We start from the raw sequence: 229253 nt of genomic DNA, 5'->3' as shown, positions 1-229253 counted from the left end.
AGACAGATTGAATTTGAATTCAATTGCATTGCTGCCAGATGACCAAATATTACATTTTGCATCAGTGCTGTCTGGCAGTGAGAAGACCATGAGACTCTGTTTTTATTTCTATCTCTGTGAATTCACTGGGAGGCACATTACTATCACTTTGCTTGTTGTGGTCACAACAACACGTTTAATCTGTCTGTTTTTCACCTGCTGCTCCTGCTCTGCACTCTTAGGTAATTTATGGGGATGGAAACAATCTTTTTCATTTTACCTGGAATAACTCCTGGTTATGTTTGCCTCGTGTCAACCACGGCTCTTACACTGAGGTGGTAAATCCAGTTAAGGGAGTGTGACCTGTAATGTGATGCCGTGTGTGACTTGCAGCACCGTTTCGCCCTTGAGTGTTAAATGGCGTATGTTGTTATTTATGACAGAGCTATCTACTGAATTGGATGTCGTGGATGGTTTGTTATTTTTGGATGGAGCTGATTTTGCATTGTCTCTCTTGCACTTGACATGGTTTCAAAAATACCTCCAAGTTAATTATTTTGATGATAGTTTGGGGGAATTTAAGAAAGAAAGAAAGAAAGAAAGAAAGAAAGAAAGAAAGAAAGAAAGAAAGAAAGAAAGAAAGAAAGAAAGAAAGAAAGAAAGAAATAGGCCAATCATGTGAGTGTAACCTCGTCACAAGTGTACCTTTCACACAGGGGTCAAAGGATAGAATTCCAGGTCATCTCTTTGGTTTCACAAGACTCGCCATGGCACAACCACAAGTGTAACCTGACCCGGAGGTAAACAACTGCTCCACACAGCAGCGGCTGGGACGTGTGAGAGGAGGGCAGCGCGATGACAAATCACCAGGTTGTTTGGGTCCCAGCCAAAGGGGAGGAGGGCCCGCTGTCCCGACCCCGCATTTGACACTCAAGGGTGACAGATTTGCAGGACTGGCCAAAGTCCGCAGCCTGGATCAGTTTGCTCCGAAGTGCGGCAACATGGACGAGAAAGAAGGAGGAAAGTTAATAACATCACACGTCTGCTAGAGACTCTGTCCCCAGGCTGTAGGCCACACACTTCACTGCTACATCCAGTGGTCAAGTGCAAAATGAAAGGTGGCAGCTGGGAAATTGAAAATGTACAGTACTTTTTATACTTTATTTCCCAACCGCAAATACTGATTTAAAAAGTAGAATAAGATGCTAATTTTTTTTTTACTGTAGTTCTATGGTAAATGCAATGTTGTGAAATCACAAAACTCTCCTATCTTCAGGTGTGAATGTAACCATTTCTCTACATTACTACATGCGCACAACAATCTCATCGCAGCTCAGTGTTTGTGGGAATCGGGGTCTTTATCTCAGGGTCCGGTCTTGATCTGTGTCCTGTGAGAACTGTGAAGGTTGATGATCCTCATCCAGGTCAAACAGTTCACAAACAGGTCAAAGTCTGCCACAGGAGATTCGGGTGGATTGAGAGATCACATTCCTGTGTCAGGACACAGCAGAGCACGTATAGTTTTTTTTTCTTTACCAATGGGATGGAAAATAACTTTAAATATTCTGGCGTTTACTCTGGCAGTATCTGGTAATTATCACCGCTGTATATCCAATTAGGAAATCAGGAAATCTGATCAAATCAACACAATTTAACCGCAGTCAAAATTCACCAAAAATTGACAAAACAAATTTTTACCTGAGGAAACTAAATAATTTGTTCTTATTACAAGAATCACTTCATGAGAATATTGCGTTAGATTCAGAAGACAGCATCTTTCACTATGTTATTGCAGCCCTTTTTATTATATGTATGGATTTATAGTGAATATATAAAGACTCTATTTGTATAGAGCTTTTCTACATTTATCGACCACTCAAACAAATTTACACTACAGGCCCCATTCCGCATTCACATACAGCGTTACTTTACTCAGCACACACAATTCTTTCAATACCGGCACAGCTGTCAGGGGGAACTTGGGGTTCAATGTCTTGCCAAAGGACACTTGGACATTGGCTAGAGCAGCCGGGGATCGAACCATCAACCTTCTGCTTAGTGGAAAACCCTCCCTACCTCCTGACATAGATCAGAATTCAGAATTCAGTGAAAATTAGCATGATTTATTAATAATCAGTACGTTAGGAACAATGTGTTTAGGGGCCATGGGGTGGTCTCTAACCCGTTCAGGCTGTGAGCTGGACCCTATTCATTATATGATGCCCTGGAGTCTTTTAATGTATTTCCCTGTTTTCCAAACACCAGTGGAATGATCCTTCAAATAACACTTACCATAAGAGCTGTCAGAGATAATGTAAACAATGTGAGGAGTGAGAGGTCACATTAAAACCACTGCTGCAATACTGGTTACGTTGATACATTCCAGTGGTTGAGGGGCTCCATTAAGCTGCTATCACATGAACAGAGGAATTGTTATTTCCCCTTTTGATCGACTTCATTACTGAGACAAGCGAGATCGTTATCTCAATTCTGCCCCAAGCTCTTAAAGGGATAAAGCAAGAGAGACAAACACAGCATGAATTGTTGAATTATAATATGAAACTGGATGAACAGTTTCTGTATGGGAAGACAGAGACATTAATATACAAGTTATATGTTGAACGCCTCGAGTTATTTGAGAAACACAGTTTTTTACTGATCCCACTGCATCCAATGATTTGAATGTGTCGGACATGACAACTTCCCTGATCTTGAATTTCACAGCTGTGCACTAACCACAGCACTTTGCTGTATATGATTTACATAGTTACATAACTGGTCTTTTAACAGCTCAGCATTGGTGAAAGAAATGTGTTGTACGAAATGCACAGTATTATGAACAAGTATGTTATCCTGTGTAAAATTATGGTTGTCACAATCTTTTTACTTTCACTGCTGTAGTTTTTATCTTTTTTCTTTTTTTTCTTTTCTTTTACATCCCAATTTAACATTCATTCATATTTATTTCACTTCATAACTTTCTTTAGTTCAATGTTAAGATAAGTCTCAAAGATAGAAAGACATGCCTGCCTTCTGGATATAACTTTTTATTGAATTAAATTGCAACAAAAAATGCATCAACCATGAAAAAAAGTTTTTACCTGTCTGTGACTATAGAGTCATCTGTTCAGTATCAACATATTAGAGACCTGCTAAACATGTAAATTAATAACATATCCTCGCCAAAGCAGAAAAATATATTTATTATTTGTATTATTACCCAAGACAGATTTTTAGGATCACAGTGACGTTGCAACAGTGTGTGAATGTGTGTGTGTGTATGTGTGGAGAGTTGTGTAACCGTATCTCAATCCATGTGTTTGTAATAAGATTTGTAAAAGTGTAAAAGAATCTGCAAATGCAGGCGGAGATTTGCAATGATGTGCAAATGTGGATTGAGATTTGAGATTAGATCAGTATATAAGTGTTGCTGAAATATCCTAACTAGGCCGAGACATGTTGGCTGCTGTCGGGGGGGAACAGGTCTTCGAACAATCCAAGACACATGAGAGAAGTGATGAAAATTGGCCACTTGCTTTCTTACTTAAGCTCAGGGTAATAAAAAGGTTGTGATAATGGTGGATACGGACAATTCCCCTCGCGCTTGTAGATGGGCCATCGTAGAAAATCACAGCAATAGCCAATAGTCTACCTGAGTGGTGACTGTTGACCTCTCTGTATTTCCAGCTCCAGTTAGACTTTTCAGTCATAAATGTAAACTTTTAAAGATTTATCTACACTTACCCAGATCTATGCAATCATTAGCAGATTTGACAACTCATGTACAAATCACATTACACCTGCAAATCTCATTATGCACACACAGATTCTGAAGACACATCTGCAGATTCCTGTTTGCGTTTGCAAGGCAGCCATTAGTGGATTGTTTCACACATTTACCATTCTGACCATGCAGACGATTGAGAGGGTTGCACAACTCTCCTCCCAAACAAACACACCCTGGCACTTCTGTACTAGTGGGGACACCCAGGGACAAAATGCCTTATCTCGCCCCTTACCCATACCTTATCCATCACAATTAAAGGCCTAACCCTGATTCTAACCTGAACACTAACTTACTCTGACACTAAGAGCAAGTCTTAACGTTATGCAACCCATTGAAAGTAGGTCAGAAAGTATAGGAAGGAGTGGTCCTCACAAAGACATCTGTACAAGTACACGCATAAACAATATACTTGTTGCTCCAAACACCAGAGCGTGGGAGTGAGTTCTCACTGACACCACCGCATCTCAACAGGCTCAGTGATTTTCATGAATCACCCGTTGTTGTCTTTCTGCTTCATATAAGTTCCATCCCCAAACAGCCCGTGTGTCATGCTGCGTGTGTGGGCTCTTAATGTGATATCTCCTCTGGCTCCGCAAAACCGGCGCGACAGACTGCCAGCACAGCAGCAACCACTTTGATTTTTCCATAGAAGGATGAATCACCCCTGAATGAACACTTAGTGACCCGTGGCGTAAAAGGCCAAGATTTGCTCCAGCAACCGATGCTCTCTGGGGTCCGTAATCGATGGTGAGGACTGAACATCCTGCTGTTTACCTGAGCTCTCTGCGCTGGGCGTCCTGTCCAAGTCCCAGCAGGATCCCTGCAGACAGACTTAACAAGGTCACAAGCCCTCTAATGCATCCGGATCCAACTAGATTTATCTCAAAGCCACAATTTTCCACTGAATATTGCACATACTTCGCATCTTTCTCAGGCAGTATCTCAATCGATTGTTTATAGTTATTTATTGTTGTTGCTTTGTTCCTGCATCTTTTCGATGGAACTATAAGGCCCCCGACTACATCAGCAAGGAGCGAAGCAGACTTGAAAGACGTCAGTAGAGGAGACCAAACAAAAACGTGATCTTTGTTTGCAAATGATTTAATAATGTTTCATTCTTCATCTTTGATCTCTGACTCTAAACCAGCCATGTGAGATTGGGAAAAGTGTTGGAATAAGTAAACAAGTTTTAAAAAATATATTCTTTAAAGGGATAGTTAACAGAAAAATCTAAATTCACTCGTCTATCAACTCACCACTGTGCCGATGGAGGGGGTGGGTGAAGTTTCAGGGCTAAACAGTGTAGCAGCCGAATCCAATACAATTGAAGTAACCCTAACCCTAACCCTAACCCTAACCCTAACCCTAACCCTAAACCTAACCCTAACCCTAACCCTAACCCTAACATAAAATGCCTCCATTCTGCTTGTGTGGTGTCACTCAAGTGTCCATAAGCACCAACAATGTGTTTTTAAAAATTAGGCTTCAAACCATCCCTAAATGTCCTCTGATATCTTTCTCTGGAGCCGCGTTCACATTCGCACGCACACACCAGAAACACGCACACACTGCACAAAAGATCGCCAGCATCGCCACCCACATCCGCTAGCCGACTTTTAGGCTTAAAACACTGAGTAAATGACGTGTTGTGGACTCAAACGCCTCTCCCGCCCCTCCATCAGCATAGTGGTGAGTAGATAGTGAGGGAATTTCCATTTTTCAGTGAACTATCCCTTTAACAGTCATAAAGTTTTGTAAGAATGATATCAGCCTATGTCCCTTACCCATGGCCTGATGTACATGTATATTTAAATTCAGTCTAAAGCCAGTATTGTAGAAAGCTATACAGAATCTGATCTAATGGCCCTGAGTCCCTCTTTCTGTATCTGTCATTATCCTGCCAAAACGAACATCTTGCCTTGATTTCTGTTTCTTTTTTAAACAATATTTATATAATACAAGCTTTTTGTAATGAACTGGATAAAAACAGGAAAGAGCAGATGCAGGATGTGCGTTACCGAATTTCTTGTAGTAAAATTGTTCTTGCAACATTTAGAAAATTGTTTATTGTTTTTTTTCATTTTTTTTATGTTACTAAAGCAGTACCAGATGGAGCCCTGTCACCCTCTCCAGTTACTTTAACTTTAGTGCTGCGCTCAAATGTTGTGGTTTTTTGTTTGTTTGTGTGTGTGTGTGTGTGTGTGTGAGTGTGTGTGTCTGTCCTTTTGTCATGTGATGTGAGTAAATTTGCATACTCGGAAAGTTCAATGAATACATTAACAGTTAAGTGAAACTGGCATTGCTCTTCTCTTCTATGTAACTTCCAGAATTACATGTTTTCCCCCAAATGTAAAAGTAAAATAAAAAAGTGTTCACACAAGTGCTGTGCAAAACCCAGTCCTTCAATCTTCAAAAATCTCTACTGTCATTTAACGTTTTCAGATTATTATTCTATGAAGATGAATGTTTTTCATTATTTTATCTTCAAGGAAATGTTTTTTTGACTCAAAACAACACTTTAAAATCTAAAACTACATTTAGAATGCCATACCAATATAATGCCACTCTGTTTGGTATTTACAGTTCCACAGTTGCTCTACATATTACTGTATGTGTAAAATGAAATACTCTGAATGACACGTGTGTTTTTCACGGAGTTATCATAACTGATGCCAGGTAACTAAATTACTTTAAGAATGTATTTCACAGAATAAAAACACATATCTGAGTCTAACTGCAGCTCACGTTAATGTTTTTTACTAGTTTCAGTCTAATTTGAAATGGTCAATTCCCTGAACTGATGTCCCAGTAACTCCTTCTGTTGGCCGGTGTGACCAGTCATGCTTCCCTGCCAGACACTATTCACCAAAAGCTCTTTATTTACTTAAAGTCTCCCCTGTTTAGTCATCAGTCAGTTTCTTGTGCTCCGATGAGTTTCTTCCCCCCCCCCCCCCATCCAAACATCAGTCTGCTGAAAACTGCTGCTGGTTGCTAATGGAAACATGGTTGTCTGGAGCCGCCAGGAGGGAAACATGAGGCTAAAACAAAATAACGAGCTACAAATAAGAGAGAAAGTTCCACAGAGGGAAGAGTTTAGTGATGCTTGTCTGTTGCAGTCGTCTCTTTACAGCGGTGAACTGCAACGACTTGGATTTAATCAAGCACAGGACAATTTTATATCGGTTTTCTGAGTTATTTCACTTTATTTCACTTTATACTGGCCGTCAATGACATTTCAACTGGGAATATTGTAATGTTTACTCCACTACATACTGACAACAGTCATTACGCTCTATGATTTTACATTCAACTAGAATGTCACTCAGTACAGCTCATACCGGCCTAATAGTCCCCTTATGACACCACATTCAAATTCACCAGATGTAGAATTATCAGTCTCCAAATCCTGCCTGATTTCTGTCATCGAAACCTGATGAATTATAATGAATTATTCTCTGAGAAATAGAGGAAATGTTAGGGGAAAAACGACCAATCTTACAATGTTTTAGAAATTCCTGGATCCGCCCCCTGATCTGGAGCCAAACCACAATTGAATGTGTTTTTCCTCAGGTTAAATCTCCCCCTCCATAAAATTACATGGGATCGGTTGCACAATTCTTTTGCATAATCCTTCTAACTCAGGAGAGTGAAGACCACCCAAGACAATCCACTTAAAATCAAGCTGCACCCAATTACCCACACTCATAGATGTCAGCTCCCTAAATATGCCTGATTCTTTTCATCATTGTCCATGATTTATTCTCTGAGAAATCCAGGAAAATGTTGAATAACCAACAAACAAATGAACAACGGTGAAACTATAACCTTCTTGGTGGAGGTAAATACAGGCTCAGCTTATATAATATGATGCCATGTTATTTGAGGGATGATTGATAAGTTTGGATAGATTAGTCATTCATTTCTCGGAAGATGGACGTGCAACATGAGCAAAGTGCAGAGGGTTAATAACTCAGTCATCCACTTGCTCGGCCTCAAGGGCTCTCCATCCACGCTGCACAGGGACATGGTGACTTCCTCTGCTTACAGCACGGTGGAGAAGTGGTCACTGGCAGAGGGGGTGAGGATGGCGACCCCAGTCCTGGAGGGCCGCTCTCACCAGCAGTACACAGGGCACTATCTAAAAAGGAGTGATCTGTATTCTCTACATACAACAAAGTGTAGCAGGGGATTCTTTTGAGTAATCAATGTGCAAGGTCACTAACCTTAAACCAATCAGTCAATCCTCACAGAGTAAAATCCTTGCACAGTTGGAGTTGTGCATCTCTGTGCTGGGATTTGACCTAGATACTTCGATACACTTGACAATGTGTAATTAACAGTTCGGATCACGGCGCCCATTCTTTACACGCAACTGAAATTCAACATATGTGCCATGAAAAAACAGTGAATATCCAAAACACTTAATATTGAGAAGCAGTGTTTTGAATCCATGACCGTGGCCAGCTGTGTCTCCAGGAGAAGACAAAGCCAGCGTGTGTTTGGGACACAGATTTGTTTCTGGCGTCTAATGTCTCGTGATCAGAACCATGTGTCCGCCACGTGGAGAGTCTGCTGCATTTGTTTAAGACTCAAAGAGAAATATTTCGGTGGACTTTTGGGGACAACATCAACCTCACACAGATCAAAAGTCTTTGTGACAGTGTTTGAGAAATGTCAGACGCTATAAGGCTGCGGAGACGTCTGTGTCTGTGTGGATGGATACAGGTACAGTAGATGATCCAGACTGTGATTTAACACTGAATCAGATCCATTAAAAGCAGGCACTGTTTATTTAACATTAGTCAAACGTTGAATACTTTCATCCTGGTATGTATTTTACATATGTTTATTGTTTGACATTTTAAAAAGAGCAAAGAAAAAAGCCCCAATGTTCATTGCAAACTTTGATGTAGTTTAATGTTTAAAATCTGCAGGGGCAACTTAGGACATTCTTCTTCATCCAAACACAGCTTCCAAACCAAAGTAGTGAAAAGCAAAAGGATCACACTTGAGAACCACAAAATCAAGATTTATTTGTGTCTTTCCATATCACATGATTAGAACCATGTGTTCACCACGTGGAGAGTGCGCTGTGTCTGTTTAAGGCTCCAAGAGAAACATGTCAGTGGGGAAAATCCTCCTCGTACAGAGCAACCCTCAGTATGTAAGACGTGTGATGTTGCAGAAGCGAATCTCAGACAGTTACAATAAGATACAGGTAAATAACAACAACCGTTTTATTCATGCACACATGACCTCCCATACGTAAAATGTACATAAAAAACAAAACCCACAAAAAGGTTTTTTTTCAATTCATAAAGGCTCAAGGCCACGAACTGTCTCAATTACTTTACTGAAAATGTATGAAAACCATTTCAGAAGGAATTCAAAAGAATTTGCAAAAAAGGTTGTTGTTGCATTAAGAGGCCCTGGAGATTGAGATAACCCAGAAAAACCCTGAACATTTCCTGTATCAAGTATTAGAGAAATAATAAGATTGTAGACAGAAAAAGCAAAAACATTGAAGGACAAATTGTTCAGAATACTTTGTGGCTAAAGTCAAATTCTGTTGCTGTCTTTTCTTTCCAGGAGTATAACAGTAATTCTTTAGCCAATGTAAACTGTATATCACCGCCAAAGATTAGTGCAGAGCTCCTCATTGGTGTCGGGTTAGGGTGTGGCGTTACACTGGGAAGCAGAGGTGAGCTGTTGGGAATCCTATTGGCTCCCACTCTCCTGCAGATGGGAGGAGGCAGCGCCGCGACCCCTGGCAGCGTCTCTGTGGGTGGGTTTAAAATCACTCCCATCCACTTCTTGGCCCCGCACGTCGTTTTGGATATTTTGGAGAATTCTGCCCGGGATCCACGATCTGCATCTGCCACAGTGAGAGAGACTTTTCGTCTTCCTCTCGAAGGAAGACGAAACGTGCAAAGCTTGTAATTCAGCAATGAAATGTCAAGTGAGGGCTGACTGCTCGTTCTGTTTCTGAACCGAAAATTATAGAACAAGTGTCAATGTTGGACTGTGAAAGAAGGCCTTGGTGCTGAAGGAAGTCTTGTTTCATCCTTTCAGCTTAAAAGCAGATGCAGAGAGAAATGCACCGCTGCTTAAACTGGGACATTGAATATTCTTATATTCCTGTTCAAGATATACAACTGCCTGTCGAAGCTAATTAGTCCAAGAAAAGTATTTTTTGGAGGCCAATCATATCAGATAGTGATAGTGTACTTGCATCATACTGCTTTAACTATATAACTGTTCTATCACTTAAATTGGTCATGCTTTACATCACATGGACTTTACATAACATGGTCATGTGTAAGAGACAAATGCAATGTCTCTGGACAGAGTTTATTCACATGGCGAACGTGCATGACACAAGCGTGTGTCCCTCCTCCTCGCTGTTGTTCACCGGGGATGGAAACATTGAAGGTAGTGCTGGTGTTTACTCCTGGCAAATACAGAGGTATAGAGACACTGGTTTCCATGGAGACACCAATCGGTGTCTGCACAGAGAGCAATCTAGGTGTTGAATGAGGTCAGCCGAGTCTGAGTAAGTGCTCATGAACCATGAGGTGCATCGCTATGAGAGCTGATTAAGTCAATATGACACACACACACACACACACACACACACACACACACACACACACACATATATACGTAGGAAATATTTATACCTCCTGGCAAGCTGGATGAAAAACCTTCACGTCTCACTGAGTTTCAACGATGATCAGACCTGAAAATGTGTGTGTTTCTGTTTGCATGTGTTTACTACTGCGTCATTGCATCCAGCCCGGGGACCCGGGGGGTGAACGCCCCTGGATAACATCGGAAAGACAAAAGCTCAAAAGTATCATCATCATGGCAGAGATAAGCCCAAGGTTCCAAAGCACTGCATGGGCTAAGCAGCTAAAACTAATATCACAATCACATTATCCCTGATGGACTAATTACAGCTATAGTCAGTGTTATAAACTGTATTGTTACATTATATCAGATGAAAACATTTGAAACTTAACATTACATTTTTTTAAATCAAAACAAGATAGATTGATCTCCTGGAGGCTATTGGTCCCAAACAGTCAACAGGGACTGGTGACCTCTGGTGGCCATAGCAACTATGGAGGAGGTCATGTGACGTAGTTTAAAGAGTTAGCAGGAGGTTGAGGTGGATTATGTGGTGGAAGGATGGTCATTCAAATTCATATTTTTTACTATTATGATGCAGCTATGCAGCAGCGTATTAGTGTTGGGGGGGACTTTAACACGGCTACTTTACAAGATTTTTTTTAACATAATCTATAAAAAATGTAATACTAGAGATCTTGTGTTTAAAGTAAAATAACAAAGCAAAATTGCAGTTGTTTTTTTCAAGGGAGCAGCTCCAGCTAGAGCTTAGAATTGGTTGTGTGGGTTTATTTTAGGTGAAACTGAAGCCGAGGGCAAAGGTTTGCTGGTGACGGAGGGGTGGGTGAGGTGGGGAATGGCAGACAGAGATTGGAGAAAACAAACAAACAAACCCATTTCCTAACGTGTGGTGCTCCTCTTGCACATAATATCGTAAAAGTCTGACTGGAATCTCAGTTAATATTCAAATTCTTTATGTAGATTAATGATTTCATTTCACTTTTTATAACTGCCATAATGTCAGGAATTCAGATTTTTCTTTCTCACAAATTCTTCTTTATTATTGTTCTCTTAAAAAGCCCATAGCTCAGTTTTAGCTTTGGAGTTATCTTGAAAACTTTTCAGATCAACTGAATATGAGGAGGAGGAGGAGGAGGAGGAGGAGGAGGAGGAGGAGGAGGACCATAACTTTAGTGCAATGTCTGATGCAATCTTCTCACAGGTGTTCGGAGCAGATGTGGGAGAATCGTGCAGCAGATTAATGTCTCATTCCTTCTGGTTGAGCTGCGCCAGTGAGGAGTCGTAAAGCAGAGGAACATGAGCTACACAGAGATTCTAGAACAAAAGCAGGATTCTTCATGCAAGATGCTCTACCACTCGTTTAAAACAGCCATAGAAGTTAATCTTTAATAAATGTATAACCCTAATTTCTCCTTTATTAAAGATTTGGGCCTTTTAAGACCAATTACCGGTGAGGGCACATGTTTACAGAAAGCATGATCTAAAGAGTTTTCTTATTATTTCGTCAATGGGTGCGGCTGAATGTGGCCCCAGGTTGTTTTGATTTGGGAGGGTTCAGCTTCCAGGGGAGGATCTCTGCTCAGGCTGCTTGTAGCATTACGCTCACACAGGCCTGTGACTTTAAAACCAGGTGAGAGGGCACCTCTGCTTTCAGGCAACAACAAACCGTGGCAGATGATTACACATCTTTACAGCTACTCACTCACCTTGATGTTGAGAGTTGAAAAAAATACTCCTACCAATTCCTGGATTCTAAAAACCCAGATGTAAATCACACAAACGTTTTAATTTAAATTAGTTTTCATTTAAATACATTACAGTAATATGTTGTCGGTAATGATTTTCCTGTGCCGGGTGGCAGCTGCTGCACTTTGCTGATTATAGCGTCTGGATCCTGTCCAGCTCCATTACTGGACTGAAGAGTGGAGAAGCCCTCAAGTTAAGTGCTGCTCTGTCAACGCACTTCATCCGTCTAAACATCCAGACGTTTTACAAACTCCATAAACGTGTCCTCCTGAATTGAATTTACTGCTGCAGATATCCCCATATTTTATATTTTAGGTGTTATTTGGCAGCATTTTATATAATACAGAAAAGTATAGGTGCAGAGGGTTTGCATGGAGCAGTCGCGCGCACGCGGCACCAGAACCTTTGGCAAAATAGGATTATCTTATATTCATGTAAGACTCTTCTTAGGGTTGTGGGACGATAAGCAGGGCCGGAGGTCAAAGGTTAAATCTGCCTATATGTCGCAGGTCACTGGTATTTAAAGTTTGCACACTTTGACCTATTTGTCTATCCTTCAAGAAGCCTAAACATTTACACTTAAGATGCTGGGACTCTGCTCTCAGTGCTGATGAGAGTCATGAGCTACCGTCCAGTGTGGAAGGAAAGAATGCAAAATATTCGATTTGTTCCTTTTGGTCTGTTTTAGTGTGGTTTTAGTGGCTCTTTCTTTAATCTAAGTTTAAGTTTCACATTTAATACACTATCCAGTTAGTGATAACACTCTTTATTATTAGTTTTGAATATAGTATTATTGTAATTTAATGATGGTAAGGCTTATTTATGCCTTCTTATAGTGTTGGTACAGGCAACAAATCCCAGTAAAGCGTGAAACTATCAAGTATCGTCTCTCATAACTTCTCTATGAAACTCTCAGCCCCAACTCCACTGTTTCCTGCTGAAGAAACATATTCAAACATATGTCAAATATTTAGAGTACCATTCTTTAAAAAGTGTGAAGTGTTTTCCTCAAACTGCTGGGCTCTGCAATATCTGGTAAATCAAAGTCACACCAGTCACTATTTTCGGTGGCAAATCAAAACACATGTGTATTGGGTCCCTCCAGCGATTGAGTAAACATTTTCATGAAGTCAGAAAACTTACAGGAGAGAAAAGAAATAGAAAACAGGTCAATGTTTTGCAGAGTAAGAGACAGAGATGCTCTGACTTTAAGTCGAGCTCTAAAAATACAAGACCCTGCAATTCGAGGAGAGATGGTTTATATTTCCATACTGGACAAAACTATTAAATCTTAGAGTCAGTGTGGTGTCTCTTTAACAGCAACACAACACTAACTTAAAATCAAAGTAAACACTATATGTCATCTCCTGTTATTAGCTTTTAACAGCTGTAAATTATGGTTATAAAAATAATTCTGATAAAGTTTTTAAAAGTTGTGTCACTGTGAAAAGTGATTTAACATGGCCTCTGAGGCCCCCTAGTGGCAATATGACCTTTGACACTTGCTTGCAGTACAGAATATTTTCCCCATATGCTTATTGAGGACTTATTTATACAGGATATTTTATTCTCTCATCTTATATATTATATAAATATATGTTGTAAAAACTGAATGAAATAATTAAAGTAAGTTTATGAAAGAGCAGGTAACCTTCCTCAATTTCTCTCACCTATAAACATTGTTTAAAACTCACAAATCACATATTTTGCCATTTTGACTTCTGCGACCTTTTCCAATATCTGTTTCACACATTCGATCCACATAATATACATGGCTGTAATTCTCAAGATGTTTTCTAACCAAATCAGAAGAACAAATGGAGATGTTATACTCAGAGGAGACATGGCTCTGATTATAGTGTTCTTTGTGCCAAAAAAGAATTAATTTTAAATGGGACAGGTCACTTTATAAATTGGGACACTTGTATTAGGCTTTTAAAAGAAGCCTAAATCACCTAGCTTCATGTGGGTCGAGCTCGGTATTAGGAATTTTGAAGCATTGTGAAAAAAAAAGGAAAAAAAATTATATTATTCGTAGAAATATTATGAATTCATAGTGACTTCTAAAAGTCCCATTTTTCTCTTAAAGAACCCTATCTTTAATAAATAAATTATTAAAATCGTAAAGAACATTCTATTAAAGGTGTATCAAAATTTTAAATACAATTAAAATTCAATCAGCAGCAAATAACAATAACAGCTTATATTTTGTTAGAAGAGGAATTAAACAGACCTGGGGCCCGTTTCACAAAGCAGGTTTAGTGAAAACTCTGAGTTAGTTAACCCTGAGATGAGGGAAACTCTGGTTTTTCAGTTTCACAAAGCCAGTTCAGCTTTACTCTGAGTCAGTTACCCTGGCAACATACTCCGTGAACCTAACCTGCTCGCTGGCAGGTTTTCTTCAACTAACCCCGAGTTTCTCCTGCTCTTAAGTTGAAGCCTGCAGACTGAAGGCAGTGGCAGACATGGCGTGTCCTTTTATTGAAGAGCCAGTTGATGTCGAGGCGCAGATACTCCGCAGACATCTCCACCGGGAGAGGATTATTAGACCCCGATTGGATGTTTTATCATTCCCTGATGAGTATCTGTTTGAGCGTTTCCGTTTCTCTGCATCATCTATAATTTATATAAACGATATTCTCAGCCCTCACATCGCTCACATGACGCATCGTGGACATGCTCTCAGTTCCGAGCAAATTCTTTGTATTGCACTTCGTTTTTTTGCCAACGGCAGTTTTTTGTATAACGTCGGTGATGCAGAGCATGTGTCCAAGGCAACTGTCTGTCGGGCTGTCCGAAATGTGACACTTGCACTGAAACGGCTACTATGCACGTTTGTAGTGTTCCCAAGTCACAGACCCACCAGACTTCTCAAAGAAGAGTTCCACAGAATTGCAGGTATCAGTCTAAGCAGTAATTCATTTATGTCATAAAGCTTTGAGACTTGAAGCACTAATCAGTCAATTTGATATATTTTAGGGTTTCCAGGTGTGATTGGCTGCATAGATGGCACTCACATTCCTATCATCGCTCCTTCAATAAATGAAGGAGATTATGTGAATAGGAAATCTGTCCACAGCATTAATGTGCAGGTAGGCCTAAATAGTAGCCTTTAACATTCCAAATTAAATACACTACACCATACAGCTAATTACTGTTCTCCACTGTGAAGATCATATGTGATGGAGCCCACATGATTAACAATGTGGAAGCGAAGTGGCCTGGGTCTGTGCATGACTCACGAATGTTTCGTGAGTCGACACTGAGTGCCAGATTTGCCGGTGGTGAGTTTATATATATAATTTATATACAGTATATAGTTATATCCTATGATCAAATATTTTGTTTCCTCCTATTGCAACTGAAACAAACTGTATCTTGTATTATCATAGTAGAGTTCGATGGTTACCTACTCGGAGACAGAGGGTACCCCTGCCAGCGCTATCTGCTGACCCCTTACCCTGACCCTGAGCCTGGCCCACAGCGACACTACAACTTGGCTCACTGCAGGACACGAGCCAGAGTGGAGATGACCATCGGGATACTCAAGGCCCGGTTCCAGTGCCTTCGTAGGCTCAGGGTCACCCCAGAGAGAGCTTGTGACATTATAGTGGCATGTGTGGTTCTCCACAACATTGCCACTATTAGAGGAGAACAATGTCCTACTCTTTCCCCCTGTGATCCAGGTATTAATCATACCCCCCCTGCTGATACACGAGATGGAAGAGCTGTTAGAGACATGATATGTGTCAATCATTTCTAACTGACCCATCACCTCCCCAATGTTCAAGAACGACAATATGCATCTCATTTTATGAGGTCTTCTTTATTTCCTAGAAGGACAAATTTTGTACAGTTGTTAATCCTTTGTTGTTGAAACAATTAAAAAGCATCCACCTGTGGGCACGTCACCCACCTTTAACTGATGGTCCAGCAGTTGTATTTCCTTTTCTGTTTTGGTGATCTGCAGCCTTATGTGCTCCATTTCTAGGTGTGATTTGTTTATTTGAGATTCTAAATATACCTTGTAAAGTTGTTTCACAGGGAGCTATAGGAACATAAATGACATTGAATTTCAGTGCCATGTCTATTTAGTGTCATTGTAAGTTGTGGGTCAATGCTGAACAACATCTTACTGAGGTAAGCTGTGCTGTGGAGGTTGATGGACCTTCTTCCCCATTGTAATTTCCAGCATGGCTCTGTTAGAGAGAAAGAAGTTGCAAGTTGTATTGTGGAACAACACTATTAACTGAGCCAAAGTTATTTAAAAAAAAAAAGGTGTATACTTCAGCAGGCCTCTCTGTGGCAGCTGATAAGGTTTCTTCATCATCCTCCTGTAATGAAACAGAAAGTGTGTGTTATATTCTACCAATTATGAAAAATCTGTGGAATATTAAGAGTACTTACAACAGCATGGAGGTCTGTTATGGCAGAAGGCTCAACGAGACAGATTACACCATCAGTAACTGGTAGAAAATGAAGATTAGACAGTTGATGATTACCCAGAAAAGTGCCCCACCTAATTTAAACACAATTTTTCAAACTCTGAGTCACCTTAAAATAGATTGATATCTGAAAGCAAAAGCAGCCAATTGCAAAGAACTGTAGCTTACTGCTACAAGAAAAATCAGTGTGCCAACTAAGTTGTGTCTAAGATGAATGGGTGGCCATTACTGAGCGAACACTAGAAAAAGGATTAACGTACATGCCATTCATTTGAATAACTTACCTCTTATGTAGGCCCCTGTGACCTGGGGCGTGGGTGGGTCCGATGAACTCCCCCCAGAGATGCCCTCAGCAATGGGTCGTCCACTGTTCTGACTGAGGGCCATCTTTTCAGCCTCTGTGAGAGGTGGTGGTGGTGGACCGCCACCTGTTTTGCGGGCCTCAGCCTTTTTTCTGTTGGCTATAATGGAGGTCAAATTTAAATACATACAGAAAACACAACTTTGGAGACTTGTATGTATAAAAGGCATTTAGGTGTTGCTTTCATAGAGACAATATTAAATACTGGCAGTGTTGGGATTTCTCTTTTTTTTGCAGATTTCCCTAATTACTTAAATATATCCATCACATGTTGAATGTAGCCACTAAATGCTGTTTAATGAGGGCAGGCTAAACAACATCACAATTGCTTGTACTTTATTATACCTTACCTGTTTGAACTACATTTTTATATTTCATCTTTAGCTGCTGCCAAGTCCGTTTGGTGCCTGTTGGGTTGCACCTGTGCTCACAGACACACATATGGAATATAATTGTTGAATAAGTGGAACATTCAAGACAAAACATTTCTTTTTTTTCTCAAATTAATACTGACGCATTGACTCGGTCAGCAATTTCCTGCCACGCAAGATCCCGTGCTTTTGCTGCTGCCACAGTATTGCTTCTTTTTAAAAATATATGCTCACTTTCTGCATACGCAGTCATTAATATTTCCAACTCCACTGGGGAGAAGTAGGAGGATCGAGGCTGTTTACCACTTGTTGCCATGGTGAATCATGTTATCTGTGTTCCATTGATGAAGGCTTTTTATATCCTCATGCACAAGCTTCACTCAGGGTTACCTTGACTCTGAGTTGATTGAACTAAGTGTTATCACCTGTTCTGAAACCGAAAACTTAGAGTTTGACAGCTCAGAGTTGCTCAACCCAGAGTTAAGGTTTTAACTCAGAGTTTGTTGAACCTGCTTTGTGAAACGGGCCCCTGATCTTAGGTGTTCCTCATTACCTGAATTCCCCCCACCTGTATGCCCTTAACTGTAGTTTGGGTTTACTGCAAATTGACAAGGTAGCATTATTGACAGTTGGATATGAAACCAGATTAGTTCCTGAAAGTACTTCCCCACATCTTGAAGAGGCTCCCGATTCATTCATTCATTCTGAACTTTGAAAATTTTAACAGAAGTCTTTATTCAGGCCCCAAAACTTCCAGCTTTAAGTCTAAACATTTTCAAACCTTATGATATATGAATCACATATCATTGTTAATGTCATGGTGATACTTAAGGTAAAAACTCTTGAGTTGAAGAAATGCTTCCGGTTTTGCCTTTGAATCATCCTGTTAAGACCCTGGTGGTTTAAGACATTTTCCCTTGTGCATCCTGCCTGTGTTTTGTTATGTCATGTCTTTCCCCCTGTTTATTTGTGTTGTCATGTGCTTGTTGTGGTTAGGATGTCAGGCCATGTGTGTTTTGTTATTGTCCTGAGACTCCGCCCTCTACTGCTTCCCACTCTTTTTCTCCCTCACCTGTTCCCCATCGTCAACCTGAGTGTTTGCCTAATTAGTTCACCTGTGTCTTGTCTTTGTTTCCCCTTCTATTTAAGCCCAGTCTTTCTGTTGTCCCCTGTCGGATTGTCTCATCATTTTTTGACTGTGAAGAAACAATGCCTGGATACTGCTATTTGTGAACTCTGTTATCTGGTATGATTTTGGACTCTGATTTAGGACTCCCTGATTTTTTTAGCCTCTTTGGAACTCTGTTTTGCCAAGTTATTGAATTGGATTTTTTGTTTTTGGCTCTTGTCATTTTTGACCTTTTTTGATTCCTTGGTTTTCCTATTTTTGTTAAATAAAGAAGTATTTTTTGGCATCTAAGTCTGCGATTGGGTCCTTGCTTTGTGGAAGCCTAACACATCCACCTGCTCCCTCAGTTTGCTCACAAGCTTGTTTGCTCTTGTCCAAACAGTGAATTGATGTGTTATGTCCAATCCAGAGTTGAACGAATCAGAAGTAACCTCAAATTAAATCAGGAAAAGGGTACCAATGGAAATTGGTATTTTTTAATACAATTTACTTGTTGATGCACTTAACCTGGAAAGGTGGCAGATTAGTAGATTCTCTTTTGTATAGTACACAGTTAGGAATATTATCTTTGTGTGTATGGTGTATTTTTCCCCTTTAACAGAATAAAAGGTTTGATCGATCATCCAAAATTATTAATACAGCTGATTGTCTCTCCAGTTAAATCTTCAGTGTTGCTTGTGCAGCACACTCATGGTTTGCCACAGGGTGGAGCTCTCTGCCCGGGAACCACTGTACATACAGTGTGAGAGGACAGCTGTGTATTTTCAGTGAAGGTGGAACTTCAGATAGAATCAGTTTGTGCGTGTACATGCGCTGGTGGGATGGCAGGTTTTAAATGTTCTGTAATTCTTTTGTATGATGATAACACACAGAGCTGTGTATAAATGCTCTGAGGAGTTTTCATGAAGTAGCAGACTTGACTTGTGTGAGCAGACGTGTTGGCACAGGAGCTGGTGGTCTGAGGTATTCCTGTGAGGTGACACTCCCCTGCTTCACATCGCCCTGTTGCTAGTTTTTATTCCCTGAGGCCACACATTTCTGCAGAAGACAACATGTTGGAAACTAAAAACTAACTTTTTAAAATTGTATTTCAACACATACCTGCTTTTCAAAATCAGGTAACTCTGTGAAGGATTGTTTTCTCTGTTTCATGTTTTTACATCATTGGAGCTTTAAACCCTCTGTCACATCAGCGCTAAAAGAACAACAAAGATGTATTTCATTCACAGATCTCCTCCTTCCTCATGATGACGGTTATACTGTGGCATTCGCACAAGGGGGGAAACATGGTGGAGGTGGGATGGGAGGTGTTTTTTTCCTCCCTCAGCCACCCACCCACACAAACAAACACACACACACACACACTTGTCCACACTTGCGTTTACATAGGCTGACCATTACAGAAGTCAGGTCTCACACTAGCCACCTCCTGCCTGTGTTCATGAACATATCAATGTGTAAACACAGTGAAGTATAAACAGGAATCCTGTGGCTCATGGGTATCTGTCAGGTTGGTTGCTGATTATGTTGTTGATTGCTAACACTCATGGATACACACGTGAATTGAAGCATTGTTCTTGATTGTTGTTTTGTTAGGAGCTTCTCTCTATTTTTGTTGCTGTTATTGTGGTTGTGCTGTGTGTGTAAATGGACCTAATGGACTGTAGTTATATGTTCAATCACACACCATTCACACACTGTCGGCACAGCTTCAGGGGCAAGCTGGGGTTCAGTTTGCTGTTGTGCAGGCCGGAGCAGCCAGGGATCGTACAATCAACCATCTGGTGGACGACCCTCCCTGTTTCCTGAGCCACAGCCACTGTGTGTGTGTGTGTGTGTGTGTGTGTGTGTGTGTGCTGTTTATTTTGTAATGTTAATTTGTATCTAAGTCAAATGTAAAGCTGTTTGACCCCACAAAGAATGGCTGCTGCAGTGCTATAGCTACGAGAAACCTAATGAATTAAACCTTTATGTTTAATGCTATTTATTTTTAAATGTACCTATATATTTCATCACTATGTACAAGTGTGTGTGACTGATAATAAAATAAACATTGTCATCATATTAGAGTAACAAAGATTTTTATTTTACATGTGATCAAATAATAAAGAAGCATCCAAACAAAGCAAAGCAACACAAATCTAACTAAAGTAGTTATCAGCTGCAAAGACTGTACAGACCCCTGAGATGTCTCTTGTGGGCAAAGTTATACTTGTTGTGATATTTAAACTCAAAAAAAATATTATAATGCAAAAAACACTTAAAACAAATGTTAACAAATAGAGTTCTTACTTAATGATTATGGTTTACTATACAATTTCAAGTGACATTTAAGATATATCATTTATTGTTGCTGTCATTTCTACTATCGATTCATTGTTCACATGTGAAAGTGTCAGAACATTTATTTTATAACAAAAAGAGATGATATTCTCATAAAAAGAAATGATATTCTCATATGGACGAAACCGAAACCTTGAACAAACAGCCCTTACAACAGCTGCGAACAGACATGCTGTTTATCACTCCTCCATGAGCGGAGGCTGAAGGGAGGGATGGCCCCTCTACACGTAATCCCTGCCCGTCGCTCCGCCAGAGTTGGACGCTGGGTAGCGTGGAGATTTCCCTGAGTCTTTGGCGGGGCAGCCGCAGCAGAGGAAGGACCCCCCGATGATGACGAGACTTGCAGCGCCCCATCCCACATACAGAGCACTTCCAAATTCATACCTGTGAATGACACACACATTATTTAATTTTCTTAGGTGAACATGGAAAAGATTTAACATTGTTCACATCACTATTCTAGAATGAACAACATAAACATAAACATATGTCTGTGTACAGAAAAACTGACAATAAACAAAATGACGTTATATGAAATATTCGTATTTGCTTTCTCTACGTTTGTACACTAAATATAAAGCTATGTGGTCATTAGGTATTAACTCAGCTTAGCATAAGGACTGAAAAGAGATAGAAATAGCTTGCCTGGCTCTGCCCACAACCAACGTGTACAAATCAAGTCATGACATGTTTTCACCTGAGTCTGACTGATTGTTGGTTGGTTTGTATGCTTTTAAGAAGGATAACAAAAAAAACGTAATCTTAAAGAATGGGGAATGGGTTCAATATGATCCTTAAAATGTTGGTGCAAATCCAGATCTGGGGGCGGATCAGGATTCAGTTTTTCTTTCTTTGACATTTGGAGATTTATACTCTCACATCCAGGGAACAATGTGTGAAATGTGGTTCAGATCGATTGAATTCAAGGGAACTTTTGCTGTTTCACTATTTCCCCAAATCTCAAACCATTGCATGATAAACCACATGAAAACTTGGCCGGCAGGAGAACAACAGCAGGATAAAAGATGTGAGTCCGTGTCAGTCCCCTGCGTCATTCCACAAACCCTCAGTCATACCTGATTATTTACCCACAGTTACTCACCTTGAATTAGTGGGAGTAAATGGGTTGTAAAAGTCCTGTGCTATTCTGTGCCCATACCAGGATGTTCCAACCAGAGCAAGCAGACCTGGAAAACCAACGAGCAGAGAAACGTCATGCTGTTGCATTTTTAAAGGTTAAAACATCTGGAAAAAAAAAACATATTCATGACAAGTATGATCCTGTTTGAGATTTGCTGCAAAAGGACAAGAGATAAGCCGACATCCCAGGTAGTGTGTGTATTTTCCAGAGTGTGTGTGCATGTGTGTGTGTGTGTGTGAGAGTGTGTGTGTCAAAAGAACAGATTCTGACCAGAAATGATGAAGACGATCCCGCCAGTCAGCGCCACCTTGTCCTTCTGCTCCGGCTGTTCCCCCATGCAGGTGGTGCACTTCATGCCCACCACCGACACCATGGTTGCAATAAAGCAAAGCAAGATAGAGGACAGCATCAGGCCTCGAGCGCCCTGAACAATCCCTGGAGACAAGGACACAACACAGGATCAGGTCTCAAGCAGATTCATCCGCTTTCAGGGGCGTTTTCTCTTATAGAAATTCGGTGCAGATCCAAATAATAATCAGTTTTTTTTACTTTAAATGTGGTTGTGGAGTGACATTCTAGATTTTAAGTCAAATCTATGAAAACCACACTTGTTTTTACGACATCCAATATCATCAGTTAGACATGAATCTCAGAGAACATCCTCTTGAGACAAACGGGCGGGAACGCCAACAACACGAGTCTCTACCATTTGAGGTGTTCTCATTCCTTCAACACCAGTTTCTTCTGGTGAAGCTGATATCACTGGTCTTTTATTGAATAGGACTCAAACATCCATCTACACAGATATTGTTTAGATTTGAAATGGAACAGTTTCTATTCCTTTTGAACGGATTTCAGTGGGAATAGAATCTTTGGAATCAGGCTCTATAGCTGCTGGTATTTGACAGACGTGTCTGTGCACGCACCAGGTCTGACATGGAGAGAAAGGGGTTCTGTAGAGAGGTTTGAATGACCACAGAGATTTTGTTTGTTTTACACGTCATGGGATTAGGTGATTCTTACACTAGTCAAAACATTTAATACATTTATCATTTTAATTCCATGAAGTCGCCATTAAAAACCAATCCAACATTGTTAGAGTAACAGATCAATCATGGTTCATTATGGCTCATTTCCTTCCCACAACCATATCCTTGTAAAAGAGGGAAATTATAATTTGTAGATGTCATTATGTCAAATATTTGCTCAGTTGTTGATAAGGGAATTTATTAACAGTGTAATGAAGACATGACGTAAAAAACAATGTTACCTGGTAGCTGCAGAAGAGAGTCATAGACTTTGCACTGAATCTGACCCGTGCTCTGTGATACACAGGTCTTCCACAGTCCCTCGTACATGGCCTGAGCCGTGATGATGTTGTCTCCTGCATAGGACGAAGCTTTCCACTCCACCATGACTGTGGATGCTATGGAGCCGATGAAGCCCAAGAAGGCCAGTGTGAAGCCGAGGAGCTGAATACCTGGGTTGGCCATCTCTTCACTTCAGAGATGGTAAAGTATTCAAATCAGAACAGAAATGAAAAAGACAAACCTCCTCGGGTTCTGTTGAGACTAAAAAAACGACTGAACTCCCTGCAAGTAGTTCCAGGAGGTTCCTGGTGGTGGATGTGATCCTGGACAATGGAGTCTACCTGTGCATCCTCAGGAAATAAACTGGAGGTGAGCAAGAATCCAGGAATGCTGGCAACCTCTGATTGAGGTTAGGAGGGGCAGGGCGACCCCTAGTGGATGTGATGTGCCCCAGTAGGGAGTAAAGCGACCCCTCCAAACCTCCTACCAGCTTTAAAAGGCAAGAGGCAAACATTGTGTGGCTGTTTCCTTTTGTCCTGCACCTCGAAGGCAAAATAGATGCTCTCTTTTACTTATTTCTATATATGGATCACATCACAACATTTCAATCATAATGAAAATTTGATGTTTTTGCCTGCGTTACTTTGTTTGTCTGGATTACATAAAAAGTACTGGTTGGATTAACACAAAACTTAGTGAAGGGATGCGGTCAGGGAAGATGGGGTGTTTTTAAACATTCTTATTGATTTTTTCAGATAATAATTCATGGATCTCGATGAAAAAAGGGGGACTGATATCTTTGAGTGTGTGAAATTTGGTGCAGATTCAAATAAAAATGTGGAAGTAAATGTGGTTTCATTTTTTTATGTGACTCTGAGTTAATTATTCTACACTACTGTTGTTTGTAGCTCAACAAAAAAATGAATTTAATAAAATATAGAGGTTGAATGAATAAAATACGTTGAGCTCATCACTAGAAAGATTGATCTACTTTTCCCATTTGACTCTTGGATCTATTTGTTTTGTTTCTGGCAAACAGTGGCTCAACCCTGACGGACTTGATTAAATAAAAACAGACCGAAAATCCACAGCTTCCTCCCACATGTTGTATTTTACAGGAGCAAAAAAACCACCTCTGTAATGTTCTTCTCTGTGAAACAGATTTCCTGATTTGCACTTTCGTCTACGTTGTGTTTGCAGATGAGAATGTGGCCAAGTCTGGAAACTGACCAAAGGTTTTGTCTTGCCTCACTCTGGCTTGTTGACTATTGCACTATGTATCAGTGGGCCCCCGGGGATCCACGAGGAGATCTGATTCAGGGCTGCGTGCTCCTGGAAACACACAGGTATGTCATGCTACTTAATCTATAGAAATGAGCATAACTCATTAATGTCAGCTTTGTACAGCACGCAGACGATGCACAGAAACAACATATTTGCTTCCCTGTAAATTCACACAAGCTGTCTTTGTGTTTCCAGTGGACAATGGACAAACACTTGTGTGTGACCCTGCTCCTGATGCTGCTTCTCTGTCCCAGAAGTAACACGGAGTCACAAACCTCATGTCCATACAGGTGCCAGTGTTTCACTCCGCTCCAGGTTCTGTGCGCAGACGAACGGATGACATCTTTGCCCAAGGACATGTCCAAGCAGGTCAAGGAATTTATTGTAATGACATCAGCTGTGGCCTACCTGCTCCCTCACACTTTAAAGGAGAGCCCCCAACTCACCGAGCTGGTCTTCTTGAACAACGCACTGCGGAGCATTCACGCTCAGGCTTTCGAGGATCTGACTCAGCTGCAGGAGCTGGAGATCAGTGGAAACCCCTGGCTGGAGAATTTATACATGGGGACTTTTTCCCGGCAGAAAAACTTGATGAAACTGCTGCTCAACTTCAACAGATTTAAGACTGTGCTCCCCGGCTTGTTTGATTCCCTGAAACAGATAGCAACTCTGCAGATGAAGGGAAACCTCATATCCCATCTGCCTATGTTTCTTTTCCTGAACCTCAACAACCTCCTCGTCCTGGACTTGTCACAGAATAAACTTGAAGAAATGAAAAGAGAAACATTTTTTGGTCTCACGCGCCTGCAGATCCTTAAAGTTAACAACAACCTAATTAGCAATCTTACATGTGACACATTCAAGAATATTTCCCAGCTGACAGAGCTTCACTTGGAAGGGAATAAGATATCAGAGCTCACTGACGGCATCTTCTCCGGTTTGACCCGGCTAAATGTACTGAACCTCCGTGGAAACCTTCTTACAACCTTCAGTCAAAAGGTCTTTGGATTCAACGTCTCAAATTTGAGGGAGCTGAACCTCAAAGGAAACCGACTGACTGAGCTGTCCTCTCTCAGCCGTCTGACGTCTCTCACCAACCTCGTCTTGTCGTCCAACCAGCTCTCCAGCCTTCCCGAGGACATTTTTAGAAATGTCACACTGCTTGAGAATCTGGATCTCTCTGAAAACCAGCTCTCGCTGCTGCCTGAACTAATCTTCTATAATCTCTCCGCTATCACATCAATCCACCTCCACAAGAACAATCTGAGGAGGTTAGAACCCAAACTGTTCAACGACCAGTGGCTCATGCAGCAACTCTACTTGTCTGACAACCAGCTGGAAACCCTCCCGCCCGGCCTCTTCGACCTCTTCATCGTGGAGCACACGGTGAGGCTTCACGGAAACCCCTGGAGATGTGACTGCCACATGTGGTACCTGCACGACTGGGTGCTGAGGAACAACAATATCATACAGAGGGAGGACAGCGTGCGCTGCAACAGCCCCGACCTTTTGAGACAGCGTGTGGTCGCCTCCGTGGACAGAGACCAGCTGGTGTGTCGGCTGTCTGCAGATGAGATGCCTGATATCAGGAGCTGTAGCATCAAAGCATTCAATGACGCCATGATCGTCAAATGTCAAGTGGATAAATGTTCGCCCATGATGGTGAAGGTGCAGTTTCAGGAGGACGATGGCAACATAAAGGAGCATGTATTGAGAAGTGAACGTTCTGAATGCAGCAATGGCACAAGGAGCGAAGGTTCACTAATGATCCCTGAATATTAAATTTTCGGTGTGAAAATTCTGTCCTAATGCATTTGTTGTTTCTTTACGTGAAGACTCTCATTATATGATCTGACTGTTAGAGTCAACACTGTAAACAAACCAGCTGATAACCAGTGAGATGTATGCTCCCGGGTGATAAGAGAGGTGGATGAACCCTTTCCTGGTAAAGTTCAAAGTTCAACTCACTGCTTTCGGAACATCCTGTCACTTCTAAAAGAATTTAAAGAAACGTGTCAATCATCTGCCAACGTGGGTTTTCGACTGTAGCGTGGGTCTGATCTGCAAACCCGCTCTTTATGTTAAACACTGTCAGCGTCAGTGTCACCGGTTTTTCTAGAAGAAAACTTAAGAACAAATGTTTTGCAGTTAAAAAGGTCGAAACATCTGTTCACGTTACAGGTCAATAAAGGATAATACTTTCCTCATGTAGACATTTAATTAAAAAAACATTAAATTCATGATCTGCAAATTGACCTCAGTCTATGATCAAAACACAAAAAGATAGGATTACTGGTGTGGTGAGTAATGTCCCTACGGTGCTCTTCAGTTTGGGGATTCCAAAAATCTGACGCACTCGAGAAAACAGTCAGTTAAATGTGTGATATTTCTCATGACTGTTTTATCATGTCAACAGTAAAGGTTTAAAAGGGAAACTGGATTTTTCTCCTTTTCTGTATTTGTTTTTTCTTGGTGTCTGATCTTTTAGAAAATTATTTTCTACTGCTTTTTATTAATATGCATTGGGTATCTTGATATTCAGATGAGTATAGTACAATATTTCCCGATAGAATATAGTGAAGTAGACGTGTAAAGTCGATTTTGAGTAATTATATTTAGTTGGTATTCAACACTGCCTAGACACACATATATTCTAGACATAGCTTGTCTAATTGAATCGTCCACTCTGTCGTCTACCGCTTTAAAAACGGATGGAGACCAACCGGTCGTCCTCCGATCACCACAGGGATGATAAAGAGCGAGGGTGCGGACGGGAGGAGGGAAGCCTCTGTGTGCAGCAACAAGGCACACAGATGGCTACACCTTGAATACAGCACTCTAACCCTGGCTTAATAAGGGTCAAAGGCCAGGGGGTCGATTGGGTCCTCAGTCTGAGTTGAATGACATCACAATTCACACGACAAAAAGTGCTGGCTGTCTTGTTTCCAGCGTTTGGAAGGATGGTCTTTAGGTTAGGGGCTAATCCTCACTTGACTAAAACTATGGGGTAAAACAGGCATTTAACATTAAGGGTTGTTAGGAAAGGCGCAGCAAGACATATGGAAGCCGTAAAGTGTATGTTCTTTATTTAGTGGGAAGCTTGGGTTTAAATCATCACATGAGTTATTTAGAACAGCAAAAAAAAGGAAGTAAATAAGATTTGCCAACTTAAAAAACACATTTTACTGACAAAACATGGATTCAATTATTTAATATAGTGTACGAGCTTGGCTGTCTCCGAGGTTTTTCTGATTGCGTTGGGGTTAGCACTTATAACACCTCCTAAATATGTACTCAGAGCTGCTCTGGTCAATAATTTATATTAACAGTAGTTATAAAGTCTACATATTATGTGATAGGTGTCTCTCATGGTGAAGAACCCACAGAGGATTTCCCCCCCACACTGCAGTTCCCCTCCACTCTAGCATTTAAGCTTCTTTTAGCAAGTTATTTTGGTGTATAATGCTGCTGTAGAGCAAAATGACTGTTGTGATTGTCTCTCATGAAATAAAATATCTGCTTTATATACAGTAATCTGCTCAGCCCCAAACAGCAGATAGAGCAGGTGAACAGTAACATCCTGTAAAGAGCAGGATACTGTATTTCTCATGAGTTGGTAGGGAACGAAATAGAGCTAAAAGGATCCTGACAACAATTGAAATGCTATTATGGCTCTTTGTGTGATGGATATGTGATTAAGCAAATACTCACTTTCATGTAAGCCATACCATGGATGTGTTAACAGCCTGTTGCACTGACCCCAATTAGCCAACAATTAGCTTACTCAGGTTTAAACCCTTTAAAAGATCAAATAAAATAGAAAAGTTTTTAAATCCATTTAAATTTTGAACTTAGGTTATTTTATATTTTTGCAATTCATCGTACTTAAACAAACCCCAGGTGCCTTTTCAAAGGGCTACCAGTTTAACCACAGTTCTACGTGATACATTATTTGTCTTTCTGGAAAATTATACATTTGAGCAATACCAGCGCTTGTCCAGTTTTGTTTCATAGGTTGAATGGAGTAATCTTTCAACCTGTCACCCTCCATCACTGCCAATTACTCTCATGGCCTGGCAATCTTAAGCAGCAGGGTCTGAGTGCCTTCCTGTGGGGCACAGAGAAAAGCAGCTCTTAACCCCCACACTAGGATCCCATCTCTGGCCCCTGCATAGTCGGCAGTTAGTGCCGGACACCACGCTCCACACAGCAGCTCCTCAGATGGGAGAGGAGAGAAACAGAGGGGTGGAGACATTATCTAGTGAGACACACAATGTCCAAAACAACACAAAGCACTGGGGGGTTTCCCACAGAGTTTAGACTGGTCAGTGAGGAGGGGGGCGTCGAGGGCAGGGCAGGGTGCCCCGGACAAAGAGTAGAGGTCATCTGAGACACAGTGCCCAGGGCAAGAATTCAAGAGGAGGGTATTTGATCTAAAAATGTAAACTAACTTTACATCAAGTTTCTTTATGTTGGTTTTGGCACCAATATTATTATTAAAAATATCTTACTGCATCAATAAGTCAGGATACGTGTGTCAGCCCTGAGAACAAACATCATCAGCCTCAGTGGAAAAAACATATTTTTACTCAACTCTAATTCTCATTGTTTTTCCCCCCTGCTTCTCTTCAATGAGTTCAGTGAGTCGTGACAAACGACGGCTCTAAAGTGAACAGGTGTCTGTTAGATCCTCTCTGACAGGCTGTGAGAGGGCGACAAACATCCTCCATGATACGATGACCTGAACATCTCAGGAACACAAACGGGCCATTTTGCAGACTCTAAACGAGAGGCTTGCTTACAAACAAGGGTCAATATTTACCCCTCAGTGCACCCAGACCCCCGGCTGGAGGCCAAATTGGTGGTGCTGACCAAATTAAGCACAGATGACCCGATCTGGGTGTTAAGTGGACGGGGAGGTGTCACCATAATGGTAATCTTTTTGCATACCGGTATACTGCCCCTTTGTCTTGTCCGTTCCTATTGGAGGATAACAAGAAGCAATAAGCTCCTTATCATCACTTTACAATTATGGAGGTTGAATCAGGATCTGTGGCCCCATGGACCTCGCTCTTCTGGGGCGTTCCTCCTTTTGTTTCCAGCTCCACAGATGGAGAGGTTTTTATTATGCATGCATGCAGCCCCTCATTGTATATTACAATATAGAGAAGAGTCATAGCAAAACGTAGCTGCAAAACCACTGACGTATACCTCCCACGCTCCAAGTTCTAGAGGCAGAAGTAATTTCTGAAGAGGCTTTTGTTTCCCGATGTAGAGACGTGATAAAAGAACGCTTGAGTACTTCAAGGAGAGAGGTGAAACGTCCTTTAAGAAACTCAAGTTTCTGCATATGAGCAGCTGAGAACGAGTCCTGGAGATGTTTGAGTATGCTTTAGAAGGCTGGTTTAGAAAGATATTGCTACCCATAATCTTCAATATAACATGAGTCCAGCACTTAGCAAGTCAGTCATAGCTTCCTGTTTTCAGAGGAAAAACTTTGACTTGCTTTAACTTCTAAACGTAAGCATCAAAATTGAGAGTGCCTCGTCTCCCAGCAGCACTGATAAAACAGCTGCCTGTTGTTGTCAGTGGTGGGGAAAGTACTCAAACATTTTACTCAAGTGAAAGTACAAACAAATAGACCAAAATGCAACCGCAAAGTGATCGCTCTAACTTTCCATCTTGAGAACATAAAAGTAGCTACTTGCTTTTAAATATAAATATTAAAAAGTAAAAAAATATATAGGAAAAAAGTATTTGAAAAAACACTGTGAACTATAATACTAATTACTACAATGCATTGTAAAAAGTTTAGTTGAGTAGAAAGTACAGATATTTGCAGATTATATGTAGTGAAAAGTACTCGGAAACAAATCTGATTAAGTATAGTACAGATACTTGAAAAGGTAAATGTACACCTCACCTCTGGCTGATGTAAATGTCAATAAAGTGTTAATGGGTTTTTGGCCACACCCACGGTAGCTCCGAAAGGGGGGATTTTTGCAACCTGGCAGCTCATAGGGTTAGAAGTTAATTTCTGATTAATCATCTATAGGTAACAACTCAGTTATTACTCATCTATATATTTTGAAATTTATAAATGATTTATTAAACATCTATAAAGCATTAGTTACATTTTGAATCGTGTAAAAGTAGTGTTACCAGATATAGTTTTTCTTGAAAGTTAGAGAATCATCAACCTTGCATTCATTCAGTCATGCTTCCCAGTCATTGGCTTCCTCATCACCTAGTCTAGAAACATATTCATACTGCTCATGTGTACAGTGCAGCCATTATAAAAGTGACTGTTACATATAATCAAGCCCAACCTACAACACCTAACCTCCTCCTTATGTGCTACATGTATATTAAGGGGTATTAAAGGAAATTTAAATACAGAACAAATATATAGAAAAAAATATAAATGTAATTAAACCGGTTTATACAGTGTAAAGAAAAAGATTATGTGTCAGAATATGTACAGTGACTGGATTGCACATAACCATTTATATTTTCAAATGAATATAGTACAGTGTATATTGCACAGTTCAGAATTGTTAAAGTGTCCATAGTGGTGGTGCATTTAGTTTTACTGGGAGCAGAGCTGACTGTACAGTCTTGCTGCTGCAGGAAGGAACGCCCTGCGATACCCCTCCTTCAGACACTCAGTTCTGTGATCTCACCAGAGTAACTGCTCTGCATTACTGCTGCATTAAGTTCAACAGGCCAAGATACATGCAGACATTTCTTTCCTCTGGTTTTCCTCCAGCACTTGTGTGTTTTGGTCTATTTTCAAATAAATTTGGCTCACAAAACTATAACAATTATAATACACACAATAAATGCAGGTATGGCATGTCAAACTTGAAAAGAAAAATGAAATTACCTGTAAGAGAAATGGACAAAACTACAGAAACAACCGTTACAAAAATAACGTAATTCCTCAGTGAACCAGATTTATCCTTTCAGCTTCACTTTGACCGTTTCATTCTCTTTCAGGTTAATTCAATCGATCCCTTACACATGTTTTTTCAGTCTTATCAGCTAAAGCCAGACCAAAAGTTAAGGCTGTAATTGGAGCATGTGTATTATGGGATGTCTCACTTTGAAGGAACACCTGCAGTGTAAGTGTATCTTTATGGTCCTCTTCATAAGCCTTCACGGGCGCATGGCCAAGAACTACAGCGTAAACAAGACCCCCACCTCCCACCTCCTCTCCGACACTCAACACATTTCTTTTGAAGATGCACTGACTTGTGATGTACTACCTCAGCTACTCAGTATTAATGGCCACAGCATCATCTCTCTGGGTGGGTCCGAGGTTATAAATTTCCCACTTCAGTGTAACCGAGCCCTGGCGATACTAAATCCACCCCCGGATGCTGCACTTCCTACAGTTTCTGTGAGTTTTCCAAAAAACAACCTGCTAAATCAAAAAGGGATGAATCGGAGTGAAGGGACAAAGAGTATTGTCCATTCACCATTGATATCGAGTGCATAATCTATTCATTTGCCTTGATGTGAACCACCGCTGACTACTTCCACCCCCATCATGCACCATAACAACCCTATGAACAATACCGCGCCGGTTCCCCCTACGAGGCGGAGGCGGTGGAGGCTTCCGGTGTGTGTCAGAGGGAGACAGTGTCGTTAGGCAGGGAACCTGTCACTCTTTGTCACTGTGTTTGTGAGAGGAGGCCATCGATCACAGACCTCAGGCCCTGCCCAGCTACGTGTTTACTGTTCTCTGCTTTTACTGGTTTTGGGAAAATACTACTTAAAAGTGGGGTGTTGACTGGGGAGGAGCAGGGAGAGGGGATAAGACAAAACATAGTAAGAGGGGAGTGACACTGGTAAACAGAGCACATTTCATTGATATTTATGTTATATTTTACTGAAGCTGCTTCACACAGAACCACTCCAGCTACTCCATCACTTAAAGGTGTGGTTGTGGCAGCGACCTGGCACTTCACAACTCCTCTTATCTGAAGAGTGCAGCCCCGGCCTGAAGAGTTCTCAAACAGCCTTTAGGACCAGGACCTTTGGGAGCAGCCGACAATAAGACCTTCTTTAGCATGGTGAAAGTGACAGCATGGTCCTACCCCCTCCTGGCCATTAAACCTCTGACTGGATAAACAAGGGGAAGGCCCTTTATAGAGATGGAGAGGGTCACAAAGAGAGGAGCCATTGAGCCACTGAGGGGCCCGTCTTTGTTTTTGTGTTTCGGACGGCTTTCTCAAAGGATGCTCTGATAAGAGGGGGAGCTCTATTTTTGTCTTTAAGTCCTCCTTACTGCCACTCTTCTCTCAGCCGGGCCAAAACAGAGATGTGAACTTAATTGACTTTTGCACAAATTTGCACATTTTCAATAACTTTAATTGGCATACTAAATTCAAATTTAGGATTTGGCTCCAACAACAGACAGTATTTGCGAAATATTGGGCACCCGTTCTTCAAGGAAACCGAGGCAACTCAGAGACTAGTGGTTACGTCTGCTGCTGTTGCGACATAATCGCTTAAATTCCATGAATAGTAAATCAGGAACAACCAAATGGCCGTGGACTATGTGAGAGTTTCCTCTGGAGGTGCGATTGTTTGATGCCGTCAAAGGGAGACCTTGTCTTCTGGTGATGGGCTGCCAGGTCGGTTGATGGGTTGCCAGATTTAGGGCAACATGCTGTCTACGCAGCCCTTGTCTGTGCAGTGTGAATGAGGGGCACCTGTGACCTCCGGTCACGCTCTGCTTGTGGCTTGCTGTGTGAGCACCACGCTCAAGACACACGCTGGGACTGTCAGGCCTTCAACTGTCCGCTAAACGGACAAAGATTTGACTGACTCTGCAGGGGCGCTTGCTGCTGTCGCTGATGATGATCTTGAGGCTTTGTTCAAAAACACATATCAAATCATTTCATATCACAGCGACAGTCTGCACATTAGATGAATATCAGATATCTTCTGGTAGCAGAAAGGTGCAGAGAATAATCCTCAAAAGTAACAACATACACTTAATCCTTAAGTAATGTCAGTGTCTTGTTCAGCCCAGTCATCATTTAACCCTAGTAGGTTCGCCACCATGCCCTATCTATTTCACACTTCCCCTTTGGCAGGAGGGCAGACAGGCCTGCGCGTGTCAGCAGACCCGGTCCCGCCCTCCTAACTGCCTGGCAGCACGTCTTTTGGGCTCAACACGACATCTCAGGTTCCCAGCCACGTTAGGGAGGTATTTATTTCAAGCCAGAAAACAGATTCCCATGTCGCTGCGAAGGGGATTATCAGGTGGGGACATGGCTTGCAGACGGGGGGCTCTGTTTAAACGGCTGCTGTGCATGTGCAAGGGGTGTTCATTTATAAAGACCTCCCCCAGGTCTGAGGTAAGGTATGACCCGAAGGCTGCACATGCAGGCTCATCTGCGTCTGTATGAATGGACATTAGCAACATTACATGATTGAGGTTTTTTGGTAGAAGAGAAATGACCGAGACACCACGGCTGCAGAAATTGTTGTAAACATCAAAAAAACATTTTATTCATCTTAAAAATACAGTGCTTTTCAAGAGCTATACAAGAGCTTTTCTTGACCTCCTGAGCCAAATGAATTGTGCCATATCAAAAACAGAAATCACAGGCCAAGAAAATAAGGCCAAGAATATCTATCCTCCTTATAAAAACACAAATATGTGTAAACATCCCTCTCAGGTAGGTATTTAAAAAATAATTTACAAAATGTACAAAAATATGTTTTATTCTGTGATAGTCCTTTTTCTCCCCACAATCTGTTGTGGGGTGATTTTCTACCATGGTCTCCACACAGAGTCTGAGGTGGCCGGGGGTGCGACGGGTGACACCGGGTGACTGTTTTGTGCACCCAGAGGTATGAGAGCCGCACTGGGCACGAGAAAAGTGAAATGTCCATCTGGCGCAGGCACAACCTGGAAGCCACCGTAGAGCTTCATCGCTTCCGGGGAAACATGCATCGTCGAGCCAATTTTGCAAGGCACCTGCGGGGCTGAGGCAGCTGGAATGTGTGTGTTGGTTTGTCCGAGCGCGCCCGGGTGAGCGCCATAGAAGTTGACAGCACTGATCTGGGTCACGCAGGCCGCCAGGTGGCAGAGGAGACGGGTCCTCACCTCTGTGTTCACCCCCTCACACGTGGACAGGAAGCGGGTGACCTCGCCAACACACTCGCTGAACCCGGCTCTGTATTTACCCAGGACAGATGGATCTGTGTTCACAGCAGCTGCCAAAGAAAAAAGAAAGACTCATAAATATATAGATAAACAGATAAATAAGATTGATTGATTTTTATTATTTTATATTATATTACTTGACAAATTGTCTAAATTTTAATAATAAAAAGTTTGATTCTATTCATGTTGCAGCCCGATGGCAAACACATACAGCTGTGCATGCAGGGGCAGTAAATCTTGCAGTGGTTGTAGCATGTGTAGCATCTAAAGTTAAACATCCCAGAACGACTACCGGCACATCTGCATGGTCAATCCACAAATGGTTATAGTTACAATACCTGTCATCTGAAGTCGCTGCATGTTCCTGAGGTGCTTGACGGTCATCTCCAGTATGTCGGCCTTCTCCAGTTTGGAGTGTCTGGAACTCTGAACACACAAAAATGTCAAGTTAGTTCACAATTTAGGTTAAAGATCATTAATAGATGTATATAATCTATGCATGTTAAAATGACTATGTAGTTATCTGAGAATGTTAATGTGAAAATGTATTGATCTGTGCATTTAAAAATGAAAATGTAGTGAACTGAGAATGTTAACGTGAAAGTTTTGTAATCTCAGCATGTTAAAATGTGTAATGTGTGCATATTTAAATGGAAATGTAGTGATCTAAGCATGTTCAAATTAGACATCTGTGCATGTGCTTACATCTTTCTTCAGTGCGTCCAGGATGAGGGTCTTCAGCTGCCCCAGACTCTCGTTGATGCGTGCACGTCTTCTCTTTTCCATGATGGGTTTGGAGGACTAGAGAGACACAAGGTTGAAAATGCTTTTATTATGATAGTTTTCATTATAACATTTAAGCAAACAAATGAATCCAGGTTTCAAATGAAAACACTGCGAGGACCGACCTTTCTGCTCTCCGTCGGGGCTCGGGGTCTCTCCGGTGTGGAGTGTCCACTTGCCGGAGTTGCAGCCACAGCGGATGGAGACGTTCTCTCCAAAGTTCCTGCCGGCATCTTCCCGTGAGTTGAAACAGTGTGTAACCGTAAAAAGTAAAATAACGGAATCAGTGGCAGAGACGAGTCCAGTCCCGGTGCGGTCCTCCGTGTCCCGACTGAACCTCAGCGCACTGATCTGATGCTAAATGTCAGACTGACTCTGTCTCGGGTTTCCGCGCCTGGATGCTTATTTATAGAGCCGCAGACTGCACGCGAGCGGCTCGTGCGCGGGTTCCCTGCTTCCGTCGGTGCGGCCAATGAGCGCGCAGGGAGGCGGCGGGGCTCGTGCGACCGGACGCTGCCATTGGTTACCAGCTGTCAGGATGCTGCGGGAGTGAGGTGTGATGGAAAGTGCTGCTGTCCACGTTCAAAGCTGCTGCACGGAACAAGCGTGCAAATGTGGATTTAACAATTTATCTTAGACTAATGACGTTGTAAAAGTCGGAATAATGGCATTTCAGCAGCTGCTACACCAAATAAATTCCATTGATCTTAAAGCAATTGGTAGTTTTTGACACAGAATTGCCACCTGTTGCTGGGTTACATTCATTTTAGATCCTGTACTGTGGCATCCTTCTAGACATCTATCATTATTTTGTCGAGTTAGTTATTATTTACCTATTCATCCTAAAATGTTGAAAGGATTAATAATCGTCTATAAATCTAGAATGTAAAAAACATAAAGAGGCTACATGGATATAATATGTTCTATAAATGTGTTTTTCTGAACCACTACTCATCACATTCTTTTCACACTTTTATCATCTTTTTTTGATTGCCAGTATTGTGGGTCTGTATCCCATAATAACCCTGATGAAGTGGAGAATAGAAATCACTTTTAACAGCCTCATGGCTCAATTGGGTTCATCCTCTGCAACAGAATAATCTGATTCTTCTCTCATTATGTTAAAGTTGAATGTTTAACAAGGTGTCTATAGAGAAACAGAGCGTTCACCTCTGTCGGGTGCACACACACACTCTGGTTTCAGGGGTCAGCGAGTGCTTCAGAGAGGCAGTGAAGGCCTCATCCTCTGACACACTCCAGGCCTGATGTCCAGTGAAGAAGAAAATCTCCTGCACACTCAGTCTGTCCTCTCACTGCCATGAACTCTGACACCTCTGGTCTGTTATCAGCGACTGGGCCGAGGCTGAGGAGTTATTTAAAACCTGTCTGACCAAGAATTTCAATTCAAAGGTTTTAGAAAATATATCAAAGGATTCATTTGTTTATCTCCACAATCTGTGCGGCAGCTTCTTCTTGGTGAGTTGCAGTTGGTAAGTAGAATAGTTTTAAATTGTATTCATCAATTACTTTATTTTCATTTTCTGTTCCTAATCTTTTAGTTTGTCAACTTTAGGCGTCACGTGTTTGATAGAAACTGGTATGTTTTGGGAAACCTAAATGATTATTTGATACATCTAATAAAATACTCAAACTTTACACTGTTATTGTTTTTTCTTTTTATTTATCAAACAAGATTAATTTTTTTCTCCTCCCACATATTCAATATTAAGCACAGTATGAATGTTGAATAATATTAGTTTTTATTTTTCTCCCTATAAAACATGGTTTTCTGTTATGGAAAGTATTGCATTGCTGGATAAATATAAAACAGAAATTGTGATTATCATTATTATTAATCGTAGTACTGTGACAATTGACACGTTATGTCTTATCTTACTCATTTGGTCTGAACCACTGGTTTTACACAGTATTTATTTACTAACAACAAGTAAAGAGCCACTTGAATCCCACTGTCAGGGCACATGTTACTTGTACCATGTAGTTTCAGTGTTTTATTTAATGACAGACATCTCTGTCTGGTCCATGTTTACTGTGAGACTCCTCTATCTCTATGATGGACTTCAAACACTCTCTGTAAAGCTCCTAAATCCTCAGAGGTGAAATGACCCCAAAAGCAGGTCAGTGTTTGCATTCGCAGCTTCTTGTGTGCACGAGCAGGCCGACGACAAGCACCACTGGCTTCCTGACCTGAGTCAATATTAAATTAAATCAAACCTCCAGCGGAATGAGCTCGACCATACATATATAACTAATTAACACACTAGTCGAAAAATGCATATAACGATTTATTGTTCTTTATTGAAAAGAGAGCATTAAAGTCAGTGTTGTACTTGTTGTTATCGAGCTTTAGCAGATAAACACAAGAGGTAATTTTTCCTTTACATATGTAAATTTAATGTGGTATAAAAACCTTTCTGTTTCCCACTTCTGCAACCCCCCCCCCCCCCCCCCCCCCCCCCCCCCAAGTGCTCAGTTAATCTTGTCACTGGATATTTTAACATGTTGCTGCTTTAAAGGAGGCAGAGCTCTGTATACACAGGATGAGAAGGTTTTTGGAGAAGAGGCCACGAAGCAATAAATTATGTCCTATCAGTTGTGTTTTCACTGAGCCTGCTGCTCTGTCACAAACAAGCCTTTATTGTGCAGATGGAGATGAAGACATGAGGTTTATAGCACGCTCCTGATCTGTATCAGTGTGGGAACCCTGCAGCGGGGGGGGGGGGGGGGGGGGGGGGGGGGGGGGGTCCAGACGGCGATGGAAGCTATCAAGGTCCAGCTTGTGACTGATAACCACATGTGGAAGGAAAGTGTGGCAGGAAGACATGCACTGGGCTACTGATGATTTGGGTTTGGTTAGTTGATATAAAATGACACATCCGACTTATTTCTCTCATTGTCCCGGGTGGGTACACCAATAATGCTCAAGATCAAGATGAAGAGATTAGACAGTTAAGTTAGAAATTTGAGATATATATATATATTTTGAAATAGGTTCAAGATGAAGTTTAATTATTATTATTAAGAATCTCCACCTAGAGGAAGCATTACTAGTGGCCAATTTGCAGGAGGATTTGACTTCACCTTGATTTAATGATGCAAAAAAAACCTGAACTAATAAGATAGTATTTAATTGAAAATGATCAATTATAAAGCTGTAACTTGCCATCACTCACTGACTCCAAACCAAAAGCTCACTCTAACTACTTGGTTTTGTTGCTGTTTCAAGGCTTCTATGAGGGACCAGTACCATGAACTATAATTAAAAAAAAACTCTGGATTGAGCAGACAAATAGTTTTCAACCCTCTTTGTCCAATATGTCTGTCTCTCTATACCAGATGTAGTTCAGACATTTGCATCCAGGGCTTCTAAAGCCAGGTCATAGGAACTGTATGAGGAATGAAACCCAGATGCATATGTGAGGATTTTGAAGCTGATGATGTTCTTCTGATCTTAATGTCTTACCCAAGTGGAAAAGAAGTGAGATAGCAAGATCCTTTCCTATTAAACCCGTCTAAAACTTGTCTATCCTCTTTAATGAAGGCTGACTGATTTTACATGTCAGAGCAAAGAATTTGAGAAAGTTGATTCCATGTCATTCTATAGAATATACAGTATTTTCATTATGTATATAATGAACCTTCATCTCTGGAAATTATAAGTCTGGGTGGTCAAAGCGTGTGACTACCACCGCTCATGTGGTGGAGGCAGATGTGACACACTGCAAAGTCAAATTGATTCAATATCAAGTGATATCTTAATACATATTTCAGCTATGGATAGTTGAATGGTAACTTGACAGTTGCCACACTGCTCTCCATCCCAGTCCAAACACAGTGGTCCTCGGTCTCTCCTCCACCCAGCCACCTCTGCTGACTGGGCAGTCAAATGACCATCCACATCATCAAATACCGCAAAGGTTCCCTTTCAACTGCTGGCATGAAAACATCTCAGGCCAGGATGGGGAGGGCACAGACAGAGGGATCACTTAAACATCTCATCCAGTGCTCTGCTCGCTCTGCGTCCCTCCTTCTGCCTTTGAATTCCCCCTTATAGAGGGAAGGGGGGCCCTTCCATAGCAACTCCCAGCCCCTGGCTCTGCCCGCCTTTTGTCCCCCTCCCCAACAGCAGTTTCTGCTCCAGGAGCCTTAGACAAGGCTTCCATTAATTGCGGGCCTGTGTGGAATACACGTGGGACAATGGAGCCAACAGAGTATCCGGCCCCCAGACAAGGCTGGAAACAAGTGGTACAGGAATCCGGCAGAATAGACTCGTCCTGGCTGATGTCACTGAATACATTTACCTACCTCAGAGCACATTCACTCCGCGCTTTGTTTTATTCGGACAAAAAAAGCAGGGGTAGGGGGAGGTAGCAGTATCAATGGAGAAGAGGAGCTTGAGGGGGTGGGCTCAAGGATGGGAAATAACTGGTCGTCATGGCGATGCGCCGAATCCAAAATATGGTCGAATTTAGCCGAGGCAGAGATGTAGAAAGGGTAGAGGGCATTAGATTAAACCCGGTGTGAGATAAGAGAGGGCTGAAAACAGAGGTTTAGTTTTTTTAGCGTATTCAGGCCTGTTTATACGGCAATAAAGAGCGGATAAAGGAGCGGGAGATTAGGAGACTCATCTAGGCTCATGTTTGTCAACAACAACCTGAGCGGTTTCAAGTCAGCTTATTCCAAGTCAGTACACCGGCCTCGGAGGGGATGCTTAGCTGCTGCAAGTGAAGCTGCGGAGGAAAAAGGGGCACCATAGCAACTGGTATTTCAGCATAACAACCTGCCATCTGTCACCTAACGTGGTGGGTTCTTTCTTGAAAAAAAAAAAAAAGCATTTAGATCTTCAACTTGGAGGCAAAGGCAATGAGACTGAAGTCTTATTGAACTCTGGGTCTCCTCCTTTGAAAAGGGAACCCAGTCATCGCCTTATCCCTCATCAAATTGAAAAACGCTTTTAAGAGTTTCTGAGAGAGGCCTCACATTTAATTTTTAAAACCCAGACTTGAAAGTGCTCCTGCACCACATTCAGCAGTGGAAACTCTTTAAAGGACTAGTTAGCATGTAGATTATATGCATTTCAGTGCATTGTCAAAGTGTCTAAGTGTATTTACATGTTAATATGTTCAGGGACACTATCGTCTTGAAAAGGTGTTGGGGGGAGGCTGGTTAACTGTGTTTTTTTCTCTCCGTGCTCCATGAGAATGTGATTTCTTTGTGCCATCAAGGTTCAAACACATTCCTGTAAGGCCATGGATATTACGAGGATTGATTCCGAGCAGCAAAACAACCGGTGAACCTGTTGCTCCTCAGTCGAAAAAAAATAAGACTTTTTACAAGTCTAGTAAGTCGGTAAAGATAACCTAGCAGGTGCTTAGGTTAGATTTATTTTTCCTTCTGATGGATAAAGACGGTGAATCTTTTATCTATTATTCAAACGTCACACGCTGAAAACCCTGAGCCCTGCTGATGCCCGGCCGTGTGGTGCTTATCCTCATCCAAGATTAGTCCATATCCATGAGTGTGTTTGCTCTGGGATTTATGAATGTGAAGATGGCCCATTCTTGCCGCTCAAGATGACTCACAAGACCGGCGTTTTGGCCACTTACGTGGTGAAAGCGGCCCGGGGGATGCCCTTTCAGCACTCGAGGACCTCTGGCTGAGTCTCCTTCACACGGCAGATCAGCCTCACTTGGAAAAAAAAAAAAGTCCTCGCTCTTCACAGGGGGAGCTGTCCTGAGGGATGGCGCGCTCCTTGTCCCAGGGCCTCCCTCCTTCACCTGCCGGCTTAGCGCTCATCACTTATGCACATAATCCCTGGTTAGTGCATGTGATCCACTAGCCCAGGCCCAGGCCCCTGGCCCCGGAGCCTCCCCTGCTCGCATGCTTGCTGGGTGGCTCCTGGGTGACCATGGCAACCCTCATCTTCTCATGACAGTTAGGCTTCAGTCATGGCTCTAAGTCCCTCTTCAGCCTCTGTGCGTCTTTTTCTGCCCGCTGCTCTCTGTCTCCCAAAGCCGTCCTCTGTTTGTGTGTTGCTCTATCTATGGCTCTCTGTCTCCTTTCTCCCCGTTTGGATGTTCCCATGCTTTGGCCCTGCAGAGTCTTCAAAACTCCTAAGCGGTGCGGCACCTTCAGGGGCCACAAATGTGTATCTCTTCCATTCTCATCTACGTTTAAAGTCTGGATTCGCCATCTTTGCAGATTGTGGCCCAAATGACGGTCTGACCTCATTTAATTGTAAGTCCGATCGGTAAACGGAGATTGTGAGATACATTTGTGCACTGCGTTTCTTTGTGGTCACCGCAGGCCTCTGAGTGCAGATCGTCTTACCCTGAAGCAACCACGCAGCCTCAACCATTAGTTTGTTTAAAGGGCTGAATATCGCGCACGACCCTTGGGGGGAGAGGGAGAGAGGCAACCCCAGCGATGTTGTGTGGCCCCACACTAACAAGTGTCACAGTGATCCGAGCCGGTCCTCCCCCTGTGTGAACGCCATGTGAGAGGCGGCTCCATCCATGCCCCTGCCACCTCCGCACAAGGCCCTCCATTGACTTCTAACCTGTTGAGGGACCACGGGAGACAAAGAGCCGCGGGGCGGGGCCGTCCCTCCGACAAGCCTGTGAACAAACGTTAACACGGCTGCAACTGTCCACCCCCTGAATCACTGAATTTATTGACCAACCACAGAGCCCATTCAGGCCTGCGAGGACTGATAAAGGAAGGGGGACAAGGAACGCCATGAAGGCCCAGGGAAGAAGCCCATACTTAGGGGACAGGAGGGAGGAGAGGGGCTTTGTGTCCGTCTGGTGGGTCACAGACCTTTTACCAGACGTGGGTGCCTTTGTGTCATCTGTAAAATGAGGCCTACCGTAAGTGAGCATCAGGTTGGCCTTGTGTCCTGACTATTAATCACGACCAGGGCCTTATGAGTGTCCAGCCACAATTAGAGAAGACGCAGCCGACTGGTGTCTGCATGTGGACTTTGTAAAGAATAAGTGAATGCATGTGTGCGCATGGTGAGAACAGACACATCGGGAAAGTGCCTGGATTCTTTACGACAAACTTTCAGCGCAGAGAAAACTGTGCTACAGTGGCAGTTACTTTTCAAAATATTCCGAGCGGGTCTGATCGCTCTGTGGGATCCGTTGTAAGCAAAGAAACAGCAGACAAAGACTGTGTGCACAGGCCCAAATCTTGAAAGTACACGACTCAGACAAAGAAACGTATGGGTAAAAGAGAAAGGAGATGAAGTCCAAAATGTTTGAACCAGCACACGTCTGAGTGCAAGCTTGAGAAAATCTTTTCCAGCGAGTATCTAGCTGTGAGGAAGAAAGGCTGTGTGTTTTAGCGTCTTTATGTCTTTCCACCACTCTCCATCTGCTGCTCTACTGATACAAAGAGAATACAGCAGAGAGTACACAAAAACCCATATTGCTTTGTGGAGAGGCAACACTATCCACAGAGCTGCACAGCAAACACCGGGCGAAAGCAAGACATCGCGGCTCTGCACACATCGGTGTTGACAGAAAAGATGATCCGTGCAAGTCAGGGAGACACACATGAATTCATGATGCCTCCTCATCCTCATCATGAATATTCCCAAAAAGGCTCTTCCCTGATCTGTGGGACATTCTTTTCTTTTTGGTACAAGTGAGGACCCCCGTCCCTTATTCAGTCCCCCCCTAAATCCACCCATTCACTGCTTATAGGCCCTGATCTCCACATGAAATGATACCCCTCTTTCTCCTCCACTCTCGCGCCTTCAAGCGCCCATATGCCAGGCAGCGAGGAGGCTGGGAAAGCCCATAATTGATCAGTAAGTCTTGGCTGAAAAAGTGTGACCAGGGTCAGCCCCCCACGACGCACGCAAGAGTGGCTTCATATTCAGATATATTGGGAAAAGTAATGAGAGTTCTGCAGAGCAAACCCTCGTGATATTTGTTGACGCACTGAAATATGTTTGTGACATTGAAACAAATGTGAAAATAAGTTTATTACGATTTTTCCAAAACACAGAATATATAATTGCTCTTTATTACAGTAATAGTCTTGACATTTTGGTGATTAATATTTAGATTTTCACATTTATTTCATTTTTTTACACTTAAAAACTAGAAAGAAATATGTGTTCAACAGCTGTAAACAGTAAAAATATTACATGAAATTGACGTGTTAAAATCAACTGTTAGAAAATGATCACAGCAGCAAGTGTCTTGAAGATTAATTGGGATTAATTCATTAATCAATTCAATCATTATCACCTCTGTTCAGGTCCTCAATCATGTTAAATGTTGTAATTAACATCATATTCATTTATTGAGTAAAAGAACATTTCATGATGTATCTGAGGGATACTGAAATGGTATGTTTTGATGCTAATATTTACTGGCACACTGTTGTCTTTCTCACTCTTTCTCACTCAATCACACTCACACACACACACACACACACACACACACACACACACACACACACACACACACACACACACACACACACACACACACACACACACACACACACACACACACACACACACACACACACACACACACACAGGCAGTAAAGTACTCAATAGGGACACAATCATCTTCTTACTCTCTTCCACAGGAAGAATTTCAACTGAAGCGACTCTAAGAAAGAAAACGCAGCAGTGGAATGTTTTCTGTCAGAGAAATAATTCACTACAAGTCTTATTCATGAAACTGGAAACAGATATAAGTCCTCGTGTTTCTTTGAATCCATGTGACCTCATATTGCTTCACAGCTTTTATATTTTAGCAGCAGCTGTTAGTGGAAGACATTTTCTTTTGTATCTCATGATGAATTAATCTGATGTTAAACTAAAAATATCTGATGAAAATGTGCCTTGGTCCACTTGGTTCAGATACAGGATCAGCTAATGAAAACTGTGTAAAACAATGGAAAGGCTCATATGACACTCACTGTCCAGTGTAGTATTTGCGTGTTGTATGTCATTGGAAGTAGAGGACAATAAGAAATTGAAGGAATGGTACATATCATTCTGTAGAAATACCTCATGTATAGTAAAAAGATCAAAAACTGTCATACCTGAACACTAAAAATGAATTCACATAGGATCAGAAGAATCTGAAACACACGACCACGTTGTTCCAGCCTCGCAGCAAGAAAGCTGATAAATGCACAGTGTGAAAACACTGATCTATTCCTCTGACAGGCCTCTGGCTTCAGTTTCAGCAGCGAGACATGACAGTACGGCTAAAATCCTAGTGCAGCGAGTTTGTCCATTTAGAATTTTTGTTGACGAGGCACAATTAAAGAAAATATTTTATAAGAGCAGCTCACAGTGTCAGTTAGTTGGTACAGTAGGAGGCCTCTTCTTTATGAAGGCTTCTTCGTTGGCATCCGACAGGGTCCACATCCAAAATAAAATCATCTGACCATCCGTCACACCTCTGAGCTCCATCAACTGGTTCGGGACTTGCCGCAGTTTGCCTGTTGGTCCCGTTGGCGTCAGAGGGCGGCTGAGTTGCTGGACTGAGCATCACTAGCGTACGTGACAGTGGAGGGACCGGGGGGCCAGTCGGGGTTGTCCTGCAGCTCCAGGGCCACGTTCATGTAGCGCACCCTGGGAGGTTTGTTTCTCCGACAGAACAGCCAAGAGAGGAAGGACGAGCCCCAGCGGCTGTTGGCCTCCTGAGAATATGTGCAGTGAGGAAATTAGAGGGAAAACAAGTTTGTGAGCGGGTATTTGTATGTTGATTCCACTGGATGGATGAGTGATGTGTAATAACATACATGCTTATAGATAATCTACAGAGTCCCTTTTGTGATGGCATGTATTTTTGACAGATTCGGATGTGAAACCGATCACCTGCAGCGAATATGCAAGAAAAGCAGCAGGATCAGAGCTAAGAGAGATGAGAATACATCACCATCCACCCAGTGAAACCAGGCAAAACAGAAGAACGTGTAGTGAAAAGCTTCCCGACCTGAGGTTTGGCAGTAGCGGGGGACGCTGAGGGGCGAGTTACCCCCTGATTGCCTCTGAAAACTAGCCTCCACAGGACGATGTCAAGGATCAAAATCTATGGGAGATTTCAGGGGGAACTTAAGACTCAGCCCAACAAACATGAGAGGGAGGATTGAAGAGTTTGGTTACAGCCACAGAGATGCACAAAGACCGAAACAACTCGAAAAAGATTCATTGATTTCATTCATACGGCAGAAATGTACTAATTCACTCAGGGGAAGAAAGAAATCAATGCATGCAAATCACAGTTTTTCTAATTCAAAACAGGAGATCAGTCACAGAGAGGTTGTGGGGTGTGGTGTCGCAGAACGTGTACCTCCAGCATGAAAGACACGGCCGCATTCACGACAACAATAACCACCAGTGTAACGCGCCAGTCGTGGGGAACACACACGATCTGAGGGGAGGCAGAGCAGCACGATGAGAACACAACGTATTCAACTTCATGCAGCACTCAGAAGAAAAAAAGGGAAAAACACAGGTTTTACCTCCAGGAAGCTGTCGATAGCAGGGACAGGATACAGCATGATGAAGAGGAGGAAAGTGTACAGACCTATGCAGGAAAGCATGAACGGCCCTGGTGGAATAAACATGCAGAGGTTTAGGCAAACAACATTGTGTTTACGGTAATTTCAGCTTTCAGGACCATCAAACATATGTACGCAAGACTGGACTAGAGCCAGAAATGTTTGTTAGACTCATATTTAAGTATAAAACACTGGATTTAGACAGAGAATTGAGGGATTTAGGAAAGTTAATTGACAAAGTCTACAGGAATCACATTTACTTTTCTATCTTTAAATATGTGTTATAATTCCTCTCCAAAAAGAAAAGAATGTCCCAGAGATCAGGGAAGAGCCTTTTTGGGAATATTCATGAAGAGGATGAGGAAGCATCATGAATTCATGTGTGTCTCCCTGACTTGCACGGATCATGTTTATATTTGTTGCAAAAACTATGGAGCTCATTTCACTTGGTGGAAAGACGGAACATGTCTCAAAAAAGAAAACATTAAAGTTCCGCGCAGATTCAGACCATACGGTAGATCCATGAAAAAAAATCATGACACAGTGGGAATCAAGTCATAAAATTGTGACAATAATGAAAACACTTATAATCTTTTCAATAAAAAATCCAATTTGGGTTGGAAATAAGCAGCAAGGAGAACCTGTGCTCGCTGGAGTTTGACTACTTATGAATCCAAAAATTTGAACCAATCTCATTGTGAAACTATGAAACCTGGTTACAATCAACCACAATCAAACATTCAAACATTTCCTCTTTCACAAACTTCTTTAAAGTCCATGTGATTCTTTCTTTCGAATAGTTTCTTACACATTCTTTTCAAAGTTCTGAATTTGATATTAATGTGAGGCTGAAATGAAAAGATCAGCTATATAGTATTTTTGAAACACAGGCTACAGGCTGATGTTCTCCTGAGCTGAGCTGAATGAGTCTTACAGTTCTTGTAGCTGGGCTGTCTGAATGGTTTTCCCTTGGAGAAGATGATGGCCACACACAAGTACTGGAAGGAGGAGATGTAGAAGAGGGTGGTGTTCTCGTAGTTCTTGATGTTTTTGTGGTCGTGAGGACTTGATACGTTCGAGCTCTGAGTGAGACTGTAGCTGGAAACATTACAGGCGCTGCAGGGCGAGACAGAGGGGAAATGTAATGTACAGTTCAGACCAACCATAAACCTTAAACTCTACAATGTCAATGTATTCAGGTTTTAAAAAAATCAGTTTTGTTGTTTCTTTTGTTCTGATAATCAGCTGATATTGTTGAAAAATGTAATATTTAGTTAAAGTTGGATTCACTGATTCAATTCTATATTTATATTCAATCTTTATCTAAAATCAGATACTGTAAGAATAATACAAGGCAGGAGGAAATTCAGAGTTGTAAAAAAATGATTTTTACAAGTGATTCTGTGTTTTTACCCTGTATTTTGATTGCTTTCACTTCCTGGTGACAATTACAATTTGTTTTAAATCAGCAGATGTTCTCAGCAGACCAAAGGTTAGGGACCAGGATGAAATATACGGTATAAGGTTAGTGTGCAATTAATATGTCTGCAGTGATTGACTCATTTGTCATCGGGCAGTTGTTCATTTCAGACGTGTCACTCACTCTGACTGAGGGGTCCATGTCTCGTACCACCTCTGCTGCCGCACTAAGAGAAATACCAGGACTTGGAAGAACAGGCAGGTGAGGATCTGGGTCAGAACGGAGCAGAGTAGTGGGCCGGAAATCAAACTGGACGGAGGGCGACGCCACACCAGCTCCTTCCACGCAGGGTTCAGACTCACTGAAGACAGAAAACAAGAAGTGGATGTAACCATATCTGGAGGCTTTTGTCTGATCCCCAAAGTATAAACATGGATCAAAAGTGTTTCTCTGGGCCTTTCCTCACGTCACTCACTTGTAAAGGCGATGATGAGAATGATGGCGATGTCAATGAAGAGGAACTGAAAGTCTCCTAAGTTGCTGAGGATCTATAATATCAGAAAATGTCGAAGATAAGTTAATGATCACACAGAAACAAAATCACATAAAACTCTGGGGCCTCTGGCTTAGTTTGACCATTGATACAAGCCCCTCCCTTCCCCTCCCCATGCTCACTCACACACACGCACACACACGCACAGGCACACACACACACACACACACACACACACACACACACACACACACACACACACACACACACACACACACACACACACACACACACACACAGACACTTTGCAGAACTTGCTTCTACTTGCTCCTCACATCTCATGTGGGAGATATATCAGGGTTTGTAACACAATTGTCGCAAAGGCCAATACAACTAGTAGCGTCAATATCATATTTTGGTTTGTTTTTACACTGTTTCCTTGAATGTGACTGAAATGTGGAGCAAAGTGTTTCTATCACAAAGAGCATGGTATTTACAGAGTAGAGCAGGGTGACACTGAGGTACTGGATGATGCTGTAGAGAGCCATGAACTTGAAAACACAGAATGACGTAATGAGGGCAGCTCTACCCTCCCTGTGGATGGGAAGAATAGAAGAGACATTCAGCATTAGATACAAATATATAACAATATTCCATGTTTTGCTGCTCAGAAAAGTTTTAAAGGGTCAGTTCACAAAGTGGGCAGCAAAAAACAAAAGCAAAAGTGAAGTCGTGAAATTTATTCCACTAGAATAACAAGATTTCCTGTTAGTTTTTGTCAAATTAATTGATTGTAAACGAGTGTAGCTGTGAACCTTGGTTTGTATTTGTTTTGTTTTTTAAATTCTTTGAACACTAAATTTAAGTGAAGAATGAAATTCAGGAATCTGATCAGTGAGTGAATACCTGATGAGGTTGGGGACACAGGAGATGTTCGGGGTGGTGGAGGTGAACGGTGAAGCCACAGACGCCTCCAGCTCAGACAGAGAAATCCCACTGTGAGCTCTCTTCAGAGCCTGAGAGAGAGAAAGAGAGGGAACACATTAGAGAAAATCTACTAGTCCAGGTTCAGATATTTTTCTACTGTTATTATTTCCTTTTCACTCTATTTTTTACTGGTTTGCAGTGATAAAAGATAAACACTGAGGGTCTCGGCCTTAACATGCTATGATTTGGCTATTAAATTAAACAGAATATCCTTTATTACAATCGATTCTTCGTTTTGCTATGGACCTTTGCGTGAAGCACGCAATTTCTATACAAATATAGTTATTATTATTGTTATTATTATTATTATTAATATATATTGTTTAAACATATTATATCTATATGTTTATATCTTTGTTCATTTCTTATTCTTTAACTGTTTTCAGGTTTTTGACAATGCACCTACAGTACTGCTATTTCATGATGTTGTACTCTGTGCAGCGACAATAAAATAAATTATTTTCTATTCTGTTTGTGAACGAGTCTTTTATTTAACGGCATAAAGAAGAAAAAGCTGTGGTACATTTAAAACACGTTGTTCAGCATTACACTGTTGTATATTGTTGATAATAAAGTACATTACTACTTCTCTGCTCTAACTAAAGACTGCAACTTTGATATTATTTGGTCTTGACAGATTGAATCACAGGTATTTAAGTGTAACAGCTACTTTCACGGGATCCAATCAGATACTGGTTCACAGTTGATGGAAGTGAATACACCAATGAAAGCATCAGTAAAAGAACTCAGACTAATGATGTAGAAAGTTTATGCATATTCGTAAAAACTAATCCGTACTTACTCCACAGTCATTAGCACCATCACCACACATCCCAACAGTGTAGCTGGAAGGTAAACAGAGTGTCGGGGGGGGGGGTTAACTATTGCCACATATGATGAAGATGCCATAACATCACATGAGGAAGCTCATTAACAGATGAAAATTGAAGCCACGAAATTAATGGAGGACTCACTCGATGCTCTGCAGGATTTCCACAAGCTGCGTCTTCTGGTCCGGAGCCATTCGGGCAAACACTGTGGCTCTTAGGGCGAGCTGCAGCGCCCCCATGTGGGGAGACAAGGAATTACAGCAATGTCAAAAAGGAAACGCCACGTGGCTTTAAAAATGATGTGCACCTAATAGTAATGTGAACGTGCAGATATTTATTTGTCCATTGCCATGCTTGTACCTTTTGGACGAGTTGGGGGAAGTGCTCGGTGATAACAGCGAAGGCTTTGCCGCTCACAGCGAAGTGATAGCTTTGTTCCTGCGGAGGCTGTCGCTTGTCATACGCCCTTTCCTCCAGATTTATCTCCACAGACTAGAGAGGAGAGGGTGAGTCAGGAGACCAGAGCAGAAAACTGCTGAGCTGTACTATCTGCATGACAAATAACACTGTAGGGCCTCTGACAAACATCTTCACAGCCCCCCTCTCATGCTTGTTTCTGACTAACTCATGCAAACAAGGCTATTGACTAAAATATAAGTATATACATGTACCAACAGCACAAAGAGACGTTCACACCAAGCATTTTCGAGTGGTTTCCTCAAAAGCTGAACTGTGTGTTTCTTTGCTTTAGTTTGTTCAAACATTTGAGCACATGAGTGCAAACAGACGACTGAACATGCAGGTCTGACACGTTTAAAAAAAAAACTAGAGCAGAGATCATTATTTTGACCAGACTCAGGGACACCAGAGAAGGAGTCAGTGAAGACTATCACTCCCAGTATTTAGTACGACTGTCCCAGAATATCAATACCACCGTCTGCCCTCATCCCCATAAGTTCTTGAATCTCATTTTCTTTCCAAGTTATGTCTTCATTTGTGTGGTCTACATGTTGGTTTATCATCCTTAGATATTTGTATTCTTCCAGTTTCATATCTGTTTCTAAAAGGCATCAGACATTTTCCTGTTTAATTCTCACATGGGCTCACTCAGATATTTTACAGGATGGCAGGAAAAGTTCAGGGAAATTTGCAGAGTTCAGCGCATTTCTGGAAGCAGCTTCAAGTCGTACCTGATTGTCCTTGGTGGGCTGAGCGGGGTTTTCAGTGTAGTGCCACATGATAGTGGCAGGATTGAAATCTTTAGGGGGCACAGCATCTGCTATAACGACCTGCTCATGTGCACGGACCATCCCACAGTCTCGAGCCACCGATATGGCCGTCAGCATGTTGTCACCTTACAGGTTAGACCGGAGAGAGAAGGGATGTGACATGGATGCGCACGATTTCAGCCCCAGATAAGTCAACACGTTCACTGAGCTGGGTTACCTGTGACCATCAAGGTGCGGATGTGGGCTTGTCGTAATTCACGTAAAACCCCGGCGGTCTCCTGCTTTATTTTGTTCTGCATGATGATCAAACCAAGGAACTCCATGTTGGTCTCTATCAGGACCCTGAGAAATAACAAACCATCATTTAAACACCATTCATTTATCATCGGCGCTGCACAAGTCATGATTTAAGTCACTTTATTGATCCATATTTAAGGGATCAGTGACGGTGACAGACAATAGAGGATTCAATTTGTTATGGGAGATAATAAATCTGTGTTGCTCACTTCACACTAGCTGAGGAGTTGTTATTATCTGATTTTAACTTGCTGCCTTCCAGCTAACCTTCCTTATCCATGTTAATGATTTTCTATATTTATCAGACTGACAGCAAACATCCAGAAATATGCTGCCTGGAAACAAGCCGCGATGTTAGCTTGTAGGAGAGGCAAGGAAACCTCATGGTCCTGTTGCAACACATATTGTAGCTGCACTGTATTATGTGTTTTCAATGTCTTTTCTATGGACACATGTTGTTGTGAGTCAGAGATTCTTGACACCAAATTCTGATATTTCCTCATGTTTTACCAAACTATATATATATATATATAATATTATGTAATTTCACCTGATGTTTGTTCAGTTATCAGTGAAAATGTATCAAATTAAACATCAGGACCATCTTCCAACCAAAAAAGATTTTATTTTAGCAGCGTTTTAGGGTGTCATGTTGGAGGAACTTCCCTGTCAATAGCTGCATGTACTGTGGACGGTGTTATCTGTGAATGGAGACGTACCTGCTGAGGCTCTGGACTTTGTGCCAGGAGAGTTTGGACTCCAGCTGTCGGTGTGCCAGGGCAATAACCCTGAAGCCCTGCCTGGTGTAGCTCTCCAGAGTCTCTGTGAAACTCTGTGGGACTGAGGGGAAAGACAGAGCCATGTCAGTCTGTTTCTTTCTGTTAAACATGGAGCAGGGAGACTTTAGCTACTGTCAACTGCTTTGTGAATCTTAATCGAGGAGACGTATCCACCCCCAAGCTAGAGGGTGCAGGTTAAGTGTCAGACCTGTGTGCTGTTTGCAGAGGCTCGCCACAATCTCCGGCGCTCCTTTCAAGTAGGCATCCATGTGCTTCTCCCCTAACCTCCGGACCACGACGCTCATCCTCTGCAGAGCCGACGAGAAGGGGAACTGACGCACGATACCGATCTCAAAGGACTGAAGTGCAAAAAAATCACAATATCAGACTCAAAATGCTAAATATTCCATTGATGCACCCACAACAACACAAAGAGATAAATCCATTATCGAAATGACATTAAAAACGTTCCTTTTTCCACAAACAGTATACTCAACAAATCATAACACAATGCAATGACAATATAAGGCACAGCAGCCTCAGAGACTCGGCCTGATATTAATAATTCATCTGGTTTTCCAGCCTCATTTACAGGCTCACACGATGACTTGTTTCTAGACAGGACATTCCTGGATGTTTGCTGTCATTCTGATAAATATAGAAAACTGAAGTAGACGTGGGAAATGGAAGGTTTGCAGGAAAACAGCAAGTTAAAGTAAAAAGAAGTCTTCTTACAAATAATTTCTGCAAGAAAATTTAATTAAATGTAATAGTTTTGAGCACTCTCACATCTGTGCACAAATAACGAATGTAAATAAATATATTTTCTACAATATAAAACTCTTTGCTATAATAATTTAAAGAAAGAATAACTTACTGATATTTGAGAAAGCTCCTGGGAAAAGAAACATAAGTAAATGAATGAATATAAAAATTAGACAGGAACCTAAATAAACCTAAATATAAATATAAAGAAGTTCTCTACAGCCATAAACAAATAAACTGATCACAAAGTAAACACATGGCGAGCCTCTGTACCATGTTTTGAGCCAGTGGATTGTTCTGATTGGCTTCAGGGACGACGTGCTTCGGAGGTCGCACCACTGTGGGCATTAGGGGGTTGTGGAGCGCCGTCTCCTCCTCTATGGGCTCCTCCAGGATCTTAACAAAAATAACATAACACCACCATAACTTAATGTCTTGAGATTATCACTCTCACTCCCACGTTGCTCTTGAAATGAAAGAGGAATTTTCAGAGTATCCATGGGGCCAGACTTTAGTGGGTTAGTGCCATGGATGACGGCACCGTTTTAGTGAACTTGCTCTGCCAAGGCAGTGAGCGTGGCGCTGCATAATTCATGTACACACTGGTATCCATGCTGGTTGCGGTGCCTGTGACTAAGCATGCTGGGAGTCAGGGCTGATAAATGTTATTTACCCAGCCTGTGGCGCTGAACATCTTGAGGTCCAGAGGGTCTCCGGAGAGTTCGCCCTCTATCTTGGTCAGTGAGTGGCAGGAGGCCATGCCCGCCACGAACGCTGAGCTCACCAGACTCTGCTCAGCTGCTTCGGACTCTGGAGGAGAGAAGCTGCAACAGAGAGGGAGGATCGGACTCAGCAGTTTGGTTGTTTGTGACGACGACAGGAGACGACTCCCCACAAATACAACCCTGTTATAACCTTGTTCATGTAATAATACTAATGACGTCTTATGAAAACAGGAGAAAATATTCTTTGGTGTAGGACAATATCAACACATTGACTCTAATTTGCAGTATTCATATTATTTATCATATTTATGTCTACATCAGTCACTTTACTGCTATTGTATGCTCTTTGCAACTGCTTCTCTTCGTCTTGTTATATTTATTAAATAACTTTATTCTATACTTCTTTGCATGTATATATCTCTTTTACATTTGACATTACTCTATAAACCTTAATTTATAAAAACTTTGCACATTTGCCTAAAACTAAGGGATTTTTATACTTTATAAATATAAGGCTGAAATCTCTGACATTTGGGAAAGATATCTCAAAATAAACATTTTCAAATTAAAATAGTCAACCATAGGTTCTGAGGAATGAAAAAGAAAAGCAAAAGCATCTACTTTGGCATTAGCCAGAATACAAAAATACATTTCCTCAGTTCTACAACATCTGCTCCAGCTGCTGTGATCATATCTCTCCAGATGGTTGATTCTTCTCAGTTTGACAGTTATTCTGATGTTGAAGTGTTTGCATTGGACCACGAACACCACAGTGAGCAGCTCTTCCTGTACCTGCCAGCTTCAGCTCTCTGGATACCCCACAGGTCCAAACCATCCTCCGTCAAAGTACCAGTCTGAAGGAGAAACAAACAGGGATCTAAAACAATGCTGAGGAAGCAACGAACCCATGTGTTACGGTGATAACACCTCAGAACACGACAACAGGCCAAACAGGTCACTTTTCTGAGAGTGACAGGCATTTGGTCTGACTTTTGATTAACAACTCAATGTAGACACACGCAAGCACGCACGCACTTAAAAGGTAAAACAATTTAAATGGCTTTTTTTTATGTGACAAAATATAAATGTCCAGTTTATTACCATAGAAGAAACCAGCAGAGACTTTAACCATATTTAGTTTTTTTGTATTTTGCTCAAAATATCATTGAAATAATTAAATTGTTTTATAAATTGTTTCTACTTTTCCATAATAGATATATATTTGTATCTACTAAATGTAATCAATACTATGGCTTTGACATATTTTAAATGTGTGGTGCTTGACGTTGTGGCCTCATAGAACTGCAGCACAGCCTCCAGACAACATTTCACAGCCTGGTTTTAACACAAAACCATTAAGTCATTATCAAACAGGAACTTGTGCTTGAACTGGAAGTGGGTCTGAACGCTTCATAACTCAATTTTCTGCATTCTGAGCGAAGACTCCATTCAGTCCGAGTCAAGTCAAGCTCCCAGACTCCTGGGACACATGACGAGTGCAGGAAACAAAAAAGACAACTATGTCGTAAACTACCTTGTCGAAGCAAACCAGGTTGAGTTGACCGCACATGTTGATCCTCTGGGGGCTGATGCAGAAGATGCCGACGCGTTTCAGACGCCGCTGTGCGTACACGATACCGGCCGTCATCGCTGCTGGCAGGGCCGGGGGCACCGTGATGGTGATGATGTCCAGAGATTCAATGATGATGGTTTTAGCAGGAACCTGGATCCAGAAACAACCGTCACCAACTGACCTGCAGTGACATTTACAGACTCCCATGTCGTCTGTAGGAGCAGTTTTACCTGGTTCATTACACTGAGGACAATGGTGTAGATGAAGCCGATCCCTGCCACCCCCACCAGACACAGCAGGAACAGGTAGGCGTCTCGGTACAGCTTGAAGTCTGTGGGTTTGGGGTAGAGGATGGAGCGCACCAGTTGGCCTTTCTCTGTGCTGAAGCCTGCGGGAACACATTTTCATCTTTGTTTGTTTGTTATTTTGCCCAATTATGCAAAAACGGATTTCCATTAAATTTTGTGGAAGGGCGGGAAATGACCTAAGAACATTTATAACCCCATTACATTCTGGTGCGGATCTGGATCAGGGGGCGGAGCCAGGATTTGTTTCTTTAACATTGAGAGATGGTGCTTTTTCATCAGTTTCGTTGATTTCTCAAAGTATAATTTGTGGATCGTTATTTTTTTTAATCCGGCTTGTTTATGGGACTGATATTTATGAGTGTGGCCATTTTGGTGCAGATTCTAATAACAATCTGGACCTAATGGTGGAGCAGGCATGTTTTTCAGCTGCTGTATTGTGACAAATAGAGTTAGAAACCTGTATCTGAGAAACATAATGGGTTTTTAATTCAAGGGGAACTGTCGGGCCTTGGTGGAGGTATGTGCTCTACTGAGCCATTCTAGTTCCTGTTGTGTTTCCCACCATCTCACCTGTTCGGACCACCACAGCCTTCACCAGTTCACCAGTGTAGAAGCGGGTCTGGATGACGTGGGTGCCACAGAACAGGGTGTGTCTCTTGTGCTCCTCCATGTTGTAGCTCACGGCTGCATCCTCACCTGAACTGGGCAGACTGGTCTTCGTAACTGGGACGCTCTCCCCTATAGACAACACACAACCGAGGAAACCTTCTTCTCAAACAGAAACATTTCTGCTAACCCTAACCCTTCGCTAAGGAGATAATGTTTTTGCTGCTGTCCTATCGTTTGTTTACTTGCAGGATTATGCAAAAACTAATAAACGGATCTCCCTGAAACCATACCTGCGGCAGATCGCGTTTTTCCCGTTGTGGGACAAATAAAGAATTATCTTATCCTATCTTAAGAGTATTTATGAATAATGAGGGCGTAGCAGCCGAATAGAAATACAACCTGTGAGCATGCTCTCATTTACAATGCAGGTTCCGTGGATGAGCACGGCGTCGCAGGGCATGATCATCCCGTTGGCCGGAATAATGACGACATCACCGGGAACGAGCTCTGTCGACATGGCTTCTGCAATTTCTGGGTAAAACAATGAGAAGGAGAGCAGTGGGAATGGTGCAATGCACTCTGCACACTGTGTCAGGAATTAAGAGGATAATAACTAATGTGACTCATGCATTACGAATGATTCAAAAGACTAATAATGGGGACTTCTTAGTAACACGATTAACACATCATCTCATTTTAGAATGTCAATCATTAACAGTGACATGGCCTCACATACAGCTCTGTGTGACATTCAGTGAGGAGCGTTCACCTTTATTTCCTTTACACACTGAAGCACGCACCACACTGTGAGCCGCCACCATGTCATGCAGCATCACATATTGCTGAAATGAGAGACACACTGATTCAACAAATGAGAAATACACAGACACACACACAACTGGTGCAGAATACAGGCCGTCCCTGAAAAAATATTGGTCTTAAGAGAATTTGACTGGAACTGCCATTTCTCTCAGATTTGTGAGCTCCTGTCACAGTTTCCTACAATCAGGCACAACTCACCTTTTTAATGGTATACAGCGAGGTAGCTATTGAGATGACGGACATGAAAACGATGGCCGTGGCGTAATAGTAGTAGTCCTCTGCGCTCCACAGAATCACACTGAAGAGCTGGAAGATGTAGAACGGATTCAGGACCTGATGTAGGAAGAGAAACACAAACTGTACGTTTAAAAAAAAAGAGAACTATCATATTATTTATAGTTGGACACACAGAATAAGTGTTGGGCTTGATAAGGTCAGAAAAAAATTGACTATTTAATTATTATTTTTTCCTTGTGTTATTAATGTCTTATTATTAGTTTATTACTTTTGGTACAATGTTTTTGATTCAAAATGATACTCATTAATATTATCATTATAAGTAGTAGTAGTTGGAGTTGTTGTTGTCAGGTATTTGTGTTTGATTAAATGTTTTGTTGATAATGAGGAGCTCTGTTGGCTTTGACGCGTTTCAGGACTCACAGATAAAAACTTGATATGCAGTTGTTTGTTTTCCTGGCGTGTAGAAATTCAATAAATGAAACCTGAAATCAGAACTCACCTCCTTAATGAGGAGCTTGAACAGAGAGGGCACTCTCACTGCGATCTCATTCTCCCCGAAAAACAACCTCCTGTTGAGAAGGACATTTTCCCCACAGTTAATTGAGGGCAATAAGTATATAAATGTACCATAAATAACTAAATAAGGAAAACATGGTGAGTGGGAAAGTGTGTGTGTGTTTGTGTTGAACCTGTGCTCCTGCAGGGTTGTACAGAGTCCAGAGCTGTGTTCAGAGTGGATTCCTGCACAGCTCACATTCACATCTTCCAAGCCTCTAGAAAAGTCACACACACATTCATGTCGACTGGGGTTGTGTTTCACTATGGAGATTTGTTTTTGGTCACATTAAAGGAAATAAAGGTTATAATAAATGATGGTGTCAAGAGCAGAGGAAGCAGAAAACGACAGGACTCTTACTTATAGGTCTCAAAGTTCTGCGTCTCATCATCCCAGTAGTATTTAGTGCTGTGGTGGGTGAAGTGGTGGATCTAAAGGGGAGGAGGAGGAGGTCAGATATCGACGGTGTAACAACTTTACATTTCAAATCAGCCAATCACAGATCTAGACTAATAAATTAACCTCATCTCTATTGATTAGATGCATGTAGCGTGAAGGAGAGGCAAACAGTTTCCTCTGAAGTACCTGAGCAGGCTGCCCTTGAGCCAATTTCCCATAATGCTCCTCGCTGTGGTCTCCGTTCGGCAGCTGAGCCGTCGCGGACAAATCCAAGCTGTCGAAGGGTTTCTTCCACGGAGCCAGCATCACATGCGCTTTGGCTCGAAACCACTGTCTGAACTCATCCTGTGGTAACAACACAAAGAATGACTCTCTTCCTCGGCTGTGAGGCGGAACACTACTGTTCATCATGTGTGCTGTTTACAGTGTGTGTGTGCCAACCAAGTGTCAGTAAATCTGATTCCAATGTTTCGACAGCAGCTGCCTGCGTGTGTCCATGCATGTTGCTCGTGTGGAAACAACGTATGTAGGTAAGAGTGAGAAAGAAACAATAAAGAAAGCAAGTACCGTGGTCCTGAGCAGCAGCGTGTGTGCGTCCCTCAGCGAGGTGTGTGTGCAGGTGCCCTTGACGCCCCACTCAGGCAGCCAATAGAGGAGCAGCAGGAGGAGACCGCCGGAGCAGACAACACCCACGCCCACCAGGATGGTCTTCCACAGACAGGGCCGGTAGCCCCACACCTCCTGCACAGGGAAGCACCGATGTAAAGAGACTGAGGGGGAGGAGGCCGAGACATTTGGTAATACACAGTAAATGTTTCTGCCTCAATAGATTTAAGTGAACATGAGTAAATGGTGCATTTGTTAGTGACTCTTTTAATTTGAATTTTTACAGCAGCAGGGCAGCATATACAATAAAATGAAGTGCCCTCATTTTTTAAGCTCAATGATCCATCCACCCATAAATCTATTTCTGTGCCAATCCCAATAGGGCAAGAGGCGGGGCACACCATGGACAGGTTGCCAGCGTATCACAGGGCCGACATACAGACCCAAACAAGCATTCACACTCACATTCACACTTATGGTCAATCTAGAGTTTCCAATCTAATCTGCACGCCCAGAGAAAATCCACACAGACACAGAGAGAACAAGCAAACTCCACACTGAAAGAAGAACCAATCGCTCTGTGATGGGCTTTTAATTGTTGGACGACAATGGAGCTCTGTGGTAGATGTGGGTAGACAGACAATAACCGTCTGTTGAATCAACTGGCAGGCGGTTGATTGTGGTGCTGGCAGACGGATTGTATTCCCTTCCAACATTGCCAGAATTGCTGGTTTATTTTTATTGTCTTTCAATGAAGGAACTGTCTGTAACTTCATTTTCAGCGGGCAGATTAAACTCAGCATCATAATAAATATTCATATTTCCTAAAATGTCAAACTATATCCCCCGGGAACATAAAACCATCTGAGGTCCATGTTATCACCCGTGAAATTTCTAAATTCTCCAAATGACTTGTGGGTAATTTCAGTATGTGTAGTAAAAAGATTTGGAATAAACTTGAATGCTATATTCTTTAATTCCACACTGTACACAGGACTTAAGTCTTTAAAAATTACGATACATCACCAAACACGTGATCACAAACATAAAAACTAAAACCATAAATCCCACTGTTAATTTGAAGATTATTTTAGGAGGGGGAAAAAAACCCCAGAGGAGATAAATTGTTCAACACAATATATAAATTGGATTCGTGAAACTACAGCTTTAAGATGGGAAGTGATATATTTACCATCTCATCCTCAAGACCTTTGTTTATAATCTTCACCTCTCTCGTCTTCATTCTGTCACAAGAGCAACAACTGCAAAAGAAAGACAAGGACAAAACCTTTTAGTCACTATGTATTCAAATGATGTTTGAAGGCTTCTCATCACAGACGTGTATGACTCTGGTCAGCAAGGACAACACAAATTGCAGTTAAGAAAGTATTAAAAGATTCAGTTTTAAAGATTTTAAAGCAAATTAACACCCAGGCAAAGAAAAGAAGTCAATTATTTGCTGACATTTATATTTTTGAAGTTTATTTTCATCAGAAAAGAAGAAGTGGAATGTGTTTGAGTTGAATATGAAACCACAGACATACAAACCAGTCAAACATTATTTATATAGCACATTTGACACAACCACAGTTGACCGAAGTGCTGAACAGGCTTAAAATGCGAAAAATACATGTAATCAATACTGAGAGTGAACAGAAATTACAAAAAGCAATAAAACATTAAACACTGTAAATAGTTGAGAAATAAAATCTTGCACAATATTAGATTAAATCAAGGACTCAAACTCAACTCGAATGGACAGCCAGTGAGAGGAAGTGGGTGTTTAGCAATGATTTCAATGTTTTTAGGTTCTGTTATGAAAAGATAAACTGATCCAGAGATTAGGAGATGCCAATGCAAAGGCCCGGTCACCTCGACTGATGAGCTTATAGATCTTAGGACAGTTTGGTCGACCTCAGTCAGGGAGTATGAGGGGGCAACACTTGATGGTGTCACTGCCAGACGGTTTAAAATCTTAAAATCAATCCCGAATTTGACAGGAAGCCAAAGAGAGACCAGCACTGGTGTTTCTTTTTCCAGTGAGAAGAGGAGCTGAGGAAACGGTTCTACACCTGCATAATGGGAGTAACAACAATGTAACTGAGAGGTAGTAAAAGCATGAATGACTCGCTGTAACAACCTCGCCCCATTTCTCCTTCATAGCTCGTGATATTATTGACTCACCATTAGCCGAGGGGAAAATTAAAGCCCTGGTATAATTTGAGTTCTCCAAGTGTTGATCCCGTCGGGCTCAGCTTTACTCAGGACAGAGAAAAGCCTCCCAGGTCCAGGGCTGCAGAGTTGGACTCCTTCTTGAAACAGTCACTGGCACTTTCCTGTGGCGTCACCGAATGGATCAAGACACAACTGACCTTCAGGATTTGAACAAGTCGAACCTCATTCCACACTAACCTGTCACTCTGCATGACCCCGATTTGATCGACTAACATTTCGTGAAACCCTTCATGATAAATGGGTATATCGGTGTGAAACGTTGTTGTGGTGTCAAGCTAAGATACATGGAAACCTTTGCACCAGGCACACACTCTCAACACAGTCACACCTACAGTAATGTTTGACTAATGGTTTACGGTCTCTCTCACCAGACCTCTCAACACAAACAACTAATTATACTTAACTTGTGCTGCCCTGCTTGATATTATTATGACAATGACATACATGATCACATGTCAAACTACATTTATTAAACTGATTTAAAGGTATAACCAGACTCTATGACCCAATTGGAGCATTAAACAACTCATGCCACCATGAAAACCATCTCTAAGGTGAACCCTGGTGGTGGCAGCATCAACCTGTGTGAATGCTCCTTGCAGGGATAATATAAAGAGAAGCCAGGTTCGATCCCCCGAACAAGACCTGGGGCAAGATTTATTTTCCAACAGACCAGACAAACAAAACACAAGCCACAGCCTTAAAGCAACAAATAACAAAAAAGTCCAATTTATATTGATAGGTTTTATATATCAAGCAGCAGAGGAGGTATAACACATAACTGATCGCCTTTAGATTTGTTTGTCTTTCTTTGCTCATAAAAGGTTTAAAACCACAACCTCCACTCACGTGCAACATTTTATCAAGACATTATGTGAATTTTATTGTGACAATTAACAATATGAACTGATATGAAGATTTTAGTTTTTATATTTTTGCCCATTTCGTTCAGCCCTGTTATGCATGTATACAACTGGAGTGTCCAGATGTGCAAGGCTGATGCGAACTTGCTCACAGAGATCTAAGAGTGGAACAGCTGGAAGCTGAAAGTACACTCTGAACCAGTGGTTTATGTTTACTGTGATACATCTAGATTAAGATACATAAGATGTATCAACAAATTCCAGTTATACAAACACAAGTCATTATAACAAAGTGTTGGACAGTGGATTCTTCCTACGGACCCTGAACAACCCACTGTTCCGTTGATCGAGTTGCAACGTGTTTTAAATGAGAAAAACCGAAAAAAAAAACAAGATCAGTTTCTAGTGTTTCACCACGAACCCATGTGCAAACACAGTGACTGTGAACCTTCAGCTCCAGTTGGTTCCTTCCACCCACATGATCTAAACTCGGATCGCAGTTTAACACGTTGCTGTTGCAGAGATGGAGCGCGTTCACTCCACCACCACACAGCCACAAACACCGAGGAAAAGAGCCCAAATCGTCGCTTTTTAATCCACCTACCGACGCTTCTCCTCTTCTCGGTCAGTCGGTGACACGGTGCATTGTCAGCCGGTTGTGTTAAAAGTTAGTTAGGATGTCTTCAGCTGACATGTGTGTGGAGAAACGCGCCTACACTGCACTCCGCGGACCCTCCACGCTGCGCTGCGCTCGGACCGTCCCAAACCGGTCCGCTGTGAAGGAAGTGGGAAAACAGGATGTGAGGTCATTAGAGGACACGCACACACAGACACCACGTCTGGGCTCAATCCGAGCACTTTGCTACAACGTGGGGACCCTGCAGCGACATGTGCACAGAGCTGCAGGATCCAACTGTGCAATGTGGAGAAATCCCAGTCTGCCTCTTACTTCTGCCTAAATTTTAAGTGTTGGATTATAACCCACTGGTGGGGGGGTGGGCTGGGGGGGAGACGGGGCATGTTTTAGTTGTGGGTGTTATTCCAGGTGAGTGTCACCAGAGCCCTGCTGTCACCCTCTTTAATCACAATATAATTTCAATAAAAAAAACACAACTGATCACTTTTTAAAATCTTTATCTTCTCATGTTTACAAGCAGATTCAAGCTTCAACATTTCACATGACAAACCTGTATTATGTTAAAACAAGTCAGGCTTCTTACTTATGTCTTCATAGTAGCTATGAATTAATAGAAAATATGACGAGTAAAATGACGTGTTCCACAGTCAGGACAAACAGTATTGTACACATGTTCACACCCTCACACACTTTGTCTGTACATCCACCCAAAGTCAGAGTCATGTACAAAGTTAGCCTTTATTTGCCACTTGCTCCACAGTGGCCTGTGGTGTCTTGGCTCTACGTCTTCTTGCTGCAAAAAAATAGAAAGGAACATGAATCAGATATGCACTGAGGCTGTACCTGAAATCACCCACTCATTCACCAGCACCTTCTTTACTCTATAGTATCTTCTATGTAGACTACATAAGGAGCTCATTCGCAAAACAAGGAAAATGTTCAGACACCACCCCGTTCATTTTCTGCCCTTAATACGTCATAGTCGACGTCTTAAAAAATTATAAAAAATAATACATTTGAAATTTGGTAATAAAAACACTGATTGACCATATTTAAATGTGGAAATAAACTTGATGGCTGCAGTTCGGGCTGTGATGCTCTGCTCATTTACATCTGCGCAACAGGTCTGGATGATCCTGCTGCCCTCTCTCCTCCCCAAGCACAATGCATGATGGTTTATATTGCTCTGTTTGTGACCATTGGTCTTACATTACTTATCACGATGCATTGTGAGAAACAATAAATCCCCTGTGTAGAGTATAAAAAATGTCTGATCATTCGGACAGCTCTGCAAAATGGCGAACCCACCACTAGTGGACTACATGGTGATTAATGAGTGATTTCAGACACAAAGTCAAAGAAGGTCCATCAAACATGAGGAGCTATCTCAACTAAACTGATAAACCAGTTACCTCCTCTGTTGCCAGCCACGCCTCCTTTGTTGCTATGCTCTCCCTTTGGTTTTGCGTAAGCCACAGTCACTTTGCTGCCGTCGATCTCACAGTCTAGCATGGCTTCTTTGACAGCTTTGCAATTTTCTTCACTCTCAAACTCCACAAAACCGAACCTGAGAAAAATGAAGCAGCCATTGTGAAGGAGACTTGAAGAACAGGCGACGTCTTTACACTTTTGCCACAGTAAATGTTCTACTTGATGCCACCCACCTCTTTGAAGCTCCGGTGTCTTTATCCAGAATGACTCTTGCAGTGAGAGCTTCTTTGACGGCACTTTTCAGAGTCTCTGCAGTCGTCGTCTCAGAAAGGTTCTTTATTACCAGTGTTTTTAAATCCACTAAACAGAGAAAAAAACACAACTGTGCTATCACCAAATCCGTAGCTTAGAACTGGTATTAACATGCGTCCTGAGTGATCCAATCACAGGTGGTCAGCCATTATTTATTATCAAATGGACCTGATCAAGCAGCTTTATCTCCTACATCAGGCACTTTGTCAGTCATGCATCCATTCATTAACTAGCAGCACAGCCGTCAGGAAGGAAAATTCTCCAAAGGACACTTCTGCATGCGGACTGGACGAGCTGGGGATAAAACCACTGACTCTACAATTAATGGTCGATCCCCTCTACCTCTCCAGTCACAGCCATTGAATGTGATTCATAATATTGTTTTGCCAGCTCATGGGCCGAGAGGAGTCTCTCTGTATAACTCTGGCATATTTTCAGAAATTTTATTAGTATAAACTCCCCTACTGTACTAAAAGGAAAAATAAAATATAAATTTATTTTATAAGAACCTACAAAGAAAAAAAATTGGATTCAGCAAAAGTAACTGGCCGGTGAGGGGTTAGCAAAAACTAATTTATTAAAGCTGCATAGATTTGTGCAGCTATAAACCTTCACCAGCATTTTATTCATCATTTACTGCCATCTCCTTGATAAACCAGTTACCTTCTGTGCTGACGATTCGATCTCTGCCCCGACGTGGAACAACGGGAGTTCCCGCCAAGACCGTTTTGGGGGTTTGCTCTCCCTTTGGTTTTGCGTAAGCCACAGTCACTTTGCTGCCGTCGATCTCACAGCCTTGCATGGCTTCTTTGGCAGCTTTGCAATTTTCTTCACTCTCAAACTCCGCAAAACCAAACCTGAGAAAAATGAAGCAGACATTGTAAAGGAGACTTGAAGAACAGGTGACATCTTCACACTTTGGCCACAGTAGATGAACAACTTGATGCCACCCACCTCTTTGAAACTCCGGTCTCTTTATTCACAGTGACTCTGGCAGTGACGGCTCCTTTGACGGCACTTTTCAGAGTCTCTGCAGTCGTCTCCACAGAGAGGTTCTTTATTATCAGCGTTTTCAAATCCACTAAACAGAGAAAAACACAACTATGTTATTACCATTTTTATAACTCATACAAACTCAACGGGACTGCTCAGACCTGGTATTAACATGCGCCCTGAGAGTTCACTTGTGATCAGCTCTCAGGACTGATATTAATAGCAGATCTAAAAGAACCAAAACTTTAGAAACACTTGATTGTTGCCATTATTAATTATCAAATTGACCCGATCAAGCAGCTTTATATATAAATCAGGCACTTTGTCAGTCATGCATCCATTCATTAACTAACAGCACCGCCATCAGGAAGGAAAATTGTCCAAAGGACTCTTCTTAGTCTGGACTTGAAGAGCTGGGGATCAAACTACTGACTCTCAGATTAATGGTCGACCCCCTCTAACTCCCCGTTCACAACCATTGAATGGGCTTCATAAACAGTTTTTGCCTGCTCATGGACCAAGAGGATATTTTTGTATAACTCTGGCATGTTTTCAGAAATTGTATGAATATAAACCCCCCTACTGTATTAAAAGAAGGAAAAAACTATATAAATAAAGTTAAAAAAATACCTACAAAGAATTTTTTTTTGGTGCAGTAAAAGTGATCAGCTTTCTCAACTAAGTCAAGTCCGACATGATATGGTAGATCTAATAGATTACCTAGTGGTGTGAGGAGTTAGCTAAAATGTGTATTTATTCAGGCTGCATTCATAGTATTTTTTGTCAGGGCAGTACGACAGACTGAGATTACAAAATAATCATATCACTTAGTTAAATTGAATGTCAATGTAACAATTTAGATTTGTGCAGCTATAAACCTTCACTGTAATTAAATTCATAATTTACTGCCATCTCCTTGATAAACCAGTTACCTCCTCTGCTCGGACCTGCAGGCTGACCACCGGCTTTGGTGCCTTGCTCTCCCTTTGCACCCTGTGGGTTTGCGTAAGCCACAGTCACTTTGCTGCCGTCAATCTCACAGTCTAGCATGGCTTCTTTGGCAGCCTTGCAATTTTCTTTACTCTCAAACTCCACAAAACCAAACCTGAGAAAAATGAAGCAGACATTGTAAAGGAGACTTGAAGAACAGGCGACATCTTTACACTTTGGCCACAGTAAATGAACAACTTGATGCCACCCACTGCTTTGAAGCTCCGGTCTCTTTATCCACAGCGACTCTTGCAGTGAGGGCTCCTTCGAAGGCACTTTTCAGAGTCTCTGCAGTCGTTTTCTCAGAAAGGTTCCCGATTATCAGTGTTTTTAAAGTCACTAAACAGAGGAAAAAAACACAACTCTGGTATCAAGATTTTCATAACTTTCACAGTGTGTGAATAAAACAAACAGTGTTAACACAAATGACATACAAGTTTATTTGTATATGGAGTAGGGAAGTGAGATCCAATCACAAGGAGTCCCAGGAGACACACTCATGACTCTTTTTAATGCCAAGTGGGCTGTTCCCTTGTGATCAGCTCTCTCCGGACTGATGTATATACAGGGTCATACACATTTTGACCAATGGATTTCAATGACTTTTCAATAACTTTAAACCGAATTTCCATGATCGAACATTTTGTGAAATCTCGGTTTATACGCGAAAGTGACAAAATGTAGTATTTAAACTAACCATGAGAATTCAAAGGCATACAGTTTACCTTACATGACACACACCCCAGTACGCCTGCTTATATATTGAGCGCAATTCTTTAAAAGCATATTCATTATTTAAAACTCAGCGTAAATGAACAACATGAAAATATGAATATAACAAATTTCCATGACTTTTGGGATTTTATTTTGTTCCTTGACTTTTCCAGGCCTGGAGAAACATATTTGAAAATTCCATGACTTTTCCAGGTTTTTCATGACTGTAGAACTCTGTATTACCAGGTCTGAAGAGAACCAAAATGTATGCAGAAACAATTGATAGTTGCCATTATTAATTATAACATTTCCCTGATTAACAGCTTATGGGACGAGTAACATACACGGATTTATCATGCATACCTTTTGCCTTAGCTGGGTCCGCTCTCATTTCAAAGAACTGCACCTTCATTGTCCTCTTGAAGACGTTGATGTTTTGGGTGGATTTTAAGGCCTTTGCAGCTTGTGCCACGGTTGCAAACTCAACAAACGCATATCTGCAGAGAATCACAGATGTTTATTGAGAATATTCAAACACTTTCTTCTTTGAGAAACAAAGGACAAAGTGGGCCGGTGTACTTACCCTTTGGATTTGCCTTGGTTTAGAGGCATTTTGATGTCAATGGCTTTCTGGAAATATTTCTTGAGGGTTTTTTCTTTCAAGTCGAAAGACATGTTGCTCACAAATAACGTGTTGTTTGGAGGAGGAGCAGCTGCGAGAAATGAGTGGAAAAACTTTTGTGAAAACTGCTTAAAAAGTCCAGATTTAATTAACTGATGTCCAGAACAAAACAAATCTAACTGAATTTAATTAGCTTTAGTATTTTGTTAACTTTTCACAGTATATTCATAAACTGTCTAGAATTTACCTTTTGTGATGCTTTTGGCGTCAGAAGCTTTGCTGACTTTAGTCCCATTTGTTTCTTTGACAGAGTCCACAATTAAAACTCGTTCTTCGATCTTGGCTCCTTTCATTTTCTTCTGTACATCCTTGGCAATGCCTGGATTTTTAAACTCCACAAAGGCAATCCTGTTGACAATTAAACAAATGTCATCTAGTAAACATTACCACAACAGAGTATTATTATTTTCATCATGCACATTTGACACAATTGTAGAGGTTCTTCAAACTCTCACCCTTTGCTTGGTCCTTCAGCTCCATCAGGAAACCTGACGTTGACGGCCGTTTGGAAGATTTTCTGAATGTCTGCTTTTGTTGCAGTGAATGGCAGGTTCTTTACGAACAAGCATCGGGCATCTCTTGCAGCTGCAGACAGAGGAGTTCCCTTACATTAAATGTCTATGTTTTGTATTCCCAGATCACATCATAAATCCCGATTGTTGCCCGTCGTTGTGGTTTGAACAGACCCATAATTATTACATCTTTATTTAGTGACAAGTAAAACATGATTTAAATTGAGCAATTTAATTCAAGGAGTTACCTTTTTTGTCCACCGGTGTTTTCACCTCGTCAGCACTTTTGACCTTTGCTTTGGCGATCTTCACTGGCTTCTCCAGGATAATCTCTCCGTTTAAGGTCAAGGCTTTGGTCAGGTCAATCTCGGAGGCCAAATCTACATGTGCATGTTTTCTACAGAAGAGGTGAGTTCATTTAGAATCTGTCACATTCATACAAAGCCGGTTTACTGCTCAAATAACCTGAGAGTAAGAATTAAGTTAAAAAACAAATACTCACTTGGACCGGTCTAATCTGATGTCTTGAAACAGAAGACTTTGTGTCATGAAGTATTTTGCTAATGAATCTTTCACCTCTTCGAATGTTTTGGAGTTGTTCAGGTTGCCAACATAAAGACAAAAACCTACAGCAACAGAGAGTGAAAATGTGACGACAGAACCTAGGAAACGTTAGGACGAATGAAATTGTCAATTGGTCTCATTTTGAGTTCATACCGTCATTGATGACCTTTGTTTTCTTTGCTGGAGAAGTCTCAACGTTAGCTTGTGCCTTGCTTTTCCGTTTCCTTGTTTTCACTGTAACACATAGACAACATGTTAGGTATTTGGTTACAAGATTGTTCTCTTAAGCCATTTTGGACATGAACTCAAGAGGATGTCTGCTAAATTGCACCCGGTCTTTGCCTCTCACAAATGACCAACGCAGCGGGATATTGTCCGCTAAGACAAAAATCTTTGATACCTGTTCCCAGAGTTTATGTCACTCAGGACAGATGTTATACCCAGGTCTGAACTACTTGAAGCAGATGTTTTATCACCGAATACGAAAATGTTAACTGTCCTTACCTGCTTTCTCTCCGACAACCATCTGTTCATTTCCATTGATTTCCTGTTCCATAGAGACGCTCTGTCCTTCAGAATTCTCTGTCCCGGTTTCAGTTACTGTGGTTGTACTTTCATTCCCTTCAGCAGCGGTGTCCATTTGAGATTCTTAAGAGGAAATTTGTAGAAGTTGGTCAAGCTACTAGAGAATTTCATACTTTTAGGTAACCAGCAACTTGAATCCAAAAACCTATTTTCACTTTGAAAAGATATGAGTCATTACTTCTCGGCTGTGGTGTCATTCAGGCAAAAAGGTTGTGTTATGAGTGCTTACAAATCATGTGAGGTAATCAGACAATGCCTTGTCCCTTTCCTTACCACTTCTCTTTTCTGAATCACCACCCTCTCCTTCATTCGTCTTCTCCCAGGACACAGCCACAGTGGGGGTGTTTCCCTTTACTTCGATAACGCAGTCCATCTGAGATTCTGAAAAGGTACGTACATTCATTCATTACTAACGTTCTTCAGAAATTCAGTCACACGCCAAATACGTGATGTATTTACAGCACCTTGGTCATCTTGGTTCTTCTCCTCCTGTTTCGTCTCTGTGCTCCCTGTGGCAGCATTCTCTTCTGTGACGACGGTTAGGCCACTTGAACAGACAGTCATAGTCTGTTCTTCTGAAAATGAATTCGAATGTAATCATTAATTTAATTATTTAATGACGTTTTGAAAGTAAAATCCAATCAGTCATGTTCTCTGTAAATGTTCAGTTATTTCAAAGGGTTGACTTACCAGTGTTGGGCCCTTCTCCAACTTCATCTGTGACAACTTTACTTTGTCTTGTTTTGCGTCTCGGAGTCTGAAAGACACAAATACATTAATTACACAATGTAGGTGTGACGGTGAGTTCTTAAGAGAAGGACTTCAGCTTAAAATCCATTCCATTAGACAATTACGTTTGTAAATTTTTCATTTAGATTATAATAAAAAAAATCGAAGAAATTAGAGATATGGTATTCCTTGACTTGTCCCAGAAACCAAGGTCATGTCTCCAAAAGGGTTGTCTCACTAATCCAGAGTGATATATAACAAAACCAGTACAAATTCCAGAGGCTTAAAGCTACTTCGCCCGAGAGGAATCCCAGAGACTCTCAGTTATCAAGATGTATCAATTCAACCAAGTTTACAGGTTTTAACCAGCCGAATTTCACAGTAAATCCTAATAACATCATTATGTGTCTTACACGCTTAAAACAAACTAGTTAACAAGGTCGCACAGTTGCAATTTATTCAGTTTGCGTTTACAGGCCGAAATCTGGTCCCAGGTACGACTCTCACCAGCTAACTGCTAGCTAGTCAGTCTGCAGCTAATAGCACTAAACACAAGTTAGCGTCGAGCTAGTTACTTAATGCACGGTGACGCCTGGTTAATATGAATAATAGTACATGCGCTGTGAACGCTTTTCTTACGTCTGTCTTTGCCATGATGTGCGTCGCGATTAGCCACAGTTAGAGAGGTAGCCGGTGTTCACACGTGTGTTCAGCTACAAACACCCGCATGTGACTGTTCCAATACGACGCACTGCGCATGCTTGGGATAGTACGGGTGCCGACAAGGCCGGAAGTTGTCGGTGACGTTGAGGCGATTCAACGAAAGGGAAAACAACAGTAACAGAAAAAAATTGCGAAAGACCGAACTGTTCTTTAATGTATGATCCTAAGCGATTAAGTTGTTTTTGTTATAGTAGAGTTTATCGTGTTAAAAGACGGTTTATTTAGTCGAAGCTACTTTCGCGCTCAGGTTTCATTAAAGTGACGGCTAGCCAATGAGCTAACTTGACGTGAACCGAGATCCGAGTACAGGTGGCCGACCCCCTGCTTCAGCTCCGCGGCTGGAGTCCCGCGTACTGAGGCTTATTTTTGAACAGACCTGGCTCTCAACAGAACTGAACTCCGCTATGTTGATGACATTACGTCTGTCCCACAGGGAACTAACTTTAGCCCCGCATTGATCCGGACACTTTGAGGAGGTGGGACTGCTACATGGACTGGGACTGTAGGTGGGAGCACTGGTCCGAAGGTCACGTTGCAGCCTCATCGCGACATTTCACCCGATGAGGATAAAGGTTTTCTTTATCGGGCTGACATGAGTCGCATGAGCTGACGATGGACGTGGTGCGGATGATTTGAGGACTACTGCCCGGGACAGGACGTTTTCACCATGGGGACTCAGAGGAACGGTTTCAAGAAGGAGCATTTCATTTTGTCAGTGGACGTCGGTACAACATCCATCAGGGGTCACGTCTATGACAAGGAGGCAAAGATCCGAGGATCATGCATCACCCAGGTCTTCTTCTTTGCATCGCTCTGGCTTCCGCACAACACACTCTGTGTTATGCAATCCTTGATTCTTATTCTGCCCCAATGTTCGCTCCAGGTTGTTCCCTTGTTCCCAGAGGTTGGTCATGTGGAGATGGACCCAGATGCTTTATGGAAAGGGTTCATCACTGTGGTCAAGGGAGCTGTGCAAGGTACAGTTGCATCTATAAACAGTTATATTATAAAACGCCAGGAACTATCAATACTACAAGCGTGAATGTAAATTGTTTCCTATCTTCATAAGTTGTACAAATACACTTATGTCTGGTTGCTTATGTACACTTATACAACTTCTGCAAATACCATGACCTGGTAGGCCAAGACACTTTTTACTGAAACTATAAACAAACCAATCAGAAGACTGATTACCATACCCTGAGGTTCGAATTCTTCAAACTTGACCATTCCACCTCTCACCAGACTTGTTTATTCTTCTCAGAAAGGTATTTATTTAACTCCATGCTTATTTTTGTGTCTGTATTCTGTGCTGATGTTTTATCGAATTACATTATACCAAAAGTGTAGGGTTGTTTTGCCCGGGATCCATTAAAACACCCTGTTATAATGGAGGCAAAGCATACAAGTTCCAGTTTCAAGTGTGTGTGTGTGTGTGTGTGTGTGTGTGTGTGTGTGTTTGTGTTTGTGTGTGTGTGTGTGTGCTGCTATAGATGCAGGAGTGCAAATGCGCCAGATAGAAGCCCTTGGCATTTCATCTCAACGCAGCACCTTCACAACATGGGACAGGTAAAATGAATACAAATAATCTCATCACTAGTTTTAACTAGTCTATATGTGATTTGTGCACAAACTTGTAAATATTAACTGTTGAACACTTTTGAACCTTCCTCTGTCGAGTTCTTTTCCATCCCGGTTTCATTTCAGCATAATTTTTACTTCATCTTCTTTAAATCTGACAGAAAAACTGGAGTTCCCTATCATAACTTCATCAGCTGGCAGGACCAGAGGGCAGCGGACCTGGTGAAATCCTGGAATAGATCCTGCACCATGAGCGTGAGTCTTTGACTTTAGTATAGTGAATAAGGAATAGAGCTAGAGAGGAGGGATGAAATAGTTCATCTTTAAAATTATTTGAAACCAGTCCCATCACATAATTATTTATTTTTTTAATTGTTTTCTCAAACAACCTCAGGCAATCCATGGTGTGATGAAGGCGCTGTATTTCCTTAGCAGGCAAAAGCGGTTGCTTGCAGCAAGTCTTATTGTCTTCTCCCCTCAACATGTGACCTTTCGCCTCGTCTGGGTCCTGACGCATTACAAGCAGGTGAGTGGGTTCACACATATATGCAGGCAAATAAAATGATCCCAGAGCAGTGTTGACGCAAACTGCTTGTCTAGTCCGTGCTACTTGTGTGTTTATCTGATCCACTGTTTTTATTAAGTTTGCACTGTAAACCAAAGTCCCCAATTATGTGTCTCATGTGTTACCAGAAGACTTCCATCCAACTAATTATTTTTCTTGTCGATTAACACAGCAAATTTTTTTGTGATTAGTGAGACCGTTGTGTGAACTATAATGCATGTCCTATAATATGTTCTGAAGCTCAAGGTGGCATCATAAAATAACTTTTTTTGCCAAAGTAACAGCTCAAATTCCAAAGATATTTGATTCATAATCATACAAACCAAGGAAGCGTCAAATCGTCACATTTGAAAAGTTGTAACCTGAGAACATGTCACGTTTTGTTTAAAAATGGATGACAGAAATAATACATTTATCATCAAAATGATGGCAAATAATTTTCGACAAAGACAATAAATATAAATTGTTTCAGCTTTCAACTGCACCGCACTGTTGTGGTCGAACAGACCGCCAGCACAATTAAAAGTTAAATGAATACTAACATATAATAGATGTTTTTAATATTTTCATGTTATTATGTTATTATACAGCATAGAACTGTAGAACCGGGTCGGGGTTCACCTCTCTTCTCGGCCTCATCATGTTCCCCTCTTCGTCCAGGTTCGTCAAGCGGTAGCTGAAGGAAACTGCTGCTTTGGAACAATAGACACTTGGCTGCTCTTCAAACTCACTAAAGGTGAGCTTGAGTCCACGTGTAGGACATCTGTCAACAAGCTTAGTTTCTTTTTAAACACACTACAGTAATATATGTAATTTGTCCGGTGGATTACATTTCCTTCAGTGTTAAACAGGATTGTAAGACCCAGGTTGAATGTTCTCTCAGTTCCAATCCTATTGCGTCAGCGATGAAATTCCTCAGAAAGGTTTCAGCCGACTCTCGTAAGTGAGGGTGAGCTGGAAAAATGTCCAAGAGCAGAAACAAATGTTTGTTTTTTAATACATTCATTCGTGTCAACCTTTCTGTTTTAGGACAAGTTCATGCCACAGATTATTCTAACGCCAGTTCAACAGGCATATTCGACTCCTATCAGGTCTGGTGTATGTCACATTCTGGCTCTCTCTGTGTTTGGTGTGAGTTCCTCTTTTTTATTTCCCTGCATTGTGACTTTTTCTACAGATGTGTTGGAGCGGTTTGCTCTGCTTTCTTTTATCTCTGCCACTCTCTATTTTCCCCAAAGTAGAAAACACAAAGTGAGTCAACAATCTCCTTCCACTTCCAGCTCACTGTACATTTCAAAGTTATTTAAACATTCAAATCATTTCAGCGTCCGCACAATAATTGAAACTGTAAAATACAGAACCATAGAGACGTATAATTATGATTGCAAACCCATGGCCTCCAGTTTGGGGGGTTGACAGAGAGTGATGCTTTGTCTCTGGTCTCTCCTTCATGATGCACCAGCCACAACTTTGGTTCCACAGACCAGTCAATCTTCGGAGTTTCCATTCCAATCATGTCAGTGGTGAGTTGTCAGAGTCTTGACATAAAACATGTTATCTGTGGGATTATGATAATAATAAAAAACAATTACTTGCGACCTTCTGCGCTTCTGCCAGCGTGTCACTACCATTATGTTGTAAAAAGGATATTAATCCCAGGAACATAGTTAATCAGCAACTGGGAACATGAGGCTTGTATTCAGGTTGTCATTCAGTTGATGATGATTTAAAAATGTTAATTAGATACAATTAATATAAATATAAGGGCTAAACATTAAATTATGTTTATAGCTCCTTCATGGTAGAAATAAAAAATATACAAGACAGTGCATATCAAATAAAACAAAGAAGGAATGAATTGATAACATGGAGAAGTAGAACGATGGACATAAGAATTGCGCTATCCCATATCATACACTGTGTGAGTTATAAACTCAGTGTTGCTGCTTTGAGACTAGACCTGCTCGGGATTCAGTGTGTTTGCAACAAACTGTCGCTCTGCTGCAGGTGGCGGACCAGCAGGCGGCCATGTTTGGGGAATGTTGCTTCGATGTAGGTGATGTGAAGATCACCATGGGAACAGGTACCTTCATGGACATCAACACTGGAAGCAAACCACACACATCTGTGGCAGGTAAATCAAAACACAGTGTGATGAGAGTATCCGTACTTATGTATCCACATATTCAGGCACATGACAAACCAGTGTTTGTTCTCTGTAGGTCTGTATCCTCTGGTGGGATGGAAGATCGGCTCAGAGGTGGTATACCTTGCAGAGGGCAATTCTGCAGACACAGGCACTGCCATCAAATGGGCACATAATCTGGGTGAGCTGTATACACAATGAGCTGGGGGGGTGTTGGACAATATGACCTGACTAAGGGGCTCTGAGTACTGTCCTATTCATACTATACGTCACCACACAAAGTCACAGTGAAGAAAGGGCCATGGCTTCAACTGTTGATCAGACACGGCAAGCTGTATGTTCAGGAAAAATTGCACATGACATATATTTTATTGTCTCCCAACTTCATATGTCACATGACTGGTTTGATCCAATCATGACTGAATGAACAGGTCTTCAGTAAAAGTTGGCATAATTAGCTCATGGTGGTTCATAACCATAAGATTGTGGAGCCACAGAGAGCATTCAAGTCACCAGTGAAGGAACACTTGGATTTTAAAAATGAACATTAAAAAAAAAAAAGTGTGAAGTAAACTATGATCCAGATCTAATCAGAGCTGTGGATTCAGAGAATCATGTCATTCAAGTTATTTTTACATCCTTTAGAACAAACCCAAACTGTATTTGAAGGAATATGGTATATGTAAAAACAAGCAGCATTTCTGATATAATTAATCTTCATCTTTTAATGTGCTCATTCACATGTATTGATGTTGTCTTTTAACAGTTCAAAACACAGTTAAACAACCCAAATATACAGGCACTGAGCAGGTCCTCAGGTATTTGTTTGAACATGGTTAATTGTCTAATCTCAGACTATGTAGCTGTATTTGCTGTGTGTCTCCGTTGCCTCCTGTCTTTTCCTGTAGTTTGTGAGGTAATTTGGCGTTTCAATGGTTATTCTTCACCTTACCTTTAATTACAAGGGAAGTATAAGTCATTCGGGGACACGAATATTCCTTTATATCTGTAATACTTGACAAAGGTCTGAACTTTATTTCATTGTGGTCTTGAAAAAGTCTTGAATTTGACAAACAAGTCTGACAACAAAGGTTCGACAACGAATCTGAGCTGTAACTTTAGTCTTCCTCTGAAGCCACTCTACTGGGCTTCCTAACTCAACCTTGGATCCTACACATACTGCAATATGTGGTGTGTTTAGATCATCTTCCTCTGACTTAACTCTTTTTACTGTCATCCTAGATTAGAGAGGACCAAAATAAGACAATTCATACTAAGTGGGGGGAACAAGAAATTGACAAAAGAAATCTTAACCATAAAGATATATCCATAAAAGCTGAAACCTGCAGATAGCTTGTAAAAGTGTGTCTGATTAACAATGGTTCAAACCATCATGGCTGTTTTCAGTTTTCAGGCTGCTCCGCACCAAATGACACACAAAGTTAGCAACTAGCTGGAGAACATAGTGAAGAATGCAGCTAAACACCCTGATATATCCCTCAGGAGTGGGTGGGAACTAAAAACAGAGTGTAAACAGAAGACGTGGTATTTGCCTGAAACATGACCTCAAGTGAAGGCTAAAGTTTCTCTGGGTCTGCAGGATGTTTAAATAGGCAACTGAATTTCCACATGTTGCGCTTGGCCACTTTAAATGTTTAGAATATGCTTGTGTTTTCAGATTGTTCTGCCACCCCTAGTGGCTGGAAATCTTATCATAGAGCTTTTATATCTATCGAGGTGTAGTAAATCGCTGAGTAAGTCAGTAAGTGACAGATTTAATGTGTGTGTTGTTACAGAGCTCTTCTCTGACATCATGGAGACCAGTGACATGGCTTACAGTGTCAGTGACTCTGATGGCGTGTGCTTCGTACCTTCCTTCAGTGGCCTGCAGGTAGACGTGTATTACATTACATATCATTTAGCTTTTATCCAAAGCGACTTACAATAAGTGCATTCAACCATGAGGGTACAAACCCAGAACAGCAAGAGTCATGTAAGTACAATTAGCTTCAAACAAGCCAAACTACAATGTACTACATGTAAGTGAAATATATAATTGCAACTAAACTTTTTTTTATTGGGGATGTTTATTAGGCCATAATCTTCTTAACCAAAGTGTATTTAGAAGAGATGTGTTTTTAGCCTGGGGCAGAAGATGTCTATACTCTCTGCTGTCCTGATGTCCATGGGGAGCTCGTTCCAACGATTGGGAACCAGGACAGCAAACAGTCGTAATTATGGCCAGGCTGGGGTCTGAGGTTTAACCATCTCCTGGATGTAGACTGGGCCCGATCCATTTGCAACATGGTACGCAAGTACTAGTGTCTTTAAGTGGATGTGGACAGCCACTGGTAACCAGTGAAGCGCGCGGATTGTGAGAGAACCTAAGTAGGTTGAGGACCAGCTGAGCTGCAGTCTGTATTAGCTGCAGAGGTCAGATGGCACTAGCAGGGGGACCAGCCAGGAGGAAGTTGCTGTAGTCAGAAGTACAACACTTAAACAGTTGATATAACAGTTTATTCACCCAAAGCAAAAACGTGTGTATCTATTGCAGCACATGTTAGTGCACATTGATTGACAATAATTATATTTAGCCATTCCAGGCATGTATGTCAAGTTTTGCCTTATTTTCCACTGTAACATTGTTGTGTGTCTCTTTTTTTTTCTATGCCCTCCTTTGTGAACTGGCCCTTGTAAGTGTGTGTCCTTATGTTAATGGTTCATTTGAAAAGATATGATTACAAATCACTCATGGTTGTTTAACCTAGAGCTACTGTTACATAAGGTAACCAAGTAGAAGAGTTTAGTTACATGTTTGTTGTCCAGAGATTGTTGAGTTCCACCTCATTGCAAAAGATATGAGTTAATTGTTTAACGGTTCTTTGCGTCACATCTGTTTTTCACTCGACATGTTTGTGTACACGCTCTGTTTATTTAAGGCTCCTCTGAATGACCCTAAAGCCTGTGCCTCACTCATGGGCCTCAAACCTACAACCACAAAAAGCCATCTGGTCCGTGCCATACTAGAGTCTGTCGCCTTCAGGTTCGTCATTTTGAAGAGATCGTTTCTTTTTTAACTTCTGAATCCTGATAATTCATGGTCTTCCTTATTTTTAATTCTTTGCAGAAACAAGCAGCTTTATGAGACGATGCTGAAAGAAACTCGGATTCCTATCACAAAGATCAGGTACACTGTGCATGTCAGTACGTATGTGATTACAGTAATGTAGGTTTGATCTGCTGGAGGGGAAGAAGCCTTTAACTCACGTCTGGCCACTGCAGCTTACTGTGCAATATCTGATTGTAGGATGCAGATTGTATCCAGTAGTCTGAATTTACCAGAGTGGACTCTCGTGTACTTTGCTTCTCCAGTATTTATTGGCAATCCATTACATGTCTACTTCATGTTTCTCTCGGACCCTTCCAGTAAAGTGAGCTGCAGTGTAACTTAGGGCCTTGTCTTTGGTTCCTTCCCTCTCAGGGTGGATGGTGGCGTTTCCGCCAACGACTTCATCATGCAGCTGACTGCAGACCTGTTCGGCAGGAAGGTGGCAAGACGGCAACACCATGAGATGTCGTGTTTGGGGGCTGCTTTTGTCGCTGGGCTGGGAGCCGGTACGCAGAGACACATCCGCACACAATATTTGCATATGCTGTATTGGACTCATCGACTTAAGTTGTGTTCAGGGTTCTGCAGACTGAGTCCAGCTGTCAGTCTTGACTTGCTGGGCTCAGTTACTGCAAGTCACCTTTACATTTTCAGAATGAAAGCTACAGCCAGCAGTGTTACCACAGGCCAAGCAAACAGCCCGTTCCAAACAGGCAGGTTTAGAACAGGAACTCAGCTAGTGCTTATTAAATCCACAGTTTATTCATTTATATTAAATAGTCACTTACTACCAGTACATGTTTAAGGGTTTTTCGGGCGGGACGGTAAGTGTCCTCAGAGTTGTAAGTCTTTTAATTTACATCAGCCAGCTGTGTGAAGTTGTGCGTCAAACAGTTGAAGCCTTCACTCTTTTCTTTCACAGCGGTTCTCCACTTTTCTATAAAAATATTCCAACCCTTGGTCATGGCACTGAGTTTCTTTTGAAAGTCGGTGATCAAAAGTCCTATTTTTATTCGTGCTGACAACAGCAGAGGAAAACAAATTAAATGCTGATGATTTGTTATGTAACCTGTTCTCTATTTAATTATTGTGTGTAGTGTTGTACATGAGTGTATATTCAAATCAAACAGACAAGAAGAATCTGTTCCTGTTGTTTTTAAACAGGACAGGAGCAGGTGGTCACGAATGCTAATGTGCTTGAGGAGCATTAGATTATATTGGATCAGTGGACAAAAGTGTTGCGTGAAATCCAAAATATCCAATACCTTCTACTGTTAGTCATTGACTTCCTGTTGATTTGGGGGAATGAACTAATTTGCATCACTCACATTGATAAATTCTAGGATTTCTTGGGTAATTTAAAAAAAGATTTTGTCTTCACGTTGTTTCCCTAAGTCTTCCTTTGTCCTCATCTGTCACTGCAGGTTACTGGAGGAGCCAGGGAGAGCTGAAGAAGCTGCATAGCACTGACAGGGTGTTCTTGCCTCAAGTAGTTCCCAAGGGAGGGGCTGACAGCAGGAATCGGGAGTACATCCCCGTCCTCCAGAGCTGGGAGAGAGGTCTCCGCCGCTCCATGAATTGGTACAGCAAACCTTGACAGTGGAGATCCAGGGATGGACCACATTCAAAATGAGTTTGAATAGAGACGGTCCAGAACTAACAACCATTAGCTGCATCCCTAAACCAGTCCCAGGGTCAATCTTTGTGAATCACAATCTGGTCCAGATGCCAAAAACTGACAACAGAGAAGCTGAAACGTCAGACCCACTGATGTCATGGTATAGCACTGCAGGAGTGTGGAAAGAGTCCACGTTACTATACTTGATTGTTTCACACTGTAGCAAAATGTTCAGATCAATCCTCTTGTTGTTCTCGATCTCAGGTCACTACAGCGTCTTCTCAGTATTTATCCGGAATGAATCATATCTGTTATAGTATTTTTCCACATGGGGGCGCCAATGACTGGCTTTACAGCTTTGTAACTGATGGACTTGCCATAGCAACCACATGCCACATGTCAATAAGACACCGCAGATTAAAATCATTCATCTCAGATTCACACACGATCCTCGGCGGAGGAAGGAAGACTGCACTTAATTATTTTGAAGGTGTGAGTCTTGTTTAGAAACCCCAATTTGCATGTTGCCTTTCAGAAATAAATATTGACATGAATTCAAGTGACATGCTCAACATTGTACTAAGTGATAGTAGTTGTCAATCCATGTTGTGTAGCCATTATTTCAGTTGATTATTTGTTGATTTGTTCCAGCCTTGTGTATTTCTGTGCAGAGGGATAACCGCGTTGATGTCATGTGATAATGTTTTGACTCAAGTCTTTTACCTGACCTGATGAACTCTGATGACAGAGCTATCCCGTCTAATCATCTCATGAGTGCCTGTAAACATTGTGAACTGTGAAGCTCAGTTTAGAAAAGTTCTAAAATATAATTAACCTTTCTTAACGCTCTAATGTGGTTCTTTGTACTTTTCCTTCTTATGCAAAGTGACACTATGGAATAACCGCATCAGATCATAATGACATTTCAGGTCATCACATGCAAGATCTTTCTAACACTTGAACATAAACTGCTGGGACGTAACCTATAATTAACATATGTATCATATTTGTTACCTAATCACAGAACATTCCTGGCATTTTGGGTTGTAAAAGGGCTAGTATTAAAAACATGAATAATCATCAGTGTCCTTGTGGTGATTTGAGCGTGTCGTGCCGACATAACGTGACACTGACACAGTGCGTGAACAGCTGCTGCCTGAAGGGTTTCACCTCCACATGGACTCAGGGGAGGTGCCGTTGTCTTGTGCCTGGGGAATTATCAGAACCGTAGGCTGTTAGATGAGTGTAGGGATTGTTTCACATTGATGGGACTGACCTCACTGCGAGGGTTGCTATGGCAGCCTGCGGATGGAGTGACTGAGAACAAATGGGGTGTGTATTCCTGCTCATGGTGCTGGTATGGTGAAGGGGGCTGCTAATTGAGAGCACAGAAAGGGGGTTCTCCTAAACAATGGGAGGATTGTGCACTTGTTAACGCGTTTGAGGAACACCGCACACATACTGTATAGCTTATTCTGCATGGAGGCGTCCAGCCCCTGCACCCACACACTTCTCTGCACCACCTGTCAATCTCAGCACTCTCACTCAAGCAGGGGCAGTTGGTTTTTTGTTGCCACTGGGCTTGGCTCACGGTGGGGATGCCGGCACAGAGAAACATTTTCTTGAGTGAGTGAGTGAGGCCGACTATAGGACTAACCCATGAATCAGTGCTGCCAGCTCTCACACTAATCAGTTATATGCGTTTGTGTTTGTGTGTGTGTGTGTGCGTGTGCGCGTGTGTGCGCTGGGTTGTGCCTGGTGCTGCATCGTATGAGTAGTGGTGGGCTCTGCCTTGCAACAAATTCATTCTGACAGCAGGAACTAGATGCAGTGTGACCACTCCAAGCCCCCTCCCCCATATGAGCTGAACCCTGCATCAGGGTCATTATATAACTCCCCCCTGTCCCTTCACTCTCTCTGTGACACATTGGGTTTGTTGGCTGCAGTGTCAGGGGGTTAGAAGTTAAGCTATTGTCTTTTTTCATTCTATCAGTATCTCATCCTCTCTCAGTTTAGTTAACCTGTGAGCGCTACAACATGCGTGTGCACACATATTGCCGAAGCAGATATTTACATGTCCATCTCATGGAAGACGATACATTTGTCCTGCAGTTGGACGCTGATGGAGAAAAGGCTGCAACCATGTCCCACTCTGCGGTGAAGTGTTCTCTCTTAACTTTGACACATCTGTTTACAATCATGCACACTATGCTCTCTGTCTTTCTCTCTCACACACACACACACACACATACACTCAGACACACACACACACACACATGCATACGCTCTCCAGTTTCAGTATTGCTCAATTGCCATAGCAACAAGGATTGGCAAATGCCCCAAATATCTATGCTCAGCCAGTCAGTCATAAATAGCATCATCTACTAGTATGTATAAGAACACGTGTGTGTCTGCGCGTGCGCGTGTGTGCGCGCGTGTGTTGTAGACGACTTTTCTCAGAAGCGCATCCGGACTCCAGCCTCTGTTGAATTGGTTACCGGTTTGGTGACTCAGTGCGCACGACTTGTACGCAGAAGAAGAGGGGGAGCGAACCCATAACAAATCACGAAGACCGTGATGTATAATACAGAAGCCATGAAGCTGCTGAACGCCACAGACACGCTTTGATGCGCCTGTTCTTGCACGTTGGAATTACCCCCCCACACACCCTGCCGACATTTTGGAGACTCCAGTTTGTTTCCCAATCACACTGTGGCCATTATAACACGAGAGACGATGAGGAGAAATAATGTGCGCTCTATTTATGGGTTCGCGTAGACGTCACTGACGATCTCTCTCTCTCTCTCTCTCTCTCTCTCTCTCTCTCTCTCTCTCTCTCTCTCTCTCTCTCTCTCTCTTTCCTCCTCCTCCCGCTCTCTCTATCACACACAATCTCTCTCTCTCTCTCTCTCTCTCTCTCTCTCTCTCTCTCTCTCTCTCTCTCTCTCTCTTTCTCTCTCCTCACCTTCCCCTTCTCGTTTTTTTTGTTCCACCAGAGCATCTCTCTCCTTCTGCTCTCCCTCTTTTCTACACCGCCCACTCCTTCCCAACCATTGATCCAACCACTCACCACCGCCTTGCCGGCCCCTTCGCCTCATCGCATCGCCCCGCTGCGCTTTTCTGCATTTTCTTTTTTTTTTAATAGGCAGAGGAAAACACATATTTTGGACCAAATATATATATATAAAAAAAAAAGAAGAAAGCGAGAGACGCAAAAGAAAAACACCACCACCATGGCGACCACCGAGGATAAACCCGCTACCAAGGAGAAGACGTCCAGCTGGAAGGACTCCATCTACAACCCGAGGACCGGCGAGCTGCTGGGACGCACGGCCAGCAGCTGGGGTAAGGATCCCCGTCACACTGCACCCAATCAGGGGATGAGCGGATTCTTCATTTGGTCCCTCTTTTAAAAATCCATATCAAATCATTATAGATGTGTTTCTCTTCAACCTATATCTATACATTTATATATCTATCTATATATGTATAGATAGATATATATATATATTTATATGTGCGTGTGTGTTGGTGTGTGCAATACAATGACTGCCATGTAATGGATTAGCGGAGGGGCCATCACAGGCCTTCATGAAGGTGTAAAGGAGAAGCCTCTACCAAGAGGCTCACCAAGACGTATGATGCTATGAAAGGTGTGCGTGTGTGTGTGTGTGCGTGTACGTGTGCGTGCGCACCAGCCTCTGTTTAATCAGAAATAACCAGGTGTTGATGATGATGAGCATCTTCTTATTCATATTTATCATCTGTATTAATAGGATAACCAGGGAAATCACATGCTCGCGGTAGACCGCAGCTGATGATGAAACCCCCATCATTACCTAATCATCTGAGAAGAGAGGGCTCCAGCCTCCCCGAGCTGAATCCATGGCTGATACAGGCCACACATTTTTATGTAATGATCCCCCAGTAAATTCCAGAGCGAGGTAGAAGCACAGCACCCTCCCTCCAGCTGCCAGCTCCTATAGGCTAGCACACGGGGCCGTCAGGCTGCCTGGGCCCCTGCGCTGCTGTGCAGTAGGATGCTCCATTGCAGTTGCATGGCCGCCCACATTAGCATGCCTGTCAAGGTCAAATGGGATTCCACTCTCTCCTCTTTCTCTCTCTTTCACACACCAGGCAGGTGCATTGTGGGATACTGTTGAAGAGGAATGGGAGAGGGGGGGAGGGTTGTACAGCAAGAAGCTGAGGGGTCCATCCCTTTTTTTTTGCCTGTCAACTTAGAGGGCATCCATGCTGTGAGAGCCTGGATGGTGGTGAACCATTTTGACTCAGATCTTTCCATAGCTATGACCCCCTTTCTTGTTTCCCCTCCTCCTCTCCAGGATGGAGGAGGCAGCAGCTGCTCTGAGCGCTGCAGCATCTTCCCTCAAACTTACAGTGTTTTTAAAATGGAGCATCTCTTGCTGTGAATGCTGGCTCCACGTTTGTTAGCACCGAGCAGCATTTCCCCCCTTGTTCCAAAATGGTTTCTCTCAACGGGATAATACACTCAAATGACAGCTTTCTCCAGGCTGCAGCCGAGGAGCGATATAAGCACATCTGAAGGCATTTGTCCAAGCCTCAGTGAGGTTAAGGCTTGTAGTTAATTATACATGTCCCCTCTCTGCCTCCTTCCATCGTTATGTCTAATTTCTCCTTATTTTCTCCTTGTCTATCTCCAATCTTCCTCCAGGCCTCATCCTGCTGTTCTACCTGGTTTTCTACGCTTTCTTGGCCGGCATGTTCGCCCTGACCATGTGGGTGATGCTGCTCACTCTGGATGACTACGTGCCGAAGTACAGAGACCGCGTTCCCAATCCAGGTTAGTGTGTCTGGACGGTCAGTGTATGGGGGGGGGGGGCTGTAAGGTACTGTAACTGGCAGCATTTCTCTTTGAGCCATTCATTATTCATACTTGCACCAATGAGATGCTGTCACAATAATCTGCTACATTACAGCTGCTTTCTGCATCGACCTGTTTTGAAATCTCATCCTGTGAGATAACATGAGTGCAGCTGGACAGAGAATTGCTTGTGCATTAGTTTCTCTTGATGGAATCATTTACAATGTTTACTTTACTTTACGTGTCTGTTGCAGGGCTGGTGATTCGACCCAACTCTCTGGATATCGCATTCAACAAATCCGAACCGCTACAGTACTCTGGGTACGTCAAGCACCTGGAGTCCTTCCTGGAAAGTAAGTGCAAGTCTCCCCCGGAGCACGGATGAATAAACCCGGATAATAGCATTAATTCCACTCCCCACGCTATGAATCTCTATCTCTCTCTCTCAGGATATAACGAGACAGAGCAGGAGAAGAATGAGGAGTGCATTCAAGGAGAACATTTCCTGCAGGACGACACTGAGGAAATGACGAAGAAAGCTTGCCGCTTCAAGAGATCCTTCCTGAGCCTTTGCTCCGGCCTCTCTGACACCAACTTTGGATATTCCGAGGGAAAGCCGTGCGTGCTGCTGAAAATGAACAGGGTAACGCGCCGTTCCACTTTGACTGATCCGCGCTCCTGGTTGTCAGAAACCTAAGAGGTGTCTCACTTTGTTTAGTTTTCTCCCCTAAAATGTTCCACTCTTCCTGTCTCCTTCATAGATCATTGGCCTGAAGCCGCGCGGGAAGCCTTACATCAGCTGCGCAATAAAAGTAAAGCCGTTTGTCCTGACTATGCACGTGCCACTTGCTTGTATGTGTTTTTTTTTTTGTGTTTTTTATTTCTCTCATACAACAATCTCAAAGTCTCAATATTTTCCTCCTGTTCATCTTTCTTTCGTTTGTCCTTCTTTTTTTGTCTGTGTTTTCTTCTGTGTGATTTCTTTCTGCATGCTGTCTCTGATGGCCTTAGGGTAAGAGACATACAGTATGTAAATGGTGGAGGATTAAGGCCAGTAGGGGTGTAGGCACATTTCATTATGTTACATCATGCAGGTGTCTCTTAACTCATCTCAGTGTCATTTTTCAAGATGTTTTCCTCTAATCTGCGTTATTTTCAGCTTAAAATGTCCATTTTGCAGATTTAAGCCGAACACGACACGTTTTCCACTTGGTCGTTTAAACATCCTCAATAAACAGCAGAGTCATTGCTTTTCCTTTTGTTCCCACGTCCTGTCTCATGTGTTCTTGCAAATATGATATTAATGCAACCTAATGCATTTCTTTGAGGCCTCACACTTAAACAATTGTTCTCCTCCACAGAAAGACGATCCCGTACAAATGCATTATTTCCCAAGGGAAGGCCTTATTGATCAGATGTACTTCCCCTACTATGGCAAGAAAGCTCACGTAAGTACTCATGCCCCAGTCGGATCACGTCCGCTTACGTCGACACGTTGACACATTATTGACAGACGGCCTCCTCTTTCCCCCAACGCAGGAGAGCTACGTTCAGCCCCTGGTGGCCGTGAAGCTGCTACTCAACAAGGAGGACTACAACAAGGAGCTGACGGTGGAGTGCAAGGTGGAGGGATCCGACCTCAACAACAACGACGAAAGGGATAAGTTCCTGGGTCGGGTCATCTTCAGGATCAAGGTGTCCGAGTAACTGGAGAAGCAGAGGACGGCCGGTAGAAGGGAAACCGGTGGCAGAGGCTGCCCCTGTTTGATAAGGATTTATGTTTAAAGATTAAAAAGAAACACACAAAAAAAAGAAAGAAAAAGGAAGGAAGTGTCAAATGTGTCACAGAGACTGCATGTTGGGATGGGGCCGAAGCGTGGAATGCAGATAGTTTTGGCTACCGGTTGATACAGATTTATCGAACGTTGCTTTGCTGACATTTGTGACTCTTCTTTCCTTCAACATTCCTTGCTGACCTCCTCAAAGATTCCCAGAACAAGACACAGGCTCAGCTCCTCCCTATCCATCCATCCATCCATCCATCCATCCATCCATCCGTCCTTTCATTCCTCCACCCGTTGCACTGCTCATCCTCCACTCAGTTTATTTTTTGTTTTAGTATTGATGTGACTAGGTAACTTATTGCTGATACGACTTTATTTTCAGTGTTCTTTAGATTTGTTTCCTCCTCCCAGGAAAGGAGTAGTATTGTTTTCATCTCTCCGACCTGTATGAGCGGCTGTATCATCGCTGAGAGGATTTGGATCTTGCTGTATAGTGTAACTGAGAAAGTGGAGCGTTTCCGAAACACATCTCCAGAGTATTCACATTTATCACATCACACAGATTTCATAGGATCGTACCTTGATAATCAAGTATAGCCACTGTATCCCTGTATATTGAATTCCAATTACAAGAGTCCATTCCGACATATAAATACTTTGTGATCCTGACCATAGTTAGGGAATTATAGATAGATCTTTGTGTTGTGGCCTCCGTTGCCACAACCCAGTCTCGTGCTGTCTGTCCGTCTGTCTGTCTGCATGTCCGTCTGTCCGTCTGCCTGTCTTCCTGTTTACTCACCTCTCCACTGCAATAGCCGACATGTGCGTGAGCCCTCCAGGACTGAATCGAGTTGTCTCGCTTCACCTCTCAAGGTGCTGCGTGTTGTCGATGATGACTGAGGCCACACACACACACACACAAACACAAACACGCACACACACAGAAGGTACAGTGTAGAAATGCTCTTTAGGCGGAGAGGTGCTTGAGGAGGTTCACTGTAACTATGTACTGTATATCTTTACGTGATCTTTATATCTCTCTGGGTCTCAAAGATTGTTTGTTAGTTTTCTCTCTTCTTCAGCCTGTTGATCTGATTGTCTGCCAATCTATTACTCTTCAATGTATATATATAATACACTATCATATTTACTTAATTCACACTGTATTTTTGTCACAAAACACAATGTCTGTGCACTGTAAAGAAATCATTTAAGCAAAGATTTACAGGAAATTATCTTATTCAAAGCTATGTTTACACAGTCTTAAAGGGAACCCGCATTTGAAAGAACAACTTGTAACATCTCTTCAGGGTGCCTTAAGACCCGATGAAATAAATTGTGGAATAAAAGTGATTTTGAAGAAAAATTTGTCTACTTTTTCATTTCGGCCTAGAGCCTTTTTTGACAATGGTGGAAGAAGTATTCAGTCTCTCAAGTAATGTTTCAAACACTAGAATATTAAAATGAAAAAGTTTTAATTTACAAGATAAACTTTTATCACATAAATGATTTATGCGTTGAAGAAAATAAAAAAACAGTAAACAATCGTCTTTTTGACTTTTCTGTTTTCTTTTACTCAAGCAATCCAAAAATACCTATATCTGAAATTAAAGAAAATATAATAGACATGTGAATTAATCATTAATCATAAAAATACAATTTATACTGTTTATGTATAAATGTCATTTTTTTGTATTTAAACCTATAATCTTAGTTTGACACACTTTAGATTTTTGAAGATTTGGAAATGATAATACACACATTCATATCTAAATAAATACATATACCCGTCCATTTTCTCTACATCTCATCTCTGTGGTGGAATATTCCACCCGCGACCCATCTATATTATGGGTCCCGGGGGAATGGAGCAAATCCCAGTTATTTGTATGCGGGTGTAAAATGAGATTATCTAACACAAACGAATTTGAATTGAAAGCATGTTGTTTGAAGTGAGGAGGAACCAGGCGGGTTGAGTGAGATGGCTGTGATTGTGTTTCACTCCATCACATTCCCACCGTCACCACATCAGCACCAACCTGCAGCCACATGAGGGCACCACAAACAAGCCAGGAGGATTAAATGTGTGAGTGGTGCTGCCCGCAGGCCTGACAACAGTTAAACTAATGTGTCTATCAGAAGAAGAGATGGGATCTTATTGGCTGAACCCCTTTCTTATGTTGTTAATGGTTTCAAAACCACTTTTTTTTATTATTGAGATGTTTTCTGAGCCATAAACTGCAGCCTAATCACTGTGTCAATAGGGTTAAAATACCTGCACTGTTGCTGGTGGAGTGATTATATCACATGGGTAGTAAAAGAAGTCCGATCACACCTGTCAGCTCAGATTTGACTGCTCCTCCATCCAGCCAGCTCCCAGCGCACCCTGAGGCCGCAGCTCTGCTCTTCACTGTGAACAGCAGTGTGTACCCAACTCCTGCTCTACGTGAGATAATCTCTTGGGGTTTAGCTGACCCTAGAATCCACCTTAGTGCCTCCTAAGCTCTTACTGTCCTTGAGTTGGAAGGCTATAAACAAGTGGTGTCTGAGACAAAGGAAAATAAATATTTTCATCTGTCTGTTTTTTATTACTTTGGTCAGAAAGTGGGCAAAAATATACTGTAAATGTTGTAAATGTATTTAGTACCTAAATTCCGAGCTGGAAAAGGACCCTTGGGTCTCAGCGTATCCTCTACAATTACGTTGCAATGATTTGCTGGCCTCGATCAGTGGGTTTGGTTTCCCCTAATTTTTTAAATGCAACATTAAAATTGTCTTTTAATTTCTTCTACACAGTAAATAATTATCCCAGCTCGGTAGCTGCAGATTTTTCCTCAGATTCTATACTTGGCAGTAACACTGCAGAACCTGAGGGCCTCTGAAGCTGATTTAAGAAAAGAGGACTCAAGGATAACACTGGTTATCGCCTTATCAGCTAAGAGTTGAACTTGCCAATTTGTGGCGGCCTGTAGCACAGCCTGGCTTTAGTCAGCGCCCTGCAAGGGATTAACGCAGCTGATATTTTTAGGTTTTACTCCAAGATTTATCAACAGCACTTTCCTCCGTATAATAAAACAACCCTGTGTAATAAGACCCCAGCAAATAAAACCTAAACATTCATGACCACAGAAAAGAAACAGGTTTTAAAAGAAATATTTTAATTTATTCAAATGATTGAAGATTCAAGGAAATCCCTGCTTTACAATCTGACATTTCTATGTTAGCAATTCCTCTGATGTTATATTTACAAGTACATGTATCATATATGTTTATGTTGTATTAATAATAACTGTAAAAACTCAACTCTTGAAATTTAAAAACGATTAATTACCCTGAGACAAGTAAACAAGAATAAAAAGGATTTTTGAACAGCCCCAAGTCTCTAAAAAGTAAATTCAGGTTCACAACCACAGCAGTGGATTCTTTTTTTGTTCCTTTTTTTTTTCAGAATCTGGCTAGTTTGAGTTATTTATACTCATCTCAAACTAAGAACAAAAGCCCTGAAATATCAGTGTTTCAGGGCCGTGAACGGGGCATCCTGCACATTCCTGGTACAGGAACTTACTGTCCAATTCCTCTAAGTCTTCCACATCTTCCACATGCAGCAGTGACCTGCTGTTTCTGCTCTCCTTTCTCTCCCAGCATCCCGGGGCTACACAGTCTCCACTTCCTCACCGAGCTGAGCACCGACAGTAGAGGGACTCGGTGAAAAGGGGGATTCAGTATTTTTCATTTCCTTTTTCAAACAAATCCTACTTTTAATACTTACACATTCTTCTTTATCCCTGTGCATAGATAAATATATTTCTTTATATACAATACAAACAGATGCAACAATTTTTTTCATAGATTTTTATAAAACTAAAACGTCAAACCAAAGGAAACAATCACCTGGATGTAAATGCAGTGATCGTCCTTAATTAGAAGGTTTAGGATCACCACATATAAAATTAAAGGTGATGACTATTTCTGCCATGTGAGGTTAAAAAGCACTTTTTGTTGTAGAAACAGTGAGACCTTGTGGTTTTATCAATAGAGGGCAGGGGAGGGAGGGAGAGCGCTAAATAATACTATAACATTTACACAGTCCACTCGCAGATATTCAAACTGAGCAGTTTCATAGATGGAGGACTTTGCTTGTTCCAATTTGTTTAAAGATTAGTCCTGAATGCATCAGCATTGCTTATCATTCTATTGCAAATACTTTTAGCTTATATAGTATTTACTATGGTATTTCTGGAACCATGGCCTTTATCTTACTCCTCTAACACTAGTATTCTTTATCAAGAGGTTCCAAACTTACGTTTTTTAGAGTCTACATCATTAGAACTGCAAGAGAAGCTGTGAACCAGAAATAAAATGCTCATCATTGCATGTTCCATGTTTTACAGGACCTTGCCCTGGAAGCAGTAGATCTATAAATCAAGAGCATCCATTCAAGTCAGGGATGTTATTCTAAACGTGCCTGGCACTCGAATGTTTCATGAAACAGGATCCATCAATATTAGTGTGCACCGGGAGGAGAGAACAAACAAAATATAGAGCATTATGACTGGCAAGTGATACATCAAACACGTTGTTGTTGCTGCTCACAGCAATATACATGTGCCGGACTTCTTGTCGTCATCTCCACCTCCTCCACCCTCTTTCCTGTTGGGATCACTGAGCTCGGCAAATAGTCCAGTGTCAATCATTTCCTGCTGCCACTGGATGGGCACAGCGCCAGTGCTAAACTCCTTGAAGAATTTGTCGTCCTTGGCGTCAAACTCGATGCCCTTGATCTCCGAGAACTCTGCAATGTCGTCGGTGTCCTTGGCGTAGACGACGTTGGGCTTGGGTACCCAAGGAGGATCCACCAGCCCGGCCTCCAGGCGGGGGAAGTTGATGGACTTGAACCAGCTGTGCTTCCTGGGATCCTCCAGGTTGTTCCTAAAGAGAAGCAAAAAGAAATGTCTTCTCTGTCAGATTTGCAAGATTGAGATGTCGGATTTTATGAAAGAAGCACAAAGTGGAATAAAACCATATTATGCGTGGAAGTGAGTTTTCTGAGAAATAAACTACAAAATAAGAATTTCAATTCACTAAGCCATTATGAACAGCCATTAACACTATGTTTCTTGTTAAAGGCTATACAGAGTACAAGGAGCTCTTACTTCACGCCCAGGCGCTCATCCATTTTCTTCTTCAGGAACTGCTGGATGACGTCCTTGGTGGTGGCGTCAAAGCACTTGTGCTCCCACTTTGGCTCTTCATGTTGGATGCGACGCTGCACCTCCTCCTTCTCCACCTTTTCCTTTTTGGCCTCTGGGCCTTTGAAAGGTGTGTAGCCGGCCACCATCTCATAGATACTGACGCCCAGGGCCCACCAGTCCACTGACGTCCTGTACGGGGTTTTATTCAGGAGCTCAGGGGCCATGTATCCTCCGGTGCCAGCCTGAGGAAGGGAGAGGAGGTCAGGAGGGAAGACTGAAAATAGGGTTCACCTATAAATGTCGTTATAGTACATTTGAAGATGCTTGAATGCATAGTGTTGTGTGTATCTTTTGAAGATTTCAGATTCTCCATGCAGGATAAGGAAATAAACAGATTTATGTATAGTTCAGCAACACGAGCAATTCAAATAGTTCCTGTAAAGACATAGAAAATAGAGAGAGGAACTTGTGGAACAACAGACCTTTAAAGAACAACATTTGAGCTAAATGTGTTGCCTGGTTTACAAGAAACCTTAATCTAGTTTTCGCCATCTTTTTTCCTCTCTGGGCAACTCTGTCCCTGCTCCTCGGCTCCCCTCCCCCTCCCTGTGCCTCCCTGCATCTCCCTGTACGACCTCATCCGCAGCCTCGGAGCAGGAGCCTAATCTTAATGTTAAGCCTCCTACCTGTCAAGAGTCATATGTGTCTACACGCTGACAGAGTAGTCCAGCCTCCTGCATAAAGACTGTCCATTTCTGGATCTGATCGCCACCAGCAGAATTACACAACAGCCAAAACATGAACAATGCACACACATGCTGCGGACAGGCATAGAGCCTGGATCTTAATCTGGCAAGGACCCTGTTTAAAAGGTCTGTTTCAGGTGTGATTGGTAAAGATGAGGCGATATATAAACAGCAGGTATCATAAGAACTGAAGGATGCATCGTCCTTTTATAGCCAATTTGCTATAGTAAGATATTTAGTCTCTGCTACTGTTGTACTGATATAAAGTATGGTGTGATACGACTTGGCCAAGGATGTGACTGGACCGGCTGCCCTGACTGATTATAGTACAACTCCATTGACCAAACTTAAGCTTAAAGGCTATTAAAAGGTTTGTAGGCAATACCTTTTACTCTAATATATATTCCAACGAAAAATCTATTATGCGTTTGTTAATATACGAGTTAATCCGATCTTGGTTCATGCGAGGGACCCATCTCTAGATACTTTTCAGCTGGGCTGAAGTGACCTTGTTTGCAAACTGCCCAGCTAAACATACTCAGTGTAGGTTTTTTACCTGGATCTGTCAATCTAGTCGGGGACAGACTTGTGTAATGCTCACTAAGAGGATTTGGGGACCAAAGCCAGCCTAGCCTATAGAAGGTTAGCCCAGTCACTTTGGCTGGCTGAGGAGCATCAGAGTACTGGATAATGAGCTTACTGGGCCTTCACTGAGCTAAGAGCTTACTCTTTGATGCCACAAGGCCTAAGGAAACCCTGCAGCAAACTTTCTATCTTTTTTCAGGTCATCCATAGGTGAGCACAGGTATGTGATGTAATGTTGGAAGATAATGTTGCATAGATTAGGCTGGCGGATTTTAAAAGGTTGTGGTCATCCATTTTCTCCTTATTGAAGCAATGTTTGACCTTAGAGTCTACCTCAACGCACTCTCACAGTGATAAGGACTTGTGCTTTGCAAATTGTCATGTATCCTGCAGTTAGATGCAAGAACACCCTTGTGCAGCCAGTGTGGTTTCACATTAAACTGAACTCACTATTTCTCTCAAGGCAAAAAGAAGAATTACAAGGTTTGTGAAGAATTGTGGGAAGAAACTTCCGTACAACATTCTCAAGGTAACACCTTCACAACACTAACAAAATCTGTGCCTCCAAGTCACTGAGAGAAACGTTCATACACTTATCGAAACGCTTTATCAAACACTGGACCTCTGAGTTCTGTAGCAGAGCCCCTACATAGGTCCGTAGCCTATAAATGGCCATCGCATAATCTGACTGTTAAAGGATCAAATGAGTTATATAATGGATTCAGGGACGCTCTTTGCACAGATCTTTAAGCTTTCCAGTAATCCCTGTCCGGATTTAAAGCAAAAACCCCAACAAGATTGACAAACTGTCCAAGAACCTGAGTTCAGGTTTTACCCTTAGCCTCATTCTGTTGATAGATGAACAAAGACAGGAACCAGTGGTCTCTGTGCTCGTGCTCTTCTGTTCTGTTGCAGTTTGTGTGTGGATGTTTCTGGTCTTAAACGTAGTCCAGGCATACAGATGATGATTTGCCTAAGGTTTTTCAGTTGCACAGAATTGGGGTCGATTTTATAATTTCCCATTGGTCTAACAAGTCTAGCAATGATCCACGTTTGTTGTCTTTCAAAAGCCATTAGATGGTCGTGTGCGCATCTACTCACCATCTGAGTGACGGTCTTCCCTGGAACAATCTCGATGGCCAGGCCCAAATCTGAAAGTCGGCACTGGCCTACGCTGTCCAGCAACACGTTCTCCGGCTTCATATCACGATAAACGATATCCATCTCGTGCAGATGCAGGATGCCGGTGGTGATCTGCGCTGTGTAGTGGATGATGCGCTTCATCTCGATGCCCTTGTCTACACCCTTGCCATCATAGCCTATGTTGTAAATGTGGTACTTGAGGTCTCCTCCATTCATCAGGGTCATGACAAGGCACAGGTGGGTCTTGCTGTCGTAAGCGTAGGACAAGTTGACCAGAAACAGACTGTTAACCTTCTCCAAGATCTTCTTCTCTAGCAGGGCCATCTTCTCGCCACCCTTCTTCTTCAGTCGCTTTTTATCCAGCTTCTTGCAGGCGTACATCTGGCCTGTGGTCTTCACCTGTACAGCGCATACCTTGAGGAAGACAAATTTGATAAAAAGGATTTTTTATTACCACTTGACAAGCTGTTCTCCTTATTGATTGATTAGAATCAATCCCACCAAGCATGGTACCACACTGACATGCTGATCGTAGCCTTTGCACAACACTGATCAGTAGTGACAACAGTGATTGGAATGAACATTTCTCTTAGGGAAACTGTACAATTAAAACAGGATCTTCAGTATAATGGCAGTAATATAAATTTGACTGATACTCTAAATCCTCAATCTACTATTACATCACATCTTTTAATATTGATATATTCAGAAAGTATCCCTATTTTAAACAATCAGATGCTGTTGTCAACTTAACTTGACCTTTGCCAGCTGTGTCCTGGCAACCTGTGTCCCTCATATCTTTCACCAAACCTTTATTTTTCTGGTATCAGTATGTCATTATGGAAAGAGATTATCAAAATAGCAATCATGTGGTTTGTATAACTTTGAACCACTGTACATGAGTGTTTCTCCTAAAGAAAACAGTATTGTACAATCACAATAGATTTAGACAACAGCAAAGCAGCAATTATCGATTTCTTACATAGCATTTATGACACAAGTAGCACAAGTTCTTCTGGGTTATATACATAGGCTTTTTTCTAAGAGCTTGATATATCTCATTCACAGGAACACTCCTTTTAGAGCTTGCAATTTACATAGTTACCTGAAGAGAAATTGGGACTTTTTCATTTGTTCCACATAAAGTTCATAATTTAAAACAGAGAACCAAATTTTTTTATTTTTTTCTCTTGATTTTCTGTTTGCTAGGTAGCTTGTGGCTGAATACCAGATCTCATCATGGTCACCTTGAGTTAAGGTAAATCCTCACGTATGCAACGTTGGACCACTTGTCCTACACTATCCTGTTGTAACACACCTGCGTTCCTACTTCAGGTTTTCCAAAGACACTGCGCAACTGTGATTTGCTCAACAAGAGCTTTATCATTACAATTTCAAAAGATACTGAATGCATATTGTCTTGCAATTTTAGCTTATGTTTAAAAAAATATAGATGTAATACACATTTTTTGAATTGGTGACACCATCCTCACCTGAGGAGACTCATCCAACCAAGGTCTATAGATTTGAAGATAGTATAGTTGCCATAACACATATTTCTACATAAATTTTTTGCATGCTTACCTCTCCAAAGCCTCCTTTTCCCAGAGTCCTGAACTCATAGAAGTATTTGTCACTGATGGGCTGTTTCTCAAACTCTTTCCACTGGAGGAATTTATCAAAGAATGGACTGACTTGGTAAGTGGAGAAGGGTTTGTCCTTCAGGTATCCTCTTACACCTTCCTGGACTTTGCCTTTCATCACCTCCTCAAAGGTGGCATCTGTCACAGAATTGCATTTGTCAGCGACTTCCCCGGTAAGAAAGGAGAGGTAGGACTTGGAATCAGCCTTGCAATACTTCTTGATGATGTTTTGGCGTGCCTTTTCCTTGACTGCACCTTCAGCCAGGTCCCAGTCATACAGCTCATCCAGGAATTCAGCAGCAAGCTTGAAATCAGGGGTACTTGAAAGGAACTCACGGAAATACTTTTTGCCAATAGGCTGCCTTTCGCAAAGCAACGTGAAGTCCTTCTCGATGGAGGTTCGTACTGTTTCACATTGCTCAGGCTTGGGGAGAGCTAAGCTGCGGCGCCGCTTTCTCATCTCCTTGTCATCACCACCCTGGGCTTTCAGGTAGGCCGTGTTAGCCACCAGGTTATCCAGTCCCCCCATGTCACACATCTTGGCGGCTGTATGTGGTCTGTCCCCCCTCAGAAACTGGAATCTTCAGTGGCTCCCCAGGGATACCCTCTTTCAATCGACGTGGCTTCTTTCAGAATCTGTGTGTCTGTGTGAGAGGGCAATTCTCTCCGAAGCCAGCGTGCAAATGAGCTCCTTCGCCCAACCTACCTGCAAACCTAAGACACACTGACACACCCAGTAATTACTCATTTAGAATTAAATACCAGGGAGGGATTTTGGCTTAAGGATCTTTGTGTGGCCTATTCAAGGATGCTGTGCACGTAAAGGGAATCATAAGCGGACTCTATCCTAAGAGGCTTTGTAGCCCTCTATATTTGTTCATGGTGTACAGTAGTCTCCCTCAGTGGTCCAATGTTTTGTTAGCTTTTCATTTCATGGTGAGATGAAGCAAGAGAAAAAGAGGCTGAAGATGCCGTGGGAAAAGCATGAGGCCTTTCAAAATAACTGTCATTGTACTTTCTGGAGAATCCTCTTCTGAAAGTTGTGAGAAACTAGTGACACAGTAATGCTTGGTCCCATAATTCCGTATAGTGATTCCTGGCTCTAGGACATGGCTGTATAAGCTCATGCATCTTCATGTCCCTCTCTGTCCTGTTCCCAGTCTCAACAGAACAGGTACTTCAGAGACCCTATAATCCCCTGTCTGCTTCGTTCTCTGACCTCATACTGTTTCATTGACCACACCTTTACAATGACAGCAACGTTGAACATTTAAGAAAATCTGCTGAACATTACAGAGTATTATTACCTCCACCGAGGAGGTCACAACAGACATTAGTCCGTCTGTCAGCAGGACTACGCAAAAACGTCACACATACTTGTAGCTTGGTGGAAGGGTTTGATGCGGGCCATGGAAGACCCCATTCAATTTTAGTTGTTGAGGATCTGATTAGGGGGTGGACACACTTTTTTAAACATTGCCAGATTGGGCAGAGGGATGTCTGCTATACTCTACTGTGACAAAGTTTACTTGTAATGTTAGGACTATCATTACAAGTATGTAAATGCTAAACAGGATGAATACATATATGATTTGTCAAACTCAAACGTTCTCCTCAGGGAATTTCAAAATGTTTTATTTATAATATAATCCAAAACACTGGCTAACACGCCGTTAAACAGCCATTTTACATTGAGTGTCCGTTTAATAGAGATGTGATAACACCTTTCTACACATTGCGTCTCCGTTTAATAGAGATGTGATAACACCTTTCTACACTTACTGCTATATGTTTTGGATTTGGAGAAGTAATGCATTCATGTCAATGGAGAAACATTAGGTACCCAGTGGGATGCTGTAAGGGATATCAGTAATGACAGAGTGCTTGGCTAGTATGAGATCACAATAGTTGCTTTCTCTACCATCAATTCACTTTTGCTCCATTTATCGACTAAGCAACAACACAAAATAAAAGATAATTTCCCCAAATTCCCCCGAAACATATATTTCATGTAACAAGCAACAATGTAGCATTGGTTATGAAAATCAAGAGTCACCACAGAGACTCAGGGGATCAGATCATAGTGGGAGCAAAGCCTCCTTCTAAGGGTTTAAGGATAAACAGCCCGAGGACGGAACTGGGACAGAACTGAAGACCTGTGATGGACCTGGTAACTAACAGCGATGCCACACACACACACACACACACACACACACACACACACACACACACACACACACACACACACACACACACACACACACACACACACACACACACACACACAAGAGGAAACCCAAACCTTTACAGACACACACAAATATGTTACATTTCCTTGTATGTGAATCCGCCGTCTCATTTTATTACAGCTGCATTCACTGTTGCAGAACATTTCTCAAACCATCCGGACCATCATCATTTTTCACTCGTGTAAAACGATGAATTGGTATTTTCTTTCCCCCATTGTCACTGTTGGCGGCCACCCTACGGCACAACTATGGTGATGTGGGCTAATTCAGAGCGATTAACCTCGGATAATATTAGCTAATCCTCTCTCAAATGGTCTCAAGCCGTCAGCGCCCTGCAGTAGGTCAGGGGCTTTGCTTGCCGTCAGAGAGCACCAGACTCAGCCCTTTGACTTACAAATGCCCACGCTGAATCCCACACATGGGGCAAAAGAGATGGACGTGGGCAAAATTTTGAAAAAAAAGAAAAAGGAACGACATCAACACAGCAATAACTGAAATTAGTTATAAATAATTCCTCAGTTAAATTTAGATTTTAGTTGGATTTGTGCCAAGAGTAAAAGTGAAGAACAGTTAATGGTTAAATTGTAGGAAAGGAGGAAGGGACATACGAGCAGTGAACAAGGACCTTTACCACAGATAAAGAGAGAGGCCTCTCGATCTACCTTGTTTAAAGAGAGCTGTTGTAAATCTACAATCCATCTTGTAAATGGATCACAGTGTCAGTAAAGTGCAGACGCCTCGTGACTGGATAAAAATAGGCCACAGGCTTCATCTTTGCCAGGTCAGGAGAGTCAGGGGTAAATGGAGAAATCACACATCAGAGTTTCACTTTTACGCTCCACTGGATCCCTGCTGAGCACTGAGACTGGCATCAAGGGTCCATCACAAATTAATACATTCATTCAAGAAAAAAGTATGGGAGGCACCAGATTTTTTTTTAAACTCATAAAAATAAGCAATTAGAGATATTTAGAAATGGAGCAGAGGTGCAGGCATACATACAAACATAAGAGCAGCAGGTGATCTTCTACGTCCCTGCTGTGATTTAGACGTATGATCTTTTCTGATTTTAGATGTTTGGTCTTTGAGCTGCCTGCTCCTTTAACCTTGGGAGGATTACGCTGGCCTGAGGAGGGAGTAAAGGTTAAGATGAACGGAGCATATCCTATTTTCCACATGGCCCACTACATGGTCTTTACGTGGTCTGACTATATCCTCTTATGGTCTCCCTTAAAGCTTTCAACAAAAAGAGGCAGTAGATGGAACACATTCACAGCACAGCAGTAGGCCACGATTACAAATCACTGGTGCACAGAGTAAAAGGCTCCATTTTAGAATCTGAACAACTGCAATGTGTGTGAAGGTCTGTGGTCTCTCTCAATCATAATGGTGTCGTGTCAAATGAGGTAAACAAGCTAATTAATCGACCATACATATTAATTCAAAACAACCACAAGTAAAAGGTTGGATGCAAGCAGCGGGAGGACTCTCAAAGTAGCACTTTACTTTACCAGGGTTTCTGCAGGTTTCAGCATGTTACATTTAGGATTTTTTAAGAATTTTTTAGGCCCTAATCAATCAAATTAAATATGAAGGAATATCAGAGTCATAGAACTTCTCACATTTCCCAATAACTGAAGATAGCATGAACCAGCCGAGTGGAGAATTACCCTGGAAACGCCACATTATCTTTAAAAGACAAAAGGAATCCATTGTCTGTCCCACAGCCGAGCTGAGGGCAGTCGTCAATTCCACATTGATCACAGACATTTTGCTTCAAAAAACGAATTTTAAAGTACAACGGGTCAATGAAGACCTGCCTAAAAGTACATGATATTTAAAGACTTTTCCAGACTTTTTAAGACCCTTTGATGGGCCGATACCAGGTGTGTAGTTGCTTGGTAGATGAAAAGGTGTCTTGTTGTGACTGCTTCTCATAAAGAGGACTTGCTCTCATAAAACAAGAGAATGAAGCAGACCAGGTGCTGAGGTGAAACCAGAGGAGTGTGAGCGGAGATAACGGCTTCAAAGTCCTTGTGGGTCAAAAAGGTCAGGGACCGACTGTTTTACTTGGTCTGAGGTGAAAATGCCACGGACCCTGCTGTGAAGAGAGGAAACAAACTCCAAACAGAGCTGGAGCACGACGACTCAAATGTGTAGCGAGTGTTTGGCAGGAAATAACCCCACTGCTGTCTCAAGCATCTAAGTTTCAGTAACAAGTGCACGGATATTTATCTGCAATGTTTATGTCAGAATCCAGTTTGATTTGTCTTAAATAAAAAAGACATATCTGCCAGCATACAGAGCATTTACCAGCGTAGAGCAAAGCAATGCAAGAGTCAGGCTAGTGATGATGTCAGTCTGAGCTCAGCGCAGGATGGACCATTAGCACTGGCAGCTTGTGCCCCCTAGGGGACTGTTTATTTTGCCATGTGCACTACACTCATAATCCCATCAAAATTCACTCACATTATCTGTGGCCTCCAGGAATCCAGATCCTGATGTAAGGGTAATGGATGGATGACAAATGCCAGAAATGCCTCCTAAACTGTGCTGGTATATTTTAAATACATCTTTTATGGCTCTTTAAAGCACTTTGTGACTCTTGCATGTGAAAACAGCAATAACAATAAACTTTATTTACTTCTATTTCATCAATGATTGTGTCTTAATGTTATTACAGCTGCATTAACAGTCCTAAAATATTTGATTCACCAATGTTTGGGCGTTTTTATAACTTTATAACTACAATAATAAGCAGAACATCAGGTTTGTAAAAATGTTATTATATACAGCCTGTATATCAAAATATATGTGAGAAGCTGTTAGAACAGATTCACTTTCACTGGCTTTTTAAATGAATCTATGTGATTTCGTTATTGTACTTATTTGCATTGTATTTATTGATTGTCTGTGTTGTCATCCACTGGTTGCAGTTATTAATGAACTGCTCCCCTGCCACATGGAATACAATTTTTAACTTTCATCGTGACTAGAGTAAACACTGTACGTGTTACTTACATGTAGCCCCACAGTAAAGCATCATATCGATCATTAAAAAAATTATACATTATCAAGTAATTATATGTTTGCCATTAGTTACCATGATTGTGTTTCCTCGAGACTCTGCTCAGAAATAGTTCAAGAATGACAGTAGCCACAGACAGTATAGCTGTATAACAACTTTTTTTCTTGAGAACTGAGAACTTACAATGTTCTTTACTGTAACTGGTATATTACAATGAGCAATAAATATAGTATACAATTTCCTGTTATATCTTCTGTTGGTCTTATTAATGTCTATTAAGTCAGAAAAAGTCATGGCACAGTAGAAATATAAATTGAACAAATCCCCCAAACAACCAATAACTTATACCTAACAATCATGTAAAAAATTAATTTGATACAGAAAAGTTGGATGGGAGAGGAATGTGTATGACATACAAATATAACACTAGCCCTGAAACAAACAGTTTTCTCGGTACAAAGAAACAGTACAAAGTCGAAATTGGACAGAAGGCTCAGACGTCCAGTATGCAGGATCGAGGGGGATCTCTTAAGAGACAAGGCGTCTGTCATGTCGCACCACCATGGTACGACAGGATAGAGGACCTCTTGTATTAATATGTCACCTGAAGGCCACCGTAGATTTTTAAACACAGTATGATAGGCTGACAAAGGGAGGGGGAAGGAGAGGTCAGGGCTGCAATGTGCAACTTCACCTTTAGACGCCACTGAATCCAACTCAACCTTCAGGTAGGTGTCATGTGTTAGTCTCCGTACTGTTGTCTCCTTTACCAATTACTCAGTGCACAACTCTGCAACAGTGTCGTTCCCCCCCCCCCCCCCCCACAGTACCTAATTTCCTCACTGACTGGTATCGGGGGCAGCCTCAGGTTCAGGGCTGAGGTCAGGATCCACACCACAGCAAGAGTTTTGGTCAAAGCCAATGAGGCCATGATGACATTCTTCCTCCGAACTAGACGTCCGGTTTGTTTCTGGGCTTTCCGAGGAGACCTGTCTGCCCCGTTGCTCCTCCAGCCTCAGCCTCCTGCGGCTGATCTTCTTCTGCAGCTGCAGCTTGCTGGTGAAGAAGATCTCGCGCCAGCCCTCCTCGAGAGCCAGAGACTCCACGTCAACTGGAACCGTGTTGCAGCGCCGCCGCACCGCCTGCTCCCAAAACTCCTCTGACCCACATAGCTGGTGAGCAAAATAAGAACAAGAACAAAAGACATGATTTTGATGGAATAAAGAATACACACTTCTTTAGATAAAAAATGTGCAGGAATGAAACCTCAAATAATAGACTTTCTTATCTCAGGACACAATTTACTTCTGCTAGCATTTGTTTTGTGTCTCAATAAACTCACCTTCTTGAACCTATGTGAAGTTCGTGCAAGCTGACCCACATCCTCTAGTTCAAGATAATTTATTATCCGCAGAAGCAGGGAGTCGGGCAGCTTGTCCAGATAATCAAAATGGCCTTGGCACAAAGCTTTGGCGTACTGAAGGATTGGACGGCCGAAAACCAAACTGACCTCACCTGGGAAGAAACTCGTTATTTTAGCTGTCATTCTTACACAAGGATTTGATCTGTTCTGACATAAATAAAACACAAGGCTACAAATATAATCGGAATATAGACCACTATAAACCTCAAACACTGAATAATAAAAAGCATTGATTTCTGTACATTTCTATTGCAAACAGAACTTGCTTAAATGATTTAGAATATCCATGTCATAGGAAAAGCTAATAACATTACCAGTCTGTTCATTATTAATCTACAGCCATGGACAGATGCAGGGATGTAAGTGAAAACACGTCTCCGACTGTTCCCTGAGGTCCTTACTATGCAGCCAGGTGTTGTCCAGGAACTGCTGGTGAGACTCCCTCAGCTCCCCAGGCTTGGCGTACCTGTCCACAGCTCGCAGGGATATCGTCCACCATCTCCATTTCACCTGGAAATGACAAGTCCACGTTTATAGTCAGAAATAATTGAACAAGCTATGGAAAACCCACAGCAGCCCAACAGTGCTGTGAAAATAAATCCACACGAAAGACCAGTTAGCATACTCAATGGGATTAGTTATCATTATAGGAGGTTGTCCTTATTGTAATGACTGGAAAAGGACATGTTGCACCATGTCAACATATTGCCCTGAAGATACCCACTGTAGCTGGAACCACAACAGTGTGTGGGTGTGGGTGTGTGTGTGTGTACTTGTACTTCTTTCTTTGTGACGACCATTTTGAGTTCTTTCAACGCGAGAACATTTTGGCCAGTCCTCACTTTGTCAAAGGCCTGTTGGAGGGCTTGCTTTTAAGGGTTAGGCTAAATATTCCATCGTGATGGTTAAGATTACGACAAGGGGCCAGTCCAGTTTAATATATAACTAATTAGTCATAAAGGTCAGGGATGAGATTTTGGTTTGACTGTCCACAATGAATGAGAGTCAGTGCACAGTGACCTAACAGGAATAGTGGTGTGTGTGGTGTGTGGGTGTGTGGGTGATGTTTGGTCTGTGGTGTGTGGTGTGTGTGTGTGGTGGGTGTTTGTGTGTGTGTTTGTGTGGTGGGTGTTTGTGTGTGTGTGTGTGTGTGTGTGTGTGTGTGTGTGTGTGTGTACGAGTTCTATCCTCCCACATAAAGTCAAGCTAACCAAGTTCACGCTAACGTTAACCCTGCTATGATCGTAGCAAGTCGAGCTAACGTCAGGTGAGTTACAGTGTAAACGTCATCCAGTGGCGCCACGTCCGCTGCACCAGATATAACAAATCAGGTGTTTCCCTCCATCAGTACTCACATCGGACTTGTTCACAGTGAGATAGTAGAAGTTCTTGTTGGGAGCAGGTCCTCGGCCACAGACTTCCAGCAGAGGATCCGTGAGAAGGGACGCCATGTTGAAGTCCGGGCGTTGTCATGGCAACACGGCGTTTCTCAGCCAAGAAGTCGGAAAGAAAGTTGGCCTCTTCTTTATCAGGTCAAATTTAAATCACACAAATAAGAGTGTGTTAAAAACACAACTGAGAAGCTTTTGAATTAATGTCCATGTTTTCGTGAAATAACTTCTATATATAAATTGAAGATAGGGGAATACAATTGTTTATTAACTACACTATAAACGTAATGCAGAGGATTACAGTGCTTTTTCAAAATATGATAATCTTGAAGGATTAGTTTGAGTTATATACTCAGTTTCTGGCATAGTGTTAAACTTTATATTCTTAATTCTACCTTCTTTAATAGAAATTGCATTAAGAAGATATAGATAACAGCTATATTAAGGTAACTTTCATTGAAAACATTCTAAAAAAATAACTTTCATAAAGGGAATCGATTAGTTTTTTTATCATTCTGAATGATTAAGAAGGTCACTTTAATAACAAGATATACAAAGTCATCAGTGTAGTTAAAAATCTTTTAATTTATTTATACATATATTTATATATGTACACATTTACTTAACTATTCTTGTAAAGACAAGAAACACAAATGTATTGTTAGTCATTGGTGGCACAGTTAAGACCTGATTCCTCCAGAGACAGAGGAGGAACCAGTTAAGTAGTAATCCATAAATGAACCTGTTCTTTTCCTTTGCCTCATTTAAAGCAAACTGAGAGGAGACCAATGTTTCTCCTCATCCTGTTCCTCTTTCCAAAAGCTTTTCAATCAGAAGGCAAAGAAGAAGACTGATCATCACAGGATTGTGGTGAATACAACATAACGTACATCCCATAAGTGTCTTATCTTCAAATGTTGCACTTGTTTTTGTCTCAACAAAAAGGGAAGAAACACCCACAACCCTGACGCTTCCCCCCCCCCCCCCCCCCCCCAAAAAAAATCTGCTCCTCTGACATCTTCAAACAGCAGCAGAGAGAACACTGAATAATCGTATCAATGTTTTAGAGGAATAAGTAGCAGGGCAAAGAAATACTCATCTCAGCTTCTGGGCTTCATTCCCTGTGTTTGTGCTTCATTCCCTGTGTTTGTGCCTGTCCACATTCCCTGGTGGGCAGAGCATGTGATGCCTCTGCTACCTTCAAATTAAAATAGCCGTCCCATTTTTTCACAATTTCATTCATATCTAAAAGGATGTCTAATATAATAGTCCAGGATTGCTTTGAGTCATATGAAGCTCTCTGAATCGGTAAGTTAATAAAAAAAGGACAGTTTTGCACTTTAATGCCAATATAGTAGCAATTATGCTAAAATAACAGATATAAATCCCTTTTTGATGATAAAATGCTCAGATCCTCATTGCTGCTTCAAACAACAAATCATGGATTTGGATGGAACCCTGTTAATTATCTTTAAAGTGTATACCCTTACATAGCTTGTAGTGGTTTTTGTCTTCCACAAGGTGTGTGTATACTCACCTTTTTTAACTCTGTTATACGTTACAACTACTTAATTGCGATTACAAATGATATGCACAGAGCTTACAGTCATAAACAAAAATAAAAAAAAGCATATAATGTATATAGTCCAAACAATAAACCCAGCAGAACAGTCCATTAGGCTTCAATATAGTCCTTTGTACTCCTTCATAGTGTTGTAAACGTTTTTATGAGTCTTTTTTAAAGAAATGTACTGCCACTATTGGTGTGGAACGGTGAGTTGAGTATGTGCTGCATGCTGCCCTCTGGTGGCGAGATCCTTGGGGTGTGCTACAGGAAAGGATTGGTGGACGAACCTCCTAAAGGAAATGCCCCTGGAGCTCCCGCCTGAAATAAGATTTAAAAAAACATAAATGTTATAAGAAAATGATGACTTACAATCAGTTGCTATGAATAAAGAAACTTTTCATTGAAATGTGTCAGTTCAATCGTTTTCTTATGTTGATAAAGTTGCTTTACACAGTCTCGTTCTTTCATTTTCTCCTTTAACATTCTTGAAAAAGTTGTGAAAACAAAAGATCATGCATGCTCACCATGAAGGGGTTATTGGACATGCCAGGGCCAGCCATGGGCTGCCCAAAGGGCGTCATGGAGGGCTTGTTCTGACTGTAGCCTGGGAATGCAGGGCCTAGGGGGGACGGAGGAAGACGGATTTGTAACAGGTTGGTTGTGTGCTCTCCAGCAGTTCAGTAAAGTGTAATGAGAATCTGTATTTTTCTTGTATTTCATTGCAACTTTATCTATCAACATAGATAAACAGTCATTTTACAGCAATTTATATTGAGTAATACTTATTATTTTCTATTTGAATGTAAAGAGAAATAAAATCGAGGGAATCAAGGGGTCAGCTTGCATTCAGGTGTGAACAGAGCCTTCTGAGGTCAGTTTTTTTCCATTTTTTTATTTGTGCTTTGTACAGAGCAGGGCCCCAAGGCTGTCTACCGTAAATTTAAACTTGTAACACTGTGCAGTAGCTGCCACTGAAAGGTCACACTTTAAATTTACTGCAGCCAGACTGAAAAGCATTTCTCAGTGCAGAGGATCATTGTCTAGATAAAAAAAAAATGTCATGCGGGGGAGAAGCAGATGATTTCAAATCACTGACAGCTAATGCACAGGTTGAACATGGTATGAGAACAGAGGGCTGTGGGAGGCCACTAACCATTTGACTGAGGGTGGTAGGCCCCCGGTTGAGGGTAAGGGATGGGGGCCTGGCCGGGGAATTGCTGCTGGAAGTTTCCACTGAAACTGGTCGGGAGGCAGTAGGAAGACGCATTCCCAAAGCCGGCGGGCATGCTCATAGAGCCAGGACCAAACGAAGCTACGAGACACACAGAGAATGTGTGTACAGTGAATGCATGCGCACACACACACAAGATACACACAAATACACACAAGGAGTACATTCTAAATACCATGGCAAATCACAAGGCAACATGTCAATGTAACTAAGTTACATTAAAGCAACAGAAATCTCTGAGAAATAAAGCTTGTCTTATTGAAAAAAACTAATTTATGCACACCCACACACACACACCCCCCCACACACCTGCAGCTGGAGCTCTGCCATTGGCCTGGAAAGGGTTGGTGGCCATCTCCGGGGCAACAGCTGCAGCAACAAAGGGATTTGTGGCTGGATGAAATAAAGGAGGAAGTAACAAAATGAGCCTTGGAACTAAATGAGTAAATGTTTTCATTGCATTCACATTACACGTTCGGAGTATTAATTATAACCACCTCCAAAGCCAGGCTGCAGTGTGGGTAACACAGGTGCATTCTGGGCTGGCGATGAACCAAGCACCGGTCCAAAAATGTTCCTGTGAAGACAAAACCCAGATTAAATGTTTTTACATCCTTGATAAACATGCAGTACTTTAATAAATGATTCACTGACACTTTTCAGTGGAATTTGTTGAGTGGATTGGAGAGTTTTAGTTGTAATTTAGGTTCATGCACAAGTTATATATTCAAACACCATCTCGCCCTGTGAATAATATTCTGAAACACTGTGCATTCAGTTACTCCAATCAATCTAGTGTCTGCACATTAGATGCAGAGGACCCACATGAGGGAAATAAACTGTCTCTGATGAACTGTCTCTCACCCACTGCCTGAGGACACAGAGGAGCTGAGCTTGTTGTCTAACTCAGCCAGAGCAGCATAGCGGTCCTCTGAGCCACTCCCTGTGTGGCACTGAATAGGGATGGCCCTAGACACTGATGGGATTGGCACACCTCCGCCTATCGACAGTTAGAAAAAAAAAAGAAACTCTATCAGAGCCGTAAACACAAACACACTCAAATAATAGAAAGAGCAAATAACTGATGACTTAGAGAAAATGTATTTTGTAACATACTGTATTTATCTGAGGTCTAGATCCAAGGTTCCGAACTAAATGTCCACTGACTGTCTCCCATCACAGTATTTCAGAATAATTTTTTTTTCAAAGTGATTCAAGCTGAAAAGATGAAAGCAAAAACCTCTAGATTTCTTAATTGCTCTTAAAACCTTTAAAATATCCATGGGAATGTGATCCAATCAACTTTTCAACAGTTATTTAGCTAAAGAAGTATTGATGACCAGTACATGCTTGGAGTATCAGTACAGGGTTTCTCGATACAGAGGGGTGGTTCCCCAGTGGACACTGTGGAAACAAAATGGATACAAAAAATACCAGGCTGAGGGTGAGTGTGTGTGGAGAAGGTGGAGTGAAGACGATGGGAGGGGGGGGTACCTGATGAAAAGGACTTTGAGGGGGGTGACGTGCTCAGATGGGATGGAATTTCAGTGTTTCCAAATGCATCAAAGTTGGCAAAGTTGGTGTCTGAATTACCCTGAGGTGCTGCAGCCACACACAAGGAAAAATTACCACAGGCAATGGATGTGGAAATAAAAACAATGAGAGGACAACGCATGGGATGATGAGAAACCAAAGAGCACATACTGCTAAATAATACTACTGATCTATATTAGTCTGAGTGAAATTTTGAGCGTTTTGGGACCTTTGAGAGAAATATTTTCTTACCTGACTGGCTTGGAAAATGTGCAAAGTTGGCAAAGTTTGTAGAGCTGGCATTTTGAGTGGGTGGAGCAGCGAAGATGTCTCCTCCCAGATCTGAGAGCAGATCAAACTTCTTCTCCTGAGCGGCACTATGAGCTTGCGAACGACTTAGCCCTGGAGACTGGGCAGCAATAGAAGTATAAATAAAGGTTTCTGAACTTCTGTCCAACCAATTTCCCCCCAAAATATTAAAGGTGATATTAAATGGGCAGTTAAAAAAGGCTCATTGGACACTCATCTTACCTGGCGCAGAGGTGTCTTGTTGAGCTGCAGGGCTTTGAGGGGTTTCACTTCCGGGGTGCTGCCAGTGCTGCTGGCCGAGGAGCCGGACACAGAGCCCTGGACGCTTGCTACTGCTCTTGCCTGGTCTGGAGGAACATACCTGGATGTTCAGGAAAGAGCATCAGCACAAATGTACAAACATACTTAATCAATAAAAGATCAGGCTTTTGTGACATGATCTCACTAGAGCGCCTTTCAGACTCTGCATTTTCTCGGTGGTATTACGAGCCGAAGCAGTGTGAATGTGTTGTAAACAAAATCACATGATCTCCGCAGCAGAATTACTACGTTACTTCCTGGCCCTGCACCCAGCGGCACCACCCCTCGCCTGAAGAATGTAAAGGATTTGTTACTGTGAACACGCCTGTGCAAAGAACCTCCTGCTGCATGAGTGAAACGCAAACCGCAGAAAAGTCTGGAGCATTGGGACGGACGGGTCCTGTCTGAAATCGCCTACGGTGAATTGCTTTTAAGATACACACTTTTTGTGTATTTATATTGATTTAGCTTATGCTAAAAGTTTCAATTGATCAAATTGTACCTTCCTTTAAAAATACAGTGTTTAAAAGTTGTGCTTTTTTCCCTCCAACACTGCTCTAACAGGAAAGTGACACGCGAGCATAAAGAGTCCCTATGAAGAGCACGCTATCAAACTGAAAACATATGGTTAACCAAGTCCATAACTGCTAAATGGTTTTTGGCAGATGTGACACTTTGCTCTCAGAACTCCTTCCCGCTGCATCACAGCTAAATCGTAACAGACCAACTCAACTGAATGAAAAGATTTGAGCATCTTTTTAGTACCGGTTAGGAATGTGTTACCTTTCCAACTGAATTACTTAAAGTAATGTGCACCCAAGTAAAAATAGGACTTCAATAAACCATATAGCCGATAATACAATGTGTCTCCATAGTATGAAGAACTGGAATAAGTGCAGTCATGAATGCTGATCGTGATTGACTTAAGTTACATTGGGTTTTACTTTTGACAAAACTTATCTATAAAACAAACAAAAATATGTTACCATCTTTTCTTCTCGTATTTTTCCTGAAGGAACTCTTTTACTTTCTGTGGTTCTCGGAAATCTGGAACAACTGATGTCCTGTCGTCATAGAGGCCTAACCAGATGTGTTTACAGACCTACAGGGGGGCAAAGGAATGAGGAGAGTGGGTGGTAAGGAAGAGATTGGGGTGGGGGTGGTAGAGAGAGGTGAGAGAAAGTGAAGGGGAAGGGGGGAGGGGATGACAAGAAATTTGAGAGAGAAAAAGGGGAGAGAGGTATGCCAATAAAGTTGACTAAGCAGGACTGAAAAATGCCAAGATGCAAATTCTGAATAAAATACAGACAGCTGTGAAAATAATGTTTCTCAAAGAGTAATTTCTCGGTAAAGTGTTCGTGATACCTCATTGCTGTGTTTTTGTAGGAACTCAATTTCCTGCTGTGTAAATGTGGTCATAGAGATGGACTTCACTCTGTGTGGAGGGTTCAGTCCTCGCCTGTAGGTAGAGGAGGCAAATGTTAGCTAGAAAACAAGAGAAGCAGGACGAGACACAGTGATCCTCATATGCCATAAAACAGGTGAACAAAAATCCGTTTACATGTTCTTTTCAGAGAGAATACATGTATGACAAATTCATGTTTGGGGCACAGCCATTGTCTGCTAATACGAGCATTTCACAGACATATCTGAAATAAACATCAACCAACAGAAACATTGACAGTCACAAGTTTTTAGGAGGAATCTACATGGGACATATGTGAATTAATTTACCTCCAACAAAAATAAAACACTAAAATGATTTAAAGTGTCTCAACAAAAACTCACATTATAGGTCATGGAGGTTGGATTTACTAAGGGGCTGTTGTGTTACACCGAATTACTTAGATTAACCTAATAAACGGATCGGGGGAAATTAAAACCAAATCTCTACAGATTATTCTTGTCTTTTTTAATTACAGTTGTTAAACACTATTGGAAATGTAGTGTTCTATACCATGAGCTACATACTTGCATGTTTAGCAAACAACCAACAAGTGTTATTTCACTATATGGCAGATTGATTAGGTCAGAACTGCGGTTGAGAAAGAAAACCCCTTCCTATCAGGGTTAGTGCCAAAACAGGATGTGGGCAACTAAGAAACAGATTGAAATAAAGTGCCCTGGTCTGATGAGATCAACACACACCTGCCTCTGGAGTAGAGGATAAAATGAATTTAGATGAGTAACGAGAAATCCAGCAGGAGAACCTTCTGTAATCTGTAACAGGAAAAAGGCTGAAAATGTGCTGGAGCGACCAGTGGAGATAATGTGGTAGGGTTTAAAAAGTGCTGTAAGATGTGTAAAGCTGATAAAGACCATTTAGAACTTAGGCTGGAACTGTTACCAAATGTGTTTCTATTAATACAAACTTTAAGAAGGTGAATACTCTTATTATAAATTTGGTTTAAATTATACTCAATTGTGTGATGTTTAAGGTGCACATTTGTGGATCAGTGTCAAAAGGCCAATTTAATGCACTGTGATCTAATGTGGCAAAACAATACAATAAGGAGAAAGCTCCAGTGGGATATTAACACTTTCTTATAAGCACTGTTAGGGAATTCATAAGCTAAAACTTGTGCAATAACTTTAGTTTCTTAAAACATGTGTAACATACTCATGGCAAGATCAGCAGAATCGTTACCCTCCATGTGATCAACTGAGCGGACGTGAGTCATGAGGATATTGCATCAATCAGATTCCTTGCCTAAATCCTGGTTATGATTTCACAACAATCTGCGTTTCTTAGGAAGAAGTGGTTTCATCAGAGGCCAGCTACAGCGTGAGCCTCTGCTCCCGCCTCTCAACTACCACACCACACTGAAGATAAAAAGTGTTACAGAAAAAAACTAAATACACTGTTAATTAGAAACATCAGTCGAAATCCAAAATAACCGACAAAACCTGAACCGGAAGTTTTTATTTAGAATCGTATGTGCTTGTATGTATTGTGACTTTCAATTCTAAGATCCTTGCTCTGCTTGACATTCCTGCGATGACTGTGTGCTGGCAGAAGCATTTCAAAGGGCCATTGTGGTTTTAACTAGCTAAATAGTTGCAAATGCCCGCCACCATCCCAGCCACATCACAATTAGACACTTGTTTTCAATCAATGCTCTAAAATGATAAAGATTTGGTTGAAAGCGAGAAGCATGGGGCCTTGTTAGGGGCTTCCTGCTTATGGTGTCATTGCAGTCCCCTGTACATAGCGGATCAAAGACATCGAGAGGGATCTCACAAGATCGCCATTGCTGCGGACAAATGTAATCAGCCGTTCTCTCTCTCTCAGCACTGGGTCCCACACAATTTGCAACACCACTGCACACTGGAAAATGAAACCTGTGGCCCTGTGGGGTCAGACCAAATTAGACATCTTGTAGTTGCTGTCTGTGACCAGCCCAGTGCACACAACTGTGCAATAGTCATGCTGTGTAAATACGCATGAAGATATGCCACACCTCTCAGGTGGATCTGGTCAAACGAAGAAGGGCTCACTTGGACGAACAGAGAAATCAACCGCCGAGTGCTTTAAAAAGTCTTACATCTTTTCCCCCTCAAATCAAAAAGGAGCAAAAACATTAGTGTTTCATTTACGATTTAGTTCAATACACTTCCAGAGAGTAGCCCCACCCTGCCACTGCTTATCTGGAGGTGTGTGTGCGTGGGTGTTTGCAAAGCGCCTTTCCAGTTAAAGTTCAAACAGGAGGTCCCCCAGTGACGTGTTGTTTTGAAACAAGGTGAACAAATACTTAACAGGACGGTATATGAGGCTGACCTCGACCACACAGGCAACAACACGACTGAGACGCACACTGACAGAAGCTGTGTAAATATCTTGAAACCCTGATAATAGGTGAGGAGAAAGGGGATCGTGTCGGTTGATGGAGGGTTCGATGAGAGTAGAAGTGATGTGGCCTCCACACTCATCTGTAGTCCCAGTGACCTCCAGCCCCATCACCAGGACACCATGAGGGGACACAGACTGGAGGCTTCTGCGGGGGCTCCACACCTCACTAACACACTTCATGTTGGTTTTTCCCTTCAATGTTTCACCCGTCTGTGGGAGATCTTATCGCACCGAGGTCAAAACTGTAAACAAAGCGAACTGCTGACCTCGCGGAGCCCAGCCCAGCGGCCTGGGGCTGAACCGGCTGCTGGGTCTACCTGTCCCGACTCGAACGATAGCTAACGAGCTAACGGTACCGCAGGGTCAGAAATGGACCGGGATTATTCCGTGAAGCGACAGCGGCGCCTTGTCGCTCCCCGGCGGACACGGCGAGAGACACATGCGACTCTTTACCCCAGGTTGTAACTCACAGGATGCCGGAGCAGGTGGTGCAGACGAAGGAGCCCACCGTCATGTTGACATAGGTCGGGCCGCGCTGGTCGCAGTCGAAGCATTTCCTATTCGCGGGCAGGCTGGTCATTTCCCGGAGCATCTTCAGATGAGTCTCCTCCTGCTTTCGCTTCGCGCTCGTCGCCATGGCCGAACACAGCGGGCCGAGAACACCAGGGGGGTAGGGAAAGTCTTGGTCGAGGTACCCGGGGAAGGGAGGGTGTCTTCTGGGCAGACTTGCTGCGGTGGTGACCAGACACCTTCTATCACAGAGAACTGACTGCTTCTTCTACTGGGAGAAAGCGAGGGGCAGTGCAGCTCCAGACTCTTGCGCCACCTGTTGGTCTGGAGTGATAGCTCGAATTTTGAGTGTAAATTATTGTCGTAATTTTTTTTTTTCTTTAATTGAAGACATTTGACTGACTATTTGGGGTCCTAATCCAATTTTACTTTTAATAAAACACCTCACACAACTAGAAACACGTCAATGTTATTTTAATTAAAAGAACAAACAGCATATACAGACATTTTGTTAAAAAACAAAATAAAATATGATCTGTGTATACCAAGTCTTTTCAAAATAAAGCAAAATGATCTTCTTGTGGATTTAAACATCTCACCATCTCTTTTTTCACACGTGATACCACATTAGTGCATGTTTTAAAATTCTGGTCCCTTCCTTGGCATCCTTTGCAGAACAGGTGCTCATTGAATATCTAGTGATGAGACATCCCCCTGTCTCCAGTTTTGGCTTCGGGGAAGTCCTCCGTGACAGTGACCACACTGTTCTCTTTCATTGCTGTCTGCCGCCTGCTCTGGCTTTTCAGGAAACTTCTGGATCCACTGAGGCTCTGCTCAGTGAACTACATTGTCGCAAACACTGCTGTTCACACAAGATCAGATTATTGTAATGTCCGCGGAGGTAATTCTCCCATGGAGTGTCATGAGTCTTGAAGTCAGTGTCTTGCAAGATGCTGGTTCTGGCTTCTTCTAACTGAGTGGAAACTAAAAGGGCACTTGGAAAAGCACATAATCCGACATAAGCGTAAACTGAAACATTTGTACTTTAAATTAAAACTGGCGCTGGATTTCCCTTAGCCCAGGAATGTAGCATGATAGTATTTTAGTATAGTATAAAACCGATTTGCGAACAGTCTGTAAACTTGGAAAATAATTGTTGGAGAGATCTGGACATGGAGATGAATGAAAAATGTCCTTCCTTTGTCTGTGGGGACAAGCGGCAGCATTCTTATGATTTCTTTGGTCTTTTTCTGTTGCTTTTTGAAGATTCTGCCGCTTCCACAGGCTGGAGGAAGAGAGACAGAGAAACTATTCAGACAGGGCCACACAGCGGATATAAAACCACTGAAAAGTTTGTCTGGAATATGAATCATGATTAATCCAAACATTGTAATAGTCATTTTAACTTATAACATGTACTCATCGGTTTTCAAGTCTCGAATTAAAATAACATTTTTATAGATGATCATTATGGTCACCTTCTCCCTCTTTCGGGTAACTCTAAAGAAGTCCTCCATTTGGGTTTGCCTGCTACGTCCTGCTGCTGTTTCCTTTTTCCGGTCCTCTCGCTTGCTTTCCCGTGTCTGACGGAACTTTTCCATTCGACGACGCACCCTCTCCACCCTAAAAATATGAATACTTACTATTCATTCTAGTCTGGGACGGACAGAGAAGCATGAAAAAGTGGAAGCTGGGTTTGCGGGAAAAAATGTGATGTGCACGTACTTTACATGTTTGACGTGACAGAGAAACCCAACCAAGGCTTCCTCGTCTGGCTCCATCCAGACCAGTTCAGGGGCTTCAGTCTCTGGTGCATCCAAAAATATCTTGCGTGCTTCTTTGTACTTCCAGAAATGTGGAACAGGATGAGTCTGAAGGGAAGCAGGTATTAGTATCTCTTTAGATCTTAATTTTATTGGCAAAGCAATGCACAGAAAGAACAACAAAGACAACTGAAAGTCCATTGAGTACCTCTCTGTTGATATGCAAGACCACATTCTCGATGGTACGGTGCTTCTGGATCAGTGTCAGAGCTCTTCTGGGACCCAAACCGGTTATCTTGTCACAGTAGTCACAGCCCAACAAAATGCAGAGGTCAACAAACTGCGGGAAAATAAGAAAAAGAAGGAAAGTCAAAGTACCCATTTGTGTAGAGTGCTTCCACGAGGTATGATGTTATATTCATCTCAAAAAAGGTTTCGGTCTCACCTCTTCATGACTGATTTTGAGTTTTTCTAACAGCTTGGATAAAGAATATTCAGTTACGTCACTGTAAAGAATTAGAAATGCAAAAATAGTGTTAAAATCAATTAGGAAACAACCCAGTACATCCTTCAATTCAGTGAAGAGATTCGATTTTTCTATCAAGATCTAAAAGGCATGAAGGTAAAAGTATTAACCAACCTAAATGTCTACCACGTGCAAAGATAAATTGCCAACATCAACGTGCAATGGACAGTAGCTACCTGTCCTTCTTGGCGTTCAGCTGGCGAATTACAGTATTGGCTCCAAACGGCAGCGTGTCCATGTCCTCTGATGCCACCGCGTCCACAGTCCCGTCTCTCACCAGCCAGGCGCACAGTGCCTCAGCGTCCCCTGGAGCCTGGAGCCCATCAGAGAACAAGAGAGGGGGTAAAAATGAAAGTGCCAGACAGAAAGACAGAGAAGAAAAGATAAACATGAATGAATATATACTGTATAGTCTATGTTTAACAGATAATACCTGGATGGACGGTACTCCAAGAAGCTTCAGGAGATGGAGGCAATCCTTGGTCTGGGCAGATGCTTCATTTAGCAAAAAAGTTTCAAAGTTTAGTTAAAATAATATTTGCAGTTCACATGACATAACTCAGAACTGTAGGGAGAACTGCGACCAAGATTAAAGCACTTTTATACCTGTTCCTGAGCAGTTGGAGAATTTTCGACCAGAGGCTTCAGCTCGCTTCTCAAGCTGCAGGAAAGACAGGCGCTTGAATCAGTTGGGTCACTCTAATCCATCTGCATCACTCTACAGGTGCATCTGTGATACTGAACTGTATAATCACTTCCTTCTTTTTTAAACTTTCTTCTGACAACACTTTAAAGACGACCAGTTCAATTGGTCGTGTGCGCACAGAGAAGAACTCAGATAAATCTCTCTCAGACCAGTAACCCTCTTACACACATAAGGTGGATATGTTCAGTATAAGGTTGGGTTTAAAAAATACAGTGTCGCTTACAACAGGTGTTTTTTCCTCAGGAGGCTTTCCGTCAAACACAAAGACGGGTTTAATGTCGTGCTCCAGGAAGGTGAGTGTGCGGAAGAATAGACCTGTCAGTGGGCTAGAGAGAAATAGTGTTTTTTTTACACAGAATGAGCAGATAAGTATTACATTATTTTATAGAATGTTTCTAATATTGACAACAGCTCCACAGAAGCTTAAGAAGAGTGGACCATCCAGGAGCTCACCTTAGTGTTGGTGTCGCTGCACGAAACTGGTTCACAACAATCGAGGTATCCAGAGCGATTACTTTTCCTGTGGAGTGGAGCATATCATCAGCATCATAAGCACACACTTTTCATTAGGGATAAGTGGATTGTTAATTAAATCTATTCATGCTCATCGTGTCCGCCTGAATGTTGACACTCAGGAACGCTCCTCAAATAGATCTATACTCTGAAATACTCTTTCATACCACTGGACCCCACTGTATTTCAGGGGGAAATATTAATATGTAGGGATCCGTCTAGTACATAAATACAAAACTATGGTCACAATGCTTCATTTACAAGGCAGCAGTTCAAATGACTTGAGCTCTTGTATCTTCTTACAATGATTGTAGCCGCAGTATAAAGTTCTTAATTGCATTATTTTAAAACCAGTATCAAGAGTATTCATGCGTAGTGGGTCTTTTCAAAGAGTTTCGATGTTTTAGATTCTGTTTCATTACTGTTATTATTATGAACGAAGCATATCGAGGCGATGTTGACGTGAACTTATTTCAGTAGGTTCTCATCTAAAGCTGATTATGATTTGTACGTAAAATCTATCAAAAGTCAAGCGTATGAAGTTATTATCTGAAATAGAAGCAGGAAGTAGGAAGAAGCAGACGCTAAATACAGCAACACTATACTATTGTGCAGTCCTTAAACAAACAAGCTTTCAATAAAGTAGTGGCAACATTTTACTGTTAAAACGATACTAATTAGGTTTGGTTTCAAACAGCATAATTACCCTGAATATCTCTGTTAGCCCACGAAGCTATCAAGTGGCTGTATGCTAACGTTAGCAATTAGCCACAAGCACCGTGGAGCATCACGTAATATATATAATGACCCGTAGTAAGTAAAAGCCAACCATTGGCAAGTACTACAGCAATCAGAATGAGAAAATATGTTTCAAGTGATTTGTGGTGATTTCTTTCCTGAAACAATTCCATGCAAACGTTTATGCCACCAGTCTGTGGGGTGTAATTTGTAGACGGTCCCTAAAACAGACAGCAGCCAGGACGATGATTTACGAGCTTTTCTCGCACAGATATCGATAGGAGCAACATGTCACTGTGATTTTTGTTGATACGGTGTCCTATGCTGTCCTCAACAAACTACAGCCGTAATGAAATGCAATTGGGTTGATGAAGCTGATTGCGGGGTAAATGAAAACCGAATATCCAGCGAATATCGAACCTGCGGCTGACTTTTACCCGCTACAAACCGTGCTGATGAAACAACAGACGGGAACGTGTTACCTGTGTAGTCACTGATATCTTTGTGAGAAATGGCAGAAGGAGCATCGAGGCGAATTAAATCTGCCAGTTTCGTGATGCCCATCGTGTCGCACCACTGTTTTCCCCTGTTAGCAACACTTCCGGTGGACGAAGATGTAAACAACGGTCAGATATGAGGTTTCATCAGTTTCATTCTCTGGATGATGTTTGTTTTATAAACGACTTCCTGTCGGAGCTTCAGCCGCAACTATCTGCGTTTAAAGGGGGCTGGAGCAGCTTCCGTTGTTGCACATGAGCCAACACAACAGCAGGGGGCAGTGTTGTACAGAGACATGGGTCAACATCCATCATTTATTACAGCAAAAATATTTACAATGAATGTGCTCTTATATTACAAAGAAAGTAAACAATAATAACTTAAAACTCCAGCTTCTTGTGATAAGTACAGAAAATGAAAAAAAATAACACAACGCTCTTCAAAAATAATGACATCAATATCTCATATACATATTCGTCTGTTACACATGACCTTACATTAGCTCTAAGATTTACATCACACTGTATGATGATAAAACCACAAAGTCCATGCTCTTGTTTTTTTTAGTCTTGTAGGTAACTTAGTGGAAAACAAGGAGAGGTCAAATTCTAAGGAAAAACAAAGTCGAAACTTTATAAACAGAATGGAAATACATAATTAATACACTGATAACTACCACCTCCAGTACCATGCCCTGAAGTTCTGCTGCCACTTCATAAAGCTCAGATGACAATCTCTGGGCATGGCATGGCCACAGAGATGAATAATAAATAATGATTTCCAAGACTACAACGTTGCAACATTAGGCTATTCAAGTACTGTACACAAATGTTTTGGATAACAAGAAGGTCATGGGGCATTCAGGGTCAACGTTATGGCACCTCTAGATCTAGACATTTTATTTTGACACTTTGAGAATCATAACTTTTTTGTCCAAATTGATGAACTTCAGGTCACGTGTGAGGTTTGGTCATGTGAACTCGGGGCTTGGTTCCCAAAATACTTGTTCCAATCTAATCCTTCTTATCCTAAAAAGACTCATGTCTGTTTGTTTGTTAACTGATTGGTTGGATTGTCTGTTTTTTAACAAGATTATAGAAAAACTACTGAATGGATTTGCGTGAAAGTTGATGGGGGGGGGATGGGATAATGTCAGAAAAACTTTTTACATGTGACGCAGATCCAGGGATATTTTTCCCACTTTTTTTTTACAAGTGTGAGATAGAGATTTTTAATATATATTTTCACTGGTTTCAGAATAATTCATGAAGCTTGATGAACATTTTTTGGGAGCATATTTAGGAAACTAATATCTATGAGTGTGTGCAATTTGTTGCATCTTGAATTCAAGGGGATTGTTGGGCCTTGGCAGAGGTATGTTCTCTACTGAGTGCATACTACTCTCACAAAGATCATAAGCATCACTGTAACACCTGTGGTTGCAGTATAAAGGGTTTATCAAGTTGAGATGTTGCCCATCACTTTCCACAAAATCTCAAATAAATCGGTAAAGGTTTTTAATTTCTGACATTTAGTTTCTCTTAAACACGCGTGAACATCATAGATGTTCAGATCATCATCTTCATATTCAGGGGTTGACATTCTCTTCAGCAAACAACAGTGTTGTAACAAAGTATCTCTTACTACATCAGAGCAGATGCGAACATTTTGGAGACTGTCAGTTGTTGTGTCATTGTCCTGGGTTTTACTTGTCGTTTACCAGTTTATACGGGAGTGAAATACAGAGACTTTACACTTTAAAGTAAAGTTTGTTCCCTGTGCTGTGGCAACAGTTGGTAGATACAGTCCAGCATTGTAACATTTTGTAACATTGAGTAGATATAGTAAACATTGTTACATGTGCTGGCTCAGGTTTTATCTTGTCAGTGCTCAGCTGGAATTTCAACATGGATTTTGCTATACAAACATACAGGGTTGTGGTTTGGGACATTACCAATGTTTATAAAGTTTCCTGTGGTTACCTTTAAATTCTAGGAGCCCCCCTTGTTTTAATGGCTTCCAGTGTTTTGGGAGGCTCACCCTTGTTCTACCTCAGCGACGGAACCAGATCCAGGTGTTTATGAGCCAGAACGCCACAGTAGCAGAGTAGAGGATCACCTCTCGCTTGGAGCGCTCTTTGTTTTCTTCCTCAAGAAGCTGCAGACGCCGGTTCAGCTTCACAATCTGATGATCATACAAACATAAAGAAGTTTTCTCAGTGTACAAGTGATGTTGCTGTGTCCATGCTGGAGCTGGGTGAGATATGATTAAGTTTCTATCTATGATTGACGTTATTTAGGATTTCATTTAAATTCCAAGTATAACACGATACAAATTTTTCATGGGACTATCTGTTCTCAGATCAATTTATAATAAACCGCACAAATACAAGAGAAAATGCCAACTGTCACTGATCTGCCAGTGTTCCGCCAAAGCAGCCCGTCATGGGGTTCATCAGCGTACCAACACTGTTTGCACCCTCACAGTTGTAAACATTAGACCTAACACAACATGAGAACATTTTCACAATGGAAAAATTACCGACACCAAAGGCGTAGGGAAGGACAGGAAGGACATGTCACCTAAAGCAGACATTTCAGCCCATGAGACGAATTACCTGTCGTCGTAGTGAGGAGGCATCCACTAAGCCAGACTCATCAGAGTTTATATCCAGGGCCAAGTCCAGGTGTGTCCTTTAGAGATAAACATATTTCAGTTAAAGTTATCTCAACTTCATGAATTTTCACCACAGTAAGCAGCTCTTTTTTTCTGAGAAACTTTGTGATCACAGCGAGTTCAGAGAATTTCACAAAGAACAGACACCTGCGGTGGCTGTCATCCAGGACCTCAAGGACCTGCTGGTACGCCCGGCGTGTTGTTGACTGGATGTAAGACAGGACCCCAGCAGCTGTGAACAGGTTGATGCTTGCATCCTCGGGGGAACAGAGGGGGGGACATAAGCGGACTGGGGGAACAGAGGGGGACGGGCTGATGCTGGCAGAGAAGTGAGTGGGGGCAGAAAGATACAGAAATTAGATATTTTCTTAAACTAACCAAGAGTGAAGGGAAAAATAACAGACAATAACTTCTGAATGGAACTTAACAGCTCAGATGTAGAGGTTTTCTTACCTTATATCACTTCTGCTGGCCTGAACGCTATGGCGGCCAGATATGTGCTCACTCGCACTACGTTCCCTTCGAGAACGAGCATGAATGCGGCCCTGTGACTGATACAAACATTTAAAATGTCAGAATCAGGTTAAATGTTAAGTAACTCCATGTCATAGCAGGATTAGTGACACACATTGTGCTGCACAATCATCTAGAACAAGTTAAGCAGATTTTCTGGATTCTTAAATGCTGAATACCTTTCCACCTAAAGGTGCTTTTTATATGATACTATAAAGCAAAGAGGTCAAGAATTAACCTAATTTGAGGACACATCAATTTAGTACATATAACAAGGCCTATTTGGATTATATACATTTTTGTTCATCTTCAAAACAACTTTCTGCTCTGTAGGGTTTACACACACCTCCACATAAACTGATGAATTTCTAAATGTTATTATGTCTACAATATTTTAATGGTAAAACTTACAGATGTGATTAATTAGTGAAATTACAGAACAATACTATATAATATACATTTTGTAGTAGTGCACCACAATTTGCTCAAGTACAGTCAATTAAAGCAATTATATGGCAATGAGAAGTATAAAGAACATTGTTAAGAAACCTTGACGTGAGCCTTACCGTCTGGCTGGGAGTGCTCTGTGAGGAGGCAGTTTGCTCGGTCTCCATAGAGTCCAGTGACTGCTCTGTGAGGGTGAGGACACGCGGAGGGGTCTTCATGCTCAGGAGGTCCACAGGAGGGATGGACTGAATCAGGTCTAAATCTCTTGGACGAGAATATCGAGGGTCATCATTGTCACCTGTGAATGAAGTGACAAGGACAGGCGATCACAGTTCCAGCTTTCAATGGGTGATAGTGGCTCAGTTGAGTGCTTGTTCTGGGTTCAGTATTTCTCCCAGCACCAGGTCAAAATGCATTTTAGTTAGTATGCTGATATGGAGCTAAAATGTCCAGAACATTTATGTGCTTTATCCAGCACATTATATGGTGATGCATACATGGCACAAACTGTGTTCCTACTATGGAACCTGTTACTGATGTCCTGTCTTTGGTCCTCACCTGCAACAATAATCCTCTCAGGAACCTGCATCATGGTTGTTTGAGTGAGCATGGGTGGCTCAAGCGGAAAGGACCCTCTCTGGTGCTCTGAGGCCACCTTCAGCGTGTCAGGGATCCGCATGCGCTGGCTGATGCCTTCTGTGTACTCCAGTTCATAGTGGATGCGGTTTATCTCAGCCGCCTCTGCAGAGGGGGGGCCGAAGGTTGGCACACTCATCCAGCCTGTGAATGGGAGGATGTGGAAAAACACTTGAAATAGAGTAGAGATGGTGCTGTCACAGTGGCAGGGGTAAACAAATCATCACAATAAGCTCATAAGTGTGAGATCTGCAGGTTTGCAGTGTCTCTGGTTTTAAGATTTCACTAATCCAAACAAAGTAGTGTAACTGTGTTTAATTTAAATGTAATAATATGGCGAATGTATTATTTTCCAAACGGCTCAGTGGCAGGTGGTGCTTTCCACATGACGATCTCTGGCTCGTGTTGTAGGGCACGTCCCCTAAATAACCGAGTAAGCCTGAGGACAGGAGGTTTGTGGAGCAGCAGCCGAAGCAAGTCATTCACACAAGAAAGAACAATACGTTGTATTGCATTAAATTACATAACTCGACATGAGGAGAGGCAGGTGTTGTCGCGTGGCTATAATGTCCCTGAATGAAATCCCACAGACAGAGGACGCCACGTCTAAGCATGTACGTTAGCTAATATCAAGCTAATGTTACTAGGCTGGTGTCTGAGAAGCGTTAGCTGCTACGATTAGCAGATGTTGACTTTACCATAACACGTTAGCTAGGCTGTCTGTAGCAGCAGGCGGGCGCTAACCCCAGCTATTTATGGCTTCGCTCGGCTTTAGCTTCTGCGGCTACTTACCGGTAGGGTTTTAACAGCAGGGTTTAAAATGGCATGTGTCAAAAGGTCGTTTATTCTGTAAAATTAGCGGCATTAACCGGGAAGTAGGACGAGCGACACGGAAACACGCACCGCTCAGGGCCAGTGAGGAGCTTCTGCCAACACACACCCCGTCTGTCTGGAGGGGCGGAGGTTATGAGCTACGTAGTCAGTAAAAGCGAGGGACACCCCACAGGGACCGCTCGGGTTAAGAAACGAGCGCACATAAATGAAACGCTGAAACGAGTTTAAATAAACCTTTATTGATCACACTTGCACGTGTCGAACAATCTGACAATAAAACAAACTTTGCGGTTAACGTACTTTGCGGTTACTGTTTCATGGCCTTTTTGTTGTTACAGGATTTAACCCTTTTAAATACTCTTTAAGATCATCATGGAAAACAGATCTGACAGATTTTTGACTAGAACATTTGCATTTGTAACCTATATAGATTTTTGCAAAGATAATTAATGCATTTATGATTTAAAAAAAGCTTCTTCCTCAATGTTTCAGTCATAGCTCAAGAACCCAAATATACCATGTTCATAAAATAAATTTAAATCTTTGTAGAAAGTTCAATACTACGTTTTTAGAATAAGGACAATGCTGTGTTGTTCCACAGCAGTTAATGTAATTGAAATAATTATTACAAAACCAAACAAAGATATTACATTAAATGTTTTGGTTTATGTTTTTACATTTATTATATATATTATCCATTATTTTTATTTAAATATGTGCTTGTTGTGAAGCACGTTGTAAATGTGATTTGAAAAGTGCAATATAAATAAAGTTTATTGATTTTATTATTAAATTGGTAACAATTCGGTGGGAAATATCAGTAGCTGCAAACACATGAAGAAGAAATCTTGAGTTGGAGGCGCCTCATCGGAGGTGTCACTTTGGAAATACAACTCCCACAATCCTAACTTGTGCGACAGCACCGCGCATGCGTCGTGCGTCTGGGCCATTATTTTGTCCTCCTCAAGCTTCAAATGAACAACAGGCGAAGCGTTCCTTGAAATGAATTAAATATTAATACGCGGAAGGAGCTTTCTTTCCTCCTCGGTCACCACCGCGGACATTCATGGAGTCTCTCGGTCAGTAGCTCGCCGTGTCGCCGGGCTGTTCGCTCCTCGGTCGGACTCGAGGCCGAAAACAGTGCTCGGAGTGACAGCCCCGTTAAAGGCAGCAGATTGGGTGTTTATCTGGTTGACTAGCCACCTAGCTAGCTCCGGAGACCGCTAGGAAGGGGAGGAAGAGCCCGAGAGGAGCAGCAGGACACTTGAGGAGACAGGAGAGCTGTGGCTGACCCTGTCCCAACCTGCCGAGGGGATGGCTCACCTTCGAGACATGCAGAACCAGGTACACTAACCCTCTTTATACTGTCACCTCCCTTCCTCTGCTCCCAGACAGGGCGAGCCCCCATCACCGTCAGCTTTGCTATGAGGTGGGGGTCTGAGGCATCATGTGAACATCCTTCTCATTACCAACATGAATTCATTGAACTGTTCTATCTTCCTGCCATTGTCAGCATCAACATTTGAAAAACACTTAATGACAAACTGTATGTTTCATAGCATCATACATTTAAAGAGCCTCCATTGCTTTTGAGTTACAGTTGTCACATGCAGCTGATGCTATATGTCACAAGCAGCTATATATATATATATATATATATATTTATATATTGTGTGTGTGCTTCATACTCAGTGTAATCACGACTGATTTCCTGCTGGTATAGAGAGAGAAAAGCACTTAACTTTCAAGTGTAATGCCTCTTGCATTACATCTCAGCACATTGGATGGAGAGTCCACATAATTATATGAGTAATTATATGGACTCTTGACTGAATCATGAGCATTGACACAGATAGGAAAGGTTAATCATCCAACATCTTTATATATCAGCAGTGGACTACAATTAAATGTAGGACAACCGCTATATCTAATTCCCAATTCAAAGTAAACTTTATATCAAGCAATCATATGTGAACCAAGTTGTTTCTGTGCTGTTTACATTTTCAGCAACACTCACATACAAATCATACTACAAGGGATGTCATCATGATATGCCTTCTTTGCTGTCCCTGATCCAGAATACCCGGTTGGACCCTGAGGAGTACTTCACCAAGCAAGAGCGGATTGGGAAGGGCTCCTTTGGAGAGGTCTACAAAGGCATCAACAACCGCACAAAGGAAGTGGTGGCGATTAAAATCATAGACCTGGAGGAGGCTGAGGACGAGATCGAGGACATCCAGCAGGAGATCACAGTGCTGAGCCAGTGTGACAGTCCTTTTGTTACCAAGTATTATGGATCATACCTGAAGGTGAGTTGATAACACAAGTTCTGGAGCAACACATGCGCAGGTTATCACAGTTACAACATGAAGAGACACACACACAGTGCTGTACAAGTCTTTAATCATATATATTTTTTTCGTCTCAGGGGACCAAGTTGTGGATTATCATGGAATATTTAGGCGGAGGATCTGCTTTGGATCTGGTACGAGGCTTCTTCCTTTATTTGCTGCTTACAATGTTTTGCACAACGTTTACAGTGGTAGAAGCTAAATCTGACTTGCTCTTGTAATTCTCTCCTGGTATATTGTGTGCCTTTATCCCTCTAGCTCCGTCCAGGGCCTCTTGAAGAAACGTACATTGCAACAATACTGAGGGAAATACTAAAGGGTCTTGAGTATCTGCACTCTGAGAGGAAGATTCACAGAGATATTAAAGGTAATAAGCACTCTCTTCATGCATTGAGAACTGTACAGAAGTTACAAAACATACACAAAGCAAACATTCAGATGGAAATAGTCACCAGCTGTCTCCTCTTTATCATCAGTTAATATATCGTTTTACAGTCTCGTCCTTGTACAAAGCCTTAATTCAGAGCTAATTTGAAGTTTGCAGTATTAAGAATAGAGAGACTTGTACTTTAAAATGCTGTGATTCTGCATCCTGTATCAGCAAGTACAGTTCATGCTGCACTAAAGGCTGACTGAGCAGTCGCATGAAGGAATGATCAAAGCTGCTGAGAAACAGTATGCACATCCAGTTTTCACCAGATGCTGGACACACAGAATACGTCCACACATAGAGATATGCTAAGAAGATGTAAAACAATACATTAACACCATCTGTGAGTTGAAACATAGTGAAGTTGGGCTCAAATTTGACAAAAAAGATAATTTGATGTTGTTAAATATTAGAGAATCACAAAAGTAATGCTGTCAAGTTGGCAGATCTACAAATATTAAAACAGTGTGTGGTGTATTATCCATAGAGAGTGAATGTGGTGTTTGCTACAATGAAAGTAGAGAGAGGACTTTGTCATGTGTGTGTATGTATGTATCTATCTATGTATGTATGTATGTATGTATATATATATATAGAAGAATTCTGAGTCCATCTTTTCATCCATCTGCTACATGTAATGTTCTGAAAGCGGCTGGTTACATTTCGACAACATTTCATGAAGGATTTTCAGAAATTACACTTGATTGGCCTTAAAGCAACAACAAGGAGTTTTGAACTTGTTAGGTAACAGTCTTATTATTGCAGCCTCTTTATGACTTACAACAACAAATGAGACAATCAGGGAGAACAGACTTTGTCCACAGAGATGCCAAAATCAATGAAAATGAAAAGTTCCTTGTAGGAGATTTAATAAGCAACAGCACTTTAAATACTGTTTATCATCCAATTATGTTATAATCCCAAATGGGACTACATTGTTCATGAGCGCTGACAAGTTTATTGATGCTGTGTGTTTAGCAAATCTAATGAACCACGCACAGAAAACAAGCCTGTACTGATTCTTATTTGTTCTTGCCTTTTGACTTTTATCCTTTCTTTGTCTGCCCTTCTCCAAGCTGCCAATGTGCTCTTGTCGGAGCAGGGCGAAGTGAAGCTGGCAGATTTCGGGGTGGCAGGACAGCTGACAGACACCCAGATTAAAAGGAACACGTTTGTGGGCACACCTTTCTGGATGGCTCCGGAGGTTATCAAACAGTCGGCTTACGACTTCAAGGTGAGGCCCCAGTGGACAAGAGACGACAGACGGTTTAACTGTACTTTGCTTAGGTTGTTAAAAGATGATGCCAAGTTCATAATACAAGACTTGCTGACTTGCGATCAGGAGTCACGCAGTCATTGAGAGTTCATGCTACATGCAGACTGTCAGTAGGGGGTCACACACTACACAATAGTTCATCAGGAGAAACCCCCGACTAATAAGTCTGGTCTCTCAAGTACTTTTGATCAAGAAAACACATGTGAGGAGAGACGAGTCCGACCGATCCCTCTGCTTTACAGTGACATCCTGCCTTTTTTGACACATTGTTTGTTTTCTTCAATCACAGACATGTGCAGTGTAAAAGGTCAGGGGGCATCTCATCAGTACATTTACCTTCACCCCGTCCAAGTCTAGTCAGAGTCTGTGATGTGCCGGCAAGCCCCTCAAGTCACGTCTTCAGAGATTTCACACAGAGCGATTGGCGACAGCCGATTAAATGATGATTTGCCCCCGATGTGGGGCTTTTGTCAGTGAGTGGAAAATCTGGATAAAAATGATCAAAGCTTTTCACTTTGGTAGAACATCAGGTGATAATGTTTTGTCATTGGTGGTGGCACTGAAGGTTTTTTTTTACGCATGGGGTAGAATGATTTGATACACATTTTAACTTCTATATTTTAAGGTCCTTTCACAATATCCAGTGTATATGAGCTCACACCTAACTATCAGATTTTCTCTCCCACTTAGGCGGACATCTGGTCCTTGGGCATCACTGCCATTGAGTTGGCCAAAGGAGAACCTCCCAACTCTGACCTACACCCCATGAGGGTTCTCTTCCTCATCCCCAAAAACACCCCTCCCACCCTGGATGGGCCTTACAGCAAACCTTTCAAAGAGTTTGTGGAGGCTTGTCTAAATAAAGACCCACGTTTTGTAAGTACAAATTGGTCAGGCGTTCTGACGTGTTTGTTTGGGCTTAATTAAATTAGAAAATTGGAAATTTATTCCAGATTTGCACTGCTGTTCTGGTGTAAGGCCTACCACACCTTTTGTGATTAGATAAGCTTGTCCAAGCTTTAATTGGAATTAGAATTTCTTATGTACTTTTCCAAATATTCAAACAGGATCAAAATCATATTTTCTAGTAACGTGCTAATATGTTCTTCGCTTATGATGTAAAAACTAGACAGCTGATTCCAGCTAGTTCTTCTTCCAGTCATAGAACCTACTGATAACACTCTCACTGAGTGTTCATTCTTCTCTATTCTTCCTTCTCGGCAGAGGCCAACCGCCAAAGAGCTTGTGAAGCACAAGTTCATCACACGTTACACCAAGAAGACGGCCTACCTGACAGAGCTGATTGACCGCTACCGACGCTGGAAGTCAGAGGGACACGGGGAGGAATCCAGCTCTGATGACTCAGATATGTGAGTGTCGAGTAACATACATTCTATATACATCCACACTTTTTCAAGTATCTGTTCACACACAAGCAGTTATGACCTTCTCTCTATTCATGTAGACAGGAGGAAAAAACATTCTTGGTCATGTGATTTCTTCACATTTGGTCAAAATGTTCTCTATCTGAATTTTGGTGGTCCAAGGTCAAGTCCACTGTGACCTCACAAAACGTGTTTTTGGTCATAACAAAGTTCAAACCTTAACTGTGACACAACCCAAATGTCTAACCTGAAATTATGACATGACAACAGTTCCGTGTGACATTATAATGTGACTTTATGGCCATTGTTAAACTCAAAAAACATAAGCAGAGATTGTGATCATATTTGCTCACCTCAACCAATCAAGTTGCAGGATAATTCACATGTGTATGAATACATATTATACGATATAGATACATTTCCTTAGTGCTCACGAATACAAGCTTGTTGATTCATTATATGTGAGATTATGATGGTGCTGCTCATGTATGTAAATATTTTGTCTCCTGTTAATTCGCCCCCCTCACATTTTTTAGGGATGCTGATGGTGACGTGGATACATGTCCCATGTGGACCTTCCCCACGGTCAGACCCAACTCTATGAACAAGTTACAGAAGGGCTACACACACACAGATTCCGACGTAAGACACATCCAGCAAATACATACACAGTCATATCTATTGTTTAGTTTTTTTCCTAACACCCTTTTCTCCCCTTTGCAGTCAGGAGACTTGGTGAAACGACAACCTAAGTCACAATGCTTGTCTGCTTTGGTAACTCCCATTTTCAGAGAGGTATGTGTGAGTCTTGGAGGTGTAAAACATTACATTTAGTTTTTTAATTGTATTTCTGCTGATTAAAAGAAACACCTTGCAGTTTCAAGCTATCAGGACTTCACATTTCATCCTGGCGCATTAATAAAATGCTTTAATAACTAGAACATCACTCAATAGATTTTAAACATCTGCCAATAATGGGAAACCACTTAAAAAGTTAAAAATCTCACATTGTTAAAGTAAGTGGTAAAGACTTCCTGGATCGGCCCTTTTGTTTCCGGATGGAAATCCATTATGTAGTTATTGCATAAACCCGCTGACAAGCAAACCAACAGACAGAGGTGGAAACATAACCTCCTTGGGAAAGGTAACAGTGTGTGTCTGGGCTGCAACAGTGATTTGATCTGAGCTGTATTTTTTTTTATCACGTGAAGACCATCACTGATTTTTATCAGATTTACCGAGAGGCTTACTGATGTCATTACATGTCTGACTGGTTGGGTTTGTTTTCAGGAAACATGTGAAGATTCTTCAAAACCACGTGTTTATTATACAAATTCAAAACCAGATCTTCATGATAAAAAAAAGGGAACAATAAAGTAACTGTTCACATTTGTATTAAACAGTCAAATTAAAACGGAAAAGAGAAGAGGGGCATGTAATTCTAAAGTATCTGTATCTGTTTATCGCACAGCCTTAATATTCACTCATTTTCTCTGTACAATCCTTTCTACTTGATCTGTCTTGAACAACAGTTGAAGGAGAAGCGGCGGGCGAGTGGCGGAGGTGTAGGAGCTATCGAGGAGTTGGAGAACGCCTTCAACCTCGCGGAGGAGTCCTGTCCGGGCATCTCCGACCGCCTCGTCACACATATGATGGAGAGAGTGTGCAGGTGATTAAGCAGCAGCTCTCCCAGCCGTCAGATTTGGACGGTCACTAGGCAACAGAGAACGTGTCTTCATTATATTCTGACCATCTGCTTCCTGTCGTCCTTTCAGGTTTTCTTTAAATGGTAACACCACCCCGTCCTCGCGGTGAAACCCCCAGCTGGATGTAACTTAAACCTGTCGCCCCTTTTTTCTGTCTCCCAGACCCACACAATGTCTCAGATAAGGACCACAGAAGAACACCCCCCCCCCCCTCCACACACACACACATCCTCCTCACTACCTTTACTCCCTTCCTAGTCCTGTCCCTGAAGAGATCTTTTAATTAGTTATAATTAAATATTTTTACAGTTTTTTCTTTAAGAGCGGAGAGTATTTAAGACAAAAAAAGCCACAACATTTAGAGCGTTGTGTATACCTGTTAGGTTGAGAAAAAAAAAAACTATAATAAAGTTTATGGAAAATGTCTCGTCTTCAATGTGCTTCTTTAAAAGAGTTTATCGTAGAAAGGAGCCACAACATGGGATGTTGGAGATTCCCATTGCAGCTTGTGTAGCTGAACCATTCTGTTCTTTTTGTCTGCTTTATGCTCACACTCTACAGCGCCACATGTTTCAGTCCCAACCCAACCTGAGCCCAATGCAGTTAATATAAGCTGCAGAGTTTGTGACCCTGTCACTGACACATAGATTTTTTCCTCTAATTACAGACTCGTGCAGTGTAAAACAAATCAACCAAGCCAATGTGACTGACCCGACATCTTTTCAGAATGTATCTCCTCACTCTAGTTCAGACATGCGAGTTTCATTATTCTGTAAAATGCAATGGTCAGTAGTTAAGAATACCTGGAGAAATAATTCATGTTAATAACTAGAATGGCCCTTAGATCACACACCTCCAAGTCCCAACAGTCATTACAATCAATCAAATTTATATCAATTCCCTACATGTTGGTTTTTTCTATCTAGAGCTATCAATTATTCACTGGGAAGATGTGAAATACGGCTTCTTCTTTTTTTTACCAACGTTAAAGGAAATTAAATATTAAAAAATCTTGGCTCCACCCCTATTCAAATCTGCAACGAAAAGTAATCTTGCTTAGAAACAGACCAAGGTAAGATCCTAACCTTGCTGTAGGCAAGTTGGATATTCATGTAGTCAACAATTATAGAAGTTATCTGTTTAATTGTTCCTCTATTTTGGCTGATTGGGAAACTATCATGTATTATATACATTTCTAAAAATAATGTGTGGTTTTTGTCTGTCTGAAGAAGTTACTCATGGAAATCAGCTGATCTGTGTACACTCATGTGTTGCGCAGCTTCAGGCACTAATAACATTACCACTCCATCAAGAACCGCATGCAACAAGACAATTTATTACAGGATTACGACGAGCTTATCTGTATAAGAAGGTAGATTCATGTTTATTAAAATTGTATTTACTGAGAAATCATAAAATTAAAATTTTCTGGAAAGACTGTTCAAGTTGAATAAAACCTTTATTACAATATATGTATCAAGAACAATATTTGGTACTTTAATATTGGATAAAAACCGCACAAAGAGGAATGTCAGGAACACATCTTGGCTGGTGGGGGGGAACATTGGCTACATTGACCTCGTCGGGTGGCCATGGAAACCAGAAGGTACTCAGCAGTCGGGACACATGAAAGTTGATTCCATAAATCTCAATGAAACAGATGCTCCCTGGCACAGGACTTCACTTTACAATAGAGAGGAGATATTAGGTAAATACATCCAATTCAAAGATGCACCAAACAGAGGTGTGTCACAGTAAATAAAAACAAAAAAAAGCTAATTTGTCTGTCCTTCATTGGTCAGTTCTACAGGAAGACTGTAGGAGGTCAAGGGGTTCTTTCAGATCGAACTCAAACAGAGCTAAACAACACTTCGGGGCAGTTGTACTTCATGACACTGATCTGAGAACTGCACTCGAGGGTAAAATAAGGGAGGAGCCGACAGAGTTGCATGCATACGAGTGAGATAACATAACGCTGAGCAGAGTGAACCCTATATGATGGGAAGCGTGTAGTTATCTTAAATCATGTTTGACTAAATGAATGTTGAAACGATGAAATGAAAAGCCGCTTCTGCTATGAGTTTTCACCATAGTTGAGTCTCCCAATGAAGCGCCCTCACAGCTAATGCTACTTAGCATGAGATGATTTTGGACTAATCGCACTGAATCCAAGCACCAATACTTTGGTTTTTCTCAATAGCAAAAAAAAGAAAGTTAAGGACAAACTGGAGAAGTAACAGAAGATCCCAATGGATTTGTATTAAAAAATATACTTCACAATTTTTGTAAGATGGGTCACATGACTTCATTTGAGTAACTGGCATAAGTTTTAAAAAACAAACAAAACATAAAAAAAGAAATAGAACCGTTTGTAAATATATAACCATAACACTGTTTGAATATATCTTACTGTATGTATATTTAAAAAAAAACTCCAGATCCCATGTGGGACTGAATGAAGATAGTGGCAATCAGTACGAGTCACTCCTCTCTGGTCAGACATGAGCGGTGGCTCAAACACCTACAGTGGAAAAGAGAAAGAAATACACATTATCACTAAAATTTCTGGATTTTTTTTTAACACTTTCATTTAGATATTCAAGTTAAAAACGTAGGAAAGTAAGCTTCCGGGAACAAAGTGAAATATGCAATGTCTGCATTAAGCCTAGTTCATGCTTGCTGTTCCTGCCCTTGAGCACCGATCCATCAAACATAACCACAGCTTTAATGTCAATGCTGAGCGTATAGATGGTTTAGGTTCCTACCATGGACATTTCACACGTCCCCCTCGCCGTCTCCCTGCTTCTGCATCTGGGCCTGCATCTTGGTGATCATGTCCTGCATCCGTCTCAACTGTGGGAGAACATCACCATTTATCATAAAGGGAAACGCGACTTTACATCAAACCAGACACATTCACTTAGACAGCTAATAGTTTCTTTAATTAATTTGATCTGACAGTCTGGCTGAATGTACTATCACTAATATCTGTCTGCCAGCTGTAAATTATTGATTAGAAACAACTGCTCCTTCATTGACTGCTTGGACAGAAACCAACTGTGAACATGAATAATTTAGCAGCTTCACAGTATTCTGAGTTACAAAAATAAAACAGAAATCTTGTATTTGTTTGACAACAGCCAGCAGCCAGTTAGCTTAGCATAAACAGGGAGAAACAGATGTTCAAAAAGTCTTCATACTAATCTATTTCATATTTATTATAGATGTCAAACTATCCCTTTAAGAAATCTGGACAATAGAGCAAGATGAGGAGAAATGAATTTCTCAATAGTGTCTGAAATGTCTCACCTCAGCCTCCTTCTCCTGCAGGATCATATCCTTGTCCATTTCCTCCGGCTCCGGTCCGTTTCTGTATCGATGGAACAAGTTATTACTTTCATGTTACTGTTTGTTGTAATATTTCTATAGAAGAACTCCCAATTAACACATGAATCATTACAACTCGGTTAAATGCACAACGAGAGAGGTTATAGCTGGGTATCTGTGTGTGTATGCGTTAGAGCCTTATTAATCTAATCATTAGGCAAACATGACAAACGCCACATTGAGAAAGTGGAAGAAAAAGGGTCAGTGGGTTAGTGGAGTTTTTCTTTGCAGGAAGAAGTAAGAAAGTGGAAATCTACAACGAGTAACTACAGAGAAGAGAGAAGCAGTGAAAGTCAGGGGAACAGCGTTACCTCCCCCAGAATGAAGACAAACAGTACCTCCACAGTCCACTCATGGGATTGGACAAATCAAGACCAGCCATCGTTGGACAGATGGCGAGGCAATTGTGAAGACAGTAAAACCACTCTCTTATCCTTGGGTTGGCTTTGGAGGAAAGTCTAAAAGAACCTTTTCGGTCTACGTTGGGGGTTAAGTGATGATGTATCCACACTATATTAAATGAAACATTTAGAAATCCTGTTTAAAATATCTACGCATCTCAAACTACACGTGCTACCGACTAACCAGGTAAAACCACGACCCAAATACCACAACCTAACTGGTGTGGTTAACATGCAAACTGATGAGTTAGAGCTACTGCACTACAGAACTGACACTAGGTCAATATTATATGAATCGAAAGAAGGAAATGAATGGTCCAGTCATTATTCATCACTAAATGTTTAATGAAAATGTTTCTATGAACGTGTGTGTATGTGTGTGTGTGTGTGTGTGTGTGTGTGACTAGGCTTTTTCAATGCGTCTAACTGTATTGGAAATATTATCATTTCTTATCAGAGGTTTGCTGTTTGAGGGGGGAGGTGCAGAGAAGCAAGCGGACAGACAAGTACGTACGCAGGAGACAGAGGCAGAATATAACCATGGGAGGACAACCTGCCACCCCGCTTGAGGCGGTCTGAGCGGAAGTTCTCATAGTGCAGGTCCTGGGTCACTTCCTGTAGGTCCTGCATGTGGGTTCTGTCGGGAGGTGGAAAATTCAACAACTATTACATACTTGTGCACGGACGTTTTTGAAAACTGCAGACGTGGGGAATAGAGGCGGACTGGTTAGGGAGTTCACGTGCATTTATACTACCCAACGTTTTCTGAACCACATCATAATGCTAATGTTTCAAAAAATTTGGTCATGTGTGTTGCATCACTTTGGATATTACGTAATGTTGTGTCCTTTCTTGCCTTAACTGCAGCGCAACTTAAAAGCTACGTTAGAACTTTAATAATCCCAAAGGAAATGCTTGTGCCAGATCTTGCTCCAAAGTTACAAGTACAAAGAATAATATAACAATATCACCAAATAGGTGAAGTATACAAGTTAAGTCACATAAAAGCTAGTGGCAGAGTTATAATGTTTCTTATTGTGGATAAATACATTCTGGCAAAGAGTGTCGATAATTGTAAATACATAGCTATTTCTTCAACCGGATTTTGTAGGAAAACAGAATAAAATTAAATTTCAGGGAGAGAGGAAAAACTTGAGCCTCCTCTCGCTCTTGGACCACTCACATCAGCATGGTCCGCAGCTTGAGGAAGTCATTGTGTTCTGGGTTCTCCACCTCCACCACTCCCCAGGGGTACAGACGGCCCCTCACCTTCTTCCCTTTGGCCTCAATCTGCTGGTTGGATCCTACAACTGCGAACGGGATGCTGGCCTGGAGAAGAGGAGAATCTCATGCGTCTTTTCCCAAGGATGAACCGCCCACACAAATATTTATCATAATCACATCACAAGCGTATTGGCCCTAATTGAATGGAACTGTATTGGAGGATACAGAATTGCTTTTATTTCTGTGGCAGCAAAAACATCCACTTATCTTTAGAGAGTTTACCTTCAGGATCCTAGTTTGCTCTTTGAAGTCTTCGTCCTCATCCGACTCAGCATCAGGAAGGTGGTAAATCTTAATACCATGTTCATCGATCTCATCCAGAATCTTGCAAAGAAAACAGTGAAAAACACAGTTTATCAGGACAAATGACAAACTATTCTTCTCTTTGTAGTGAAGACATCAGAGATACTACTAAAGACGACATAGTTAAGCTGCTTTCAGACATGCACTAAACTCAGGTCTTTTTCCAGAGGTCAAGTGATGTCGTGCCCCCTGCATGCTCCACCTCTATGCCTCCCCTCCACTGACAGTTCCGCACATTTTACCACAATTTCCTGCTGCGTTCTTCATAATTTAAAAAGGTCAAAGTCTGGAAAATGTCCAGCCCAATTTTTTGGAGTTGTACCAACAATACAGTACCCTCAACAATGGACAGCTCATGTTCTCACCCTGCGCTTGAGCCTCTCCCTCTCTCTGAGGGTGAGAGTGTCGGCCTTGGCGATGACAGGAACCACGTTAACCTTGTTGTGAATGGCCTTCATGAACTGGACGTCCAGGGGCTTGAGGCTGCTCAGACAGGAAACAGACAGATTGAGGGTCAAAATGAGCCAAAGGAATTAAAGTAAGGATTTAATGAAAAGCAGAGAGTGGAACTTCAGTGTATTAACTGAACTGTATTCAGTTTATGAGCGAGCTGTGGGGTAGGACTCACCCGTGGCCGAGCGGGGAGATGAAATAGAAGCAGCAGTGAACTCTATTGTCAACGATGTGTCTACGATTCAGACCGCTCTCGTCATGGAGGTAGCGTTCAAACTGGTCATCGATGTAGCTGATAATGGTGCTAAAACTGGATTAGAAACATATAGTTCACATTAAACACACAGTATTTACAATAATATTTCAAAAGCCCACATGGAGAAAACATTCGCCTCTTGCTATAAGTTACAACATTAAACCACGGTTAAAAAGGTTTTCATACCAGTCCTGGCTGTTGATAGCATCTCCGTATCCTGGTGTGTCTACCACCGTGAGACGGAGCTTCACTCCTCGCTCCTCAATTTCTACAGTGGACGCCTCGATCTGAACCGTCCTTTCTATCTTTTCTGTTGGAAGGAAAATAGATAACAAAATATAAGAACATGGTTCAGGATTTCTTACTAAACTGTTTGACTTTGTTCATTTTGTATTTTTAAAACAAGTTGTTCGCAAAAAACTCAGAAAAAGCTGCAAATAAGGAGCATTTGGATAAAAAAAGTAATTAAATCATACATACACTGCAAGAAAGCCTAGCAGTGGTTTGTGCATAAATCGTGTGAGGGGTTACTTTACCTGCAGCTCCAGGTATGACTCTCTCGGGGTAAAGGTCAGTAAGAAAGAGGCTGTTGATCAGGGTGGATTTTCCAAGTCCAGACTCACCTTTTGACAACAGAGGAAAAACATATAAGAATCATCACACAATAAACATCAGTCTGAGAAATCAGGATTAAAATCAGAGACTTTCAAAAGAATGTTCTGTTTTGAGATAACTTCTTCAAATAAACAGATTTCAGTTTCAACCTTAAAAAAGAACAAAGACATCAGTTCGCTGCAGGAAACGAGACGTCTGCTTGTGACGCACACTCGGCCTCTCACTGCACAGAACATTTGTATCAACATAGTACTGTTGGGATCTATCCTGTTGAACAACTGAATCTGACTTCACCATTATTCTTTACAGAATAATGTCAGGTGGATGTTGATAATCAGCCAGTAGCAGAGACAAGAGGAAGACTGCTTAGTTTCACCCATGTTAAAATGAACAGTGAGTAGTTTGAGACTGATTTTATTTGAATATCTTATTGTGAATGACCGAAACAAATTGTGACTGGCTGCACATTCAAATCTTTTGGATACGACACCAAAAGAAATAAAAAGGCATATGAAAATCTCGAGAGTTTATGTGAGTTAATGCACATGAACACAAATAGATAAATGTTCCAATCAGTAGAAAGGACATCATTAATCTTTGCCTACTGGCACAGTCAGCAGAGTCAAAAGCTGTCCCATTTGAAAACATAGGACAAGATCTGTTCTACTTCTCTAATTAACTAAAACTACAGCAGCGATGTAGCCCAAGCAACAGCAGCAAACAGGAAACTAACATGCAAAACATTTCAGAAAACAAGTTCCTCAATTCTCATGTTACAGATGCTAAACAATCTGCCTAAAGCCTGTGTGCTTGACCCAGGAATGCTGCTACTATGATTCCCACCAGTGCCGTGGCAAAAGATTTACAGACGTTTTTTGCTACATCTTAAAAACTGGCAATTTGCCTAAGATGATGGAAAAACTAAGTTCACATATATTTATCACGCTACAGGAAGACATTTTTTCATTTGTACATCATTTGTGTGACGAGGGGGGCTGCAACTATCTGAGTGTGCGAGAAAACACTTATTTATTTAAGAACATAGTAACAACAGGGACACACAGAAGGTTTAGAAGCCCTCGATGAGTGTTCTTGCAGCAGCTGGACGAGCACGCCTTGTCCACACTGTATGAATCAGCCCCTCGAGGCCCACAGGCCACATTCCACTCTGGTTTATTTTAAAGCAAAAGGATGAGCAGCGTTCAGGGGGCGCTCCTACCCTCCCCCCTATCAACAAGCACAGAGGTTCACACAGTCACAGCACTCCCATCCAGCAGTTTACACTGCTGCTGTGCTGACAGCAGCTGAGCAACTACACTGATGTGACATCTGCCATTTTACACTGCCCACAATGCCTCTGTGCACATGATACAGCTGAGTATTTCTGAACACAGCTTTAAAGACAGTACCAGCAAAGTGCTCTCAATATACAAACAAAAGGAGCTACAGAGGTGAAAGAGTTTTAATTTAAAATTGTCATGTAGAGGCCACTGTGTAAAGACAATGTACAACAGCAAGAAACTGCATACTGTAGGTTCCACCTTTAATTCTTCGCAAATACAGATTCAAACAAGCCAAAGAAATTGTTCCTCAGATGTCAACGTTTACTGAAGATGTCGAGCTTGAAACGTGTTATCACAGAGATGCACTATCTTTATATTCTCCAAATTTACATAGTACCACACAGTGTCACATAGTACCAAGAAGAATAGGACAACATTTGAAAACGGCAATCACCCACTCACCTACAACCATCAATGTAAACTCGAATCCTTTTTTTACTGACTTGCGATGAACCTGATTGGGCAGGTTGGCGAATCCAACGTACCCTGGGGTCTCAGGGTTGGTGAACTGGCCCTGCTGGAGAAGGACACGTCGAGCACAAAGACATGCGAGTAAAAATATAGTCATAATGTTTGGTGACATTAAAAGCTCAGAGAAAATACTGCACAGAATCATCACTTCAGCCAAACATTGTTCTGATAATATCATAACTAATTATAGGTGCTGGAGTAGAGATCACAGAGGAGACATCTGTTCATGAATAACCGGGGTCTTTAGGGAGGGAAGCTGTGACCTCTCTGCCATCTGTTTGCAAAATACCTTCCACCAATCACGCCAGTGTTTATGGCTATTTACTACAGACAGCGACTCAACAGACCCTGTGACTCTGCTACACACTGTTTAATTCAATCACAGATGTACCTGCTCCATGTTAAGCCTGCTTGTTTTAAACCATACCATTTTGTATTATTTATAAACCTTCCTTTCAGCAAAGGTCATGACTGATAAGACAGATAAACACTGTGTTCCTGTTTTGCTTATAGGCATTTCGACTCGCATGAAGCCACATCAGTAAGTCATGTGGAGGAAGAGCAGCTCCACCAAGTAACTAATATTTGTGGTTGGAGCAAAGCCGAGAGAAGCAGCGAGGCAGAGAATGTCCAAGTGAACCGAGCGGCAACGTCGAGTTAGAGCAGAAATCCTGGACTGAATCAAAAGGAGACATTCAGAGCAAAATCTGTACACCTAAAGCCAGGTTTTAATCCTTAGAAAAGTGGCCAAACATTAACACACCACCTTACTTTCTCATCATTATCAACGCTGAGCTGTTGAAGTAGACACACAGACGCTGATCAGACATAGGAAGTTCAGATGAAGCATCTTTTTTTCAGTGTTCCAGCACTCACCTTCATTTTGTCGGCCTGAGACATTTTGTTCTCCGTGTTCAACCTAAAAGAAAACAGACTACATCAGAAACTGAGGAAAAACACACAACAGGAGAACAACAATCATCTTCGTTTTACTACAATCCTCTCCTGTGTGAACCTTTTGTGTAAAGCCGGTAGTTCATGCAGCCACACACTCACAGGCCTGACTGTGGGAGACAGGAAGTCTGGTTTTGTGACACCCATTCGATCTCACCACTGACAAAAAAAAAAAAAACTGCCTTGCTTTTCCTGCTTGCTGCATCACAGCTGTACAACACTATGATGTGAGGATTAGAGATTAAAAAATGTCTGTGCCATTTATCCCAGCGTCTACACACTGGTGTCATATGTTTGCTGCTTTGTTACTAGTTGTTGTGTGTGTGTTATGTGTGTGTCATTCAGTGTCTTCGATTCAAACATCCTGATTCACTGAAACTAGCAGAAACACACCCACAGCAACAGACGAGAATGAAAGAGACAATATGAAGTGCTCTTACACAGGATGTGTCCCAGTTAGTTTAGAAGCTAGTTTGAGCTAATTCGAGATGTACTGCTAACCCAGATCCTCCATAAAAATGTGAATGCTAATTAAAACTGATTGAGCTAATGTTCTTCCGTTCACTTGTATTGAAATGTTGATCAACCGGTTAATTAGCATCGGCTATTTTCCTAACGGTAACGAGCCCGAGGGCGGAAATTAGCTGATGCTACATCAGTCTGGGGGAAAAGAGACACTTCAGCTGTAATTTAGTTGTGGAAAAGCTAACAAAACTAGCTCAAATCCAAGCTACCACAGCAGCTAACAGCCTCCGCTAGCTGCTCAGAAACTTGGTATTAGCTTAGCGTTAACCACTAACTAGCCGAGTAGCTTCTCTTACTGCAGGATGTTCACTTCAACGGAGCTAATGTTAGCGAGCCACACGCAACTTGGTGATGAATAAGAGATGAACCAGAGGAGTCGGCGGCGTTACCTTTGCAGTCCCGACGGTGCACAGAGCTACAGACGGACTGGAAGTGGTCGGTGAGCAGCAGAGACTTGGCGGACACCTCGAATTCTTCAGATTCCGCTGCTGCAGCTTCCTTTTAGCTCACAGACCACAATGCACTGGGCGAGAGGAGCAGCAGCAGCAGCAGCAGCTCAGCACCGACACCGATCTCTCACTGTTATCATTATAACTGCAACTACAACTTCACTGAAACACACTGATATCATTATAACTGCAACTAAAACACTCTATTGTTATTATAACTGCAACCAAAACACACTGTTATTATTATATCTGCAACTACAACTTCACTGAAACACACTGATATTCTTATAACTGCAACCAAAACACACTGTTATATTATAATTGCAACTAAAACACACTTATTAACAACAGTGGTGTTTGAGGGGAATAGTGGAAGTTCTCAAAAAGCCTGCAACTCCAACTTTATCTTCATTTATCATTTAAAAATGTTGATGAATGACAAGTTGACAAGTTCAGTGTTAGAATAGTTTGTGGTAGGGCTTGAGTTGTGGCCGAAATGGTATCAAGATCAAACATGTTCACATCAGTCTGTATTGATGAATATCAGGATAAATCGTATTAACAAACACTTGGTCATATTTGATTGTGGTCAATCAAATATGTGATGTATCTTCTCACTGTGCTTGCACAATGCATGAGTATTATATCATTATATTTCAGACATTCGTTATATCGCTACAAAGAAAATTTAATTGTGGTACTTATTGATATTGTTCTCTTGCCCAGCCTTAGTTTGCAGTTTGACACACTATGTTTTGTAACTTATTAAAGATTTGAGAATAATAATATTAGAGATTTGAGAATAATAATATTAGAGATTTGAGAATAATAATGTTAGAGATTTGAATATCCTGGGTGGAATATTGCAGTTCTCTGCTTACAAGTACATTAATGAATAGATCCTTTAGGTTTCTACAGTTTTGTTACATCACTGTTTTGCAACAGACTGGGATAAGAACAGTTTAGAGTTAATTCACAAAAAGCAGGTGAAATTATAAACATAAATTAAATTAATGATGTGCGCAGATCACTTCTGCGCAAGAGTTGCGCAGTCCACTTCTGCGCAAGAAGTAAATCAAAATTTTTTGTATTATAATACGCAAATACTAATCTTGGGTTGCACATAAAAATACTTAATTTGAGTAAATCTGTGTGTCGGTTGTTTCGTGGTTCCTTTCGGTAAGAATTTGAGACTGTTAAAACCCTCAAAAAGCCAATTCATTTGCCTGAATAATAATAATAATCCTTACAATTTCAATAGGGCCTCACTGTCTGTCAGTGCCTGATGCAAGATGTTTTGCATCTTGCATTTCACTTTTTACTTCACTTTTTATATCTTTTATCTATTATATATTTTTATTTAGATATGTTTATGTCTAAATAAATGTTACTTTGTATAAATATTAGAAAAAGGGAGTAAATAAGAAGTAAATGGTGAGTAAATATGTATTGTTTCTTTATATTGCTTTTCTTATGTGTGTTGTAGGTGTAAACCTACTTGGCAATAAATACTTTCTGATTCTGATTCTGATTCAATGTTGGTTCATTTTAACCTGCATTGATGATAGACGACCAGAAGAGGGTGCTAAGGCCCCTTGTGAAGGATTCAGGACGATTCTTTGAACAATGTTAAAACAAATAAACCACCAGTGGGACAACTGCTGTTCTTGGATAGAATCAAAATGAAGGGAGATATATTTACTACAGCTGCAACAGCTAACGTTTATGAAAGGGCCCTTTGCTATTTAAAGCTTATTTGAAAGCTAGCAGGATCTTTTCCCGTGCAGATTAAGCTAATGCTAGCTCTGACTAGGATAGTTAGCTAGAACTGCTAGTGAGGGATAATGCTTTCCTCCCTGTCTTAGTAATTAGAAATCACTGCAGTCAATACAAATATTGGTCACCAGGTTTAAAAATACTACATTATTACTTACATGTATGTGGCTCGTTGGTCTAGGGGTATGATTCTCGCTTTGGGTGCGAGAGGTCCCGGGTTCAAATCCCGGACGAGCCCAATACTTTTCCACTTCTTTTCTCTGTAGCTCTCTTGGAATGTAGATTTAGCCTTAATAACATCAAAAATGATTGACCGAGCAATCTCCTCTGGACTTCCGGCCTTATAACAATTAGGAGTTCCTGTTTCCTTTTTATATTTCTAGCTATACATGCTATTTTGTGCACAAGGGACATTTTCATGTACACTGCACAGATTATGTAATCTCTTAAATTCAATAGTGAGCTTGAGTATGGTGTCCCACTTCTTATAGTAGACATATAGTGTCAGTAAGGTGCAGTTCGCCTGAGTACACGTTACCAGTTTTGAGAAAAAATTGAAAAATTGTTCCGCAGCATCACCTGCGCCGAAGGGCAACTCATCCGAAATCCAAGAGCTGAAAAAACATGCTTACACATGTATTCAGTCATATGTTGTGGCCCTTAAGCATCTGCCTATCCTTATTATTAAGTACACAGGCTCACTCTCCAGCGGCGGCGGAGGAACATCAGACGACTTAAAAAATATGCTCACTTAATGCCTTTCTGTCTTCGCCCAGTTGGGGCTTATCTGAGCTTGCTGTTGTGACAGCATCTCTGCCTCCCTCCCTCCAGTCTGGCTCAGGACGGCCACTGCTCCGCTTAACACGGGACCGGCAGATATCTCCGTAAATACCAGTCTCTGTCCCTTTCTGTTGCCGCAAGCATATCATCGCCCCAGGAGCTACACTACTCCCATTATTTCCATAAGCCTCTTAGTGGCACCACGCTCTGTCATTTGTAGAGGCTTCAGTGTGCAAGTTTCTATATATGTTAAGGGCTTCTTTCCTGCACCAACGCTCTTCATATGGCAAAAGGGGCTTCTGTTCTGCTATGAATGAGAATAGTGGTTTTTGATCATTCCCAGTTTATTAAACGGATGCTGTAATCCTGTTTCTCAGAGAGAAGAAGCAAGGGAGAGTGATAACACTCCAGGACCATACCAGTGTTTTTTTTATGTTATTTCCACTTTCTGTGAAACCACATTACTTTTCATTTCACACGCTACATTACAAGCGTCAACCGGAAGAAATTGCTGGCGGAAATTGGTAACATGCAAGTGAATCAATACCATACTACCCTTTATTTATATTATTCTCTTATTTTTTATGGGTCATTGCATTTACGATATATAAAAACAGTTAAACCACACACAGATGTTGCATGTTTGTAGAGGGTGCGTTAAAGGCTTGTTGCTAATGATTTAAATTGTAAGTGCTCACCTTGTACTTCACTGAGAATTCAGTGGTCTCTTGTTAAAGTGCTTCAAGAGCTCTTATGTTAGGCCCTGTGGAATCCTTTATTTCTTCTTTTTATATATATATATACAGGGCCGGGTCTAGACAGGCATGTATGAGGTGGCAGCCACAAATCTTGAGGGGGCATTGTGCCTAACCCTAACCCTAACCCTATTTAGTTTGAGGGGGCACAACATTTATTTGAGGGGGCCAGGCCCCCTCTTGCCCCTGCCTAGACCCGGCCCTGTATATATATATATATATATATATATATATATATATATATATAACAGCTCAGTCAAAGAAGATTCCTATCAAATTTCATGTCTCTGCAAAGTAAGAAACTCAATTAAAAGGACGTAAATACTACAGCTGTCTTTGCAAAAAGTTAAATTGAATATTTGCAAAGACAATTCTATAAACATGGAGCTTAACAAGAGAGAGATGAGGGAGGTAAGAAAGGAATGAAGTAATAAAAAAATCAGGGTCTGTTCAATCACCAAGACTCAGATTAATGTTCCTTCTTTAAGCTAGAAAACCTCTCTGCCTTTTAGTAGGGGGCAGAAGAGTTGACTTCCTGTCCGCCTGAAACTGACCTCTGTTGTCTTACACCTGCCTTCATGGTGTTGTTCTGTTTGAAACCTCTTCTCTGTTCCAACCTGTGACTCAGAACCCTTTCTGTCAAAGAACTTTAACATTAAACCCTTTTAAATCTACTCGAGCACAGCCACACTCAGAAACCCTATCACTTCTTACCCGGGTTCAGTTCCCCGCCGCCTCCATCACCACACCATCATCACCCCGTCTGTCATTTAAAGTAAGCGGCCGCCTGCTTAGCCGGCACCTTTCACTTCTCCAGCAGCACTTAATTTACTGCAGGACATTTTAAATCTCCTGCCTCTGTCGCACTGAGTCGCTGACAAATGCCTGGTTGCAAATGTATCTCATTGACTGCTGACTCGGTTGTATCACAAGCTGGCTGATAATGTGCTCCTCAGGTTTTATCCCCAGATGTTGGAGGAAGTGCATTAATTTAGCCTAGATGGGGCCTTATGAAAGTGTAGAGGCAGGCAGAGACTAGCAGCCCCCCCCCCCCCCCCCCCCTCTCTCTCTCTCTCTCTCTCTCTCTCTCTCTCTCTCTCTCCCTCCCTCCCTCCCTACCTCTCTTGCTCAGCTCCTCAGGATTGAAGCTATCTGCCACAGAGCCGCAGCATATTCCACCATCAATGTGTCAAGAGGAAAGCTATTAAAACTGCTTAACTTTTCCTAAGTATCACGAGAATAAGCACAAGATTTAGAGAAATCCCCCCGGAGCAATGAAAATCTTGGGGATTTTCCCCCTGAAATGTCTCCTAATGGAGTGTCAGGGACTCTTGTCAGACTTCAATGCGGGTTTTGGATTTCAGTGAATTTATTTGGAGCTGAAATGACAAAATTTGAAGTGTGAGTGCATTTGAACTTTCCACATAATCAGATAGAAAGCCATTCACCAGTTTATTATACAATAGCACAACTCCAGTGTAGACCTTGGGGGTGGGAGAAGTTAAGTCGCTCAAACCAAAGTTCATCAGTAATTTAAAAAGGTATAATTCATTCTGAATTCAACCTGGGATTGACCATGTTGTGCAGAAAAGCCCAACATGCCAACCTGAGCCAGGGGCCACCATGAGGACCTGAGGCCTCAGACTGGTACCGTGAACTTTTTTGACAATTATGAGACTGTGACAAGTTAAAATGTATGTGTTGATAAAGTGGATGCCTTTTTTTCCTCACTCCTAGACTTGACTGAATATAGTTAGCCGTGGGACATCTAACGAATATAGACAACAATTTGATTTATTTTTAAATTTTAAAAGCAGGACAATTTGAATATACATTTATTTTATTTCAGCATGGAAATCTATTTAGTGTCAATATCCCTTTCCAGAGAGATTCCTGGATTCCTGGATTATTTGTTTATGTTAAAATGATCAACTCATGTCCATATGAAAGGATGTATATTGCCTCACATGTAAACAAGCTGAATGCACTTAGTGGCGACATAATTAGGCAAGAACCGATGAAAAATTATTAGGTTTAGAGTTTCTAGAAATGTTTTTCTGTGCACATAAAAATGCTAAATACTGTGTTTTTTTTTACTATTTATTGTTATGTCTATGAATTTTCTTAAAATGGAGAAAAATAACCACAAATAAGAGCTGAAACTTATGTTTGTCTTTAGAATATTATGATTAAATAGAATATAAACCAATTTTTCCTGATGGACTAATCACTTCAGTTGGAGGCCGACGGGGCCTGTTCTGCAGCCTCCTCTGCTATACACCTGAAACAGTCAGTGTAACGTGGAGTCCTTTGTTGAGGTCTTTTGCATCGATGTAAGATGATATGCATATATTATCTCTCTGTGATCTGCTCTAAGTGAGGTTTAATAATGGACACTGCTGCAGAGCTGACATCAAATCTAATATAACCTGAGTCCCATACACAGCAGTACACTTCAGCCATTTTTAGAAAGAAAAGCCAATTCTAAAGATGAACAGATGTAGTCAGTAATTATATTTATCAATAATTATTCGGTTAATCAATGAAGTGAATTAGTCGGAACCATCAGCGTTTTTTTTCTCTCCAGCGTGTAGTAGATTATTTTCTTGTCAGACCCTGGCACACTCCCCTGGCCTGAGCGACCGGTCTGCCTCTCTATGTCATCTTTCATTTCCTTTTCGCCCCCAGGTCTTTCTGTACCTGTCAATTTCTTTCTACAGTGTGACTCCTTAATCCACCTGAGTGCATGGAGGACAGTTTTGACATAAGAAGAAAAGATAGTCTCCTAAGGAGAGGACCAGTATCTTTAGAGCCCGGGGGATAACCGGATTACGACAGCCATTTTGTGCTGCTGGCAGTTTTTCTTATTACCCCGTTTCTCCCCTCCCTCATCTCTCCAGAGTTGAAATGCTGCCCTTTCTTAGAAGTCAAACCAAACACTGACTAGTACACAAAAAACACATACCCTCTGAGCTTTCTCCTCAGCTAAATGGAAACAGCGAAAGTTTTTGTGCAATATGAAACAATAAATCTTGACAAAGGCAACAAGAAAACAGATCGTTTCTCCGAACTGACCTTCATGTCCTCCACCTCTTGTGTTGTTGTCCTCAGACAGTTTTTCTCCTCACTGTTGAAAACTCTCTAGAACATGGTCCCTCCGTGGTAGTAATCATTGTCTCTGTGTGGTGGTGGGGGCCTCCTGTGGGCCAGGCCTGAACCTACAGCACAGGAGATAACAGCACAGCCACGAGGAGACAGATCAACTGTCTGACCCCTGCTGCCACTCACTTTATCCCTCCAGCCCGTCTGCTCTTAAGAAAACCTGCAGAAAAAACATTCTCTGAAAACGTCTTATCAGCGCCAGCAATGACGCGGCGTGCGCCACTGGATCTTCAGTGTCCATTTATTTTGCCTTTGAAGAGGCCCACTGTGCCTTTGACTGTGGGGGGCAAATGAAATAAAGGCCTCCTCCTCGGCTGATATCTGAGTTTATCACCGCTACCAAAACATAAAAACCTATAAACCCGGAGCTTCAACTGACCGCAGGTCTGTCTGCGGAGAAACACATCATGCTTCTGTCATGGTAATAATCCTTTTTGCAGAAGCCATTTTGGGTGCCTTTGAGGCAGCCTGGAAGCTCCCACTTAGACACCCAGAGAGTTAGTATTGAATTCCTCCTTGTAAAATGAGCTTCCTGTGTATATACTCCATACAGTAATCCCCTCTTATTACCTATAAGCACCTACATTTTACACTGAGTACACACACACACACACACACACATAGTAAACTGTATATAGTTCGTACTTAAGTTATTGCTCCGGCATTTCTCCATCAATGTCATTTCAATAACAGATGAGATGGCTAAAGCATATGTTTGATCAGATAAGGTTTAGTAATTATGAAAACTGTAACAATCAATGCAGTCAGCCGGGCCAGTGAATTATGGTTGTGATTAATATTGATTTGGTCGACTATGGAGGAGGGAGAGGTGAGACACTTGTGCACATATTAATATATAGGACACCCGCATGGCATCCTGGGAAAGAATTTAAATTAGGCAATTTTGAAGGCAAGTTTTTAGATAGCAGGAGTGAAAACTGAGGGAGCAGAGCTGACACACACAATCCCACTGACCCCTGAACGTTTTCATTTAACTTGGTTTTAATGTAGAGACATGGTTATGTCTGCTGGGAAATTGGGAATTTTAGCAACTGTGTGGGAGTTACATTCTGCAACCAAAAGCGTGAGATGATTTTTAACCTGAGTCCATGATGCCGTTGCGTTCATTTTTCCACCAGGAGTTTAAATTCTTGTAGCCTGGAGAAAGCTTTCAAACAACATTTGGGTGTAAACATTTATTTTGCTCATCTGTAATTCCAAATAAAGATTCCAGGACTAGACAATATATCAAAAAGCCAATCTAAGACAGTTATTTTATTTTCATTGTTTCTGGGTTTCAGATCAGTTTCATTGAAAGAATAATTTTATTTTAATAAACTTTTAGAATTATTACTAACTGAGAAAAATCTAAATACAAACAAAAATGTTTAAGCACGTAACTCAAGTGGCTTTAAAGAATGTACACCAGCACTGTATTTATATAACACTCTGTGCAGCCCTGCTGTAATTAGATGGTTTTAAATGAGTTAAACAGCTACTTTCTCTGGGTTCGTCTGAAATAGACTTCATTATTGAGCAAATGAGCCATGTAGGACTTTATAGGTCTCTGAGCAGCTGCAGTTAAATATCCCCTCCATGCTGCCATATCCCAAAACCTTTTAATTTGTAGTTTTCTTATGTTATGCAGCAGATTACTTTCTCCCCTGGTTTCCTGCCTGCCTGTCTCAGCGGAGCTTTGGGGGCACTAAACTGTTTGGAGAGGAGGGAGTCCCTCAGAAATGTTGTACAGTCACTTTTTTGTGAGGGGATTACTGTGCGCCCTCTCATTCCCATTGGCTTGGCTCGCCGTGACAGTGGTGTGGTGATGAGTGGTTGACATGCCCAGCATCATCCATAACAAGCTTCCAACTTGGTCCCGTGTGACTCCCATTCATGCGCCCAGGCTTTGCCCCTTGTGCTGTTTTCAGTTCCACCTGCTGCAAAAGCTTCGGTCTGTTTGGAATTATAGTTTCAACTTTACAAAGAAACAGAAAATAACTCTTGAGTCAAATAATCTTTGATACTTTTCCTTTTACGCACGGGAGGAGCATGCGCTTTCTGGACAGGTGACTTATTTAAGAGTAGTAGGATCTGAGTGAACTTTTTAATTAATTAATGTGTCAACTCCTGAAATGGCAAAACCTTTAGATCACATCAAGAGACCCATGAACGCCTTCATGGTGTGGTCCAGAGGCCAGAGGAGAAAGATGGCCCAGGAGAACCCGAAGATGCACAACTCCGAGATCAGCAAGAGACTCGGCGCGGAGTGGAAGCTGCTCTCCGACTCCGAGAAACGTCCGTACATCGACGAGGCCAAGAGGCTGCGGGCTCAGCACATGAAGGAGCACCCGGACTACAAGTACAGACCCCGGCGCAAATCCAAGAGCCTCCTGAAGAGGGACCGCTTTCTGTTCCCGCTGCCGTCTTTACTCGGGGAGGCAGCGGAGCACCTGAAGGGATTTGCCATGGACTCCTTCCTCGTCCCTGGGGATAAAGCCCGGGCTCTCTTCGCTCCCGCCTCCTCCTCCTCATCATTCTCCCTGCTGGAGCCGGTGGCGCAGTTCAGCACCGGAGCTGTCCAGCGGGTGGCGGAGATCCCGCACTCCCTGGCCGCGGGCGCTCTGCCCTACGGCGCGCACACCTTCGGCTACCAGACCGGCGGGATCGGGGGACTGGCTTGTCCCGGACAGCACACCCACACCCACCCGTCACCCTCCAGCCCGGGATACATGCTGCCGTGCAACTGTAGTGGCTGGTCTGCGGCCAGTTTACACCCTCAGGTGGCGTATATTCTCTTCCCCGGAGGGATGACCAAGAGCGGCATGGACTCGTATCCTTCCCCCGGATCCAGCGTGCAGACTGGGTAGGAAGACGCACGTACACAACGGGGAACGTTTCACGCACAGGACCTTCCCATGCAATGTAACCGACAAAGAGAAAGAACTGGGCTAAAATAACACGTGTTTTCTATCTAATAAATATAACAGAAAAACTGTTGACCGTTATTTTAAATGCCATTGGAATATTAAAGTGTTTCCACAGCAATTAAAAACATTTCTAAAGGCCTGCTATTGAATTAGCTCAGAGCTGTGCTATTTACCCTGTACTTTTCCATGCCAATACAGGTTAAAGATGATGGTGTGAAGATGCTGTTTTGTTACTCTTTTGACTAGAATTTAATTTAAAAAGTGCTGCACTAGGCCCATGTTTAACTGTTCAAACCGAGTCAAATGAACATCCAGCTGTTGTTGGAAATAAGTGATATATGAGAGCAACTGTGGTTTATCTGTTTATCCAGGACCCAAAAACAACATTAAGTCTAATATTGTATTTTTTAATTAAACCATCCTTATATTTGGACAGTAACACCTGTATGTATGTCAGTATGTAGGTCTGCCTATATACTGTAGTCTGCAGCCTGTTTTGTTGTTGTTGTTGAAATACAGGTTTAAATAAAGCCTTATAATTGCAGTCTTTGGTTTGTTTCAATGGACTTTCACAAATATTTTTTTTTTAAACTCTCTACATTTAAGAGTCAGTTGGGGTTAAAGGAATACTATCTATGAGAAGTTTGACATTTAATTGACAGTACAGTTTGTATTAAGGACGATCCGGACCACAATATGTTTCTACTGTCGCTGAGATGTCATCAGACATCAGCTGTGATAAAAAGTTACCAGAAATCAATAAAGATTATCTGGAGGAGGTTTATATGTTTTCATGTTTCTGGCTGCTTGAGCTCTCTTACTTAATTCAACCACTTTAAAGTCTCCCGATAAGATGCTTATAAGACTTAAGAAAAGATAAACACATCAATATGATGCAAATAGCACAAGTCCAAAGAGTGTGGATGAACGTAGCAGTTTGAAACTGACTTCGATCATCGTGTGAGGTGGCTACTGCGTGAGTTAGTAGTGTGAGTCCACTTATGTGTTGGTGAGTGAGAGCGAGTCAGGCTGATGATAAGGGAAGAATAGAAACCAGCACAGTTGTGGACAAAGTGATAAGGTGAAAAACTGAATCATGGACATCATGAGGCACTGTTAGTTTCAGGAAATGAGACGTCAAACTGAAACTATTAATTCTCAGTGTGCGACAATTGAAATCAAACTAGAACTGACCCAATTTTTGTTTTTGTATTTTACACCTTTTAAATTTCTCACAAAAGAAGTCAACATTAAATTGTTGATGTTGTAATCAAATCAGCATTCTATTCATCCGTGGTTTCCTCGGGGCACTCTGCAGGTCCGGAGAGGAGACGGAAGGATGAACTGTCAAATTTAAAGTCAAAGGGTTGTTGTGATCGCATCGTCTTTCAGTGTTGTTGAGCAAAACACTAAATCTTTATGAGAGAAAAGTTGAACGTTCCTTGTTTCACTTCAAATGTCTTATTCAGGATCATGGCCTGATTGAGAATCTGCTGTAATCATGTGTTGTTTTCAGTCCTGTGTATAATCCATTATTTATAAAGTGACACATTTGGTGATGCCTCAGTTTTAGTTTGTGTTTGAGTGTAAGCGCGGCCAATCAGCATCAACTCACTGACCAACAGTTATCAGCTCTCTGAAAGCCCTACATGGAGTCAGTGATTCAGTTTCCTGTATTTACATTAAAACGGTTAGTTCTCATTTAGGTGGCAGGTGTGCCTATCACCACTGTGTCCACACGTCTCAACACAAGGTAGCCCTGCCCATACATGGCCGTATCACCCACTGGTCGAAACCCAACCGCCTCCACCCACCAACACCACCATGACTACAAAGCGCCCCTTTGCCCAGTTTCATTATCCGCACTCGACATACCTGCTCACCTTTGTCTCCTTCGTTAAACGCATTCACATAAACAGCTATACTATTAGGATTTCTATCTTTTAAACCAAACATAACCTACACTGCACACACTCGCTGTGCCAGGTATATTTTTTTCTGATTTCTGAAGGAGAAGACCACAATGGCGCCTTCGGTTCTGCAGAACGGTGGATTCATTTTGGGCCTGATCGGGGCATCAGCCCTGATCGCAGCCACAGCCATGAACAAGTGGAGTGTGAAGGACAGGCAGGGGGAGGTGGTGACATCTCTTTACACCTACAAGGGTCTGTGGCAGAACTGTGAGACGGCCTCCTCTGGACTCACCGAATGTCGTCCGCTCTACGGCCTCCTGGGCTTCTCAGGTAAGACAAGTCTCCTCTATATAAACATCCAACAGAAGTTTAATTTCCTTGATGTCCTACCAATGGAACTCATTCAACCTGGGTGTCCTTCACTGTCAAGGCCTCAAACTCATGACAGTTCCTTACTTACAGTCCGGACTTTCCCTTATGAGATCTCCTAAGATGTGATTCTCTGATCACAGTAACATGACAATATTTTATAAAGTTGAAACTAAACTTTTTAAAACAAGATTTTCCAATAGAAGAGAGTAGGAGGAAGTTCTCTCACTTCCTGGTAAGACTCAAGATGGCCTAAAGTATAGTGAAATGACGAGGAGGATTTTAAGGCGCCAAGATGAGTCTCCTTCAGGTTAATGATGACAACTTCTGGAACAAACTAATATGTCACATTGGCACGAAGGGTTGAAATATTCTAAGTTTTGAAGTAAATTTAAGGGGGAAATGTTGAAATAAAATGAGTTTAATAGGTTAATCAAATAGATTCTAACACTTTGATTTGGTGCAAAGAGGCAAATTGAGGATAATGGTTTTTTTTAAATCAAAAGGAAAATTAGGAAGAACAGGAAGAGACCTTAGAGGACACAAGAGATAACTCTGATGATGTCAGACAACATGTAAAGCGCATTGGATTTCTTCTTTTTCAATGTTTTTAAAACAGATATCGTATTTAAATAATTACTCAGCTACTCTGAGTTTCTGTTGCCATCGTACAAACTCTTGTTCCTAAGTCAAGTCCACACCTATCAGTGTTTACTCTGCTCCGCAGTGCATTCTGGACAGAGTAGGACGGCCAGGCCGAGAGTCTGTCAATACAGTTATCAGAAAGAGAACAAACAAAATGCAAAGGGCAGGTTCCTACAACACACTACTGCAGGAGCATACTCACCACATTATTAAGACATTATTAAGACCTGAAATATGAGGTTTCAAATGAATACACAGGTTAGAGGGCAGGTTATCACACAACAGTACAAAAAGCATTATCAAGGCGTCTTTTCAAATGAGGACCTGACAGGAAGATGTAAGAATGTTTATCTTTGCTAAAGTTGGACATTAATTGAGTCGGGGGGGGGGGGGGGGGGGGGGGGGTTCTATTAAGGAGTTTAGCATTTTAGTAGACACAAATTTATTTAAATGTTAGGATTTTTAGGACACCAGAAAATAAATATGAAATTTTACCCCACAGAGCTTAATTTTCAGCCAAGTGTGAAATGAAGATTACAGAACATCTAATTAAATTATTAATATAATGTGAGAAATTTGTATAAGTTTGATGATTGGTTCAATTTCTTGAGAATTTGGTGTCATGACCTCTGTCTTTCTAAATTCCTGGGTACGGCCCCTGCACCTTAAACATACTGACACATGCGTTATAGATAAAATGACCTTGCTTTGCCTCAATAACATCCAGCTTATGTGTATGACTGTAAAGTCTCTGATTCTGAGTAACGTGTCATCTACAGGGGCCTTCCAGGCTGTGCGGGCCCTGATGATAGTGGGCGTGGTGCTGAGTATACTGGGGGCGGTGATATCATTTTTCTCCCTCACCTGCCTCACGATGACCAGCATGGAGGACACCACCAAGGCCAAGATGAGCCTCACCGCCGGCATCATGTTCATCGTCGCTGGTACGGGCACAATGTGGAGGAACATGGGTCAAGCTGAAGAGGAATATATGTAGAAGAAATCACCGACATGAATCTCTTCATTTCACTTTTGTCATTCTTGTGCCCTCCCTCAGGCGTGTGCGGCATTGCAGGTGCATCCATCTACGCCAACCAGATCGTGGCCAGTTTCAGGATGGCCACCTATCCCAGCTATGGTGGAGGGATGGGAAACGGTGGAATGGGAGGAATGGGGGGAATGGGAGGAATGGGAGAAGGAATGCCCACGTAGGATATTAAGTTTATTATTTTCGCTTCTGTTCTCACACTAATCCATATTGATCACATGTTGGACCTATACATACTTTGTGTTATCTGTATTCCCCAGATACACGTTTGGCCCTGCACTGTTTATCGCCTGGATTGGAGGCGGCGTGCTGCTTATTGGCGGCGTCCTGAAGTCACTGGCTTTCAGGGGAATGGTGAAAGAGGAAAAACCCCAGTGAGTCCAACACAGATTTATATTAGTAGTAAATGATAAGCCTCTTAAATTCTGTATATCTGAATGATTTATCATGACTGTGAATTTGTTTTGGACCAAATTCCATTGTGATGTTATCAGGTATATGCTCACTTGTGACTTATTTCAGTCGTTTCCATGTGTTTTGACAGCAGATACACCTTCATGCTATATGTGTTGTCTCTTGTCTTTCAGTTACCCAGGGGTTGTTTACAAACCTCAGTCCCGTGCCAAAACCGACCCGGGAGATCATCACTCAGAGGATGGCAAGAAAACCCAATATGTGTGACTTTAAACAGCCTCAGCACTGACAAGTGGTTAATGCTCAGATTTGTGTTTTTCAGCCTTCGTGCAGCCGGCTTTGTGTGATTTTTTTTATTTGCATACACACATTTAATACTGCATCTTATTGCCTGGCCGTGGTCTATCATGCCTCACATCCAAACAGAAGGTGTAATAATAATTAAAAAAAAGGCATTATTGGCAAATTATGTAGTTTTCACATGCCGATTAGTGGTTATGAGATATTTATAAATGTGCAGAGACCCTTTGTAATTGAAGCTTTTTTTTACTTGAGTTTTGTTAAATCATTTTATTTTTTGTTTGAATATAAAACACTGATTCTGATATATGGCGTTCAAGTTTTTTTTGGGAAAGTGTCGTTAATGACGGAGTGTGAATATGACATCATTTCTTGAGCACTATCAGGAAATCATGTTCTGGATTTAGGACTAAAGTGAGTACGAGGCATTTCTAACAGGACGTATCCATCTGCCAACGCAATGTTGGCGCCCTGGGCGAGATTTCAAATTTGCGCCCCCCCAACATACACACGCAAACTGTCATGCATCCCCAAGAAGTTTTGGACTGTATACAGATGCACACACAGGCAGACAAAATTGTAAGCTATAACAAACAATAAAAATATATAATAAACATTTTAAAAAGAGTCTGAAATCAGCTGTACTGATAGCATATCATGACGACAAAAATAAACATTAATGATGTCGGCAATCGGGCTGATTCTTACTTCTATATTGTTCTTTCTTCTCCTCCTCTACTTTGCGGTGCTTTCTGAATTGTGCACCTGATAATTTAATCTTTTTTTAAGAGGGAAGCTGAAAGGAAATATACTTGGTTGGATTGGATTATTAGCACATCAACTTCATCCATCTCTCATGCTATGCCCTGATGTGTTGTTTCTCCGCTTCCTTTGGACTATCCCTCCATTTTATGTCCCTTCAGAGTGTCTGATCGTACCTCAAAACCTTCTGGAGCTGTTTGCTGATATTGGCACAGAAGCACATTGTGTGAATAGTTTGATTTTATAATTTTTTTCAACTTTACTTGAAATTACTTTTTGATGCGACCCACTTAAAAACTGTAACTGGCTTTACAGCTGACAATGATGCACCTTTATACAAAACACTGTTACACAAGTACAGTTCTTTTTTTTAAATCCACTCTCACATTTCATAATTAATACTTCTTCTCCAGAAAGTTAGTTAATGTTCACAGACAAGTGATAGGAATCCGAAGCTGTTTTTCAAGACATAGCACACCTACACAAAGTTTTCTCCTGTTAGTACAAAACTTTTGTGTCGCTTGCACAGTATGCATTGGAATTAATTTAAATTTTCACCCAGACACAGTATGCTTGTTGCACACAGAGTACCAAAGGAGATGTGTTGGTAGTAACAATTAAACCAGGATGCTGTGCTCTCAACGCATACTGCATGGGACTATGCAGTATTCTTTCATTAGCAAAGCTCATACAGGACAACAGCTGGAGTGCAGAGGAACCCAGCAGCCAGCAGGGGGCAGCCTCAGGACATCACATGGAAACAAGCAGCAGCTTGATTCATGAAAGGCGTCAGAAGACAAGGCTGGAAACTACAATAGGTTTTTAAAGCATGTTAAATCATCCAGTATCTAAAATCCAAAAAACATAAAAGTAACTTTTAAGTAAGGCTGTCAAATATATGTAGAAAAGAAGAAAATATTTTCTCTGAACTATGTATCAAAAGCAGCACAGAACGACATGATAAACACACACGATAATTTGTCCATCTTCTTAGTGTGCTTAGCTCCGCGTGAGCACCTTCAATAAGAAGGTCCCGGGTTCAATTCCCACGGTTTCCCGTCTTCAAGCTGGCAATATACTAAACCCTTGGCAGGGATTTCAATCACTTATTAATTGCAAAATATCTTACACTATGCAAATTTAAATTAATTGAATAAAAAAACAGAAATTTTTTTTAATTTAAATTTAATGGCGCCCATTGCGCAATGGGCTTCTGCGCAGGATGTGCGCAGTAGGCTACTGCGCAGGATGTGCGCATTCTGCGCAGGATGTGGGCAATGGGCTTCTGCGCAGATTGTGCGCAGTGGGATTTTGCGCAGAATGTGCGCGCGCAGTTTTTTTTAAATTTAATTTAAATTACTTGTTTTTATATTTAATTTAATTTAATTTAATTTAATTTAATAAAACAAACCAAAAAGACTGCGTGAAATGTGTTTGAGGATCGAATTGTGAAAGTAAAGTTACAAAGCTGGTTTTACCGTAATCAGTCAAACAGCGCGGTTTAATTTGAAAAGATTCTCTGAATACAGTCGAGATGGCGAATCTCTCTTTTGAAATGTAAGGGACACAACTGGTGTTTCCCCCCCCCCCCCCCCATCCTCACCCATGAGTTCGGACCCAGCTCCTGTGTCCACTGGTGTCCTGCTTCCACCCATGGCAGCTTAGTGGCGTAGGGCTGGCTCATCCCTGTGGCCCAGGGAGCGCATTTCTCCGCGCTGGATCAGGGGTAAATGATGCCGGTCTTCACAGGTGACTGACCTACGCAAGCCTGTAGTCGCCACCCCCCCCCCCCCCCACAGGAGATTATGTGCTTGTGTGTGTGTGTGTGGCGACGGCGCTTCCCGGTTCTTCCCGGCACTACGCTGCCGGTGCGAACAGCCCAAGTATTTAATATGGGCGAGGAAAGAAGGCGGACCACTTTTTCCGCTGCGTCCCGGGGTTAGAGGATGATGGTGTCACGTTACTGTATTGTTTTACATTGCATGTCAAGTCATTATAAATCAGTCTCTTGTGCCGCCCTCTCGGCAATTTGCACCCTAGGCAACCGACTATGTCCTCTGTACCAGGAGCCGCCCCGGTGCCAACGTACTTCATGTGTGCAGCAATGAGCTAATGCATTTAAACTTCTTAGAATACATCTTGTTAGACACGATAATACAATCTGCACAGTGTGGATGTTTTACTTTGCTTATGGAGGCGTGTTGCTGTGAGAACAGGTTGACAAACACTACAGATGCTGAAGCTTTGCCCATTTGTCTCTTCAGGCGATTCAGTGGTTTCATTGTGTATCCTGTATTTCCATGCTGTACATTTACTGCGAAAGGACAATCATTTAAGTTCCCCCTCCATGAGAAGCGTGCTTTCCTTATTTGTACTTCACTTGGATCCTTGACCTCCACATTACATGATGATGTGAAACTCTGTTGTGTGTGGGAGGCTCTGTTTTTAGATAAAATATAGAGAACTCGCACTAACTAATTCTTGTCATTTTCTGCAGACGCAATACCCTTTGTAACCACTTGATGGCAGCAAACTAATGGCACTGATTAAATAACGGTGATTCAGTAGCAGTTTCCATTAAAACTCACACACTATTGGCAGATAAATCTCCAGAGACTTTATTTATTGTTGCATATTTCAACCTCCACCTCAAAAAAGATAAACATCCAAAATAAATCCAGTTTTTCTCCAAAGCAGAAGATGCAGAAAACACAAAGGTACATCAGAGCTCACATCCCAACACTGGTTTACTGTGAACTCTTCACAAACATGTGCCTCTGCATAAGACGTCTGCTTTTGGAAAAGCAACTGGGATTAATTCAGTCATGTTGAGCGTTATAAAAAATAATCATACAAGAATATCAGACAGACAGGGACTCCCACAGAGGGACAACGAAACGGGTCCTGATGTACGAATGTCTTCTCAAACCAAAGGAACAAAATATCATCTATGATTTAGATTATTATTTCAGGGTGTGCTGCTCCTCTGGACTCTGTGATATCGTTTCACACACTCATAGAAGATATTTGGTCGAAGATATTCATTCTTCAGATACAAAAACGGTCATAGAGAACAGTTATTCAACAACCATCTATCAAGGCCCAGTTCAGTACAAATTGGTAGGTAATTAGGGTCGGATCCCTCAAAGTACAAGAAAGCATTTACAACTTGCTCCTTTAGTCTCAAATCAAGCAGATACATTTTCCATTTAATTTGCTCAAGCATTAAAGATCTGTCTCTTTATTACATTTACAGCCGCAGAGATTACCAGAAACTGCTTCTCTGCTTCTCAGTTTTCATTTGGACCATTTTATTTAGTATAAATTAGTTCAAATGAATACTGCTGAGAGTATTCATTTGAGGGCGGGAGGTGGATGATCAGCATTAATCAGGAGACAGCTTCAGCAAAGACGAGTTGCTGGTGAATATTTTAGATATTTAGACTTTTTCTACCCTGTGAGAGCCACAAACAAAATGTCATTCACCAGAGCAGAAGAGGCAGAAATCTTACAGCTTCAGCACATAAAAGACAAACTATCTGCAGTTTTATAAAAGAGCAAGTTGTGAAACGTCTTTTGCTTTGTACTTTGGAGGATATCTTTTCAGTAAAGACTTCAAATTAAAAAAGAAAGTTGGAGTTGTGTCTATATCCGGTCTAATTTCTCACTAAGAAACTCCTCCACACTGTCTGTGTTCCACTTGAGGATGCTGAGTTCTTCAGCGATGTTCCCGTTATCGTCCAAAAGCTTTAGTACAGGATCTGAGCCTCTGACATACTGCACAGAAAGAGGCAGAGAAAAAGAGGGTGTTAAAGAAAGATAAATGTTTATGACTCAACTGATTAATATAACCTGATTTCTTACAAATTACTTTCCCCCTCAGGATGACGTTTATTGTGTCTAATCATGAGATGATGATGGTGCGTACATAATCAACACAACTCATAATCCCTACCTTGATCTGAAGACCCTTGAACATCTTTGGCTTATCACTCCTGACAAAAGCTGTGAAGATTAAAAAAACAGCAGTGAGACAAATGTCGGGGTAATGAATCAGCCGTTCTATTTCAGTCCTGACGCCTGTAATTAGCGACAACTGTGAAACGTCCTGAGAAGGCGGTGTTAATGGTGGAGGAGACAGTTGAGAACACAGGGACGCTACAGCTGAAGTAAACAAACGGCAGCCATATGGCACAGACAGGGCTCCAGACGTCTCGCCCCATACTGAGGCGAGCGGCAGTAAGTCCATCAACGTAACCCGACACCAAATTATCCAAATGGTAGGCTGAGCAGAGATGGGAGGTCTGCTCCCAAGACGTAGGGAAGAAAAAAGAAAAAAAACTCAAAAGCTTGTTTGAAAACTGGCCCCACGGGCACTTTGGACCACCTACTGCAAAAAGTGATTTTACATGGAAATATTTCACACTCATCCTCACTGATTAAGACCCAGAATCACCCACGGTATCTGCCAATTTGAAAATAAGGTAACTATCAGAGTACTCACCTTGGACTTGGGGGAACCTCCCCAATTTTCATCCACACACCTCGAGGATGGCTCCAGCGTAAAGCTGTGTGCAGAAAAACACAGCTTAAAGATCCCACCACACACAGAGACAGAGAATAGACTGAGGTCCTGCTGGTGTTAGGACGCCGGCCCCGGCCTGGAGCAGTAATTTGATTCAGGCAGACTGATTCATAAACGTATCTGTGCGACTCCTTGGGGGTCATTAAACTGTGAGCCTGTGCATATGGATCAGGGCTGATGGATGGTGGTTTGTGCAGATCTCTCTTGTAATCAAACCTCCAGCACCAATATACAATAAGTTAGAGGAAATTGGAGTGTCACAGCAGTATTTCAAGACCATGCTCTGCTCGCCGAATTTCGTGGGGAGGAGGGAGCGATGGTAAATGTCCTGCTCGGCTGGCTCACACAGCAAATTAAATTAAGCATGCAAAGCTAAGATCCTCTCTTCTTTCTCTTGCTCGCCCTTCACCCGTGAGTTTCTCTAAACAATCTGGCACTGCTGAAATTGAATGTCCATGCTTTTAATTTGATTGCGCACAGCAGATCAGGGACAAGTCACGTTGAGAACTGGGAGCTAGGAAGAAAACGATAGGATGAATCAACTTGACTCATTTGAGAATTCAGACAATGCGAATTAATGAATTATCTGGTCATCCAGTCCATCAGGGATTTCAATACAAAATACATTCATTAGAAGCAAGACCTTTCACAAATCCATCCATGTATCATCTTAATCGGTCTGGTTCTCTGCCGAGCTTACACACAGAGGCAGAGATCAAATACAGCCTGAAGTGATCAAACACAAATTAAGTTGTATTGTCAAAGAATTAGACAAAAGGTCTTGAAGAATCAAAATGTGCTTGCAAAATATGATCAGCAGCTTTTGCCCTGTAAAGCCTGTAATAATTAAGACAGGTATGCACTGCAATCCGCGGTTTCATTTATAGTTTGTAGATGCATAATGTTTCATACAGCCTGCGGCCACATCTATAAAAAAATCATGTACATGATATAATAATATCCTTTTTAAGGAAACTGAGCTTAAGTATCTCAAGACTTTAAAGGGGACATATTATGCCCATTTTACCACAGTTTATATGGTTCCTTTGGGTCTTAATGAAATGTCTGTAACATATTTTGGTCAAAATACCACAAGGATTATTTAAAACAGCACCTTTTTACCCTGTTTAAAACAGCCCTCCTCAGATTGACCTGTTTTGAGTGCCCCGCCCCCCCCTCACCCTTCCACCTTCACGAGAAACAAGCACCCAGATTTTGAGCTATCCATTACCTTTGGGACGGTAGACATGCCAGATACCCAATTTAACTTGTAGAAGCACTACAAACGTGGAATTTTCATAATATGTCCCCTTTAAGACCTGCGGAAACCCTGTGAAACTGTCCTTACAGCTGGGAACAGTGTTAGTCAGAAGTAAATGGGGCATTTTGTAAAGACTGTTTTCAGATGCTGATCTGTTTCTTGATAGTGTTTTTTTTTTATATAGTTTTTTGTTAAAACAAAAAAATGAGGGGAGCTCAACAGCACAAAGAAATAAGACACTGGACTTTAGCCCCACAGACAACACTTGTTAGTACGTCTTCTTGTGGGGTTTGTCAGACTGGTCCGGACTTAAAGACCTGCAATCTAGGTTTGTCATGTTATTGTCATTAGCAGTATGGTTGTCCTGCTCTATAGAGACACTGTCTAGTGACACCCAAGGGAGCAGAGCTGCTGCCATGTGCCGGTGTTCTGCAGAGAGGCACACGTTTCAAAATGAGTATCTGAAATGCTCTCCATGCTCAGTGAATCTTGCTAATCGACTGGGCTTCAGAATTAGCCATTTCTCAAAGGGTTTAATGACTTGGCACTAATGTCAATTGTGAGACTCAAAGAATTGTTAGGGCAGATAATTGTTCCCGTCTGAGGAGAAAATGTACTCGGAGACACTTTCATTTCTACTGGTAAGCAATTGGTCTTCTACGTGACATTTTGCCTCAAATCGCGAGCAGCAGGTGTACGAGCCTGTCCGTCTGAAACACACTTATCATCGAGAGGTGTAATGAGGTGTGCGCTACACTTTTCCAAGGAGCGGTTGCTAGGATACTACCCACACGTTCTAGGGGCTTTGCTTAATCAAAGGAAAATTATATTGTTTTTCCACCATCGCTTCACTCTGTGTTTATCCATCACTGAGCACAGCAGGGGCTCCTTTTGAATGTCCTGTAATCACTGGAAACACAAGTGCCTAACAACGCATCCGAACAGGTTACAGAGAGGTTGTTACTGCATAACTTGACATTTTGACCCCATAGGGAGTGTCGGGCTGGGGTTAAGGAGCCTCGACTCTGAACATCAGAGACAAATTGAGACAGACAGCGAGGGACAGAGCTTGTGCGTGCAGTCTCAGATCTGAGGCACAGCTGCAAACAGTGTCAACAGAGCCAGCAGCAGGGAGACTAAAACTAGGTTGTTTTTATTAGCACACCAAATGCTGAGGGATGTGATCATCACACGTTCTGACTCAGAGGTTCCCAGAGTGCTAATACTATCCACTGGGTAGCCCGCTGCTTCTGCAAAGCGATTGTGAATCCCAAATGAAAACATACGCATCAGCTCAAGACTCCACAATTAATGAACTGTCTGTTGTACACCATCAGATTTCACAAGTCACAGTCCTGCAGCACAAACAGTCAGTACATTTCATTTATGATTCCACAACAGGAACTTTAGTTCACCCTCATTACACTCCTATTTTGACTGAGTCCCCCTTTGAGATATTAGCAACCCGTTCCATGTCGTGACCTAAACAGACAATCGCTTTATGTTTTGTCTGTTTCTGGAGCTTCTGGTTGTTCCCTTTACCTTGCGCGCTTCCATCTGGGCCTCCTGCTGGCAGCAGTGTTGGCAGTCAGGCTGGAGCTTGGTGAGGCTGAACTCCCCGAGCAGGTCACAGGAGCTGCACAGCAGGTTGCTGGAGAAGCCCAGCTCCCTGCATGCCTCTGACGACAGGTCGGCCCCGTACGCCGACACCTGGGGAGGGGAGAGAGGAGATTAAGAGGATTCGAATAGAAGGGAAGCGAAAAGGCTATGTTTTAGTAAAGTGCTTGTTTGGGTGTTAGACATAAATGCAAAGCACTGAAGCAAAATTAAGATTAAGGAGTCGAAATTAAAGATGAATATAGTCTATAGTTTTGTTTTTACAAGTGCAATAAAACAGAAATCCAATAAAACAATACCAAAGCAGTACGCACTATAAAAACCGAGTCAATTCATTTGAAATGTTTAAAATAATATAATAAGTTAAACAAACACCCAAAAATAACAAAAAGGATATATTGAATAAATAAAGAAAACACACAACATAATAAAGTAACATAAAACAACATGAATAGAATCACGACTTGTTTTAAAAGCAATCGAGTAAAAATTTGTTTTCAGGCCAGTATAATAATGTCAAGGGATCATGATGCAGCTACTGCAAAAACCTGATCTCCTAAATCCAATCTGGACTAAAATATATATCTTAATTTGTTAAGTGAACTAACGGGCAGTTACGCTGCAACTATAATATCATAACCTATCAAACTATCAGATAATGTAGTCTTTAATAAATAGTCTTCTTTAACAAACAAGTGCCACAATTCACTTAGTCTCTCACCTGTTTATAAGGTTCTTATATGATGGTGGCCCACAACCACCAGGAAGTAAATATTCATTAGTGATTTAAAATAGTGGTAAAAACACACGTGATGCATTTCAAGTATACATTAAATGGTGTTATTTGGTTGATGATGCATCGATAGTTTCAGTCTTTAAGTAACTTTGACTGACTATAAATCAGTGATTTCTAAACAATTAATTGGTTGCGTAGGTATTAATTAAGTTGACTGGCTCGTGGACAAACAGGAAGCGCATCTGCCAGGATGGTTGTGGAGTGTTCATCCTCTTTGCTTCTGACCCACAAAGCGTAAAGCTGCTTTAACATCGATCCGAATGACAGTCGATAACAGAGGAACCAGCTTTCCATTGACGGATGACAATAAAGACGCTAACAGGTAACGCTCATGTTTAAGCCCAGTTTCGCTTTTTAGGATTCAGGAAATAAGTTCTCAGTTACAAATGGGCCCAATCAGAAACTCCATGATACAGTTAATCTATGGCTGCCGCTTTGTGGGCAGGTAGTATCCACACAGCAGGAGTTTAATATTCACCTAGCAGAACAGGTTTTCACAGGAATGAATAAAGTCTGTTTCTTGAGGAGAACCCGAGGAGGCTTCACTTCCATCACGGCTCAGGTTGAGCCACGTCATTTAGAGGCAGCGGGAGCAGCAGAATGCGGTTCACAAAACGGCGACTAACGTCGGTGAGGCTCACACGAGACCACTGACCACTTCATTTCCTGTTTGTGTTTCTCACTAAACACTCGAGGAAACGGCATTTCCAGTGTGTGTAAACTCACCGTTTGTAGGAGCGAGAGAAGCCACAGGAGATACACCTCCCCCGACATTTTGGATCTTGCTTTGTTAGCGAAACTCAGTCAAAGGACCCCCTTGCTTAATGAAGGGCAGCTCTGCCGCGCCTGAACGTTAAGCTTAGAAATAGACGTATTTAAAAAATAAATCGCAAGTGCTTTTGAAATAAATCACGTGTGATGTCCAAAAAACACGCGTTTGCGGATATGTGAAATAATGGGATAAGTTTAATTTATTTTTCATCTTTCCTGAATGTTGGCACATGCAGAGGTCTACTCGTCGGTCCTGGCTGTAGAGAGAACAGCGACACCTGCTGGCTGTGTTCAGGAGCTTTTGTTGAACGGGTCCAATCGGCGTTGAACAGGCAGTGTGCAGACAACCAATGGGAAGGCTCTGCGTCCTGGTGGACTGCTCGCCCGTCCAATGGGCTGAGTGGTAGTAGCCGTGTGTCCGTGCGGCGATCACACTGGATGGGACAGTGCTGCGCTACATGGGGGACACAGGCGACAGAGGCTGGTACCACCGCTCCGACACCCCGGGGGCTCAGACCCGCGCTCTGGAGACATTTGTAGGGCTTTACGACGCTCCGCCGGCGGGGATCGAACTGATCGAATAACCGAGACGAGTATGAACACTTTGCATCTGAGGTAACCAGGAGATTTGAGTTCCAGACTCTGGGAGATCTGCACACACACACACAGAGGGAGAGAGAGAGATAGGGCCATGCACACACACTCAGCCGCTTTGTAATCACCGTCGTCCCTACGCGTGTGTGTGTTTTCAGGTTCTCCTCCTCCTCCTCCTCCGGGCATGGACTGACCAAATCCCTCTCCGGATGATTTGATGGGGCTGCTCAGAGTCATGATGCCGCCCAAGTTGCAGCTGCTGGCGCTGCTGACATTCGCAGTGGCCATGTTCTTCCTGGAGAACCAGATCCAGAAGCTGGAGGAGTCCCGGGGAAAGCTCGGTAAGTGCGTGGCGACCCCCCCCCCCCCCCCCCCCCCTTCCTAAGCGTCCCCGCATCCAGACGGGAGCACACCGCAGAGGGTGTCAGATCTCTGGTCAACCCCCCCCCCCCCCCCCCAGCCCCGTTGTTGTGCACTTGGGTCAATATTAAGAGGCGGTGTGCAGAGAGAGCAGCTCCTCATCCACCACACATGCCTCATCATGTTGATCAGAGACAATGGCACACACACAGGCATGACATGTGGGAGCTGCGTTTCTGAACTTTGCACGACTGTGAAGAGACTGAGATGTTCCCAGTTATTTAATACCTAGAGCACCTGCCTCTCGCCCTAAGCTGTGCAAGGCAGTGTGAGATTGAGGAGGTGCTGTCTTCAGTCTGTGGGGGAGTGTTACTGTAGTGTGTGTGGGTGACTTATTTTCAGACAGAAACAAAGGATTTTCTGGATGATAGATGGATAGATACTAGTTTGATCTGGAGGAAAATTTGGGATTCAAAATCTCCACCTGAGGTTGGGGAATATTTTGCATTTTCACTTTAAAAATGACTTGAACCGTTAACTGAACCAGCGAACAGGTTCAGCTTGCAAATTAAATGAGCTAATGTAGAAATGTATAAGATTAAGTGGAGCAGGGTCATGCTGGGGATTCTTGAGTGGGTCTGTAAGGTGGGACGGTCGGTGGAGAATACATTGCAGTAGAAAGCACCTTTATTTGCTCAGTCATTCGTAGTAGTATCCTCTATCCTGCAGGTTGGGGACATCATGCTGCTGCAAATCCCCTTCTGCCCCTTTCCCAAACTCTTTCCTCTGGTGGAAACGTGGCCGACACTGTGTGTTCAAATATCGTCGCTGAGCTCCCATCAGGGGCTCAGTCCCAATAAAGATCTGGGACATTGCAGGATTATCTCCCCGGTGCCTTCACCACGGTGGGGATTTTTTTGAAGGAACAGCAAAGTGAAGCAGGGCACCCTGAGGGTGCAGCCCCTGCACCGCAGGGGTTCACACACCACCTCCTGTTTGATTTTATGACTGGCACTAAAGAGAGGACAGCTGATAGACTCTGTGCACAGCCGATAGTTGGACATGGTAAAACAGGAAAAGCACAGGTGGTGATTAATAACATGAACCATGGCTGCAGTAAATTCCATTTAGGTGAAGCAGTCCCAGTGTCCTGCTGTTATGTGCACTGGTCCGCTCACATGGTTTACAGGGAATCATCAGTGCAGAAAATGACTTGGGAACTATTTTGATTATCAAGTAATTGTTCTGGTAAATTTACAGGTAAATATATTTGCTTGTTATCTTCCTCTTCCTTGATAGTAAATATTTGAAAACATAATCCAGGACTGTTGGTTGCACCAGAAAAGGAATTTAAGGGCCAGCCTAACTTGCTAAATTTGTATTTTTTTAACTATTTTTTGACATTGTTGTGGACAAATTGAATAATTATTGGTTTAAAACCATCAATCCTGTGGCTTGTAGATAGGCGATCAATACACAGGCTTTGTCAGATGGCTAAGACCTGAGGCTGTGTTGTGTCCAGAGCAGGTTGTGAATAAAATGATGAACAGTCGTCTTAATTGAATAAAGTTTCCCTGCTGAGCTCTCATGTGTTGGAACAGTCTGGAGTCCTGAGTGTATAGATGGCTATATTGGCCTGTGACATGGTTTACTGCTGCTGTAAAGGGCTATACTTTACACTCAGTGAAAACCCAAACTGTGCACACACCCACATACACACACACACACAAAGAAAGAGAACCTGAGAGGCCTTTCCCCCGACTGCCCACCACCACGAGAATCTGTTGACTTGGCAGAAAGCGCTGTGATGGATGGATGACCGGGCCGAGCAGACGTCTGTATACTGGAGCTCTGAATTATGTGCTGCATAGCCAAATAGTTGTGACTGAGGCTTTCGCAGGCACGATGCTGACAGACAGCCGCAGGCCTGGTCACATAACCAGGTACACGCCTGCTGCAGGTCCATCTGGGCCACAATTAACAATCAGCATGACGACCACAGATGGTGTCCGCCCTCCAAATCAAGATATCAACAATAACGCTGATGTGAAAATTAGGAGAACCACTTAGAGAAGATGCAGTTTGATGCTTCACTTTCCTCTATCATGGTTTCATGTGCTCACAATTAACTTCACGTGAGCTGAAAGGACCAGGGCGGCACGGTCTCCTCACAGTGTGGGATCCCTATCGCCCGACACGCAGGGTGAATTATTTCCCCTTATTAGGCACCTCCCACAGTGCAGGCAAGCTGTGATTTGCTTCCAAGCTAATCGTCACCCTAAGGTTTCACTGAGAAGTCTCCTGCATTACAATCATGCGGTGATGCAGCTGTGTGTCCTACCGTGGGCCTAATCCATTATTCTGACAGTATTTCTCTCCGGCTGCTCACCGGCACTGCTGCAAGCTGGGTCAACAGTAATGTAGTCTGCGGAGGGACGGGAGGATGGATAGACGGATGGAAATGAAGTTCGGTTAATAAAGGGCCAGGAACAGGGGATTCAAGGCCACTTTTCCTGTCAGGGCTGCCATTAACTCTCCCTCTCTCTCAGTTCTGGTAATTTCAGACCCTCACCTTGAAGAATCTCATGCTACTTTATGATAAAGTCAGAGAATTGACATTCCAGCATAACGCTTCGCTGACATCGAACATGAGACAATCGCCTTTAATAGAGCAGCAGCAGCAATTAGATCTTCTTAACCAGTCGAGAAAATTTGATCTGTTGGTAAAATGTGAAGTGACCACAGATGTTAAAACAGGACTGGACAGTTGAAAGCAACCATCACATCAAAGTAGAAAACCCCCTCTTTAAATTTGTACAAAAAGATCAACATCATGTAAAATATCTTTGTTGTCTTTGTGTGAAGATTCATTTGACACTGATTCTATTTTATGTACAAAGCTTCTGGACTCAGACAAAAATCTCCCTTCTCCAAAACTGCTTTTGCTCTATATATATACATATATATTAAATATATAAAATCATATTAATCAGTTCTGGTCTCAATAGCCCTTTTTAAATTACAGTTTTTATAACATAATTCCATTTAAAAATGTTATAAATCCCTCAAGAAGAAGGTCAATAAAAGAAAGAAGTCAAAGCTTGAGACAGATGAACAACAGAGATGAACAGATGCCAGCGCCCTCTCACACTCGTGGTTTGTTGTTTCCAGTTATTTCCTGCCTGACAGCACATTTATTACACAACCCAGTGTATCACTATTTGTACAACACCTGTCCTTGCTACATGCTTTTTCGAGCTATGCTGAAATTATTTCCTCAGGAAGAAACCTTACTTTCATTTGAGGTGTCTCAGCTTTCCTGATGCTTTAAAAACCATGCGAAATAAACCCCGTACTAATAGAGATAGGTACATTTTCCAATTACTTTTCAGAGAATACTTTTTTCTTCTTATTTTTTGCCTGGAATCAGGCCGACCAGCTACAAGATTAATCGTGACCATAAAATATTTGATTCTGAACAAAAATGTATTATTGGAAAACGGAGAAAAAAAGGATAAAAAATCTACGTAATTATATTAAGAGTGAAGGAACTGCGACTTCCCGTACACCATTGCCAATGATCCCTTACCAGTGACTCCCAGCATGCCTCTTCTTGAATTTAACCTTGTACTGATTTTCACCATCTTGGTTGTTTGACTTTTTAGATTATGGGTATTGTGGGCTTCCACAGGAGCAGTAACTTTGTTTCACAATCTCGTAGCTTCTGGTAAGTCGACCCTGGACGGTTAACATATAACATATTATGGCTGATCATCAAAATCCCCATTCAGAAAGTGAGTTGTGGATTTTTACTTCCTGAACCACGCTGTTGAGCTCTATAGATGGCAGGTTATTCTCGACAGGAGTGCTGGTATATAGAGAGCTGTGTAAATGGACACGTTGCTTATAAAACCGTCACCTCGTGGCCCTTTGCACCAGGAGAAAATGACCTCTTCACCTTTCCCCCCTGCCGACCATGTGAGGGCTGCGTGTCGCCCAGCAGGACTCACATTCAGAGACTTTTCCCCCCGCTCGGCAACATCATCGTCTTTTAATCTGCTGGCAGTTATTCAGGCTGATTAAAGGAATTCAATATCCATCTGTTGCACGGTGATATTTAGTTCCAGACACATGCTGCCCTGTGATGAGCTCTGAAAGAGGAAGAGGAGAGATGCTGTCGAATTCAGAAGGAGATGCATGTGCTTTGCAGTGTTTACTGAGCTGTCCCAAGGATTCATTTATTACTTGTCCACAGGCCTGCGTTTTTCAATTTGATTTAAATTGTCATGCAAGACACTCGCAGCCTCGAGTCTGCCAGTCTTGCTGCCGTCAATGGACCTCGGGATCTGGTCCGGAATTTGCTCATGAAAGGAAATCCATCAGCCATCGCCACGTGTGGACATTTGCCCACTTTATACCTTGGAGCTTCCCCCGATGCTGCTCAGACCCCTGCTGCACATCCTTCAACCTGTCTCCGATGAGGCCTGAGCTGCAGTTGTGTATGAATTATTACTTTATCATTGTACCAAAGCCTCTACCTGGTCTCTTTAGCTGCTTTCAGACATGCAGATCCTCCTAATTCTCTCTGGAGGAGTTGCATGTGTGAACGCAAAAGTCCAAGTGAGAGGCTCCGCATTACCTGCGGACTTCCTCCGCCTGTCACCGTACTAGAAAGTCAGGAGAATTCCATGTGTTAGCACAGCAGGGGAGGGGGGGGGGGGGGGGGTTGATAATGCTACTAACACATGACAGATGCAAAAATTGAAAAACGAATATCTCCCGGTGAAAAAGCAGTGACACACACAAAGAGGACACCGACAAAGATGTGAAGAGAGATTGTGGTAATAAGAGCTGACGTCGGTGTCGGGGTGCTGTAAACATGATCACTGGATCTGCTCCACCTCTCGCCTGAATAGCACGGAGGATCTGATGCTGCTGTGATGCATCTGTGCAGGAAACCTCCTGCGGTGTTGGAGGGTAAAGTCTGTACCCGCTTCTCCGGATTTTAGCCGCAGGTCATGTCTGAAAACAGCTTTCGAGTCATGTTTATTTGTCAAGTGAGTGTCAACTGGTGTGTGTGGCTGCGGCTGCAGCACCAAATGGTGGCTTTCGTTTCAAGGTAATTGGTGACACATTGGAAGCACTCAACTTAACCGAGGTCTATTTCTTTCCAACTGCACATCTCAACCTCCTGGTGTGAGACCTCAGGCGTTTCCTCTTCTCGTTGTTGTTCTCTTTTCCATTCGGTTGACCGTGTACTCAGATTCACTCTGAACTCTTAAAACTTCCCCAAGGAACATAAAGGGTGCATGAGTCATTTGCTTTCACTCCGCACGTCGGCATCTGCTAATGTAAGCAGCCGGTAGCGTCTACCACCAGGACCAGTCCCTCTCTGAAACATGCCATCTGAGTGGCTAATGAAGGGGAGCCCACTATGGAGATGGGAGTAGGTGTTGGGGAAGGGATTTGCGGTGGGGGGTGGGAAGGCAGAGTGCTAATGGTCATACGGGGCTTTCAGTGTGTTGTTAGACACAGTCTCTTGATTGGAACTGAGGATTTATGGCCCTGGACACAAACTTTATCTGACATGTTCCTGCAAAGGTGGCAACTGGAGCCAGCTATGCACAGTTGCTGCTGTAGCAGGATGACAGACGGGCTAATCAGGGTGTTGTGGAGGGGTTCACACCCTGGATGTAATTGGAGGATGTTCAAGAAGAAAACCCAACTCCAAAACCCCCTCAGCTAATCTCTATAAACAGATTTTGTATGTGCATATGTTAAATCTGTAGGCAGGGGGTCAAGATTTTGGGGCTGGAAGTCTTGTTTCCGTTTCCAGTTGGAGCAGAATGAATTGGTTGGGGAGCTCTGGACAGCTCATGATATATTTGCCTCGTGATAAATCACAAGCAGGTAAACAAACTGTCCTGCATATATATATACGCTCTGAGTGCTGGGCCTATGTCACTTTTCATACATGCGTTTTGAGAAATAGATAAATAGTCTTTCATTCTCCGCACTCCATTTTAATGATAACACAAGCGACACCCTCACATTTAAACTCTCCAGGGCTCACACGTCGCCATTCCTGCTTAAAGGCTGACGGTTTTTGACACGTAGTGCAGTGTTTGGTTTTAAATACGCAACAGCAGGTGTCTTCCCAAAGTGCTAACTCCGCTCTGCAGAATTACCCGTCTCAGCAGAATTAGCAGGGTTTCTTTTTTTCTCTCCCCTCACCGCTCAGCTCCTCCCACTGACAGCGGCTGATAAACCTCTGTCGTGATAATCAGTTAAAATGACAGCGCCCTCATCCAGCTCCTTCCGGATCAATTGTTGTAAACAGCTTCTTTATTTGTGTGCACAGTCTCCTTTGTGATATCCAAATCCTTCTTGTATGCTCACTAACCCCATTGGATGAGCGCCTGAAAGGAGAATATCCGCCGCTGGCTTTCGGAAATTAGGTGCTAACGAAAGGAGGAGGAAACGTGGGGGGGAGGAGGGGATGTTAGAGGAGAAGGAAAGAAATGAAAGAGATGATTTAATTTTCATCGCGACACATTTAAAGCCCCGGCTGGTTAAAATCATATGCTCCCATACAGGAGGGAAAAAACGGGAATGAGGAGAGCACGCCTGCAGCGATTTTTACAACCAATTTCATCAGTGCACAGAGGGATAAGGAAAGGAGGAAGAGCGCCGGCCCTCTTCCTCAGCCCCTGGTTCAACTTTGGCTGCTGTTCAGCGTAGAGTTGGCTTAAAACTGCCTAGATGTTTTCCTGTAACATGGTGAGTGCACAGTGCCCTCAGGGATGAACTCTTAACATGGGGATCCTACACTGTTATCAGCCAGGCCTTTACATCTCTTCTTTCCCTGTCTGTGCTTCTCTTTCTTTCTTTCCTTCTTTCTACTCTTTGGTTTCACCCTCCCTCTCCTCGGTGCAATGAAAAGTGTGAGCAGCATTGCCAAATCGCCTGATATTCGGCCTGTAGTTAATTAGACAGAATACAAATGGGTTCATTGCAAACACCTGTGTGTGTGTGTGTGTGTGTGTGTGTGTGTGTGTGTGTGTGTGTGTGTGTGTGTGTGTGTGTGTGTGTGTGTGTGTGTGTGTGTGTGTGTGTGTGTGTGTGTGTGTGTGTGTGTGTGTGTGTGTGTGTGTGTGTGTGTGTGTGTGTGTGTGTGTGTGTGTGTGTGTGTGTGTGTGTGTGCCTCATTAAAGAGGTATCTGGGTTGCCTAATATTCAGCTCCCACGCTCAGACTGTCTCCTGCTGAGTGTGGCTCAGTAGATCTGCATCTCTTTCTGTGGCGTTCATGTTTGTTTCCTCAAAGGCTTTCTATCGACCTCTGCTCTGTCAGTAATACTACACAATAGATTGATTGATCAAACAGTTTTTTTAAATATTTGACTTGAAGTTACAGTATTTATCAGGTTTCCCACCGTTCTCCCTCCGGAGTCACACAAGGTTTTATACAGCTGTTATTCACATACTGTTTATGCAGTAGTCATCCCCAAAACCTGTTAAAAGACTTCAATGGGAAAACAGATGAAATATCCTTTTAATATTTCTGTGGCTGTGATGAAGATGCGTCGTATCAAACATATCTTGATCACCTCAGAGTCTCTCTGCTCTGGATTATTTGTGGCAAGAGAATAACCGACACATTTTTATGAGTAAATCAATTTGAAACGGGTTCGTTCTGACAGCCTCACGTGACCTTACACAGAGAGGAATCATCCAAATTCATCCCACGAGGTGATGCTTCATCCATACATCCATTATACCGCTTATCCTTTGAGGTTTGCTCGGGGGCAGGAGCCAATCCCAGCCGCATTGGGTGGAGAGGGAGCATACACTCTGGACTGGTCGCCATTGATTGCAGAGACCAACAATGATTCACACTCTCATTCACACCAATGAACATGCAAAGCAGAAAGGCCCCAGTCAGCCATCACGTTCGAACCATAGACTGTTTATAAAGATGGACGACATGACTGCGTCCCAAAAGGGTCTTCATTGCCTTGATGGCGGGCAGCAGTAATTTTTATAACCTCCTCTGTTTGTTGATGGATGCCTCAGATGGCAATTTTCTGTCCAGACACGACCGGGCGAGACTTTTTCAAACCTGACCCCAGCCCAAATTTCATTCCAATATGTTTCTCCTGCCTGACAAAACATCCAGTCGTTCCTATTCAGGATATTATGATTTCCTTTCAGGGAGGAAGACGTGTCGAACATCTTTATTTATAGTCTGTGGTTCAAACCCAGAGCCTTCTTGCTGGAAATGTGCAAACCACTGTACCACCATGCCGCCCCAATTTAGCACTTACAGATTTGAAACTGGAAAACTCTGTATCTACCAAGACGATTCTATATTGAAATGTTGGTATCTGGAGAGTAAAAGTGGGGCCTGTTCATCCTACATAGTACAACGTCCTCGCCGGATCGAGAGCCTGCAGATGACAAATATAATACAGATGAAAGAGAAGAACAAGGGGAGATGAAGGAGCCTGATAATCCTGCAGGGACGACGAGAAGTGATAAGTTGAGCAGAGTGGAGATGCCCCCCCCCCACACACTTATCATTAAACGTATGAATAGCTGTCGTCTGCTCTGTCTAATAGAGTGTGGAGTTTTCCCCGGACTCCCATACATGCATTATTAATTATCTGTTACAGGGCCCAGAGACACAGAGGGAGAGCCAACATCAGATATCTGGGTTGTAACTTGCAACCAGATCTGCACTATTACACAAACATGGTTGTGGGGATGCGATGAGCAGAAGTGAGTCATATTTCCTGGTGGATCCCTATGCATCCAGCTACTGTTTCACTTCACTCTCACAGATTTCGACTGCAGCATTTTCCAGGCTGTGACAGGCTTCTTCTTCTTCTTCTTCACGACCAGACTTGTGCAGATATTTCCCCCCCTTCGTTTGAAGTGCAAAAGGCCTCTGAAAAGCTAATTCCCACTGCTTAGTCATTGACAATTTGTGCCAAGATGAGCTCTGTTCCAATCAAGCGCCTCCCCTCCGCAACCTGTCAGACACGCCTTTACTTAACAAGGCAGGGGAATGATGGGATCTGCCATCTGTGTAAATTTTGCCATAATCTCGTCTGACTGGCTGTTTGTGAGGAAGCAGACAGTAGGTAGCCCCCCCCCCCCCCTTTTTTACTCTCTCTGTGTTTCTTGCAGACATTATTGCTCACCTGTCAGACGGCTCTCCGCTTTCGATCGCACAAAAGACATATTAGGGGTGAAAGTGTCAGCTTGAACCATGATGATCATCACCTTCATCTACCCCTGATTGTTATCATTAGCACAGAGACATGGCTTGCATTTAGATTTAGACGGGGAGTTATAAATGGGCTGCGTGTGGCTGGATCTTACTGTACTCTAACAGCTTGTATTTTAACTGTAATTCATGAACTCCTGAAAGCAAAAAGCTGCACCAGCCTCAGCTGTGGCTGACACACTTTCTGAGTCTCTTCTCCAAAAAAAGATCTCGTGTTAACATCCTCCTTCTCTATGTGACGCTCAATTGAGTAATTCTGGTCCCAAGACCCGAACCCCCAACCACTTAACCACTTTAAACTGTCTGCTCTGTGTTGCCCTGGTAAGCACTGACACACAAGTGTTGTCTTCTCCTTATAACCGAGGAATGCTTTGTCGGCATTCTCGGACAAAAACACACTTGTTTTCAACTTGTTTCTCTGTCAGGGAGGAAAAAAAAGAATTTCCAGGCTTGAGGATGTCATTCGCGTTGCGTGGAAATCCAGCTCATGACCTCAACAACATGCCTTCCCCCCCCTCAGTACTTTCCTCACCACCTTCCTAACTCCTTTCCGCACCTTATTGTAAAAGCACACCTCCAATGAAAAACTCTTTATGATTTATGGAGCCTAGCAAAGCAGCGCTGCCAAGTTCAGAGCAGGAATTATCACATCGCTGTGCAAACGTTTTATTTATTAGGATCTGCAACGCAGCCCGACATTTTATTTTCTCTAATTCACCTCACCGGGTGCATCTGTTGATTTGAATTTTAACGGTGGAGCTTTTTGTTGCTAATGTCTGACTTTGATGCAGCACCGTTCCCCATGAACTTGTTCCCCCTTTATGATAAATTTAAAGGAGAAAACAAATAAAAGCTATTTACATATTACTGCAGACATTTTTTAATGCTCCTGTTCTGTGCTGTTTGTTGTTAGAGTCACTTTATTCAGGTGGATTAACACAAGGAGACAATTTCCGTGAATTAGAAAATGTAATGAATTGGTCTCTTAAAAGGTCTAAGAAACAATTATTTCAATTATTGTCTAATTCATTTTCCTTGATGGATGTTAGTGTCTCAAAATGCTGTGAAAACTCCGATAGGATAATGTGATCTTCATACTCCACATGTCTCAATTAAATTTGTTTGCTTATTTAGAGTTTGACCTTACTCAGGTTAAAGGTAATCAGAAAATGTCATTTAAATGGCAGTGTCTGATTCAGAATATTCCCTTAATGTAGTTAATATCAGAATATTGGTTTCCATTTAAACATCTCTAATATCCCAGTTTAAAATGTTATTAAACAGAGGAAAGAGCAATGTTCTCAGATGTAAGAAGCTGGAAATGTATGTTTGGACCTGGTGTCAAAACCGAGTTTTACGAGCTTTAGTCTATTGGAGTCTATTGGGGAAAGTATTGGCCCCAGTGCTGATCTTAGTGTGCAGATCTGGTGTCTGCCATAATGTGATAAATCAATTTTAAATACAGTTTGATGTTGAATCATATTCTGCACAAATGTCTGATGAGAGATGAATTTGGAGTCTGTGTTCGCATTGATGAAGAAAATGATTCACTTGAGGAGCCTCAGTTGTCAGCACTTGTACATGATTTGACCACAACACAGATCTGTCGACAGGGAAGCACTGAATCAGGGTTCATTTTAACCCAGAGATAGTATGGTGACTCCTTGCACAAAACAAAGAACATCTAATATAATGTTCTGTTGTTATGTTTGTCAAACACATTTTTAAAGTATTTAAATATATATTAGCCGCTTATTCCTCGACCCAGTTTCCTCGACAATGTCTTTATGAAATTCAGTCTTTTCACTAGTTGCATCCCTGAGTATTTTTCATTGCCACAACATTCCCAGGCCTCTCTTAGGACTCGCATAGAAATGATCCCAGTGAGCTCCACACAGAGGGATGTAACAATATTAAATTTGCACTGGTAGTGGTATCAAATATGTACTCTGTGTTGGCAGATATCTTAAATGGAGGCATTGAAATAAGCATCAGGAAGGAAAAAGTTAGATTGGTGCTTAGTTATAAATATTAAAAAGTGTTAGGTGGTGTTATTCTGGCTTTTAGGATACATGTTAATAATGATTAATGATATTAATGAAGCTGCTGTGTATTGCCAGATGTGTAAGAGTCAAAGCTAAATATTAAGGCGAAGACAAGTTTTAAACTTTTAACCCAGGCCCCAGGTTAACAGTGCCTTGCTCCAGCTCTTCTAAACAGCCTTCATCACTTCCCATCTGATCTCAGACCTGTCTGGTCCTCGTCTCCCTCTTCTTCCTCTCCCTCCACTCCCCCACCCTCTCCCCTCTCTCTCCCAGCTGTACTGGGGATTGAATGAGACCTTTCATTGAGCGTCAATGTCACACTTGTGTGTCAAAGCCAGTGGGAAAAAATGCCTCAGCTTTAGCCACGACTCCTCCTTTCAAAAAATGACTCACCTCGACAATTGCATTTTGGACCAAATCAAATGTGTTTCCATCTTCCTCTTGAGCAAGTGTAAATGGGAAATACTGCCTGCAGCTGGAAGGTGCATGAATGTCTACTGAAAAGTTTAAGGAGAGTTGCCTTCTATCTGAGTTTTTTTTTTTTTTTTTTTACACCGAGCTCCGAAAGGGTTTTTAAATGTACCAGACACCTTCAGAATCCCGTCATGAAAGCGCTCTCGTTTATCTGTCTCCTTCCTCAGTTCTCTGCAGCTGCCAGCAGCGCTTAAAAGATTCTTCTTACAGGATGTTTCCTCTTCCTTGTCATCACCTAAATGACAATGTTAATGCAAGTTCTGTGTAGTCTGGCCCAAAACTTCCCGCCAGCCCGACCTTCATCCGTTTCCTCCGATGATCCACTCTCAGATAAACGAATCCAAAGACTGAATTAGAATAATTAGAAAAGTGATGGCGCACAGTCCATACAAATGTCCGGTTGGTGCTGCAGTGGTCACGTAACTGTCCCCCTCGGAAACTTGGCAGTGCAAAACAGCGAGCGTCCAGACTATATAGAGAGGAGAGGCAGAAGCAGCAGACGAACTCAATTTTTATACAGCAGCAACCGAGATCTCCTCCCTGTCATCCTTCATTGATTTTGCAATCCAGTGGCATCCAAGCAGAACCATACAAGCCGTACACCTCAGTCTGCCGCTGATAGCCAATCTCTATTACCCACCTAGGCCAAGGCTTTGGTTCGAGGGGCTAGCCCTCTCGGGGGAAGCCGAGAGAAAGGCGAGAGCTCCTACTGGCGGATCGGAGCAATGATGGATTTATGAGCAGCTTGGAGAATGGATCATCTTCCCTCCCCCCCTCGCTTTTATTATCCCATCAGATCTGACGTGATGGCAATAATACATGACGGCCTGTCACATTTTGCAGATCTGGCAGTGAATATGAATGATGATTTCAAATGCTCGCGTCTAATCAGCCGCGAAATTGCCTCAGTAAATATGTTGAACTACCAGTGCTCTGTCTTCCTGCTGTCTCTCACTCTGAATGGAACTCAGTTTAATAGGCTTGTAGTTGTCACAATGTTTAAGACCCGTGTTGGCTTCACGGTTCATAATTAGCTTTTAATGCACAGAGACAGCTAGAGGGGAGAAAACCGACGGAAATGAGGAATGAAAAGAGGCTTGTTGTGTGGCCATAGTAATTCGGGCTTTTGTTCTCTAATTAAATGACCTCATAAGGGAGCGCTAGCTTAAGTTTGTGTGTGTGGCGCCCTCTGATATGGAGGTCTGTGCCAAGAGTGTTCAGTGCCGCAATGAATAGGGCGTCCCCTACAAAGCCTAAGAAGCCCTCTCTGTGCCCGCTCGGCCTCCTTGTTGGTTGTTGGAAATTTGGCACATAACACCATGTCTTTAACAAGTGGTTTCTGGGCCCCTTCGCATAGTTCAGGACGTTGTCGTTAAGGACACGGTCGCTCCCGGTCTTTTCTCCCTCCCTCCCACCTCTTTGAAAAGAAATTGAAAGACTGGCAGTCTTCTTTCAAAGCTGCTCCGCTCTAAAGATTACTTATTGTGTTTATGCCACAGCAAAACAAAAGAAATCCATGATGATGTTTGGTGCTATATAGATGTCAGCCTTTTCAAAAAAATAATGTATACCTCAATATAAGATGGAATGTTAAAGTCACGCAAAGTTGAACCTTATTAATTGAGGTTTAATGGTAGTTCTCCATTTCCAGAGCGGGCAGAAAATGTTGTGTTGCTCTAAGATCCTATCGCTCACAGTGAGAAGAACCTGATTGAGGGTCTTTAAGAGCCTGCTCTAAACACACCTGCCACTACATACCAGACCAAAGGCACCTACTATGTATGACATAATCCTAAAAGGACATTTGAGCTGAGCGATAAAGTTCCAACATAGCAACTGTTATTGCTGTTGTTGTTGGCTAATGCATGTTTCGGATGGACGCGCGAAGGCTTGTCTCCATTACAGTTGTCCTGCATGGTGACAGCCTGCACTTATTACAGCCACATGGCACGTCTCCACGCCATCAGTCCGGAGCAGCAGGCGCGAGCGTGGGGAAGCGGCAGGGCCCTGTCCGTAACCAGATCCAGCTTTGATGACTGGAACATTAACAGCTGCTCAGGAGAGTGTAAAGGGGGGGGAGGAATGAGGACTTCTGTGAGTGTGTTGTTGTGTGTATGCCCTGTGTTCGCACAAATGAAAGCGAAGGCGGCAGAATCACAGATGACATCTTAATTGGCCTGTGGTGCCAGATGCCAGGCTCTCTAAATCCAGGCCAGGCTAGGCCAGTCCAGGCCAGGCTGAAACAGTGTCTCAGTAGCCTGGCAGGGCTTTCAGCAGGGTTTTAGGAGCCCGCTGGCTTCGCTGAAAGCTCCCACGGGTATTAGGTGCTCTAGTGTTGTGCTGCCTCCCGTCTTCACCCTCTCTCTCTCTCTCTTCTCTCCACCCTTCCTGTGGAGCGCTCTGAGGCATTGTCAACACCAGTCAATCTAAGGCAAATTCAGACGAAGAAAAAGCCAGAGGGCGACAAAAGACTGGGGCGTCTTTGTGTTTGAATCTATTCTTCACACTGAGGCCCTGAAGTCGGGCGCTCTCTGCAGCTTCACGCAGTGGTTGATTGAGAGCCCCCCCCCACCCCACACACACACCACTGCTAAACACAGCCCTCCGCCCTCCTCATTTATAGCGTATTGAAGTAAATGCCCCCCTGAGCTATCAAATAACTGTTGCCTTCTAACTACCGACCTCTAACCCCCAAGCATGTCACCTCTCACTCTTCACCTTGTCGCCCCCTTTGACACGTGATTCTTTTCCCCCAGAGGAGCAGTAAACCAGGTTAGATTATAAATCATCCCCCATAATATCTGGAGGCACAGAAGATGTGAACTCGCCCACTTGATGGTGCATTTGATTCAAGACACTCCACTCTGTAGTCAGAATAAGGAGAGGCAAAGTAAAGTTTGGGGGCTGATATTAAAGCTGAATCTGATTAGCGAACAAGAGATGTGGTACCGCAGCGTGAAATAGGCTGCTCGCGAGATGATTAACTAATATTCCTGTTGGACATTATTCTTTATCTTGGATGTGAAGCGGGAAAAGAGTTTTGGCTTTCCGCTCTTCAAAAAAGAGATGAAATGTACATCGATTTATAATGAAGTTACAGTCGAGTCTCTCATGGCGGCGTTTCCTCTGACAAGGACGAAATGATATGATTCAAGGTCTAAGTGTAAGAGTCTTCGTAGCAGGTTTCAAATATGCAGCAGAGTGCTACTGGAACATAGTTATGAGACATGTTAAAAATTGACCAGTATATAAAGTTAAATCGAGGGTTGTAAGAGGGGGAGATGGTCGTTCTCTAGCTTTGAAAACCCCTGGGACACCTAAGAGTTTAACTTTCTTGCCCTCCTTCTTCAGTTTAACATTAGTATGTAATATTTTACAGCAGTTTTTTATTCCCTTATTCTCCAGGGAGGTCAGAGGTCATATTCAGCACTCCTCGAGCTGGTTGGCACCCAACTCCCTGAAGGTCGTTTCAGCTTCCTCTTCTATATCGCAGCCAACTCTCTTAAAAACCTTGTGTCCTGAACTCATCCGTATCCGATTTCCTGTTGTCCCCTTCCAGAACGAGCCATCGCAAGACACGAGGTACGAGAGATCGAGCAGCGGCACACGCAGGACAACCTGCGGGAACGGGACTCCTCGGCCTCGTCGCAATCAGCCGTCAATGAAGACGATTTGGTCATCATCTACAACCGCGTGCCCAAGACGGCCAGCACCTCCTTCACCAACATCGCCTACGACCTGTGCGGGAAGAACCACTACCACGTGCTGCACATCAACACAACCAAGAACAACCCGGTCATGTCCATACAGGACCAGGTCAGAGCGATTTCCAGCTCTTGCAGACTTCTTTTTACAAGATGAAAATGACCCCCCCCCCCTTTATAATATATAGATCTCAATTATTTTCACTAGTTTATAAACTGTGTGTATTGAAGTATGATTATTTTCATTTGTCCAGGTACGGTTTGTAAAGAATGTGACTGAATGGAGAGAAATGAAACCGGCCTTCTACCACGGACATGTCTCCTTCCTGGACTTCACCAAGTAAAGACTTATTTATTAAACATGTTTATACTTTAAATGGCTTTGTGCAGTTGCCTCCATCTTGTGGTCATTTAATGCTCTTCACCTACACAGTTTAATGTTAGGATCATAGTGCAGAATTGGCTTTAACATTGCTGTCACTGAAAGTCAGAATGCTTCAATATTTACAGCAATTTATTTGAATTGTTATAAATCTGTTATCTGTGTATTGATTGTTTTTTTCTCACCCAATCTCGTTGATTTCAGGTTTGGGGTGAAGAGGAAGCCGATCTATATAAACGTGATCCGGGACCCCATTGAAAGGCTGGTGTCCTATTATTACTTCTTACGTTTCGGGGACGACTACCGCCCCGGCCTGAGACGAAGGAAACAAGGAGACAAGAAGGTTCAAATCCATAAATAATCATTTTCTTTGATTGTGTCTTTAAACAACAGTCAGTGCCCATGTGAGCAGTGAAACTTGACATTATGAGATCCCTTCTTAAAAAGCTGTCAATGTAACTGATGTGGGACAAAATTTACTGCCTGTTTTATGTCTTCAAATATTGACACAATGATGGAATTTCTCACTCAAGCACTGAAACTGAAGAAGAGACTCCATTGATTTGAACAACACAGAATACTGGAGGCTCATCTTGGCTCCAAGTAAACTTTGGAATACTTAGTTTCTACAAAACGCGGACTGTAGATCTCGTTCCCCATCTCATCAAAGATAGATAGAAGAGTCCAGAAAGAGAGGATCTCAATATGAACATTATCCACCAAGCAAAACCCTTATCAGTGCTCACAAAGGAAGCCCGACTATTTTATTCCGACAGCCTTGAATCTTTGACCCTTTAATTCATTCTATAATTTAATATTTTCTTCAAATGCTCATGCACTGCCTTTTCCTTTCAGACATTTGATGAATGTGTATCGGCCGGCGGCTCAGACTGTGCCCCCGAGAAGCTCTGGCTCCAGATTCCTTTTTTCTGCGGTCACTACTCTGAATGCTGGTGCGTACCGAAACACCTCACACTTATTCACATGCACACAGCGTGTTGAACAGGCACATCACAACCGGGCACATCACATCTTTTTTATTGAAATTTGTATTAAAGAAGGAAACCTTGATCCATCTCCCACTAATGTTTCCTCATATGTTTAAGTCTTGTCATATTTCAACCCAAACCAACAATGAATAGATCCTTTTATTTTCTATGTAACCAAGGCCTGAAATCAGTAACTTATATCTCCGTGCCAGCAACTCACTAAACTAGAAAGAAATGTACAGTATGAAACACACTGTTGCGCTGGCTGACTTGGTGCGTGAGTCAAGGATCGACTGGATATATTTCACATAGTTTTCTTGTAATATTCTCATAGGATCTACATTTTGGGTTTTACCTTTTAGATTTTATAATAATAAAAGTTATTTATTGAATAGGTTATTTCAGCCCTTTTCAGCCTCATTTACTCAGTTGAGCTCTAAAACAGGAATCTAGTTGAGCTGTGGAGTCATACGGTTTTCATACGAGTTACATATCGTGGAAGATTCAATGGATTTGTCCTGCTTGTGACTCGGACTGAGCAATACATCAATAATGATTATTATTAATTATTGCCTTCAGGCAGTTAAAACAGGAGGATTTCTGTATTAGTTTTGTTTCACGGTGTGCCACATTACATCTTATACTCCTCTTCTATCCCTTCTGTTTAACATCCTCTCAAGGACTCTGATATCTCTTGGCCATGATCTGTTCTCTCTAGATGATGATCTGTATCAATCTCTCACTCTCTGCCTTTACTCATCCCTCTCACTCTCCTTCACGTCTCCCCGACTCTGCCCTCCGTCTTTTAACCAGCCGCCCTTCCGAAGCAGGGGACTGACAGATAGTACTGAGTGTAAAGCGGCAGCGGAAGTACCTTGAAAACATTAAATAAATATTGAAGACACTGGATAAAGGGGCTGCCTGTCCCCTAATGCTTTGCCAAAAAGTTACTTAATAGGTTTACACAATCCCCTTCCTCCCTTATTTTCTGATCTGATCACACCTGCCACCTCCTTTCCATTGTTTTCTTTCCCATATCATCCTGCCGTTCTGCACAGTCCTCTGCTCTGTTTCTCCTGTTGTTTTATCCATCTATGGACACAGTTCCCATCGCACATCTAACTCAACCGTTCTGTTTTTGTTCCCTTCAGCTCCTTTGCTACTCCTCTGCTCCTCTCTAAAGCCATTCCTTCCCTCCATTTCTGCTCTTTTAAAGTGCTGTGAGCAGAAGTCCAAGAAAGATAACGGCTTACAACGTCCATTGTCTCTTTGCAGGAACGTGGGCAGCCAGTGGGCTCTGGAGCAGGCGAAATACAACCTGGTGAACGAGTACATGCTGGTCGGCGTGACGGAGGAGCTGGAGGACTTTGTCATGATGCTGGAGGCTGCGCTGCCACGCTTCTTCAGAGGAGCCACTGACCTGTACAAAACAGGTGCCATGTCCGCTAAATGGATATAAACTAGTTGTTGTCGCCCTGTTTATTCTGCTTCCCCTCGGCAATATTGTAAACGCTGCAAGGCAACATAATGACTCACTCAATTGGAAAACGTGTGTGTGTGTGTGTATATTAATTGCTCCACTGAGGATTGAATTGTGATCAATACGCAGTCGTCCCTCTCTCTGATTAGGATACAGATTAGTCACAGCGAGTGCAGCCGGGATGAATAATGGATAAAAAGAAGAATAACATCCTGAGTAATATATGCAGATGCACTATGACTCAACTACAAGATTCAATAACTTCAGCAGCAGATGAGCTCAAAGACTTAAATTAATCTGGTGGTTTTTTTTATGAATCTGAGAACTGAATGTCAGAAGTAAAGAATGCTCTTTCTTAAACCTCCAAAAAAACAAGAGGACAAATAAATTAGAACTCTGATCTTCGTAGTCGGACTTGTACCTTTGCATGGGCTTGGTTGATGTCTGCCGATTACTTATTTATTAGCAGGGTTGTCAGGTTGCTGAGTGTTCTCTCACTGCAAGTTTTAAGAGATGCTCTTGCCTTTTATTTTGAAGATAAATCTGAACAGACATAAATACACTGTGGACCCCATCATACAGGATTTATGTAGTGGATTTTATTCCACTACACACATGAGTTGATCTGTAATTTCTACTCGTCTACATATAATTCAATGCCTCCTGCAGCAGCAGCAGCATCATTCGTGAAAAAAATAAAATAAAATGGAGACTGAATTATTAAATAAAATAACAATACTACTGTGTTTTCAGTAGCATCATCTGCAGCATTTTTTTTATTAATGTGACATTCTGTTATATTCTTTTAAACCGAGTATATAATAGGAAGAGTGAATGGTATAGACGTCTATTGCATTAGGAAATAAGCTGCTATCAACAAGTTCTTTACTTTCAGTACATTTAAAAGCAAGTACTTACTTACCATAACTAAGTTATTGTGGTATTCGTACTTTCACTTATTAACATGTGGTAAGTTTATTTTAGGATGCTAAAATGACAGTTCCTTGTTGTTGATTCATATCAGGTATAGAATCAATATATTTTAAGGTTTGCTGTGAAAAGTGTCAATTAAATTTTTTACAATATAACAATGCAATGCAATTATAATATCCTCAGTTGAATTAAACCTTTTTCGATCATATGTGCTTATACATGTATACAAATCTTTAACCTCCTTCTCTCCTCATCACAGGAAAGAAATCCCACCTGAGGAAGACCAGCGAAAAGAAGCCGCCCACGAGGGAGTCCATCGCCAAGCTGCAGCAGTCGGCCATCTGGAAGATGGAGAACGAGTTCTATGAGTTTGCACTGGAGCAGTTCCAGTTTGTCCGGGCACATGCTGTCAGAGAAAAGGACGGGGAACTCTACCTGCTGGCACAGAACTTCTTCTATGAGAAAATCTACCCCAAAAACTAAGAGACATAAGTCAAACAGAGGATCTAAGGAGAAGGACTGATTCTTTGTGCAGACTCTGATGTTCAGTCTGGGACTAAAGAGAAGAAGGAAAGGGAGAGTGAGTGTAACAGACTACTGATGAATAATGTGGCTGGTTTGTGTGTGACTGAGCTGCAGGAACAGGCTGCCTGTGATGCAGCGATCGGACAGCTCGTTTTTTTCACATCTGTGCCAGCAAACTGGATGAAGAGCTCGCGTCTCGTCAGCAGGTGGTGTTCCCAGAAGCCCGCGGGCCTCCAATCCCTTCCACTTCCATGTCAAAGGTCATCCAAGCAGAGGGGCCTCCGCTGGCATGTGGTCGGGGAGGACGTTTTCGCGCTCAGCTGATCGGATGTCGACTATGTTTGGCTTCACCAATCTGATCCTGACGAACATTTCCATTGGCTCTGTTGTGTTTAGTTGTATTTTAACACTTTACTATGGTCGTCTTTTGTATGTAAAGAACATTTTTCAAGGTGAAACTTCATCGTCATGCCTCACCACCACCACTACTAACTTAAAGAGATTTTCAGTGTGAGAAACTGACTTCTGTGCTGTATTATTGGACTTGAATGAGAACTTTTGAGGTTTTTATGAAATAAAAATCCTGTGACCATGGACTTACTCATTGAGGCAAGTGTGTGTTTTGTTAGATAACTCTTGTGTTGTCAATATTTGCCCAGAACCTTTTCCTGGGCTACGTGGAAGCTTTTCACTTGATATTATTGACGTGTGTAAGAACACAACGTTGGATATGCTGCTGCTGTAAATATTTACTACAGATTAATTTCCAAGATGAACGCTCACGCTACTATATTTAACCTTTCTTTTCTTACTTCTAATACCTTATTCAAGGTAACATTGGGCATATTAACAGTTTGTAAATATCTCTCGGCTCCTTCGTTTCACTTCTAGTTTGCATTTCAATCTTTTTTTTCATTTTATTGTAAAACCAGACACACATGGTTGTCCACCAATATAATTCTATGCTGCTTTAAGGATTAGTTATTATGGAAAATATATTTATTTACTTTCTTGCCAAGAGTGCGATGCAAAGTTCTCATATCAGTTTTTTGAGTATATTATAAGCATTAACTCTTTAGCTAAGCTAACGGCCTGCAGCATTAATACCTACACCAAGGAGGTTACGTTTTCACTCCTGTCCAATTTGTTTGTTTGGCTGTTAGTTAGCAACATTACACAAAAAACATCCTTCCATAAATAATGTGGTATAGGTCTGAGAAGAACCCATTACATTTTGGTGCTGAGAACAGTCTTTGTTGATGAAAGAACATCAAACACATTAAGGAACTCATGTTTACAAGTGTATGAAATTTGGGACAGCTTGATTGAATTTAAGGGGACATTTTCTCCCAAAATGTTCCTACTATTCCTTTAAATCTGTGCTTTTGTCTGAGGAGTTGTCCACATACTAGGAGTTGGCGAGGTTGGTTATAACTTGCTTTTGATGTTTTCATCTCCTTTTTTTGTGAGGTTGGGTTTATCTTAATTTTGATCCATAACAATGGAAAAAGTCACCTGTCTGATCATTAATGTTGAATGGTGTGAAGGCAGAAGTATTTGTTCATGGGGAGGAGCTGATCTTACTTTCACATCACAGTATTTTCACAAACCGATAAATATATCCTCAGTTTCCTCTGAGAACATGCTGTAGATTATGCTGTAGATTACTGCTTAGTTGTTGACAATTCTACTTGTGTTGCAGCTTTGTTTGATGGAACATACAAAAAAAACATGGCTGCACTGGCTGTTGTCATCCATTGATTGCCAAACAAATACACAGAAAATTGAAAAAAAAACATTTGTCCCAGCAGCATGTGTGTTTCTTACCTCAATGCAAATGTGTGTGCATCATCACCATCACCTGGTAGAAGGGAGCTGGGAATGGTAAAGTCAGATAAAACAGTTCAGTGAAAATTAAAACTGGATTATTTCAGCGCTGGCATCCTGCAGAGGGAGATAAAGAGCTGCCAGGACCTGCTACCTCTGACTGAGCGAGGGTGTTTATCCATTTCCACATCCTTTCCTCTCCGCATCCTTTCACATCATCTTTTCACTCTTTGATAAACTGATTACCATACACCCATGGATAGAGCCATGTGTGTATGACTTCATATAAAAGATCTAAATATTTTCATATATTTTAGCCACTCTAAAACATAAATTATCAACATGTTCTCCTGTTGTGGTCTTCCCTATGTTGCTCCTGAGGAAGATACATGGAGGAATACAGTGAGGTGAAATGAGAATAGTCACCAGAGGCCAGAGAAAGTTTATATGAGTCAATGGTGCCGCTCTGTGTTACTTATCACTGCCCTCACATAATCCCTGGACAGCCTCATCCCCATTAATCTCAAAACAGTTTTCCATTTACAGCTTCCTGGTTTTGGCCCTCTGACCCAGATAAACATGGAGGGATTCATTACCTCAACTCTGGATCCTCAGTTACAGGCCTCCTTTTTAAAGTCTCACATTAGGGTTTAGGACTGAGCATTAACACCTCTGAGGCCTTTTATGAGGGAATAACAGGGATCACCCAACATGGCTGCTACAGAAAATTATCTGAACAGCCACACTCCACATCACAGCTCTAGGAGGTTATTTATAAATAGGTGGCTTCCATCATATATTTATATAAATAACTCTTATTCCGTAAACTGCCCAAAATGATTTCCCAGCACAACTGGCATCCACCCTCTGAATGTGTAAAACTACCTGGGAACAAATTCTATAATACTTTTATAGTATCAAAGTACTTCTACAGTAAACCGCCACTTCTGTGGATCCCTTGAGTGTGTGTGGGGTTGTTAAGCCTCAGATCTGGTTAAATTCTGCTAAACCTCACATGACCCACTACTCAGTTTTTTTTTTCTTCACTTGGATGTTTGACCTTGACTTTGCACAATGATGAATGTGCTGAGTTTGACACCTTCACATTCTTCTGCTGCAGGGTTCTCTGGTTGTCCGTTTAATGTGTTCACTGTGTTTCTGAGGTGGATGGTGTCACATCACAGATCATTTGAAAGCCAATTGTTATTCAATATAAGGTAATTCATCTTTCTTGGGAAACGGTATCAGACACAAAATGTTCACTGAATAGTATTTTTATTTGTGTTAAAACATGCCGTCAAGTAGTTTAGAGGGTCTATTGTGGGTAATCATATACCCACAGATCAATATAGTGTTTACTCAACTAAAATAGAACAGGGAAAAGAGAAAGATAACATCGATGTTAATCTCTCTGATAAAGTCAGATATTAACAGATCATCTCCATGACTTCTTCCCACACCACTACACCCGTCCAGTACAGGCTGTGAATGTTGTTGACAGACTGCACTGATCTACATTTGAAACTCAGCACCATAACATCTTGTCTGGAGCACCTGTCCCATGTCAGTCTCTGGAGGACGTCACCTCGGGGACAGAACAAACAAAGTGGTTCTCCTCATGGATTTAAACAGGAGCACATAATTCATTCATGTTTCTCAACAAGGCCTCTGTGACTGTCAAGTGGACAAAGCTCGGTTTAGGAATGTGGAGCCAGTGTTGTCGTGCACACCGATAAATATCTGAGACACGTCCTTGTGGGTTTTGTTAGGCAGCAATAAGTCTTCTGACTGAGATTTGACATGTTGTGCACCAGTCCCACTGGAGAAGTGTTGGCCTTCATAACACAGGTCCTGTCTCACGATCTGCCTGGATTGGCCACTCAAAGTACACTCTTTTATTTAGAGTGGCAGCGTAATGTGTTTGCTCTGCAGCTCTGGTTGTCAATACATTCTCAAAGCATCTGCATGATGCTTTTGATTTGAATGACCCTCTCTAATACAGCTTAATGACCATGGGGCTACTAAATTGTTGAGCCTCTTCCTGGGGTGTTCCTGCCGCCAAGTAACTACAAGTTCAACTCAACTCAACTTCTTCTTCATTTTTTTTTTCTACTTTCTGCTACTTTATAAATTTCAGAAAAACAATTGTAATTTTTACTCAACTGCATACGTTTCACAGCTAAAGTTGTCAGACCAATAATATATGAGTAATTTATAATGATCAGCTACATTATTAAAAGAGATCTTCATAAACCTGAGAATCGACTGTAAATAAAAATGGATGAGATGACAGCTGTCCAAAAGTGAAGTCAAAACCTCTCAATCTCCACCTGGTGGCTGGCTACAGTATAGGACATAAATCCCATCTCCTTCTTTTGATGTTATAAAAACATGATTGACAGCTGAGACTAACTCCTGATTGGACCTCACAGCTCCATCCCCCAATCGCTACTGTACAGACTCTTGCTCCAAATGTGCAAGATGCCAGCTTTCCTATCAGGGGTTTATCAGCTTGATATCTGGATAGTGGGAAGAAAGAGATGTGTCCTCATTCTTTTTATGCAGTCTATGGATCTGAAACATTAAAGTTAACTAATCAGTGATGGTGAATATGCCTAAAACTCAACCTTTTTACAGGGACTTCTGTGGTTTGTTGTAATAAACCAAATAATTTTATTATAACAGAAAGCCTATGTTAAAAGCTGAGAGCATCGAGTTGGTAAGGTGCTGAGCATTTACCAGGTGGATTATGGGAAATGTAGGATTTTGGCACTAAGGACATTTTGCCCTTGGCTGCTTTGGTTTTAAGTGTTATTTTTGTAATCTCTGAACCATATGGAAGCACAGTCACATCTCGCTGGAGTACCATCGTAAAAATGGATTACATACATTCTGTAGATTCTCAAGATTCTTTCAAGAATTTTCGTTAATGTCATATTCTCATGCACAAGCGTAAAATCCCAAATGAAACATGGTTCCTCCTCAGACAACAGTTTCACATTAATAAGAATGGAATGAAAAATAATCTAACTAAGCAACATTAAGCCCAAAAAACTGCACAGTGCAAAAAACACCGAACATGTATGCATCTGTAATAATAATAAACATAAATGGGAACGGCGAATAGATTTACAAAAGTGTTTGTGACGTACATTCACTTTGTTTGTGTATTTTAATGTTGTTATAAGTACACTGCTCAACATTTAACAGGGGAAATATTGTACTTTTTACTTGATTGCATTCATTTAAGTCATTGTCTGAAGTATAGTTACTTGTCAATTTGAAAACTTCGATTTACCCTCATTCAGATAAAGATTGCTTGTTGTACAGATTGTGATGCTGTACTCTGTAACTTGTCACTAGATAATGTCACAGTGTGGTGTTGTTGATCTTGCAGGAGGCCACATCCCACATAATGAACGCTTTACTGCCCTAATGACCCTGTGGCTGTGAGCTGTGCTCCATGTCAGGATGAGTCCATGTTGTTAGGATGAGCCTGTGTGCAGAAGTTGGGAGTCACATGTGTGGTTGGCGCTGAGAGTTCCAGCGCAGAGCAGCAGGAGCAGCTGTGTGCCTGCAGCTCCTCTGGGCGGACACCTCCACTGGAACCACCGCCTCTTTCTCCAACTGCACTGGGACAGTTTTATGCCTCAGCTTTTCTTTTCTTTTTTTTTTAAAACATAATTTATGACCGCCAGTCCACCCTCCAGGACCCCTCAGGGACCGTGCGGCCGCGTCAGAGAAGCGTGAAGACGACATGGGAAGCCCCGAGTGTCCGCGACGAGCGACGCTGTGGTGGAAGTAGTCCCGTCTTCGAGTCGCCGGAGAGGGAAACTTTAAAACGAGGCTTGTTTTCGGAGCTCCTGCCTCCGCTCCCCTCCTCTCTCCCCGTAGGATTTGATTCAAAGGCGAAAACCAAGATGGCCGCCGACTCCGTGCAGGTAGGAAAAGTTGACAACGGCTGCGGGAAAGTGCGCAAAACTTGCTCCGAACTTGCTCCTAAGAAGTCAGCAAACACTTTTTTTGAACTTTATGAAAGTTGCGTCGCTGGCGGTGTGCGGTGTTGTGTGGCAGTGAAGGGGCCTGTGCTGGGAGCCCACAGGCTTGTCTGGGAATCATCCATGGATCGAGGCCTGGGAAACAATTATCCAGAGTTAACTTCTCCTGAAATATCCCAGTTTCTCCCCGGTGCTGTGGTGCGGAGGCTGCGGGGTTTTAACGAAGGTGGCGGCCGTTGTACGGAGCGTGTTTTCACGTCAGAGTTTGTTTTTTATTCACGTTAAATGAAGCTTCTTACACTTCTGTAGCCTAACGTAAAGTTAACTTGCGTTACCGCTGGGAAATAAACAGTCTTCCGCGTATTCCCACACACACACACACCCACGCGACTATTATTTAGTTTTATTAACTGCCTCGGATATGTGTATTGAAGCTGAAAAGTATCACTCATCTTATGTTATGTTAGCTTGTTGTCTTGACGTAAAGTTTTTTTCAAACCGGATGAAGTTCAAACTATGTCACCAACAAAGTAGGATACTCAGAAAGTGTCTATCATAACATTCACGTGCACAATTTTGAACGTTCCAAAGGAGTGCAAGTAGAAGTTAGCCTTCCAGTCAGGTCCCATTATTGTCCATGAGCAGTCATGACTCATTGATTAATGTGGTTTCACTTGAGTGACGTCAAACTTGAAATAGATTACAATATATTGTGCAAGTGTTTCAGCTCATCCACAACTTTCATCTTGATCGAAAGTGCAGTCGGGCGTCACTGGAGCAATATCCTCCTCCATGCTGATCAGCCACACTGTTACTCATCTCTATGGAGAGCAGGGAGGAGGTTTCAGCTGATAACAAAGCTGACACCTCATTGAAAATGAAGTCTTTTTTTTTTTTTTATTAATAATGTTTCCCAGAGCTGGTGCTCACTGAAGCAACAGGTGGCGATGACCTGCAGCCATGTCACTGATGCTGCTTTAATCACAAGCATTAGCATTCATTCTATTCACTCGCCATAGGTGTTTGCTCCATGGCGTTATGAATAACGTGGATGGATGACCTGGGCTTGGGTTTATGAAATTAAATTGCCATACTCGCCCATATTAAACTTACTGAAAACGGTAATGGAAGCAGGGGTGTAGGCTTGATCCACCAGTTTCCACCTGAATTTGAGCACATAACTGGATAAATCCGTTTTTCTTTTGGGGGAGCTCATCATAAAAGTGATTATTATAATTAAGTAAATCATCAAACCAGACTGGAGGATATAAGCTAAACAATTTTACCCTTTTATTGATGTTTGTGTCATGAGGGAGTTGGTTGCAACTTGCATTTATATCTAGAATGGCAGTTAGTACAGAATGTTGCTCTGCCAAGGCCTGATAGTCCCCTAATGAAACTACATTCATATTCACTGAATTCAGATAGTTATTCTGATATTCAAATTATTCAGTCATAAATGTCAGTCCCCGAAACGTGCCTGACTTTTTTCCTCATCAAGATCCATGAATTATTCTCGGAGAAAATAACAAAAAACAAAAACGCGATCACACAGTGTTCACAAGAGTGTAAAAGAATTCCTAGATTTGCCCCCTGATCTGGATCCACACTAATATCCATCGCATCCTTCCACCAAGTTTCATGGAAATCTGGTCAGTGTTTTTTGTGTTATCTTGCCTACAAACATACAAACAAACGCACAGGCTTCAGTGTAGAAATTTGTTGACTTAAAAAAACAGTACAATTTGCACAAAATATCTGATTTGGACAATATGATTTTATAAAACATTTGCACGATGTGATCATTATATTATTAGTTTAGTGAAATCATGGCATCATCTCACGCAAAGTTGTTCACGATAAAAAAAATATTGTTCAGTCCTTCAGTCCGGAGGAGACCCTTCTGTGTAACATATTTATTTAGATGCAAAAAGGATCATTACTTGCGTCTCCCTCTATGGATCTTTATTTAATGTTAAAACAGGAAATGTATGTGAAGTGAACACCCTTCCATTTGTTTTTGACCTGCCTGTCAGTCTCAGCTGACATGTTTAATACTTCATGTGACTAGCAAAATCTAAACGACAGTGTTTGGTCTGTCAGGATTATCAGTCGTCAGTTACAGTTTGTCAGTGACAGATGACACATTACTCAACAACACACACAATAACACAAGCCCGGACTTGTGTTATGTTCCTAAGGATTGTAGTTAAGTTTGCATATTTCTAAAGTGAAAATAAGCCCATAACTACATCTGGAAGTCCTGTTTTCACTATGAAAAGACGTGTCTTTGTTTAACCAGGGTATACCAAACCATCTTAACAACATATATAACTGTTGTGGTTTAAATGGAGTGGATCCAGATCACCTCAACCGAGCAAACAATGCTTTAGTAGTTTGTTCTCCTTTTGTTACATTGCGGCATCCCAGAATAAATATTTTGTCTGCCCAGCTCAGGAATGACCATTAACATTGACCTGATGTGTGAAACGCTACCTACAGTTGACGGGTGTGCGACTCATGTGAATGCTGCATTTGTGGGATCTACGTTTATTAGCCTGTGTTGCTATTTCTGGTTGCAGCAGAGCACCAGGCTGTGGCCAGTTCTCTGCCAGCCAGCTGTGGGATAAAGACAGCCGGGTGTCAGGTTGTAGGCTGAGATGGCAAGGGGTTGATTCTTTTTTTTGGTCTTTACTTCAAAAAAACAAAAAAACACAAGCGAGTCTGAATAGTGGCCTCAACTTTTCCATTGTCCTATTGTCTGAATGGAGCTCCTGTTTTAGGACTTGGAGCTTTCAGGCTTAAATACTAAGTTGACCTGCTTGCACTTGAGGTTTAGACCTAATGTTTGCTTTTACCTCACAGTTTCCTTTCATGTCGTGTACTGAAAGAGTTCCTAAAAGGTTTAGCATGAGTAGCTATCAACTGTAGGTAACCTTTGTAAGAATATTATCAACTGATTATTTAATTAGTCCTTTTGATTCGTAACATGTTTTGAGATTGTCTTTTCATTAGTTGTGAGCCTTGAACATTACACTGAGCAGCGAGCAGTGCCACACTGACGAGAACAAGATCCCTCCATCCATAAATATCTCTGCGCATTGTGCTATGTGTGGAAACTTTTGCTTACAATTCCTGCTTTACTTGTCTTTGATCCAAAAAAGTCGAGAGTCCCCTGAGTAGCGTCATTGACCCCGACTAAGTTTACATTCAAGCAGCGAGAAATGATAAGGCTGTACAGGTAAAAGAACAACCCAAGGAAGTATTTCAGTAACAGAGAAACCAGAGGTGAAACCAATCCTGCAAATGAGCGCCCACTTGCTTTCTTTGAATATAGTTTCTTTTGTTTGATCTCAAATTCAAACGCAGACCCTGTGGGTGCACTAGCTGATTTATTACCACCTTATCTGATTGGCCTTTCATGGACTTCCTTGTATTGTTGCATAGTGAAATAGGCCTTTTGGGGTGTCCTCATGCTGTCCTCCACATTTGGCAAACACAGCTACAGTGCAAACAAGTTTCGCAGGGAAGGCAGCTGAAGAAGAGAGGAGATTATATATTTTTTTTACTCCACACTCCATTCTTCCTCCTCCAGGAGTGGTGACCTCCATTTTACCTATGAGTCATCAAGGAGGCTCTGGACCGGGATATGTGCAAACTATAGCCTCCTCTAAAGTGAGCACCTATAGAAAGGAGAGCGGGGGTGTTTCTTGAGGGCTTGGTGAGTGACTGAACCAATGGAAATCTCTTCTCAGTAAATATGATGTAATTTCCCAACATAAACCTGTCAGTCAGAAGTAGAATAGATAATATGAGGCTTTCCATCAGGTAACTCTTATGCTAAGGTAGTTTTCCAGGGGCTGATGCAACTCATCTTATGATCAATTGAATTCGTAGATGACAGTTCAAATAATATCCAAACTAAATCTGAAAGCCTTTGCTGTGTGAAATATGGCCGTTTCTCTTGTAGATGAAGTGTAGGTGATCTTTGATTGACGCTAAGTGGCCCACCACCAAAATACCTGGATGCTCTGTGAAACTGTAGCATACGTAAAAGATAATGCAGCCTATATGGTGCTCACCCGACATGTGTCTTAAAGGTAAAGTTCACCCAGAAATAAAACTTCCCTCACTAGCTACCCTAGTGGGAACCTTTTGGAGTCTCAGGGGTAAACAGCGTTGCAGCCAAATGCAATACAATTGAAGGAATTCTTCAGACATAAAAAAACACAACATGCCTCCATACTGTGTGTGTGTGGTTTCATTAAAGTATCCGGAAACACGAAATTCGAATTGGACTCAAAAAGTCGTCATTTACACAAAGTTTTAAGCCTAAATCTCCGCTGATCTCATCTGACAAGGTGCATTCAGGGATCGTCGGAAATGCTAATCTCCGCTAGTATATCCATTTCTGGGGGACACTTAGGCTTAAAACACAGTGCAAATGAACCCGTTTAGAGTCTAATATGAATGTCAGGGCTTGCGGACACTTTGATGACACCACACAAGCAGTATCGAGGCATGTTATGATTTTTCTGTTGATTGGTTTGATAGGTCACTAATGTCTTCAATTGTATTGGATTTGGCTGCCACACTGTTTACTCCTAAAACTCCAGAAGTGTTTTGTGGACTCAAACACTTCACCCACCCCTCCATTGGCATAAGGTTGAGTAGATAATGAGTGAATTTTAATTTCTGGGGGAACTATCCCTTTTAACTACCTTAAGGCACTCACTGATCCCAGGGCATTTTCCAGAGTGAGTGAGAACGCAAATATCTGATTTAGATTCTCTGAATATTTTTTTGAAAATTCCCTGCCAGGCAGCCACCCAGTAAAATGTGTGAAGTATGAACATCAGGACAGTGTCTGGAAAAATTCACAGCAAGTTGGCGTGTTGGTGAGATTTTGAACACATGACAGACTGAAAGAAAACAAATTTCTCAGGATGAAAAAGAAGTTCCATACATTTTTCAAAAGATTGTCTGAATATGGCTTTACAGTGACAATAATTATTTTTTGTGTCTATTTAATCTTTAGTCTTGTTTTCAATGGTCGTCAAAAAACACCATCAAACCAACTTTATCTCTAATTACAATAGCTTAAAGAGGAGACGTCATTCTGCTGGTTTCGCATGTTTACACTGATCTGAACCAAGCCAGCATGATGCCGTGCCAGTGTTATTTTAGATAGCAGAGACATGACGTATAACAGAACAGCGTCTGCGTTTGTCCTGCAGGATTTCCTCTTCACACACACTCACACACTTCGATCAGCCTCTGAAACTATCCCCACTGCCGGCTTATTGTTGTGTTCTTAAGTTCAAGACCTGAACAGTTTACCGTACTTGGTACCTTCTTGTAGTTGTTGGGGTGTGATTGGAGAGCCTCTCCTCCACTACACAAGTTGCTTTCCAGGGGAGTTGAGGCCACAATGGACAGTCAGCATTATGTTTTGAACTGGAGTTAATTTTAGACACAGTCCTCTCCCTGGAGTGAGATTAGGTCCCTTCTGGGCTGCTCTGACCTCACAGAGCGAGACACTAAGAGGGATTTGGCTGTCGCTGCTCAGACAGTTTATCTTCGCTGTTGATGTCAATGGGATGGGTGAGAAAGAGAGCGTAAAATGAGTGCGCTGGAGAAAATTGCGTCGTAGCAGAGTGAATGAGCGTGGCTCTCAGCAGAGCCTCTATCAGTTATGGTGTAGCTTAACCTCTGTGACCGAGGATAGTATTGATCCAACATGGCAACAGAACGTCGCTGGAGTTTGTTTGCTGATAGTGTAGCTGGTCAGGAGAACATGCATGGACTGGATTGTTCAACTGATCTAGAGATGGAGTTGACTGAAACCGATGAAGTTATGGTAAGGCACCAGGATTAGTAAAACCTTGAGTTTTGAACCAGTATCATCTTTGCCCCCTTAGGTAGCTGTGATTTAACAATAAATGGAAGCAAAGACCACCAAGCCTAAATACATAAATATGTGGATGAGAATGTGCTTTTCTTTTTTCGTATCAGAATCATGACTAGCTAAATGCAACAAGAAGATCTCGTGATAGTCACAGTGTGATGATGCTGTTTTTCACATCCCAGTGTGCCCTCATTTTATGAATGGAATAAGGTAATTTTCTCACACTTGCAGCAGACCTGGCACAATTTCAGAGACTTTAGACTTTACAAGTGCAAGCAGTTCTGTTTTAACTTTTACAATATATACATTGAGTGAATTGAGTTGTTTCTGTTATCTGGAACAATGTGTATGATTAACTAATGTAGCGATTCAAATTTCGAGAGTGAGGGCAGGGTTCATATCATGGTTTGTAATTTGGCTCGTTAAAGCTATGGTGACTCATAGGTTAAAAAGTTAAGTGTTGTTAATTTCATAGTTGTGACATGTAACTAAATGAACACCTCATGTTGTCAACATTAAACAATCAGTTAGATGATATTTTTAAACCGAACAATTTATATTGTTGAACTGTATGATGAAATGGAATAAACGGATTATTTACAATCCTCAGTCACAAAATATTCTGTGATCAGTAAGGGGAGCTTCACCAGTGCGACACTAAATTCATCAGGACCTTTAAAGCCATTCAGGAAGTGACTTTTAATCCCGCTTTAGTTAAGGTGACAGCTTTGAGGATGCAGGTCAATGGTGACTGACGGCAGCAGTGAAAACACGGCATACAGAAGCTAGCTGAAGTTCAAACCACACCACTACTCTGGGTTGACCTCAGATCGCACAGGTCGAGCAACCAGTTTAAAATCCCTGATCATCAGAAATTAATACACAGTGGATTCCAAACATTAGAACAATTAAATGGATAATTTAGATGATTCTTCATTTAAAATTATTAAAAGTTGAATTTTTTTATTGATCAATTTACATCAGAATTGGATCACACGGGTTTTTAATTTAATTCACTGGTTATTATGAGAAACTCAGTGGCCGCTGAGGTGAAACTATGTCTGAAGCTCTTCTTCTCTGATCAATTCTTTACTGTTGGAAATGCATGCTGCTGAAATATTGCAAGTTGGTGCATCGTTTTAGTCAACACTCTATATTGATATGCTCTGTTGGTTTAATGCAACACAGAAAATGCCAGTGTGCAGTTGTTGTTGTTGACGTATCCACTGACCTCCCTATGTCCTCTCTTCCTCTTTCTCTGGTATCCCATTTTCCTCTTCCTCCTCCTTTCCTCCCTCATTGACCTCTTAATCACGTTCCACATCTTCCTCCTATCGCCTCTTTTTCCTCCTTGTCCTCCATTCCTGTCCTCCAGGGGGATGCCAGGGGCCAGCTGGTGGCGGAGCGACTGGGTCTGGGACATAACCTTGAACTATCCGACACCATGGTCCAACAAAAACTAGACGAGATCAAGGAGCAGATCCGCCGTGAGATCCGCAAGGAGCTGAAGATCAAGGAGGGTGCAGAGAACCTGCGCAAGGTAAAACCACAGATTTAGTTTGATAGTGGACAGGCTTAATGTCAAAGGGGTAATCCAGTGATTTAGTTTTGCATGTCTATGACAATAGAGGCTAAGTCACCTGAAATTTATGGAGCAGGTCAAGCTTCAGAAATGCTCACAGATACTCTTGTCAAGATCAACTCAACATCAGTGAAATGCCCACGTCTTTCAAACTCCAAAAATACAAAGCGTCCCACGAACCTGAGAAAGCGTTACTGACTGTTATGATTAAAAAGTTGTGGAATTTCCTTATTATTTGAGAAAACTGTCTTAATTATTTTCTGTCTCCTTCATTCCTCTCTCCTCAGGTCACCACAGACAAGAAGAGTTTGGCCTATGTGGATAACATGCTGAAAAAATCTAATAAGAAGGTTGAGGAGCTTCACCAGGAGCTACAAGAGCTTAACGCCCACATCGTGGTCAAAGATCCTGAAGAACTGCTAGGTAACAGCAGGAGCACCACACTGGAACACCACGAGAGGATTTACTAAACATTAACCAAGTAGTCAACAGAGTATACATAAATTAATTCAACACCATTACATTGTCATGAACCATGTGCTTTTGTTTTGTGGTTAAATTGGAACTGCAACTCTTGTGGTATTTGACTAATTGGTTAAATCATTTGTCAAACCAAAAAACATTTAATGGTTTCAGCTTAACAGCGTGCTGTGGTTTAGTAAATTTTCATATACCAAACAAGTAATGGTATAATTGAGAAAATAATCAACAGATTAAAACACAATGCACCATGAAACCAAAACAATGGGTGCGTTTACACAGGGAACACATGCTTTAGAGGAACAGGGTCATTTAGAGACATGCCATGTGAATACAGTACCTGGTCAACATTTCCAGTATTTCAGGTATTGTGATCTGAAGTAAAGGTAAATTCTCCAGAGCCTGACTCTCAACAGACTGAGTTGCAGTCCAGTTTGCAGGTTTGACTGCAGCCATTTCCATTTGATGACTTTCTTGCTAGCAGCACAAACTATTTCATTTTTAAGACCCATTCATCATCGGCTTTGAGTTTTACAGTGATTTTTTTCTCCCCCTCAGGTAAAACTTCCCAGCACAATATCAACTTCTGAGTATTTTCATATCTTTAACAACTTCATACCCAGATACTGTTTAACTTAAGTATCACTGAGTAAATAATTTTGGCGGTGTTGTGTTAGAGCAACACCTTTTATGAACACACACAGGGCACATTGATGGTTTGGAGGTGACTCACTCTCCAGAGGCTAACATTGTTGCATTCCACATTCCAGCGACAGTTACAATGAGCTGCCGATTGTTCCCCTTCGAGGCTGTTGAAAGCCTGCTCCTGTGTGTTTTTCGACAACAATGGAATTTGTAGAGGGTTTACCACAAGAGTCATGTGCGTTCAGCCTGGTTTTGTTAAACCAGTTGCCGTACTGAGTTCTTTTGCTGGTGGCGAGTGCTCGGGTGAACTCGGGAAGAGTAGGAACTGCATTTGTCTGCCTGTTGCCATCATGTCCCCTGGTACAATTGACATTAGGAAGTAGATGAGGAGGGGTGTGTGAGTGTTTGGGGAGGGAAGGGAAGGGAGGTTGTCTTGGTAAATGGTTATCTCAAGTGCTAACAAATTTAGCCTGACTCTGCGACCCTGTATCTGATGAACGAGGGCTTTCTTTTTTAGTGATGCGATGCCAGAGGAATGTTGCTGGCAGTCGCAAAATGATGGAGAGGGACTGAGTGTAGCATGAGGCAACGTCTTCAAGTATGTTGAGCTCCTGAATCTGCGAGAGACGGTACTTGTTTCCTCTGAATTAGTTGGAAGGACTTGCTCAACCTCTGCAAGCAGTCCAGAATGTGTTTTTGTTCCAGGAGAGATTTAAGGGAGCTCTGGATATTCTCAGCTGAGTCTACAAATGGACTAACTCTCTCAGGTACTGTCTGTGAGCAGCAGCAGCAGCTCAGACACAGGGTCACCATTCCCTCGGTCACATTCTGTATGATATCATTCTCATGATCTCATTCTCGTCTCGTAAAGAGACCTGCCCCAAGATCAGCAGTTTACTCCTGGAATACAAGTTCAGTCAGTTTTCCTTCGAGTCACCATATTACATCTCACATGACAACCAGTTTTTTTTTAAAGTCAGTTTCGAGTCCAGTTCTCCAAGTCATGATGTAATTGTTTAGAGCGTTTTGTTAACATGTTTCCCATTAGACACAGATGGGGTCAATCTGAGGGAGGGTTTCCCTTGTCAGCTGTCCAGCAGTGACATCAGCTATTCAGTAGCTGGCTGTCTTGTCCTCCGGCCCAGCGTGGGCTGCACCACGCTCAGAAGAAGGGGTGGGGAGAAGGGGTCCTTGAATTCTTGGCTCGATGTGAACTTGACCAAGCCCTGATAGTAGACTGCTTGACATACGCAGCACTTTTTCACATCTGTTTCTGAGCATGCATTTGTCATTTTCACGAACGGCATTCACATGACACTACAAACCCTCATTATGCAATGTGAATTTTCAGTTTCGCCCCAAGCCCCTGTTCAATTCTCATTTTGTTTCCGCAGACATGTGGTTTGGAGGAGAAGTTGCAAGTTCTCACTCCGTTTTTCCTATCTTACCCTGCCTCTTGGTGAATGGGAGGGTTGCCCCATAGAGGCTAATGTCCTTCCTTCCTGCACGCTAACAGAAACCTCTGCAGTGACGCTCTCTCAGCTTGTTGAGGATCATTAGATGACTCATTTTCAGGCTTTCATGCTTCCCTTTTTCCATTTCCCACAGGTGTTCAAAACTCATTAGACAGTGTTTTGATGAAAAATTCTGAATGAATGAATCACAGAGCTGCCTGCTAGTTAATGGTATCTGTGTTTGGCATCGTCTGCAAGAATAACTGATTTTGTCAGTCGGGTCCACTTAAATGGACTCAACACCTTCAGTGAAATCAGATTTGTATTTGAAGTCACATTTCTAAGATGAGCTTCTTTATGACACCATAAACGAAACTTGCAAGTTAAGTCAGGAGAAGTCAGGCAGGTTTAGTTTTTTTGCCCACCTCACATGTGTGTGAGAATGTTTTGCTTTGTGCAGCAGGGATTAGTCTGGGGAGGGGTTTACTCCTCACCTTTCGAGTCCAGACATGAAAAAAACCCACAACAAACCAGTGAGCTCATGACACAAAACTGTGGGTAGGAGGTTCCTGTTTTAGTTTTCTCTTCATCATGCATATATTATTCTTATTTGCATACACTGTAATGTCACAATGGTGTTGGCCATGGACACCACAATTGTGGTATTAACACAAGTAGGACAATAGTCGGATTAATTCATTGCCATGTAATAGTGTTGCATGGTATACAGATATAGATAGATAGATAGATAGATAGATAGATAGATAGATAGATTACTTTATTCATCCCCGAAGGGAAATTAAGTCGTCATAGCAGCCGGTACATTTGAATACAATAAAATACAATACAATAGAATAAAAATAAAAATATTGAGGTAGAAAGAATAAAAACAGAAACATAAGATAAATAGGTAGATAAGGTGCAGTGGCAAGATGATGGTAATAGTACTGATGATATGCTGGTAATGTTATTGTTAGACAGTATATAAAAATAGTACAGTATATATAGTATATAAATATAACATAATATATATTTATATATGATAGTAATTATACCAATATAATAGCAGTATATAGTAATAATAATAATGGCAGCAACAGTATATATAATAATAATAGTAAATATAATAATAATAATAATAATAATAACATGTATACATGTATAAATATGTGTATATAGACTTATATATACAAATAATATACAAAGAGTATGATATAATATGATATGATATATAGTAGAGGTATAAAGTATTTGACTATACAATAGATAATATAATATACTATGAGTGTGAGAATATGTAGACAGAGTGTGCAAAAGACAATATTATTGTATAAAATTATATATAGTATCAATATGGTTTATATTAACACATATGAAACGTATCGTGATACTCAGCCGTTAAAATTTTTACAATACCTTATTATTATTAGTATCTGTTCCTTGTGAATGAAACCCGGAGAGCAACAGCTGAGGAACGGCTGCTGGACGCGGTTGTCAGTTGTTCACACTGGCTGTGGTTCGGCCCCTCGGTTCTGCAGCCAAGCTGCTACTGTCAGAGCTGTTTTTACACAGGGTCTATAGTGAGTGTGTGTGTGTGAGAGAGAGACTACAGCCCACCGCTTGAAGCTCATTACATTAACTTTAATATAACTACAGCCTTTCTGGGGTTTCTTGTATAACTACAGTATTTCCTTGTTTAAAAGTAGTCCTGTGTGCTCAAACAAATCCCAGTACTATCAGAATGAAGCAGTGAATCTTCCGCTCATGCAAATATTTCACAATAAGACTTAAAAATAATTCAGTCAACAGAATCGCTGGACTGCTTTGAAAAGGGTAGGCTACGGGAAGTGTAGTGACATATTGGACTGAAGTATTGAAACTAAATGAAAAAATTGTGGAGAGCACCTCTGAACAGCAGCTGTTCCAGGACCTTTCTGCAGCCGTTGTGCTCCCGGCGACAGCATTTCAATAAGGCATGCGTAGAGTGCCTCCTATTAGACATATGTTTTTTTTTCTCTCTCAGTGCAGCAGCTGTCACACATGTCACATGTGCGTCTATAATAAGACTATGTTATTAAAGGTAACAAGTTATGATCTCGATCTTTACAATAAGCCACATTTTATATAGCCTAATGCGATAAAAATGAAGGTAATTTATCCATTGTCAAGACCCACCAATATGCCTTAATACAAACAAACAAGAAAACACTTAAACTACAACTTTATTGAGAATTTAGATAATGAGCATAAATTACATTGTAAGTTTGGTATTTCATGGAGAAGAAGTGAAAACCCAGGATTAGTTTTCACACTACTGGTAGCCTCATAAACTAATTCGGCCCTAAATTTAAATTTATCCTTTTTCCAACACTTTTTGTTATACTTACTTGTTGTAAGTCTGGTGCCAGTGGCTCAGATGGAGCGACTCTGTTTATTTTTTTTATCAAATGAAAAGTATCAAAAGTATTAAAATTCAATATTTGTTATTGAAGCAAACATTTTGGTATTGTGACAACACTTCCATGTAAACAGTTAACCTATACAAATACCTGAACAAGGTCATACTATGAGAATAAGCAATAAACGTATTAAGACATAGATTAGTCTGGCTGTAGTCCCATAATGTAGAAGTAATTTTGCAACACCGACATATGGCATTTACCAGTTGCTTGACGACGCATGCCCTGGGTTCGAGTGTAATGTCCATGTGAGTTGGAACAGAGAAGAAAGCCAATTACTTTTTCTTCTTCTCTGTTCAGTTTATTGGCGGTTGGTAACCAACATCAAGGTGCATTACCGGCATCTACTGTGTTCAACTCCTCAGCCCTAATTGTTCTTCCTCCTCTCTGTAAGGTCCAGTCAAATCAAGTCTTGTGCTAACAAATCTCATTAAATTATAATCAGCAGCTCTCTGTAGATACACTATGTGACAGCTGAAGTTGTTACCTGATGGGTTTTTAGTTCTAGGTCAATTTCCAGAGCTGGCAGGACTGTAGCTAACTTCAAAATGGCTGACAGGCAAAAATAGCACTTGCGTGTGAGTTTCTATTAACAGTGAGTGTATATTTGTGGCAGACTCCAGCAGCACATAATCATATATCTGTGAGCCATAAGGTGTTAACTTGTACTTTCTTTCCTTACCCAGAATGCCCTCTGACCCCAGACACCCCTAACAGTGAGGCCAGAATGTGCACAAGCAGTAGCCGCCTCGCCGCCCTGAAGAGACAGAATGACATTGAGCTCAAGGTCAAACAGGGCGCAGAGAACATGATTCAGATGTACTCCAACGGACCCTCCAAGGTAAGGATTCAAATGGAGAAGGGCGGATTCACCGGACATTCTACACTTAAATGTCTGGCAGCCAAGTGTGTGAACTCACACACATCACTTATACTGTTTCTAATCTCACTTGTTTAGGTTTCATTTAGTTATATTAACATTGGACTCAACTAAAGCATGTGGAATCATCACCCATACATTCACACAAGACACAAGCAGTCAGATGATCGAAAAGGTTCTGAACATAAGCATCAGTAACATGTTGGCTCAACTTAAAGGTGAACAGTAAAATCACTAAATAAACATCCATCTGTTTACAAATCAAGTTCATGGTTCAACTTTGAACTGTTGTATTTGCATTAGTTGTGTGCACACAGTTTTCCTGTACAGAAAGTGATTATTTGCAACATTTCAAGAAAGCGCTCACTTGCCATTGTAAATCCAAATTCAATGTTTTAGTGTTGCCCAAATTTTAGGGATGGGATCACATTCAAAAACAGTAACCTACGTGTTGTGAGCAGTTAAAGCCAAAATAGTATTTTTTAACAGGAGCTAATTAAAGCTATGAAATTATCCAGAAATACTTGAGGGAAAACAATTGACTGGATAAGAAAATAATATGAATTTTTATGGCAAAAACCTCTCTTTTGTCTGGGTTACTCATTAACTGACCTCTTAGATGAACTGTACTGTACTTTCAACCCCTAGTTGGGCATCCTGACCCACAGGTGGGAACCGCTGATGATTCAAGTATCTTTTTCATGGGCTGACAGTTCGCGTTCCCCCCCCCCCCGTGGTCCCTATTATAGTGATTGTATTGTTTTCCCATAACCCACGGAAATGATGGCCAAAGACTCAATACGGAATAAACCAGAATTATCCCTGGAAAGTCAGGGAAACCAAAACCACACCACTTCATCAGTTTTATTGACCTTCTTTATAATGCAGATCTTATACTTAAATAATGTCACTTCAGGCTGTCTTGCCTATTAGACCTGGTGCATGTGTTGCTCTTTTGCAAAACACCACTGAGGACAAACACACAAGCTACATAACTGAGTTGTTTCATGAACCATAGAGTGAAGGATTTCCAGACTCATCATCACCAGAACTGAGCTTTGGAAACTTGAAGTAGCAAAAGTTGTTTATTTTTTTATTTATGAAGGTGCCACGGTCATTATCGTTTCCAGTTTGAAAGCAACCCTCTACTCTTGAAGATGGCTGAATGATACATTGGCAGGTTTGCGTTTACAGCTTCACTGAGGGGAGGAGGAAACTGACAAGGCGCTGACGCATACTGTGTCATACATAGTGCTTGTGAACAACATGGTGGTAAACACTAACCCTTGAGTCACTGTGAGTGGAAAGAAAAAGCAGTCTCCCTCAGGTAGAGACTGCTTTTTGAGGAGGGATTCAAATAGTTTTTACTTTTGGGTGAGATATTCAGTTGTGATGTTTTGTGTTGACTAATGTGAACAGCTTCCTGAAGTACTGAGAGCCTCTCGCTCATTTTGGCTCCATCAATAGTAATTGAAGCCACTTTGTAGTAGACAGTTCAGTATAGTGTAAGGTTTCAGTGGTGTCTCCTCTACTCGGCTGGTGATATAACTCTGCGTAATTTAATACTGTATCCATATTAGTATTGCCTTGAAAGTTCTTTTTAAAGGAATGGTTTAACATATTGGGGAAAATGCTCATTTGATTTCAAGCTGAGAGGGTCAGTGGATGACTGATACCCCCATAGTCTGTATGGTGAATAAGAAGCTGCAGGGGATTAGTTTAATTTAGCTTAGCAGTGGAAACGAGGGGAAACCTTTACCCTGTCTCTGTCCAGACCGTCCCTACGAAGCTCTGCCTACCAGCACCTTGAAGACTCCCTCATTATGTGCACATCTGTTTCTCGACGGCATCCAAGAAATGGTCCAGGGAGTGTCTGTGCCTGGCCAAGAATTAGTCCTGCACATGACATCCCCCCCTCCCGTTTAACAAAAACACTGCTTTGACAGTTTTCTTGCTCTGAAAGTGTTTTATTTTTAAGAATCGTAACTCTTGTGTATGCGTGCACTTTCTAAATTAAACTTCGCACACTCTCAATTTCTGCGTAATGAAAATTTGTGCTGAATTGTACAAAAAAAAAGTTATAAAAAGCAATCAAACATTATCAAACACAGGCCTTTGGTTTCAGTACTTTGTGCAAGTGAGCTCGGTTTAAAAAAGAGCAGGCACCTGCAGAGCCTCTGTCTGTAACTGTAGTACAGTAATAAGGGCTGAAAACTGCAACACAATCCGGCCGTCTGTCTGGCCGGGGGAGGTCAGTGTTTTATGTGACCTTCCCCCCCGGTCAGACAGACTGAGAGAGGCACCTTGCAGCTGGAAATAGTCTTGTCCTGATGTCACAGAGGAAATGCCTGCTGGACAGAGGTCTTTCCTGTGCGCGCCGCTATCAACAGCTAGGATTTTAACTTCAGAGGAATTCTGGGTGGAGTTTGATAACTGCACTCTGTGTGTATGTGTGTGCCTGTTTGCATGTATGAGAAACAATTACAACACAATGAGATTCCACTTTCTGTTTTGTGACTAAAATGTTCCATGTGGTCACTAGTACTTTGACTCCAATTTAGGGCATAATCTGGCTTCCTGGCTGTTTGTGTTAAGTGCTCACAACAACATAACACAATCAGTGATGATAGATGTGGAGCATTTGTCCTGATGTTGAAAGTTATGTGAAGAGAAGAGAAAATATTATTAGAACTTTTGAGACCCTCATTAATTTACATAAAGTGTTAATATTAACGGTTTCCTCTTCACTCATAGGATCGCAAGTTGCTAGCGACAGCCCAGCAGATGCTTCAGGACAGCAAGACGAAGATAGAGTTCATCAGGATGCAGATCCTTAAAGCCAGCCAGACCAGCGAGTTGAGCTTTGAGAACAATGATATGATGGGTGAGTCATTGCTTTCCTTCTGTCATCGATTACAGCAGCAAGGCTTCTGAGGAGAGATGCCCGTAGTTTATTAATAAAGAAAGATTCATCAAAATAAAGAAACAATATCCGTCCTTGTCCTCCAGAAAAGCCCATCATCAGCCCATTAGACCTGCGGGTGGAGGAGCTGTGTCATCACGCCAGGATAGAGTCTGCTGTCGCAGAGGGAGCCAAGAATGTCATGAAACTTCTGGGCTCAGGAAAAGTCACCGAAAAAAAAGCACATTCAGAGGTAAGTCTACATGCATGTGTGTTTGTGTACTTATTTAAAAGAAGCACACGCAAAAAAGCTTTTCTTCATAGATGTGTTGACTTCAATGAAACTGATCCCTGCACTGCCGGTGTGCGCTAATAAAGTAAAATGGACCATGTAATTGATTTTTTTTCTCTCTTTCTATCCTTCCTTCGACTTACCCCACGCCCCTCTTTCTTTTTCTCTCACCAGGCCCAGGCTCGTTTTAATGAATCCAATCAAAAACTGGACCTCCTGCGATACTCCTTGGAGCAACGCCTCAATGAGTTGCCTAAAAACCACCCGCGCAGCAGCAGCATCCTAGAGGAGTTGTCCATGCTGTCGTCACCGGCCCTCAGTCCCAGATCTAGCCTCATCTCCACACAGAACCAGTACAGCACAGTCACCAAGCCCGCTGCACTCACAGGTAACTGCACCAAGGACACAATGATGGTTGTTGTTAAGTGTTCTGACCACAGTATAACAGATGTTATCAGGTGTGGGTATTGAAAATCTAACTTGTTTTGCAGTCATAATTACTTATGTGTTAATTTTGGCTCAATTTGCACAGTGATATAACACAGACTTTTCATTCTTCATCCTGTTTTGTCTGATGTGTGCTTTACTCAAGAACACAAGTTCAATTTAAGCGAACAGACTTTGTTTGTGTAACGTTCCTTAAGTCACAAAGGAACAAACAGCCAGCTCCATGGAACTGTAAGGGCTTATTGGATGATGATAATACTTCCTGTAAATCAGATTTAACAGTGGATTAGCTGTGCTAAATTGTCTAGTTTTATCCTCTTAAGCAGGACTGATTCGCTATGAATCCTGATACTTTTTCTGACCAAAAAAAAGGCCCATTGTCTGCTGAGCTTTTCATCTCTATTTCATCCTTTTGAAAAGACGTGAATATTTTATTTTAATCGGTTTAATCGGCTCTTTCAAAACTTTCACAATCTCACTTGTTTTCATACATTGTTGGCAGGTAGAGGACACATATCATTCAGAATTATCCTCATATAAACAGGTATTAGGTCTGAGATGGTCTGTAAGTATGTTGGCCTTAGATAAGTCATTCTTTATATTTTAAGCCTGAATAAGACTAGTCTAACAGAAGAACTTATTAATCAACATATCTTAATGAAAGCAACCACAAGTAGCTTCTCCTGATAAAGTTTGAAAGTATTTCAGGAGCAGTTACAATGTGGGATAACTGAACTTGGTGAAGGATTGTGTGACTAACGGAATGTTTACCATCCTGCCTGACTTCCAGGCACGTTAGACGTCAGGCTCATGGGCTGTCAGGACCTTCTGGAAAATGTCCCGGGACGTTCCAAAGCTGCGTCTGTCCCGCTGCCCGGCTGGAGCCCCAGCGAGACGCGCTCCTCCTTCATCAGCCGAGCAAATCGAAACCGTGGCGTGAGCTCAAGGAACCTGACAAAGAGTGAGGAGCTCTCCAGTAAGTCGGCCGCACGTCATACTCTATCTGAAAACCATGAACGTTGATAAAAAGTAACCAGTGAACTTTAAGATTGGCTAGAAAAGTAACCTTATCTGTTATATCAGCTCAATTACAGTCTAAAATCCCACATTGTTAACACTTGTGTTTAACAAATAGAGACTGTGTCTGTTGTGTTAGATGAGATCAGTGCAGTGTTGAAGCTGGACAACACGGTAGTCGGTCAGACGAGCTGGAGGCCAGTCAGCAACCAGGCCTGGGACCAGAAGTTTACATTGGAATTGGACCGGGTAAAACCCCCACACGCACACATCTGCACATCTGCCCTTGACCCACACCTGTGCTGTCGACTTAGTGTTATGTTTGTGCAGCAGAACCTAATTTTCACATCTGTTTGATGTTCTGTGTTTGTGTGGCTCTGTTGTGTAGTCTCGTGAGCTGGAGATCTCGGTGTACTGGCGTGACTGGCGGTCGCTCTGTGCCGTCAAGTTCCTTCGGCTGGAAGACTTCCTGGACAATCAGCGTCATGGGATGTGTCTGTACCTTGAGCCACAAGGGATGCTGTTTGCTGAGGTAAACACACACTCACACACACACTAGGTAGTTCCATATAGGGATACACCTTTTGTCATTAAAACACCATACATCCTCTGGTGGGCAGATACCATTGATACAGTGAGTGAGTAAAATCAAAAACAAACATGAAATATCTTGTTATTGGTATTTCTCCTTATTGATCTTTTGATATCTCTTATCTTTTTCTATTTTGACGAGAGTCAGGAAAATTGGTCCTCTATAAAAAGTAACATTTTCATTGATCCTGTGTGTTTCATTGTAACATTTTGCTGCAAGTGTCATAATCATATCTCAAACGGCCAATGAAATTGGATCATTTTTTAGCTGCATTTCTCACCTGAATGGAACTGCATTCATTCTAGTTCATTTTAGTTCAAGGTTGGTCTCTTATCTTTATGACATTTTATTGATGCACCAAAGTCTTATCAGTCCCATGCATTTCTTCATCCACATTATATGTGCAATATTAAACTGTAATTCCTTAACAGTACATCATATATAGATGTATAGAAATATATATATATATATATATATATATATATATACACACAAACACACACACAAATTGCTGCAGCTTCTGACTCCTCATGATTTTGTTTTGTTTAGGTCACATTTTTTAACCCTGTCATTGAGAGACGACCAAAGTTACAAAGACAGAAGAAGATTTTCTCGAAGCAGCAAGGTGAGACATGACTGTCAGCACATCACACTTTATCAAGATGCACTATTATTATTCTCAGACTTCAGTGATAAGATTAGTTCAAACAGGGATGGGTGTTGTGTCTAAAAATAGTTATTAAATTTACTAACTTCAGTGTTAAATTTGTCCTTCTTTAACCACTAATCAGTTGTTGGGTAGCTAAAAGAAAGAAGAGATTTGTTGTGTTATTCATAGACACCACTCTTTTATAGTGGTTGTTCTACTTTTTTTCACTGCTCCTGAGAAACATCATCACCGTTTGTCTCTTTCACTTTGGCGTTGTCAGGTAAAACGTTCCTGCGAGCCCCTCAGATGAACATCAACATTGCCACTTGGGGTCGCCTGGTGAGAAGAGCCATACCAACTGTCAGCACAAACTCCTTCAGCCCGCAGGCCGCTGAGACTGGACAGAGCAGTCTGCCTGGTTCACCTACACCTTGCAGGTACATGCAAAACACCTGCACACAGATCTAGACAGTGCAAAGATGTTTTTAACTCATTGTAAAACTCGAAGGGCCTTCAGAAGAGGACAAAAAGTAATTAAGTGCCCTAATCTCAGTAGCATTGATGTCTGTACTAAACTGTACCTCTGTCCTGTCACAGTGACCCACTGGTGACCAAACTGGACTTTGACAAAGACCCCACACCAGGACCCAGACACTACCCAGTGCCCGATGACATCAGAGAACCGCTGGTGCAGGAAAAGATGCCCGACAAGGAGGAAGTACAGGTACAACCTGTAGTGTTGATAAGGCAGCGAAGAACTGATGGAATCACAGACTAAAATGACAACCGAAGCAGCAGCTGAGCTCGTTTTCTGTTCAAACAGAGCTTCACTCCTGTAGAGGTATCTTCTCTAGCGCTCCACACTAAGCCCTGGAAGAGGAGAAAATCCTGAGTAGTGATTCTGTATCATCAATGAACAGATTCTCAAATACAGTCAGTTTATGCAAAAGGAGACAAATCACAATGTTTGGCCACTGTCTCATAATGAAAAGTTGTGTAAGCCATGCTTTTATTTAAACAATTCAGGTATTGTTCACATTAACATATCTATTGTTTGAGAATATCAATCAGGCTATGACTGAAGAAGTAAAGTAATAATGACAAGATTTATTCGGACAAACTTTAAGTTAACTTTACATTTTATTACGTTAATTTAAATTGTTGTGATATTGTTTCTTCAAAATAGTTATGTCCCTGCAGATGAACACAGTCTTCCATCTCTCATATAGATGTATAGATCTTTTATTATAACAATATTAACTTATTTGTGTAGTATATTACATAAGCAACAACGTTTTAGTGCTCAATTGTCAACATTTTTAGTTGACCAAAAACCCAATTAAATTACTCTATTTTATCCACTCTTATCTATTTTCCCCATATCTCTCACATGTATTGCTGTTCTCCTGTTTAATTTCCTCTGTGCAGGATGCGCTCGCCTCATTTGACTTCTTGAACAAGAGAAACAGTATGGTGGTGAAGGGGGATCTGGATGGAGGGGGGGAGCAGGACATCCAGCACCCGGACCTGGAGCTCACTGCCTTCCAGAAAGACCCAGAGATAAGGTGAGAGAGACAAATGCCTGGTGGGTTTGTGTTACTTGTAAAGGCTTCAAGGGATTTCATACGAAAGTTCTTTTAAATTGGAAACAGGAATAAGGAACTATTTCCATAATATGTTATATTCAGTATTGGTCTGTTTATGATTTACAGACTCTAAGAATCAGAAAACAATAGTCTGACAGAGAAGATCATTAATGCTCACACTTTTTCGGGAACCTGCCTCTAGGTTTTCTACTGTACCGTTTCATTGTCATGCTGTGGACCTTGCAGATATAAAAAAGTAACCATTGAAATAGTTGCATGAGGATAAACGCTGCCCTCTGGCTGTGACTTATTGTTTTGTATTTTTACTTTTCATGCTGCAGTAAAAATATGACTTGTGTTGTATGCTGCAGCCTGTTATCTTTTATTCTAAACACCGTCTTTATGCAGGTGGGTCTACACTGAATTCTTCATTCTTCTTTTTTACTGATGCAAACACTTATTTCTTCCAGGGAAGAAGAGCAGTTCCACTTCAGCCTCCAAGACTTTAAATGCGTGGCGGTCCTCGGACGTGGTCACTTTGGAAAGGTACATTTCATCTGATGATCAACGGAGGGCTGCAGCGAACGGTCATGTTTAATGTTGACTGATCTGTTCTGTTTCTGTGATTAATAACTTCATAAAAGCTGACGTAAAGGGCCATATTTATAATTAAATCACATTTACATGTTTGGTGACTTTTTTTACTCATATATGACAAATTAAAGCATCAAATCCTCATGTTTTAAGAGGTTTGAACTGGATCATGTTTTCTGGAAATGTATCGGAATAGTTGATTCATCATCTTCCTTCCGTGGCCAATCGTATTCATGTGCCGATCCTTTAAGCTCTTACACAGCAAAGTAAGGATTAAACATAATAAGTTAATGTCTTGTCTCTGCAGGTGTTGTTAGCGGAGTATAAAAGCACCGGTGAGATGTTCGCCATCAAAGCTCTGAAGAAAGGAGACATCGTGGCTCGTGATGAGGTGGACAGGTAAATATTTCAAATTGATGCTCAAACTCTTAAATAGGAGGTCGAAAGACATTCTTTTCTCAAGCTACACATTTCATCCACCTCTGCTGCTGCGACTTCTCACGCCATCTTTTCATCTCTTCTAGTCTCATGTGTGAGAAGAGGATTTTCGAGGCGGTCAACAGCGTCCGCCACCCGTTCCTGGTCAACCTGTTTGCGTGTTTCCAGACACAGGAACATGTCTGTTTTGTCATGGAGTACGCGGCGGGAGGCGACCTGATGATGCACATCCACGCTGATGTGTTCGCTGAGCCCCGGGCTGTGTGAGTTACCAGACCTCTAAATACTTAGTGGACAAGTTCTCACTGTAAATTATCCTAAAGTGAAGTGTTAATGATTCATGATTGTCTCTGTTGATGATGTATCATGTATCTGATTGGCTCATGGGTGCCTTCATGGTTAATGGGCTGTAATATAGTTTTTACTTTTTATATCTGATCTGAAGTTAGACCTGCATTCACACACTGTCACAAGCATTTAAATGTGAATTCTGAGCCAAAATACCTTTTGCATTTCCTGTTTAAACTTGCACACTTAGCTTGGTTCCCCCAGTTTAAAATATCTTTCAGTAAAGCTCATGTAATACAAGTTTGATTCGATTCCCTCTGTTCTCCACTAAGTCTGGGATGTCACTCCTGAGAGGCCTGACATCCCATACTTTATGTGTTTGTACCTCGTTCCTCTCCTTTGGGTAATATCAAATAGAAGTCATAACATTTTGTTCTGTACCTTAACAGATTCTATGCAGCCTGCGTTGTTCTGGGATTACAGTTCTTACATGAACACAAGATTGTGTACAGGTAACAGTTTGCATCATTTTTAATACACTATTTATTTATATTCGAAGCATTCACGTCTCATAAATAATGCTGGTTCCTGTTAATTTGCAGGGATTTGAAGCTGGACAACCTGCTCCTGGACACAGAGGGCTACGTGAAGATCGCCGACTTTGGACTTTGCAAAGAAGGTAAATGTGGAGAAGACGAAGAATTAAAAAGATTCAGACTGTTGTTGTTGAATCCAGAGGCTCCAGATATTTTATTTTATTAGCAGTTTTATCTATTTATCTGTATCTCTGTTAAAGATGCAATTGTAAAACCTATCAAAAAGACATTGAGAACAATATGGTGTTTTATTACGAATGTATAGTATTATCACTAAAAGACACGATTAACAATTCTAAATCATATTCTAAGTGCTGTCAACATATCTGTTAGTTGTTGTTAAACTGCGTCTGTGTTGCTTTCAGGAATGGGTTTCAGGGACCGCACCAGCACCTTCTGTGGCACCCCCGAGTTTTTAGCCCCTGAGGTTTTGACTGAAACCTCGTACACCCGCGCTGTGGACTGGTGGGGACTGGGCGTCCTCATCTTTGAGATGCTGGTTGGAGAGGTGAGTCCGTTCTTTCTCTTCATTAGACACTGAATATTAATGTCCTGCTACTTCGACCTTTGACCCACACAATCCTCTGAGATAAAGATGATTCATCTTTTTAATTTCGCCACGTCTCGTGTAGTCGCCTTTCCCCGGCGACGATGAAGAGGAGGTGTTTGACAGCATCGTCAATGATGAAGTCCGTTACCCACGATTCCTTTCAACTGAGGCCATCTCCATCATGAGGAGGGTGGGTAGATTCACATTGTAAATAACCAACACGTGTGTTTTCACAGGAGTTAATCAGTTTTAATATTATGTTTTATTCTTCTTGTGTTCAGCTTTTGAGGAGGAGTCCAGAGCGACGCCTGGGAGCAGGAGAGAAGGACGCAGAGGAGGTTAAGAAACATCTATTCTTCAGGGTAAGAAGCTAAAAAAAATGAATGCTCTGCATTGTTTTTTTCCTTTTTAGTTGTTTTTAGGAATAGTTTCACATTTTATTTTGAAGAGGTCTAGGCTATATGTTTCTCCCTTTCCAGTCTTAATGCTGATCAGAACTAAACAGTTGCTGCTACTTTTTTGACACTCTGTCTCTCGGCAGCACATGGATTGGAACGGTCTGCTGGCAAAGAAGGTGAAACCTCCGTTCGTGCCGACCATCCAGGGCTCCAGCGACGTCAGCAACTTCGACGATGAATTTACCTCAGAGGCTCCGATCTTAACCCCCCCCAGGGAACCCCGAGTGCTGCGCTCTGAGGAGCAGAACATGTTCTCTGACTTTGATTACATTGCTGACTGGTGTTAGCTTCACATGACTCCTCTCTCTCCACACACGCACACTGTGAACCAACCAACACAGCAGTGACTGTAGCTCATGTGTTTTTAAAACTCTTCCTCCTCCTCCCGGCCCAAAACGTTGAGGAGGAGCAGCGGACATGGCTCCTTGAGCCTTCGGGCAAAAACCTTGTGCCATTGAGAAGAAAATTAAGTTGCCTCCTGAGGACCCCCACTTACTTTTTTAATCCACATGAAGAACTTTTTTTAAAGAAACAAGAACAAAAGAAACTCTGTTGCTGGAGAGTGAAGGAGGAGGGATGCTGTGTCCGTTGTCTGACCACTGAGAATGTTTTTCATATGAACTCTGAGAAGAAGACAACAAATCACAATCCTGTTATTCAGTGTCACTGTCTTCATTTTGTTTTGATCTGTACAGATTATATTCAGTCGTATATTTTATTGTCATGTCTTGTTTTATTTGCAAAGCCCTCGCCGTAGCTTTAGGACATTTTTATCTCACTGTAAAGTTTGACTTTTCTGCCGCCATCGTGTGTGAGACTGGTGTTCAGTGAATTTTTCAAAAGTGCTCAAAGCATCATTGCTGAACTGCAACAAGCATCTTGACTACTACTGCTCTCCTCGACTTGAAAACGAAGTAAACACTTCATTTCCGTGTGTCGGGGCCCGGCCCTTGTTCATGACCCACTTTAACACCTGGTTCTCTCACTTTGCATGTGTGCTCAGAAGATCCCACACAATAATAATAATTCTCTGATGTAAAGCCGCAGTCATGCTTCCTAAGCTGTTAATAAGTGACCGTCACAGAGTTTCATCTGGAAGCTTCACATTGGAAACGTTAAACACTCTGAACCTTTGGTCAAGAACAAACAATGCAGAATATTTAAATGTCTCTGACGCCCTCTAGTGGCTCTGCAGCTGAATTCAGTTCTGAAGATGGAAGTAGCTCATGATGTCTCTGCATCTTTGAAGAATACAAATCCAAACTTGATATTAGATTTTTTTTTAATTGTCAGAACCGGGTTCAGCTGGCTCCTATATTTCATTGTATTGAAAGGTCAGTTGTGGATATCATATCATTTTTTTTCTCATTACCTCATTAGTCAACTTGAGTCTCACCGTTACAGCTACATGACCAAATCCCTCCTGTTCCTTTTACAGCAGCAAACAAAATCTTTGATCGACTGAAAGTGAACCTTTTGACAGATTATTTCTTTGGCCGGGGGCGGAGCACATTAAAGTTAATTTAGGTCTAAATGCCATTTAAATGCTCGCCTGACTGTTTCTGTGACATTTTTTTTAAGCTGGAACAGTGAAACCAGCATGTTGAATATGAATTGACTCTAATGTTGCAGACCTGTTGATATGAAACACTACAGGGAAGGGCAGGGTATATTATATATACATACTGTATGTACACAATTAAGCTGAAAGCACTAATTTTAATTATCTACGTTTCTTAATGATGAAAATAGATTGTACAAAGTTTTTCCCTTTTTTTTTATTCTTTGCTTGTGCATGTTGTCGCCAGAGCAGAACCTTATGGATGGTACACACAGATACCTGAGTCACAGTTCACCCTGGTGTAAAAAAAGGCATTTTCGTAGTCTGTTGCCTATCATGAATGCACAAATTAAACATTTGTAATAGTTCCTTCGCTTTTATTTTTAGTCGCAACCCTCGACACATCCTGTGTTTACGTTGAGTATTTCATTTTACAGTCTTATGTCAGAGGTTTCCTTCCTGCGATGACACCTAATCGTTCAAGTGAAGGATTTTATGTAAACAAATTGTTTAAACGTTATTTAAACCATGAGCGGATTACCATGCTTTACTGAAAAGCCTTTTTAATGTTTTTTTTTATTACTTAGAACAATTCAAACAAACAAAATAGAAATTGGACCTTTTTTTATGTATACAGTATGAAACCAGCCTAAAATTTGCAAGGATCAAGTTACACATTCCCACTTGGACATATATACATAGTACAGTATATACACACAAATGAAATACTGTAAGTTCAGTCTGCAAGCTAGTTTCTTTCAGAACTGGAATGTGTCCATCTTATTCCTGTGAGAGCGCCTCGATAAAGGGCCTGAAGTCTTTTGAAGAGACAAAGAGAAATCGCCCAAATTCAACACAAATATGAATTTTTTTTTTTTAAAGCATGAAAAAAACAGTGCAGGCAGCGTCTTCACAGCTGGGGCAGCTTGTCCACGGGCGTGTCGAATTTGAAGTCTGTAGGGAAAAGTTCAGCAGCTCGCGGGTAGATGAGTCGGTACGACTGTCTGATTGTGACGTCTGCGACCCCGGCGATATCTCCGATTTCTGTGGAAGGTTCAGAGACAAAGCTGAAATGTTTGAACAGCAGTAAATCTACTGACTTCTGATGCATTTCCAACAATAAGTAAGTGGAGAAGCATCATTTAGGATCTGGATCTTCTTATAACATCATACAGTTACCAATTCCCACAACTTTCTTTCTTGTTTACAAATACATAGATTAACAATAACATGTACTTTACAGTCTTTCCTGAACCTGTTCACCCTTTATTTGGACCCTTCCCATTTTCAGGCTGGGACCAAGCTTTTATTTTATCTAAGAATTGTACAGATATGTCTGTTCCACCTCTGGTCTAAACTCAGTAGATCATCAATCACCTTTCTGGGTCTTCTTCTCTGCGGAGGCCTGGGAGGCCATGTAAATAGCTGCCGCGGCCACAGAGATCGGGCTCCTGCCGGGCACCAGGTCCAGCTCCACGGCCTTCCTGGCGATATAGGTGGCCGCCATCTGCACGTGCTTGGGCAGCCCGAGGTTTGAGCAGAAGCGGGACATGAAGTCTCCCGTGGTGATAAGGTCCACGCTGGTCTCCAGCGCCTTCAGGATCAGCTTGAAGCATCGACCGATCTCCTTCTTGGAGATTCTAGAGACGGCGCAGATCTCTGTGGAGAAAACGAGGAGATCAGTGGAAGAGTATTTAAAGTTAGAAAATTCTCAAGCATCTTCAAGAATTGTGGAGACCCGTCTGCATACATGAAGAAGAGGCAGAATTTCTTCTAGCGTTGAGAAATGTCATTCTTCAAGAGCAGCTGTCACTTCAACAATCTAACCGATGTTACAAGAAATCAAAACGATGATTCTGACCTTTAAAAGTTCTCGGTACACCTTCTTGTCTGCAGGCGATGTAGAGACAAGCTGAAGCAATGGCATCGTTAGCTCGTCCCTTCAGACTCTTCTGTTCATACACCTGCTTGAATAAGTTGTTGGTTCTGTCCTGCAGAGCAAGAAGATTATTTACAGCAAACTCATTACTAGCAAAAGCCTTAGTCTAGGTCTCTACACATATCCACCTGTCTTTTATTTCAATTAAAATTCACAGTATTCTTCACATCATTAATGTATATTTTTTTACATTATATATATGTTAAACATTATATACATGTAAACCCGGAGACTTACATCCCAAAACACACACATGAGAATGAATGAGACCCCAGATAAAACAGTTTATGTAGCTTCCAGCAGAGACTCCAGTCTTCAGTGTTTGTCTATACACTTATACATTCACTACACAGATTTACATAACCACGAGTTTCTGTTTCGTTTCTCTTATTCAAACTGTTTCTTCCAGGTGGCTTTCGTTTCTCTCTCACGCTGCTTTCTAAGACATACACTTGGGTCGGGGGTTCCCCAGGGGATTACACCCAAGCTAGTGTTTTTGGTTGATCTTGGTTGTTGACGCTTGCGCCGCCCGACTGCAGCAAACATGAAAACCAATAGATCCCAGTGAAATAATCATACACGTAGAAGACACAGATATACAGACGTACAGAATCTTTCTGCTGCAGCCGGCTGCTCCATCTCCCCCCTGAATAATGCAGACGATTTGCAGCTGACCTTGAACATGCCTGTTGCTAACAGAGACACATCTGTGTTGTGGTATCGTCTGAACCAAACCAGGTAGAGAGAACAGTGACGTGAACTTACGATGATGTTTCTTGGAAGGTTGATGCGATCTGCCATGGTGCTGATCTCTTTAAAGGCGTTGAGCATGGCCCGGTCGGAGCTGCTCATGGTTCGCCGGTTCTGGTACTTTGAGTTTCCAAACTCATCAAAACTAGCTGCACCAGTTCCCTGGGGTGGAAACAAAGAAAGTTACAAAAATGTTTCCCAGCTAAGAGACTGGAGTCCTGTAATTAAAATCACTGGACATTTTCGCACATCCTTGATTAAACTTGAAGGCTTGTTATATAGTTTATATAGCTCTTAGTGTAAACATGTAAAATGTTATCACTGGTCTCAAATAATTGGCTGTACATAGGAACATAGTGTATATACTTCTATATTCTGTTTATATTTAACTGTTCCCGTATCCAAACCATTCTTTCTTAACTGCTCCTATATGTTAAACTTCCAATTGCACTTCTAATAGACTGTTGTATGTATTATATATGTATATAATTACTGATTGCACTTCTGGTTATACCTCCTAAATGGTTGCATTGTGCCTGGCCTGTGTAATGACAATAAAGGGAATCTAATCTAAACACAGAGGTCATGGAGCGACTGTAACCCTCACCTTGCTGATCATGGTGGTGAGGTCTCCTCCATTGAGCAGTGGGTTCTGGGCGTCTCCCACTCTGGAGGGGTCTTTAAGGGCTTTCTCATTAGAAAACGTCCGCCACTCTGAACCCACATCAATCACACGGTCACCTGAGGAGGAATAATTTGGTCAGATGAAGTAAAAGAATATGAATAAGATCATTAGAATAAGTGCTCTGAACTTTAAGGAGTTAAATCGTTTACACATGCATTCTAAGCAGCTTTGATTTGCTGGATGATTATAATGAAAGTGTATTTACAAGTTTATCTCAATGTAAATTAGGAGTGACATTCAAGTTCTGTAATAATATCCAGAAACATCTTCACTCTGGATTAACCCGTTTTCCCTTTGCAAACAATATCCTGAGTTTTTAATACATCAGTACTTAACTTTGGGTTAAACACAAAGCGTCAGTCTCGTTTGGCTCCTTTCAGTCTTTTGTATTGATGGCTACGTTGTTGATCAGATAGTGATAACTTTTTTTTCCTTGATAAAAACAAGGGATGAGGTTTCAATTTCGAAGATGGAACAAGGTAACTGATGAAAATAACAGATTGGGTTCACGTTCCACAAATCACTGGCACAGACAGTCTGTGCACATAAAACCACATTCACTCTGTTATTTAGTTTGGCTCAATTATATCCCTGTGGAATTATTAAGCAGAAGATTGTGCAATACTGAATACACAATTCCCTTCTGTGAATAGGTGAGCCGTTGTCCGAGGCCTCAAAAGCTCTAAATACTGTGTCGATCCTCCTGTATTCTGTCTTCTGCTTGTTTCACTACAATACTGTTTACATGTTAAACTGTATCACACTTACACACCACCCTCTTCTCTCTCATTTCTCTTATCACTGTCTGTTGTGGGATCTAAGCAAATGTTTATTCAAAGGAAAAAGGGGGGACACAGACCGGACACACAGTCTGAACTGGGGCCAATATTTTCTCTCACTTATGACCGTCTGTTCCTGGAACCATGTAGTAGGGTTGAGGATTAGATTTTATATTTTATTCTTGTTTTAAAATTCATCTGTCTTTCTACCATCTAGAAGCAAAGTAACGTTGATCTCCTTAGCGATAGACCTATGGGAGCAGGAGCACTGCAGAGGCACTTAAGCTCTCATAAGAGAGAAGCTGGCGTCTCTCAATTCCCCGTCTGACCTGGTCTGTGCTCAGGGGGCTCGTTAGAGGGGAGCTGTGTTCCCTACAGCCTCGTCTTCAGTCTACAGCACATCTTCAAATATATGTATATGCTGTACCTTTCGTGCAAGTACATGCCTTGATGGTAAATGGTATATTTATGAATTCAATTTCATAACTTTTGTTGGATGTCAGTGTTTTTCTGGTCTTAAATGTAGAAAAGTGTTTCTTCATATTTTGTTTTAAAATATTCTGGCCTCTGGTTTAAGTGACACATTACAGCATCAGATCACTTATATCGCAAAGAACTTTTTACTCTAAATGTGATGAAAGATTAAACAAAATGTAAATGATGTGTATTGATTATCGAAAAATAATGTAAACATTCTCTCTTAGAGAAGACACTACTGTTGAGTTTTCGCTGCTTTGAAATTAAACAAATATGTAGAGGAAGAGTCACGAGTTAGATGATTTGTCTATGACAGACAGGAAGTAGTGGTGTTACGCTGAGTGCTCTCTGATTCAAAAACAAACGGGCGTGAGGTAAACACTGACCTACTACAAGGCCGCATTCAGGACATATCATGTCCCCTGCTCTGTAGTCCTCCACCAGGATGGCCTCTGGGTGGTTAGGACACTTAACTCTGGGAAGGGCCAGAGCATCTCCGCTGGAGGAGGAACACAAACAAAAATCTCTCAATGTACGAGAAATACAAGAAATGGTGGAAAATGAAAGGATGTGGTAGAAAAAGATAACATAAGAGAAAAACTAAAGTAAAACACAAGAGGGTTAATTCAAATAGTGTTGAAATGTCCAGATGTGTTTCACTTTCCTTTCCCATTTTTCATACTGATGACAAACGTGTGAATATACGTCACCAACAAGTCTTTACAAAACCACTGCTTTAAACATAATCAAACATATAAACATATATTTACAACTGTCTAATTCGACTCCTTGTACATACAGATTCCTACAGTTATTTCAATAGCTTCTATTTAGTGCTTTATGCTCTACTTTATTGAAAATGTGTGTGTTTTACCCAATTAAGCAATTATAGGCTTGATCCACAACCAATTTAATTGTTCATTTACAGTGACCAGAAAGAGATCTTGAATAATCAGTTTATCGGAACAGCTAATGGTCTGCAGCTGGAACGAGAATCCAGATCTAAAGGAAAGTGTTATAATAATAGATAATACCTTTCTAGATCAATATATCATAGATAAACAAGTAAACGTGAAACAAAGCCTTAAAATCAGATAAGACAAACTCCAATCAATATAATATAGATCAACATATCTTAGATGTTCATTATTGTTTCTAACAACTTTGAACGACGGACATGAAATAAAAAATACACAAATCCTCACATTACACAAGCTGATGAGAAAATATTGAGACTTTAACCTTTAACAACTACTTAAAATAAAATCTCGAATGATTAGCTTCCGATGGACGGATCGACTCATCACCTAATCGCTTGATGTATAATCCTGATGTGGTAATGGAGACTAAATTCAACAATAACAGATTATCTCTTTATTGAAAGTCAAACTACGGACATCCCGACATCATGTCCTCTGCTTGATAATTAGAGACTCGTTGACAGTAAGTTGGTTGCAACATAAATCCACATGACATGTAAACATAATTAGTTATTGTATATAATTAAAGCCGGAGTCTTCACAGAGGACTGACGTTGATGACACGTAAACAAAGTGCTGAGAATCCAGAGGAAGCTGTGGTTTGTACCGTTATTTCATAGGTTTCCGCTTCAAACTCCATTAGCTCGAAATGCTAAAGAGGAAAAATTACGTCGGACTAGAACAGGCGATGAAACCACTGGACGTTCTGGGGATGATACAGTGGAGCTATTGTTAGCCGGGGCAGAGCACTGAGGATGTAACGGTGGACACGCACAGTGACTTCTGGCAACAGCTCACCGACTAGCTAAGCTAACTAGCGGCTACCTAGCACAATACACTAAGTGGCCGAGCGTGTTGTTTTCACGAGCAACGCTAGTTTCTCGCCTCATGCTAGTAACTCTCCTTCTGTCATAAACGACAGTGCCAGGGCCGCTGAGAAACACAGCGCGAGCTTTGTGGTTGAGAAACGTCGCTACTCACCGGCTTGTCGACGCCATGTCACTGCGTCTGTGTGGTTGAGAAACAAATGAAGGTGGTACCCCTATTTATAACCTTCTCTGGTCACGTCTCTGACAAGGTACGGGAAGCCAAAGAGACCAAACCACACGCAATGCGCTTCAGTGCTTTGTTTCCAGTTCATTGTAGTAAAAGCAGGATGTTAAATGACTGAAACACACAACTGTGGTAAACATAGATATGCTTTGATATTATTACACGAGGGATTGACACATAGCGGTGTTGTGACATATATTTATAGATTCATGCTGATTTAAATGTCTCAGTGTCAACACCACCTGAGGCTGCACATACAGCAGACGATTAACAATGAAACACATCAATTCATACACGATGACGCACAATACAACGAATAAATACAATAATAATATGTAACATAAATGAAATACGTCACCTTCTATACACATAATAAATTGCACTACATGAACACATGCATATTTATTTGCAAAATTATCAGCTGTACTGTTTTTACAGTATATTACCTCATATACACTTTCTTATTGCATCGGTTTACATTGTACCTCAAAATTGTTTTATCATTTTAAACGACAACATTTTAAAAAAAATTAAATTTAAAAAAACTAAATTTTTACACTATGTGAACATGGCAACTACCAGCAGCAATTATATTTGAAATGCTGGCTGGATCCACGTGGTTCCACACCAATGATTATCGGGACTGATTTCAAAATCTGATTTGGATCCCAAGGTGAGACAACGCTGGTTTTCAATGTGCGGTTATTATGTTCCTTCCATACAGTCGAGCACTGTAGATTGAAGCCTCCTCGTTTCCTTGTCCTCTCTCCTTACAGACTGCAAAGACTTCTTGGAAATGTGTTTGGCTTTAGACCCTAAGGAGCTTGCCACTTTGGAGGAAATGCAGCAGCACCGCTGGTTAAATAGCCCTATACCCCCCCCCCCCCCCCCCCATTCCCAACCACCCCGCACTTTTTATGTCACTTTTTGAAATCCTTTTCATGTCCCGATATAAATATGTATAGTTGTCTGAAAAAGAAAAAAGGTGGTGTCTGTGGTCCCTCATAGGACCGTAATTAACAGGACCAATTATTTTGACATAACCAGCCTCCATCCTGCTCCTGTGGTGTCGTCCAAGGGTCGAGCCCCGACATTCAAACTCAATACGAAACTGCGTCATTTACACCATGTTGTCGTTTTTAGTCTAACACACAAGCTCACGCCCCAAGGGAAACTGCGGGTTGGGCATTAGCATGGCTAATTCTGCTAGCATCGCTCCCTCCGGTAGTGGACATTTAGGATTAAAACATGACATAAATTATGTCTTAAATGGCCAGTTACTTCAATTGTATTGGATTTGGCTGAAACAGTGTTAGGCCTGAAACCAGTTCCACTTCAAACGGAGTTACAAGGGTTAGTGGTGGAAATCTCCAACGACTTGTTGGACAGCACTTCAAGGAGCCGTCGCGAGAAACTTCACCATCATCAGCAGTCGTGGCGAGAACATGGTACGTCCTCATTAATTGTCATTGTAAAGAGACGTGACAAAAAGTTATGCCAGGGAAGTCACTATAATATAACATGGTTGAGATCTTAAATAAACCAATGCTAAAGCTCGAAGTTACTAAAGTGATAAACGTTTCGTATCCTAATAACATCAATGCTAATGCAGGTGAAAGAACTCACTAGGTAAATGCTCAGGACATGTTTTCCCGCTTTCCCTCAGGACTGTGGCACAATGACATTTGCCATTCATCAGCAATACACCTAGGCAGGTATAACAATGGGACAATGACAACACGTATGAGCAGGGGAAGATGGTCTCTGTGCATTTTCATACAACTATTCCCTTTTCAGGACTTTTACAGGAGCTTAGGTAATGATAGGGGAAGGAGAGGAGACTGGGAGGAAACTAAATCTCCAAACAAATGCCAGATTAGCATGAATATAGCATAATCATCTATTACTGCATTTAGTCTGTATTTTTTGTTTCAAACTAGGCCTGTATTGAAATGTACTGAAATGAAAATCCTCCACTCTGTTGATCTACCTTTGGCCCACCATGTATTATTTGTATCTCTGTTTCTCTCTGATCTGTTGCTTTCAGGGACCTGATAGAGACCAACATGGCGTTCATGGAGCCCATGTGTAAATACAGCAGGAGATAACAATGATGTCAGTTATATATCTGCATCAATCAACACCCATTTAAATGAACGCAATAGCCCAGAGTTTCACACAGTGTGCTGGAATGAAGATGTGATAGAAAAAAATTAATGAGCTGTTTGACTGCATGTAATAGAACCAACTAGTAATCCAGTGTGTTTTCTTACAAAGTGAAAGAAAACAAACTGTGATCGATCATAGGAGAGTCCAGATGATCCTCCATCAGTATCAGTGTCCCTTGAGTCAAAGTAAGTGTGTCAATGAGTTATAGCTGTGTCTCAATTCAGGGGCCAAAGTCTTTGGAGGATACAGCCTCAGACAGAGGATACCATATGAAACCCGGAAGTGGAGACAAGGAAGGGATTTAAATACTTAATGAAAATAAAATGGGTAATATGATGGAGAATAACAAGTGTATAAACATAGACAGGTTCCTCAACATAGGAAAGCATTAACAGAGGCTGGAAGGCAGGGACCCAAACAATGTAGGATGGTGGTGGGTGGGGATGAAGGAATTGGGAATTGAGGAATTGGAGATGTTTTTTTTTGGTTGGGATGACAGTGGGTGGTTGGGGATGGGATGGGATGGGGCTAGGTACAGGGTTGTTTAACTAGAGTGACACGGTCCTCAGGCTCTAAAGCCCAACACTTTCCCAAGAAGTCTTGGCAGACTGTGAAGAGAGAGGACAGATGACAAAGAAACGATGAGGCTTGAATCTACGATGATCGACTGTAACATGGAAGGAACATAATAACTGCACATTGTAACCAGCGTTGTAATGATCATTAATGAAAAATAAAACTTCTATAAATAAAAGCAACTAGACCCAACTGGAGTCATTCATAATCATTTATTTATTATTTTTAAACTGAACTTTAATTCTGTTTTGAACTCTGTGTGTGAAAAGAGACATAGTTCACAATTTTGTATGTTCCGTTGACCTGCTGTACAATGACTGAAAGAATCTCTGGTTACAGTAACAATCAATAGAAATTACATTAATATTGATAGACATGAACCAAAAATACTTTTTCGAACTTCCTTATAATTAGGGCCTGATAATATTGTTATTTCTAGGAAAAAATGTTGAGTAGCCTTTTGCAAATAACAGACCTGTAAAAGAATGTGTTAACTGCCAATCATAGCAGAACTTAGCAAGTACAAACGTTAATGTGTATTGTCACTGTGGTTGCTGCATTGTTACATGGGAACACCCGACCACAATCAGCTGACAATATTACAAAGTGCTGCACAGAAGAATAAACAACCAAGACAGGATTTAAAGGCACTGACAGATCTAATAACTTCTGCACTGCAGCATGGAATCTCTAAACTGTACAGATTCACACCCAAACAGGGCAACTGACATAACAGACTTGAGATGTTGCTGTCTGACTGTGCAAGCCTGTGTCTGACTCGGTACCAGTCTGTGACTGCACTGCTCCTTGGCTCCACACTGAGGGTCTGTGAGAAAAACCACCAGTGCCACAAACAGCAGCTTGACTTGGTCACCAGAACAACAAATCTACATCTGTATGTAAATGAAATATCAATAACATAAACAACTTGCTTTGTGTGGCAACATGAATGCATTCAATAAGATAAAAAAACAAATCCATGCTCTGTTTTGGAATCTGTAGTTAATGACTGTAATCCATTTCACAACAGTATCAGTCAAATCTGTCAGTTCAGTAAAACAACAGCAGGTGGAGCTGAATGGAGCACCACCTGATGGTGCACCAGGTTTGGAAAACACTAACTTGTCCTCCAGCAATACTCACTGACATGTATGGACACAGACCTAATTTATGTTATAACAATCAACTTGAAGGCGATATTTATTTGAAAAGTAAAAAAAAAACACATCTGAGCTGAACAATCTCATCCAGCATATGGCAAGCGTTGGCAGCTCATGGGGAGGTGGATGTCTGAGTCCAAAGTGAAACATTATAATTTTACAGCCTTGATGTGCCCTTGAATGTGCAACAACCAAATGAATACCCAGCAGACCCAACAGATGCTTCATGGTATGAAATACAGAGAATTGGAAGTCTAAGTCGACCCCTTGAACTCTTTGTCATGTCGCTCTGACCATCCGGACACATTTTTATCTGGGCATGCGACCAGGCCTCATTCTTCCATGACTCCATGGTCCAGTTGGGATGCCTATTTGCCCATTTTGCAGGTGTTTTCAGTGGTTGACATGAGACAGCATGAGCACTCAGACCCCACACGCTGCAATGCACTGTGTATTCTGACACATTTCTGTTATAACCAGCATTAATATGCTGTTCAGCAGATTGTGCTAATGTAGCTCTACTGTCACTGTCACCTAGTTGCCCTTCCTTGAATAACTTTTGGTAGATACTGACCAAAAAGTCCCATAAGATCTACAGTTCTAGAGCTACTTGGACTCAATTGTACAGCCGTCACAATTTGTCCCTCTTTGCCCATTTTCCTGTTCTCAACACATTGACTTCAACAACTGACTGTCGCTCTAACACAATACAAGGCAGTGTTTGACAGATGCCGGTGTAACAAGATGATCAACAGTGTTTACTTCACCTGTAAGTGGTTTAAACTGGGTTAAACCTGAGAATCTTCTATTGAGTACATTAAATCCCTTGTCCTCTCCTCCACACGCCCAACACTAATCCTAATTTAATCCTTAGTTTCCAACCCCAATGTGTTGATGGGTGAGAGACCTCTGTGTTGACCATGTTAATTAGTTACCATAGAAAACTGGTTTATTTGTGTGTGTTTGTGTTGACAATCTGAATAATTTTGCTACTTCAAGACTTAATTTGTGTGAATGTGAGGCACAGTTCAACCACTTGACTTTATGACCGCCATACTGCCCAGTGCATTCTTGGTAAATCAGTGAGGGAGACCCATATTAAATAATTTACACCTCACCGAGCCAATTATGCACACACTGAACTGGTTGCCATGGCAATCTGGGCCCCTCAGCTGTCGGCCCCATTACCTTCACCGACAGGAAACCAAATACCGCCCGACCATTGTCCCCACTGCCACCCAGTATGACCACACAGTCCATTGTGATATCTTTCAACTCTTTTCCTCACCTTTACCACACAAACCAAATGCATGGAGATACAGTATGACGTAGTGAAGACAGTGTGTTCCACAGCCAGGGTCATTATGGGTCAGTGCACAAATTCATATCACGTATCACATGTCTGATTTTAGTAGAAATCACCAAAGACAGTTTGAATTGAATTTATATGATGAAAGTCAGATTTACACACAAATACACACACACACATATCTTTGTGTTGGGATTTTTTGCACTATAACTATCACAAGACTACACCCTCAGCAAACCCCATGACATAAACAGGACACCTGATATATATTGTGCTGCTTGCATTTTACCTGCTGTCTGCTGACTAAATCAATCATCGGCGTTACCAGTCTACATGTGTCTATGCTCCCCCTACACATGTGATTTTGTAACCTGACATGCTTACTTCACGCCCCAGTGGCTGCTTGTCTTTCTTTTCTTTTTTTCCTTTCTTACATTCAAAGTACAGGAACAGCAGGAGTGAGAGCAGAGTGGCAGCAGCCGGCAGCCAGCAGCCCAGGACCGGTTGAAACCTGTATGGAACGCAAGTGAGGAGACACTTCCTCCACCCAGTGCATCGTGCAAGCTGTAAAGTGATGTTCAGCATTCTGGGTCCTATCGACTGTTGAGTTTACCAATTCCTGTAGAACATGTATATACAGATGGCTGAACAAAGCACCAACAATACTGCCATGTACATGTTTGTTTTAATAACAGTTTAATTTTGAGCGTAAGGACACAGGGCAGCGTGTCAGACATGTGTCGCGTCAACAAAAAGAACATGTGAGAGGTTTGAATTAGTCAGCAAAGTTATTTCAGACCACACCAAGAAGCACTGTGTGGTGTCTGGGCCTGGAAGACAGAGGGGGAAGCTGGTGTAGCATTCAAGTTTCGTTGGAAATATGGTTTACACTTGGTGTCCTTATAAAAACTAAATTTAAACACTCATCTCCATTTCTCAGTCTGTAAAATATATGTTAAGTTTTTTTTTCATATACTAAATATGCACATAATTTATTAAAGGTAATTATAGCTATATTGACTACATACTCTTGTTTGAGTGGGA

At 41.8% G+C, this 229253-nt stretch overlaps 21 protein-coding genes, 1 long non-coding RNA gene and 1 other non-coding gene across 37 annotated transcripts; 10 read left to right on the top strand and 13 right to left on the bottom strand.

Annotated features, from left to right (window-relative positions):
* Nucleotides 1–14400: 14400 nt before the first annotated feature.
* Nucleotides 14401–16016, top strand: LOC128455320 (putative nuclease HARBI1). Of its 2 annotated transcripts, none has more exons than XM_053439028.1 (4): nt 14401–15061; nt 15143–15255; nt 15336–15447; nt 15559–16016. In XM_053439028.1, the coding sequence occupies exons 1-4, from the start codon at nt 14629–14631 to the stop codon at nt 15924–15926; spliced, it is 1026 nt and encodes a 341-aa protein (XP_053295003.1). In that variant the 5' UTR covers nt 14401–14628; the 3' UTR covers nt 15927–16016. The 2 variants fall into 2 exon arrangements, with proteins under 2 accessions (XP_053295003.1, XP_053295002.1); XM_053439027.1 differs by having other exon boundaries at nt 15556–16016.
* On the bottom strand, nt 14895–16431 carry LOC128455322 (uncharacterized). The gene is made up of 2 exons (XR_008341699.1): nt 16080–16431; nt 14895–15996 (listed from the first exon to the last, which is right to left on the bottom strand). It is a non-coding gene; the product is annotated as an uncharacterized LOC128455322 (long non-coding RNA).
* Nucleotides 16432–20533: 4102 nt separating this feature from the next.
* cldn1 (claudin 1) lies at nt 20534–23727 on the bottom strand. The gene is made up of 4 exons (XM_053438451.1): nt 23224–23727; nt 22224–22388; nt 21915–21999; nt 20534–21196 (listed from the first exon to the last, which is right to left on the bottom strand). The coding sequence occupies exons 1-4, from the start codon at nt 23444–23446 to the stop codon at nt 21034–21036; spliced, it is 636 nt and encodes a 211-aa protein (XP_053294426.1). The 5' UTR covers nt 23447–23727; the 3' UTR covers nt 20534–21033.
* A 606-nt stretch (nt 23728–24333) lies between these two features.
* On the top strand, nt 24334–26982 carry zgc:153913 (carboxypeptidase N subunit 2). The gene is made up of 2 exons (XM_053438450.1): nt 24334–24609; nt 24743–26982. The coding sequence occupies exon 2, from the start codon at nt 24749–24751 to the stop codon at nt 26327–26329; it is 1581 nt and encodes a 526-aa protein (XP_053294425.1). The 5' UTR covers nt 24334–24609; nt 24743–24748; the 3' UTR covers nt 26330–26982.
* Nucleotides 26983–34063: 7081 nt separating this feature from the next.
* LOC128454827 (transcription factor HES-1-B-like) lies at nt 34064–35885 on the bottom strand. Its single transcript, XM_053438384.1, has 4 exons — nt 35642–35885; nt 35439–35534; nt 35072–35159; nt 34064–34783 (listed from the first exon to the last, which is right to left on the bottom strand). Exons 1-4 carry the CDS (start codon nt 35747–35749, stop codon nt 34338–34340), a joined length of 738 nt encoding a protein of 245 aa, XP_053294359.1. The 5' UTR covers nt 35750–35885; the 3' UTR covers nt 34064–34337.
* Nucleotides 35886–43510: 7625 nt separating this feature from the next.
* LOC128454791 (polyamine-transporting ATPase 13A3) lies at nt 43511–62615 on the bottom strand. 6 transcript variants are annotated; one of them, XM_053438331.1, is made up of 34 exons: nt 62420–62615; nt 60902–61053; nt 59910–59979; nt 58679–58852; nt 58298–58456; nt 58073–58143; nt 57846–57929; nt 57656–57725; nt 57115–57249; nt 56864–56936; nt 56494–56625; nt 56056–56223; nt 55408–55565; nt 55139–55327; nt 54397–54458; nt 53553–53703; nt 53153–53275; nt 52992–53009; nt 52323–52473; nt 52055–52175; nt 51256–51380; nt 51000–51163; nt 50170–50301; nt 49954–50033; nt 49782–49824; nt 48899–49008; nt 48490–48586; nt 47975–48047; nt 47683–47860; nt 47014–47195; nt 46041–46129; nt 45869–45949; nt 45512–45607; nt 43511–45215 (listed from the first exon to the last, which is right to left on the bottom strand). In XM_053438331.1, the coding sequence occupies exons 3-34, from the start codon at nt 59958–59960 to the stop codon at nt 45033–45035; spliced, it is 3723 nt and encodes a 1240-aa protein (XP_053294306.1). In that variant the 5' UTR covers nt 59961–59979; nt 60902–61053; nt 62420–62615; the 3' UTR covers nt 43511–45032. The 6 variants fall into 6 exon arrangements, with proteins under 6 accessions (XP_053294306.1, XP_053294307.1, XP_053294309.1 ...); XM_053438332.1 differs by lacking the exon at nt 62420–62615 and adding an exon at nt 60590–60789 and having other exon boundaries at nt 60902–62411; XM_053438334.1 differs by lacking the exon at nt 62420–62615 and adding an exon at nt 61130–62411.
* A 317-nt stretch (nt 62616–62932) lies between these two features.
* LOC128454094 (nucleolin) lies at nt 62933–71246 on the bottom strand. Of its 4 annotated transcripts, none has more exons than XM_053437274.1 (19): nt 71064–71246; nt 69926–69992; nt 69700–69810; nt 69509–69616; nt 69155–69298; nt 68804–68884; nt 68589–68712; nt 68335–68483; nt 68030–68159; nt 67762–67922; nt 67476–67605; nt 67256–67389; nt 66391–66517; nt 66121–66293; nt 65150–65276; nt 64859–65052; nt 64117–64243; nt 63865–64019; nt 62933–63245 (listed from the first exon to the last, which is right to left on the bottom strand). In XM_053437274.1, the coding sequence occupies exons 1-19, from the start codon at nt 71229–71231 to the stop codon at nt 63184–63186; spliced, it is 2472 nt and encodes an 823-aa protein (XP_053293249.1). In that variant the 5' UTR covers nt 71232–71246; the 3' UTR covers nt 62933–63183. The 4 variants fall into 4 exon arrangements, with proteins under 4 accessions (XP_053293249.1, XP_053293250.1, XP_053293251.1 ...); XM_053437275.1 differs by having other exon boundaries at nt 69700–69807; XM_053437276.1 differs by lacking the exon at nt 71064–71246 and adding an exon at nt 70604–70763.
* Nucleotides 70725–80786, top strand: gk5 (glycerol kinase 5). The gene is made up of 16 exons (XM_053437278.1): nt 70725–71480; nt 71571–71664; nt 72181–72256; nt 72430–72523; nt 72663–72794; nt 73494–73569; nt 73863–73924; nt 74011–74084; nt 74296–74356; nt 74841–74967; nt 75056–75160; nt 76776–76870; nt 77919–78022; nt 78107–78166; nt 78461–78594; nt 79513–80786. Exons 1-16 carry the CDS (start codon nt 71355–71357, stop codon nt 79683–79685), a joined length of 1593 nt encoding a protein of 530 aa, XP_053293253.1. The 5' UTR covers nt 70725–71354; the 3' UTR covers nt 79686–80786.
* Nucleotides 80787–82939: 2153 nt separating this feature from the next.
* LOC128454093 (sodium/potassium-transporting ATPase subunit beta-3) lies at nt 82940–87520 on the top strand. The gene is made up of 7 exons (XM_053437273.1): nt 82940–83051; nt 84400–84528; nt 84804–84902; nt 84999–85192; nt 85311–85361; nt 85911–85997; nt 86089–87520. The coding sequence occupies exons 1-7, from the start codon at nt 82940–82942 to the stop codon at nt 86254–86256; spliced, it is 840 nt and encodes a 279-aa protein (XP_053293248.1). The 3' UTR covers nt 86257–87520.
* Nucleotides 87521–90922: 3402 nt separating this feature from the next.
* Nucleotides 90923–96180, bottom strand: grk7a (G protein-coupled receptor kinase 7a). Its single transcript, XM_053438365.1, has 4 exons — nt 95584–96180; nt 93958–94413; nt 91487–91767; nt 90923–91262 (listed from the first exon to the last, which is right to left on the bottom strand). The coding sequence occupies exons 1-4, from the start codon at nt 96178–96180 to the stop codon at nt 90923–90925; spliced, it is 1674 nt and encodes a 557-aa protein (XP_053294340.1).
* A 5158-nt stretch (nt 96181–101338) lies between these two features.
* Nucleotides 101339–103810, bottom strand: fbxo36b (F-box protein 36b). The gene is made up of 4 exons (XM_053438630.1): nt 103698–103810; nt 102744–102852; nt 102262–102434; nt 101339–102091 (listed from the first exon to the last, which is right to left on the bottom strand). Exons 1-4 carry the CDS (start codon nt 103791–103793, stop codon nt 101759–101761), a joined length of 711 nt encoding a protein of 236 aa, XP_053294605.1. The 5' UTR covers nt 103794–103810; the 3' UTR covers nt 101339–101758.
* A 1249-nt stretch (nt 103811–105059) lies between these two features.
* Nucleotides 105060–113310, bottom strand: agfg1b (ArfGAP with FG repeats 1b). 2 transcript variants are annotated; one of them, XM_053437429.1, is made up of 12 exons: nt 112994–113310; nt 110039–110132; nt 109660–109775; nt 108596–108734; nt 108317–108473; nt 108026–108133; nt 107396–107531; nt 107029–107108; nt 106841–106924; nt 106454–106612; nt 105825–105919; nt 105060–105618 (listed from the first exon to the last, which is right to left on the bottom strand). In XM_053437429.1, the coding sequence occupies exons 1-12, from the start codon at nt 113158–113160 to the stop codon at nt 105562–105564; spliced, it is 1392 nt and encodes a 463-aa protein (XP_053293404.1). In that variant the 5' UTR covers nt 113161–113310; the 3' UTR covers nt 105060–105561. The 2 variants fall into 2 exon arrangements, with proteins under 2 accessions (XP_053293404.1, XP_053293406.1); XM_053437431.1 differs by lacking the exon at nt 108026–108133.
* A 180-nt stretch (nt 113311–113490) lies between these two features.
* zgc:110269 (probable flap endonuclease 1 homolog) lies at nt 113491–118012 on the bottom strand. The gene is made up of 11 exons (XM_053437432.1): nt 117762–118012; nt 116482–116548; nt 116252–116354; nt 115929–115983; nt 115756–115817; nt 115499–115635; nt 115242–115302; nt 115005–115136; nt 114759–114904; nt 114512–114656; nt 113491–114318 (listed from the first exon to the last, which is right to left on the bottom strand). Exons 1-11 carry the CDS (start codon nt 117841–117843, stop codon nt 114262–114264), a joined length of 1047 nt encoding a protein of 348 aa, XP_053293407.1. The 5' UTR covers nt 117844–118012; the 3' UTR covers nt 113491–114261.
* A 65-nt stretch (nt 118013–118077) lies between these two features.
* On the bottom strand, nt 118078–122997 carry mffb (mitochondrial fission factor b). Of its 2 annotated transcripts, none has more exons than XM_053437433.1 (7): nt 122842–122997; nt 121972–122193; nt 121533–121711; nt 120907–121004; nt 120601–120771; nt 120395–120470; nt 118078–119961 (listed from the first exon to the last, which is right to left on the bottom strand). In XM_053437433.1, the coding sequence occupies exons 2-7, from the start codon at nt 122186–122188 to the stop codon at nt 119830–119832; spliced, it is 873 nt and encodes a 290-aa protein (XP_053293408.1). In that variant the 5' UTR covers nt 122189–122193; nt 122842–122997; the 3' UTR covers nt 118078–119829. The 2 variants fall into 2 exon arrangements, with proteins under 2 accessions (XP_053293408.1, XP_053293409.1); XM_053437434.1 differs by having other exon boundaries at nt 120907–120998.
* An 807-nt stretch (nt 122998–123804) lies between these two features.
* On the top strand, nt 123805–130455 carry stk25b (serine/threonine kinase 25b). Its single transcript, XM_053438866.1, has 11 exons — nt 123805–124227; nt 124962–125192; nt 125312–125368; nt 125493–125601; nt 126741–126898; nt 127631–127816; nt 128165–128310; nt 128862–128967; nt 129049–129120; nt 129858–129994; nt 130101–130455. The coding sequence occupies exons 1-11, from the start codon at nt 124198–124200 to the stop codon at nt 130138–130140; spliced, it is 1272 nt and encodes a 423-aa protein (XP_053294841.1). The 5' UTR covers nt 123805–124197; the 3' UTR covers nt 130141–130455.
* A 1016-nt stretch (nt 130456–131471) lies between these two features.
* septin2 (septin 2) lies at nt 131472–140568 on the bottom strand. 2 transcript variants are annotated; one of them, XM_053438865.1, is made up of 13 exons: nt 140413–140568; nt 139421–139463; nt 138476–138590; nt 136652–136738; nt 136302–136425; nt 136035–136169; nt 135772–135889; nt 135326–135427; nt 135003–135148; nt 134373–134456; nt 133341–133401; nt 132797–132884; nt 131472–132552 (listed from the first exon to the last, which is right to left on the bottom strand). In XM_053438865.1, exons 2-12 carry the CDS (start codon nt 139442–139444, stop codon nt 132807–132809), a joined length of 1074 nt encoding a protein of 357 aa, XP_053294840.1. In that variant the 5' UTR covers nt 139445–139463; nt 140413–140568; the 3' UTR covers nt 131472–132552; nt 132797–132806. The 2 variants fall into 2 exon arrangements, with proteins under 2 accessions (XP_053294840.1, XP_053294839.1); XM_053438864.1 differs by lacking the exon at nt 140413–140568 and adding an exon at nt 139560–139673.
* Nucleotides 140569–142414: 1846 nt separating this feature from the next.
* On the top strand, nt 142415–142486 carry trnap-ugg (transfer RNA proline (anticodon UGG)). The gene has a single exon. It is a non-coding gene; the product is annotated as a tRNA-Pro (tRNA).
* Nucleotides 142487–147341: 4855 nt separating this feature from the next.
* Nucleotides 147342–149812, top strand: LOC128455187 (transcription factor Sox-14). The gene is made up of 2 exons (XM_053438863.1): nt 147342–147366; nt 149094–149812. Exon 2 carries the CDS (start codon nt 149111–149113, stop codon nt 149810–149812), a length of 702 nt encoding a protein of 233 aa, XP_053294838.1. The 5' UTR covers nt 147342–147366; nt 149094–149110.
* Nucleotides 149813–151741: 1929 nt separating this feature from the next.
* Nucleotides 151742–155116, top strand: cldn18 (claudin 18). The gene is made up of 5 exons (XM_053438862.1): nt 151742–152115; nt 153579–153743; nt 153857–154007; nt 154108–154221; nt 154435–155116. The coding sequence occupies exons 1-5, from the start codon at nt 151896–151898 to the stop codon at nt 154526–154528; spliced, it is 744 nt and encodes a 247-aa protein (XP_053294837.1). The 5' UTR covers nt 151742–151895; the 3' UTR covers nt 154529–155116.
* Nucleotides 155117–157925: 2809 nt separating this feature from the next.
* On the bottom strand, nt 157926–164462 carry selenof (selenoprotein F). The gene is made up of 5 exons (XM_053438861.1): nt 164309–164462; nt 162712–162879; nt 159828–159891; nt 159279–159328; nt 157926–159100 (listed from the first exon to the last, which is right to left on the bottom strand). Exons 1-5 carry the CDS (start codon nt 164354–164356, stop codon nt 158969–158971), a joined length of 462 nt encoding a protein of 153 aa, XP_053294836.1. The 5' UTR covers nt 164357–164462; the 3' UTR covers nt 157926–158968.
* Nucleotides 164463–164760: 298 nt separating this feature from the next.
* On the top strand, nt 164761–185729 carry hs2st1a (heparan sulfate 2-O-sulfotransferase 1a). Its single transcript, XM_053438860.1, has 8 exons — nt 164761–164968; nt 165106–165288; nt 180676–180932; nt 181075–181160; nt 181407–181545; nt 182058–182155; nt 183467–183624; nt 184864–185729. The coding sequence occupies exons 2-8, from the start codon at nt 165165–165167 to the stop codon at nt 185085–185087; spliced, it is 1086 nt and encodes a 361-aa protein (XP_053294835.1). The 5' UTR covers nt 164761–164968; nt 165106–165164; the 3' UTR covers nt 185088–185729.
* Nucleotides 185730–190476: 4747 nt separating this feature from the next.
* pkn2a (protein kinase N2a) lies at nt 190477–216877 on the top strand. 3 transcript variants are annotated; one of them, XM_053437390.1, is made up of 24 exons: nt 190477–190897; nt 194550–194675; nt 198238–198402; nt 198732–198867; nt 204169–204323; nt 207117–207246; nt 207372–207517; nt 207731–207944; nt 208794–208979; nt 209160–209269; nt 209409–209552; nt 210162–210237; nt 210542–210698; nt 210859–210985; nt 211690–211826; nt 212318–212393; nt 212749–212840; nt 212966–213142; nt 213617–213679; nt 213770–213846; nt 214129–214271; nt 214396–214503; nt 214595–214675; nt 214855–216877. In XM_053437390.1, the coding sequence occupies exons 3-24, from the start codon at nt 198307–198309 to the stop codon at nt 215056–215058; spliced, it is 2835 nt and encodes a 944-aa protein (XP_053293365.1). In that variant the 5' UTR covers nt 190477–190897; nt 194550–194675; nt 198238–198306; the 3' UTR covers nt 215059–216877. The 3 variants fall into 3 exon arrangements, with proteins under 3 accessions (XP_053293365.1, XP_053293364.1, XP_053293363.1); XM_053437389.1 differs by lacking the exon at nt 194550–194675; XM_053437388.1 differs by lacking the exons at nt 190477–190897; nt 194550–194675 and adding an exon at nt 196583–196814.
* Nucleotides 216689–223036, bottom strand: gtf2b (general transcription factor IIB). Its single transcript, XM_053437407.1, has 7 exons — nt 222924–223036; nt 221349–221461; nt 219629–219762; nt 219037–219183; nt 218194–218323; nt 217710–217991; nt 216689–217376 (listed from the first exon to the last, which is right to left on the bottom strand). The coding sequence occupies exons 1-7, from the start codon at nt 222938–222940 to the stop codon at nt 217243–217245; spliced, it is 957 nt and encodes a 318-aa protein (XP_053293382.1). The 5' UTR covers nt 222941–223036; the 3' UTR covers nt 216689–217242.
* Nucleotides 223037–229253: the final 6217 nt, after the last annotated feature.

Source organism: Pleuronectes platessa, chromosome 13 (genome assembly GCF_947347685.1).
Source record: "Pleuronectes platessa chromosome 13, fPlePla1.1, whole genome shotgun sequence".
Lineage (NCBI taxonomy): Eukaryota > Metazoa > Chordata > Actinopteri > Pleuronectiformes > Pleuronectidae > Pleuronectes > Pleuronectes platessa.
This window is presented reverse-complemented; position numbering and strand designations above follow the sequence as displayed.

Excerpts from the sequence above, each read along its gene's own strand:
- LOC128455320 (XM_053439027.1), top strand. The coding sequence starts at position 14,629 with ATGGCGTGTCCTTTTATTGAAGAGCCAGTTGATGTCGAGGCGCAGATA. Across the intron at positions 15,062-15,142 it reads AGAGTTCCACAGAATTGCAG|GGTTTCCAGGTGTGATTGGC; the intron begins GTATCAGTCTAA and ends GATATATTTTAG. Across the intron at positions 15,256-15,335 it reads TCCACAGCATTAATGTGCAG|ATCATATGTGATGGAGCCCA; the intron begins GTAGGCCTAAAT and ends TCCACTGTGAAG.
- cldn1 (XM_053438451.1), bottom strand. The coding sequence starts at position 23,446 with ATGGCCAACCCAGGTATTCAGCTCCTCGGCTTCACACTGGCCTTCTTG. Across the intron at positions 22,389-23,223 it reads CTCTCTTCTGCAGCTACCAG|GGATTGTTCAGGGCGCTCGA; the intron begins GTAACATTGTTT and ends CCTTGTCTCCAG. Across the intron at positions 21,197-21,914 it reads TTTACTCCCACTAATTCAAG|GTATGAATTTGGAAGTGCTC; the intron begins GTGAGTAACTGT and ends TGTCATTCACAG.
- zgc:153913 (XM_053438450.1), top strand. The coding sequence starts at position 24,749 with ATGGACAAACACTTGTGTGTGACCCTGCTCCTGATGCTGCTTCTCTGT.
- LOC128454827 (XM_053438384.1), bottom strand. The coding sequence starts at position 35,749 with ATGCCGGCAGGAACTTTGGAGAGAACGTCTCCATCCGCTGTGGCTGCA. Across the intron at positions 35,535-35,641 it reads CCCCGACGGAGAGCAGAAAG|TCCTCCAAACCCATCATGGA; the intron begins GTCGGTCCTCGC and ends GTGTCTCTCTAG. Across the intron at positions 34,784-35,071 it reads GCAGCGACTTCAGATGACAG|CTGCTGTGAACACAGATCCA; the intron begins GTATTGTAACTA and ends TTTCTTTGGCAG.
- LOC128454791 (XM_053438331.1), bottom strand. The coding sequence starts at position 59,960 with ATGAAGACGAGAGAGGTGAAGATTATAAACAAAGGTCTTGAGGATGAG. Across the intron at positions 57,250-57,655 it reads TCAAGCTCCTCATTAAGGAG|GTCCTGAATCCGTTCTACAT; the intron begins GTGAGTTCTGAT and ends TTCCTACATCAG. Across the intron at positions 54,459-55,138 it reads ACCTGGTTTGCTTCGACAAG|ACTGGTACTTTGACGGAGGA; the intron begins GTAGTTTACGAC and ends TTTCTCCTTCAG.
- LOC128454094 (XM_053437274.1), bottom strand. The coding sequence starts at position 71,231 with ATGAGGCTGCAACGTGACCTTCGGACCAGTGCTCCCACCTACAGTCCC. Across the intron at positions 66,294-66,390 it reads GAGACCGGAGCTTCAAAGCA|GTTTGGTTTTGTGGAGTTTG; the intron begins GTGGGTGGCATC and ends CATTTTTCTCAG. Across the intron at positions 64,020-64,116 it reads GACACCGGAGCTTCAAAGAG|GTTCGGTTTTGTGGAGTTTG; the intron begins GTGGGTGGCATC and ends CATTTTTCTCAG.
- gk5 (XM_053437278.1), top strand. The coding sequence starts at position 71,355 with ATGGGGACTCAGAGGAACGGTTTCAAGAAGGAGCATTTCATTTTGTCA. Across the intron at positions 75,161-76,775 it reads CAAATGGGCACATAATCTGG|AGCTCTTCTCTGACATCATG; the intron begins GTGAGCTGTATA and ends GTGTTGTTACAG. Across the intron at positions 78,023-78,106 it reads CTAGAGTCTGTCGCCTTCAG|AAACAAGCAGCTTTATGAGA; the intron begins GTTCGTCATTTT and ends AATTCTTTGCAG.
- LOC128454093 (XM_053437273.1), top strand. The coding sequence starts at position 82,940 with ATGGCGACCACCGAGGATAAACCCGCTACCAAGGAGAAGACGTCCAGC. Across the intron at positions 84,529-84,803 it reads AGACCGCGTTCCCAATCCAG|GGCTGGTGATTCGACCCAAC; the intron begins GTTAGTGTGTCT and ends TGTCTGTTGCAG. Across the intron at positions 84,903-84,998 it reads CCTGGAGTCCTTCCTGGAAA|GATATAACGAGACAGAGCAG; the intron begins GTAAGTGCAAGT and ends TCTCTCTCTCAG.
- grk7a (XM_053438365.1), bottom strand. The coding sequence starts at position 96,180 with ATGTGTGACATGGGGGGACTGGATAACCTGGTGGCTAACACGGCCTAC. Across the intron at positions 94,414-95,583 it reads GAAAAGGAGGCTTTGGAGAG|GTATGCGCTGTACAGGTGAA; the intron begins GTAAGCATGCAA and ends GTCTTCCTCAAG. Across the intron at positions 91,263-91,486 it reads GATGAGCGCCTGGGCGTGAA|GAACAACCTGGAGGATCCCA; the intron begins GTAAGAGCTCCT and ends GCTTCTCTTTAG.
- fbxo36b (XM_053438630.1), bottom strand. The coding sequence starts at position 103,793 with ATGGCGTCCCTTCTCACGGATCCTCTGCTGGAAGTCTGTGGCCGAGGA. Across the intron at positions 102,853-103,697 it reads TCACTGTGAACAAGTCCGAT|GTGAAATGGAGATGGTGGAC; the intron begins GTGAGTACTGAT and ends TGTCATTTCCAG. Across the intron at positions 102,092-102,261 it reads CTTCACATAGGTTCAAGAAG|CTATGTGGGTCAGAGGAGTT; the intron begins GTGAGTTTATTG and ends TTTGCTCACCAG.
- agfg1b (XM_053437429.1), bottom strand. The coding sequence starts at position 113,160 with ATGGCGACGAGCGCGAAGCGAAAGCAGGAGGAGACTCATCTGAAGATG. Across the intron at positions 107,109-107,395 it reads TCTGTGTCCTCAGGCAGTGG|GAACATTTTTGGACCGGTGC; the intron begins GTGAGAGACAGT and ends TTGTCTTCACAG. Across the intron at positions 106,925-107,028 it reads ACTGCAGCCTGGCTTTGGAG|CCACAAATCCCTTTGTTGCT; the intron begins GTGGTTATAATT and ends TATTTCATCCAG.
- zgc:110269 (XM_053437432.1), bottom strand. The coding sequence starts at position 117,843 with ATGGGCATCACGAAACTGGCAGATTTAATTCGCCTCGATGCTCCTTCT. Across the intron at positions 115,303-115,498 it reads CTGAACGCCAAGAAGGACAG|TGACGTAACTGAATATTCTT; the intron begins GTAGCTACTGTC and ends AATTCTTTACAG. Across the intron at positions 115,137-115,241 it reads TCAAAATCAGTCATGAAGAG|TTTGTTGACCTCTGCATTTT; the intron begins GTGAGACCGAAA and ends ATTTTCCCGCAG.
- mffb (XM_053437433.1), bottom strand. The coding sequence starts at position 122,188 with ATGAGTGTGCCAACCTTCGGCCCCCCCTCTGCAGAGGCGGCTGAGATA. Across the intron at positions 121,712-121,971 it reads TGAGAGGATTATTGTTGCAG|GTGACAATGATGACCCTCGA; the intron begins GTGAGGACCAAA and ends CTTCATTCACAG. Across the intron at positions 119,962-120,394 it reads CCTCCTCACTACGACGACAG|ATTGTGAAGCTGAACCGGCG; the intron begins GTAATTCGTCTC and ends TATGATCATCAG.
- stk25b (XM_053438866.1), top strand. The coding sequence starts at position 124,198 with ATGGCTCACCTTCGAGACATGCAGAACCAG. Across the intron at positions 128,311-128,861 it reads AGCTCTGATGACTCAGATAT|GGATGCTGATGGTGACGTGG; the intron begins GTGAGTGTCGAG and ends CACATTTTTTAG. Across the intron at positions 128,968-129,048 it reads ACACACACACAGATTCCGAC|TCAGGAGACTTGGTGAAACG; the intron begins GTAAGACACATC and ends TCCCCTTTGCAG.
- septin2 (XM_053438864.1), bottom strand. The coding sequence starts at position 139,645 with ATGGGTGTCACAAAACCAGACTTCCTGTCTCCCACAGTCAGGCCTGTG. Across the intron at positions 136,739-138,475 it reads GTTTACATTGATGGTTGTAG|GTGAGTCTGGACTTGGAAAA; the intron begins GTGAGTGGGTGA and ends TGTTGTCAAAAG. Across the intron at positions 132,885-133,340 it reads TGCAGGAGAAGGAGGCTGAG|TTGAGACGGATGCAGGACAT; the intron begins GTGAGACATTTC and ends GTTCTCCCACAG.
- LOC128455187 (XM_053438863.1), top strand. The coding sequence starts at position 149,111 with ATGAACGCCTTCATGGTGTGGTCCAGAGGCCAGAGGAGAAAGATGGCC.
- cldn18 (XM_053438862.1), top strand. The coding sequence starts at position 151,896 with ATGGCGCCTTCGGTTCTGCAGAACGGTGGATTCATTTTGGGCCTGATC. Across the intron at positions 152,116-153,578 it reads CGGCCTCCTGGGCTTCTCAG|GGGCCTTCCAGGCTGTGCGG; the intron begins GTAAGACAAGTC and ends TGTCATCTACAG. Across the intron at positions 154,222-154,434 it reads GTGAAAGAGGAAAAACCCCA|TTACCCAGGGGTTGTTTACA; the intron begins GTGAGTCCAACA and ends CTTGTCTTTCAG.
- hs2st1a (XM_053438860.1), top strand. The coding sequence starts at position 165,165 with ATGGGGCTGCTCAGAGTCATGATGCCGCCCAAGTTGCAGCTGCTGGCG. Across the intron at positions 165,289-180,675 it reads GGAGTCCCGGGGAAAGCTCG|AACGAGCCATCGCAAGACAC; the intron begins GTAAGTGCGTGG and ends GTCCCCTTCCAG. Across the intron at positions 182,156-183,466 it reads GGTCACTACTCTGAATGCTG|GAACGTGGGCAGCCAGTGGG; the intron begins GTGCGTACCGAA and ends GTCTCTTTGCAG.
- pkn2a (XM_053437388.1), top strand. The coding sequence starts at position 196,695 with ATGGCAACAGAACGTCGCTGGAGTTTGTTTGCTGATAGTGTAGCTGGT. Across the intron at positions 211,827-212,317 it reads CAGAAAGACCCAGAGATAAG|GGAAGAAGAGCAGTTCCACT; the intron begins GTGAGAGAGACA and ends TATTTCTTCCAG. Across the intron at positions 214,272-214,395 it reads TTGAGATGCTGGTTGGAGAG|TCGCCTTTCCCCGGCGACGA; the intron begins GTGAGTCCGTTC and ends CGTCTCGTGTAG.
- gtf2b (XM_053437407.1), bottom strand. Across the intron at positions 219,763-221,348 it reads TGAATGCGGCCTTGTAGTAG|GTGACCGTGTGATTGATGTG; the intron begins GTCAGTGTTTAC and ends ATTCCTCCTCAG. Across the intron at positions 218,324-219,036 it reads ACCTTCCAAGAAACATCATC|GACAGAACCAACAACTTATT; the intron begins GTAAGTTCACGT and ends CTTGCTCTGCAG.